The sequence below is a fragment of the Myotis daubentonii genome, chromosome 3, assembly GCF_963259705.1.
Source record: "Myotis daubentonii chromosome 3, mMyoDau2.1, whole genome shotgun sequence".
In the NCBI taxonomy this organism is placed as follows: domain Eukaryota; kingdom Metazoa; phylum Chordata; class Mammalia; order Chiroptera; family Vespertilionidae; genus Myotis; species Myotis daubentonii.
The window spans coordinates 102,632,206-102,920,563 of record NC_081842.1 but is presented as its reverse complement, the minus strand read 5'-3'; the positions used below and the strand labels follow the sequence as shown (position 1 = coordinate 102,920,563).

At 40.1% G+C, this 288,358-nt stretch overlaps 2 protein-coding genes and 2 pseudogenes across 10 annotated transcripts; 3 read left to right on the top strand and 1 right to left on the bottom strand.

The window, feature by feature from the left end:
• The first annotated feature begins 50,730 nt into the window (after positions 1-50,730).
• LOC132230515 (spidroin-1-like) lies at positions 50,731-212,166 on the top strand. 9 transcript variants are annotated; one of them, XR_009451879.1, is made up of 6 exons: positions 51,318-51,844; positions 72,667-72,748; positions 84,121-84,161; positions 103,375-103,487; positions 111,560-114,444; positions 114,487-116,471. XR_009451879.1 is itself a non-coding variant. In XM_059688107.1 (3 exons), coding segments are annotated over exons 1-3 (411 nt in total). In that variant the 5' UTR covers positions 51,533-51,547; the 3' UTR covers positions 212,146-212,166. The 9 variants fall into 9 exon arrangements, 7 of the variants coding, with proteins under 7 accessions (XP_059544090.1, XP_059544089.1, XP_059544087.1 ...); XR_009451878.1 differs by lacking the exons at positions 51,318-51,844; positions 84,121-84,161 and adding an exon at positions 50,731-51,149; XM_059688107.1 differs by lacking the exons at positions 72,667-72,748; positions 84,121-84,161; positions 111,560-114,444; positions 114,487-116,471 and adding an exon at positions 212,145-212,166 and having other exon boundaries at positions 51,533-51,844.
• On the top strand, positions 153,952-161,169 carry NRIP1 (nuclear receptor interacting protein 1). The gene has a single exon (XM_059688099.1). The coding sequence runs from the start codon at positions 154,290-154,292 to the stop codon at positions 157,749-157,751; it is 3,462 nt and encodes a 1,153-aa protein (XP_059544082.1). The 5' UTR covers positions 153,952-154,289; the 3' UTR covers positions 157,752-161,169.
• LOC132231937 (U2 spliceosomal RNA) lies at positions 166,600-166,724 on the top strand (annotated as a pseudogene).
• A 19,033-nt stretch (positions 212,167-231,199) lies between the features above and the next one.
• LOC132231865 (DOMON domain-containing protein FRRS1L-like) lies at positions 231,200-266,368 on the bottom strand (annotated as a pseudogene).
• Positions 266,369-288,358: the final 21,990 nt, after the last annotated feature.

Here is a 288,358-nt window from a genome sequence, read left to right as displayed (position 1 = left end):
ACAAAAGGAAGACAAATAATCCAATTAAAAAAGGGCAAGGGACCTAAATAGACACTTCTCCAAAGAGGACATACAGATGGCCAAGAGACACATGAAAAAAATGCCCAGTCACTCATCATTAGAAAGATGCAAATTAAAACAACAATGAGGTATCATCTCACACCTATTAGAATGGCTACCATCAACAAATCAACAAATGACAAATACTGGTGAGGATGTGGAGAAATGGGAACCCTAGTACACTGCTGGTAGGAATGCAGACTGGTGCAAACATTATGGAAAAAAGTATGGAATTTCCTCAAAAAATTAAATATGGATCTGCCATTAGACCCAGTGATCTCACTTCTAGGAATATATCCTATGAATCCCAAAGCAGCGATCAGAAAGAATGTATGTACCCCTATGTTCATAGCAGCACAATTTATAATAGCTAAGATCTGGAAACAGCCCAAGTGCCCATCAGTAAATGAGTGGATAAAAAAATCTGTGGTACATTTATACCATGGAATCCTATGCAGCAGTAAAAAAGAATTTCTTACCCTTTGAGACAGCATGGAGGGACCTGGAGAGTATCATGCTAAATGAAATAAGTCAGTCAGAGAAAGATAAGCATCACATGATCATACTCATATGTGGTATCTATGTAACAAAATAAACTGATGAACAGAGTGGATCCAGAGACTCAAAGCATGGAACAAAGTACTCAGAGGGAACTTGGGGTAGGGTGAGTAGGAGGGAGGTAATCAACTAAAAACCCTGTGTGCATATATGCATAACCCATGGACACAGACAATAGGGTGCTAAAGGCCAGGGGTGGGGGTGGGCTGGAGGGGGTCAATGAGGGAAAAAGGGTGGCATATGTAATGCTTTCAACAATAAAGAATTACTTAATAAATAAATTAGTATTATTTGTTTTTCTAATAAAAATGCATTGTTTTTAAAATACAGAAATATGTAAGAAAAAGTAAAATTTACCTGAAGTTCCACCTCTCAGAAGCCCAATAACATTCCAGTGCCCATCACTTATCTCTGTTCATATATATCTATCCATATGCTATTATTTAAATACTAGAGGCCCGGTGCACAAAAATTTCTGCACTCAGGGGGGAGGGGGCGTCCCTCAGCCCTGCCTGTGCCCTCTCGCAGTCTGGGACCCCTCGGGAGATAACGACCTGCTGGCTTAGGCCTGCTCCCAGGTGGCAGAGGGCAGGCCCAATCCCTAGGTGCAGACCCTGGTTGGGCTCAAAGCAGGGCCGATTGTGGATTTGGTTCACCGCCCCCTGTCATGCACAGAGCAGGGCGGATTGGGAGGTTGCAATACTACCCTCAGTCACGCTCAGGGTAGGGCCAATTGGGGGGTTGGGGCACCACCCCCTGTCACACTCAAGGCAAGGTCGATGGGGAGGTTGCGGCACCACCCCCTGTCATGCACAGAGCAGGGCCCATCAGGGTGGTGGGGCACTGCCCCCTGTCACGCACAGAGCAGGGCCCATCAGGGGGTTGGGGAGCTCCCCCCTGTCACGCACAGAGCAGGGTCAATCAGGGGGTTGGGGGCTCCCCCCTGTCACGCACAGAGCAGAGCCCATCATGGTGTTGAGGAGCTCCCCCGTGTCACTCACAGAGTAGGGCCAATAGGGGAATAGGGGAACCACCCCCTGTCACACACAGAGCAGGGCCGATCAGGGGGTTGGGGCGCCGCCACTGTCACACTCAGGGCAGGGCCGATGGGGAGGTTATGGCTCTACCCCGTCACAAACAGAGGAGGGCCCGTGGGGTGAGGGGGTGGGGGCGCCGCATCCTGTTAAACACAGAGCCGCAGGGCGATCAGGGGGTTGGGGAGCTCCCCCCTATCAGGCACAGAGCAGGGCTGTTCAGGGGATTGGAGCGCCTTCCCCTGTCATGAACAGAGCAGGGCCGGTAGGGAGGTTGTGGCCCTGCCCCCTGTCACACACAGAGCTGCAGGGCAATCAGGGGGTTTGGGCGCTGCCCCCTGTCATGCTGATCCCGGTGCTGGGAGCCATATTACCCTTTTACTATATAAAATAGAGGCCTGGTGCATGGGTGGGGGCTGGCTGGTTTGCCCTGAAGGGTGTCCTGGATCAGGGTGGGGGTCCCCACTGGGGTTCCTGGCCAGCCTGGGTGAGGGGATGATGGCTGTTTGCAGCTGGTCACATGCCCTTCAGGGTGGGGGTCCCCACTGGGGTGCCTGGCCAGTCTGGGTGAGGTGCTGAGGGCTGTTTTAAGGCTGGGACTGAAGCTCCCAACTGCTCCTTTTTTTCTTTTTTCTTTTTATTCTGGGCCAGCTTTAGCTCTGGCTCCAGCTCTGAGGCCTCTGCTGCTGAAAGCAGGTATCTGGTTTGTTTAGGTTCTATAATCGAAACAATGTATAACTCCAGCTCTGAGATCCCAGCTCGCTGAAAGCTGGTTTCTGGGGTTTTGTTTAGCTTCTATATTTGTTACAATGTTTCTTAAACTGCAGGCTCAGAGGCCAGCAAGGCAGGGGGGGAATGTTGGAGTCCTCCGTCACTGAAGCAAGCAAGCCTCATGTTAGTTTCAAGCTGTCTGGCTGCCGGCCGCCATCTTGGCTGGCAGTTAATTTGCATATCTCGCTGATTAGCCAATGGGAAGGGTAGCGGTCGTACACCAATTACCATGTTTCTCTTTTATTAGATAGGATGATCATAGTAAAATGATTTTTTAAATTTCATGAACAGTGTTATGTTTCCTTCCATCTACATCTTTCTCTTAATCAATCATATACAAATATATTATATAAATATATTTTACCTTAGAACAGACTCATATTTCATAAAGTTCTCTGTATCTTGCTTTTCCCACCTAGCCAAATATTGTTAAAGTCCTGAAAGGATGACTGGGATAAAATTAACACATTCCTTTTTAATAGTTGTATAATAAATCCTAGTATGAATGGACTACAATTTATTCAATTATCCCCCTATTTATGAGCATCCAGATTGCTTCTAATTTTACTGCTATCACAAATAATGATGCAATAGACATCTTCATATGCCGGTGCTTTTATTTTTATAAAAGTGTCTCAAAGTGAAGCAGGAATTTGGGGGAAACATAGTCAGCTTAGGGTTTTTTAGAATCAGGGGTCCATGGAAAAGCGCAGGGCTGCAGACTGGGAGAAGGTACATTTCCATAACACAAGGAAGCCAGGTACAGTTACATCACTCTAAGACAAGGGAGCAGCAACAGTTGCATTTACATAAGACAAGGGAACTGGAAGCAGCCAAGAAAGGTCTATATTTACAAAATAAAGAGAAGGAAGCCCTTTAATCAGATGGAAAAGAAGAAAGCCCAGAGGAATGGAAGGACTATGAGGGAGGAGGGCCTTAGGAATCACTATAGTAACCAATTCGAAGGGGAATATTGACCAATCAGAGGGGATATCAGGACACAGGAACTGAAGCCTTTATAAACCATAGGGAAAAATAATTCAGTGGGACCCTTTCCCCCTCCCTACTTGGGAGTTCATTCTGTGGAACTCTTCCCCTCTCCCCATGTGGGAGTCTGTACTTGTTCTTCAATAAATCTCCACCTTTGCTATACCACTTTCTGTCTGTGGATTCATTCTTCGATTCCGGTGGACAAAGAATCCAGGTTCCAGTCCAAAAATTCGGCATCAGAAGTTGAATTGTTAATCCAGAAGAGTGCATGGTATGTATACACAGACATATATTTGATGTTAATCATGTTGTCAAAGTCTTTCCCAAGAAAGCCTAAACCAGTGATGGCGAACCTATGACACGTGTGTCAGAGGTGACACGCGAACTCATTTTTTTGGTTGATTTTTCTTTGTTAAATGGCATTTAAATATATAAAATAAATATCAAAAATATAAATCTTTGTTTTACTATGGTTGCAAATATCAAAAAATTTCTATATGTGACATGGCACCAGAGTTAAGTTAGGGTTTTTCAAAATGCTGACATGCCGAGCTCAAAAGGTTCGCCATCACTGGCCTAAACAGTTCCCATGTCTGCAGCAGTGTATTAAGATGTCATGTTCTCTGCAACCCAACAGGTAACTGAACACAAATTATTTGTTTTATAAATTTTTTAGTTAAAAAATTTTTTTATTGTCCTCCATTTTCACCCTCATTGCCCACCTCCACCCAGCCCCTGCCCAACCTCTCTCCTGGCCTTCATCACACTATTATCTGTGTCCATGGGCTATGCATATATATTCTTTAGTTAATCCCTTCACCTTCCTTTATCCAGTCCTCCCACCTGCCTCTGACATTTGTCAGTCTGTTCCATATATCCATGCCTTTGTTTCTATTTTGTTCATCAGCTTATTTTGTTCATTAGATTCCACATGTAAGTGAGATTATATGGTATTTGTCTTTCCCTGATTGATTTATTTCACTTAGCATAATAATCTCTAGATCCATCAATGCTGTCGCAAAGGGTTGAGTGAGTAGTGATATTTCATTGTTACTTTAGTTTCCATTTCCCTAGTAACAGCTTGACAAAATGTTTTTCCCCCCTATATTTATTGTCCATTTAGGTGTTCTAATCAGTAAAATGCCTACTCATTTCCTTTGCCCATTTTTGTCTAGGCTGTCTTCCTTTTACATAACCATTAAAATCACAATGATGGTTATTTGAAGAGCCTGAGGGATACTGTGATCCCTAATGTTTGTCTTTCCTGATGTGACCCTCTGTACTCATCTCTCCTTACATATGGCACAGTTGGCCAACTGCTCTCTTTAAGCATGTTTACTCTTTCTCTGAGAGGCCTGAAAATCCTCCCACTAGGAAGTTTGTTTGGGTGAAAATGATTTATGCTTTCTTTGGCTTTGGAGACTATTGCTATATACCAATCGTCATGAATAGATTCTAAGTCTTTGGAGGAAGAAAAAGATTATTTGTTTTTTAAAAATGTATTTATCATTTATCCAGGTATCTTTTTATAGTACAACATAAAAAATAATTTATTTTCATAATGTCCTAAAATAAGCTTTGAATACTTATTTGATACATTTCAACAGTGGCCAGTGGTTCTTTGGTGCTATTATTTGCAAGTAAATGTGAGGAGTATATTGCACAGCCCAGTTCTTTTCATTTACTCCAGGCCATTGGTAACCAGATTAATTCAAGTTGTGGAGAATATTTAGTATTTGTGGAGCCATGGCTTATGCATCAGCTCTAGAGCTTCGTTTGAAAGCACTAAGTTTCTCAGCAGAGTAGCTGAACGCTTGAGGGCTAGTGGGCAACAGAAATATGTATATATTTAGCTCTGTTTGTTCTGGCAAACTTCAGAGTGCAGCCCTGGCGATCTTGGCTCCCAGCAGTGTGTGGCCAGACTTTACCTATACCTCTGAGCATATTTGACTTTTCATTTATCTATCAGATGCCTCATTCTCATCACTTTCTCCAAGACAAGTCTCAGACCCAGTTCCTTCCTGATAGGACTGACAAAGTGGCTGATAAATCTTCAGTCTGAATGGCAGATTCCAAACAATATAGCCAGGACAAGTACGTCAGAGCTGGAAATATAATATGCTCTCTAATTCTCAGTGCTCCCTTGTAAAAGATGGTACACACATATGCTGACAGCAGGGCAACTTGTAAGAAACTTGGGCTCTGCGTGAGACATACAATGGGAGTCGGGGTTTTCTCAGCCACAGAGCAATCTGCACTTTCAGCCACACTCGAATTGTGAAACACTTCTAATTTACTCACAAATCCTGCTTTTCTTGAAGTGATTCTTTCCCTTGAAGGGATCTTTTAATTACTATCCTCTGGACTAACCACCCAAGCTGCAAAACCCTGAAAGCAGCAGAGTGCCCCTCCATGACTGGTGCAGCCTCAGCAGGTTTCCCTGCAGAGGGAAGCAATTTCCATCAGCCACTTCCTGCCAAGCCCCAAAATGAGTGGGTATGTTGTTCCAGATATCACTATGTTATCTATAAGAACAGAAAACTTTAAAGGGAATGTTTTCAGAATCTGAAAATTGTCACGAAGCTTTTATGAAAAACAAAACAAAAGATACCACGGGCCCTTTGGGGTTAATAATATCCTTTCCTTGTGAGAGGAAATTTGGTTCTGCTCTAGTGTGGTGTGATGTTACCACAGGGAAAGCTATACAAGCAACCATGAATTTTCCCTGTCCTTGCTGTACTCTTGCTGGGCCCTTCCTAAGTCAAAGTATAATACAGTTGTAAATGGCAATGAGTAAAGTAACATGGTTGAATATTAAACTTACACTTGGTTGCATCCTATTCCAAGCATCTGAGCAACAACCAAATTTCTGCTAAAAACAAATAAAACAAAACATATGTAAATGAACTTAGAATATGTGCTTTTCCATTCTTTTATCAGTGTACAATGATGACACAAAGCTGTACTATCTACCAAGGTGAGGTAGCCAACTAGGTCCAGTCCAAGTCTCATCATTTAAAAAGTTGCACCAATTGCTTGTAGGTTTACGCTTAATGAAAGGTGTGATTATAGTTTGGAATAAGATGAGTCACTGCACCAAACTTAGTTATGAAATAATAGAGCTAGAAAAGGCTTGTAGATGAGATCCAACTTTTTTGTCTGTCTCCATGTTATATTAATGAAACCATATAATACTACATTTTCCAAAACATTTTATGAAGCAAACACACCAAGCTACATACTCTGCCAGAGAAAGAGAGTTTTATTATGACCTTCAGCATAGAAAATGATCTAAGTTGGTTTTACCCAGTATTTCTCAAATAAATTTGATCACAGAACTCTTTTTTTTTCCCCCTATTATCCCTATTAACATCCTTGGAACCACTGATATACAGAAATAAACTTTGAATAATGTTGATCAAATGATTACAATCACCAGATCTCCAGAGAGAATTTTAAACTGTCCTTCAGAGAGTTATGCCATCCTCTCACAAATATTAAGCATTATTCTTGAAAACTATCTTTTGATAAATTGGTCTCTATATTTTAAAAAATGGGGATCCCTGGCTCTTATTATTAAGAGGGGAGAGCAATGTTTATTAGCTCCCTATTATTGCTACACGTTAAAGACCACTTGAGTCCCCTTTCTGAGAAGGACTCAGGGAGCACACTTTCTATTTCTATTTTTATGACTGCTTTTCTTCTGGGTGAGATTGGGGCAAAATCACTGCTGTTGTCTAGCTTGACCACTTGGTTTTCTCTTCCTGTAACTATATGTGATCGTGGACTATAAGCATCCGTGGGCCCATGTGTAAGTATCTTGCATGTAGACCCAACTCTCTCTTGATTGGGTCTTGAATTAAGATTTGTGGGGCTGAGTAATGGAAATGAAGTGGTGAGTGAAGAAAGGAAAGTAAGCAAAGTAACAGAGCACCTTACTTGGGTCTCAGGCCCAAGCCGTGCCCTGCAACACAAGAAACCATGACTATTTAGGCTAGTAAAACTGATTCTATCCTTTAATTGTTATCTGGTTACTTGTGTCTATTCTCAATTTGGTTTTGAAAATTTGGAAACAGCAAGTGAGGAGGAAAATAAGTAATTGGCATCCTCCATCCCCAGCACCTATCCTATATAATAAAAGCCTAATATGCAAACCAACCAAACTGTGGAACAACTGGTGGAATGACTGGTTGCTATGATATGCACTGACCACCAGGAGGCAGATGCTTAACACAGGAGCTGACCCCAGCCCGCAGGCTCTAGGCCAGCCAAGGCAGGTGCCAGTGGGGGCCCCCGATCACCCTGCCAGTCACCCCACAGATTGGCCCTGATCACCGGCCAGGCCTAGGGACCCTACCCGTGCACGAATTTCATGCACCAGGCCTCTAGTTATCCTTATAATACCTTTTCATCAGTTATAAATGATTATGAGGTCACCCTTCAGCAATTTCTGCCTCAGCTCAAATAATTCTAAGTTCTTTTTTCTTTTGTTCCCCATAGGTCCATTTGCCAACACTAATTATTTTTGTTGCTCTTTATGGTTCATTTCCAACTTTCCCAATCACTTAAAAAATATAGAGCCTCAAATGGGACAAAATTTTCTGTGGGCCTGGCTTAGTCTGAGCTTCTAAACGGTTTTCAGGCCAGTATTTTATGCTTAGTAGTGTATGCAAGTGTATCGCCATGTTATATTAGTTTTAATGACTATAGACTGGCACTGATGACCCCACTCTGGGGCTTACTATACTGTACACTCCTATATCATGAGGGTGCTTAACAACCATGATGTTATGATGGCATCAGCTAAGCATTTCTCATAAGTATCAGTATGGCTCACTTTTTCTAAGTGGTTCACATTATATGCTATTCCTAGTGGACCAAATGGCTTTCTTTTTAAATGATTCTAAAAATATTTTGTTTAACTTTTCCTTGTGGTTTAGGCTAAGAAAATGTCTCATTCATTTTAAAACCTTCATAATATTTAGTCAAACTTACAAATGGTCATTATAATCTTGAGTTTGTTATTCAATTCCTACCTATTACATTGTTTTGCTTATGTACATTTAATGTTAAGATCTTTGCATATAAAGTAAGACATAGTTTATAGCAATTTGTACATTGCTTTCACAATATGTTTTTCTTTATTCATTTGCTTGACAAATAGTATATCTTGACAGTGTGTCAGAAACTGCTGGGCACTAATGGGATAAAAGTAAATACAACATTATGACTGACCTCAAGAAGTTCACATTCTGGATTCCATGGGAACAATTGCAGTACCATGTGGTAAGTGCACAGAAGAGGAAGCAGTGCTTTCTACATGGGCTGGGAGGAGGGTTTACAAGGAGAGGAGCAGTTGTGTGAGGTTAGCAATAGAAGATCCAATCGGCTGCAATAGGGGAGTGAAGGAGAGAAAACTACAAACAGAAAGTGGGCACAGATTTTGAAGTTCTTCAATACGCCCAAGCATTGACTCAGCATACTTACTCAGTACATGGGCAGTGTATTATCACCCAGTCTTACAGATGACAAATCCAGGGACCAGAGAGACACATGAATAAAATGTTAGAAGAAAGGTAAGTTCTAGACTTTTGGCTCCTAGGCCATTTCTCTTTCTTTATGAAATGTCTGTCATTAAAGTGAAAGGAAGACAAAAAAGGTCTATGATTTTAGTGCCCAATTTTTTCCTAAAGTTTATATTTTATATAAGAAGTTAAAACACATTCCTTGCAAAATATAAATGAAGAATAAAAAAAAATCATAAGGTAATAACATCTTGAAATATTTCCTTTCATTTGTATACATAAATATGCACATATATTTTATAAAATTACAGCTAATAGATATACACAGTTGTTTGTATGGAAAATAATACAGTAATCCTATATAATAAAGAGGTAATATGCAAATTGACCATCACTCCAACACACAAGATGGCCGCCTGCATACAGACACAAGATGGCTGGCAGGGGAGGCAGTTGTGGGCGATCAAGCCAGCAGGGGAGGGCAATTGGAGGTGACCAGGCCTGCAGGGGAGGGCAGTTGAGGGCGACCAGGCCTGCAGGGAAGGGCAGTTGAGGGCGATCAAGCCAGCAGGGGAGGGCAGTTGGAAGGAATCAGGCCTGCAAGGGAGGGCAGTTGGGGGCGACCAGGCCTGCAGGGGAGGGCAGTTGGGGAGAACCAGGTCTGCAAGGGAGGGCAGTTAGGGGTCACCGGATCAGCCGGGGAGGGCAGTTAGGGGCAACCAGGCTGGCAGGGGAGGACAGTTGGGAGGGATCAGGCCTGCAGTGGAGGGCAGTTGGGTAGGATCAGGCCTTCAGGGAGGGCAGTTGAGGGCAGTTAGGCATTGATCAGGCTGGCAGGGGAGTGGTTAGGTGATGATCAGGCTGTCAGGCAGAAGCAGTTAGGGGCAATCAGGCAGACAGGCAGGCGAGCGGTTGGGAGCCAGCAGTCCTGGATTGTGGCAGTCGGGCCTAAATGGGCAGCTGAACATCCCTTGAGGGGTCCCAGATTGGAGATGGTGCAGGCTGGGCTGAGGGACACACAACCCCCCCATGCATGAATTTCGTGCACAGGGCCTCTAGTCTTATATAATAAAAAGGTAATATGCAAATTGACCCAAATGGCAGAATGACCAGAACAACCGCTGGACCAGTCACTATGAGGCGCACTGACCACCTCTTGGTCCCTTTCCCTGGCTGGCAGGCTCAGATCGCCTGATGGCCACCCATGGTGGGGGCGGGGCTGGTGAGTGGGCAGGAACAGCTGACCTCTCGGTTCCTTCCCCCCAGCCATCAGGCACCAATCACCCAATGGTGAATGGGGAACCAGGGCTGGATGGTGGCAGGAGGTGGGGCTGGCTGCGGGCAGCTGGGGAAAATGGCCAGATTGCAGGCCAGGCCTAGGGACCATACCCATGACCGAATTTTGTGCACCGGGCCTCTAGTTAATAAATAACAATACAAGAATAAACTCTACGTTTTGGGTACTCACAACTGTAAATCTATTTTTGCTCACCCTGTATAATTTATTGTATCCTACTCTCCTCCTTGAACAAAATACATTGTGAATATTTCCCTCTTGCAAATAAATGTGATTTCATGCTATGATTTTTAATGACTGTAAAATATTCCATACTTTGGAATTTGTTTATATCACTATTTTTAGACATTTAAGCTTTTTCTACTAGTTTTTAGAAGCACATGTCTGATTCTTTCTTCAGGATAAGGAAGGAAGTCAGAAACTATAGTGCTTTAAAGGCTCATGACACTTATTGGCAAATAGTCCTAATTTGCAATCCCACTAGCAGTGAGCAAAATGCCAATTTCACTACCATTGGCAACACTGTGCATAATGTAAACAACTATTTTTTGCCAACAAATAACTTTTGGATATGATTTTAGTTAACTTTTGGGGGAAAGAGAGAGTGGGGATGTGGGAGATTTGTGTAGTTACGAACCTCATTTACATTCAATGAGTAGGGTGCTTCCATTTCCATCCTGGCCTATTGTGGGAGATGTCCATCTCATGTAGAGGGACCAAGCAAAGTCTGTGTCATTCACCCTGGCTAGTGACAAGTGTCAGAGCATAGCCCTCTCCAGTCCAGTGAGAAGGAACACTTGTCATATGGCCTGGGGCAGGCAACAGAGAGTTCTTCAAGGAACACTGTTTCACCAGAGGCTTGAAACTCAGACAGTGCCCGCCCAGCAGCCTCTGGCCATCTGCCCAGTCAGTCCTCCTGGGCAGTTGCCCCCTCTTTTCAGGGGCAGTGTCCTGTGACCATCAATCAGGCATACCCATCCCCCATCACCCACCAAGTGCTCTCAGTTCCTACCTCCCTAATTGGCCTCACAGCAAAACAAACACTTCAGACTCCTCTCCGTGACATTTTACTACAGCAGAACTTTAAAAATATATACTTAAGGAATTTTAAAATTATAAAACATTTCAAACTTACTGAAAAGTACTGAGATTAATATAACAAACACTCTTCAGCCTACCACCCAGATATAACAAATATTAATACTTTACAAAAGGTGTTGCCAATATTGTTTTCTTCTCAAGAAATAGAATGTTAGAGATACTATTGAAGCCCCTTTATAGTACTTCTTATTCTATTCCTGCTCGTTCCTCAGAGCAATCACAATACTGAGCTGTGTGGATTCTTCTATGAACCAACTAGCTGTCAAAGAAAGCTGCTAGTTCTTTATTCCTCTCCTCAGCCACTCAGATTTCTTTTCATTTATATAGTTGAAGACACTAAAGAGAAAAGAACTGCTTATTTGAAAGAAAAAAGTCATTTTCTTTCTGATATGTGGCTCATCAAACCAATTGACAGTAGGAAACCCCTTCACTCTAGTCCTGCCCAGATGACTATGGTTGAGGAGACAAGAATAAGTATGAAGATCAAGACATAAATAGTTGGTCGAGGCAGCAGACTTACCAGAAAGACAAATCTGGAACAGTCTTCAAAAATGAAATAATTCTGAATGAAACCTTAAATGTTCAATAGTAAAGAACTACATAAGCAAAATATGGTCACTATTTTAATGACATATGCAAGCATCTATAAAATCATATTTTTAAAGACTACTTAATAAATATAGGGACAGGCCCATGACACAATGTTAAACTTATAAAACAAATAAAAAAGAAAAAAAATGCTAAACTGCATATGTAGTATGATCCATGTATATATATATATCCACGTATGAAGATAGATAGATAGATAGATAGATGATAGATAGTAGATAGATGTAGCTAGATAAATGATAGATAGATAGATGATAGATAGATAGATAGATAGATAGATAATACAGATAAATAAGAGCCATTTTGTTTATATTTTGTATGTGTGCATATGCTTATGTTTATGTTTTAAGTTAAAGAGTAAGATAAAAAGCAAACTGAAATATTAATGATTGAGTGATAGGATTATAAGTAAATTTTGTTTTTCTAACTGGATATTTTTATTTTCAAACTAAATTGCTTGTTTAATTTCCCCAAGGTATTTCTTTCTATAATGTGTGTGTGTAAAGAGTGAAATTAGAGTTAAGTTGAATTTAATTCAACAGTACAGCCAATTTTGCATTCCTCTAGCAATCTACAAAGAAACCAGCTCACCTGAGAACAGTATTCCATGGTCTGCAATTCATAAAAGCCAGAGAAATGTTGATAAATTTAAGTGAATGGAAACAGAGTGGATCTTCATCTTAGCTTCATATGAAGGAAGACCTATTTGCAAAAAAAAAAAAAAGTTGATTATGTAATTTCAATTGTCTTCTCACTGAATCAAATTGAATAAGTTACAATGTGATCAACTGCATGTAACTGAATAATCAAGATAGAGAAAAGGGATTAAACTAAAAATAATCAATCCAATAGCCACGTGTAGACTCAGAATCAATTTCAGAGTCAAGATAATGAGAAAATCAAGTAAACACTTGTTTTATAAACCTTATCCAAATATGCTTGGGAACAATAACGAAAATTCTAGATTTCCAATACAGAAACCATCTTGTTTTAAACTATGTATTTATAATGCTTGGTGACAGACAGCATGGTTTTATAATTCTCATTTTAACAGCTTTGGTAGTTTTAACTTAATGTTTTCATTTTTGAGTGGTTGCAGACTGCCAATCACATCAGGACAAGCAGAATCTCTCCTTTCTTCCCTCCTTCACTCCAAAGATCTTGACTGGGTCTGGGATGCCATATTCTCAAAAAAAATTTTGTGAACAGGGGAGAAGCTATTGTCCTACAGTTTTTTTTAATTCTGTATTGTTTAAAGTTTTACATGTATTACATGAGTTTCCTTTTTTCCCCCATTGACATCTCCCCGTCATTCCCTCCCCCAAGTACAAGCCCTCACCCCCTACAGTTTTTTTGCTTTTATTGTTATTGAAATAATATTTGCTCACAAAATTTTAATTTCTGAAAATTTTATTTGAAATAGTAGACCAGCTAAAACAGTGGAAAGAGATATTCATAAAATAAAACTTAGTTTGAAAGTCATAATGAAAGGGATCTCACCTTGGGCTGAAATGAAAATGTCTCGACACATTATCATTCACAAACATATTGACAGCTGTTAGTATGAGTTAATAAAACCATAGCATCATAGGGGTGAAAAGGGAATTAGACATTATCTAATTCAATTCCTTCCTCATTTTTTTGGATAAGAAAGCCATGCCTCCCCCCACCAAAAAAAAAAGTGACCTATTCAGATTGTAGCCAATCTACTCTTTTTGAATGAATGAATGAATGGATGAATGAATGAATGAATGAATGAATACATGCATATGTACTTAAATAAAAGGACTCTCTTCCAGGGAGTTGCATGTAGTCATCCTTTGTTTACGTTGCACACTGTCTTAATCCTGGGCATTCACCCCCAAGCAAATGCCATGTCATGTGAGCCAGCAGAGCTAGTGGAAAAGATGCCTTTCTGAAAACTCCTCGGTCCACCCAAACCACACTGCAACTGACCAAGACGACTTAGTTTAGAGAGCAGGTAAATCTGATGATATAAAAAGAAACCACTTAAAAGATAATTGCTTTCAGACGTGCTTCTTTAGTACCGAAGTCTACTATAAAATTGGTGATTATTGTATGTCATTATAGGAAGCCAATTTTTGTGGAAGATCTTTTTTTGTTGATTAAATGAAATTCTTTTTAGTGCCCTTGGGTCACACATAACATATGTCCAGTCAATTATTTTAGGAGTAGTTGAAGATTTCTCTTTTCACAGTAATAGTTTTTTTGGCAATCAATAGAGCTTTGAAGAATAATTTTTCTTGATAATAACCTAAATCTTTTTAATAGGAATTTCTTCCCCCAAGATGAATTGAGCTGGGTCATGAGGAAAGGTGATCAAACGTGCTTTATTGTAATTTTTTTTCAAAAAGATCAATGGTTTTGCATTTCAGAATGATCGCATAAAGCAATAGTTTTTAGTAACTTGAAATGACTAAAAACAGATGTGGGTTTGACTTGACAGATGTCAAAAAAATATATTGATATTAAAGAAATAGCTATCCCTTTTCCAGGAAATCTCATCTCTTTTCATCTTACTTAGATCAATAAGACAAATTTAAGCTCTATGGTGGTCAATAAGCTAGCCAGGTAGAAGACTCAATATTAGATATCTGGGAATTTAGCTCCAGGTCTAAATCTGATACACTAATTTTCTACGGAACAATCCTTTAAATTTTCATTGCTTTATAAATAAACTGTTAATGAATAGCTACCAATTGTGTTTTTTAAAAAAATTGCATATTTACTAAAAAAGACTTCTATTTATAGATGGCTCTTTGCTTCCAGTTTATTTTCAGATTGAAATGAATAATTCAAGGGGTCTGTTGATCTGCTCTTTAGTCCATACATACAATGTACACTAAGTAATATTTTCTCCTGAATGGGTTGAAAGTGTTTTACTGAATGGCTTAACTATCAAACCCCCTTTTATGTAAGCAATACTTAAATTGACAATTTGGTTAACCCCCTCTACTAATCCTGTCTTGAGTATCATTACTGATTCTGTTAACTACCCAGGGAACCTTGCTGACCTACCCTTTCCCTTTCCTTCCCTTTCTCTAAGCAAGACATTTGAAGTTGTGGACAGACTTTATGCCTGGTACCTATGGACTATGGCATGGGAGGACAAAACATAAAGGTTAAAGAGAATGTGCAGGCAGCACTCACTGCCTAGGCCAAAAGGGGCAAAACTGTGAAAATGGGCTAGTTTGTGCACAGGTGTCCAATCCAAGATCCACCAGCCCACCAGGCCAGGACTTCTTTCAAACCCTTATCACACACTAGATAGGAGGAGAGGCAAATGTTCTTCACCCCAAGGAATAAAACTAGAAGGGAGCCACATCTAATTCTTATCCTTGATAGACTTAGAGGCATCAAATAGCTGCTTTATCCACACACCAGTCCAGTAAACCCAGCAATTATCCCAAAACAAATCTGTTCCCATGGGGGCTCCAAGTTGAGAAATCTGGTAACACAAATTAGGCATAGGAGTCTATTCTGTGCAATTATTTCTCCCCATCACAACGGTTTCTGCTCAGCAGATATATTCATTCTGTAAATATTCAAAGTTACATAGATTGAGACACATTTAAAGCTCGTTAAACCCCAGGGCATCTCTTTTGGACAAGAACAGAATAGTCTGGGATTTCACACACACACACACACACACACACACACACACACACACACACACACACACCGCAATCTGCTATAGCCTTAATAAGATTCCCTTTTGAGATCTTAACCTATGCTTGAACCAGCTCTACAGAGTTGGAGTCTGCAAGCTGAACCCTTGATCTGAGGAGATGGCAAATGGAAGACAGTCCTTCAGACTTTTGAATGTTCTGTAATTACCATTAAGTGTCCCAACAGTTGATGCTATAGATTCTATGCCAAACCAAATTATAAATGTTGACATCTTGATATATACTTTTGATATCCTTTTCCCCCTTAATTTTACTGATTAAGAATGTTCTAAATATAGTGTGACTATAGTATCTCTGCACTAACACCAATAACATATTGTCAAGTTTGGAAGTACAATTATTTGAAACAAGTACCGCTAATCATGAAGGGGAGCTAAAACCAAGGATGTCCAACACTTCCTGTGATTTTCTAGATACAAACAGTGGTTCATGCCCTACCTTTTCACTTTGACCATCGCAATAAAGAACTCTTCAGTAACTGATATGGGTAACCTGGCCATGGATGAGCCTTCAGCATTCCAACAGTTAAAAGCTCTGACCTTTATCGTGAAACCACCTAGCCTTCCACCACCACCACAGCTGATGCCACAAGAGCATCCTAGCAAGAGAGATCTTAGTGCCCACATCTCTAGAAACATGGTCCTGCCTGAAATCAACACTGCTTATGAAACTGGAAATTCCAGCGGTTGATACCAAGTTTGAGTCAGATCTCCAGTCAAGTGATGACCAGGCATCTAAACACTACAGGCCCGAAAAGCTGAGGTACCAAAGTGGACAGGTGAAATGGCTGTGTTCTTTAAATGCTTCAACCTGCACACTGTTTAACTTTAGGGCAGTTAGCACCAAACAGATATCAGGTCACACAAAAAAGCAGGGCTTTTTCTGAAGTAGAAAAGGCACCTCACTGAAAACTCCTATGTTCTGGGAACTTTCTGCCCATCCAGATGTCACTGTAACCAAAACAATTCAGTTTGGACAGCATATGAGTGCCTGATCATGTAACCAAGTGTGTAACCAAGGTACCACCTGGAGTCTTTCCCAGACTTTATATATCCCTACTATCTTAGAAAAGTGGCAGCATATTCCAGCAGAACTATTAACAATTACTCCTTATTGTAGGCATGTCCTGGATCCCTGTCTAAACTCTGATCTCTTGCTGTACTCCTTGTCTGTCTCACTCCATTTTCTAACTTTCGTATCTGTGACCCTTCTCATTTGGCAACTGTCCTTTTGGCATTTGGGGCCTTAGCTTTCTTCCCATTGTAGCAAAATGATGGAAAGAAACAAAAAACAAGAATCTTTCCTTTCAGAGGTAATCACTGTAGTATTTTAGTGTTATGGCTTTCCAGATGTTTCCCAGGTCTATTTCAGCATACACACACACACACACACACACTATTGCTGCACATATATGCACATATGAGATCACACAGGAAAGGTGTGTATCACAATGTCTGACATACACTAAACACTCAGAAAACATGAGCTATTGTTTTATATCTGATTTGTAACTTGCTTACGTCACTCAGCAACTTAGATAGAGAGTATATGCACCATAATTTAATCCTCTATTGTTAGACATGAGGTGTTTATGTTATTTTTCTATAATAAACACAGCTACAATGAACATGGTTCTAGTTAATTGTCTATATTCCAGAAAAAATATCTAATAATAGAATTGCTGGGTCAAAGAACTTGTATAGTACAACCTCTGATATAAAGTGATGAACTTCCCTACAGAACACATGCTTATACCTGTTTACAATCTCCAATCAGCAGCACATCCAAATGTCAATTCATTTGCTCATTTTTTAATTCAACACATGAATTTTTATAAATTACTAGAGGCCCAGTGGATGAAATTTGTGCACTGGGGGGACCGGGGTGTCCCTCAGCCCAGCCTGTAACCTCTCCAATCTGGGACCCCTCTCACAATCTGGGACTGCTGTCTCCTAACCACTCACCTGCCTGCCTGCCTGATCACCACTAACCACTCCCCTGCTGACCCAGTTTCCCCCAACTGCCCTCCCCTGCCGGCCCAGTCTCCCCCAACTTCTCTCCCCTGCTGGCCTGTTGCCCCAACTGCCCTCCCCTGCAGGCCTAGTCCCCCCCCAAACTGCCCTCTCCTGCAGGCCTGGTCGCCCCCATCTGCCCTCCCCTGCCAGCCATCCTGTGGCTGTGGGTGCTACCATCTTTGAGGGCATGACAGTCAATTAGCATATTCCCTCCTTATTGGCTGTGGGCACCACCATCTTTGCGACAGCATGAGGGTCAATTAGCATATTCCCTCTTTATTAGATAGGATGATAAATGCTACAGATACTTTAAGGACCAAACATACAAGAATCTTGCTCTCCTGGGTATGCAGTTTAAAGGGGAAAGAAAAACATTAAATAAATATTAATATAAATATCACAATGATCAATTACAAAGTCTAAAAAGTGCCATGACTATAAAACACAAGGTGTTATTAGGTGTGTATTGGCTATGTGTGGATGTGTAAAAATCCACAAATCATAGTGATTTAAAACAATAAATATTTATTATCCTACAGTCTCTGTGGGTTAGGAATCTAGTTGCAAATTAGCTATATACACTGAAGAGATTTAATATGTATATTTTAGAGAATGACAAGGCAGGCCTTAGTGAAAAGTAAAATATAGATGAAGTAGCCCGGCCCATGTGACTCAGTGGTTGAGCACCTCCCTATGAAGCAGGAGGTCACAGTTTGATTCCGATGGGGAAACAGGCCCAAGTTGCGAGTTTGACCCCAGTAGGGAGCGTTCAGGAAGCAGCCCATCAATGATTCTCTCTTATCATTGATGCTTCTATAGCTCACTCTCTCTCTCCCCCTCTCTCTCTTTCTTCCTCTCTGAAGTCAATAAAAGTATATTTTTTAAAATATTTATTTTTAAAATATGGATGAAGCAAAGAAAGAAATCAGAAGATATTTTCAGGGTTGTGGCTTCAGCAATTAGCTATAGGCATTAGAGCTTTTATTATTCCTATTTTATTAGTAGTAGTAGTATTTGCTTATTCAATAGGTAAAAATTACTTTTCATTTTATTTTTACTGTAATTTACTTTTTTATGTGTTTATTGGTCCAGCGGGTGTTCTGGTTTAATTATTTTATGACTATTTTCATAGCAGTTACAATACTATTTTTCCAAATGGTAGAATTCATATTAGGTCTTTTAACATCTTTGTTAATGTAAACATTAGAAAATATTAACAAATATTAATAAGAAATAAGTAAGGAACTTAATAATTGTTTACAGATGTATATATAATAATAAATTTAAGTTTGTAGTTGTATGTATGTTTTCAAAGGCTTTGTCTGTAGCCTTTCTCAAATACTTAAGAAAATGGTAAGAGTATTTTTTTTTCTGGAGAAGAGAACTGATAGCTGACAGATAGATATTTACTTTCCCTTTATACTTTGTCTAGATTTCAAATTTCATTCCTTATGCAGATATTATCAATTTTAAAAATTGATTCTACTAATAAGCCAATAGGTATTTATGATGGTTTTGTTGAAGTAAATATATGACATGCTTTAATACCCATTCATTCTACTATTATCTAGGGGCTATTTTACTAAATGAAAAAAGATATGTCCAAAGGCCTCCAAGAGAATTCATTTTGAATATGTTGGCTCAAAAACATGGATTATTTCATAGAGAGAACTGAATATAAAAAGTCAATCTTGATATATGGTAGCCAGTAACCTGAGATCAGTAGTAACAATAGTGTTTTGTCTGCATATCAGTGTCCTCTGTTTCTGTATCGTCTATACCCAGATATCAATTACTTAGCATTCACTATTGAGCTGTGCATCTAGACTCTTTGATTCACATCCTTAGCTCCTCTGCCACCTGCTTCTTAATCATTTTTTCTGCTCATTACCAGCTCCAGTGTGTATGGTCATAAAGGGAAGGCAAAACTCAAATAAATTTGTTGTTATTAATTGCAAATGTAAAAAAGGCTTTAGAAGAAAAAGCTTGAGGTTAGTGATTAAAATAAGATGTTTTAATAATTTTAATTTACTTTTTCTTTTTATTCTTTTTTTAATAAATCTTTATTGTTCAGATTATTACAGTTGTTCCTCTTTTTCCCCCCAAGCTCCCCTCCACCCAGTTCCCACACCACCCTCTGCCCTTACCCCACCACTGTCCTCATCCATAGGTACACGATTTTTGTCCAGTCTCTTCCCACACCCCCCACACCCCTTTCCTCCCTGAGAATAGTCAGTCCACTCCCTTTCTATGCCCCTGGTTCTATTATATTCACCAGTTTATTCTGTTCATCAGATTTTTTATTCACTTGATTTTTAGATTCACTTGTTGATAGATATGTATTTGTTGTTCATAATTTTTATCTTTACCTTTTCCTTCTTCCTCTTCTTAAAGAATACCTTTCAGCATTTCATATAATACTGGTTTGGTGGTGATGAACTCCTTTAGCTTTTCCTTATCAGTGAAGCTCTTTATCTGACCTTCAATTATGAATGATAGCTTTGCTGGATAAAGTAATCTTGGTTGTAGGTTCTTGCTATTCATCATTTTGAATATTTCTTGCCACTCTCTTCTGGCCTGCATAGTTTCTGTTGAGAAATCAGCTGACAATCCTATGGGTACTCCCTTGTAGGTAACTGACTTTTTTCCTCTTGCTGCTTTTAAGATTTTCTCTTTGTCTTTTGCCCTTGGCATTTTAATTATGATGTGTCTTGTGTGGTCCTCTTTGGATTCCTTTTGTTTGGGGTTCTCTGTGCGTCCCGGACTTGTAAGTCTATTTCTTTCACCAGATAGGGGAAGTTTTCTGTCATTATTTCTTCAAATAGGTTTTCAATATCTTGGTCTCTCTCATCTTCTGGGACCCCTATAATTCAGATGTTGGGACGCTTGATGTTGGAAGTTGTCCCAGAGGCTCCTTCACTATCTTGATATTTTTGGATTCTTTTTTCTTTTTGCTTTTCCGGTTGGGTGTTTTTTGCTTCTTCGTATTTCAAATCTTTGACTTTATTCTTGGGATCCTCTTGGGTGATGTTGGATCTCTGTATATTATTCTTTATTTCAGTCAGTGTATGCTTAATTTCCAGTTGGTCCTTTTTCATATCCATGAGGGTCTCACTAAATTTATCGGCGGTTTCTAGAAAATTCTTGAAAAACCTTATAACCATAGTTTTGAACTCTATATCCAGTAGTTTGCTCGCCTCCATTTCTGTCATTTGTGACCTGTTTCTTTGTCTCCACATTTTTTATGCTTCCCTGTGTTGATAGAGTGGCTTTCTATGCTAGGTGTCCTATAGGGCCCAGTGGCTCAGCCTCCCCAATTACCTGGGGTGGACACTCTTGGTGCACCCCTTTGTGGACTGTGTGCACAGTTTTGTTGTAGTTGAGCCTTGATTGTTGTTGGTATCACTGGGAGGAATTGACCTCCAGGCCAATTGTCTGTGAGAATCAGCTATGTCTACAGTGGGAGAAATTATGTGCTGAAGACACCCTTATGGGGCAAGACTTGCTTCAGTGGGGCTTTGGTGCTCCCTGAGTCTGCACCCTGAGTGTGTCCCTTATGAATCTAAGGAGTTGTAATCTGGATGGTCCCAATCTGACCACTGGCTACACAGGCTCTTGGATCTCTAAGGAAGTGCTAATTTAGCCTCTGCCTAAGGCTACCCAGCAGGAGCTACGAAGAGATCTGCAGAATCCCCTTCCTTGTTTGGGGTTTGGAGGTGCCAGATGAGGCCCAGCTGTGAAGCAATGCAAGCTTCTGTGGGGCCTTGGGCCTTCTTTTGGAAGTGCTGGGTCTGTCTGGCCTAGATGCAGTTTGTTAGGAAATTTTCAGATTGCAAAGGGCCAGGGCATTCATATGCAAAAGCCTCTGCCTAAACTTGGGTGGGGCGGGGTCTCAGGGAATCAACAGGGCGGAGCAAACAGCTATGGCTGATCCTCAGTCCTGCCCTAAGAGGTCCAGCGTCTCAGTGTCCTGGTAATAGTCCTGCCCTAAGAGGTCCAGCATCTCAGTGTCCTGGCAATCGCTGTAAGCACCTCTGAGAGAAAGCCGCCCTCGAGTTCTGCCCAATGCCAGACAGTCCAGTTTCTCCCCGTATGAGTCTGGGTCCCCAGAGACTCACCCAGAACTGGAGTCAGGGCCGTCGGGAGCTTGTGCCTTCCTCCCGATTGCAAAAGACACTGACGTCCTCCATTGCCAGCCCCTTTCCACGCACGCTCGAGCCTCTGTACCTCTCTCTGCACTTTACCTCCGCACCTCCTCTGAGTCTCAGTGTACTTTTCTCTTTCCTTCTAGTTGTAGAATTTCCACTCAGCCAGCCTTCCTGTGGTTCTGGATGATGTCTGTTTTGTCTTTTAGTTGTATTTTTGAAGTGGTTGTACAAGGCAGCAATTTCAGGTGTTTACCTATGCCGCCATCTTGGTTTCTCTTTTTATTCTTAATTCTTTCACATTTATGCACACTTCTTACTGCTAAAGATTGATTTTTCTCTTCTGCTACCAAAAAAAGAAAAAATATGATCTGCACAAAAGCCTATTTAGATGCTTTCTGGTCCATTTGACATTCCAAAATTTATCCCCAAATGTAGGCAAAATATATTGGAGAAACAATTTACATTGTTGAAATGAGAAGTAACCAAAGAAAACAACAGCAAATTTAAAAATACATTAAATGGACAAATAAAGTGGTATGGGCATGACTCAAGAATAAATACCATACAGTGGCCAGAAGAAAACTGTCCCTAAGAAAATGGAGACTGACTGTCTTATATACTTGCTGAAAGAACTGGGGGGGGGGGGGGGAGAGAAATTGAAAATATCCATACTTAGGAAGGAGTAAAGCAGGTAGGAACGGATGACTGAAATGGCACTAAAGTAGAAGCATTATATAGTAGGTAACCAATATCCATTCACCTTATTCTAATAACTGTCTCCAATTTATCTATTTGGAAGTTGGTCCTCTTCCGGTCTCAGTTCTTATGGTCCCTGATGAGAAAATGCTACCTTGACTCCAAGGGTGGCACCTGGTCCAAGATTGGCCAATCAAAGCAGCACATTTGCCTGGAAACAGTAATTGGTTCTCAGTGATCCCATGGCCCAAGTCAGGCCAATCAAAGCCACTAACATTTATTTGGGAGAATTATATTGCTCTTTGGAGAAGTCATATATGTCCTTTTATACTGAACTAGGAATTTGAGAAATTTAAAGTCAGGAGATGCTTCTGCCATCTCGCTTCTGTGAATGAAGCTGAGAATCCAGCAAACACACCAAGAGTGGAGAGCTGAGTCCTGCCTATAGGACTGAGAAAAACCAAGACCCACTGGACATTGCTTGAGCTCTTGCCTAAACCAGCCCCACCTAAACCCATCCCTACTCCCGGACTTCCCAGTTACCTAAGCTAATCAATTCCAGTCCCCTCACCACTACCACTTTACAATAGTCTGGACTGAGTTTTCATTGTACAGCAGAGTCCTAAATAACAGGTTCTACTCATATAAGACCCTGAAGGGGGCGGGGGAGAGGGGAAGATGGTCTTATTTTTGTCTGACTAATCAGTAAATACAGATAGAGGTCCTGTTTTATGGAAGTAACTGGCCACTAGATCCAACCCAGCTCTGACGGGGCCATGAGAAGCAGGCTCTTCTGGGCAAGAAATACTAGTGGTTTCATTTTCAAAAATTCAGAAAATGGTAGACCCCAATGTAGGATCTCTGAGAAAATATCTGACATTAGTTTATCTAAAAAATTGTAACAGAAAATATTGACCTGTAAAAGAATGTACATTTGAGACTGAATAAAAAAGTGAATAAAAATGGGAGGCAAAGAGATGCGACAGTGAAGTTCAGAGTAGAAGTATGGGACTGCAAAATTATTTCCATCTCTCATATAATTGAAATCTCTCTGAACTTGGCAGTGTAACTGATGCCTATAAAACAGTAAATTTCACCGAGGCATTGAAACATGCTGAACTGAAACACTATGCTTTCATCACACTTTGAAATCATCATCCTAGACTTGAACTTTTGGGAAAAGTTAAACAAGATTAAAAAAAAAACCCCACACACACACAAAAACAAAAACACAAAACTCTGAGTCACCTGTGTGATAACTCCATGCCAGGAAGCAATGACCTCCTCAGAAAAATGGGACAGTGACATCAGTTTGCAGTGGATCACTAAGTATCAGGCAGGGTGGCAAGTTACTGTACACTATCCAGTAAGATACTTCTGCATGCAATACGAGACCAGAACTCTAATTCTAACAACATTATAAACAAACCTATGCAATTAAACCTAGTGCATGACTGGAAACAGAGATAAGCTAATAAGATTATGAACCAACTAAATAGATCCTGAAGTGATATGATGACATCATGAAATTTTAGAAGATGCAGCTGGCTTCCCGTGATATTTTTGCAATTGAAAATATGATGCATCTGGTCTCTCACTTATCATTCTTTGCTGAAGTAGTTGCCATCTTAAGTTTCTTTTTATCATGTAGATGTGTTAAGTTTAAAAATAAAGTTGGAAAATTTTGATAGAGCATGCCATCCATTTTGAGACAAAAAATAAGCAAAAATTAGTTACTGTTTCATAAACTATGAGGATGTCCAGTGCCCTAAGCCTTTATACTTGCATTAAGGAATTTTGTACTATTGGAGCACCATTACCCTAGAGAATGATTGTTTCTTATGCAATGTGTGGAACGTTCAATTCTTGAAAGCTTTTTGTATATGGAGGTAGTATAATATATTGAGTGTAAGTTTCTTTGATTCAGTCCTAATTTCACCACTGATCAAATTCCTTAATCTCTCAAGTTTCAGTTTACCCATATAGAAATAATAGTAACTACTATTAAATGACACAATATTTGAAAAGCATTTTGTACCATGCCTGACATATATAAGCCCCAAATAAATATTATTTATTAGTCACTCACTAAAGTATTTATTGAGGTTAAATATGGGCTAGGCACTGTGTTAATCCCTGGGAATACTTGGCCAGGAAGAAAGAAATAGTCTCTTAACAAGTAACTGGCATGTAGGAATCATCTCTAACATTTTAATTGTCTGATACCCCCATATGCTCCAGTCCCTGACCCTTAATTAAGTAGATCTTTGGGAAACTGAATCTGGCATCCAGAGTTATAGATGAGAAAGGATCTAGCCAGAGAAACAATATAAAGTGACACCTTTATAATAAAAAAGAATGTGTTCTAGTTATGTGCTATAACCCAAAACCAAAATTCTAGGGAGTAGCAATGATGTAGGAGGAGGCACAGGAATATATTCCAGCATCTGAGTCTGTTTCTGATGTCCAGACCTGAGGTCAGTCTCACTGATTCCTCCTGTGACTCCACTTCTATGACATCTCTGCTTCTTCAGCCTCTGCCACTGCTATGCCTACTGGCAATTTTTTCTTTGCTGAAGCCCCTGCCACCCCTACCACATGTCCTGTCATCTCCACTGTACCACTTCAAACCCTGACTCCTCTAACATTGCCTCTAGCTACTCCAAGATCAGATAGTGTCTCCATCTTCTAGGAACTCACAATGTAGGTAGGGTATAGGACATTTGGAAATTTATAATAAACCCTGGATGAAGTAAGTACTTCAAAGAAGTATATTTTTTTCAAAGAAGTATTAAAAATATAGAGAAAGAGAAGTTTTATGTAGAAATTGGTATTTTAGCTGACTCTGTGTTTTGATAGACAAAAAAATAAAAGGAAGACCATCTCGGGCTACGGTAATGTCATAAGCTTTTAAAAAGGTCATCACTTTACTGTTCTTTTAATAGTACAAAAACCCCAAACCAACAAAGGCTTTCAACACGATCATCCAGCTACTTAGATCTGAAAGAGCACATTCAGGTCAGTTTTTCCAAGTATATATGTGTGAATGGCATTTTTGGTGCCAGAAGCAGCTAAAAGGATAGTTAGTGTGTTTTGTTTTTGTTCACTAATTTTTTGCCCAATGTAATGCAAGGGGTAGATTTAACACAAAGTCCATTAGAATGTGCACAAGGGTGGCAGGGAAGGGTGCTATGTGCTTGTGTTTACATACATACATACATAAATATATACATAAAATTTAAAACAGTAACTTAGAAACAGGAATTATTTTGAATAATAATTTTGAATTCTAAAACAATTAGTCTAATTTCAATAAAATCATGCTATTCAGTGATAATATGCACTATTTCTGTGTCCTACTGGCATTAGCTACTGGATATTTTGAATATACAGAAATATTGTGGTTTCATTTTAACTACCATTGGCTAGTTCAAGAGCATATACAGAGTATTTGAGCATTAATTACCAACTCTTCTTGTGATGACTTGAATATCACTAATCCTTATTTACTTATCTGAGCTTTCTAATCATGGTGCCTTTGATCCATAAAATATATAGAAACAGGAAATTACTAAATAAGACAGTTCAGGCTCCTGGTATTTAGATATGTCAATGAGAAACCTTTAATGCCGTCATAATAACATTTCTTATCTCTCTTCACCAGAGTAGAACACAACAGAGCGTGAGAAATGCATATGCCCAGGTTTTAGCAAAGAGGCCATTACCATATTAGACTTAGCTGTGCTCAGTTAACTCTCAAAGATCAAAATGTAGGCAAATGATCCAATGAGTGCACTTTATTGCCAAATGTTGCCCAAATTCAGGAGATTATTTTAGCAAATGTTTCATTAGTGTTTGACTTAACAGACAAACCACTATTTTCCCTGTGAGCATGTTTTAATCAAAATGGAAAAGGCAACAGATGCTGTTTGATAGTTTTTAAAGCTATACTAAAATTTCTCCCACCATCAAACACATTTCAAGTTCTTTTAAAGGTGACATTAAGAATGCTTATGCCCCAATTATATAGCTCAGTTCACTTCAGAGCTTTTTTGCTATTTTATGTCAATTTTCTTCCACACATCATTCAAACAGGATTAAATCACACATGCTTTAAACCTACAATACATTGGAATAGTGAGAGTCAGATTGGCTTCCCAGAAAGAGTAATTAAGTTCATCAGTTTCTTCCTGGCTAGAAAGAACCTGTAAATTTGATTCTTTAATGTAGAATGGAGCTAACCCCCCACCCCAAAATGGGCTGGGGGTGGGGAATGGATCACAGGTAGGGCTAGATAAAATTAGAATGACTTGTTTATATTACGTAACTGAAGAAATTTGAAAATGCCTGATTGGCAAAAAAATATAACCCCTTTATCGATTGGCTTGTGGAGTGTCTCAAATTTTCAGTCTTCAATTCACTCCTTATGAATTTTCTAAGACCTCTTCTAAGGGCTCCAATACAATAACTAGCCAATTTATTAACAGAGATTAGTGTATCCAAGACACTGCCATATCTGTGTCGCTGGAAGAGATAAGGTTTCTGGGAGAATTAATGAAATCAAAGTTTTTCATGTTTGTTCAAGAAATGAAACACTTGTGGCAAAGCTTTTCCTAACACCATGAAATGTGACTATGGATTTTGAAAAGCAGAAAATCTTGTAACATTGGTATTTTTCTAAAGCATTTGTGAACTGTTGGATTAAAATTTTCAGTGGTTGAGGATAGATTAAGAATTACAGTATAGATTTATGATTATTCAAGAAGCATGATGAAAAGTAGCACAAATTGATGGAAGGAGAATTGGATTATGAATAAAATGTCCTATTTCTACCGAAGATAGTTCCATCTCTACTTCTTATTAGCTTTGTGTTATCCAGGCAACTTAGATAATTTAGGGTACATAAATACTTCATTTGTAAAATGAGAATCAATGCCTACTTGACTTATTTTACATTATTATGATACTCAGTAGACACAGATTGTGCAGTAACACTTAGAAAGTTATCAAGTAATATCATATATCTTTGATTCTATGTTGTAATTTATCATTTAATGTTTTAACATCTTTGAAATGGGAATGTGTCTTACAGTCACTGTCTGTGGGTATCAGTGCATTTATATCAAAACATGCCCAATGGAAGTCAGCAGCTTAGAAAAAAGTCCCAGAGAGCAGTGGAACACTCTTTTAAAAGTGGTACATCTCAAATAAATAAATAGCTTTTAAAAAAATTCTCAATCGAGAATATTTTTCCATTGTTGTTTTTTTTTTAGGGAGAGTGGAAGGAAGTGAGGAGGAGGAGGAGGAGGAGGCAGAGGGAGAAAGAGGGGGGGGGGGGAGAGAGAGAGAGAGAGAGACTGATCTGAGAGAGACACATCAATTGGTTGCCTCCCGCATTCCACCCAACTGGGGCCCGGGATCAAGCCTGCAACCCAGGTACATGCCCTTGACCAGGAATCAAACCTGAGACCCTTTGATAGACAAGCCAACACTCTGACCACTGAGCAACAATGGCTAGGGCTAAATAAATAACTTTAAAAAAAAAGATATGTTGCTTAATGGCACAAAAGATTGAACTGTGTTTTGAAAAAGCACAACATAGACATCAATGATTGAGTCAAAAAATTATTCTTGGGAGACTCAATGTGAAAACATTTTAGGAAGATATTAAAGAATGTATTTCACTTACATTGCTCTTTTATTTATACATAAGAGTGATAAAATATTTTTAAATCTATCTTTAAATAAGTATAAAAGCGTTCTTTCAATAAATGAGATTAAAATTATATGTGATAAGAAACTATTGTGTCATTATTTGATTGCAATATTCTTTCTTAGTCATACATGAGACAATTGATTGTATACTGGAAAGAAAATTGGAGCATAAATGTACGATGAAGTATCACTATAAGTATTAGAAAAAGGTTATGTATCAGTACCAAAAGTAAGGTTGGTGCATTGTATAGCTTTATAGCTGGCCTTGATATCAAGGAAGAGATCATGGAAATGATAACAATCACTACTACAAAGAGACTTGAAAAGTTTTAATGTGCATGCAAACCATCTGGCTATTTGAAAAACAAATTTTACTTCATGGGAGGACTCTGAATCTGTTTTCAATTGATAAAATACCATTCTAGCCCTAAATATTGACACATTAATAATCAATGAAGCCTCCTGGAAAGGTAATAACACCTTCAAAATATTATTGATAACAGGATGTTATAGTAAGCTTTATGAAATTTAATCAGTGATGACCATAGGAGAAAAAAGCATGTTTGTTGGTTTGTTTGTTTTTATGGTTTTTTTTTAATTTTATTTTGTTGCTTAAAGTATTACAAAGAGTAGTATATATGTTTCTTTTTTTCCCCATTGAACTTCCCGTGGCCTCCCCTATCTACCAGTATCTTGCACCCATTGCTTATGCTTATATGCATGCATACAAGTCCTTCAGTTGATCTCTTAATTTGTCCCCCAAACCTCTCCAGCCTTCCCACTGTGCCGGGGTCCAGCCCCAGCGGGTCCAGGGGTTCCCAAAGGCGTAGACGGAGTCGGCGAAGAAGGAATGACACGGAGACAGCGTTCAGTTGATCAGCAGCCTAGCCAGGATCTCCAGCCAAGTTCTGGTCTCGATCTCCAGAGAGGGTCTGCTGCTGTTTATTGCCTTGTTACATCCGTATTTATACCAGTTGATTTTAATCCTGTCAATTTCTATTACAAAGGTTAGGGCGTTTCTTATCTCCATTCCAGGGAGTAAAGATTATGTAGCTTAAGCATGATTGTTTGTAGTGATTAACTACCTGCCTGGCACTTAGTTAAGGAGTTTCATCCCCTCCCTGACTTCAGGGAAAAATTCCTACCTGGGGAAACAACCTTTCTCGGAGAGGTGACCTTGGTTAAAACACACAGCGTTAAGGGGAGCAAACATATTAAGAACAGTATGCTATATACGCCAGGTCCCTTGAAACATATGCTGTGCAGATGTTTCTTTCCTGCAGCGACTGTGTCAAGCAGCAAGATGGACCGGCTTCCGGCAAATTCCCCCTTTTTTATTTTTTAAAAGCAGGCATTAAAAAGAAAAACCTGAAATGCTCTCTTGTATCCATTTTAAGAGTAGGATTGGCGCTTTCTGCTATTACCTGAGTCCTGATCTATCACCCCAGGGAGAGCTTGCCAATCCTGCACTTTCCCGGGGTGGAAAGGCTGCAGTGGGGTTAACGATAAGGCTCCTTGGGCCTACCTTCTCCCATGCCTCTACATTTACCTTTCCGGCACCTTTCCTTCCTCAGAAAAGCATGGACGTATTTCTTGTATAAAATGTTCTGTCTGACTGGGAGTAACCTTAATTCCTCTGCTAACAAGCATATATGTTAAAAGATCAATACGGAGTCTTTTTTCTTTAGACTCAGTATGGCACATCTTCTTAATCTAAAGATCAATACAGAGTCTTCTTTCTTTGGACTTAGTATGGCACATCTTCTCAATCTAAGAATCAATACAGAGTCTTCTTTCTTTCAACTCAGTATGGCACATCTTCTCAATCTAAGTTCTGTACTATCCACCTTCTTACCCTACTTATCCTCTATAGGGGGGTCTGTAGCACCCTGGTGGAGTCCTATCCGTCCCGAGTGTGGGGTTCTCAATGGGGGGGGCTTACCTAAGGGAATCCTGTTCCAGGGGTTCCCAAAGGTGTGGACGGAGTCGGCGAAGACTATCCACCCTCTTCCTACGGTGGAGTCTGATCCATCCCGAGTGCGGGGCGCTTACCTAGGGGTCCCTGTTCGGGCGCCAGATGCCGGGGTCCAACCCCAGCAGGTCCAGGGGTCCCCAAAGGCGTGGACGGAGTCGGCGAAGAAGGAATGACATGGAGACAGCGTTCAGTTGATCAGCAACCTAGCCAGGATCTCTAGCCCGGATCTCCAGCCAAGTTCTGGTCTGGATCTCCAGAGAGGTTCCGCTTCGGATTTCCAGTGAGGTTCTGTAGCCATGTTCCCTCGCTAGGTTCTCCAGCCAGGTTCTGTCCAGGCTCTCCGGTCAGGTTCAGTGTCCAGGTTCCAGTCAGGTTCTCCTGCCAATCTCTGTAGTCAGGTTCAGTCCAGGATCCCTTGCCATGTTCTCCCGCTAGGCTCTGTCTCTAGGCTCCGAGGCCAGTCCCTCTCCAGGATCCTCCGGCATGCTCTCTCCAGCGAAGTTCTTCTGTCTCTAGGCTCCGTGTAGGTTCTGTCTTCTTGATTCTGTTCTAAGTTCTGAGTGTTTCTGTCTTGTTACAACTGTATTTATACCAGTTGATCCAATCCCATCAATCTCTATTACAAAGGTTAGGGCATTTCTTATCTCCATTCCAGGGAGAAAAGATTATGTAGTTTAAGCATGATTGTTCGTAGTTAAAGTGATTAATTACCCACCTGGCACTTAGTTGACGGGTTTTATTCCCTCCCTAACTTCAGGGGAAAATCCCTACCTGGGGATTCAACCTTTCTCGGAGAGGTGACCTTGGTTAAAACACAGCGCCAAGAAGGTGAGCAAACATATTAAGAACCGTATGCCATATATGCCAGGTCCCTTGAAACAGCAAGGATGGACCGGCTCCCGGCAAATTCCCCCTTTTTAATTTTTTAAAAGCAGGCATTAAAAAGAAAAACCTCAAATGCTCTCTTATATCCATTTTAAGAGTAGGATTGGCGCTTTCCGCTATTACCTGAGTCCTGATCTATCATCCCAGGGAGAGCTTGCCAATACTGCACTTTCCCGGGGTAGAAAGGCTGCAGTGGGGTTAAGGATAAGGCTCCTTGGGCCTACCTTCTCCCATGCCATTACATTTACCTTTCCTTCCTCAGAAAAGCATGGACATACTTCTTGTATAAAACGTTCTGTCTGACTGGGAGTAACCTTAATTCCTCTGCTAGCAAGCATATATGTTAAAAGATCAATACAGAGTCTTTTTTCTTTAGACTCAGTATGGCACATCTTCTTAATCTAAAGATCAATACAGAGTCTTCTTTCTTTGGATGCAGTATGGCACATCTTCTCAATCTAAGTTCTGTACTATCCACCTTCTTACCCTACTTATCCTCTATAGGGGGGTCTGTAGCACCCTGGTGGAGTCCTATCCGTCCCGAGTGTGGGGCTCTCAATGGGGGGGAGGCTTACCTATGGGAATCCTGTTCTAGGGGTTCCCAAAGGTGTGGACGGAGTCGGCGAAGACTATCCACCCTCTTCCTACGGTGGAGTCCTATCCGTCCCGAGTGTAGGGGGGCTTACCTAAGGGGTCCCTGTTCGGGCGCCAGATGCCGGGGTCCAGCCCCAGCGGGTCCAGGGGTTCCCAAAGGCGTAGACGGAGTCGGCGAAGAAGGAATGACATGGAGACAGCGTTCAGTTGATCAGCAGCCTAGCCAGGATCTCCAGCCAAGTTCTGGTCTCGATCTCCAGAGAGGGTCTGCTGCTGTTTATTGCCTTGTTACATCCGTATTTATACCAGTTGATTTTAATCCTGTCAATTTCTATTACAAAGGTTAGGGCGTTTCTTATCTCCATTCCAGGGAGTAAAGATTATGTAGCTTAAGCATGATTGTTTGTAGTGATTAACTACCTGCCTGGCACTTAGTTAAGGAGTTTCATCCCCTCCCTGACTTCAGGGAAAAATTCCTACCTGGGGAAACAACCTTTCTCGGAGAGGTGACCTTGGTTAAAACACACAGCGTTAAGGGGAGCAAACATATTAAGAACAGTATGCTATATACGCCAGGTCCCTTGAAACATATGCTGTGCAGATGTTTCTTTCCTGCAGCGACTGTGTCAAGCAGCAAGGATGGACCGGCTTCCGGCACCACTGTAGTTTGACGGTCTGTTCGATGCTGCTCTGCCTCTGTATCTATTTTTGTTCATCAGTTTATAATGTTCTTTATCATCCATAAATGAGTGAGATCATGTGGTATTTTTCTTTCATTGACTGGCTTATTTCACGTAGCATAATGCTTTCTAGTTCAATCCATGCTGTTGCAAATGGTAAGAATTCCTTCTTTTTACAGCAGTGTAGTATTCCATTGTGTAGATGTACCACAGTTTTCTAATCCATTCATCTGCTGATGAGTATTTAGGCTGTTTACAAATAAATCTTAGCTATTGTAAATTGTGCTGCTATGAACATAGGGGTGCATATATCTTTTCTGATTGGTGCTTTTGGTTTTTTGGTATATAGTCCTAGAAGTGGGATTATTGGGTCAAATGGGAGTTCCATTTTTAACTTTTTGAGGAAACTCCATACTGTCTTCCACAGTGTCTGTACCAGTCCACATTCCCAGCAGTGCAGGAGGATTCCTTTTTTTCCACATCCTCTCCAGCACTTGTCGTTTGTTAATTTGTTGATGATAGCCATTCTGACAGGCTTGAGATGGTATCTCATTGTTGTTTTGAAAAAAAGCATGCTAATAAATCCTTCACTCATTATCTACTTCAATAAACACTTCTTCATAAGAAGATGCCTTTTCAAATCTCTCTCAGAGCATCGGCTCAGCCACAAAGACAGCGCCATCTTGAGTGGCTGTTATTGGAAGTGTATACATCCAAAGATCTGGCATCCAGAGATCGGCTACTAACCCAGAAACACCAGATCTGGGATAGCGCAACTACGTGGAGCCCTGCTTCTTCTCATGGAAAGCAGAGAGAGAACTACATAACCAAACACCTGGAGAAGAGAGATCATGGGAGACCAAGAACCAGCCCACATATGAAAGAAAAACAGGCATCACCAGAAAAGGAAGTAAACGAAATGGAGGCAATGGAGGCAAGCAACCTGTCAGAGAAAGAATTCGGTGAAATGGTCATAAGGTGGATGAAAAGAATGGAAGACAAATTCAACAATATATAAGAACCAAGAGGAAATGAAGAAAAACCAAGAAGAAATTAAAAAGGACATCACTGCTATAAAGAACACAATAGAAAGCATCAGCAGTAGACTAGAAGAAGCAGAGGACCGCATCAGCGAGCTAGAAGACAAGGTAGGAAAAAATACCCAAGCAGAGCAGCTTCTAGAAAAAAAAATTAAAAAGCAGGAGGAGAGCCTAAGAGAACGCTGGGACAGCACGAAATGAAACAACATCCGCATAATAGGGGTGCCAGAAGGAGAGGAAACTGAGCAAGGAATAGAAAACCTATTTGAAAAAATAATGACAGAAAACTTCCCTGATATAGGGAAGAAGAAACTCACACAAATCCAAGAAGCTCACAGAGTCCAAACAAAATGAACCCCAAAGACCGACGCCAAGGCACATTATAATTAAATTGGCAAACACCAACGACAAAGCAAGAATCTTAAAGGCAGCCAGAGAGAGACAGAAAGTCACCTACAAAGTAACCCCCATCAGACTAGCGACTGATTTATCAACAGAAATACATCAGGCAAGAAGGAAATGGAATTAAATATATAAAGTCATGCAAAGGACGTGTCTGAATTCAATAATACTGTACCCAGCAAGGCTATCAATCAAAATTGAGGGTGAAATCAGGTGCTTCACAGACAAAAAGGACTTCGGGAGTTTATTAACAACAAACCAGCAATGCAAGAAATGCTAAAGGGTCTGCTGTAAAAAGAAAAAATAGGAAACAAAGAAGGAACACAGGGGTAAAAAATAAAAATGGTGACTAACAAGTATCTATCAATAATAACTTTAAATGTAAATGGATTAAATGCCCCAATAAAAAGACATAGGGTACCTGAGTGGATAAGAAAACATGACCCATATATCTGCTGTCTACAGGAAACACACCTCAGAAAAATAGACGCACACAGCCTGATGGTGAAGGGATGGAAAAAGGTTTTTCAAGCGAATGGAAATGAAAAAAAAGCCGGGGTAGCAATACTTATATCTGACAAATTAGATCTCAAATTGAAGGACATAAAAAGAGATAAAGAAGGCCATTTCATAATACTAAAGGGAGCAATCCAACAAGAAGAAATAACTCTGGTAAACATATACGCACCCAATATAGGAGCACCCAAATACATAAGAAATCTTCTGGAGGAGATCAAGGGAGAGATTGACAGCAATACAATCATAGTCGGGGACTTTAACACCCCATTATCACCATTGGACAAATCCTCTAAACAAAAACTCAGCAAAGAAACATCAATCCTAAATGACTCATTAGATCATATGGAATTAATTGACCTCTTCAGAACATTTCACCCCAAAGCCACAGAATATACATTCTTCTCAACTGCACATGGGTCATTTTCAAAAATAGACCATATATTGGGTCACAGACAAAGTCTCTTCAAATTCAAGAAAATTGAAATCATATCAAGCATGTTCTCAGATCACAATGGCATAAAACTGGAAATCAACTACAATAAAAACAATCCCCAAAAATCACACACATGCAGACTAAATAGCACGCTATTAAACAATGCCTGGGTTACCAAAGAGATCAAAGAAGAAATAAAAAACATCATGGTAACAAACGACAATGAAAACACAACAATCCAAAACCTATGGGACACAGTGAAAGCAGTCTTGAGAGGGAAGTTCATAGCTCTACAAGCCTACTGCAAGAAACAAGAAACAATGAGAATAAATTACCTAACACTACAACTCAAAGAGTTAGAAAGAGAGCAACAAGAAAAGCCCAGTGTAAGCAGAAGGAAGGAAATAATAAAGATCAGAGCAGAGAAAAAAGACATAGAGACCAAAAAAATAATACAAAAGATCAACAAAACCAAGAGCTGGTTCTTTGAAAGGATAAACAAGATTGATGAACCTCTAGCCAGGCTCACCAAGAAGCAAAGAGAGAGGACCCAAATAAACAATATCAGAAATGAAAGAGGAGAAATAACAACAGACCCCACAGAAATACAAAGGATAATTAGAAAATACTATGAACTACTCTACTCCAACAAACTAGACAACTTGGAGGAAATGGACATATTCCTAGAAAAATACAACCTTCCAAAACTTAATCAGGAAGAATCTAAAAATCTCAATAGACCAATAACTATGAAAGAAATTGAAGCAGTCATCAAAAGCTACCAGCAAACAAAAGCCCAGGGCCAGATGGCTTCACAGGGGAGTTTTACCAAACATGCAAGGAAGAAATAAAACTTATCCTCCTCAGACTATTCCAAGAAATTCAAGAGGAAGGAACACTTCCAAGCTTATTCTATGAAGCCAGCATCACCCTAATACCAAAACCAGATAAAGACAACACAATGAAAGAGAATTACAGGCCAATATCCCTCATGAATATAGATGCCAAAATCCTCAACAAAAACTTGGCAAATCAGATCCAGCAGTACATCAGAAAGATCATACACCATGACCAAGTTGGATTTATCCCAGTGATGCAAGGATGGTACAATATCCGCAAATCAATAAACATAATACATCACATAAACAAATTGAGAGATAAAAACCACATAGTCATATCAATTGATGCAGAAAAGGCATTTGACAAAATCCAACACCCTTTCTTGATAAAAACTCTCAGCAAGATAGGAATTGAGGGATCATACCTCAACATAATAAAAGCTATATATGGCAAGCCCACAGCCAACATCATAATCAATGGGCAAAAACTAAAACCATTCCCCCCTAAGAACAGGAACATGACAGGGATGCCCCCTCTCACCACTCCTGTTCAATATAGTACTGGAAGTACTAGCCATTGCAATCAGACAAGAAGAAGAAATAAAAGGCATCCAAATTGGAAAAGAAGAAGTAAAACTGTCCTTATTTGCAGATGACATGATACTGTACATACAGAACCCTAAAGACTCCATCAAAAAATTATTAGACTTAATAAATGAATTCGGCAATGTGGCAGGATACAAAATTAATACCAAGAAATCTATGGCATTTCTTTACACCAATAGTGAACTTACAGAAAGTGAGACTAAAAAAGCAATCCCATTTACCATCACATCAAAAAAATTAAGATACCTAGGAATAAAGTTAACTAAGGAGGTAAAAGACTTATATGCGAAAAACTACAGGACACTGAAAAATGAGATAGAGAAAGACATAAACAGATGGAAGAACATACCCTGTTCATGGATTGGTAGAATCAACATCATCAAAATGTCCATACTACCCAATGCAATCTATAGATTCAATGCAATCCCCATTAAATTACCAATGGCATATTTCACAGATCTAGAGCGAACGTTCAAAAAATTCATCTGGAATATAAAAAGACCTCGAATAGCTGCAGCAATCCTGAGAAAGAAGAACAAAGTAGGTGGGATCTCAATACCAGATACTAAACTGTATTACAAAGCCACTGTACTTAAAACAGCTTGGTACTGGCACAAGAAGAGTCATATAGATCAACGGAATAGAATAGAGAGCCCAGAAATCGACCCAAATCACTATGCCCAATTAATATTCGACAAAGGAGGCAAGAGCATACAATGAAGTCAAGACAGTCTCTTCAATAAATGGTGTTGGGAAAATTGGACAGATACATGCAAAAGGATGAAACTAGACCACCAACTCACACCATACACAAAAATAAACTCAAAATGGATAAAGGACTTAAACATAAGACAGGAAACCATAGAAATACTAGAGGAATCCACTTGCAGCAAAATCGCAAACATATGCCATAGGAATTTCTCCTCTGATAATGCTCCTAGGGCAATGGAAATTAAAGATAAAATAAACAAATGGGACTACATCAAAATAAAAAGCTTTTTCACAGCAAAAGAAACCATCAACAAAACAACAAGAAGACCCACTGCATGGGAGAACATATTTGCCAATGATATCACCGATAAGGGTTTAATCTCCAACATTTACAGGGAACTCATAAAACTTAACAATAGAAAGATAAACAATCCAATCAAAAAATGGGCAAAGGACCTAGATATACACTTTTTGAAAGAGGACATTCAGAAGGCCGAAAGACAAATGAAAACATGCTCAAAATCACTAATTATACGAGAAATGCAAATCAAAATGACAATGCAGTATCATTTCACACCTGTCAGAATGGCTATCATCAACAAATCAACAAACAACAAGTGCTGGAGAGGATGTGGAGAAAAAGGAACCCTTCTGCACTGCTGGTGGGAATGCAGACTGGTGCAGCCACTGTGGAGAACAGTATGGGGCTTCCTCAAAAAACTAAAAACAGAACTCCCATTTGACCCAGTGATCCCACCTCTCGGAATATATCCCAAGAAGCCAGAAACACCAATCAGAAAGGATATATGCACCCCTATATTCACAGCAGCACAATTCACCATAGCTAAGATTTGGAAACAGCCTAAGTGCCCATCAGCAGATGAGTGGATTAAAAAACTGTGGTACATCTACACAATGGAATACTACATGGGGGTAAAAAAGAAGGAACTCTTGCCTTTTGCAACAGCATGGATGGAACTGGAGAGCATTATGCTAAGTGAAATAAGACAGAGAAAGATAAATACCTCATGATTTCACTCATTTGTGGAATATAGAGAGCAACATAAACTGATGAAAAGGAACAGATCCAAAGACAGAGAAACAGTGATCAGAGTATTAATCCCCAGAGGGAAAGTAGGGGAGGGAGGGGGCAAGGGGAAGAGATCAACCAAAGGACTTGTATGCATGCATATAAGCCAAACCAATGGACATGGACAACAGGGAAATGAGAGCATGAGTGTGTGGGGGGGCTGGGGGGGAGATGGGGGTTTAATGGGGGGGATGAGGACACATTTGTAATACCTTAACTAATAAAGAATTTTTTAAAAAAAGAAGATGCCTTTTCTTGAACTCCCAAAATATGAACCAATGCTTCTTTCCTCTATAACACCCATCTCAGCCATAACTTTATTAAAGAACCTATCAAACTTAATATTAGTTATCTCCTCTTATGGGTGCCACAAGGCAAGTAATCATGGTTTTTTTATTTAGTATATCAATAAATAATTGGTCAAAGAATGAATATGTTGAATCTATCCTATCTAATAAAAGAGAAACATGGTAATTAGCCATAACTCTGCTACCCTTCCCATTGGCTAATTAGGGCGATATGCAAAATAACTGCCAGCCAAGATGGAGGCCGGCAGCCAGGCAGCTTGAAGCAAACATGAGGCTTGCTTGCTTCAGTGATGGAGGAAGCCAAAGTTTGCCACCTGCCGCTGCCGGCCTCTGAGCTTGCAGTTTGAAACATTGTTACAAATATAGAATCTAAACAAATTCCAGAAACCTGCTTTCAGCCAACCGGGATCTCAGAGCTGGAGTTGAAATAGTGTTTTGATTATAGAACCCAAACAAACCAGATACCTGCTTTCAGAAGCCGAGGCCTGAGAGCTGGAGCCAAGCCTCCGAGCTAAAGCTGGCCCAGAATAAAATAAAAGAAAAAAAGGAGTGGTTGAGAGCTTCAGTCACGCACCAGCCTGAAAACAGCCCTCAGCCCCTCACGCAGACTGGCCAGGCACCCCAGTGGGGACCCCAACCCTGAAGGGGGTGTGACCAGCTACAAACAGCCATCAGCCGCTCACCCAGGCTGGCCAGGCACCCAAGCGGCACCCCCACCCTGATCCAGGACACCCTTCAGGGCAAACCAGCTCCCCCACCCCCGTGCACCAGGCCTCTATCCTATATAGTAAAGGGGTAATATGCCTCCCAGCACTGGGATCAGCATGACAGGGGGCAGCGCCCAAACCTCCTGATTGATCTGCGGCTCTGTGTGTGACAGGGGGCGGTGCCACAACCTCCCTATCTGCCCTGCTCTGTTCGTGACAGGGGAAGGTGCCCCAACCCCCTGATCAACCCTGCTCTGTGCCTGAAATGGGGGAGCTCCCCAACCCCCTGATCGCCCTGTGGCTCTGTTTGTGACAGGGTGTGGCACCCCAACCCCCTGATTGGCCCTGCTCTGTGTGTGAGACAGGGGGCGGTGCCTCAACCCCCTCATCTGTCCTGCTCTGTGCATGACAGGATACGGAGCCCCAACCCCCCTGATGGGCCCTGTTCTGTGTGTGACAGAGGGTGGCGCCGCAACCTCCCCATCGACCCTGCCTTGAGTGTGACACGGGGCGGCGCCCCAACTCCCCAATCAGCCCTGCTCTGAGCCCGACCAGGGACTGCACCTAGGGATTGGGCTTGCCCTCTGCCACCGGAGAGCAGGCCTAAGCGTTATCTCCAGAGGGGTCCCAGACTGCAAGAGGGCACAGGCCGGGCTGAGGGACCCCCGTCCCCCCCACCGGAGTGCACAAATTTTTGTGCACTGGGCCTCTAGTTTTGTATATAAGAATCACAAGCATTAATTTGTAGGTATACAGTTTATAAATAAGATTAATGATGCTACAAGTCCTAATTTATGTGATGCAAAAGACAATGACTGTACTAGAAACATTAGTTTATTGATCTACTGCACCAATTTTACCCTTTCAGTTTTAATAGCCCTATTCATAATCTTGAGAGTACCAATTCTTTGTACTAAGTAAACTTTCTCTCACTTCCACTTCATGGCTATGGCTGATTAGACCAAGGATGGATACTTGCCCATAAAATAAACAGCCCATCAAATATTCTCTTTGGAGAAATGGACCAATAGGCAGTCTGAACAAGTGAAGAATGAAGGCACATTATTGGTGGAGCACCAGGAAGAAGGGCTGCTATGTTCCACTGAGAACTAGTGGGGACAGCATTTTCTTAGATTCATGTGTTTTATACCTTACAAATTTCTTTTTTTTTTCTCTTCAAATTAATTGGTCTCTCTTCCTTAATATCATAAATGCCCTATCCAAGAGTAAGTGTATTCTTTGTATCCCAACAAGATCAAGATATAATGTACTTGTTAACACCGGTTGACCAAATTTCCAAGAGCTAGAATACAATGAAATATGATTAATGCAAAATTTACCCAAATTTAATGATCCTTTGGTAAATTATTGTTCATTTTACAATCTGAAATACTTCATGTTCTTCAGAAACTTTGGGTCTTGCTCTCTACTGGAAATAACTTGTTGACCACTGTGCCAAATACTGCAGGATGACATAATAAATACCATTCTAAGCTTTTTCTAGCATGCTTTTCTGGTTACTAGAGACTGGGAAGCTGAATATTACATACATTTCTCTGACTCGGTGAAGCCAGGGTTTCACAAGTGATCTGGCTTCTGTCAACCAAGTGCATCTATAAGACAAAGAAGGTGAATATGAACATAGGGATGCAGAAGCTACGGGACTGTTTTGGCAAGTAAGGTGGTTGAGCTATTTTGCTCTTCTATAGAATTATAATGGAGGTACTTAGTCTTTTTCTTCCTTAGTTCTAAGTGGCAGATGGTGGGTGGAGTTTCCACTTGGCTGTTCCATGGTTCAGCTGGACATTTCTCCTATGTATTATCCAAGCCCGATTCCTGGATCCTAGCAAAAATTTTGTAAATTTTCTATTACTTTGTAATAATGTTTTCTGTTTAAATTAGCAAGAGTTAATTTTGTTTTCTGAAGCAAAGAACAATGCCCTATGTAATAATTGGTACCAGAAATGAGATGCTGCGAAGTATAAGTAACACAGTTGAGTAGTGAGTGGAGAGAATCTAATTTTAATGTAGTAGCCAAACATTTGTTTAAATTGTCACTTGCTTAACTTAAAAAGCAGGCTATTTGCTGACTGAGGTGACACCATTAAGAGAAGTACTAAAACAAATTCATAGTGTTGGTAGGTGGTGGTTCATTTTTGCTATTTTTAGCAAAATCCTATGAATAAGATGAACTCAGATTAGAACCATACTTTGTGGAAGCAGAGGTGGAAAGAAGGGAAATTTACTAAGGGAGGCATTCTCTGCCTATACCGGATAACAACATTGATGAAGACACCAATGATTTGGGCTTTGCAGTTTTGAAAAAGTCATCTGCTTCCATACCTAAACTTGAAGAAGTTTTAAACTGTGGCCATGAAACTCCAGTCATAGCAGGAGGTAAGACTCTTGCTTTATCATAAAGCAGCAGTGATAGATCTTGCTAGCAGGAGGGGATGAATTGTTTTTGCTTCACCATCTAAGCCTTTTATTTCAGATGCTCTCAAGGTAGCCACCATTAATTTTAGGGGCAGAAAGATGGGCAGAGCACAGAGCCCAGTAAATAAAAGATGAGAATCCTCAGGCTCAAAAATCATATCTAGGCAAGACTTTTGGCTAACGTAGTAGTTTGTACATGGAATAGAATGGAACCTAGATCTGCTAAATATTTGAAGAAATTATCCTGTCAAAGAAAATCCAAACTTGTTCTGTAATAGTCTGTGATCATTAAAATTCTAAAAGAACCTCTAATGCCCCAATATTTCAAAATTCATGAGATCTCCAAGAAGTACATCCTCCTCTTTACTCACCTCAGATATATTTGTTGAGGAAAATTGACAAGGAAGAACCTCCCAGAGTCAGATCCAGGAGCAACAGAGGATAAGGCATGAAGAAAAACATTTAAGAGAAAGACCCAGAAACTAACAGTTTGGCCAACCAATGAACTTCCTGCAGAGCTAGGGCATGGAGTCTATTACAGCTAAGTGAGTTTTGATAATTATTATGCATCATGACAAATGTGTATTTTTCATTTTCCCTTTTCCACATGACAGGTTTATCACAATGATCCATTCCTTCTCCACCATTAAAAACTTAAATGTACTGATTGGTGAAAACATGTCTTTAGTTTATTGGTTGCCAGCATATAAATTGCCCCATCTGGGCTTCTAGGAGAGAGCTTCCTATCACCCAGAAATTTTAGAAAGAGACATAGTTCTTGACCCCTTAGAGAAGCAATATGATTGTTCTATATATGAAAACAAAAGCATGTATGTTGGTTTGGGAAATCAAAGAGGCAAACCATGACAGAAATGTTAATAGCTTACTGTAGTGGTTTTAAAATATGTCCACACATTTTTTATGCCCTTCCATTCAAGATGATTTTCCCCATATGAGTGGAGTTAACTTAGTGGCTCACTTCTAATTAACAGAAAAAGTGAAGTACCTTGTGTGAATTAGGAGATCAGGTCCTAAAGGACACTGCTACCTCATTGCTTTCTCTTGGATAGCTCATTCTGGGGGGCATCAGTGGCCACGTCATCAGGATACTCAAGCAGCTTGTGGAGAGGCTTATGTGGCAAGGACCTGAGGCCACCTGCCAACAGCCTTGTGTGAGAGTCTTCTTGAAATTGGATCCTCCAGCTCCAGGCAAGCCTTCAGATTACTGCAGACCCTGCCAATATCCTGAGTGCAACCACATGAGAGACCTTGTGTCAAAACAATCCAGCTAAGCTGTTCCCGGAGAGTTTACCTATCAGAATCTATGAGATAATAGTGTTTCTTATTTTAAGCTACTAATTTGTGGGGATTTGTTATGCAGCATGATATAACTAATACACTCACTCAATATCAAGTCTCCTCTTCTTCTTTACAAATAAAATCTTTTTATTTGAGTATTGTTCCTATCTAATCCCCACACTCTCTCTGGATACATTCAATGTGATGTTAGCATGAGTTGCTGGGTGGTACTTTCAGGAAAATTCCTTAAAAAGGTGATAGGCCACCCAAATTCTTCCTACCTAATATATGGATTTCTATTAGCCAACTAACATCATGAGGCAACCTTGAGGGAAAAAGCCAAGAGCTAAAGATGACAGAATAGAAACAATCTAGAAATGATGATGGCATCATTAAACCAGACCCACAAATGCACTTGTGGACTTATATGTATTGCCCATGGATACAGACAATAGTGTGGTGAAGGAATGGCGTGGGGTAAGGACTAGGTAGAGGCGGGGAGGGAGGCATAGAGATATTTGTAATACTGTCAACAATTAAAAATATATAGAGAATTTCACAGAAAATGAACTTACTGCTCCAAAACACTCAAAACATTTAGGCACACCCAAATCTAAAAAAAAAAAAAAAAAAAAAAAAAAAAAAAAAAAAAAAAAAAAAAACAGAAAACCCTAACTTGGATGAATCATTATTTGTTTTTATATCTGTAATTAGCAACCAAATGTAGTTATTAGCTGATGAAATCTGGAATTCAATGTCTTGGAAATCTGACATTTAGAAATAAAATACATTGCACTACCTAATAAGAGCAATAATTTAACTTTGTAGGAATAGTTATAAATTAATGAGTTATGTACCTAGTATAAGTCAGCTTTGTGGGACATGAGTGGTATATGATGTTCATCCAGGATTCTTTTCCTAGGTCACCTCTGGAATTCCATGTTGGCATTGCTGAAAGACCACACATATGGACACTTAGTATGGTGCACACTGCATTACTAACACTGGGGCTGTCCTGATGATAATGTCTTTCACCCTTCCTGTCATTTAAGAATCACAAAGCAGCCCTACTGGTTTGGCTCAGTGGATAGAATGTTGGCCTGCAGACTGAAAGGTCCCAGGTTCGATTCCAGTCAAGGGCATGTACCTTGGTTGTGGGCACATCCCCAGTAGGTGTGCAGGAGGCTGCTGATCGATGTTTCTCTCTCAATCGATGTTTCTAACTCTATTCCTCTCTCTTCCTCTCTGTAAAAAAATCAATAAAATATATTTTTAAAAAAAGAATCACAAAGCAGCTAAAGTTAATTTGCAACAAATAGTTTTCTGGTTTTATAGATATATATTATTATGCTGATTTTTGGCAAGTCATATCAACAAAAAATAATTCTGAGTTGTACCATTTTTAAAAACATTTACTAACTTAATATTCTGATACATGTCAAAGCTTCGAGTATTTTTCTTTTTTTAAAAAATATATATAGTTTTATTTAGATATAATTCACATACCATACAACTTACCCATTTAAAGTGTATAATTCAAGGTTTTTTTGTATATCTAAAGGGTTGTACAATTACTATTATCAATTTTAGAACATTTTTATCATTCCTAAAAGAAATTCTATACCCATTCTATCCTCATTTTTTCCCAATCTCCTCCCCAGCTTTAGATAATCACTAATTTACTCTGTCTCTATAGATTTGCATATTATGAACATTTCACATAAACAGAATCACAATATGTGCTCTTGTGACTGGATTCTTTTATTCAACATAATCTTTTCAAGTTTATTTATGTCCCAGTATGTACTAGTAGTGCATATGTGTGATTTTTCATTCCCTTTTTATTGATAAGTAGTGTTTCATTGTAAGGATATACCACATTGTTTACCCATTCATCAGTTGATGGATATTTGGGTTGTTGCCCTTTATTAATGTTATGAAGAGCACTCGTAGAACATTAATGTATATGTTTTCATGTGGGGATAAATTTTTCATTTCTTTAGAGGATATACTTAGGAGTATAATTGCTGAGTAACCTTTTGAGGAACTGCCAGATTTTTTTCCAAGGTGGCTACAACATTAAAAATTTTTCACCAGCAGTGTATGAGGATTCTAACTATTCTACATTCTCTTCAACACTTGTTCTTATCTTTTTCTTTTTTACTAGTGGCCCAGTGCACAAAATTCATGCACAGGAAGATTCCCTCAGCCCAGCCTGCACCCTCTCCAATTGGGGACCCCTTGGGGGATGTCCGACCGCTGGAAATCTTTTTCACAATCTGGGACTGCTGGCTCCTAACTGCTCACCTGCCTGCCTGCCTGATCGCCCCTAACTGCCTCTGCCTGCCTGATCGCCCCTAACTATCCTCCTCTGCTGGCCTGATCTCGCCCCCAACAGCCCTGCCCTGCTGGCCTGATCTTGCCCCTAACTGCCCTCCCCTGCCAGCCTGATTGCCCCTAACTGCTTCTGCCTGCCTGATCACCCCTAACTATCCTCCTCTGCCGGCCTGATCTCACCCCCAACGGCCCTGCCCTGCTGGCCTGATCTTGCCCCCAAATGCCCTCACATGCTGGCCTGATTGCCTCTAATCCCCTGCTGGCCTGATCTCACCCTCAACTGCCCTCCCCTGCCAGCCTGATTGCCCCTAGCTGCTTCTTGCCTCGGCCCCCATCACCATGACTTTGTCTGGAAGGAAGTTGGATGTCCAGAAGATGGCCAGTCGACCCGGTCTAATTAGCATATTACACTTTTATTAGTATATATTATAGACATTCCTAGTGAGTTTGAAGTGCTTTTTCATTGTGGTTTTGATTTGTAGTTCCCTGTTGATGATATGGAGCTTCTTCCCATTTGTTTAATGTATATCTTCTTTGGCAAAATGTCAATTCAGGCCCTCGCCTCAGCCTATGTAATAAAGAGGGAATATGCTAATTGACCCTCATGCTGTCGCAAAGATGGCAGCGCCCACAGCCAATAAGGAGGGAATATGCTAATTGACTGCCATGCCCTCAAAGATGGCAGCACCCACAGCCACAAGATGGTGGCGCCCAGTCCCCTCAGCCCCACTGGGGCAGCAGGCTTGAGGCAAGGTCAGGTGTGTGCCTGCCTCCAGAGACTCCCCAGTCCCCTCACCCCCCCAGCTGCCCAGGGCCACCTGAGGCTCAGGTGACCAGGGCCAGCTGAGGCTTGCGCTGCAGGCAGTGGCAACAACAGAAGTGTGATGGGGAGTTGCCTTCCCCTGATCTCTGGGTCACCTCCCGCCCCTGAGGGCTCCTGGACTGTGAGAGGGGGCAGGCTGGGCTGAGGGACCCTGTTCCAGTGCATGAATTTACATGCACGGGGCCTCTAGTTAAAAAATAAGTCTTTTTGTTATTGAGTTGTAAAATTTATTTATAAATTTAGATACAAGTCTCTTAACAGATATATGATTTGCTATTTTTTTCTCTCATTCTGTGGATTGTCTTTTCATTTTCTTGATAGTGTCCATTGATACACAAAATATTTTAATTTAAGTCCAATATACCTATTTATTTTTGTCACTTGTGCTTTTGATGTCATATCTAAGAAGGCTTTGCCTAACCAAGGTCATGAAGATTTATTGTTACATTTCCTCCTAAGAGTTTGTAGTTTATTTTTTACATTTAGGCCTACAATCCATTTTAATTTTTGTGTATAGTGCAAAAAAGGGGTCAAATTTCATTCTCTTCCATGTGAATATCCAATTGTCACAGCACCATTTATTGTAAAGGCTATTTGTTCCCCATTAAATTGTGTAGAATTTTAGGGGTATATCTGTGTGTGTGTGTGTGTGTGTGTGTATGTGTGTGTGTGTGTGTGTGTGTGAGAGAGAGAGAGAGAGAGAGAGAGAGAGAACACTAATTTTAGTAAATGTTATGAAAATATAGACTAATAGACTATATAGGAATTTTATGTTACCTAAACTAAACAAATCTAAAACAGATATGTCAGAATCGATGTCTATTTCCTTTGAGGGTCAAACAGTTATACAAATGGTAAATATACATTTTGTTTTCTTATAGCTATTTTCCCTACAGATCCCTGAATAATTTGGGAAAACAGATATGCTTTAGCTGAAGGTTGTCTAAATAAAATCTCTAAATACTAATAGGATCATGTTTTACTCAATTAATTTATATATGAATGGATGTCTGTAAAATCCTGAAAATAAAATTTGTATTCATTTACGACAGGGCTGCTGAGTGAAATCCATATAACCCATGTCTACATAAAGAGATAGTACTCCATAGTCTAAACACCTTTATTAAACCTTTCTCAATCCTCTTTCATTGCGGCACTTCCTACTTGCAGCAGCTTCAGGCAGGTGACTGCCTCAAAGGCTAGAGTAGATTTTACAGCCCACCAGCAACTGAGCATGGAAGAATTAAAGAACAAAACCCCGAGCTTTTAGAGCCAGGAATATGTTTGATAGGAGCTAGCATAGTGGTAGTTCTGTGTTCCAGAGAAGACTTTTTAAAAGCATATTCAACCCCAAATATATAATGCTTTATTTCTGCCATAAAGCCAGTTTACATTTTCAGCCCACCACCACAGTTAATAGAGACAGGAGTAACTATGGCTAGACAGCACATAAAATGAAAACTTTGCTGATTCTCTAATTGACATAAAAGCCCAGACACAAGAAAGTAGTCTTTATAACATAGTATAGCTAAACACCAATAACCAACAAATGAAACCTTACATTTAACAAGATTTAAATTTTCATCTCTAAAAAGTTTTTTAACTACACTATTAAAGAATTCATCCAAAAAAGGAATTCATCCATTCTCTAGAGCTACAGTGTCCAGTATTGCTGCATCAGCCACAGTCCACCACTGAGCACTGGAAAGTGACTAGTCCAAACGGAGATGTGCCATAGTGTGAAAGCCACACTGGAGTATGAAAATTTAGTGAAAATTTTACATCCTTTGTAAAAATAGCTAATGTTGTATACACTTTGAAATAGTACTTTTGATATATTGGTTTAAATAAAATATGTTATTAAAATTAATTTTACCTGTTTCTTTGTATTTTCTAAATGTAACTACTAGAAAATGTAAAAGTGCATATGCAGCTTACATTTGTGGCTTGTTTTATATTTTTATTTCTCTAGAGGCTAAGAGACTGCATCAGTGTAACTATGCTGGAGTTTGACCTGTTTATGTTTTTGTCAGTTGTCATAGTTCATTAGTCACTAGTTCAAAGTGTATAATGTGGGTTCAAATACTTCCCAATGTATATTTTTGTTTACTTCACCCCACTCTAGTGTTAAACAATCATTTTCTTCTACTGAGAATTCCTTTCCCACTTTGCCTACATGGCAAATTCTTCTTACCTTTTAGTAATCAGTTGAAGCATTATTTTCTCAGTAAAATTTTCTTTGAATTCCCTCATCTCACACCTGTACCCCAAGTAAAAATAAACACTCTGTCCTTTGGGATATGACAGTATCATACCCCAAATCTACTGAATGACTACGGTTTGCTGAGCACAGGGATAGGTAGTGGAAGTATGCAAATGTGAACAATAGGAAAATGAACCCTGTGCCTGTAGTGCTTGCCTTTAGAGTGGAATGCAGACAAGTCAACGGCAGGCACAAATTGATATAAAAAATGCTGTAACAGGACAGATTCAGGGAGTATATCATAAACATACCTTTCCCAGGCTACTTCTTTGTGGTAGATGAACATAGTAAGCCTGTACTATAAGTATGTGATCCCAAGGAAACCCTTGGTTCATAAAAATACTCATGTTTAGTATATAAACTGAAGGGCATTTTTTTTTCACTTCATAATTGGTTAAAATGAGAGTTATTTTCAAAATACAAATTACTGGGAGGGGGGTGGGAGACGGTAAAAAAGGTAAAGGAACTGCGAAGTATAAATTGGCAGTTACAAAATAGTCAAAGGATGGAAAATACAGCATAGGGAATACAGTCAATAAGTTGTAATAACTGTATGGTGTCAGGTGAGTACTAGACTTATCAGGGGGATCCCTTCATTAAGTTATATAAATGTCTAACCTTTATGCTGTACACCCGAAACTAAAATAATATTGGATAGCAAATGTAATTAAAAAATAAAATAAATACAAATTACTGAATAGGCAATCTTATATTATATATATGCCCCAGGATTCTTGCAATGACTCTCCTAGCCAGGAAATTTAGGCATTGATTTTTTAAAAACAAAGAACAAGAAGAAAATGGCTCCAGTTAGTATGATTAAGTAAACATGAATTCTACAAAAGGTTTGCACTTAATTTAACATTAATGTACTATCAAAAAGAGCTCAGGATTTCAATAATTGGATTTCTGTGAGACTGAAAAGATAGATAAATAATAAGAGGTAACTTTGTTAAGTCATCTAACATATGGCAGTGGACTTCTTAACACTAGTGTTGGAGGGCTAGACAGTTAAGTGTAACTTAACTTATTAGGAGATACAAACAATCTCAATGATCTAAACCCCAGAAGAAAAAAAAAAAGCTTTTTAAAGCAACGTCTGAGCAGTCCAAATATCTGTCCCAAAGTCTATGCACTAAGGTTCATAGGCCTTTACTTCTTGGTGAGCACAAGTCCCTTATACAGAACAGATTTTTACTTTAGATTGAACTCTGAAAAGTGAGGCTATCTGGATTCCCAGCCTGCACCAGACTAGGAGCTGCCAATCAGAAGAGGAGGAGGATTTTAGAGGCAGGCATGCTGGCAACAGAGAAAGGACAACAGATTGTTGTTTTAGTGAAGTGGGGAAGAGAGAAACTACAAGACAGAGATAATCACTAGGTCATTGTGTCCTAGAGTCCGTCAATGCAGTGATTCGCAACTTACATACCTCCTGGGAGCATCCCTAACACCTAGGAAGGAGCCTAATATATAATGGGAACTTGATATATATATGTGCTGAATCCACTACAACTTACTACAATCAATTCTTGAAGTAAAATTAAAGTATTTTTAAGAAAGAGCTGAATGAAAGTCCAGTAAACTGCCTAAGAAAATAGCATTTATAATAGATTTTAGAACTTTGTATAACAGTTAAAAAACAGTTTTTTAAAAAGTGAGTTTGACTCCTTAAAGGGCCAAGCTCAAATTATGCTGTAACTGGAGCAGTTTGCTTTGGGTCAATCCTGGGAAAATGATGCATTATAGAACAGCAGATTTGTTACGTTACCTAGAGATTTCAAACTGTGGTATATGCAAATAATGAGCTATCATCCGAGGTTTAAACTATACATGATAGCAACTGACTGCACAGTTGAATCACTAGGTTGATGTAAAATAATTGTTCTAAAATGCACAATTACCATTAAGCAAAATAGTCCTATCATGTGCCCAGCACTGTGCTAGGTGCTGGATTTATTAAGTATTAATTTTAAAAATTGCTTTCACTTTTAAGATTATGAAGGTATTCCAAAATTCTCATTCACATTTTTAAAGGTTAAAGGAAATTTTAAATGCACAACACAGCCATTATATAACAGGCATAGAATACTGTTTTAGGACTTGTATAATTTTTTTAAAAGTCACTAGCAACTCTTTACAAAGAATAGAATTCTGAAAGATATGAAAACCCACATACAAGAATGGAGTGCCTCATCGCTCATTTGCTTCGTGTAATAAGTGTTCTGCTGAACACAGGCATGCCATTTCGAAGCAAAGGCGAGGCTAAGCTGCACGTTGACGTTTTTGTATTAAGCGCAATTTCAGCAATGGCACTCATTTCCTCGGGTAGTCTTTTTCATGGCGAGTTACTAAATGCTAGATGCCTGATACCTGGGGAAGTATTGAAGGGGCGTAAATAAATCTAGTGAGTGAGCCGTTTGGGGTGTGTTGAGGATACGGTTTTATAACAACAAATATAAGGACGGAGAAATTATGGTTTCCTAGGACTCTCTCCTCCCTCCACTTTCTCTCTTCACCAATCCATATCCCCCCGAATTAGAGGCGGGTTCAGCAAGATTAGGCTGCAGGAAACACAGAGGCTCCGCAGCGCTGCCGCCGGGGCCTCGTGATGTAATTGTTATTTCTCATTCCGAGACTGAGCCGAAGCAGCTGCCAAAGCGGGGGCAGCCGTTCCTCTAGCTGCGTCCTGAGGGTCAGATTCTTCCCGGGATGAGAGGTTCGCGGACGGACTCCGCGGGAGACTTCGCCCAGACAAAGCCGCCGGAGCCCAGCCCCGCTCCCGGCTGCGCCGCGCGTCCGAGGCGCCGAGCGGGGCTCCCCGGCGGTCTCCCTCCACGATGCCACCCGGAGTCCCTCCACGTTTATTCCTGGGCGCCTACTACGTGCTGGGCGTGGGGTCAAAGGGACCTGGAGTTAGTGCCCGTCCCCGAGATTAAAGCAGGACTCGCAGGTTACCAGGAGGAGGAAGTCGGGGTGAGGGAGCCCAGGGAGCGGAGTTGTGGGGTGAGATGGGAGGAGGGGCGCCCCGGCCCCAGGTTGTGCCCCCAAACAGAGCCCGTGGCCTTTGTAACCGGAACGACGCCCCGGGCCCCAGAGACGGGGGCGGGGGGGGCTGTCCAGGCGCCGAGCGGTCGGGGCGGCGGGACCGACCCGGGAGCCCCGGGGACGGCTCGGCGCGAGGCACCCACCTCCCCGGCCGCCGCGGGGCCCCGCAGCCCCCGCCCGGCCGTCTGGAGGGCGGGCCGGGAGGGAAACCGCACCAGGGGCGTCCTCGGCTCCCGCGAGCTGCGCGGACCCGAGTGGCGTCCTCCGGCCCCGGGGACAATGGAGGGAGGGGAAAAAAGGGTTAAGAAACTTGGCTGAAGCGCTGAATGGCGTGGGGCGGCGAGGGGAGGGGCTGGGCCGCGGCCGCCGGCGGCGGAGGGAGGAGCGCGGCTGCGGGCGGCGGGAGCGAGGCGCTCGAGTCAGCCGCGCAGGCATTGCAGCAGAGCCCCGAACGCGGGAGGCGGCGGCGGCGGCGAGGTCGGGGGACGACACGGCCCACGCCCGCCCGTGGCCTCGCGTCCGCCGCTGCGCTCGGAGGAAAGAGCTCGCCGGGGGAGGTCGGGCGCGGGCGCCTCCGCGGGGCCAGCCTGACGGAGCCCGGGCGCGGAGCCGCGGCGGCTCGGGTGAGTGCGGCCGCAGCCGGGGTCCGAGGAGCGGCGGCGGCGGCGACGCCGGAAACGGCCCGGAGCGCGGCCCGCGGCGTTGGCGTGGGCGGCAGGGCCTCGGGGCGTCGGGGCGCCGAGGACCGCGCGGCCGGCGGCGGGAGCGAGTGCGGGCGGCGGGTGGGCTCGGCGCGGGGGCAGCGTTCCCGGGGAGTCCCGCCCCTCCCGCCCGCTCCGCGTCTCCCGGGAACTCTCGGGGCCCGGGCGGTGGAGCCGGCAAGTTGTGCAGTTGGCCCCGGGCTCGCCGGCCGGTCCGTGCCCGTCCCAGGTCGAGGGGCGGCCGCCGTGCGTCCCGCGAGCCGGGCGACCGGGCCTGGGTCGCGGCGCCCCGCTGCCCCCTCGGGCGCTTCTCGCCTCGCACCGCCCGGTCCTGCTGCCCGGGGCGTCCTGGGCGGCGCCGGGCGCAGCTCCTTGCCTCTCGCCGGTGCCTCCCTGCTCGGTGCTCGCGGGATTCCCGGACAGGAAAAGCCAGTAGGAAAAGGGACGGCGCCCTGGCCCCACCGGAGCCCCAGGCCGGGTCGTCGGTGCTCGTCGTTGCCCGCCGCGGGCCAGGCTCCTCGGACCCGAGGCCTCAACCATCACTTTACCCGGAGCCAGAACCCGGGCTCGCGTTCAGTGAGTCCTGGGAGGCTGCTTCTCTCTCCTCCTGCATCTGCCTTCTTCTCGGGACTGTTGTTTTCTGAAGGGTGTCCCTGGAAATACTCTACGCATTCTCCCATCTTTCCCAGAGTAGTTTCCAAATTGTGATCCAGTTGGTTGTTCAGTCTGAAGGAACAAAGGAATCTACTGTGTCTTAGAGGCGAACAGGCTGGGAGTCGGTGACACATGTTGATCTCAGAAGCATTACAGGAGTTTCTACCTTCTAGCTCCTTAGTGACTAAATTGGGTTGTGAAGATAGTAAAAGTACAGAATGATAAGTACTTTTGAGTTCTTAAAATATTGTTTTAATAGGACGTTGTATTTTGGAAAAAAATTAAGACGTTCCTAGCTACAAGGACTTTTTACTCAGTTGGTGCAACTAAGTTGGAGTTTGTCTCCAGTAATGTAAATGATTAAATGTGAGAGTGTTCTGAAAAACTGTCTTTAGGGGAATGGTATCCAAAGTAAAAAGGTTATTGGGTTATATATGATAAATGCTCTTTACATTATGGGGGGGGGCAATTGTGAAGTAAAGGGTTTTGGAAGTTTATTCTTTAAAGTTATGAATTGCATTGAACCTGCTTATTAGTGAATCATAGGCTTAGCAAGTGGGTGGCATCTTCTTGATGTGATCATTCAATGTTTAATCACCAGTTTGCTACCTTTGTTGAAGAGACTGAACTAAGTGGACTTTTTAAACAGATGGTGCTTCAACTGCCTAGCACCTAATGTGGGTTGCTGCCTGTAGTATGTTGAAATGTAACTTGCACTGGTTTTGCCCAGCCATTAGGTAATGGGGATTGGGTTTAACTGGTTCAGAGGCTAGTGGCTTCATGACCAATAGTAACTTTTCTCTGCCTGGAATTAGTTCCTAGAGACAAAGAAGGGTCAGTCAGCAGAACAGCTACTGCCCTGCAGGCTGCAGAATTGTTACTCTAATCTGTTTCATACATTCTCATGGGGAAAGACCCGTTTCCATACTTGCCTCTGAAAGTGTCTGAGGTATGTGAGGGGAGAAAAATAAAAATGAAAATATAGATGGTTGGTTTTACTCAAATGATTTCTCTATAGTGCCTTTGAGGTAGTTGAAAACCAGATTTTACACCTTGCTTTAGACCCACTTCTTGCATGTGTCTCTGAACTATGCAGAACTTAGATTTTACTAATTTAAACACCCTAAAACATTGTAAGTTCCCAATAAAGAAGTGTCTTAAAAGAAGCTAAAGGCTCTTCTAACTCTTGGAGTTTTAAGAGCAAAACATCCAGATAAAAAATAACCTATACCACCACCTAGAGTCTGTTTGTTAGTTTATTGCTCCTGAAGTTTGCTTAAATTGACGTCTCTTGTGGTTCCAATAGACCTAAAAAATGATTAAGAAGTGCTAGCTTACAAAAGGCCATCCAAGAGAACAAATATTTGTGTATTAAATAGCAAGTGTCAATTTAAATGATCCGTGCTACCTTTAGAATTGAATGCTATGACATATTAAGTTGAGTGGGCCGTTCTCCAAAAGATATTAATTGAGAAGAATTTAAAACAGGTATTCTCAGTTTGTGTCCCAAGGTAGCTCTCATTGTTTAAAGACTTTCTGCATTGTTACCAGAGATTCAAGAAATCTTCAAGAATCTAAATTCCATTCGGACTCCTTGAGGTCCAGGTGAAACAAAAGCAATGATAAAATAAAAATATAAGGAAATGTTAAAACTCCAAAAAATTCTGGAAATTCAAAGGTAAAAGAGAATACAGGCTATAGTAGAATTGTGGTTCAGAGATGCGAAAAGTAAAATCAGCGTGAAATAAAGTGGTAATCTGCCTTGTTGGTGGTTTATAGATAATGCAATCTGTTAAATGGGAAACCTTAGGAAGGCAGCCTTGTTGCCACGTGGCTTATATTGTCCATGGAGGAAGTAATGTTCCTCTTTAAATGCTATAACCCGAGAAAAAGAAGGCCTCCAGGATCTTTAATTAAATACCAGTCGAACAGAGAGAACTAGAACACTGAATTAATTCTGTCAAACATCACTATTTTAGAACATTGAGGACAACTAAAAATGAATTAACTCATATCTGAAAGCAGAATTCTATGGAAGGTGACAGATGAGGTAAAACATGTCAATCCAGTGGAATAAATAGGGAGATAAGGAGATGTCATCCTTGGCTCTCTGGAACTATTAGAGGGAAGAATGTTATTATTAATTATACAGATTCCATTGCAAATCAGTACTAGAAGATGCTGGCATAGAAGTAATTTTAAGCAAGCGTGGCTAAGGATATCTGACATTAAAGGAATTAGGTTTTTAGTTTTAAAACTTAAAGATTGTAAGCAACTTAAAAACAATAGTTTTGTGTATCAGGTTAAAAGATAATTCTGCCCAAAATAAGTTCAAAACATCTCATTTTTATGAAGAAAATTTGTTTAATTAAAATTTTGATAGGTTCAGTTTTGCCTTTTAAACTTCAGGATTAGGTTTTAAAGTGTAGGTTAATAGAGAAGAAGGAGTTCTAGTCTATGCTAAGCCTCTCTTTTTATTGCTCTTGCTCTCGTTTCCTTTTCTATAATAAATAGCTGCTACATCTTTGGATGTTTTTGTCTATGAAAAGCCTTCTTCATTTGTTGCTTCTATTCTTGGCTGTGGTGGGGGGTGAAGGTTCTTTAGTGCTTTTTCTATATGCCACTCCACGTGGCGTGGCTGATACACAGGGTAGATTTTGTTTTGTTTTAATAATGATTTACTGTTACATGGATGAAGACTGGGGAAAAAAGCATTCGCTCTTCTAACAAAGTCCTTTGTACCCATGTCTTCCAACTGGAGAAATATTTTTATGAAAAGCAACTTTTGATTACTATTGAAAAGTTGAACATTTTCAACAGAAGGGGGGGGCACTTTCAGGATAATGAGTTCAAAGGCGTGAATTGTTCAAGATGCATATCCTTAAGTTGAAGTTTTTTGAAGGGACTGTGGGGGTGGGGAGCAAACTCATTCTGTAGTATTTAGGTAACACAATAATCAGAGAAATATAACACCAGGATAGTCACTAAGACTTGAGAAGGTAAAAATCAGGCATGTCAGATGATGAAGCAGGCTGATGGAATGGAACTGAGGATTATGTTCAGAGGTTGCAATGAACAAAAAGTAAACGAGGTAGATCTTGTTTCTGTATCCTGTTTGCATCTGATGCTGAAGCAGGGACATGAATTGCTGATGGTAATGGAGTCCCTTTTATAAGAGCAGCAATATTACATAAATAGTGGTTGTTTGAGGGGGAGCAATGACAAATTTTGCATTTGTACATTGTACACTTTGTTTTTTAAATTTCTCTTAAATATATCTAATAGAGGATCAACATTGGTTGCCAGAATAGAACCAGAAATTATAGTTTGGGGAAAAAATGAATTAATATTAGATTTTTTAAAATTATTCTTTTTAAGATCTGGTATTTTCCAATGGTCTTATTTGAACATGGAAAACAGAATGCTGAGGTTTGGGTGGTTAACTGGAGAACTCTTTGATAGGATATCTGACAATAAGGATATTTGGTGTAAATAATTACAGAAAGGGTGGTTTTATTTTTTTCAAACTAAATATAAGGATTGAAATAAGTAGGACCTTCTACTAATTGCTGTCGTTTATATATAGTACACACTCTGCATTATGCAAACTCAAATGGGTTCCTATACTATTGCAAATAGTAAAAATAAAGCACTACGAAACTTGTGGTATTTTAGGAACATAAGATAAGTTTTTTAAGATCGTAAAATATTGAGAAGAACAAGAATGAGGAAAATGTAAATGTTACCCGTTTTACAACTATATTAGGATTTTGTTAAAATTAATACTTTGAACAACGCTGGAGATAACATTTAGTCTAAAACTAGAAGCAATATAGTGAGAAACAGATTTGAAGAATTTGGAGGACTGGCAACTTACAGATATAGAAAAAAGTCACTTTTTGGAGATATGAAGTAAAAAGGACTCGTTCTGTTTACTTAGTAGTATTAAGATATTTTTAAAAGGCTGTAACAGATTTTAACATGGATTGTTCTTGAAGATAATTTTATAGATAATCACCTGTTAAAGAAATTATAATTCATCTGATTTGTTTTTTGGTCAAAATAAATTTAAGAAGAACTCCAGAATTTGTTGAAGCTTCAGCTAGGAAGATGCTTGTGGTATCCATCCATCCAACCATCATCCCTCCCTCCCTTCCCACCTTTTTCCCTCCACTTTCCCTCCCTCCCACCTTTCCTTCCTCCCTCTTTCAATAAATAGGGCTAGAATAAAAAAACAGTTTGTTAAGAAACTTAGAAGTAGAATTGCTTCTCTGACAGGGTTAATAGTTATGTTTTGAATTCAAAGCTAGTGTGGTTCAGTATCCCCAGAACATTCTTAAACTTTGTATGCCTCTGAATAAAGTTCTAAATTAAAACCCGTATTCCTCTTTAGCTTTGTGTCATTTAGAAAAAATACATTTAAGAATGGAAGGAAGAGACCCTTATTTGACTGAAATTCCAGGTCATTCGTGTGACTAAGCCTGCTGTCTCAAGAAATCTTAAACTGGAAGCCTGTTGGGAATTTGAGTCATCAGCTTAAGATACCATGGGGACTAGGACAATTCTCATTGACCTGATGTTGGTGTTTATTCAGAGCTTTGGTGGAAAGGAGTCTTTCACCCTTGAACTTCTAATTAAGAAAGTCATTTGTTAGTTACCTGTTAAATGATAATTCAAGGCTACTCCTTGTTTTCAAATCTATAATTTGCTAATGGGTTGAGAACAGCTCGGGAAATAAGGAATTAGAAGCTTTTGTTGTTAGTAGTGTGCTTTGATTATTCTACTTTTATTTTCTTTAACAGCTAAAATAGATAAGAGGAAAAAGAAAACTTAAGTCTCTTTGTGGGTAAGCTAGTTTTTCGTAGTTGTGTGCTTTTAATTGTTGAATTTGCCTCTACTGTACTAACATGAACATGTTAATGTTGCTGAATTTAAAAAATCAGATGATAATTTAACACTGCGATAGTAAGTAGGAAACTGTATTTATATTCAACCTTAAAATGAGAATAGTATTATAATTGTTTTGGAGATTTAATGACAATATAGATAAGAGCCTGACATGTAACAGGACACAATAAAAGTTGAAGAGTCAGAAGTTCAGAATAAAATGGGACTTCTCTCTTGAGGAATCTTATCTAAAAATCAAGAGATGTGAATTGCTTAAAGGATTACAACTGCTTTTTGAAATGCTGTCTTTAATGTTCTACAATAAAGTGGTAGATTTATACAGTGGAAAAAAAGACTAATTAAGGAAAGGAAGGAGGACAGAATAAAGTGGAGAAAAATTATTTGAAAGCATGTGAAACACTCCCAAATGGAATATAGAAATATCTTCAAAATAAATTAATCACAGTTATATTTTTACCCCTAAAGGGAATATTTGCACAATGGGTCATGTAGGTTCAAGTTTGATTTTTGAAAAGCATTTTAAAAGTATTTTTGTTTTGTTATTCACACATACTTTTCTAGCTTAGATTCTGCCACTAAAACAATATGATACAGATAAAAGGAGCATCATTTTATATATCTGGGCAACATCCATAGAATCTGTATAACGGAGTAAGATTTGATTTTTAAATTCAGAAATTCTGACTATACATCAATATATGCTGTTGTTGACAATAAGCAGTAAAGATTTCAAGCCTGTTGTTTTAAAAGGAGAGTAGAGATGATTGGTTAAAAACTTGAACTATAAAACAGTTGTTTTCTAGTTACTTGCCTTTAGCCTTTTTTATTGGGATGAAGAGCAGGGAAAGGAAGAAGATTTTGTGCTGGTCACTTGACAGTTCCCCGGTGACATATAGGTATCATTTTCTCTATTTTACAGGTAAAGAAACCTACTAGTACTCTGAGAGATGCCTTAGTAACTTGCCTGAGGTCACAAAGCTAATTTCATTGATAACAATTTGCTTTTTCCTGAGAGTATGCCATCATTTGAAGAGAAAAGCAGTCTCTCTTTGATTTTTAGAAAGTCATCAAAAAACCCTCCTCGCAGTCTGATGGCCACAGAACTCGTGCAGCACATAGTCTCCCTACCCTGGATTCTCAGACCAATCTTGCTGGGAAGGACATCCTTCCAATATATGATTTGTGCAGCAGTTGATGTCAGTTGTCAGAGCTGATGTCCTGCTCCCTGTGCTTACTGGGGAAATGTCTTCACCAAGAGTAACTATGCAATGCTAACCTCTGTGAAGTGTACCACAGAATTATCATAGTGTCCTTTGGGGCAGAGAAAGCAACTGTTTCTTGATATAATTCATTAAAATAGCTTGTCATGGTCTAAATCCAGGTAGTCCCAAGGCTAATTATATTTGCCTACTTTAAGGAGCAGTTGGAGCAAATTCAGAGCCATAGCTCTTCTTGGTTGAAAAGTTAAACCTCCTGACTATTACAGTTCTTTATGTGATTTTTTTTATTGCCCTATCTTCATCCACAATAATTTTATTTTAAAGACTATCCTATACTAATAAGCTGGGTTTTGCAATAAAAAGAGGAAATTGATAGTGCATTTGTAGTTTACCAGAGGGAAGCAGAAATAGAGAGATGAGTATTTGGCTTCATTTTGGGAGTAGACCATGGTGAAGAAAGATTTTTGAGATACGGAGGTGTGTAGCATAAAGTATTTTTAAAGTACACATCAAGCATGTTCTTTTATTGTTGAGGTAATGAGAAATGTGGTTATAAATCTCTCCAAATCTTTTTACTTGCCTCATTTAAAATTTATGGAATTTTGAACCCAAAAGAATCAAGCTGAGTGGTTCCCTCTACACTAAAAGGTATAGTCAAATTGAAACTATATTGGAGACGTAAGTCTCCTATACATAATATTTTCTAGTGAGCTTTGGATTTTTGAATTGCCAAGTAAATGTTGGATAAACAAAAGTGTTTGTATAAAAGCTGCATAGAAATGTTTTACTATGATTTATTAAGATAATATATTATATCTAGCCAAATAAGAGAGATATTGTTTTAGTGAACAGTCTGGGGGAAAATATGTATTTCTGGAGTTCAGATACATATATATAAATAAAATATTCTTTCTTTAATCCATTAATGCCTTTTTAAAAGTTTAATTAAAATAGACAAGGATTAAAGATCGAAGTTTTTTTATTCACCACTGTCCAGTGTTATTCAGGCAAAACTCAAGCAGTGAATGCCCCATTGTTCACTTCGTTAGTAAAATGTTACTCTTACCCATCTTGCTAATCCATGGTTGACCTGAATTGCTGTCACGTTTTCTTTTTTAACTTTTAGATATATATACTAGAGACCCGGTGCACAAAAATTTGTGCACTCATGGGGAAGGGGGGTCCCTCATCACGGCCTGTGCCCTCTCGCAATCTGGGACCCCTCAGGAGATAACGACCTGCTGGCTTAGGCCTGCTCCCGGGAGGCAGAGGGCAGGCCCAATCCCTAGGTGCAGTCCCTGGTCGGGCTCAGAGCAGGGCCGATTGGGGAGTTGGGGTGCCACCCCCTGTCATGCACAGAGCAGGGCAGATTGGGAGGTTGGGGCACCGCACCCGTCACACTCAAGGCAGGGTCGATGGGGAGGTTGCGGCGCCACCCCCTGTCACTCACAGAGCAGGGCCAATCAGGGGGTTGGGGAGCTCCCCCCTGTCACGCACAGAGCAGGGTCAATCAGGGGGTTGGGGAGCTCCCCCCTGTCAGGGACAGAGCAGGGTCAATCGGGGTTGGGGAGCTCCCCCCTGTCACGCACAGAGCAGGGCCCATCAGGGGGTTGAGAAGCTCCCCCTGTCACTCACAGAGTAGGGCCAATAGGGGAGTTGGGGCACCATCCCCTGTCACACACAGAGCAGGGCAGATCAGGGGGTTGGGGCGCCACCACTCTCACACTCAGGGCAGGGCCGATGGGGAGGTTATGGCTCTACCCCATCACACACAGAGCAGGGCCCGTGGGGGGGTTGGGGGGCGCCACCCTCTATCACCCACAGAGCATGGCCGATTAGGGGGTTGAGGCGCCGCACCCTGTCACACACACAGCTGCAGGGCGATCAGGGGGTTGGGGAGCTCCCCCCTATCAGGCACAGAGCAGGGCTGATCAGGGGGTTGGGGTGCCTTCCCCTGTCAGGAACAGAGCAGGGCAGATAGGGAGGTTGTGGCCCCACCCTCTGTCACACACAGAGCTGCAGGGTGATCGGGGGTTTGGGCGCTGCCCCTGTCACGCTGATCCTGGTGCTGGGAGGCATATTACCCTTTTACTATATAGAATAGAGGCCTGGTGCATGGGTGGGGGCTGGCTGGTTTGCCCTGAAGAGTGTCCTGGATCAGGGTGGGGGTCCCCACTGGGGTGCCTGGCCAGCCTGGGTGAGGGGATGATGGCTGTTTGCAGCTGGTCACACACCCTTCAGGGTGGGGGTCCCCACTGGGGTGCCTGGCCAGTCTGGGTGAGGGGCTGAGGGCTGTTTTGAGGCTGGGACTGAAGCTCCCAACTGCTCCTTCTTTTCTTTTTTTCTTTTTTTATTCTGGGCCACCTTTAGCTCTGAGGCTCCAGCTCTTAGGCCTCCGCTCCTGAAAGCAGGTATCTGGTTTGTTTCGGTTCTGTAATCGAAACAATGTATAACTCCAGCTCTGAGATCCTGGCTCGCTGAAAGCAGGTATCTGGTTTGTTTGGGTTCTATAATCAAAACTCTGTATCAACTCCAACTCTGAGATCCCAGCCGGCTGAAAGCTGGTTTCTGGGGTTTTGTTTAGCTTCTATATGTTACAATGTTTCTTAAACTGCAAGCTCAGAGGCCGGCATGGCAGGCGGGGAACGTTTTAGTCCTCCGTCACTGAAGCCAGCAAGCCTCATGTTCAGTTTAAGCTGCCTGGCTGCCGGCCGCCATCTTGGCTGGCAGTTAATTTGCATATCACCCTGATTATCCAATGGGAAGGGTAGCGGTCATACGCTCATTACCATGTTTCTCTTTTATTAGATAGGATTATAGGCCCAATGCACGAAATTCATGCAAGGGGCTCAGCCCTTGCAGCCGCGGTGGCTTGCCTTGGGCCTCGCAGTCCTGGCTATGTCCAGAAGGTCGTTAGGCTGTCCGGTCTAATTAGCATATTACTTTTATTATTGTAGATAGTTGTTTTTTTTTTTGACTTGGGCTTTCACAAATTGAAGTAATTTCATAGAAACCTTTGGTTTTTTGGTTGGAAGGGAATTTGATATGGATGCTCTGGGTTTAAACATACTGTCTCAGAGGTACCTTGATCTACTTCCCCATTATCAAACAAGTCAATTTATAGAGGCATCTTGCTTAATGAAAAGCACATAGGATAGGTGGTTGGTGTGGACTGTATACTAAATAGTGATAAATACTACCATTTAGTACTGATATACCTTTTTTCCTTGGTCTTTTTTTTCTTTATTTTTCTTTCCTCTTCCCCCTATTTTTCTTTCTCAATTTCTCACTTATCCTTTTTTTATTTTTTTTTTTATTAAGGGTATCCTTGTGATACATTTAGGTAAATGATTAATTTCACATTTTTATTATTGTTGGTAATTAAAAATTTCTTAAACATTTATTGTCTACATTTTACACAGGAAGAAATTGAGCCCTAAGAATTTAAATAAATCTAAAACTCATATAGCTAGCTGTTGGGTAAACCCAGGATAATAAACCAAGTCGTAATTTATTTCACACTTTTTTGGTTTTCACTAAATCAGTCGCAGAATAAGGGGCTTGTGTTTCAGGTGTTCAAGAGTAGTCCAAGCAAACACATAGGAAGGATCTATGATGACCAGAAGGACTGTGCCTTCTTAAGAAGGAGATTAGAAAAGGCCAATTATATCATCCTTGGTTTTGTAGCCTTTCTTCGCATGCTATTAAAACGTGGTCTTCAGAACAGTCTTAGGATTTATTTGATATTCTGGTACTTGGAATGTACTTTTTAGGCTGAGAATTTAAAAAGAAATTTTACAGAACACGTGAACATCTGTTCCTCAGCTTTGTTTCTGCATGTATACACATTTATAGTTCTGTTTTAAAAATCAGCAGGGGAACTTCTTTTTGTAGATTAACAGAGCCAGGTACCTTTAGTCAACTAGTATGATCAGAATACTCACAGGCCAGCTCTACTTATTACTGAAAAGTAATGTTCTAAAACCATTAGTGGAGGTGAGTGGGTCTTTGGGTTTAATTGGGAACATAATACGAAGATTATGGAACCCATTCCCATATTTTCCTATGAATAGGTAACAAGATGAGAGGCCACTGTGTGGACCTTTGCTGATGATGTGCCCTGAACCAACCCTCTAGGTCTACCCCATAGAAAGCAAGCAAGAGAGAAGAGATCTAATGGTAGCTGTTTATGTGGGCCACAGACAGACCACATTCCTGACCTTGGTGAAACAAACAGGAAAGAAATATTCCCATTATGGGATAGTGGGGAAGAGAGCATAGATGCTGAGACAGTCCCCAAGCCTCTAACAAGATCCGATTTGTCTCTCATGGTTCTCGTCATTGTAATGGTCACACTTGCTTAGTGTAATGTTTGTCTTCCTCGGTATAGGGTAAGCCCCATGAATAGGAGTATATTCATCAGTGTGTTGTCAGTGCTGTAGTTGCCTGGCACAGAAAAGGCTGTTATAAACATTTGTTGAATTGTACTGTACCTATGCCAGCTCTTGAGAAAATCTGGCTTTTTTTTGGGGGGGGGGGGGGGAGAGTCAGGAATGGAGCCTCTGTGTATTTATATATAATAGCTGCTAATTATTATGTATAAGTTGTGCATAATAGCTGCTGTTCTACATTTTTTTTCATTAATGTATTTAAATTAGAACTTCTAAAAGGAATAATATTCCTTCCTTAAAATGTATCATCTTTTTACAGGCATATTAATTATGAAGGGACAACTGAACCTAACTGTTGGTGACATTATAATTACTTGGCACTTGGGATTATTTTGTAATGCTCTTTCTTTAAAACCACTCAATTTATAATAGATTAGAAAACATGGTCAACAGAATCTTTGGGGGGCATTTACATTTTTTTTTAAGGAAATGAAACAAAATATTTCTAGAATCTTATAGTCAGGTTCCTTAGTCACTTCTAGTTGTCATAAGAATCCACCAGTTTGACACATTTAATGGCATTGGATTTGACTATTTGGGCAGGAGGGGGGCCTCTCAAATCTCATGTCAAGAGTAAATTTTGACATTCAATAATCTTAAAAGTTAGAGGGTATCAAGAATGACTTGATTCAAACCAGTAAGTTATAGGACTTTAGTATATGAAGCCCTTTTGTTATTTTTTATAAATTGAGATTTGTTCTTTTCTAGAGGTGAACTTTTTTTTAGAACACTGTCATGTTCAACTAGATTAATAATGCTAAGGCAGAAGAGAAAATTATTTTAAAATGGAGCTCAGAAATTTCCAGACTAGCAATTTTCTAATGCTAAAGAAAATGTATAGATTATCTGGGTTATATATTTACAGCATTGAGATTTAACAAATGCTCTTAAAATATCTTTAACCCAGTTTCTTGTTCTGTGAAGACAAAGTTTTTTTACTAAACTTAATTTTGCTTGCGTGGAAGTAGATGTTTTTTGTAAACAGAAAAACCATCTCTTCTCATGGTTCATATATTTTTCTGTGTAGTCACATGCTTATAAGTCATAGGAAAAGAAAATATATAGACTAATGGACTATTGTCCTCAGTAAAGAGTAAAAACTTAGAACACTATCCTATATAATCAAAGCCTACTATGCAAATCAACCTAACAGCAGAACAACCGGTGGAATGACCAGTCGCTATGACGCGCACTGACCACCAGGGGGCAGACGCTCAATTCAGGAGCTGCCCCCAGCCCTCAGGTCCCAGGCCAGCCAAGGTGGGTGCCAGCTGGGGCCCCCAATCGCCCCGCCAGTTAGTTGCCCTGCAGATCGGCCCTCTTTGCCTAGAGACCCTAACCGTGCAAGAATTTCGTGCACAGGGCCTCTCGTGTAGTGTATCCTTCTTTGTGCTTTCATCAGTGCATATCCTGAATATCCAAACTGCCTTTTTCTTTCTTTGCCTGTCAATATGCTATAGAGTGCATCAATTCTATACATTAATATGAATTTTTCACTGTTGAATTCCTCAGCAGAAATGCAAACTTATTTTCTATTTTCATGAACTGACCCTTATATCTAAGGCATGATGTCTCATTTAAATTAACATTATTTGCCAATGCACTAAAAAAATCCAAATGAGACTCTAAATCATTGCTTTGCTGCTACAAGTGTTTTAGTTTTGACTACTCATCCATCCGCGTGCTTTACATTTTATACATCTTTGTGTATGTTCCTCCAATAGATACTTTCCTTTGAAGGCATTATTCTAATAACATGAACACATTCACTTTGAGTTTTAAACTCTTGTGCCACAATCTCTTTTTTCCTCTTAAAAAGTAGTGAATTTTGTCCCAACGACAAAATTATTCATCATTTCATCACAACTTTGAATAATACTTCATTTGAAAACTATTATCTCTTCCATTTTATAATGGCGCTAACCTGTATGGTTCCAAGCTGCTAAAGGCAAAAATGACAATATTGGTTAATATTTGAAAATAGGCATTGGGCCTTTGGGCAGTCAGGCAAAAATATGAAATTAAAATCTGACTTTAAATTTTTTGAAAATGTAAAATTGATATGCTTTTTCTAACAAGTTATAAATAGAAATCCAAATTTTATTTTGTTAATTGACCTTTAATCGTATAGAATAGTAAAATGTTTTTTAGTTATATGAAGTGGAAAGAGACATAATAAGACACATTATTATATACTAACGCAAAAATCCCCCTGTGATAATAGCTTGCTAGTTTGGACTACATTTCATTTCATTTTGCAGTGAATTTTAAAGTTTTTATTTTTTAGACTTCTGATAAATGTGGACAGCAATCCATATACATATAGGTGTGAAAATAATTTTAAAGATAACCAGCTGTGAATTTGTCCATTGGGGTTAAGTAGCAACTTGTAATTGCTTTCTGGATCTTAAGTCATTTGCCCTATTGAATACTTAAATAAATCATCAGGGAAAAAAATGTATTTCATGCATATTGCTGTTTAAGTGTTGCATAATTTAGCAGTTCTAAACAACCATTGCTACTTTTAAAAAGAAAAAAAGTAGTGAGGGGCTAGAAATTTTTGGTGTGGGGAAGAAAGGAAAAAATTACTTCTAAACTCTGTTGATGGGCCCATTTATTTTGCTTTAGATCTATGTGTGTGGTATAGTCGTGGTAAAATGTAATGAGTTGTGGTGAAAACATTAGTAACCATAATACACTGCTGGGTAGTTTATTAACCAGAGGTACCATGGAGAATAAAAGAGCTAGAGATTAGATAGATTCAATGAGGCTCCTCTGATGCCATGAAATGGGAGAGTCATTTAGTGTTTTCGGGCTTCAGTTCGTAAAAAAGTCGGTGGACTAGATTGATAATTTGGTTCTTCTCCGCTGTAGACTCTCTAAGAATCAGTATCACTCCAAAAGTGAAGTCTTACTGTTGTATGCTTTGAGCAACAAGGTGCATAGAGCTAAGGGTTGGGAGGATGTTCCTTACGATTTTTTGAGCATGGCATTTAATATTTTATAGCAAAGTTTTTAGTTTAGCATAATTGAACTTGTACTAGATAGGGTTAATAGACTAGAACAAAAGGTCAAAGCATAAGGCATTAGGCTTAATTAAGGGAGAGCAGGAGTGGCAGGAGTGTGTGACAGTTAAATGGGTTTCCCACAGACTAATGTCGGTTACAGTGCAACCATGCCTCAACTTAAGTGGGTTATTTTGTGCAAAGGGCAGCAGTGATTAGCAGTTTGACATGCCAGACACTTCTGGCCAATCCCATCTGTTTTAGAGGTTAAAAAAGCACACCTTTATGAGCTGATGGATTGATTTGTGTGCCCGTCTGGTAAAGATTAGAAGTCCAAGGCCGATGCAGTAAATGTCAGTTATAGAATATTGTACTTTCCTCCTTGGCTCATTGTTTTAACCGCCAACTGTTTTATAATGGGAGATAATTGCTATTTATGGAATTGAATGCAAGATGGGTGGGGGAACAGGTGAGAGAGGAAGAAAAATATTTCCTAAATGGAATTGTGAATTAACATATTCTCTAGCAGGTATTTCAAATGGAGAGATGATCTACTCTAGATAACACTTGATTTTATGGAGTGTTTATGGCTTATTCCCTATAGTTGGAGTCACATAGTTCTTTTCTGAGTGTTACCTAAGCAACCCTGTCAGTCCAGGATTTAATTTTATATACTCAACTGTTAAGTACTCAGGTACCTCTTTTACAGACTAATAGATAGTTTACCCCCATACCATCAAATATATTTAAGAAATGTAATATTTTGTTCATTAACCTCATGGGGAAGAGGAAGGGAAAAGAAGAAATAGAAAGACACACGTGGCTTTGTGGGCAGGATTTACTAGGCTCACCTGAGAGTGATGCATTGTGTTAAAATTAAGTGTGTCTAAACCTAGACTCAGAGTTATCTCTTTATTTAACTTTGAGATCTGTAAGAGTGATGCCATTAATATAGTTTATTTTCAGTTCAAGGTTGTAGCCCATTTAAAGATACGCAAAGGCTTTAACACATCCATGAAAAGGAAAATCCTAATTTTATGTAGATGAATTAGAATTTAGGTATTGTGATCATAATCAGTGAGCTTTAGGAATATAAAGCTTTCAGTCTTTTGGGTGGACAGAGGAAGTATTTGAGAAATAACAAAGTTATCTTTATCATCAAATTACTACCAACCTAAAATTTGAATTCAGATAAAAATATAACCAAGAACATTGGAAATAATATTAGAAGATTTTGATTGGCCCCCTTGCTTTTATACTTCTCAAAGTATGTGAACCATGAATTGCCTGTTACATAATTATGCAGATTACAGTTGACCCTTGAACAACACCTGGGGTTAGGTGTGCCTTCTCCCTCCCTAATTGCTCCCCCCCAGGTGAAAATCCCTGTATAACTTTTGACTCCCCATAAACTTAAGTTGTCCTTCATTATCTTCAGAGGATTGTTTCCAGTACCCCTGTGGATACCAAAATCCACAGATGTTAAAGTCTCTTATATAGAATGGCATACAGTTGGCCCTCCAGATCCACAGATCCTAATTGTGGATCAAAAATAGTACAGGTATTTACTGAATATAAATATCTGTGTATAAGGGGATCCACATAGTTCAAACCCATGTTGTTCAAAGGTCAACTGTAGATACATTGTATTAGACCTTGAATTGCTTTTTAAAGAAAGAAAATTAAAATATATAAACAGGATATGGTCACTGAACGTTACATGTGATTCATAATAGTAACTAGTATCTTTAAAAATATTTCTTATTTTACTCCTGAGAAATTCCAAAGGAAATTGGCTTAACTTATAAAGAGAAATTAAGGTGTTTTATTTCTCATTTAGAAAAGACAAAGTAACATTGTATTATTGGAATTTATTTAGGATTATGGTACTTAAATATGTATTCATCCTGTGTTCTTTGTGGAGTAGCATCAAATGAAACGATTTGGATCCATTATAGATTTACATGATAAAGGTCTTGCCCTTCTACCAAGGGAGAGAAGGTATAAAGGCATAAATTTTATAATATTGTTTCTCTTTCATTAAATCATTTCTAAATTGCAAAAGATTGGCTTGAGTAGTATAAAACTACTTGTGTAGTAAAATAAATAATGGAAATTTATCTAATTTAATGGACACATACTTCTTAAATGAATTTCCTAGTGATATTATAATAAACCAAAAAAAATTGGCATTCTACATTTGTGCCATTATGACAAACATTTTTAGTGTAACCTAGATTCCATTCTTTATAGTTTCCTTCCCTTTTCTCCAGTAAACTCAAGTGCCAATAATACCTCGTTTGTGTTAGAATTTTACTAAACTGAAGGAAAATATTTTGTAGAGTTAACTTGTTTTTGTGTGTTTTGATATATTCTGAGGTTTTTGAAAAATATATGTTGTCCCTTATAATCTATGGTCGTTAATTTCTATCATTTTATTGTACTTCCTTAGTTTTACTAATGTGGCATTATTGGCTTTGAGACATGCATGTTAAGTCTTCTGCTCCTCTAAGCAAATTAGTTGGACATATGCTTGTTTAGGTTAAAAAAAAAAAAAAAGGCAAAAACTCTTAATATACAGATGCTCCTCAACTTATGATGGTGTTACATTCTGAAAAACCCATCGTAAGTTGAAAATATATTCAATACCTAATCTACTAACCACCATAACTTAGCCTAACCTACCTTTAATGTGCTCAGAACACTTCCATTAGCCTACAGTTGGGCAGTTATCTTGAGTTTCATCTCAAAAGTCATTGCCTTCCTCCTTTTCCCACTAGAAGCAGAAGACACAAATGAACATTTTGTAGACCTGATGGGATGTGAAAACAAAACACAATATCCAAAAAATACTGGCAGCACAGTACACTGTAAAGTATCCATTGTTTACCTTTGATAGCTGGCTGACTGGGAGCTGCAGCCCACTGCCACTGTCCATTGTCACAAGGGAGAGAGTATCATACAGCATTTAGCTAGCCCAGGAAAATACCAAAATTCAAAATTTGATGTATGGTTTCTACTGAATGCATTTAGCTTTTGCATTATTGTAAAGTTGATAAAACTGATAAGTTGAACCATCAAAAGTCAGGGATTGTCTGTACTTAGGATGCTGTTTATTCAGTTCTTGTCCTAAAATTTTTTATAGCTTTGTAACCTGAATTTTAGTTGTTAGCAATTTTTATGAGACGCTGGAAAAAAAGAATTGCCCTATTTCATGTTTTGATTTTAAATGTTGTTAGGGTATAGGATTGTCATTTGTCTCTATTCAGGCAGATTCGTGTTAATAAGGAAGTCGTAATATGTGATGAAGTTATTTAAATATATAGTCTTAGTACATATTTATATTTGTAAAATTAATGTGTTTGTATGTAATACATTTCAAATAGAGATGTACCTGTTAATTGCACTATGCATTTGGTGTCTCCTAATGAGGGAGGGAGAAGGTGCTACCACACTGTCTTAAGTAGATCATTCCTCCTAGGTAAATTGCATCATTTTCCTTGTTTTTTAATTATTTATTTATTTTATTTTAAAAAGAGGAAGGGAGAGGGAGGGAGAGAGAGAGAAACATCAGTGGTGAGAATCATTGATCAGCTGCCTCCTGCACACCCCACAACCTGGGCAGAAGCCCTGTCTGGGAAACGAACTGTGACCTCCTGGTTCATAGGTTGATGCTCAACCACTGAGCCATGCTGGCTAGACATACATTTTACTTTTTTGTAATGTGACCTTGAGTCAGTGACTTCAGCCCAGAATAGTTTCAAAGTCATGTAACTAAAAGCAATTAAGGTATTATTTATCACCATACATAGTTCAGATGGGATCTTATTGGATAGAGAGGTTTGTTTGCTTTATGTGGAAGGTCAGAATAAGGTTAAATTTTATTACGTAAAATGATTTGGTGATGTTTTTATTTAGCTGCTGAAAAAGTAGTGTCCTAATAGGAAATGATTTGGGGCCAAAAAAAACCAAAAAAAACCCACAAAAAAACACACAACAACACATTTTTTTTTTAAGCAGTAGGAAGTCTCTTCAGAGTGTTTGTGTGTTTGTTTTTTCTAATAGTTATAATTCTACTTTAAGGTGATACTTTCTGTCTTCTAAAGTTTGGGGAACATTGTGCCTTTAGTGTTGATTCTAAGTATTTTGACTTACACATATAAGTGACATTTCCTGCTGCAGATGGAGGGTAGCTTAGGAGCTGCCAATATGTGCTTAGGGGATCTGTGTTAATATCCATTTATCATGCCAATAGTGTGTAGGACCTCAGACAGTAGGACTGGAGTCCCAATTCACCTATAAAGAGACCTGCTACCCAGCTAGGCTAATTGTCTATTGGGGCTTGCAGAGCATTGACATAGATAAAGGGTGTCCCAAAATTCATGCAAGAAGTAATTTTGATAGAAAACACAGGTTTATAATTAAAAATTGTAAATTTTTATTGATTCATAAAGTATACAGTATAGGGTTATGTATGGAATAGCATATCGGGCAAAATATCCACAACGTGTCACTGTTTGGTGCAGATTTTTGGCTGGAGGCATTATTGGACCATTCTTCTTCGAAAATGCGGCTGCTCAGGCAATAACAGTTAATGGTACTCGCTATCTCGACATGATAATCCAGTTTTTTGTGCCTAAATTGCAAGATATGGATGTGGACGACATGTGGTTTCAACAAGACGGTGCCACATGCCGTACAGCCCGAGAAACAATTCAATTACTGCATGAGTCATTTTCTGGTTGTGTAATTTCCCGTTTTGGTGATCAGAATTGGCCGCCCAGATCATGGGATTTAACGCCGTTGGACTTTTTTCTTTGGGGTTTTTTGAAGTCTAAGGTTTATGCCAACAAACCCACGACCACCCATGCCTTGAAGGAGGAAATTGAGCTCTGTATCAACGAAATTCAGCCACATTTATGCAAAACGGTCATGGAAAATTTCAACAAAAGAGTGCGTATGTGCCAGCAAAGCCTTGGAGGCCATTTACCCGATATGCTATTCCATACATAACCCTATACTGTATACTTTATGAATCAAAAAATTTACAATTTTTAATTATTAATCTGTGTTTTCTATCAAAATTACTTCTTGCGTGAATTTTGGGACACCCTTTACTTGAAAAGTCTTGCTGATGAAGAACTGAGGTGGGCCGGCAGGGGGAAGATGAGAGAGAGAAAGAGAAAGAATGAAGTAATTAAAAGAAAGGCAAGTATGCTCGGCCAGCATAGCTCAGTGGTTAAGCATTGACCTATGAACCAGGAGGTCACAGTTCAATTCCCGGTTAGGGCACATGCCTGGGTTACGGGCTTGATTTCTAGTGTGGGCTGTGCAGGAGGCAGCTGATGAATAATTCCTCCCCCATTGTTGATGTTTCTCTCTCTCTCTCTCTCTGCCCCCCTCTACCTCTCTGAATTCAATAAAAATGTTTTTTTTTATTTCTTTTTTAAAGAAAGGCAACTATTGTCCCTTGTAGTTGAACCATATAACTTTCTTTTATGGTATTTTTTATTTCAGCATGGTATAATAATTGATAACATTTCTAAGATTCAGTTGCTTATTAAAACAATTACTGAGCATCTGCTCTGTACCTTGCATCATGCTAGGTATTGGGAGATTCAAAGATGAATGAAAAGTTCACAGGGAGAATGACAATAAGCAAGATATAGAGACAGTGACTTAGAGGTACAGCGGTTGAAGAGCCTTCCCTCCTAGGGTATTGAGGAAGCATTTCTCAGACATTTGGTACCCGTGTATGGTTTTAGGGAGACTAAAGACACTGATAAAATGAAGAAATAAGTAAAATAGCTACTTTATTTTGAGAGGTTAAAGTTCAGGTTTATGGACCTATTTCTGGGCTAAGCTATCATTTATGAGTATAAGTTATAGGTTATAGGATAGAAATTGAGAATTCTAGAAATGTAAAACAGATACAAGGACAGTGACTGATATAAATGGAATGCTCCTGTAATGGAGCCAGGGAGTTTGTATCATGCCTTCTTTATCTCCACCTAGCTTCACTGTCTTTGGCCTGCTGATCAATGTGAAGTTTCCTCAGTTACCACAGTATTAAATGGAGACTGTGTCTATTGCCCAAAACATTTCACCCACTGTTTTATTCCTGAAAGTATAAACTTTCCCACAAGTTGATGCCATTCTAGATCTAGGATGGTTCTAATTCTGAGTTTAACAACTTTTGTTCCCAGTGGTCAAGAAAAAAAGGGGGGGTTGTTTCAAACTCTCCGTTGACTACTATAAAAATGTAATAAAAACAAGTCTATTTTGGTAAATAATTTTATAATGCAGGTTTTTTTAAATCTGATTTGGTCAACAGCTATGCTCAAGGAAAGCATGTATAGTTAAGAATATTTTTATCTTGCAATAAATCTTGTTTTCTGAGTTTAGTTTATTTTAGTCAGTAGTTAGGATTTTGTTGTAAAACATACTATTTGTTTTTTTAAAGGTAAGATGCACTTGAAGTAACACTTATTTCTTTTAATTTTCAGGAATTGTTTGGATTGTGAGCTATTTCAGAACTCTGTTCTCAGGACCCATTATTTTAACATTTGAGAGAAACACTTCCAGAAGGTATTGTATTTTGTGTCATTGTTCCATTTTTTAGAAAATGTAGATAAGCCATTTCAATGATAGGAAAGAAGGTTATGCCATATTTTTCTACTTATTTTTCTTTTAAGTTTTTGTATTGATAAATTAGATGTTTGACATTTGTAACAGAGGCATACATTTAAGTGTTGGTAAATTTTGAATTTAGTGTGAGTGAAAGAAATCCGATTTAGATGGAACCAGTTTTGCCTGTTTTAAACATCAGAAGCATTTCACCTTTTCAGTATTGCACAATTTATAAGAATGTTTTGATTCAAAATGAGATATAAAATGTTCCTGTTTTAGACATTGTGAAATATACATTAAATAAAGCAGGCAGTCCTAAGGTCTTCCTACCTATGAAAAATCTACCTTCTATTTTAGGGATCAGCTGCCGTCTTTCTATCAGTGTTTCATTAGGATCCATGGACTTATGGAACCAGGTCACCCACCTCTGCCTCTGAATGCCCATCTACTAAATTCCCTGTCTGCATTATCACATGCGGTTAGGTTGATGTAGCATTACAGTTTATCTGCTTGTTGGCCCAGAGTCTCAGAACATGTGATGTATTACTAGGAAGGAAAGAGATAGTAAGATTGTCAGTTGAGCAGCTTACCTGCTTCATGTTCTGTCTTTGCAATCCCCAAACCCATGTGAATACACCAACTAGTTTGACTAGTTAGTGATAAACACGGTTCTATTCAGCCATATTCGAGGTTTCCTTGTTAGGGTCCACCTTTCCACCTCCCTTAAGTCTTGTGTTTTCCTTTTAAAAAATTTGCCAGCTGTCTTGCTTGGAATAGAAAGAAATGAAAGAAGGGCACTTAAATTCATTTAATTAAATTATATATTTTTAAAAATATGTTTATTTTTAACTAGAGGCCCAGTGCACGAAATTCATGCACTTGGTGGGGGGGGTCCCCCAGCCTGTCCTGTGCCCTCTCAGTGCGGGATCCCCGCGATCTATCACCCCAAGGAGGTAGGCCCCGCCCACTCATCCGGGGCTCCTCAATGGGTTTCCCCAAAGAGGTAGGCTGGAGCCGGGGGTCCTACCTCCGCACCACGGGACCCCCAAGCCTCGCTGTGCAGAGCCACAGGCCCTGCCTCTGTGCCACGCATGCAGTGTCAAGCCCCTGCCCACCCACGTGCGCATACAGCCCCACCCACCCGCGCTTGCCCTTTGTGCACACAGTCTCTTGGTGATCTTTCATTGCGGCATGAGGGCGTCATGGCGTGACGGCATGACGAGCACATAGGCTTTTATTAATAGGATTTTTCGGAGAGACAGAAAGGGAGAGAGATAGATAGAAACAATGATGAGAAAGAAGCATCAATAGGCTGCCTCCTACATGCCCCCTACTGGGAATAGAGGCTGCAACCCCAGGCATGTGCCTGACCAGAATCACACTGGTGACCTCTTGGTTCATGGGTCAATGCTCAACTACTGAGGCACACTGGCTGGGCAAAATGATACATTTCTTAAAGTTGTAGTAAATAGGTCAAATTCTTTCAGTACATATTTATTAACTGGATATTCATGACTTATATTCACATGAAATAACACAAAAACCAGTTTTACATATTTTCTGAATCACTTATTAAGGAGTATGAATTTCTAAAATTAGATGAATGTAGTTTTTTTATGTTTCCATAGCATAATATATTGGACTTTTAAATTAGAAACTCTCTATGTTCAAGATTATTTACTTTTAGAGGCCCCAGCCAGACCTGTGTCCTCTCGCAATCTGGGACCCCTTGGGGGATGTCGGGCCTAAACCGGCAGTCGGACACCCCTCTTGCAATCCAGGATGCTGTATGCACCAGTAATCATGCTTTTTATTCAGGTGAAAGGCATCTTGCTGTTGTATGGGCAGCTACATTTTTTTCTCCTGATTATAAAAAGTAGTACATAACATGATCCTTCTGAAGCAGTAGTACTATTTTTCCCATCTTATGGATGGAAAAACTGAAGCAGAGAGAATTGGCTTTGTCACACAGTTATAGGTGTCAGAATCAGGGCTGACCACAAAATGTGCAAATCAGAGTTCATGCATGTTAATGCTGCATCATCCTGTTTTTTATTTTCAGTGTTAGAGTAGCCTTGCCAGGTTTTAATTTTTAAATCTAAGAGACTGTTCCCAATATATAGGGGAGGATATCTAGGCCTGGCTGGTGATCAGGGCTGATTTGTGGGTCTACTGGTGGGCAGGGTGATTGGGGGCCCTTATTGACAGCCACCGTGGCTGGTGGCCTAGTGCCGCCCACTCGCTGGCCCTGCCCGTGCCAGTCTCCTCCCTCTTGGGGGGCAGATACTGGTCGGGGGAAGCTCATGCATTGAGCGTCTGCCTCCTGGTGGTCAGTGCATGTCATAACTCCCAGTCGTTACGCCAGTTGTTATGCTGTTCGGTCAATTTGCATATTAGGATTTTATTATATACTAGAGGCCCGGTGCACAAAAATTTGTGCACTGGCAAGGGGGGGCGTGTCCCTCAGCCCCACTTGTGCCCTCTCACAGTCTGGGACCCCTTGGGAGATAACAACCTGCTGGCTTAGGCCTGCTCCCGGGGGGCAGAGGGCAGGCCCAATCCCTAGGTGCAGCCCATGGTCGGGCTCAGAGCAGGGCCAATTGGGGAGTTGGGGCGCTGCCCCCTGTCATGCACAGAGCAGGGCAGATCGGGAGGTTGTGATTCCACCCCCAGTCATGCTCAGGGTAGGGCCGATTGGGGGGTTGGGGCGCCGCCCCCTGTCACACTCAAGGAAGGGTCGATGGGGAGGTTGCGGCGCGACCCCGTCACGCACAGTGCAGGGCCCATCAGGGGGTTAGGGCGCTGCCCCTGTCACACACAGAGCAGGGCCCATCAGGAGGGTTGGGGCTCCGTACCCTGTCATGCACAGAGCAGGGCGAATTAGGGGGTTGGGGCGCCGCCCCCTGTCATGCACAGAGCAGGGTCAATCAGGGGGTTGGGGAGCTACCCCCTATCAGGCACAGAGCAGTGCCTATCAGGGGGTTGGGGCGCCTTCCCCTGTCACAAACAGAGCAGGGCGGATAGGGAGGTTATGGCCCCGCCCTTTGTCACACACAGAGCCACAGGGCGATCAGGGGGTTTGGATGCTGCCCCCTGTCACGCTGCTCCAGGGGCCAGGAGGCCTCGCGGCTCCGCTGATCCCAATGCTGGGAGGCCTCGTGGTTCCGCTTGACACCGGGGCAGTGAGGCCTCACTGCTCAGCTGATCCTGGTGCTAAGAGGCCTCGCTGCTCCACTTGACACAGGGGCAGTGAGGCCTCGCTGCTCCGCTGATCCCGGTGCCAGGAGGCCTCGCGGCTCCGCTGTTCCCGGGTTCGGGAAGCCTCACAGCTCCGCTGATCCCGGTGCTGGGAGGCATATTACCCTTTTACTATATAGGATAGAGGCCTGGTGCACAGGTGGGGGCCGGCTGGTTTTCCCTGAAGGGTGTCCCGGATCAGGGTGGGGGTCCCCACTGGGGTGCCTGGCCAGCCTGGATGAGGGGATGATGGCTGTTTGCAGCTGGTCACACCTCCTTCAGGTTGGGGGTCCCCACTGGGATGCCTGGCCAGTCTGGGTGAGGGTCTGAGGGCCGTTTTCAGGCTGGTGGGTGACTGAAGGTTCCAACCTCTCCTTTTTTCTTTTTTTTTTTTTTTATTCTGGGATTTATTTACCTTCTATGGCTGTCACTGGAACTGAGAGCCGGCTTTAGCTCTGAGGCTCGGCTCCAGCTCTGAGACCTCGGCTGCTGAAAGCAGATATCTGGTTTGTTTGGCTTCTATAATTGAAACACTGTTGCAACTCCAGCTCGGCTGGCTGGCTGAAAGCATGGGGTTTGTTTAGCTTCTATAATTGTAACATTGTTTCTTAGAGTGCAAGCCAAGAGCCCAGCAGCGGCAGGCGGGGAACCTTGGCTTCCTCCTTCACTGGAGCAAGCAAGCCTCCTGTTCGCTTCAGCTGCCTGGCTGCCGGCCGCCATCTTGGTTGGCATTTAATTTGCATATCTCCCTGATTAACCAATGGAAAGGGTAGCAAAGTTATGGTTAATTACCATGTTTGTCTATTATTAGATAGGATGATGGGCATTTGGGCTGTTTTCAGTAGATAAGTGTAAATATTGCTGCTATGAACATAGGGATGCATATGTTCTTTCTGATTGGTGTTTCAAGATTCTTAGGTTATATTCCCAAAAGTGGGATGGATGGCTGGGTTAAGAGGCAGTTCCATATTTAATTTTTAGAGAAAACTCCATACTGTTTTCCACAGTGACTGCATCAGTCTGCATTCCCACTAACAGTTCCCTCTTCTCCATATCTTCACCAGCACTTGTTGTTTGTTGATTTAGTCATGAAAACTATTCTGGCAGGTGTGAGGTGATACATCATTATAGTTTTAATTTGCATCTCTCTGATGATTAGTGACATTGAGAATTTTTTTCATATATCTATTGGCCATCTTTATGTCCTCTTTAAAGAAGTATCATTCAGGTCCTTTGCCAATTTTTTAATTGGATTGTTTGTCTTCCTTTTGTTGAGTTGTATGAATTCTTTATATATTTTGGAAATTAATCCCTTGTCTCATGTACTATTGGCAAATACAATGGGTTCCCTTTTCATCTTGTTGATAGTTTCTTTTGATGTGCAGAAGCTTTTTAGTTTGATGTAGTTCTATTTGTTTATTTTTCCCCTTGCTTCCCTTGCTCTAAGAGATATATCAGCGAAAATATTGCTATAAGAAAAAGAGCTATAAACAGAGAACCAAGATGGCAGCATAGGTAAAAGCCTGTACTTGCTGTCTCCCACACCACATAAAAGTTACAACTAAAATACAGGACAACTATCATCCAGAACCGTGGGAAAGCTGGCTGAGGGGAAGTACTACAACTAGAGAGGTAAAGAAGAAAGCACATTGAGACTGGTAGGAGGTGCAGAGGCACGGAACAGACTGGTCCAGCACCTGGGTGAGCCACTTTTTTAATCAGTTCGCCTCTGCAAAGGCTGCCCTGAGGAGTGAGGCATCCCAGCCCCACCCCATACCCCAGCCCAGGGTTCCAGAGCTGGGGAAAGAAGTCCCTATGGGCAGTAAGAACTACGGACTGTAAAAACCAGTGCGGATTGGGGCTGAGTGACACACAGGTTGCTGGAGACCCAGCTTCTCCATTTAAAAGGCCGGCACCACTAACTGAATTTACAAGCTCCCACAGGGCGAAGCTCTGGGAGTTCAAGACACATATGGGGAGAAATTGGACTGTCTGGTATCGGGGCAGGAACTCTGGGGTGGCTTTCTTCCAGACGGAGGTGCTCGCAGTGGTCATTCATTGTTCCTGTGTGGGGACCTCCCCAGTGCAGGGCTGACAGGCAGCTATTTCTATTTGCTCTGCCCTGGAGATTCCCTGAGACCCCACCCCCCAGTGTACATCCCCACCCAAGCTGTGTGCAGTGGCTTTTGCATATGAATCGTTTATCCTTTCTCAGCCTAAAACCTGTTGAACAAGCTGCAGCTGGGTCAGGAGCCCTAAACCTATCAATAAAAGGCCCAAAGCTGGCACCAGCCTGCCTTGCTTCTCCAGGTGGGCCTCGTCTGGGTACTTCCAAACCTGATACAAAGAGGAGGAATCTGCAGGTCTCTCTGTAGCTCCTGCTGGGTGGCCCTAGGCCAGTGATGGTGAACCTTTTGAGCTCGGCGTGTCAGCATTTCGAAAAAACCTAACTTAACTCTGGTGCCATGTCATGTATAGAAATTTTTTGATATTTGCAACCATAGTAAAACAAAGATTTGTATTTTTGATATGTATTTTATATATTTAAATGCCATTTAACAAAGAAAAATCAACCAAAAAAATGAGTTCGCGTGTCACCTCTGACACGCGTGTCATAGGTTCGCCATCACTGCCTTAGGCAGTGGCTGACTCTGCATCTCCTTGGAGATCCAAGAGCCAGTGTACCAGTGGTCAGTGTAAGACCATACCAGATTACAACTCTTCACATCCATAAGTGACACACTCCAGGGGCCGACTCAGTGAGCACCAAAGCCCCACTGAAGCAAGTCCTGCCCCATAAGGGTGTCTCTTGCACAGCAGCTCTCCCACTGTAGTTGCAGCTGGTCCCCACAGCCAGTTAGCCTGGAGGTCAATTCCTCCCAGTGACACCAATAGCAATCAAGGCTCAACTACAACAAAACTGTGCACACAGTCCATAAAGGGGTGCACCAAGAGTGTACACCTTAGGTGATTGGGGATGCTGAGCCACTGGGCCCTATAGCTGTCCACAAGGTCACTCTACAAACATAGAGAAGCAGCCAAAATGCGGAGACAAAGAAACATGTCACAAATGAATGAAATGGAAGAATGCTAACTACTGGATATAAAGTTCAAAAGTATAGTTATAAGGTTACTAAAGAATCTTCAGAACCTCGGAGGAACTTAGTGAGACCTTCAAGGATCTTAGTGAGAATGCCAAAAAAATGGGAAGGGACCAGTCAAAAATTAATCATACACTGACTGAAATAAAAAATAGTATACAGGGATCCAACAGTAGACTAGAGGATCCTGAGAATCAAGGAAGCAAAAAACAGCCAACCAGAAGAGCAAAAAGAAAAAAGAATCCAAAAATATGAAGACAGTGTAAGGAGCCTCCGGGACAACTTCTGGGACAACTTCAAGCGTACCAATATCCAAATTATGGGGGTGCCAGAAGAAGAGAAAGATAGAGATATTGAAAACCTATTTGAAGAAATAATGACAGAAAACTTCCCCTACCTGGTGAAAGAAATAGACTTACAAGTCCAGGAAGCACAGAGAACCCCAAACAAAAGGAATCCAAAGAGGACCACACCAAGACACATCATAATTAAAATGCTAAGGGCAAAAGACAAAGAATCTTAAAAGCTGCAAGAGAAAAATAGTTAGTTACCTACAAGGGAGTGCCCATAGGACTGTCAGCTGATTTCTTAACAGAAACAATGCAGGCCAGAAGGGAGTGGCAAGAAATATTCAAAATGATGAATAGCAAGAACCTACAACCAAGATTACTCTCTACCCAGCAAAGCTATCAGTTTTGAAGGTCAGGTAAAGAACTTCACAGACACGAAAAAGCTAAAGAAGTTCATCACCACCAAACCAGTATTATATGAAATGCTGAAAGGTATTCTTTAAGAAAACGAAGAAGAAGAAAAAGGTAAGATAAAACATTTTGAACAAGAAAGTGACAATAAATACCTATCTATCAACAAGTGAATCTAAAAATTGAATAAAAAATCTGATGAACAGAATAAACTGGTGAATGGAATAGAATCAGGGGCATGGAAATAGAACAGACTGATGATTTTCAGAGGGAAGGGGGTGTGGGAGGTTTCGGGAAGTGATTATACAAAGATCTTATATGCATGTATGCATTATGTATGGACACAGACAATAGGGTGGCAAGGGCCTGGGGTGGAGTGGGAACCGGGTGGAGGGGAGCTCTGGGGGGAAAAAGAAGAGGGACACCTGTAATAATCTCAACAATAAAGATTAAAGAAAGAGTTATAAACAAGGCTAAGTAAATAAATAATAACTGTTTCAACTGAAAAAAAATATATTGCTACAAGAGATGTCTGAGATTTTACTACCTATGTTTTTTTCCTAGGATTTTTACGGTTTTGCGACTTACATTTAAGTGTTTAATCCATTTTGAGTTTATTCTTGTGTATGGTGTAAATTGGTAGTCTAGTTTCACTTTTTTGCATGTTACCTATTCAATTGTCCCAACACCATTTATTGAAGAGACTGTCTTTACTTCATTGTATGCTCTTGCCTTCTTTATCAAATATTAATTGACCATAGAGACGTGGGTTGATTTCTGGGCTCTCTTTTCTGTTCCCTTGATCTATATGCCTGTTCTTATGCCAGTACCAGGTTGTTTTGATTACTATGGCCTTGTAGTATAGTTTACTATCTGGTATTGTGATCCCTCCAACGTTGTTCTTCTTTCTCAAGATTGCTGAGGCTGTTCAGAGTCTCTTGTTTCTGATAGGTTTATCACACGATCACCAGACATTTGTTTGCAAGTTTATATTTTAGAGAAAAAAAATTTATCAGGAATAGAGAAGACAGAAGTAGTTGTTTTGTTTCTTTGTTTTATGGGGGGAAAAACAAAAACAAAACCAAAAAACAACCCAAATGATACATTTTTCTACCTCTTGTGTAGATATTTAAGACCATAATGGCCATAGTTTAATATAGTGGTATATAAAATGCTGGTCTTAGAATCATAAGGTTTATATTTGAGCTATAGCTCACTTCATATTGTTAGCAAATTATTTAATCTGAGCCTCAGTTTCTTGATCTGTATAAATGAGTATACAACCTATATCACAGGATTATTATCCAAAGTAAATGAGGAAATAAAGTTTGATGTTACTAGTGTAATGCTTTAGAAAGGTAATGTATTATTGACAATATTGTTAATTCTGTGTTTTTCAAAAAAATACAATAGATTTTTGGATGACCACTGTTTTACTCAATCGAACACTCTTGCACAAGATTTACACTTTTTTTTCTTCTTTTTTCCACTTTAATAATTTTCACAAAGCCTGGTCCATGCTTTTGAAGTTCTTTTCAAATTTGAATCAGTTAACATCTGCCACCTACTGACCCATTTCTCTCTACTTCCTCTAACTCTGCTCTCTCTTTACATCTTGCTTGTTTAAGCTGAGTGATTAAAGTGGCCTTCACTTGATTTTTCCAAAGATCGAGATTAATGCACTGTTAAAAACAACAACTTCTAAATATGTTCGCATAGGAGCCAGTAATATTCTTTTTTCTCCCCTAGAGAAAACAGTTCTCAGAGAAAACAGTTAGTAAAACCCTATGTGGACTTGCTTTTTCTTTTATTGTTTAGTGGTTATAGTTTTTTAAAGTGAGTTCTGCCTACATATTAAAAATGGTCTCAGTATAAAGTTTCTGAAGTGACTCACCACATATGCAAGTACTTCAGATTGCATGCCCTTAACTACTGTTTGAATTTTTATAGGTTTGTAATTTTGCTGACTGCGAGAAAATAAAAGGCCTAGTGCCAGTTCTTACTGGGTCAAGATTTATTTTAAAGTATCAACATTTCCTCAACTTTTTGATACTTAACAAAAGTTTTAGAGATTTTCCTGCAAAAAAATTTGACTAGGTTTTATTTCAGTAAGAGAAATTTGGGATGCTAATGCCATCAGTAACAAAAGCATGCAGTTGGTGAATTTATTAATAGAAATTGCCATACACTGGACTACCTTAGAGATGTGTTTTTATTTAAAGAGGCTAGTGGAGGCATCAAGGACTAGTAATTATATTTGTGTCTTCAGCAGAGCTCTAGGTGCAGAAAACTTGACCAGTGATTTGAAAACAGACTGTTACTCTCCTGAAATGATCAGGAGACGGGTTGCTCAAATCAATTCCTGTGACACTAGGGAGGCTTTATTAAGTAGCGGTTTGGGGATGCATTAAGGAAGTACACACTGAACTGAATTTGAATCCAGGTCTTTCTTTACCTGTTGTATAACTTTGGGCAGTTCACTCTACCACCCTGTGTCTTATTTTCTTCATCTGTAAAGTTCTATAATATCTATTTAATAGGCAGTGATTAAGTGGAATAGACTTAACTATAACATATGACTTAGCACTATAGTCAATAACTGGCATTTACTTGCTATCCAGTAATAAAAGTTAACCATAATAACTGGGAATTAACCCTCCAAATAGTTGTTTAAAAACTTGCATTCCATGTTGAGAGTCATTAAAATATAGAAATATGTTTGAAGTTTCTTAAAAATCTTTACAAAACCCACATTAGAGTCAAAGCAGTATTTACAGGTAAACCAATTGAATTTGACAAGGATTGGGACACTGTTTTTGAACAACTATGAATCCTAATCTGCTATTTAGTCTTTGGGCTAATCATTTTAACTTCTAAGGCTTAGTGTTCTCATCTGTAAAATAGGCATAACTTTCTAGGGTTGTTTGGAGAATTAAAGGAATTAAACCATAGGAAGCACTTACTGTAGTTCCTGGCACATGTTGTTCTTGTTAGGTATTCTTGTTCCTCCACAGGCACCTTTCTGGAGATGGCCTTGAGAACTTGAGGGAAACCTAGTTCTGGATTTTTTAAATGTATTGGTTACTATTGGAATTCGGGCATTAAATACTTTTTCATTTGTATAATAATTATCTAGTTGACTTACATTAAGATAAAATGCTACAATATTTGGAATCTCTTATTTAAACAGCACTTTCTTTATATTTTGTAAAAACAGATTTTTTACTTTGTATCTGCTATGGTCTAATGTTTGTGTCCCCTCAAAATTCATATGTTGATATTCTAACTCCCAAGGAGATAGGATTAGTAGGTGAGCTCCACCTTCATGAATGTGATTAGTGCCCTTATTTAAAAAGGCTGCAGAGAGAGTCCTTCCTCTTCTGCCATATGAGGTATAGCAAAAAGATGGTTGTCTTGAGCCAAAAAGCCAGATTCTCACCGGGCACAGTATCTGCCTACACCTTGATCTTAGACTTCCCAGTCTCCAAAACTGTAGGAAATAATTTCTGTTGTTTATAGGCCACCAGTGCATGGTTTTCTGTTACAGCAGCCTGTAATAGAAAAGACCACATTTATTTTGCGGTCATTCTATGTCTCTGCACTTCTAATCCAGTTTTAATTCATGCATCTGCTTTCCCTCCTGCTTCAATTTCTGTATGTAGAGTGACCCAAAGAAGAAGCAGGAGAGAAGCAGGGGAGGCAAAGATTGTGTCTGAGGCTAGTAGATAGTTAGCTTTATCATGATCAGATTTAAATTGATTTATGACTGCTTTTTCAAGTTTTACCAACAGAATACTTTTATTGCTTTTGATCACTGTTATAGAATAACTTTAAAGGAAATCTCTACTTTTTTCAGCGGCTTTCAGTAATTTTTTTCGGAGCCATAATTTATCCAGTAACTTTTCAAAATACAGTAACAGCTAATAAAAGACTGACAATCAAAGAGTTATATATTATGGGTATTACATTAAGTATAGACTCAAGGTTATCCTACATAAAGCTAATTCTTTTATATCCTCTATTTTGGGCTCATTATGTCCAGAATAAATTATTTAATGGCATGGGGATTTTACATTTATGGGAATTTTCCAAGTTTATAAGATTTTTATGAGGAAGCATTGTGTTTTGTTGGTTATTATACTAAGAAGTTGATGAGTTTTAGTTTAGGATAGAGTTTTGGTTTTGTTACTGACTAGTGGTTTGGCTTTGAGTTAAAAAACAAAACCTGATGGCTCTCAGCTCTTTGACTCAAACCATTACTGACTTATAACACCCTTCCCTTCCAAACTAGGATCACCTGAAGGATAAAGAAGAGCATCTCAAACCAATGAGGTATCCCCCATTGCCTTCTAGTGTGTCCAACACACAAGGAAGCATAATTAGTTATGTTTAAATCATCATGCCCTGATTTTATTTGGCCTTGAGGCTTCCCTTCTCACTTTTACCCAACTTTATCTCTCCCTCTTCCCTTTCCTTCTTCCTTTGGATGACCACTAATAGTTCTGAAGAACCTAGTTAAGCACTTAATAGTTTAGAGCATAATTTTACTACTTAAATTATTTCAAAGCTCTATATTTGGACTGCCTTTTCTTTGGTCATAAATTTATTTTTAATTCTTAATTAAGAACAAACACACTGTTTATAAAATTATTCCTATGAGAAAATAACTCTTGTTCATTGTCATACGACATGTTCTCTAGGCATGCAGTATAAAAATGGGACAAAACACCTGACTTCCAGCTTAATTTTAGCTTGACATGTAAGTAATAGAAGACCTTACTAAACTAGCTGAAATAATGAGGGATCTATCACTATTTAAAGGATATCCTATATAATAAAAGGCTAATATGCAAATAGACTGAACGATGGAACAACTGAACAACTAGTCGCTATGACGTGCTCTGACCCCCAGGGGGCACATGTGGAACATGGCAGGCCTCAGCCTTGGTGGGATGATGAGCAGATGAGCGGGGTGCCGGTCACTGTCATTGGGGCGAGCCCCTGGTGGTTACTGAAAATTCTTTGCTCCTGCACGCCATGGTCCCGCCCGGTGCTCACACCCGCTGCTGGTGACGGTCCGCTCGCACCCACTGCTGCCACTGCCAGCGCTGGCCCCACTCGCACCCATAGCCGGCCCTGGAGCCACTGCTCGCACCCACTGCCAGTACCCAGCACTGGTCCCGATCGTTTGGTGCTGTTAGTGGGTGCAAGTGGTGGCTGCCAGCCCCGATCGCCCCTGAGGTCTTCTCCACTTCCCCATGCTCCTGAGGGGCGACCGGGGCAGCAGCCACTGCTCGCACCTGCTCACTGCGCTGGCCCTAATCACTCTGCGCCGTCAGTGGGTGCGAGTGGGGCTGGCGCCATTAGCACGTGGGAGCAGCAGTGGCAGGAGTGGAGCTGTAGGCAGACGGGACTAGGGGCCGTGGCAGGAGGGGCCAGGCAGGGGCGCGGAGGATGGACTGAGACCCACCCCTGTGCCCATTGCAGCCTCGTGGCCCACAGAGCCTTTCAAGGTGCACAAATTTGTGCACTGGGTCTCTAGCATTATTACATTATCCAATAGGAAGCTTAGAGTACGGTGATTAATTGACTGCCATAATGATGTTATTAGGAACCCACATGAATATTTTTCATTTTTTTTACTCTGCCATCTTGAGTGTTTTGGCAGTGTTGCTCTTCATGATTGCAACATGGGCATTTTTCCATTCTACTATTTTTTAATAAGGAAAACTTATCCTAATAAACTTCATTGGCCATAATTTTATCATATGCCTGTACCTAAACCCAGTTGTCAGAGTAAACATTGTTTGTCATAATGGCTAGACCTCGTTAGGGTTCACCTCCTAAGGTAAGAGGGTGAGCATTATTGCCAGCAAATGAGAAAGGAGAGGTGTGTGTGTGAAAGGACTGGCACAGTCTGTCACAACTAGGGGAGATCACAGTTTTATTAATTTCTGCAAAACGTTTAATGAGATCACAAAATGTAGGCAGTCATGCCATGATTTATTCACTGTATTTTTTTTTAGTGCTTCCTGAATTCCACTGCTCTTACTGAGGATAAAGCAGTGAACAAAAGGGAAAAGAAATGTTGCCCCCATGGAGCTTATATTTTATTGATGAGATAGACAAATAAGATAAAGCAATTCAATTTTATGGTATCTTATGCAAGCGCTAATCAAATTTGAACGAGGAGGGAACATGAAAGGTTTGGGGGCGGGGAGGATGATTGCATGAAATTTTAGATTATGTCCAGGGAAGGTCTCCTAAGAAGATGACTTGAGTAAAGGCTGAGATAGTGATACACGTTTCTGGAGAGAAAGGGGTATTCTAGTCAAAGGCTCTGTGGATGGAGTGGGTGAATGAGGGAGAGTCACAGGAAGTGAGGTCAGAGGAGAGAGCTACTAGAAGTTTTGAGCAGAGGAATGACCCAGTAGAACATTTTCACAGAATTGCTTTGCCATTGTGTTAAATAGACCCAAAGAGCATTAAAAAATGGAAGCAAAGAAACCAGTTAGGAGGCTGTTGTGATAATCCAGGACAGATGATGGGGACTTGTATGAGAGCAGTGAGAAGTAGTTGGATTCTGGGTATTTCCAACAAAGCCCACAGCATTTGCTGATGGTTTAGATGTGCACTCTGAGAGGAAAAGAGGCATCTAGGATAGCATCAGGTTTTTGGCCTGAACAGTTAGAATGGTGTTGATACTTTCTGAGATTGGGAAGAACAGGAATTGGATTTATTAACATGTCAGTTAATTGGTTTGTTAAATTTGAGATGTCAAATAAATAATTAGATATGTAAATCTTCCTTGTTGGATCACTATATATTTTTGAAAAGGATGAGATTCTGCATTAATAATAAGAAATGGCTTTTAAAATAATATAAAGTAAAAAACCAGCAATAAGGAGAAACCGGGAAATGGAAAAATAAAGTGTTACTAGTATATGGGGAGAGATATTTTATATTTCATTGAACAAATATAGGGAAACACTAGAAATAATTTTAAAATAGAGTACTCAAAGAAGCAGTTATACACTGAGAATTTACTTAGTGCCTACTATATTCTTTCAAAAATCGCTTATTAAATATGTATTCTTTGAATCAGTGGCTCATTTTTGAAGCCCCAAACCTTGTTCAAAATATACATAAAAGGGAATACATTACAAGGACCAATAGTATATATTTAGTTTGTGTCCATGCCCTCTGTGACATGATGCAATGATCTTTCTAAGGGACTTGCGTTGTTGACAACTATGTTATCTTCCCCTATCCCAACTTCCTCAGTATTGTGAGCCTATAGTTAATGCTCAAACATATTATTCAATAGCAATCCAAGCAAAGAGAAAGAATCACTACAATAAATCTTATGCTTTCCTTTTAAAGAGGAATTAGTCCAAGGTACCTTTTAATCAGATTATTGTACTTGTTTGCATTTAACAAGGATGCAACACATAGCTAAGATTTTCAGTCTGTATACATCACATAAAATGCTGAGAACACCTCAGAAAATACCTTTCATATTATAGGTACTCAAATATTTAGATAGAAAATTTGATTTATAACATCATTAAAATTTCTAACTTTTAGGACTTTTAAAGTATTATGCCGCATGAAGTAGGTATTGCCTGATAATATGTGCTCTACCTGTAATGCAAAATTGTTTTGTCAGAGAAAAGTACTATAAAATAATATAAGGAATTATTTATAGGGTGAAGAAATTATGCTTTTTAAAATGAATTATGCTGTTCTTATCACACGTTTGGCCAATCCGGGTGAATATATGACCGATGGCCTATATGGACAGTGAAAGGAAACACTTACATGTAGAGGGAAATATTGTTCAGAACCCGAGTATATCAGATTACTTTAGTTTACCTGTTTCTCATGCTAATTTTTGCAAAATGAGCATCTCCCAGGGGAAAGTTCTACAAATTTGCAGTAAATTTGCAAATTAAGCAAGCATTTATGCTAGTTTCATTTGAGACCAGATTGATAGTAGGTATGAATTAACCTCATTCTTTGACCAAGCTGTGAGGTTTTTATCTACAAGTCTGCTTTCAAGTTCTTTGGGATATATCCCTTTATATACTTCTTAGTTTTTTATTTTTTTAAAAGTAGAATTAGGAAAATATGTTGCCTAGCAATTAGCATTTGTTCATGTGTGCAAATTATTACCTAAGCTAGTGATTTTCAATCTTTTTCATTTCATGGCACACATAAACTAATTACTAAGATTCTGCAGCACAGCAAAAAATCTATTTTTCACCCAGCTGACAAAAAAAATAGGTATAATTTTTATTCATTCACACTGAACAGCTATTGGTGTATTGTCTGTTGTCATTTTTTTATATGACAGTCTAAGAGAAAAGAGGTCAGTGCCCCTGACTAAATAGTCAGGTAGTACAAAATTCTTGTGGCACAATTTTGTTCTTGTTGTTTGTTTTTATGTTTTTAAATCACTGGCTTAAATAATGTTATTCTGAAAGTAAAACTCTGATTTGCCATAATGTAGCAGCATATAATTTATTATGTAAACAGGAATATATTTAAATTATTGAAGCACAATATTGAAATGATCTTCCAAGAACCCATCAACCAATATATAGAACCAGAACTTTATGAATACAGCATGTGTTTCTCCTTGCCTTTGCCCCTGCTGCCCTCCTTGACTCCCTTACTCTTCAGTTTTGTTAATCACTTTTTAGTAATACTGAGTTTACTATGTAGGTCCTTAAATAATATACCATTTAATTTTACTTTTTAAGTTTGCAAAACTGGTAGTATTCTATAAGTAGTCGTCTGAGATTTGTTTTTTTAATTTTTTTATATTTATTTATATTGCTATATGTAGTTGTAGTCCATTTACTTAACTGCTGAGTAATATTCCATTGTATGAATTTATTTATTTGACTGGTAGACATCTAGTTATTGTTGGGTGTTTTTGTTTGCTTTTGATATTCTATTTGTTTTTGATATGTCTATATTGATGTATTGGTACAGATATGTGTGTGTAGCTATTTTATATATAGGGTGGGGCAAAAGTAGGTTTATAGTTCATATAAAAATAATACAATAATTAATAAATGATAATAAAAGAATAAACTCTGTATTTTGTGTACTCACACCTATAAACCTACTTTTGTCCCATCCTGTATATATAAACTGTCCCCAAAATATATATACACAATTTAACAGTTGGTAACCAACTGAATTTTCACTCCTTTTCAGGTTTAACTGATTTGAAGTATTGGGTGAAGCCAGACTAAGCTTTGAACAAAGAAATCGTATCCTAAAGAGCCACTAGACCTTTTTTTTTTTTTAATGGGAATACATAAAAGATAAAACTTACAGTACAAAACCAGCAGCAGTTGATGAATTAAGGGCATACAAACACTGAACAATATGATTCTTGATATTTGCAATTCCATTGCTTTGTGTTATTAGCAGTGAGTGTCTGGACCAGAGTGGTCATCAGTTTGAAAACAGGCATTGACACACACAAAATTACTCATTTCTGTAGGTTCTTTTAAATTTTGAAAATGAACTGTTATGTTAAACAGTGACTTTATAATCATCCAAAGTGTGTATATAACTCTGTATATAACAAGCATTGCTAATGTTAGCGTTCTTTTATATGTGTTTTGGTGCACATGTGCAGGACTCAGATATATACATAAGAGTAGAAATATAGTTAGAGAATGCTCAGTTATATGAGATGATGCCAGATTATTTTCCAAAGTCATTGTATGAATTTTCATTCCACTAGTATGTATTAGAAGCTAACATTGAGCCATTATCATTGGCAAAATTTGGAAAAGTCAGACTTCTTCAGTTTTCCCAATAAAATGCCATCTTATTGTGGTCTTCATTTGCTTTTCTATGATTGTTAATGAGGTTGAACATCTTTTCATGTGATTACTCACCATTGGGATTTTTCTTTCACAAAATGCTTATTTATGTCTTTCACTCATTATGTACCTAAAGCTATGTGTTAAATGACTTTCCTGTTTTTAAGTTTTAAAATAATAGCACACAGAACAGTTGCAAGCACAATAAAGAGGAAAATTTCCCCCCAATGATTTGATTTGATGCATCATCACCCCTGAATAAACGAGTGCATATTTCCTGCAAACAAGGACATCCTATGTAATAAAGAGCTAATATACTAATTAGACTGAACAGCAGAACGACCATCTGGACATCCTTCCGGAAAATCATCTGGACAACCTTTTGGATGAAGCTGGGGCTGCGAGGGCCAGCCGAGGCAGCCGGGGCTGCGAGGGCCCCTTGAACAAATTTCATGCATCAGACCTCTAGTTGTCCTATAAATCACAATAAAACAATCAAAATCAGGAAATTAGCATTGATTTAATCTTCTACCATCTAATCTTCAGCTCTTCTTCAATTTTCAAAAGTCATCCCAATAGTATCCTCTATAGCAAAATGATCCATTTCAAACTCAAACCTTGCTTATTTATACTTGTCAACATCTTTTCATTTCATTCCCTTACAGTCTTTGACTTTCAAGACCTTGGCACTTTTCAATACTATATAGACCAATTATTTTGTGGAATGTCTCTTCCTTTGGGGTTGTCTTCTGTTTCCTAATGATTATATGAAAGTTATGGATATTTATTTGGAAGGAATATTATAGATGTGATAGTGTGCATTCACTCTGTATCTTTTTGTTGTTGTTGTTGTTAATCCTCACCCGAGGATATTTTTTCCATTGATTTTTAGAGAGTGGGAGGGAGGGGGAGAGACAGAGAGAGAGAAATATCAATTGGTTGTCTCCCACACGTGCCCTGACCAGGGCCGGGGATCGAGCCTGCAACTGAGATATGTGCTCTTGGTTGGAATCGAACCTGGGACCCATCAGTCCACAGGTCGATTGAGCCAAGCCAGCTAAGGCTCCTCTCTGTATCTTATCAGTTTCTTTTTTGACCCATTACTGTTGATGTTCATTTGGATTACTTGATTAAGATAGTGTCTGCCACATTTCTCTACTATGAAATTACTAATTTTCCCTTGTATTTAATAATTATTTTATGTGGATGTACTTTGAAACTATGTAAATATCCCCTTCCTGAGCAAACATTCATTTCATTAATTAATTTATTTGTATTGGTATGAGTTCGTGATTCTGTATTTTACTCAGTGAACTATAATCAATTACTATTGTTACTTATTTTGATGCTCATATTGCCCTGATTTAGCCACTGAGATTCCTTTCAGGTTGGCTTCTGTGCTCTTTTGATCTGTCATTCAATTTCATTCCCACACTATAGAGTTAGATCAGTCATTTTCTCCTTTTTTTGTATCTCCTCTAACTGTAAGAAACCTGCCTACCCATTAACCTAAAATTTTTGCTTATGTGATTAGTCTCACTCTATATAATCAATCTGTCATATCTATTACACCCTTCCCAAAATTTATTTGAACTTCAAAGACCCTTCATGTAGAAGCCCTCCTAAACCCTACTTGGATTCCTACATTGTACAGCGCAGTGCACATTTCTATGGGCACCCTCCTCTCCTTGCTCAGGCATTGACAACCATTGTTATGTAAAGTCCTGCTCAACCTAAATCACATCATCAGGGATTGGGCTCTGATTCCCACACCACACTGTTCCCCCTCCACTCTACCATAGACACTGTCTCATTCTGCTCAGACTCTGACACCCCTTACGAGATAACCTCTATCCATTTTACCCATTTGTAATATAAATGTTATAGGACGGACACACACACACTCTAGATGCCAAGATCTTTTTTGGCAGTGTGTGCTTTGTGATGTTGTAGTTAGTCTTTTCATTTTTTTTTTTGTATTTGTTGATGAATGGAAGTTTTAAATTATAACATAATTGAATTTAAAATTCATTACATGCTTTATAGGTAGGCCTTCCTATATCTTAAGAAAGCTTTTCCTACTCTGCACTTACAATGGCATTCTCTTATATTTTGTTTAGAAAATATTAAAGACTTGCCTCTACTTAAACTTTAATCCCTGTGAGACTTATTTTATGTTATACAGTAGGGATCCAATTTCTTTTTTTTTCTTTCCCCAAATGAAGAACCAGCTGTTTCAGCACTGTTGAATGATTCCTCCTTTCTTCAGTGATCTTCAGTCAACTTTTGTCAAATACCACTTTTTATATGTGAAGGTCTGTTTCTTCTCCAGCAGTCAGTTTATCTCTTTTCCAGGAAAACACTAACTGAATTGCTATAGCTTTATAATGGATCTCAGGATAGATAGGACAGAGTCCCTACTGTATTTTTTTTTTTTTTCTGGTTGCATGGCTTGTCTGTTAATGGCTTTTGCTGCTCTATTACTTTTAGAATCAACTTATAAACCTTTTGGATTTTGATCAGCATTGCATTAAATGTACAGGTTCAGTTTGAGAATTTTTATTTTATGATATTGAGTCTATCATGAACATCCTACTTGTTTAGGTTGTATTTAATGTCTTCCAATATATTTTTTTCCATATAGAAATTGCAGTATTTGCAAGTTACTTTTATTCTTTGGGTATGTTTTATTGTTGGATTTTTTTAAGGGTTATTTTTTGTTTGTTGCTATGTAAAAATAGTTGATTTTTAAGTGATTTATATTTAGCCACAATAATTGAATACAAACACACCTACTCAGATAAATGTGAGACAGGTTCAAAAGCAAATAAATAAGAAGTCTAGGTTTTTACCCTGAAATTATTTTGTTGTTTTAATAGTAGATCAAAAGTCATCGCTTTTACAGCTTTATTGAGATATAATTCACATACAATAAAATTTACCCATTTAAAGCATTCATTATAGTCACACAGGTGTGCAGCAGCCACCATCTAATTTTGAACATTTTTATGACCTAACAAGGAACCTCATACCAATTCGCACTCACTCCCTATTCCCATTCTCCTCCACCCTTGGCCCTAGGCAACTACTTACTAATCTATTTTCAGTCTCTGAACTTGCCTGTTCTGGATATTTCACATAAATGGAATCATAAAATACATGTTTTTAGTTTTTTGTGTGATTGGCTTCCTTCACTTAGTACAATAATTTTTAAGGTTCATCTGAGTTGTAGCATGTGTCAGTACTTCATTCCTTTTTATGGTTAAATAATATTCCATTGTGTTGGATACATCACATTTTGTTTATCAGTTGATGGACACTTAGGTTTTGCAGGTTTGGCCGTTATGAATAATGCTAATATGAGCACACAGCTACAGATTTTTGCTTGGACGTAGGTTTCATTTCCCTTCTCTTAAACCCAGGAGTAAGAATTTCTGAGTCAAATGATAACTGTTTAACTTCTTAAGGAACTGCCAAATTGTTTTCCTTTGTGATTATACCATTTTACATTTCCACCAACAGTGTAAGAGAGGTGAATAACTCATCGTAAGTCTACTTTTATCTTCTCCAAAGAGTAATTGTTATACATTTGGTTTATCTTAAATTATGATTACTTTAAATAATATGAGAAATGACAACTTATACATCAGATTTATTTTAAAGCAATTTTTTATTCTCTATTGAGCATCTGTTTTTATGTTTTACAGTCTTGTTGAGGTATAATTTACATTCCATACAATTCACCCATTCTAAGTGTTCATTATGATGATTTTGAGTCAGCTTATTCAGATGTGCAGCCATCACCACTGTACAGTATGAGGACATTTTCATCACTCCAAAGAATTCTTCATGCTCATTGCAGTCCATTTCTGCTCCCTTCTCCTGTCCTAGGAGATGATCTGCTTTCCTTCCCTATAAGTTTGTCCATTTTCTAGACATTTCATATATAAATAGAATCATACAAATAGAGTATACGTATCTAATTCTGTCAGTAAAAATTATATTTCTGAGATTCATTTTTGCGTGAATTTTTAGTTCATTACTTTCTTTTTTTTTTTTTTTCGGTTATCCCTTCATCAGTTGATGGATGTTTGGGTTGTTTACAGTTTTGGGCTATTATGATTGATGCCGCTATAATCATTTGTTTTCATTTCTCTTGGTTAGATACCCTGGAGTGAAATTGCTGGGTCATGTGTTTAAGTGTATGTTAATATTTTAAGAAACTGCCGTACTGTTTTCCAAAGTGGAAAATGTATGAGGGTTTCACTTTATCCCTGTCTTCCCAACCTTTGAATTTTTTAGTCTTTTAAAAAAATGTTTTTTCTAGTGGGTGTGTAGTGGAATTTCATTGTGGTTTTATTTGCATTACTTTTATTGGTAATGATGATCTTCTTATGTATTTACTGAACAATTAGGTATCTTTGGTGAAATGAAATGTCTTTAAATCTTTAGCCTGTTTTTAAAAATTGTTTTTTTCTTTTTATAATTGACGTCTAAGGGTTTCAGTATGCTGGGTACCATTTCTTTATCATGTTTGTGAGTTGCAAATATTTTTTGTCTCATTTTGGGGCTTGACTTTTATATAAATGATATATTTTGGAGAAGCTGATGAAGTCCAATTTTTTAAGTAATTGATTGCACTTGTTCATATTTAAGATATCTTTCTCTAACCTAAGATTACAAGGTTTTTTTCTTATGCCTTCTAGGAGTTTTGTAGTTTTAGTTCTTACAAGTCAAACTATTAGACATTTTGAGTTATTATTAAAGGCCTTTACATTTTCATATATATCTTAGGATAAAATTCTACAAATAAAAGCACAATGAGATTTTGAAAGATCTATTTGGAGAAAATTGCTATCTTTACAATATTGAATATTTCACTCCATGAACATAGATTATATCTATATTAAGATTTTCTTTAATATCCTTTAACAATGTTTTGTAGTTTTCAGTACTGGTTTTACACTTTTGTTAAACTTACTCTTAAGTTTCTTATTCTTCTTGCTATTATTTTAAGTAGAATTTTTTATATTTTATTTCTTGATTATTTGTAATATATAGAAATGCAAATAATTTTTGTATGGGATTTTGTATCCTTCAGCTTTTGTAAACGTTCTTATTAATTTTTGCAGCTTTTTCATAGATTCCTTAGAATTACCTACATATAAGATAATATTGTCTACAAATAAATATATTGGGGTGACATTTGATTAATAAGATTATATAGGTTTCTGGTGTATAATTCTATGATGCATGATCTATTATATTATGTGCTCACCACCCAAAGTCAAATCATCTTCTGTCACCGTATATTTGACCCCCTTTGCCCTTTACTACCCTCCGCCCCCCTTCCCTTTGGTAACCACCATACATTTTGTCTTGTCTATGAAGTTTTGTTTGTTTATTTTTCTTGTTTGTTCATTTATGCTTTCAGTTTTACATCCCAGGTATGAGTAAAATCATATGGTTATTAACATTTTCTCTCTGACTTAAATCATTTAGCATGATATTCTCATGTTGTTGCAAATGGCAGTATTTTATCTTTTCTTATGTATTCCATTGTATATATGTACCACATCTTGTTTATACAGTTATCTGTCAAAGAACACTTGGATTGTTTCCATGTCTTGGCTACCATAAATAATGCTGTAATGAGCATAAGAGTGCATTTATCTTTGCAAATAAATGTTTTTGAATTTTTCGGGTAGATACCCAGCAGAGGTATTGCTGGGTCATATGGTAACTTGATTCTTAATTTTTTGAGGAACTGCTAGACTGTTTTTCATAGTGGCCTATAGCAGTCTATATTCCCACCAGTTAATGAGGATTCTCTTTTCTCCACAACCTCTCCAACACTTGTTATTACTTGTTTTATTGATATTAGCCACTCTAACAGGTATGAGGTGGTAGGTGGTATCTTATTGTAGTTTTGATTTGCATTTTCCTAATAGCTAGTGAGATTGAACATCTTTCCAGATACCTGTTTGTCATTTGTATGTTTGCTTGAGAGAAGTGTCCAGGTTCTCTGTCCATTTTTTTAATTGCAATTTTTGTTTGTTTGGTGTTGAGTTATATGAGTTCTTTATATATTTTGGATATTAACTTCTTGTTGGAGCTGTTGTTTGCAAATGTCTTCTCCCATAACTTCTTTTTTAATCTATATGTGTTTACATTTCTTGCTGATTGCATTGAGTGGAATCCGAATAGCTAATGCAGACATCCTTGCCTTTTTTCCAGGGTTAGAGGGGTAAGTATTCAGTCTTTCACCATTAAGTATCGTGTTAGTTATAGGCATGCATCTTGGAAAGGAAGGGTTCTTTTCACATTGAAACAATTAATTAATGTAATATACCTTATTAATAGAATAAAGATCAAGAACTAACATGAGTGTCTCAATAGATACAGAAAAAAATCAAGGACACAGAAATAGAGTAACATAGAGTGTAAAAAAAGTAAGGTAGAGATGAAGCTACTTTATATAAAGTGATGAGAAAAAGCTCTTTGAGGAAATGGCATTTATAATTACAACAAAATTATTTAAACATTTTTATTTTTAGACATGCTTCCTGTCTTCATGATCTATAACATATCTGGCACATTCAGTTTCACTGACTCGGATTTAAGGCTGATTTATATATTTATTAATACAAGACAATTTGCCCTAACCGGTTTGGCTCAGTGGATAGAGCATCGGCCTGCGAACTGAAGGGTCCCAGGCTCGATTCTGGTCAATGGCATGTACTTGGTTGCGGGCACATCCCCAGTAGGAGATGTGCAGGAGGCAGCTGATCGATGTTTCTCTCTCATCGATGTTTCTAACTCTCTATCCCTCTCCCTTCCTCTCTGTAAAAAGTCAATAAAATATATTTTAAAAAAAAACACAAGACAATTTGTAAATATTAATCTGTGAGAATTTCAAATATTATTTTAAATATTTTGCTAATTTTTATTTAAATTTTCTTTTTATCTTTTGTGTGATCACATGTTTAGTTCAAAAGGGTTAAAACTGCTTTAATAGAGACCAAACATTTAAAACAATTCTAGAAAATGGCAAAAATCAGATACAAATTATGGGCTGTGGAGATTTTTAATTCTTCACATGAAAAATTTAGACTTAAACTTATGTGCTGTTGCCAAGTGTTTTACACTACCAGAATTGAGACCATTGTAGGTATGTAGTACTAGAAAGAAGTCACAATTTATGTTCTAGAGAACTGCTAAGGCCCCATATTTGTTTCAAGGAAAATGTGCCAGAGTTTGAATTCTACTTTAAGCTGTTACCAGTTTTGTGATTTGGGGTAACTGAAACTTAATTTCCTCATCTATAAAACTAGGGGCCCGGTGCACGAAATTTTTGCACTGGGTGTGTGTGTGGGGGGGGGGGAGTGTCCCACAGCCCAGCCTGCCCCCTCTCACATACTGGGAGCCCTCAGGCGTTGACCCCCATCACCCTCCAATCGCAGGATCGGCCCCTTGCCCAGGCCTGACGCCTCTGACAGAGGTGTCAGGCTTGGACAGGGGACCCCCATCTCCCCCTGATCACTGGCTCTGGCCCCTGCCTAGGCCTGATGCCTCGGCCAGAGGCGTAGACCCCCATCACCCTCCAATCGCAGGATCGGCCCCTTGCCCAGGCCTGACGCCTCCGCCAGAGGTGTCAGGCTTGGACAGGGGACCCCCATCTCCCCCTGATCACTGGCTCTGGCCCCCGCCCAGGCCTGAGGCCTCTGGCCCAGGAATCATGCCTGGGCAGGGGACCCCCATCTCCCTCTGATCGCTTGCTCCACCCCCCGCCCAAGCCGGACGCCTCTGACCCAGGCTTCAGGCCTGGGCAAGGGGGCCATCATATCCCCCCAATCCCCGGCTCCGCCCCCACCCAGGCCTGATGCCTCGGCCAGAGGAGTTGACCCTCATCACCCTCCGATCACCAATCACCGGATCGGCCCCTTGACCAGGCCTGAGGCCTCCGGCAGAGGTGTCAGGCCTGGGCAGGAGACCCCCAGCTGCCCGCGGTTGCAGGCTCCGCCCCTGCCCAGGCCTAACGCCTCTGGCTGAAGCGTCCGGCTCGGGCAGCGGGGACCCGCAGCTGCAGCGGCCCCGCGATCGTGGGCTTCGCTTTAGGCCCAGGCAAGGGACCCCTAGCTCCCGGGACTGCCAGCTTCGACCGTGCCCAGCTCCCATCGCTGGCTCCACCCCTACTTCCTGCTATCACTGGCCAGGGCGGCAAAGGCGCCTGATTCTCCGATCATGGCTGGGGGGCAGGGCAAAGGCGGCCCCCCCAGCTCTTAGCTCCCCCCTGGGTTTCTGATCCCTGTCAGTGGCAGGGGGCTTCTTCCTGCTTTCCCTTTCGCCTCCCTGCATTGTGCCTACATATGCAAATTAATCGCCATCTTGTTGGCAGTTAACTGCCAATCTTAGTTGGCAGTTAATTTGCATATAGCCCTGATTAGCCAATGAAAAGGGTATCGTCGTACGCCAATTACCATTTTTCTCTTTTATTAGATAGGATGAGGCTGTGATAGTAGTCATCCCATAGGGTTGGTTTAAGATCATGTATGTAAAGACCTTAGCACAGTATCTGACACACACAGTAAGTGCTCAGTAAACAAGAGCTAGCATTTCCTTTTAAGTCTCTGATAGTCCAGACAGTATTGGTAAGAGTGTAGCTGTAAGGGTTCCTTATGGTTCAAGGCCTCATCAGCAAATACTGACCAGTCAATAATAATGCTCTTCTGGAGATACTTACTTTTACTCTTGTCAAGAGTTGGCCATTTTCTTCATTGAATATGCCTTATTTGGAGACTGTTTCTTATCTGCTCACATATCAAAAGAGATTTGGCCCAAAAGGTAGTATTTTAAAGTGCCATTAAGTTAGATCTTTTGACATCAACTTGAGGGTCACTATTTGCGGCATTCAAAAGGTTACTTCCTTTTTCCAAATTTTAAATCAAAGGTAATACCTTTATTTTTCAAGAAGGAAAGAAATGCAGTTGAAAACCGAACAACTAAATTCTACTTGAATTTCAGTAGTTTAGTAGGTTGTCTGAGTGAGGTTAGGTACTGGGGGTTTAGACAATCCCCAAAACCCTGGCACATTCTAATAGGAATACTAATATGATTGCAAATATGGTTATTTTTAAGTTCATACATAAATCACTGCCTTATAAATAATCAGGAAAAGTGACTGTTCCCTACTCCTCTTAGAATTTCTATCAGAATTTATAGTCAAGGCCCAATTTGAGTCCCAAGAACTATAATTTTAGGGCATGACACTTAACCAGCCCTGCTCACTGTTTGCCCTCTAGAAAATGGGGTAATGTGTTCTCTGCCTGTTGCACTGAGTTATGAAAATCAAATTAGGTCATTTCCAGGAAAGCACTTTGTAACTGGTAAAGAATGTAGCTTACTAATTATTACTCTAGTTCATCTAGTCAGACCAACCTTTTTCTCACTACTCTGTGGTATGTTGTTGTGGGGGATGACATGACAGCCCAGAGTTCTGTAATGTGTACCACCTCTTAGGAGTGCTTCTTTTATACTTGTAACTAGAGGCCTAGTGCATGGATTCATGCACTGGTGGTGTCCCTAGGTGTGGCCTGCGGGGATCAGACCAAAACCGGCTGTCCAACATCTCCCAAGGGATGTAGTAGTGCCAGAAGCAGCAGGTGACTGGGGAGGAGCCAGAGCCCAGGCTGGGTGCCACGCTGCTCGGTAGGCTCACAGCCTCTCTGCTACAGTCTCCACACACCCATCCTAGGGCAATACCAGCACACCCATGACCGAGAGGCGGCCGCGGGTTCATGCCCAATCAGTCCCAATGCTGGTCCCAGTCCTGGTCTGGATGGGGGAGGGGCACACAGGGGGAGTGTCCGCAGGAGAGGCTCGCTCTGCTGCAGCTGCATTCACCAGCTTTGAGCCCGGCATCTAGCGCCTAGTGGTCAGCTAAGCGGCGCTCCTTCTGTAGCAGCGCAGTGACCACCAGGGGGCAGCTCCTGAGTTGAGTGTCTTCCCCCTGATGGTCAGTGCACATCATAGCGACCAGTCAAATGGTCACTTAGGCTTTTATCTATCTATATAAAACCCTAATATGCAAATAGACCGAATGGCAGAACAAACTGCTGAACAACCGGTTGCTATGACATGCACTGATCACCAGGGGGCACGCACAGAACATGGTGGGCATCGGCAGCAGGCGGTAGAGTGTGGAACATGGTGGGCTTCTCCACCTCCCCCTGCTCCTGAGGGGCGATTGGGGCCAGCAGCCGCCTCTCACACCCACTTCTAGCGACAGTCCCGTTCACACCCGCTACCAGCGCCAAAGCTGCTGCTCACACCCACTGCTGGCCCTGGCCCCGCTCACACTTGTAGATGGGACTGGAGTGGCCAGTTGCACCCGCTGCCACGCCAGTGCTATCCCCGATCACTCGGCATCAGCAGTGGGTGTGAGCGGTGGCCGCTGGCCCCGATTGTCCCTGAGGGCTTCTCCACTTCCCCGTGCTCCTGAGGGGCAATCGGAGCAGCAGCCTCCGTTCACACCGCTGACCGCACCAGCCCCAATCACTCTGAGGCGTCAGCGGGTGTGAGTGGGGCCGGTGCCATTAGTGCGTGGGAGAGGTGGCAGCAGGATCGGGGCTGCAGTGGGAGGGGCCGGGCAGAGTTTCGGAGGATGGGCCAAGACCCACCCCTATGCTCCCCACAGCCTCGTGGCCCCACAGTTGGTGCACAAATTTGTGCACTGGGCCCCTAGTCTTATAAAAAGCCAGTGCCATAACGACCAAACCACCAGTCACCATGAAGTGCATGGAGCACCTCTCAGTCCCTCCCCCGCGGCCCACAGGCTCTGATCGCAGGGGGGGGGGCAGGCGGGTGGGCGTGGCACGGCGTGGTGAGGCAGGCATGGCGAGGCACACATGGGTGGGCGGGGCTGCGAGTGTGGCAGGGTGGTGCAAGGGGCATGCGCTTTTGCATGCTGGGCCTCTTTATATAGAAGATAGGAAATGGACAATTGTAGACTATTGCTCGTTTTATCCCTTTATTTATTACTAAAGTGATGCATGTTTATTGTAAAGAAACAAATATGAATCATTAAAAAGGAAAAATTAAAGTTACTTCTAAATGCAGAAATAATTGCTACTTTTACTTTTGTATTCTTTTGAAACAAATTCACTTCTACTGAACATAATATTTTTTCCTTTTTTTATTATATAATAAGTTACATGAAATGATATACTATAAGTATATATTTTAATGGCTACATAGTATTCCACTATAACTTATTTAACTAGTCCCAAACTTTTTAATGCCATTTAATGGCTGTTTTAATTTTTTTACATTATAAATAATGTATTTAATGACATGTTTTATGGCTAAATGTGTGTGTGTGTGTGTGTGTGTGTGTGTGTGTGTGTATCTCATTCTTTTTACTAGGATAAATTCTAGACTTGGAATTGCTACATAAAGGGGCATATAACATTTTAAGAAATTTGATTTTTTTTCACAGCTTTATTGAGGCATAATTGACATAAACTGTACTTATTTACGGTTTGATAAGTTTTGACACATGTATAAACCCATGAAACCATCACTATAATTAAGGTGACCTTTTGTAATCCCTCCTTCTTATACCTTCTCATTTCTCCATCCCCAGGCAGCCAGCCCCTGATCTGCTTTCTCTCCCTTTATATTAATTTGCTTTTCTATAATTTTATGCAAATGGAATCACACAATTTGTGTTCCTTTTTGTCTGGCTTCTTGCATTCAACATAATTGAGTTTTAAATTCATCCATGTTGTTTATATATCAGCTAGAGGCCCTGTGCACGAAATCGTGTGGGTAGGGTTGTAGGCCTAGCCTCCATCTTCTGCCTGTTTGCCAGTCCCCAGGCTGAATGCCACCTCTGCCACAGGGCTGTCAGGCCATTGGGATCACCAGCTCATCCCCGGCTGCTGGGGGCTCAGGCCTGCGGGAAAGCAGATGTGGCGACTTCACCTCCATGCACGTGCGCTGGGCCAGCCACTGATGGAATGCGCTGCCCACTTGGGGCCGCTCACGCGGACACCGTTGCTGCTGGCGCTGCTGGGGCTTGAGGTGCTGATGGAAGTTGCGGGGCGCGCCCACAACCTACCCACCCAGGCGTGAGCAGCCCCGAGCGGGCAGTACATTCCATTAGCAGCCGACCTGGCGCACGTGCATGGAGATGAAGTTGCCGGCACCTGCTTTCCCGCAGGCCTCAGCCTCCAGCAGCTGGGGATGAGCTGGTGATCCCAATGGCCTGACAGCCAGCCCGGTCCTCCTGCCACCCACCCTGATTTTCCCGTTCACCATTGCTGATCCATCAGAGCCTGTAGGCCTGGGTCAGGGACCAAGAGGTCAGTCATTCAGCCCGCTCTCCAGTCCCCAATCCTGCCCTGCCCTGCCCCACTCGCGGGGTGTGGGGGGAGGGAGGGACAGAGAGGGGGTCAATGCCACCTCATGGTGACCAGTCGTTTAGTCATCCTGGTCGTCATGGACACTGGCTTTTATATATATATATATATATAGGTAGTGCATCCATTTTTGTTTCTGAGTAGTAAATAGCCCATTGTAAGGACATACCATAATTCATTCACCTAGTGATAGGCATTTGAGTTGTTTTCAGTTTTTGACTATTAAAAATATGGCTGCTTTGGACAGTGATATATATGTCTTTCTGTGGACATAAGGCATTTGATATTCATCATAAATTTTGTGCTGGAAAGGTTACATAAGTAGTAGTTTGAAACAGGAAAAACTTAATATGAAAGAAACTTGCTATTGTTTTTTTATTCTTTTTTTTAATATACATTTGGGAGGATTTAGAACTTTTAGGTGTAATTTAATTTAGTTTGATGGAAATTTGAAATCAACAAAAGTTAACAAGTGTATCTTAGCAACCATAAACCTTTTTTATAGTTTGTTTTCTTGAAGCATCTAGATCAGCGGTTCTCAACCTGTGGGTCGTGATCCTTTTGGGGGGGTCAAACGACCCTTTCACAGGGGTCACCTAAGACCATCGGAAAACACATATATAATTACATATTGTTTTTGTGATTCATCACTATGCTTTAATTATGTTCAATTTGTAACAATGAAATTGGGGGGTCACCACAACATGAGGAACTGTATTAAAGGGTCACGGCATTAGGAAGGTTGAGAACCACTGATCTAGATGTATTGTATAGAACAGTGATGGCGAACCTTTTAAGCTCAGTGTGTCAGCATTTTGAAAAACCCTAACTTAATTCTGGTGCCGTGTCACATATAGAAATTTTTTGATATTTGCAACCATAGTAAAACAAAGATGTATATTTTTGATATTTATTTTATATATTTAAATGCCATTTAACAAAGAAAAATCAACCAAAAAAATGAGTTCGCGTGTCACCTCTGACACGCGTGTCATAGGTTTGCCATCACTGGTATAGAAAGCAAAGATCTGTTCCTTACTTTTAATGAACAATATATATTTCTTCTGATCCGTAGTCAGACGTGTTATCCATTGCGCCACTGGCCCGGTACCAATATATATTTCTTAAACAATCTGTATTTCTCTGTCAAAGGACTACTTCTACATTGAACTTGATCAAGAAATGGTACTAGGGAAACTTTACAAAATATATTCCAGAATCTGGTTTGGAAGAGATGCCAAACTATCTTTTTCTTCCTCTTCACATGTACCCTAGACTAAAGGAGGAGCAAGGAATCTGAAGACTCCAGATGACATCAGGATTACTTTTCAACAGCCTTCTCAGTGTCCTTTCTCAGAAAGCAGAGACTCAAACCTTGGAGACAGATGGTGAGAACATTTTTCCCAAGTTCTTAAGGCTTAAGTATTGTGATTTTAATATATTTTAGACGATCCTTTCTAAGTTATAAATTAGCTTATAATCACCAGACTTGTATTTTGTGTTTTATCTTTGCAAATTCATTAGGCACTGTTTTTTGTTTGTTTGCTTGTTTTTTAAATATATTTTTATTGATTTCAGAGAGGAATGGAGAGGGAGAAAGAGATAGAAACATCAGTTTTGAGAGAGTATCATTGATCAGCCACTTCTTGCATGATCCATACTGGGGCTCAAGCCCGCAACCCGGGCAGTACCCTGACCAGAAATTGAACCGTGACCTTCTGGTTCATAGGGTGACACTCAACAACTGAGCCATGCCAACCAGGCAGGCACTGTTGTTGTTTTTTTTAAACTAAGTGAGATACAATTCTATAATTAAAGAACTTAGAGGGCAAGGATATAGATAAAAACAAAAAGAGGGTGTTAATGTTTAACCCAGTAGCCTAAACGTTTTTGACATATTGACAAAGTATCAATAAAATACTTTTTGCTTATACCTGCAACATTTATATATTTATGAATTATAATAACAAATTGTTTACATTTTAGCTATTTGCATTATAAAATACACAAAAGAAGGAAAAAAGTATATAGGTAAATTTAATCAAGCAGTAGAAAGAGGTTAAATGATACAAAAATATTCTTGAGAATTAAAAGGTGTAGATTACTTCTGGAGAGAACAGTTGGGAATCTTGAAATAAATATTTGTGTTAGTGATACTTAATTTTTTTTTTATAAAAAAACAAAATGGATAGTTAATGCAAAACTAAAATAGCAATCTGATTTCAGATTAAAAGTTAAGTATTGTTTTGAAGAAAAATAGAAGAATGTTTGGTTATGGGTTAATTATAGTCTAAATCAGTGATTACTTTTTGAATTATATAAAATGATTACCTCTTACAAGGCAAATAGTAGCCTTTCTGAGAAATGATAAAATAATCTGATTAACAGAAGTAGGTGGTCAGTGCAACAGAAAGAGATGCCTGAGTGGTTAATTCTACTTGGATTAGCACCCCTGTTTTCCAGTATAGCTACAACCTATGATGAATTTGTCATGTCTTCAACTCTTGAACCTTATATTGCCTTTGCCAGGGCAGAAACAATCCAAGTAAGCGGGGGAAAGACACAGTGATTGATTATTGTACTTATCATTGTGAAGAGTTTACTTTTAATTAGGTACCTGAAAACTCTGTTCAGAAGAGATATAGTAGATAGAATTTCCTAAACTTCACAGTGTTTTAATGGACTATGATGTTTTAAAAGGGAGATGGCAGGTTTTTTTGTTTGTTTTCTTTTAAATACGTTTATATTGATTTCAGAGAGGGAGAGGAAGAGAGAAATAGAAATTTCAGTGATGAGAATCATTGATCGGCGGCTTCCTGCATGCCCCCTACTGGAGATCGAGCCCACAACCCAGGCATGCGCCCTGACCAGGAATCGAACTCTGACTTCCTGGTGCATAGGTTGACACTCAACCTCTGAGCCACACTGGCTGGGCAGGGAAGGCAAACTTGTTTTTTACTATAGGCATAATATGGTCAGCACAGTGGTTATAATAACTCCTTTTCTTTACTATTCTAATTATATTCAGAAAACCTAGTAATGAAGTGTTTATTTTAACATTCCATGTATATATTTTAAATATATATACTAAATTTATTGGGGTGACATTAGTCAACATGAACATGTAAGTTTCAGGTGTAGGTTTTTATGTTACAAGATCTGTATATTGCACCATGTGCCCACCACCCAAAGTCAAACCTCCTATCATCATATATTAGGACCACCTTCTCCCCCAAGCCCCTTCCCTCTGGCAACCACCACACTGCTGTTTGTGTTCACGAGTTTCAGGTTTATATCCCTCATCTGAGTAAAATCATATGGTTCTTAGCTTCTTCTATTGAACTGTTACCTCCTTTTGGTCCCTGTCTTATATACTCACTTATTTCACTTAGCATAATGTTCTCAAGGTCCATCCATGTTGTTGCAAATGGTGCTATTTCATCCTCTACTTATATTTTAATCACTCTGATTATCCTTGCTTGTAATTTCAGCAAGAAAATCTTTAAAAACAAATTTATTAAATAAAAAGAATAAAACTTTAATTTTATAATTGTAAAATTATTTGGTTGCTAGTCATTCTTCACATATTCATATATTATAGTCTCTAAATTGAGACTTTAAATTAACCAGACTTTTTTACTTGTAAATATTAAGCATCCTTTCATTCAGATATAATTATGTGTTTATGACAGTTTGATAAACCAAAATCAGCTCTCACATTTGATGAAACACAGTAGGTATTGAACCCAAATTCTCAATTTTTAATTTTGTTAAAATTGTAAGCATGCATATTTTTGTTGTTATTAATTTATCAACACCCTTGTTTTACCAAGTAGCCAATGACCACTTATGATAGTTGGATAACTAACTTATAAATATAAAGCCAATAAGTTGTCCTTGAAATATGATCAAATTTAGATCTTTCTCCCAGACAGAAAAGTAGACAGGGTATTTAGAATGTACAGTCACAATTTTGAAAGCATATAAAAATAAATTACTGGTGATTATATTATTTATAAATATTTTTAAATATTTCAAGATTTTAAAAGTGTGTGTTTTCTAAAATGTGTTTGTTAAACAATTTTTCCCTTTGAATGAGGAGCTCATGGTCACATAAGTTTGGAGAAGTTAAATCATGATTCCTTAGCTAGGGGATTGTCAGTCTCTAAAGGAGGATCATCCAGAAGGAGGGTCATATATATATATATATACTAGAGGCCCAGTGCACAAAAATTTGTGCACTCAGGTAGAGGGAGGGTCCCTCAGCCCAGCCTGTGCCCTCTCGCAGTCTGGGACCCCTCCGGAGATAACGACCTGCTGGCTTAAGCCTGCTCCCAGGTGGCAGAGGGCAGGCCCAATCCCTAGGTGCAGCCCCTGGTCGGGCTCAGAGCAGGGCTGATTGGGGAGTTGGGGCGCTGCCCCCTGTCATGCACAGAGCAGGGGGGATTAGGGGGTTGTGATGCCACCCTCAGTCACGCTCAGGGTAGGGCTGATTGGGGGGTTTGGGCACCGCCCCCTGTCACACTCAAGGCAGGGTTGATGGGGAGGTTGCGGCGCCAACCCCTGTCACGCACAGAGCAGGGCCAATCGGGGTTGGAGTGATGCCCTCTGTCACGCACAGAGCAGGGCCCACCAGGGGGGTTGGGGCTCCGTACCCTGTCATACAAAGAGCAGGGCCAATCAGGGGGTTGGGGCGCTGCCCCCTCTCACGCACAGAGCAGGGCCCATCAGGGGGTTGGGGAGCTCCCCCCTTTCATGCACAGAGCAGGGCCGATCACGGGGTTGAGGAGCTCCCCCCTGTCACTCACAGAGTAGGGCCTATAGGGGAGTTGGGGACCGCCCCCTGTCACACTCAGGGCAGGGCGGATCAGGGGGTTGGGGTGCCGCCCTCTATCACCCACAGAGCAGGGCTGATCAGGGGGTTGGGGCGCCGCCCCTGTCACACTCAGGGCAGGGCCGATGGGGAGGTTATGGCTCTATCCTGTCACACACAGAGCAGAGCCCGTGGGGTGGGGGGGGTTGGGGCGCCACACCCTGTCACACACAGAGCCGCAGGGTGATCAGGACGTTGGGGAGCTCCCCCCTATCAGGCACAGAGCAGGGCTGATCAGAGGGTTGGGGCGCCTTCCCCTGTCATGAACAGAGCAGGGTGGATAGGGAGGTTGTGGCCCCGCCCCCTGTCACACACAGAGCCGCAGGGCGATCTGGGGGTTTGGACGCTGCCCCCTGTCACGCTGATCCCGGTGCCGGGAGGCCTCTTGGCTCCGCTGATCCCGGTGCTGGGAGGCCTCGCGGCTCCACTGATTCCGGTGCTGGGAGGCATATTTCCCTTTTACTATATAGAATAGAGGCCTGGTGCATGGGTGGGGCTGGCTGGTTTGCCCTGAAGGGTGTCCTGGATCAGGGTGGGGGTCCCCACTGGGGTGCCTGGCCAGCCTGGGTGAGGGGATGATGGCTTTTTGCAGCTGGTCAAACACCCTTCTGTGTGGGGGTCCCCATTGGAGTTCCTGTCCAGTCTGGGTGAGGGGCTGAGGGCTGTTTTCAGGCCGACTGAAGCTCCCAACTGCTCCTTTTTTTCTTTTTTTTTTTCTTTTTTATTCTGGGCCAGCTTTAGCTCTGGCTCCAGCTCTGAGGCCTCTGCTGCCGAAAGCAGGTATCTGGTTTGTTTGGGTTCTATAATCGAAACAATGCATAACTCCACCTCTGAGATCCTGGCTGGCTGAAAGCAGGTTTCAGGGGTTTTGTTTAGCTTCTATATTTGTTACAATGTTTCTTAAACTGCAAGCTCAGAGGCCGGCAAGACAGGCAGGGAACGTTGGAGTCTTCCGTCACTGGAGCAAGCAAGCCTCATGTTCGCTTCCAGCTGCCTGGCTGCCGGCCGCCATCTTGGCTGGCAGTTAATTTGCATATCACCCTGATTAGCCAAGGGGAAGGGTAGCAGTCGTACGCCAATTACCATGTTTCTCTTTTATTAGATAGGATATATATATGTATATATATATGTGTGTGTATATATAGATGTATATATGTATATATGTATATATATGTATATATATGTATATATATGTGTGTGTGTGTTTGTGTGTGTGTATATATAATCTAAGGAATCTAGTATTCAGTAGCATATAGGTGAAGACTCTGAACTAATATATTTCATGAGGTTTTACTATAGTTTGTCAGCCATACAAACTATACTCTGAAAATAGTCTCATTATATATTTAAGTAATGTCCATCTGAATGAGAGGCCAAAATGGGTGATTATAAAGGGACAAGAATTTGATGAAATGAATATTGCAAACCATATAAAGCACAGAGTACTTTATAAAGCTTTCTTAGTGTCTTAGGCCAGATTTTCCTTACTCACTTGTTAGCTCTCCTTTTTGAAAGAAACAGTCATCCCATATGACTAACAAAATCAAATCACCCTTTATTGTATTTTCTAGGACTCCATATACTTTCTGTACTGTTTATCTCTGAGTATAACATTTATTAGCTAATTTGGATAAATATTAAAAATATTAAAAAATAGTGAATAACTCCGACTCCTCAGGGGATGTCGGAGAGCTGGTTTTGGCCCGATCCCCACAAGCCAGGCCAAGGGACCCCACCAGTGCACAAAGCTATGCAGCAGACCTCTATGTGCATATAAGATCTTTGGTTAATCTCTTCCTGTTCTCCTCCCTCCCCCTTTCCCTCTGAGATTCATCAGTCTGTTCCATGTTTCTATGTCTATGGTTTCCTCTCCTGCATTGAGTGCCTGCCCCCGGTGGTCAGTACACATCATAGCTACTGGACAATCGCTTAGGCTTTTATATATATAGATGATTTCTCATTGGGAAGAGTTCTTTATTGTACTTTTTTTTTAGTTCAATTAAATTGGTGATGACTATTTCAACAGATGTCTTAAGTATTAAAACTTTTTTGTCACATACAGAAGTATCTGTATGAAGAGACAAAAATGGCAGTGACTCAGCTCACTCTTAACAGGTTGAGTTACCAGGTTGATGAAGTGAAGCTAATTGTCTACATAGAATACCTTCCACAAACTTTGTAAAACACTCCTCAAAATAATATTTTTAATTTAAGAAATAACACCTTGAAAACGTTTAAACTACACAGTTTTCTGTGAGAACTAGTGAAACCATCAATCCAGAACTGTTGGTGAGTCATTTTATTTGGGATTAATTGCTATAAACTAAGTTGTCTGTCTCACTGATATTTCCCTGATTTGATGGACAACCTGAGCAAGAAAATTTGGACGCTCAGCTCAAAAAATTCCTTGTTAGTTTCCAGCATTGTTCCCAAGCACTCTTTAATCCTTTTTCTAGCATCTTGGTTCAGAGTTCATTTCTAATCTATAGCATTTGTGCTGCTAAACCTCCTTACTTATGTCCTCACCTCAGGCTCTCATAGCCACCAGATTTTCCTAAAACTCCAGTTTGCTAGTGTTAACTTCTCTAATAAATCCAACTCAGCAATGTCAATCACATAATGACCATCAAAAAGTAATAGTCCTTCCTTAAACAACCCTAATGTATTATTGCAATGGTAAACATTAATATAATTAACATTTTTCTAAATTTGATGTCCTTAAATAATTGATTTTTCTTAAGTCTTTTATTAATACCTTAATTGATATAACTAACAGCATTTTGGAGGGGACATTCCTCACTATATCAAGCCTCCATATCAACTTGGGCTTTTTCTCTACCATGAAAGGATTCAAATGAAATAATTAAAATAATTTAACAATGTGTTGACCAGAGTGTCAGTTCACTTTCTCTTCTTACACAGACCCTGGTATTTTTCACTTAAATTAACTCTGGTAAACCTGATATTCTCCTTGACACTCTGCTACGTTTGCCCTTCAAATGCAGCCTGAGGTTTGCACAACAGTTAGTGTGAGTCTAACAGTAGAGCTTATTAGGCATTTTATTTAGATAACTAGAATTTCCCCATTCTGGATTAGAGATATAGTAGTAATCTTCAAACCTCTGTTAGTATTTTTACATATACTTCTAGAAAGATTATTGATAGTACAGTCTATATAAGCTTCTAGCTTAAAGCTTTTATCTCCGGCTGTTGTTCCTCTTCCTCCCTACCATCTTGCTGCTGGTTCTCTGAGCTTCTTAAAGTATCTGTGGTGAAGGACCAGTTTTTGTTTGTTTTCATTTTATTTTTTAAATAAATTACTTTTATTGTATTTTTAAAAGCTTCTTATCTATGACAGATTGGAAATTATGAAAAAGAAATATAAACTATAATTACCAATCTTTATTCATTAAACTCAACAGACATAATATTACTTTGTCAAATTCTATAAAAATTTCTAATTACTCTCAATTTCTGTATTTTTAGTAGATTACTTAAACTTTAAACTTTCTACAATGTACTGTGTGCTGCTGTGCTTGCCTTCTGGGGCTGATGTTCCTCTCACTACTGCTTTGTAGCTTCTTGTCCAGTTGGCAAAGCTTTGATTATTGCTAGAGTCAATTCACATGCCACCATTGAGGAGTGCCTTTGCTAAGAAAAATGTTCCCTGCCTTTCACTGGTCTTCTTCCCCAGAATTTGCCTTGCATACCTTTTCCACTCTGTTCATGCTTTTTCTTAATAGTAGCTCACTGTGTTGCTGATCATATTTTTTCTGACAGGATTTTGAGCCCGCTAGTGTATCACTTAAGTTACCTTTCCTTTATCAGCTCCTATCACAGGCAGCTTCTTTATAAATATTTGTGGATTTGTCAATTCTTATATGGTAAATTTAGAATGCTAGTAACTGTGCAAAGATGGGAGGTGTTCCAAATCCCCTATAGTCTGCTAATCTTTTTAAAAAGATCATTTTTTCTTTATTCACTTGGGTCTTGGACAGATTTTTACACAGAGTAGACTATTTATCTAGGAAACTATTGTGTAGATTTTTGAAAATTAAAAACTAAGAAATTTTGTTTGAATCTTAAAACCAACATTATACTTCCTGATGCTTTACTTTAGTAAACTAGTAGCAGTTCTCAAAGTTTTATTTATGACAGTCATATCAACTAATAATTACCATATTAGAATTTTTAACTGCAAAACATTTTAAAACACAAGGATACACAGGGATGTATTCCAGTAGCCATCAATACAATGACACATATCATGTTGCCTCTGGACAACCCCGCTGGTTGACTTATGAGAGAAAGGGACAAAAAGGAGATAACAGTTAAGTATTATGAAAATAGTCTTGACCTCCTGTGCCTCCTCAGTGGGTCATGGGGAGTGTTGGAGTCCATGGACCACACTTTGAGAATTGTTGCTGTACAGGAATTTACTTGTCTAATTGCCAACAGAATATTTTGTATTATTTTTATTTTAATAATGTTTTAACCTAGCTCTTGTATTTGTGGATTAGTAAATTGTTAGGTTTTTAAAATATCTGCAAAGCTTATCATGTTACCTACCCTTCTATTAATGTCTAGACATAAAATGTGCTGGAACTTGTTACCAGTGTTGGCTTGGCAGCTGTGAGTCGGAGATGCTTACTCAAGGAGAAGTCATTTTATTTGTGGATACTTGGTAAGGTCATTCCTAGTTGTGTGCCCTGTCAGTACCCTGGCTTTCAAGTGCTAGTCCTTTTAATGACATGTGAACCTCTAAATACTTCTCCTATGATGATTCTTCCTACTCCAGGGGGTTTAGGGCTTTGTTCATTTTCTTAATGATTTTACAGAGTAAAGTTACTTCTTCAGGGAGCAAGAAGTCTTCCCTTGGAAGTCTGCTCTTTCTCTCCTTTGTTTGACCTTCCCCTCCACTTGCTTCAACCTGATCCCTGATGCTGGCCCTCCTTTTCTGAGAGTACAGTCTGCTCTCTGGCACATAGCTACTTGGCCCTAGTGACTCCTGTTCTTTTTCATTCCTACCCTCTTACCTTGGCTGATACTCTGTTAAATTCTTTCTGAGGTCTTAGCAGGACAGTCAGTCTCTAGAGTATTTGACGACTCACCTCAAAGTACATGGGAGTTCTGGGAACGCATTGTGTACCTGTCAGCTGCATGGGCGTACCAGGATGGCCGAGGTTCAGGCTCTTCATCCACTGACAGCTCAGTAGTGTTTTTACTCATGGTCTTTTTACTATGTGCTGGTGTGATGGTGTGAGCTGTAATTTAGGGACTTATCATTGTGAATAATAAAAACCTGAATTAGATTAAATCGTGGGGACTTTTTATTTTTTAATATGTACCAACATAGTAGGCACTCATTAAATGTATAAGTTTTTTTTTTTATTCTCATTAGTGTTTGTATATGACGCTCTTAGCTCCAGCAATCACATTATGGTTTAAGCCAGACCTCTCTCTTAATAGCCAAGGGAAATATGCCATCACACCATTCGGAAAGGTGGATGTTGCTGCCTTAATAAGCAAAACCCTTACCTGGTGCTTCATGGAGATTGTTATTTGAAGTGTACAAAATTAAAATCTCCAACAGAATCTGATTCTGACTCTGTTAAATACCTCTATAGGAGTTCTTAGTTTTCTTGAAACCTCGTACATCATGTCAACATAGTGTTTTACAAACATAATTTTGAGCGTATAGTTATTATTTTCATTGTTTTTTATTTAATGAATTTGCTATTTTAAATATCCTATTTTATAGTACTATTATGATACAAATTGCTTTCTAAATATTCAGACCAATCTTTACTGTTTTTCAGTTGTCTTTTTTTTTTCATCTCTCCTGCCCTTACCTTATTTTGTCTGTTTTCTGCTCTGCACTACTTTGTCTCATTTTATTCTCCAAAGCCATCAGCAATTCTGTTTTTGTTTTTTAACATGCATTTAATTGTACCATTTCCTTTAAACCTTCTACTGGCCACCAGATAAAGAACAGCTTCTTGACATAGCCTTGATTCAAAGTCCTTGGTTCCAATTATGCTTCCAGCCTAATCGGTAGTCACATTGGACCACCCCTTCCTGCCTCTACTCTCCCTGCCTTTGAGTGTTAGCTCTGCAACCTAAAGTGGCTGCCGTTCTCTTCTGTTCTTCCTCATTTTTTTCAACCATCACTGACTACTGCCTAGGGCACAAGCACATATGAATGAAAACCTGGTTACTGCTCTGTGTTCCGAGAGCACTTTTAACAGATTTCAGCCATAGCATTTGACACAGTATATACTCTTCTCTCTTTTTGAACGATGACTAAAGAAGAAATTCACGTGTACTATTCACTCTCATGTGGTATGTACTTACTACCTAGTACTTTACCCTTTTCCTATCCCATTCAGGAAAGTATATCTGAATTCAAGTGAGTGAAAGTGTGGTTGTAATTCAGCATAATCTTAAATTTACTTATTTTTTTTAAAAGGGCATGATTAGCAATCTACTGGACTTTAATAAATTCTATACCTTACACTAAGTATACTTTAACAGTATTCATGATATACCTTATATCTGCTGATGACAAACTTAACATGTCATTGATGGAGATACACTGATTTTAGAACATTGCACTGTATGTATTATAGCTGTTTGTCCCCCTAGATTATTTCTTGAGAACTGTAGCTACTAAATTAAACTTAAAGTGCATTGCCAGGGAATACTCACACCCTCTGCTGGCATTAATATGTTCTCTTTGGGCCCCTACATTAGAAATACTACAGCATGCCCTAGCCGGTTTGGCTTATTGGTGAGAGCATCGATCCCTGGCCCTGACTGGGGCTGTGTGCAGGAGGCAACCAATTGATGTGTCTCTCTCACACTGATATTTCTCTCTCTGTCTCTGCCCTTTTTTTCCACTCTCCCTAAAAATCAATTGAAAAATATTTGGGGTGAGGATTAACAAACAAACAACAAGAAAATACTATAACACAGTAATAAAACTGAAAGGTTAAAGTCAGCGGTACATGGACAGGCTAAATAGCCATCTCAGACAGTGATTAAAGAAAATTGAATTTATTTAAGGAAAAGGGGATATCCAAAGGGAAGGGCTACACAGAGAAAAGGAGATCTTGGAGACAGGTTCAGGAGGTTAGCCGGAGGTTACCCGCTGCCCATTGCTCCCGTGGTTGCCAAGTCTCCTTGGGTCCCTTAGAGGTTAGGTGATATGTGCCTGTGGGGGAATGGTGCAGGCATGCTCCTTGGAGGGAGAGCATGCATTGCACTGGGTCCCTTTGTCTTGAGTGTATTTATCTCTCTCTTGCAGGTAGAAATCTTAGGGGAGGTCTCAGGGGAGTATCTCAATGGAATATTCATCAGCTTTCCTGGGGTGTTCCTTCAGGGTTGTGGTCTCCATTGAATTGTCAGTGCCAGGGCAGGGGATTATTAGTTAATGTAGTTGGTTGTAAGGCAGCCCTGGCATCACTCATCTGGTTTTGCTGCTTTTCTGGGCCTGAAGCTAAAATACAACTGAGGCCTAGATGTTATCTTTAGGGAGGAAAAGGTCAGGGGGTCTGAAAGATGCCAGGTCCAAAACCACATGACCATTGATATGCTAGGGGAGGACAGGTTACCCTGTGGTGGAGGTTCTTGTTTTCCCAGTTTGCCCCTTGCTAGGCACCTGGAGCTTTCTGCCCTGGTGAGTTTCTGTACCTGGCCCATCTTCCTTGCTCTGTTCATGGCTAACAAAAATGTCATGCAGATTTCTTATAACAAGACTGAGATTGCTTTATCTTGTTCTTATGTTCACTTTCACTATTCTGATTCTTTCTCCCTCTTAACAGTGTATCCATCATGTTTGGAATAAGGCATCGAGTAAACATGTGATGCAATTTTCTTTACCTGTTGTAATTTTAGTGAACTCTATGTAATATATATAAAGTTTGTGGCTTAATCAGTTTAAAGCTATTACTTAAAAAATTCTAGAAATTAACGTTGATGGAAACATTTCTTTATCTTCAGCTATTACTATGCTGCAAATCTAAAGGAAACAAATAGAGCTCTAAGTTTTACATTCACTACACTAAAATATGGTCAGGAAAAATTCCACTTGAATTCTTTTATAAGCGCAATGGGAGGGTTTAGTGGCCTCATTTTTGATGATTGCTTCCTTACATAATTTGTTATGAAAGAATGCTTCTAGGTAAATCATCTCTCCAGAATGCTTGAGATTTGTTCTATTCTGCTTGGGAAGGGTTAAGAGGAGACAACATCCTGTCAAAGACCTTGTTTTTAATTTTGCTTCTCACACTGGCACAGATCCTGCTAAGAGCAGCTCAGATTAGTTCAGAAAACCTTTGAAGAGATTTAAGATGTCCTTCAGCCAGTTTGAAGGTTTTTGTCTTGCAAATCCAGTACTAGGGCGCCTGCAGGCATCTCGACCCTTGCTGTGCTGCTGATGCAGCTCAAGGTCACACTAACCCGCCCTGTGACATTCAACAACAACAAAAATTATGCAGTGAAACTGCTTCAGCACTCAGCCAACCAACAACTTCCTTTAGTGAGGAACTAAGGATGAAGTATTTTCCCCCCCTCGTTTTCTTTTTTTGGGGGCACTGTGCATTTTTGCTGTAGGAAATAATCCCGGATTTCTGGTGTGTGTGATGACAAGGTCATTTCTTAATTAGAACACATGTAAAGAACAAAGCTAAATGGCTTCAAAACAGCTTTGTAGTTGATGGAGAGGATTTAAATTATTTAAAGAGATAGTCACCCATGTATGATGGAAGCTGAATTCTAAAGGCATTAACTCCTTCATCTCTGTCTACTTGCTATTTATTTCTTTGAATTCCTTATGTATGACTTTAGAAGGTTGCCTTCTAAAATTTAAGAAAATTTATAAATGTCCATTCTTTTAAAAGGGTAAAACATTATTTATATATCAAATTCTCAGATATCTTTTAATGGAGATGTTTTCTCCCCATGACATTTATCTCCTAGAAATGTTACCAAGTAGCTTGAGTAGGAATGAAGAATTTTAAACTTTTCCCTCTGGTAACTGATTTATGTATAACATGTTGGAGGAGATTGTGTAAAGTGCTTCTTTACTGCCTCACCCTCTAGTTCCTCACTTTTACCCTTTTGTGATTTAGAATTCTGAGTGAGCACATCACCCCTGCTTCTTTAGAAATTATACCACATATCCTTCAGGTTTCTCAGCTTTCACAGAAGTGATTTAGAAAGACACATGCTTTTTTTTTTTAGGGAAAAATGTAAATTTTGTTTAAAATAGACTTCAATAAAGTTGTTTCTGAACATACACAACTTTGTGATGACCCAAGGAAACAATGTCCATAAACACTTAATGGCTATATTGGACCCTCTTTGCTTTGTGGGACTTTTTTCCCCATTTTGATCCTCCTTTGTTGCCTGTGGTGCTAACTCCCAAAGACATTAGTTGGATAGATTCCAAATGGATTGGCTTTCTATGCTTGAGACAATGCATGTCACCTCTGTAGGATTAGAGCAGAATGATCTAAGAGTAATTTTATAATACACACACACACACACACACACACACACACACACACACACACACTAGAGTCCCAGTGCATGAAAATTCATGCACTGGAGGGGGTGTCCCTCAGCCCAGCCTGCCCCCTCTCACAGTCCGGGAGCCCTCAGGGGCAGGAGGTGACATGGCAATCAGGGCAAGGTGACGCCCCATCACACGTCTGCGCTGCCACTGCCGGCAACACAAACCTCGGCCGGCCCTGGTTACCTGAGCCTTGGGTCGGCTCTGGGAGGCTGGGCAGCCGCCATCTGGGGCTTGCCTGTGCCTCAGGCCAGCCCTGAGTGGCTGCGGGGCTGAGGGGACTGGGTGCCACCATCTTGTGGCTGTGGGTGTCTTTGAGGGCAGAGCAGTCAATTAGCATATTCTCTCCAATTGGCTGTGGGTGCCACCATCTTTGTGATGGTGTGAGGATCAACTAGCATATTTCCTCTTTATTAGATAGGATATATATCAGTGTGGAAAAACACATTGCAGTTATTTCTTTATGCACAGAATCACATGTAGAGAAATTTAGCTTCAGTATTATGGTATTAACAGTTTTCTCAGAATTCATATCCAGTTGCTTTCTTAACAAGATGTTTCCCTTAAGTGTGACTACAGTAGAATCAGAGCAAATACTTTATGAAGATAGATACTATTTTAAGTGATTATTTGAACTGAATTTTTAAATTATTTTAGCCCCTTAAATTTTGTGGGATAACAGGATGGATTGCATAAGAACAATTTAGAATTAACTAGACTTATTAGTCTGAAGGATTTTCCTCCTATCAAGAAAAAATTTATTTGGGTTCTACATGAAAAGTAATAAGATATATACACACTTTTAGGTTATGGGTATTTTGAAGGATTTTTGCAAAAAAAAAAAAAAAAATTGGGAGGGAAATCTGTATGCAAGGAATTGGTTAGTATGATTCTGTGTGTCCCTGCCCTTGCTTGGAGTCTGGTATGCCCTTATGTCTTGTATGACCCAAGCTCACCTGCCAGTAATTTCCAATTTACTTCCCTAATTCATCGATTTGTTATCACTAATTGTTCTTCATTTACTTCTGTGTAGTTTCCAGTACCTAAAGGGTTGAAAGGTTGCTGTAATTGGCACCCGCAGCTGCTCTTCCTTTTGACAGGGGATAATTTTGCAGCCTATGCTTTGTGTGACAGCTGCCTAATTGGGCATTCTCCCCTTGTAGCAAGCCTGCCTCCTCCAGCCTCCCTGCTGACAAATGGTGGTGGATTATAGATGAGGACACTCTGACCCAAACGACCTTGCTGAGACAGCTGGGAGGGGCCTCCTGCTACTTGAGGGAAGCTTTAGGTCATTTAGAGGACAAGGTCATGAGCCAGGTGGGGAAATGACATGATATCACATGACAATAGCCTGATGACATGGTCAGTGTGTCAAGGACAAAAGCATCAGTATCGATTAAACATTGCAGTACTTTATTGAAGGCCCTAGTATTTCTTAATTGTTTCTGCTCATTTTTTTTAAAGAAAGAGTGCAGAATAAGACACATGTATTTTAGCAGTGTTAAAGCAGTTGCATACATAAAAATAGATCTGGTTTAGGAAGCCTCCTCATAAGTTTCTCCAGTTACCTAGAGTATTTTGTTCTTAATAATTGCTTAGTTTACAGCCCCTTGACTGTCAGTACTTTTCAAGAGTTATTAGCAAATTAAGACAGGCAAATTAAAATGAGGTAATGTGTGCTGTTAAAAAAATACTTAATTTCTGTCATCACCCTACTCAGTGATTGGCATACCTTTTCATATATTGAATAAAAGAAAAATAGCCAGATTAAAATGCTTAATTGAAAGGAACCTCAAAACTCTGGATTTATAAGATCAAATAATTATAAAATGTTAAAGATGTTTTTAAATAATTTCTGAAACCTGAAAATATTTTTTAAATATCTTAGGGTTATAGTTAATGTAAAATTTTCAAGATAAATGAATCTTTTGGAGATCTCTTCATTATTGGTAATATATAAGCTTTTCTTGAAGAAATGAACTTGAGCTATTTCAGTTGCAGTACCTTTTTAAGTGCAAAATCTTAAGAATCTTTGGTGAGTCTATTAATCTTACGTTAATGCTTGAAAGTATAAGTCCATGTAAATTCTATTGCATAGTCTAATATAGAAAAATGCTGTGTTTTAAAAACAGTGAACAGTTTAATGCACAGAATTACTGGTCATGATTTTAGTTTCTGGAAAAACATAATTGTTGTTGAATACTGTTGGATTTAAGCCCACAGTTCAACAGGAGGTAATTTTATGTTCCTGAGATAAAATACAAACAAAAAAACCTATCAGTGGTAAAGTATGGTGAATTAATTCACTGAAGTAGACACATCTGTATTTTCATGGCACATGCATGGTGTGTGTGTGTGTGTGTGTGTGTGTGTGTGTGTGTGTGTGTGTGTGTGTTTAATTAAGACTGTGCTGTGTATGTGTTAGCTACTCTCAAGCCCTGACTCAAGCTTGGAGGAGGTTTAATCGTGTGCCTTTGTAAACGTAGACTTGATTAGTAGTTGTGGTTATCTCAGCAGAAGACATCCCGCCCTCCTCCTTGTATTGGTCAGGACCCGGGCATTGGGGAGTCAAGGCAAAGGAGAAAGAAAAGAGATTTTACATTAGTATTCTATGAAAGCCTTACTGTCTGCAGAGCAAATTGATTGCTCCGGTTTACCTGTGTTTGGCACCACTGCTGTGAAAGAAAGGTAGGGTTGTAATCTGTTTTATTGTATTACATATTGTGACACTACAGGAATTTTAACATGTGCTGTTTCTATGGCACATGCTGTAAGTCTAAGTTAAGAAAAAGGATATAAATGAATGGAAAGTATGTGGGCTACAGCTTTGTTTACTGCAGTCCATGAGAGTTCATGCGAATAAGATAATTTTGCTGAAAGCGTACTGGGTACATAACCTGATTGATAATGAATCCTGAAAAGTGTTCTGAGGCACTAATCTGCTTCACTACTTGAAACGTGTCAGGCAGAGATGAAATTCAAGCTAATGTTGTAAGATTTTAATAAGATGAAGGGGAGAAGTCACAGAGGTGGTTATGGACCTAATTAGGAAATTATTTATAATTATTTTTCAGCACATTATTATATTGTTAAAGGTCCTACATAACATGGTTCAGAGAACAGGAAAGAGGTTTTCATTAAAAAAAAAAAAAAAAAAAGGTAGCTACTATCCCACCTTAAACTATATTAAGGACATTTAAAAATGTATTATTTACTACTTTCATTTTGTAAACATTGTACTGTTTGATTCTGCTGTGGAAAAGGAAATTGCAGTCTCTAAAAAAAATTAAATTTCTTTTTAATTTTTGCACGTTTTTCAGATAGAGACTTGTAGTGTAAAATTTAGGATTGCTTAGTATGAGTATGAATCAAATATTTCAATATTTCACAAAATGATTGAAATATCTGTTATTGGGATTTGACCCCTTGCCATTTTCAGGCATTCTTGAAATGTTTTCATAGCTGTGCTTTTTAGGTTACGTGTAAATCTGTACTATGAGGGGAGAGGAGAAATTCCTCTTGTCCAAGCCTTTTGCCATGTAAACTACAGGTGCCCTTTGCCTCCTCTGTCCCCACCCTGATCCTTTGATTATAATCAGAGCACTTGATTTAGAAGAGAGAGGAAGCAAATAGCTCACTGAGGAAATTAAAGTTGTTTTCTGTTGTTTACTTTTATGTTCTTGAAATTAGTATGCAGCATTACATTTTTTAGATTACATTTCACTTCCATTTAAATTATGTGAATAATTGTTGTGTATATACTAATTATATATCATAAAAACATCCTGATACAGAAGATCATTATAATCAGAGGCCATGAACATTAGCATAGACTTGTTCCCAGATACATTTATGGCAAATGGGTGAATGAAGAAACATTTTAAAGCATTTTTTAAGTAACAAATACAAATATACAAAGTCCTGACTTGAAACATTCATTAAAATTAACTATTTGAGGTCATGTTATCTATCAAGGAAAGAGAGTGTTTTTAAAGAACTTTCAAACTTGATTGCAAGATCCAGACTAGTAAATATGTTTTCAGTTAAATGTAAGAATCAAAGTGATTAGTACTGTATTCTTACACATTTACTTTTTTTTTATTGTTGTGAATCCTCACCCAAGGATATTTTTTCCATTGATTTTTAGAGGAGAGGGAGAGAGACAGGGTGAGAAACATCCAGGTGAGAGAGACACATCAATTGGTTGCCTTCCACACACACCCCGGTGCTAAGGATCAAACTTGCAACCCACGTATGTGCCTTTCACCAGGAATCGAACCCATGATCCTTCCGTGCACAGGCCGATGCTTTAACCACTTAGCTGATGCTACAATTAAAGTTTAACCACTTAGCCAGGGCATACATTTGCTTTTGAAGGACTTTTTTTCTTATCGAAAAAATATAAATTAAGAAAATGTGGAGAAGAAATAAATCATAGAACTAAGAATCAGAATATTTAATTTTCTAGAATAAAATGTTCTAAACTTTTTCTAATTTTAGCTTTAGTTTTTAATTTTGTAATTACCTTACACATTTTTAAAAATTTAGAATCTTCCACCCTTCCAAAAGAAATGCCCAGTGTGCATATATTTAATATTTAGCCGATTCAAAATGGGAAGATAAGGAGGGCATACCAAGTAAAGGAAATTGTATTTGTTTTCTTGTTGTTGTCTCTCTTCTTCTTTTCCTCTGGTTCTTTCTTGGTGGAGTGGGGCGTTGTTTTTTGTTTATCAAGGTATCCACAATGCTTAACACTGTTACCTGGCACATAACAACTGCTCAATAAATACGTGTTGGTCAAATGAATACAGAATACTCAACTAATCCCCTCACATACAAACATAGGTACATACCTTGTTTTTCCTCTCTTGTTACTTTACCATTTTAATTTGTGGTGTGCTCATAATAGTGAGATAATGTCATCAACTTCTCTTCTGAGAGTGTTTTGCACATTGCAGGAATTCAGTGTTTTAGAATCAACCCAGGAGTCATGTTTATAGAATTATTTTACAGTCAGAGTATTCAAGTGACTACACCTTAAATTGTTCTTTCTCTGAACAGAGACAAGCATGTGTAGACAAACATGCTTAGAGTTCTTTACCTGAATTTGCCTCCATCTTTTTTCCTTATATGCTGACCTACTATGATGTTGTATTTTTTTAAAGCTGTAAAATCTATTTCTTATTAGACTCATTTTGTAAATCTAGATACATTATATTAACCAATATCAACAAATTATTTCGAACATGCAAGAAAACTGCATGTTAAACTTCAGTCAAAGAGATCTAGGTATATTAAATCTATGGAGAAAACAAACATGTTTGACCTGTCGTTATGACCATGAACTGAAGTCATCCATGAGGACAACTTTAAATATGTAGGCTACACTTCTCTAAGCACAGGTAATGGGCAGGTGTTTTTATTATTTGGTGTCTAACATTAGCTAGGCTTTGACCAGAGTTTTTAAACTGTAGGATCCTTAGAAATTAGTTAATATTAAGAGTACATTTAACAAATGAGGAAATTGGGCTTTAGACAGGTTGCTTATTTTGCCCACTATTATAAAACTATTTAGTAGCTGAACCAGGAGTAAAATACAAATTGCCTAGTTTTATATATTTTTTAATATATTTTTATTGATTTCAGAGAGGAAGGGAGAGGGAGAGAGAGAAACATCAGTAATGAGGGAGAATCATTGATCAGCTGCCTCCTGCATGCCCCCTACTGGGGATCAAGCCTGCAACCTGGGCATGTGTGCCCTGACCAGGAGTCAGACCATGACCTCCTGGTTCATAGGTCAGCGCTCAATCATTGAGCCATGCCGGCTGGGCACAAATTGCCTATCTTTATAATAAGTGATCATTTTTTCACAGGTCAACTCTTTTACCAAATTTTAATCTTTTAAAATAATTTTTATGTTGATACTAGCCAAATTGTATACTTACAGCCACTGTAAAATTTAAGTTATACTCAAATAGGATGTAAATTAAAACAAACTGATATTACATCATTTTATACACACATACTATTATGGACTGCTCCGTATGCATGTGGGTCCAGTGTATTTTTATACCAGAAAGAATGATAAAATATTGGGTATCACTAAAATAGATAATAAAAACTAAGAATAAAAACTTTATATAAGATTATAGTGTCTACAAAAGAATAACTTGTGAAAAGTACAATCACAAATAAATACACTATAGTCTATTGATATCTAATAGTTTATGGTAGTGTTTTCTTTAATAATGTAGACACAGCTGAGCAGAAAAAGGGGGATAGCCAACTGATACCCTTGCTGGGTAGGGACTTCCATGGAGAGATACTAGTCAGGCATGGCCTCCTTCAAGCATAATTAAATACTGAATTGCAAAATGCAAGAAATATTATAATTCAGACTGTTTGTGGAAAGATTAAACTCCAGGGGGTGGAGCTGTGGTTTGCAGAGAGGTTCCAGTAATACATGTCAGTGGGTATCCAAGTTAAAGACTGAGAAGTCCCATCCAAAAATCATTGCCTGATAGACTAGATTTGCCTTCATCCAGCTGGGCTGAGATGCATTAGGTTTTATTTCCGCAGAGAAATGAACAAGAAGAACTAGGGGAGTTGTCTGGAAACCAAATTGACCAAATATGGAGGCAATGGAAAAACTAGTGGGCAGGAAAGGTGTGGTTTGGCTAGCTCATGCTAAAAATTAGGTTTATTTTGAGCAGTAAACTGTGTTTAAGCCTTTCCCTGTGATTATCTGTGGCGGTGGGGATGAGGGAGAATCTTCACACCTAGCTCTTTGGTTCAACAGTTGGGCAGAGCAAAGTTTGCAGGCACACTGTTTAATGTCTCTAAGCCTCAGTTTGCCCATCTTCAAAAACAGAATTATACTTTTTTTTTTTTTCGGAATTCTACTATCTGCCTGTTTAAGTTATTAAGAATATTAAATGAGAAGACACATGTATATTGTCTTTAGATATATCTGACAACTATTTGTGTGAATATAAGATAGCCATGCCCTATGCAGATGTATTCTTTACACCACTACTGATAACCATAATATAATGTAGTAGAGCTGTTTGGAATTTCAAAATGAATATTGTCTTTCCATTCTGTGGTGAAGCTGTATGTAACTCTAATTCCTCCTTTTTTAAAATCTCACCCAAGGAAATGTTTTTATTGATATTGAGAGAGAGAGAGAGAGAGAGAGAGAGAGAGAGAGAGAGAGAGAAACATTGATCTGTTGCCTCCTGTATGTACACCATCCAGGGATCAAACCCCTTAAAAAAATTATCTGTAACTTTATTAATATGCTTCCTCCTCAAAACTTCATACTCTTTGTCTTGATCAGTTATATGATTTTATTTGTACTGACTTTATTAAAATATGTATCAAGAACTGTAGAACTGTGTGCCCTAGCTGGTTTGGCTCGGTGGATAGAATGTTGGTCTGCGAACTGAAGGGTCCCGGGTTCGATTGAAGTCAAGGGCATGTACCTTGGTTGCAGGCTCAATCCCCAGCCCTGGTCGGGCACATGCCGGAAGCAACCAGTCAATGTGTCTCTCTCAAATTGATGTTTCTCTCTCTGTCTCTCCCTCTCCCTTCCACTTTCTCTAAAAATCAATGGAAAAATATCCTTTGGTGAGGATTAACAGAAAAAACTATAGAACTGTGAATAATTTTCAGTGACCTTTCCACTTAATAGTATAAAATGCCTAAGTGAATTATTGATCTCACTTTAGAATTATCTATACTAATAAAAGGGTAATATGCTAATTAGACCGGGAGACCTTCCAGGAGACCTTCTGGACAAAGCCATGGTGGTGTGGCTGAGGCAGAGGCGGTTGGGTCAATCAGGCCAGGAGGAGAGGGCAGTTGGGGGTGATCAGGCCAGCAGGGATGGGGTGCATTTGGGGACAATCAGGCCGGAAGGTAGAGTGGTTAGGGGCGATCAGGCAGGCAGGCAGGTGAGCAGTTAGGAGCCAGCGGTCCTGGATTGGAGAGGGTAAAAGCCGAGCTGAGGGACATCTCCACACCCCCCCCCCCCACGCACAAATTTTGTGCACTGGGCCCACTAGTAGTAAATAATTTGAAAAATGAGAAGTGAGAGCAGATAAGTTAAATGTTTTTAAATTTCAGTTTAAAAAAATTAGCATTTTTCAAGTGCTACTCAGTTTCCAGAAATTGCTTACAGGCTTCTGTAGATCTTTAAAAGACTGGGGTGATCTGAGTTTACAAATGTGAATGCCTGATAAACAGCAATTAACAGTTTTCTCTGGAAGGCACAGAAAAACATGTTGGAAATGCCTTATGATTTGACCTGAGTTTAAATAAAGTTGTACTTTTTCACTTAGATAGTACTTGCAATTTTAAATGAAGTGATTATTTCTTTTGATCTTTATAAAATAAGATGAAATTCCTAAAGTTATACCCTGTAAGTATCTTTACTTGGCTTAATGGTAAATTTTAATTCTATATAATAAAAGCCTAATATTCTAAGTGTCCGGTTGTTCATTCAACCAATCAAAGTGTAATATGCTAATGATATGCTAAGACCACTCAACAACTCGCTTTGACGCTCCAACTGGTAGGTTAGCTTGCTGCTGGGGTCAGGCTGATCGGGACTGAGCAAGATGGGCCAGACATGCCCTGGAGCCCTCCCGTGGTCCCTCCCTGGCTGGCAAACCTCCTGTGTCCCTCCCAGGCCCCGATCGTGTACTGGTGGGGTCCCTCGACCTGGCCTGCGCCCTCTCACAATCCGGGCTGAGGGACCTTCCCTCCCCAATGCATGAATTTCGTGCACCAGGCCTCTAGTTTTATATATATTTCCTATGTTTCGAGTTGCTTTTCAGTAATGTGTATAGAATTAAGTGATCAGAGAGAAACTAAGAATACTTATAGATATCTATTTACTCAGCAAAAATTCAGTGTTTCAAACATGCCTGTGGCAAACAGAATAAAACTAAAAATGAAGCAATAATTACAGTGTAGTGGTGGAAGACAGGCAATAAACAAGTATTTAAAGACAAACACAAAAAACAAGGCCACAGCCGGCATGGCTCAATGATTGAGTGTTGACCTATGAACCAAGAGGTCATGGTTCTATTCCTGGTCAGGGCACATGCCTGGGTTGCAGGCTCAATCCCTGGTGTTGAGTGTGCAGGAGGTAGCCAAACAATGATTCTCCCTCATCATTGATGTTTCTATTTCTCCCTCTCCTGTCTTCCCTGAAATCAATAAAAATATATTTTAAAAAACAACAAGGAAAATCAAGCAAAAAATTTATAAAATGAGCCCCAGCTGGTTTGGTTTAGTGGATAAAATATCAGTCAACCTGTAGACTGAAGGGTCCTAGGTTTGATTCCAGGCAAGGGAACATGCTCAATCTCTAGTAGGGGGTGTGCAGGAGGCAACCAATCAGTGATTCTCTCTCATCATTGATGTTTCTGTCTCTCTCTCCCTCTCCTTTCCTCTCTGAAGTCAATCAAAAATATATTTAAAAAACTAAAAAAAAAAATTTATAGAATGAAAGAAGTCCTGAAACAACTGTGATCTTTTAGGTACTCTGCTAGGGGGGAAAAATGGAAATGGAAAGACTCATTTACAGAGGCCATTGGGAGGTGACATTTAAGCTGAGTTGGGGAAGGACGCAAAGGAGCAGCCAAAGGAAGATCCTTCCAGGAAGAGGGAACCATGCTTGTGAAGGCTAGCAGGCTACAAAGAGCTTTGCTGCGGAATCCAGTACCACAGCCTGGAGCCACACGTGGTTTGTCTGAATTGAGATGTGCTCTAAGTGTAAAATACACACCAACTTAAAAGACTTTGTATGACAAAAAGTATGAAAATGTTTTAAGAATTTTGTATTGACTTTATATTGATACTCTAATACAGGGGTCCTCAAACTACGGCCCACGGGCCACATGCAAATACAAATATTGTATTTGTTCCCGTTTTGTTTTTTTACTTCAAAATAAGATATGTGCAGTGTGCATAGGAATTTGTTCATAGTTTTGTTTTTTTTTAAAACTATAGTCCGGCCCTCCAACGGTCTTAGCGAACTGGCCCCCTGTTTAAAAAGTTTGAGGACCCCTGCTCTAATATTTTGGATGAAATATATTGGGTTAAATAAAATATATTCCAAGGCCCTAACCGGTTTGGCTCAGTGGATAGAGCATCAGCCTGTGGACTGAAAGGTCCCAGGTTCGATTCCGGTTAAGGGCATGTACCTTGGTTGCGGGCACATCCCCAGTAAGAGGTGTGCAGGAGGCGGCTGATCGATGTGTCTCTCTCATCGAGTTTCTACTTCTCTATCCCTCTCCCTTCATCTCTGTAAAAAATCAATAAAATATATTTAAAAATATATATATACATACACAAGTAGTTTATTTTTTAAAAATATCACTGCTAAAAGTTTTAAAATTACATTTATAGCTCTCAATTATGTTTCTTTTAGACTACATGTGTAATGTAATGAGCAGGGGACTAAATGACTTGAGATAAGATTGTTTACATTTACTGCAGCCAGATTATGCTGTGCCTTGCAACTCAGAGAGAGGAATTCAGACTTTATTTTAAGTGAAATAGGAATCTATTACGGGTTTTCAGCTGAGTGGGTTTACCTTTTACAAAGAGCATTGGCTGCAGTGTGGAGAATGTAGTGGGAGGGAGCCAATTAGGAAACTAGTACAGTAGAACACTCACACACACAGCAAAACCAGTTATCACAACAGTTGTCAGATAGTGTTATATAAAAAGTCATCACTGCAGTCATCATTGAGTTTCTGTCTTATTTGATGTAATTTCTTAAGCTATTACAGGTATTGGTTTAGGCTTACCTGTATAAGAATTCTTTTTCCTCTATGTTCATGGAATATTAAAATTCTTACAAAATTAAATTTACTAGCCTCCCAGAGCACTGGAACATGTAGAAATAGTAATACTTTAAAAATCATTTATAACTTTAAAGATTTTTAAGAATCTTAAAAACCTGCAATATTTCTTAATATTTTGGGGTTCAAGTAATTACTTGATGATTTGATGGAAGCAATTGACATTGAAGATCAGGCCAGCCTATACAGCTACCATTTGGGGTTTTATATTGTGATTTCCTCATATCTAATAGGTCCTTTTATGTAGTGTACTAGAGGCCCAGTGCACAAAATTCGTGCACTTGGGGGGTGGGAGGGTCTCTCAGCCCAGATTGCAAGAGGGTGCAGGCCAGGCCAAGGGACCCCGCCGGTGCATGATTGGGGCTGGAGAGGGACGCAGGAGGTTGGCCAGCTGGGGAGGGACGACGGGAGGGTTCCAGGGCGTGTCCGGCCCACCTCACTCAGTCCCGATCGGCTGGACCGCAGCAGCAATCAAACCTGTCAGAGTGTCTATCTCCTGCTGGTCAGTGCACATCCTAGCGAGTGGTTGAATGACCTTAGCATATTATGCTTTGATTGGTTGAATGGATGACTGGACATTTAGCATATTAGGCTTTGTTTGCATGAATGTGATTTAGACTTGCTATTTGTTTTATTTGTCTCAAGCTATGTATGTAGTACCACTGTTTATTTTATATAAAACTAGAGACCCAGTTACTGAAAAGCAACTGGAAGCATAGGAAATATATATAAAACTAGAGGCCTGGTGCACGAAATTCATGCAGGGCCATCTCACCCAGTCCTAATAGGGGCTGATTGGGGCTAGCCAGCCAGGGAGAGGGACCGAGGGAGGTTGGCTTTCGGAGCGCACTGATCACCCAGCTGATCAGGGAGAGGGACCGCAGGAGGTTGGCCGGCCATGGTAGGTGGCTGTGGGAGCGCAATGACCACCAGGAGGCAGCTTCTGCATTGAGCATCTGCCCCCTAGTGGTCAGTGCGCATCATAGCTACTAGTTGACCGGTTGTTCGGTCAACCAATTGTAATGGTCGCTTAGGCTTTTATATATATAGACTAGGGGCCCGGTGCACGAAATTCGTGCACTGGGTGTGTGTGGGGGGGGGGGGGGGAGTGTCCCTCAGCCCAGCCTGCCCCCTCTCACATACTGGGAGCCCTCAGGCGTTGACCCCCATCACCCTCCAATCGCAGGATCGGCCCCTTGCCCAGGCCTGACGCCTCTGGCTGAGGCGTCCGGCCCGGGCAGCGGGGACCTGCAGCTGCAGCGGCCCCACGATCGTGGGCTCCGCTTTAGGCCCAGGCAAGGGACCCCTAGCTCCCAGGACTGCCAGCTTCGACCATGCCCAGCTCCCATCGCTGGCTCCACCCCTACTTCCTGCTATCACTGGCCAGGGCGGAAAAGGCACCTGATTCTCCGATCATGGCTGGGGGGCAGGGCCAAGGCGGCCCCAGGGCCGCCTTGGCCCTGCCCCCCAGCTCTTAGCTCCCCCCTGGGTTTCCGATCACTGTCAGTGGCAGGGGGCTTCTTCCTGCTTTCCCTTTCGCCTCCCTGCATTGTGCCTACATATGCAAATTAACTGCCATCTTGTTGGCAGTTAACTGCCAATCTTAGTTGGCAGTTAATTTGCATATAGCCCTGATTAGCCAATGAAAAGGGTAGCTCGTACGCCAATTACCATTTTCCTCTTTTATTAGTGTTGATTGGAGTAATCTTAACCCTTGGCTTTTTATTGTTACTTGTACTACTCTGTGTTGGTGTAGTTTTGGGTTTTAACTGTAGCAGTTTCATAGTACTAAAAAAATACAAGACATGTAGCAAATCCTTAAATAGTATCATTTAGTTCATGATTTCATTATAGTGTTAATGAGGGGAACAAAACTGATTATCATTTGGAGCCATTGTCTCTGTGGAGTTTGCATGTTCTCCCTGTCTGCCTGGGTTTTCTCTGGGGACTCTGGTTTCCTCTCACATCCCAAAGGTGTTTACATGAGTTGAATGAGCATCTACATTGTCCCATCTGAGTGAGTGTGGTGTAGGTGTGAATGCACCCTTTAATGGAATGGCATCCTGTCCAGGGTGGGTTTCTGTTTGGTGTCCTGAGTTGCTTGGAGAGGCTTCGGCCACTCACCACTCTGAATAAATAATTCTCTTGTTTATTTTATTCATATTTCTTAAATGTATGTATAGTTCATATTTATTTTGATATTTAGTATTTGAAGTGTTTTAGGTCTTTATTTAGAAGTTTGGTGATGTTTTTGTGACCAGAAATGTACTGTAGGAACTTAACTCTTGTTGTATCAGTTAGCCTATGGTCAAATTGGCTTCATTCTATGTCATTTTTGCCTGAAGTCACAATTTCCAAGAACCCATTGACAAAGTTACGTGAGGACTTACTGTAGCTTAGTGTTTGTTTTGTATTGTTTTTGGGTTTTTTCCCCTTTGGAGTGAAAAATACAATTTATTTGCTATAGAATCTGCTTCCACTTATGAGTACTTAGAGGATACCAGTCATAATGCGTTGTGTTTTGCATGTTTTATTTTTTTTTTTAGAGCTTTTTGACAGCCCTATTAAATAATAATGTCATCCTCAGGATCTCAGGAAAAATTAATATCCGAAGTAAGATTCAAAGCTCAAACTCTTAGCTGCAATATATTATCCACTTTTTAGGTATCTTCTAAATTATTCTCTTCATAGTACCTTGTTATGGAGCATTCATACTGTCAACAATATTTTCACTATAAAAAGAAAAGATCATTTGAAAGTGCTTTTAAAATTTGAATTTTCAGGTTCTTAAAAAAATCATACTTATATGGTGATATTGAAGTTAATTCCTATCTTATCACTAACTAGAGGTTCATGCATGGGGATGGCAGGGTCCCTTTAGCCCAGCCTGCACCCTCTCCAATCCGGGACCCCTCGGGGGAGGTCCAACTGCTGGTTTAGGCCGACTGCTGGTTTAAGGGGACCACTGGCTCCTAACCGCTCACCTGCCTGCTTGCCTGATCGCCCCTAACAGCCTCTGCCTGCCTGCCTGATCGCCCCTAACTACCCCCCCCCCCCCGCCGAGCTGGTCACCCCTCACTGCCCCCACCCCCCAGCCGGCCTGTTCGCCCCACACAGCCTGCTGTTCAGTTGTTGCGTGAGGGTGTTCTGACCAGTGTGCATATTCCTCTATTATTAGTACAGATAAGGCTGATACCTTTCAGTAAACTAACTTTTATTTCTTCTAGTTAAATGAAAATTTAAAAAGTCAGGTAGTACTCAAGGAAGCTCTCATTGTACAGCATAAAAATCCAGTAGTTTGCTTTTAATGGACTATCTTATAAACAGTGGGATAGTGGAGCAGTGGCATCAAAAGGCCTGCTGCAGCTAAGCAGAATCAGGTAACTTAACATACCAGGTTTTTGTAAAATATGTAAGATATGGTTCTGCTTGAGATTTCAGCTTCTGTTAGGAATTAAAAATACCAGATACTTGGTATGAGGTATTATTTAAAAAAATTGTTTAAAATATTTGTGTATGCAAAACATTATACTACTTATTTTAGTTTTCATTATACTATTTGATTTTGGAAATAGTAGATTTTGCCTAATTAATGTAAAACTATATTAAAACAATTATGTAATTATCAATAACATTTCTTGACTTGCTCTCTTGGGTATTCTGTATGCATTGTTTAGTCCATCATAACTGTCCCATTAGATAAGATGGTATGATACATGTTAAACTGAGTTTAGGCAGATTGACCCAGAGTCACAGAGCTAGCAGATGAGCCCGATTGTTACTGCTTTTGAAGCTCATGGTATCTTTGAGAAATTAAAACTGGAAATTTTTTATTATACAGTTTGTTGGAAGGTGTAAAGAAGTTTTTTTCGAAGTGAACCATGGAAAATCAGACTCTTAGACTTTCTTCATTTTAAATTGCTGAGATTGGCGGATGGTGAATTGGAGGGGTGGTAAGTTCTGTGAGTAGCCAGTGCAGGGAAACAGTTTATGAAATCTAGTTCCTCAGTTCTGATTTTGTTGTTGATACTGGACTCAATTTTATTTATTTTTTTGGCTTTATTTTTTATTTTTATTAATGCAGAAAGATCCTGAAGACCTTTCATGTGACCACGTTGCATAATTATCCATAGCTGTATATACCTGTGATTACTTATTGAATTCTTCTTACCAGGTGTTTGCAGGAAACCTCTAGGTTGTGTGTTTATCAATTTTTTGTCCAGCCAGCAGTTGAACTTCTTCATATTACTGGTTTGCTTGAATTAGGGTACAAAAAATATCCACTTAACCACATTTGTTTTTGTCTCTTAAAAATGTTTTGACTTCTTGAAATTAACTTTAGGGCTCTATAAACTGTGAGCTGTCTTAATAGCCATCATGTACTGGGTTCTATTTGCTTTAGGGATCTAGAAAATTGCAGGAGCTTACAATGTGAGCTGGGGAAATGTCTACAGTCCAGATCATGCTTACCCAGTTAATTTATTGGTTATAGATAACTTGATTGACTTGGATATCAGCCTTTAGGCCAAAAGATTGGCTAGGACTAAATTTAGGAATAGATGTCACAGGACAAGATCCCTTAGGCCACTGCTACCACCGTGCACATAGAAGATGGATATAAGGAAACAAAGCCTGGGTGGAATGGATTAAATATTCTGTATGCTCCTTAAATAAAAGCGACTGTTACTCTTGGCTGGCAGGAAGGCTAGAGGTCCAAGTGGTCCCATTTCCATTCGGATGGACCTCAGACAGTAATGGGATGGAATGTGTGCTTGCCTTGTACCAGGAGGAAACCACCTGGGAAAACGCTTCCTGTAAGACTCTCCCTGTTGTTTCCATCCAACAGAGGTAAAGAACAAGGACCCCCACCCCCCAAAACGATACAGCCCCATCCTCCAACATAAACTGTACCACCTGCCTCTCAAGGTAGAGGGGGAACAGTACTTGGAGTTCATGGGAAATTTATCCGGATGCATAAATGGCAGAGTATCCTCAGAAGCTGTACTATCGATACTCCGTGCTGATGTCTGGTGGTATTTTGGAGGACCATTACTTTGCGCCCTTGCCCAGCAGTTGGAGCAGAACTTGCGCTCTGATATAACTGGCTATCCCTTCCATTTTGGCGTATCATAAACCTTTTTAAACGGACAAACAAACTAGGAAGAAGAGAGAGAATCCAGGGGGCTCCTTTGATCCTCATATTTACACAGATCCCGTTGGGGTTCCAGGAGAAGTGCCAAATGATTTTAATCAAATAGCACCAGGATTTGAGTCTGTCCTGTTCTGGTGGTCAACTATTAATAAGAATGTAGATTGGATAAACTACTTACTATACTCAGCAGAGGTTTGTCAATTACACTAAAGATGCTGTCAAGGGAATAGCTGAGCAATTAGATGCAACGAGCAGAATGACCTGGGTTCAGAACCAATTGGCCTTGGGTATGATTCTGGCAGAAAAGGAGGAGTATATGTAATGTTGAGGTCCAGTGTTGTACCTTCATCCCTGACATCACAGCTCCAGACAGACCATCACTAAGGACCTACAGGGATTAACAACTCTAGCTAATGAGTCAGCTGGGAAACCTGAAATTGAGGATCCTTTCTCCGATTCACTAGAGCAGTGGTTCTCAGCCTTCTGGCACTTTAAATACAGTTCCTCATGTTGTGACCCAACCATAAAATTATTTTCATTGCTACTTCATAACTGTAATGTTGCTACTGTTATGAACTGTAATGTAAATATCTGATATGCAAGATGGTCTTAGGCGACCCCTGTGAAAGGGTCATTCGACCGCCAAAGGGGTCGTGACCCACAGGTTGAGAACCGCTGCACTAGAGTAATGGTTCAGAGAATGGAATGGAATAGTGGTATCCATATTCACCTCGTTGATAATTGGGTTGGGAGTTACAGTGATGGGATATTATGCCATCCCAGATATGACAGGTCTTATCCAGAGGTTTATTGAAACTACATTGACCAAACAGCAAAATAATCTGCTAGATACTGCAGAGCGTGAAAGTCAACAAATGTTACTCGAGTTTAAAGAGGAGTTAAATAAGAAAAGGGGGCGGGGGGAGTGAGGAACAGATCACGTGCATCAGGAATAAAAGCTCGAGCAGAACGCCTGCTCAATGTGCATGGCCATGTGCATGTGTACCCTTCTGTAGAAGTAAAGATACTTGCCTCGCAAAAAAAAAAAAAAAATGTTTTAAAACTTGTTAGGGAACTAAGAAATCAAAACCTAAAGGGAGATGCCAGTTCATAAATATAGAATTTATTTATTATTGATCAAGAGATTACAAACCTGTGGTGGATTTCCAACTGCGTTTATCTGGAATTAAAGCTAATTAGTTATACATCATCCTATTGTTGAACAGTCGGTTAGTTACTCAGTTTATATTAAGTTACATTAACATTACTTTGATGTCCTGTTTTATAATTTTTTTTTTACATATGGCCCCTTTTCCCCCCATTGACTCCTTCTAGCCCACCCCCTGCCCCATGATTTCACCACCCTATTGTCTGTGTCTATGGTTTATGCATTTATGTATACAGGTTCTTTGGTTGATCTCTTCCCACACACGCACCCTCCCCCGCCTTCACTCTGGGATTCAACTTTCTGTTCCATGCTTCTATATTTGTATCTGTTTCGTTCAACAGTTTATTTTGTTAATTAGATTCAGCATATGAGTGAGATCATGTTCTATATTCTATGTCTCTGGATATATTTTGTTCATTAGTTTATTTTGTTCATTAGATTCCTCGTAACAGTAAGATCATGTGATACTTGTCTTTTTCTGACTGGCTTATTTCATTTAGCATAATACATTCCAGGTCCCTCCATGCTGTCTCAAAGGATAAGAGATCCTTCTTTTTTACTGCTGCATAGTATTCCATGGTGTAAATTTACCAGATTTTTTATCCATTCATCTAGTGATGGGCACTTGGGCTGTTACCAGATCTTAGCTATTGTAAATTGCACTGCTATGAACATAGGGGTGCATACATTCTTTCTGATTGGTATTTTGGGTTTCTTAGGATATATACCTAGAAGTGGGATCACTAGGTCAAATGGCAGTTCCATATTTAATTTTTAGAGGAAATTCCATACTGTTTTCCATAATGGCTACACCAGTCTGCATTCCCACCAACAGTGTACTAAGGTTCCCTTTTCTCCACATCCTCACCAGCACTTCTCATTTGTTGATTTGTTGATGGTTGGTAGCCATTCTGACAAGTGTGAGGTGATACCTCCTTGTTGTTTTAATTTGCATCTCTCTAATGATGAGTGACTGGGCATTTTTTTCATGTGTCTCTTGACCATCTACTCGTATATGTCCAATTTGGAGAAGTGTCTGTTTAGGCGCTTTGCCCATTTTGTGATTGGGTTGTTAATCTTCCTTTTGTTAAGTTGTATGAGTTCCCTCTAAATGTTGGAGATTAAACCCTTATCAGAGATAACATTGGCAAATATGTTCTCCCATGCAGTGGGCTTTCTTGTTGTTTTGTTGATGGTTTCTTCTGCTGTGCATAAGCTTTTATTTTGATGTAGTCCCATTTGTTTATTTTCTCCTTAGTTTCCTTTGCCCTAGGAAATGTATCTGTAAACATACTGCTATGTGAAATGTCTGACATTTTATAATCCTATAGCTTCTTATAGCATTTTTATGGTTGCATGACTACATTTTATCCATTTTGAGTTTATTCTTGTGTGTTGTGTAAGTTTGTGGTCTAATGCCATTTTTTTGCATGTACTTGTCCAGTTTTCCCAACATCATTTATTGAAGAGACTGTCTTGACTGCATTGTATGCCTTTCTTCGTCAAATATTAATTGAGCATGATGGCTCGGGTCAATATCTGGGGCCTCTGTTCTGTTCCATTGATCTATATGCCTGTTTTTGTGCCAGTACCAGGCTGTTTTGAATACAGTGGCTTTGTAGGATAACTTGATATCTGGTATTGTTATTCCTTCAACTTTGTTCTTCTTTCTCAAGATTGCTGTGGCTATTTGGGCTCTTCTTTAGTTCTATATAAATATTTGGAGTATTTGTTCTAGATCTGTGACATATGCCATTAGTATTTTATAGGGATTGCATTGAATCTGTAGATTGCTTTGGGTAGTATGGACATTTTAATGATGTTAATTCTACCAATCCATGAAACACTTGTTTCTCTCTTCCTCTAACTCTTTTTTTAACCCTCAGTACACCATAAGCATCTATAGACACAAGCGACGTTTCCATTTTAGATGCGTGGCAGTTAACTGGTTTACATCCTGTAGTTTTCCAAGTACAAGTCTATTTCCTCCTTGGTTAAGTTTATTCTTAAGTATCTTAATTTTTTTGTTACAATAGTAAATTGGGTTGTTTGTTTAGTTTTTCTTTCTGAGAATTCATTATTGGTGTACAAAAGAGCCATCAATTTTTGGGTGTTGATTTTGTATCCAGCTATATTGCCAAATTCATTTATTAACTCTAATAGTTTTTTTGGTGGAGTCTTTAGGGTTTTCTATGTATATCCTGTCATCTGCAAAGAATGAGAATTTTACTTCCTCCTTTCCAATTTGGATTCCTTTTATTTCTTCTTCTTATCTGATCACTGTATAATCCAGTACTCTGTTGAAAAAGAATGATTAAAGCAGACATCCCTCTGTTGTTCCTGTTCTTAGGGGAAATGGTTTTAGCTTTTGCCTATTGTATGTGATGATCCTTTTAGGTTTGTCATGTATGGCCTTTATTATGTTTAGATATGATCCCACTATTCCAACTTTGCTGAGAGTTCTTATTTAAAAAGGGTGTTGGATTTGGTCCAATGCTTTTTCTGTTTCTATTGATATGATCATGTGATTATTGTCTTTCAATTTGTTTATGTGATGTATTGTATTTGTTGATTTTGTGAATATTGTAACAGCCTTGCATCCTGGAATAAATCCCACTTGATCATGGTGTATGACCTATTTAATATATTGCTGGATCCGAATTGCTAATATTTTGTTGAGTATTTTACCATCTGTATTCATCAGGAATATTGGCCTATAATTTTCTTTCTTTGTAGTGTCTTTATCTGGTTTTTGGAATTTGGATATTTTTGGTCTCATACAAAGAGCTTGGAAGTATTCCTTCCTCTTGGATTTTTTGGAATAGTTTGTGTTGAATAGGTGTTAATTCTTTGAATTGTTGGTAAAACACCCCTGTGAAGCCATCCAGACCAGGGCTTTTGTTTGCTGGGAGGTTTTTTATTACTGTTTCAATTTCATCAGTTGTTATTGACCTATTCAGGTTTTCTAATTCTTCCTGATTCAGATTTGAGAGATTGAATTTGTCTATTTCATCCACATTGTCCAGCTTGTTAGCATGTAGTTGTTCATAGTATTTTCTTAAAATCCTTTGTATTTCTGTGGCCTCATTGTTACTTCACCACTTTTGTTTCTGACTTTATTGTTTTGGTTCCTCTCTTTTCTTCTTCAAGAGTCTGGCTAACAGTTCATCAATCTTGTGTATCTTTTCAAAGAACCAACTCTTGGTTTCATTGATATTTTTGGTATTGTCTTTTTAATCTCTGTCATTTATTTCTGCTCCCATCTTTATTATTTCCTTCCTCCTGCTTCCTCTGGACTTTTCTTGTTGTACTCTTTCTAATTCTTTAAATTGTAGGGCTAAGTAGTTTATTATTCATTTTCTTGTTTTTTGAATTAGGCCTGTAGTGCTATGAACTTCCCTCTCAAGACTGCTCTTGCTGTGTCCCAGAGATTTTGGGTTGGTGTGTGTTCATTTCCATTTGTGTCCAGGATGTTTTTTATTTCTTTCTTGTTCTCATTGATATCCCATTCATTGTTTTATAATACATTATTTAACCTGCATGTGTTTGAATGTTTTGGGGTGTTTTTACTGTAGTTGATTTCTAATTTCATTCCATTGTGTTCTGAGTCGATGCTTGATAAAGTTTCAATATTCTTGAACTTGTAGAGCCTTTTTTTCTGTCCTAACACGTGGTCTATCTTTGTGAATGACTCATGTGCACATGAGAAAAATGTATATTCTGAAGCTTTGCATTGTAATTTTCTATAAATGTCAACTAAATCCAACTGGCCCAGTGTGTCCTTTAGAGTCACTGTTTCCTTGTTAATTTTTTGTCTGGAAGATCTATCCAGTGAAGTCAGTGGGTTGTTAAAGTGCTGCACTATGACTGTATTGTTGTCGATCTCTCCCTTAAAGTCCCCTTGAAGTTTTTGTTTACATATTTTGGTGCTCCTGTATTAGGTACATATATGTTTACCAGGGCTATATCCTCTTGTTGGATCAATTCCTTTAGTATTATGTAGTGACCTTCCTATCTCTTGTGATGGCCTTTATTTTGAAGTCTATTTTGTCAGATTTGAGTATTGCTATCCCAGTATTTATTTTTTCTTTTCCATTTGAGTGGAAAATTTTTTCCATCCTGTGTGAATCGTTTGTTCTGAGGTGGGTCTCTTGTGGAAAGTATTTATTTGTGTCATGTTTTTGTATCCATTAAACTACCCTATGTTTTTTGACTGGAGCATTTAATCCATTTACATTTAAGGATATTATTGATAGGTACTTATTTATTGCCATTTTAATTCTGTATGCTTATGTTTCTCTATTTCTTCTCATTGCAGCAGACCCTTTAGCATTTCCTGCATTGCTGGTTTGGTAGTGATAAACTCCTTTAGACTTTTCTTTTGCACCATGTATTTTAAATGATAGCCTTACTGGATTTAGTAATTTTGGTTTCAGATCCTTGCTTTCCATTGCCTTGAATACTTCATGCCGCTCACTTACGGCCTGTAGAGTTATTGGGGCTCCTTTGTAGGTAATAAATTCCTTTTCTCTAGCTGCTTTTAAGTTTCGTCATTTGTCTTAATTTTTGGCATTTTAATTATGATGGTTCTGGGCATGGGCCTATTTGGGTTCTTTGTGCTTGAGACTCTCTCTGCTCCTATACTTATGTGACTTTTTCTTTCACCAGGTTAGGGAAATTTTCTGCCATTATTTCTTCAAACACATTCTCTACCCCTTGCTCACTTTCTTCTACTTCTGGCCCTCCTATTATGTGATTATTGTTACCTTTCATGTTGTCCCACAGCTTACTTAACACATTGTATGCAGGTAGTTTTTACCACGCACTAACAGGTGGCGCAGGCCATTTTTGCTAATTTTTTGCGCAAATGGCATCGTTCAGTAAAATTACGATAACTTTAATTTACGTATTTATACGTTACCCGCATTCTACCGCTAGTCTATAAAAAACGTATCCCGCGTCTATAAAATACGTGTCCCGCGCTCTACTACCAGTCAACGTAAAACATATAAATACGCTTCCTGCATACAGTGTGTTAAGCTGTGCTCCTGTTTTTTAATTGTTTTTTTCTTTTTGGAACTGTGATTGTATGATTTTTTTCTATCCAGTCTTCTAATTCACTGATGTGATCCTTGGCTTCCCCTAATCTTCTGTGTATTCCTTCAGCTGTGTTCTTCATTAGTGCTATGTCATGCTTCATAGTTGTTATATCTTTTCTCATGCTGTTGTGCATCTTTGCTATTATTATTCTGAATAAATTTCTTATCTCCATTTCATTTATCTTCTCTTTTTTCTCTCATTTGGGGTTGTTTTTTCGGCTCCCCATTTTGGCTGCCTATTTGGGTTTGTGACTTCATATTAGACCTGCTAAGCTCACAGTTTCTAGTGCAGAATAGTGTCAAATGCTGGTTTTGTTTTTGTTTTTTTGTTTTTTCAATTGCTGTTTCTGACTAATTAGATCAGGTGAAGACTCAAAGCCTCTAGAGCAGCGGTTCTCAACCTGTGGGTCGTGACCCCTTTGGGGATCAAATGACCCTTTCACAGGAGTTGCCTAAGACCATTGGAAAACACATATATAATTATATATTGTTTTTGTGATTAATCACTATGCTTTAATTATGTTCAACTTTTAACAATGAAATTGGGGGTCACCACAACATGAGGAACTGTATTAAAGGGTCGAGGCATTAGGAAGATTGAGAACCACTGCTCTAGAGACTGCTTCTGCCTGCAGATTGATTAGATTCAGCCTTGTGTAGCCTCAGGCAATTGTCCATAGGTGGGGCAATAGGTTTTCCAACAGGGTGGGGCAATTGCTTTTCCCTGGAGACTAATTGTTATTCTCAGTCTCTTAATGGGCCTCAGAAACTCCATAGAGTGGGGCACTATGTTTTCTAATAAGGTGGGGTAACCGTCTTACCCCTAGGCAAAAACCGCCTTGATAGCAAAGGTCTGCCTGATAAAGATGTCCTCTGCCGCCTGAAGGAATGACTCAGCACCAGAAACCAGGGTGTCTGCTTTCTGAACTCCCACCTCAGATCCCCCAACCCTTGCCTCTGCTCTCACAGCTCCAGTCTGCTCTGTCTTCCCTCTACCAGAGCCCAAGGTGAACGACTGCGTACAAAATTTTGTGTGTTGGCCCTTTAAGAGGGTGCCTGCATTTCCAACCATCTCTTGACTGATAGCAGTCCTGTTGCTTTTCACAGCCAGGTGTTATGTGGTCACCTTTGTCAGTTCTGGTGTTCTCTGCTGGGGTGCCCCAGTTGGGGTTTTAGACCCCCAAGGTTCTCTGTGGCAATCCCCCAGAGCTGAGATATCTCTCTGGAACTTCAGCTGCTTTCTGTGGGAGCACAGCCAGCCCTTTTCGCACCTCCACCCTTCCTGTCATTCTCTATGGGATTTCCACTTTCCATCCTTTGTTATCATGGTTCTCTCCAGCTCATCTTCAGTTGCTTATTCAGGATGTTTGTTTGTTTTTGGTATTTTAATTGTTGTTCCAGTTTGGTTCCAGGAGCATGTTTGTGCAGCATTCACTTACTCCAGTGCCATTTTTAATCTTCTTCTCTGGTCTATTTTCTTTGATTACTTCACCAATCATCTTTTGTTCCAGGCTCATCACCACTATTACAGATGTGTAAGCACTTGACACTACAAAATACAGAGATAACCCTCTGCAGTTGAACAAGTGTTTATATTCTGCTGGCATTTTTTTTTAATAACTAAAAACTGATTATTGAACAGATGTAGGAAGTCTTAGTCATTATTATCCTTTCTCATTCATAATTTTATTAATAAAATTTGAATAGTATCTGATGACCCTTTTTCTTGATTATATAGTTACAATTAGAGATTCAAAGTATATTTTTACTTAGTTTTGTTTCAATATGCAGGTTTTAATATATAATTTTTTCTTCCATTTGATTGTTAGACAGAACTGCTTCATAGTATTTATGCTACTAACAAAAATATTGTCAAATTTGGGGCTTTGCTTAATGCATTTAATATTTTTTAGTATATTCAAGTTTTGTCCTTTCCTTTGTGTCACTCTTCTGAGGATATCTCTGTACTGTACATACATTTTCAGAATGGGGCAGACACATGGAAAATCAACTTTGATCATTATTTTTTAGTAAATCCATGTTTACAGTTAAGACTTCTTCTGGGAAATGCTAAGTTTTTGATTTTGAAACTTTGAATGGTATTTTTATATAAATGGGTTATAGAAACTTATCAACTATTTCTACAAATCTTTTAGCTTGATTTTATGCAAATGGGGTTTTTACATGATTCAGAAATGCATTATATGATATATTTTTTAAATTTGATACATTTCCTCAAATGATGATGGTAGTAAGGCTTTGTGGTGAATGGGTAGAGGGACACTATGCAGAAAAGTTACTCTTTATTCTATACCACATTATTTCTCCCAGTTATGTCTTACTTTTATCCTCAAGTGTAATGACAAGAATATAAAACAAATTCTTAAAAAATAAAATAAAAATAAATAAATAAATAAATAAATAAAACAAATTCTTTTTTTTATTTTTTTATTTATTGCTTAAAGTATTACAAAGGGTATTACATGTGTGTCCTTTTTTTCCCCCCGCCCTAGGCAGTCCCCTGGCCTCCCCTACCCTCCAGTGTCTTATGTTCACTGGTTATGCTTATATGCATGCATACAAGTCCTTCGGTTGATCTCTTACCCCCCTCCCTCATGCCCCCTAACCCTCCCCGACCTTCCCGCTGCAGTTTGACAATCTGTTTGAGGCAGCTCTGCCTCTGTATCTATTATTGTTCAAAAGTTTATAATGGTCTCTATTATCCATGAATGAGTGAGATCATGTGGTATTTTTCCTTCATTGACTGGCTTATTTCACTTAGCATAATGCTCTCCAGTTCCATCCATGCTGTTGCAAATAGTAAGAGTTCCTTCTTTTTTACAGCAGCATTGTATTCCATCATGTAGATGTACCACAGTTTTCTAATCCATTCATCTACTGATGGGCACTTAGGCTGTACAACAAATTCTTTATTGTATATAAATGCTACAAGTAAAAGCACGGTAAGAACCAAAACAGCAAAGCAATCTATAAACAATAGGAAATATTGATATACAAATTTAAGTAATTGATACTAGAGCTGAACAAACTACTAAACAGAAGTGAGAAGTATAGTACACATTTGCCATTTTTTTTAGCATTCTATCTCCAACTTACAAAAAGACACAAAAACAACGTGCGTAATAAGAAATTGAGATTCTCTAAGGCTAAAGTATTTAATGTTTCAGTGTTAAAATTTTTAACTTTATTAATAATGCTAATAGTAGATAGTAGTTGTTTTTAATGATTTTAATTGCTAAAGTTTTTTTAGGGGAGGTTTCTGTCTAATAAGTAAAGTCAGAAAATCCCTAACCTAGTCACCTAGACTGCTTTTCTTGTGCAGCTCATACCAGCTTCTTCTAAAACCTCCTTACTACCACCCCCCTTCATTCTGAGTCTGTGTCTGAGTGTCAGGTACCCTGCAAAGGCCACTTGCAAGCTGTCCCTGCTATACAACTGAACATCCTTGAGACCTGAATAGCAGCAAACCTGGGTCTCAGATTGGCAGTTACTGGCTGCAATTACTGAGATGATTACTGCAGGCAGTTGCTTATGTGTACAGAGGGGCAAAAGAAAGGTCTGGGAAAATATGAGTGGCAATTTCTTCAGTAAAAGTAAAACTTTATGTTTAAAGTAAATAGCCTGTTAATGGTATGCCAGTAGCTTTATTTTCCTATTTGAAGAATGTATTTTAGAGTCACCTATGAATGTTTTAAAGACTGAAATTATCCAGGTACATTGCCTATTATTCTTTATTAATCCTCTTTCTGGTTTATTGAATTCATATTGACAGATAGCAGCACTATATCTGTCTAAGAATTAAGTCTGTAGTGATAATTCTCAGTCACAGACTGACCAAAACCTTCAATCTAGAAAGCTTGTGTTTGGGCCATTATGGGCAAGAGTGACATCAGAGTTCATTGTTCATTCACAACAAGGCAGCACTTTCCCAAGACAGCATATAAAGAAGACATATTTACTAATTGATAAATGATTCCTTAAACATACCTTAATAGTATATTTTATAAAAGAATTCTATTAATTTTAAAAGGAAATATGACCATAGATTCTGTGATCAATGGTGGATGTATAAATTAGTGTCCATTACTAGTATTTTGATATACCAACACTATTTCTGCCTAGTCAAGGAAATTCCATTTTCAGTGGTATTTAATTTAATATATATATATTTCCTTTTTACTTTGTTATTGAGAAACTAGTAGTCTTTCTAGGATATATCAGTTCTGATATTTTTATTCAAACCCATTTAATTCATGAAAAAACATTTTTGCAAAATGAAAAACTGGCCCTAACCGTCTTGGCTCAGTGGATAGAGCATCAGCCTGCGGACTGAAGGGTCCCAGTTTCGATTCCAGCCAAGGGCACATGCCTGGGTTGTGGCTCGATCCCCAGTAGGGGGTGTGCAGGAAGCAGCCGATCAATGATTCTCTCTCATCACTGATGTTTCTATCTTTCTCTCCTTCTCCCTTCCTCTCTGAAATCGATAAAAAAATATATTTTTTAAAAAATGAAAAACTGATCATTCAGAACACTTACATGTATATGTATCAATTTGCAAATTATATGAAGAAAGCTATAGTAGGTGATACATGAGTTAACAAGGAAAGCTTTTATATTATAAGTTTACTTCAACAGCATTACGAATACTTAAAATGATTTTTTATCAGACTGCTTCAGTCATTCATCACATAATTAGTTTCATAAATGTAATTTAAGGTAAATTTAATATCTTGTTTGAATAGCTGAAGCAAGAGTTATAGATTTGTTTGATAATTATGTTGGTTTAGTAATATATTCCCTTAAGAATCACTCTTATTGCTGTTGTTGATAACCAAAGTTTCTTCCCATATGCATACTTTGGAAAGTCTCATACAACACTATGGATACATAATACAACTTTTGTGGTTCAGTCAATTTTTAGCAGTTAAATTTGGGAAGAAGTGGCCCAAGATATTGAAGAATATACAATTTCCATTTCAGCTAATACAAAAGTTTAGAGGTGTGGGGAGTTTGGTCAGTTCAGCGACCTGCAAGTTAAATTCATTTCAAAATTGTCACATGGCAGTGATTAGTTATAACAAACAAACCATTAAGTAAATGAATATGCCAACATATATACACACATACATACACACATAAAAACTCATGTTTCTGAAACACACTCCCAGTTTCTTCTCTTATCCTGTGATCCAGTGTAACATTTGTAGCAGAATATGCTTTGTAACAAAAATTACATGAAGATCTTGTCTTTAAAGATGGAGAACATTTTTAGAATAGAGTGTACCCTGTGAGTAAATATAGAACGTCTGGTAAGTATACTAAAACCTCAGGAGTTTTGATCAAATGCCTGCTGTTAAATCAGTTCCGTTGGTAATTTTACTTCCTGATCTGTGACCTTGACCTTGTGCTGTGTCTGTATATCAAATCTGTTTTAGGGATGGGAGGACCATAGTTGAGTTTAGTAGGATTTATGCTCATTCTCAAAGGATGTGTGTATCTGTGTGTATATTTAAATTCCAGGAAGAATTAAATAGCACCATTTTCTATTATATTTCATATTTTGATAGAGATGGGAAAAATTATGCTTTTGAAGAGCTACTGGGAGAACTACACCCTCTGTTCCTTTTATATTTACTGTACACTTTCACATTTATGTGCTACCAAAATAATGTATTAAGCCCTAGTCAGTTTGGCTCAGTGGATAGAGCATCAGCCTGCAGACCAAAGAGTCCCAGGTTCGATTCTGGTCAAGGGCATGTACTTTGGTTGCAGGCTCCTCCCTGGCCAAGGTTCATGCAGGAAGCAACCAATTGATATGTTTCTCTCACATTGATGTTTCTCTCTGTCCCTCTCTCTCTCTCTTCTACTCTCCCTAAAAATCAATGGAAAAATATCCTCGGGTGAGGATTAACAAAAAAATAATAATAGTAATTTGTTATAATTATTTTTTGTTTATTCAGAGAAACTTTTGTATCTCTGAGAACAGTAGAAGGAGTGAACAGACATTAATATAAATGTTAAATAAATGTTATATGTATTCTTTATCATATACTAATTATCTTTTTGGATTTTTTTAAAGTGGTAAATAATTTTATTTAATTTCTAGTTTTCTGTGTTTTTAAGATGGTACAACACAGCATCCAGGAAGGTGCTGCATTTTTAGAATAGAAATTTTTTTTTGCTAGGGCGGGGGGATAAAATGGACACATATGTAATACTCTTTGTAATACTTTAAGCAATAAAAAAATTAAAAAAAAGAAATTTTTTTGGCAATTAGGCTCTTTCTCTAGTTCCTTTGCTTCTGTGATCTTTTTTAACTTGAAATCTCTAACTTATTCACCTTAATTTTGATTTAAAATTATTTTTAATAAATTTTAGAGGCAGAATTAAGTAGAAGGTGGGTTTTATTGAATATGATTCATGTAGCTAAGCCTCTGGTGATAATTAGAACAAAGAAGCTCTTATCAATTCACTATATCAATTATAGGGGATACTTGTTTCTGTTGCCAGGACAATCATTCCATTTCTCTCATGAAGTTCTCTGTCATTAGGGATCCTAATTGCATTTTATTCACTATGTAGCCATTGTGAGATGTGAGATAAGCAAAAGATTCAGTTTGAATATAAGCTCATATTTAGCTTATAAATGAACATCTCTGAAATTTGATGACTCCATTGAAGAAAGTAGTGAAGATAAATAACTTTGGGGGATTGGATGGGTAAAGAGTATGGCTATTTCAAAGTCATTTCCTTCAGGAAGCATATAAAAATGTTATGAAGCATATTGGTCAAAGCTATTTCTACAACTTTTTGACAACATATCTTTTTGGTTAAAATGCATGTCATTTTTATCAACTACAATTTGGCAAATTACTTGGAATAAAATTTTAGAGTTGAAGAGGTCCTCGGATACACGTCCTTGAGTTGAGCACTTGAGTCAATCAAGCACTAGTGTTTCCTAGTGAGTTTCTTTTAATAGGAAATGTGAGTGACCTATAGAAGCAACTAACTGCAAGTTAAAGCTGATAGACCTCGAAGTTAGGATCAGATTTGGCCTTGGGCAAAAATATGTAAGTCCCTCAGGTTGCACAGGAGAGCAATCTGGACAGCTGTTTTAATCCCTGAAGACTATTCACATCTAAAATGAGAACCACTAGGAGAGGGAAAGATGCTCATACAGCCTAATTGCAAATGTTGAGACCCTCACTTGAATAACTTTTTAGATAAAATTTACTTTATTGGCACCTATCAAATTGTACACCACACATCTCTTTTGATAAAAATAATACTACAAAGTAAGTTATTATATCAGAATTTAAATTATATCAAAAGGCATAAAATATTTTGATTCTTTTTTTTATCAAGAATAGAAATATTCTCTGACAAATGAAATTTCAGGCCTACTTCTTTGCTATGTCCTTATTCTCTGCTGCGAAATGACAACAGTTGTTACTTGTATTCTTTTTCTTAGTTTTCCCCCAAAAAAACTAACTTTTAATTTATAAAGAGAATTCACTATAGTTTTTACTTTTCCAGAACCCTTATCTGAAATGTTACTTTTCCTTTCTCACTATGAAATTGAGTATTGGATTTATGTAATTTAACTCTTTGGTGTTTGGTTTGGAAAGCTAATCTTAATCCGTTTGGATAAAATGTTTAGTGTTATATCCCCTTGATAAATTGTTCTTGGTTTTTTGTTTCCTGTTCAACTTTAAAACTTATTTTCAAAGTCTTACCATAGAGAACACCAAGAATTCTCTTAATTATTTCTCTGGATTTGTATTGCTTAAATAAAAAGATCAATAATTAGGACCTTGTACTAAGATATGTTTCTTCTAATCCTTAAAAAAATCTTAATTTTCCCCTTTGTATCAACAATACCCACTAAATAATCCATAGTGAAATTTTTTTTTTTTTCATTTTTTTTTAATATATTTCATTGATTTTTTACAGAGAGGAAGGGAGAGAGAGAGAGAGTTAGAAACATCGATGAGAGAGAAACATCAATCAGCTGCCTCCTGCACATCTCCCACCGGGGATGTGCCCGCAACCCAGGTATATGCCCTTGACCGGAATCGAACCTGGGACCCTTCAGTCCACAAGCCGACGCTCCATCCACTGAGCCAAACCGGTTTCGGCCATAGTGAAATTTATTTATTTTAATCTATTTTTATTGATTTCAGAGAGGAAGGGAGATGGAGAGAGAGATAGAAACATCAATAATGAGAGCAATCATTGATCGGCTGCCTCCTGCACATCCCCCACTGGGGTTTGAGCCTGCAACCTGGGCATATGCCCTGACCAGGAATTAAATTGGTGACCTCTTGGTTCCTGGGTCTATGCTTAGCTGCTGCGCCACACCCAGCTGGGCCATAGTGGAATTTAGATAATATTTGTACAGTAGTAATTATTCTTGAATACCACAATTAAGTAGCCTTTCAATTACTTCTTATTTTGAGGAATCAAAATAATCATTAAAGCAGCACTGCAGAAATACCTTGAAATTCAATACTCACGTAGGGATTATTTGGTAATGAAGAAGAAGTTGGAGTAGATTTCATGGAAGCAATCACAAAACATGAGGTAGTCATTAGACATAATTTAAATAGCATACAAAGTCTCTTCATAGAATGTGTTTTAATGGAGAATTTGCTTATAAATAAGATACTGAATCCTTTCCTTAAAAATAGCTGGAGAGAGATCTTTCTCATTATTTATCTCTCAATCAAAAGTAGTCTAACATATAAGAATCCTATTAAATGTATCCTTCATTTACCCAAGTAAAATCTTATTACTTGGACTTTACCATTTTAAAAGTGTTTAGAAATTCAGCAAACTTTACCTTTGCTGAATAAATCTTTTCCTGGGAAGTGCAAAATACATCACTATAACACTTGGGAACTGTTCACATGTGAATTTATTTACAACTGTCTTTTATTAATTAAAACTCTAAAAAAAAGTTCCAACTACAACATAATTTCATATTTTTAAGTATTTTTAAAAAAGAAAATGTAGCTTTTAAAAAACTACACTATGAATTCAAGCATTTTGCTCGTTATTTCATTAAGCTAGTATTTGTGTTGAAACTTGGATCTTTCCCAAAATCCGTCAAGTGTATGTATAGTTAAGATTCTATGGAATTATGGTTTAATTTGATTTTATCATTTTAAAAATAATTCTGCCTTATCCCTGACTGGTGTGGCAAAGTTGGTTGGGCATCATCCCATGCACCAAGACGTTGCTGGTTTGATTCCTGGTCAGGGCACATGCCAGGGTTTCGGGTTTGATCCCCAGTAGAGGGGTGTTTAGGAGGCAGCCGATCAATGTTTCTCATTGATGTTTCTCTCTCTGTCCCGCTACCTTCCTCTCTCTCCAAAATCAATAAAAACATATTCTTTATTATAATAATAACTAGAGGCCTGGTACATGAAATTCATGCACGGCGGGCAGGGGCGGGGGGGTGGGGGGCTCAGCCTGGTCTGCACCCTCTCTAATCTGGGACCCCTCAGGGGATGTCCGACTGCTGGTTTAAACAAACAGACATGAAGATCATATTGGGAAACTGAGGGCAGTGCCCCGGGAAGAATCCCACAGGGATCGGGCCTAAACCAGCATTTGGACATCCCCCTTGCAATCCGGGACCGCTGGCTCCTAACTGCTCACCTGCCTGCCTGCCTGATCACCCCTAACCCCTCTGCCTGCCTGCCTGATTGCCCCTAACTGCTCCCCTGCCTGCCTGATCACCCCTAACCCCATCTGCCTGCCTGATTACCCCTAACTGCCTTTGCCTGCCTGCCTGATGCCCCTAATTGCTCCCCTGCTGGCCTCATCACCCCTATCCACCTCTGCCTCGGCCACCGCCAGCGTTGCTTTGTCTGGAAGGACATCCGGTCTTTCCGGTCCAATTAGCATATTGCCCTTTTATTAGGATAGATTCTGCCTTACCATTACAGTAATTTTTTTTCACTGCATGCTAGTGGACCAGTAAAATCTCAATTTTCTAAAATTTAAGAAGTATTTTTATGTTTATAAACAATTTTAAATTAAGGGTGGAAGATTAGTTTATAATTTTAACACTGTAAAGTAGTTGAACATGAATTTTATATTGTCATGAAACTTTATCAAATTAATCATGAAATGCATTAACCCTTGAAATACTATCTGGGTCCTTTGGACCCAGTTTTAGATTTTGAGGTTGTTTTATTTAAATATATTTTTAACTAGTAGGAAGGACTATATTACATGTCTTTTATTCTTTTTAAAAGTTTTAATGAATGTTTTTTAATAGAAAAAATATCATGTCTTGCTATTACCATATGTTTATAGAAACCTTTTATAAATCAAAGATACATTATGGAATCTTAGTGATCTTACTAGTAAGTATTTTGCCTTTTCTTTTTAATCATTACCTGAGGATGTTTTTAATGATTTTATAGAGAAAGGTAGAGGAAAGAGAGAGAGAGAGAGAGAGAGAGAGAGAGAGAGAGAGAGAGAGAGAGAGAGAGAGAGAGAGAGATAGATTGGTTGCCTCCTGTACACCCCCATCGAGGATTGACCCCTGAAACCTGGGTATGTGCCCTGACTGGAAATCAAACCTACAACCCTTCAGTGCAGGGAATGGTGCTTCAACTGAGCTACACTGGCCAGGGCCATTTTGTCATTTTATCTTTGCAATTAATTCATCAACTATTTCAAGCTGTGCCAAATAAAGACTAAAATAATAAGTCAGCAGGAAAATGTGGAAGTGCCCAGAAGGATGATGCAATAGTGAAATAACTTATCATTATCAGTTTGATTATTGCATAGCCTGTTAATACTCCTTTTTCAAGAAGTGTATTTTTAATGTTCAGTAAAGAAATATACCTTTACATTTTGCCATATCCACCAACTTAATGTTTAAAGACGGGATATTAATATAATCTAATTTAGTTTCTAAGTTAAATTTTTTTCTTTTATAACCTCACGAGAGTTGCAAAATCAGAAACATATTTATTTTTTCTCCTTTTTTCTGCCCCTCCTTACTTTTACTCACTTTAGTCACTCTTACCCTCCATAAACCAAATGTTAGGAATAATTGTTTTCCTTTTACACAGAAGTCATTTAACAAGTGTATGCCATACAAATAGAGTTTCTTCAGGCTCTATTTAAGAAAATGAAGAGAATGTTGAGAATCTTTAAATAGACATGTACACAAACTAAAAAAATTATTGTTCAAGTTAGGGACAAGACAGTGGATCCACTGACAAGCCAGTAAATCACATTATTTTGTAAATATTTTAGTTTTAAAATATATTGCTTATGCCCTGGCCAATGTGGCTCATTTGGTTAGAGCATCATCCCGTACACCAAAAGGTGGCAGGTTCAATTCCAGGTTTGTGCCGGTCAGGGCACATACCCAGGTTTCCAGTTCAATCCCTAGTTGGGGCGGGTTCAGAAGGCAGGCCCATCTATGTTTTCGATGTCTTATCCCTCTCCCTTCTCCTATCCCTCTCCCCCTCCCTCTCCCTCTTCCTCCCCCCCTTCTTCTTCCTCGCCCCTCTCCCTCACCTTCCCCCTTCCTCTCTCTAAAATCAATAAAATAAAATATATTGCTTGCAAATCTAAAGTAGCCTAATTCTTTTTATTTTATTTGATGTTAAATATGACATGTTACATTTTGTAAATTTAAAGCGTGTAGCCTGTTATTTTTAAACACTTATATATTGTAACGTGATTGCCATTGAAGCAATATTTATCACAATACATCATTGTAATATAATATTCTGTATTCATTATACTGTGCAATAGATTTCTATTGCTTCTTCTTTTTTATTAACTTTATTGGGGAGACATCTATATAATAAAAGCCCAGTGACCGAATGGCGGAATGAACAGAATGACCGCGGTCCCTTGCCCCGGCCAAGTCCCACCCCCAAGCGGCCCCCAACACCCCTAAGTCACTGCCTGGCTCCCTGGTGCATGTACATTTAGTGAAAGCACAAGAAAATGATGATCAGTCCCTTCTGTCCCCAACCAGAGTCTCCAAAGAGCTCTGCTAATACTGCAGCCAAGGTGAGGAATTCTCCCTCCACGTCCTGCAGCCCAGGAGACCTTCCAAGTTAGCCAAAAAGGCGACCTCAGCATTAATGGCATGGTGGCCCTTTGCTGAGGAATGTAGAGAGGCTGGATGGAGATTTTGTGAAATTGCGGTGCCTTGTAGATTAGGTGAACTTTCAATCTCTCTTTAAAGGGGTGGCAAAGAGGACCCCCAGGCTGCCAGGAGCAATAGCGAAGGGCAGGCACATTCAAAAACAAAAAAACTTAAACAAACAGACATGAAGATCATATTGGGAAACTGAGGGCAGAGCCCTGGGAAGAACGCAAAAATTATTAAAGGGCCATCATCCATCTTGATATACATTTCAAACAACTTCAGCTCATGGCACATGAAATGCAAAACAGTTCTGTTGTGGGTTTTCTTTTGGCCATCCTTAAAGTATAATTAGATCCAGCTGGTGGAAAGCTATAGCTTCCAGCATTAGACCCCACGGCCGGCCCTGTCCAGTGGGGTGGGCTGCCAGACCCACCCATGCACAAATTCGTGCATCGGGCCTCTAGTTGGTTAATAAGATCATATAGGTTTCAAGTGTACATTTCTATGATACATGATCTGTATATTGCATTGTGTGCCCACCACCCAAAGTCACGTCATCTTCCATCACCTTAAGCTTCTTTATTACTGATTACAGGTTTGTACCCTAATACTGTCAGCCTTATCCCCCATTTCCTATCCCCTTAAAACCCCATAGTATTCTTAGTTTTATTACAGGTTGACTGTTTCAGATTCTACATATAGGTCATACTATACAGTACTTAATCTATCTCTCACATAATCTCACTTAGCATAATGTTCTCAGGCTTTATCTGTGTTGTCATAGATAGGTAGATAGATAGATGGATGGATAGATAGATAGATAGATATTATATACATATATCTCATCTTTTTAATATGTTCACCTGTTGATAGGCATTTGGGTTGTTTCCATATCTTGACTATTGTTAATGCTGCAATTAATACAGGCATGCATATAGATTGGGTATAGAAAAAGCCAAATCCTTAAATGTGTGTTAACATTTAAATATTTTTAACTGAATATACTCAAGTAATGTTAAACACTTGGTGACATTCTGAAGTAATATGCTTATAAAACCAAGCAAGTGAAATGTTATTTTGGTGGTTAAAAATAGTGTAGTTGTCTTTTTACTAAAAGAAAATGAGTCCAGCAAATTCTATCTTGAAATTAAGCAATTTTAACATTAAGAAGTATATGTATTAGGCATTAGTAATATTTTACATTCATAATACTATAATATCTGTAGGTCTCAATGAGCTGTATTATATCTAAGTATTATACCTCCTTTTCTTTTTTTCCTGAATTTCTCAATTAAACTTTATACTATAGAACTGAAAAAGGTAAGACGTAGAAAAGATGTAAAAAGGATTTCTCCCACTTTGGTTGTTTAAGGGATAGAAAAAGAAGTTATCTAAAGAAATTTGGCTCACTTGGTTTCCTAGAGTTTTTAAATTGTAGGGTCTGAGTGAATTTAGGCCTTAAGAAGTCTCAGAATTCTACTTTCTTAGGCATTTCATTTTCTGCTGGAATGGTGGTAGGTGTTGCTACTGAGTGGCACCTGAAGCAGTCTATCAGGAAATGCAGTCTTTGATTTACAGATTAAATCAAAGTTCTTATTAAAAAACAGGTTTCTATGAGAAATTATTTTTCCTCTCTCCGCTGTATGTATTGGTGCTTTTTATAGAACTTCTCAAAGAGATTAATGAAAAATAATCACCTTGATTTAGATAGACTTTTCTGGAAGCAGTTACTCACCTTCCTTTCAAATCTATTCTAAATGTCTTTCTTTTCCACTTTTTTACATGTTGATGTGCTTAGCTTAGTTTATACACATTGTTGTATGCATATGTACTATAGCAACCAAATTTTTTCAACTAAAAATTGGTGCAAGTATCCTAACACATTTTTTAAATTGTTTTTCACTTTAAAATCTTTTTAAAAGATTTTAAAAGTTGATGGGATCAATGGTGATGAAAAAAAATAAATTTTAAAAAAATGTAAAATAAAAGTTGACACATTAAATAGATATGAATGAGCACATAAAGAATCATTCTCTGCTGTTTTTATTTTATTTTTTTAAAATATATTTTATTGATTTTTTACAGAGAGGAAGGGAAAGAGATAGAGAGTTAGAAACATCGATGAGAGAGAAACATCGATCAGCTGCCTCCTCCATATCCCCTACTAGGGATGTGCCCGCAACCAAGGTACATGCCCTTGACCGGAATTGAACCTGGGACCTATCAGTACACAGGACGATGCTCTATCCACTGAGCCAAACTGGTTTCGGCAATTCTCTTCTGTTTTTAAAGTCATGGTAAAAATTAGGGATAAATAAGCTTGTTATTAATATTTAAATGTTTATGAATATGACTAAGACTGTCAATACTTTGACAGGCCTACAAAATAATCTTATCCTTAGTGCATTCATTTCTTTGAAAACAGAAGTTCTAAAAAAATTAGCTAATGGAATATCTGATGTTTGGAGGAGGATGCCAGAAGTGAATCTGTTCTGTAGGCCTCACCCACATTAGACTCATCAGATGGGTCCATGCATGTGCATCTCAGTCCCTCATTCTGCACTTCTGCCTGTTTTTCCTAAGCTCCCTGTAATATAAGGAACTAATTCTAGCTCCCTTACAGAGCTATATTGCTATAAAGTAGACTGAGCATTCACATTACTTGGCAGAAGTGTGCCTGTGAAAATTCAAAAACTTGGTGGGCTTTGGAAGATAGTTAAATAAGTATTTAATTGATTTGATCATTTTTATAATATTTAATACATAGCATTTCCAACAGATTTCTAATATAATAGGAATGGCAATAGCTACTAAAGAAGTGACTATAATACGTACTTATGTATATTATAGTATATATGTAAAGTACAAGTACATTTTTTTTTTGCTTATAGGTATCAGTACAATTCTAATTCTGCACCTCCTTAACTATTTTCTGTGTTTATATTTTTTAGAACACATATTTGCATTTAATGAACAAAAGATGAAAAAGGAGACTCAAGATATTCACTAAGGATTATATCTGCTTGCTGCTGCAGACCTATGTGCTAAGGAATTCTGCTTTTTCTTGCTTAGGAGTTGATCAGCTCTGTGTCAGACTTCATTGGAGTTTGTTTGCCTCTTATCTTGTCATTGCCAGAAGAAATCCTGTTCAGTATGTAACCGTACATCACTGTCTAATTGCTATGGAAGATGATAAACTGACACTCACTTATTAAAGCTATATCTCACTCACCCACAGAAAACCATTCTTTAAAGTGAACGGAAACCTAGCCCTCGTGACACTTCTATTGAACATGACTCATGGAGAAGAGCTTGTCTCCGATGTGCACCAGGATTCTGTTGTTTTAACTTACCTAGAAGGATTACTAATGCATCAGGCAGCAGAGGGATCAGGTACTGCCGTCGACAAAAAGTCTGCTGGGCATAATGAAGATCAGGACTTTAACATTTCTGGTCATGCATTTCCTACCTGTCAGAGTAATGGTCCAGTTCTCAATACACATACATATCAGGGATCTGGCATGCTGCATCTCAAAAAAGCCAGACTGTTGCAGTCTTCTGAGGACTGGAATGCAGCAAAGCGGAAGAGACTGTCTGATTCCATCGTAAATTTAAACGTAAAGAAGGAAGCTTTGCTGGCTGGCGTGGTTGACAGTGGGCCTAAAGGCAAACAGGATAGCACATTACTGGCCTCTTTGCTTCAGTCATTCAGCTCTAGGCTGCAGACTGTTGCTCTGTCACAACAAATTAGGCAGAGCCTCAAGGAGCAAGGATATGCCCTCAGTCATGATTCTTTAAAAGTAGAGAAAGATTTAAGGTGCTATGGTGTTGCATCAAGTCACTTAAAAACTTTGTTGAAAAAGAGTAAAGCTAAGGATCAAAAGCCTGATACCAATCTTCCTGACGTAACTAAAAACCTCATCCGAGACAGGTTTGTAGAGTCACCTCATCGCATTGGACAAAGTGGTACAAAGGTCATGAGTGAACCCTTGTCATGTGCTGCAAGATTACAGGCTGTTGCAAGCATGGTGGAAAAAAGGGCTAGTCCTGCCACTTCACCCAAACCTAGTGTTGCTTGTAGTCAGTTAGCATTACTCCTTTCGAGTGAAGCCCATTTACAGCAGTATTCTCGGGAACATGCTTTAAAAACACAAAATGCAAATCAAGTGGCAAGTGAAAGACTTGCTGCTATGGCCAGATTACAAGAAAATGGCCAGAAAGATGTCAGCAGTTTCCATCTCTCAAAAGGAATGTCAAGCCATCTTAATGGTCAAGCAAGAACATCATCGAGCACACTAATGACTAGCAAAAGTACATCATTTCAAAATCCAATGGGTATCGTTCCTTCTTCCCTCAAAAATGCAGGCTATAAGAACTCACAGGAAAGAAACAACATAAAACAAGCTGCAAATAATAGTTTGCTTTTACATCTTCTTAAAAGCCAGACCATAACTGCACCTATGAGTGGACATAATCATAGTGAGAGAGGAAGCATTTTTGAGGATAGTAGTACACCTACAACTATTGATGAATACTCAGATAATAACCCTAGTTTTACAGATGATAGCAGTGGTGATGAAAGTTCTTATTCCAACTGTGTTCCCATAGACTTGTCTTGCAAACACAGAGTTGAAAAACAAGAACCTGACCAACCTATTTCTCTGGATAACTTAACACAATCCTTGCTGAACACTTGGGATCCAAAAGTCCCCAATGTAGATATTAAAGAAGATCAAGATACCTCAAAGAATTCTAAGCTAAATTCACACCAGAAAGTAACACTTCTTCAATTGCTACTCGGCCATAAGAATGAAGAAAATGTGGAAAGAAACAACAGCCCTCAGGAAGTACAGAGTGATGTGACAAAATTCAATAAACAGATGTATGCGAGGACTTCTGTAATAGAAAGCCCCAGCACACATAGGACTACTCCTGTGAGCACTCCTCCATTACTTGCATCTACCAAAGCAGAGTCTCCCATCAATCTCTCCCAGCACTCTCTGGTTATCAAATGGAACTCCCCACCATACGCCTGCAGCACTCAGTCTGAAAAACCAACAAACACCACATCTAGCCACTTGATGGATCTTACAAAGAGCAAAGAGTCGCAAGGAGAGAAACCAGTCCATAATGAAGGTACACAGAACTCTGCGACTTTCAGTGCCAGTAAACTGTTACAAAATTTAGCGCAGTGCGGAATGCAGTCTTCCACTTCAGGAGAGGAGCAGAGAGCCAGTAAACAGCTGAGTGTAAATACAGATAAACCCATAGCTATGATCGATAGACTAAGTAGCCCTCTGATCTCAAATAAAACAAATGCAGTTGAAGAAAGTAAAGTCTTCAATAGTCAGGCAACAGGTTCTGAACCAAGACTTTCTGGTTCTGAAATAGAAAATCTGCTTGAAAGGCGCACTGTTCTCCAGTTGCTCCTGGGAAACCCCAACAAAGGGAAGAGTGAAAAGAAAGAGAAAATTCCTTTGAGAGAGGAAAGTACTCAGGAACATACAGATAGAGCTTTAAGTGAACAAATATTGATGGTAAAAATAAAATCTGAGCCTTGTGATGACTTACATATTCATAATACAGATGTGCACTTGAGCCATGATGCTGAGTGTGCCCCATTCTTAGATATGGCTCCCCCCATACAGAGAAGTGCAGCTGCCTTACCAGCTTCCGAGGACTTGAAATCGGAGCCCCTTTCACCTCAGGATTTTTCTTTCTCAAAGAATGGTCTGTTAAGTCGACTGCTGAGACAAAATCAAGAGAGTTACCTGCCAGATGATCTGGACAACAGTCACAGACATAGTGAACTGACACTTCTAGAATCAAAGAATCTTTGCATGGTCCCTAAAAAAAGGAAGCTTTATACTGAGCCATTAGAAAATCCATTTAAAAAGATGAAAAATAGCATCCTCGATGCTGCAAGCAGTCACAGTGCCCCAGAGGTGCTGTATGGGTCCTTGATTAACCAGCAAGAGCTGAAATTTAGCAGAAATGATCTTGAATTTAAATATCCTGCCAGTCATGGTTCAGCTAGTGAAAGTGAACATAGGAGTTGGGCGAGAGAGAGCAAAAGCTTCAATGTTCTGAAACAGCTGCTTCTCTCAGAAAACTGCATGAGAGATTTGTCCCAGCACAGGAGTAGCTCTGTCGTTGAGAGTAAAAAGAAAGGACACAAAAATGTGACCAATAGCAAACCTGAATTCAGCATTTCTTCTTTAAATGGACTGATGTACAGTTCTTCTCAGCCCAGCAGTTCCATGGATAACAGGACATTTCCATACCCAGGAGTAGTAAAAACTCCCATGAGTCCTCCTTTTCCTGACCGCTTGGGCTGTGTGGGGTCTAGACCAGAATCTGGATTTTCGAATGGGTGTTCCATGACCAGTGACAAGGGACCCATTAAGTGGGTTATCACAGACATGGATAAGAATGAGTATGAAAAAGACTCTCCGAGGCTGACCAAAACTAACCCAATACTGTATTACATGCTCCAGAAAGGAGGCAATTCTGTTACCAGTCGAGAAACACAGGACAAGGACATTTGGAGGGAGCCTTCATCTGCTGGAAATGTCTCACAGGTTACAATCAAAGAAGAGTTACTTCCTGCTGCAGAAACTGAAGCTTCTTTCTTAAATTTAAGAAGCCCTTATAATAGCCATATGAGAAACAATGCCTCTTGCCCACACAACGCAAATGGAGAAGTTTATGGACTTCTGGGAAACGTGCTAACGATAAAAAAAGAATCAGAATAAAATTTACCCTGCTATTTAGCTTTGGATCTTTTTAAAACTAATTAGTTGAACTTGAGATCTGTATAAATAAGAGCATGATTTGAGAAAAGCATGGTATAATTGAAACTTTTTTCATTTTGAAGAGTATTGGTTACTGGTAATGTTTAAATATGCACACTGCTTTTTGCTTTACGTTAGAGTTCATGAGGAAACTACTGAACTACTGGTTGTTTAACACTTCTGTATGCATCAGATAACTGTGAGTAGCCTATGAATGAAATCTTTATGATCACAGATAATAGGCATAAATTAAAATGTAAATTTCCATCCATGGTGGATAAATGCATTTTGTTGCCTTTAAGAGGGTACTCTATTTTGATTTCAGAAGTCAGCCTACATAACATTTTTTTAAAGTCCAAATTGTTAAATAACTCTTTAAAAGGTAATTATTGAATAAAAAACTTAATGCTGATTCACTTTTCATTATCCAATTCAAAGATAAATTAGAAGAAAATGTGCTTACATTTTTCACTTTTGCTAAAAAAAAAACAACATTTATTTTTAACTCTTGGAAAGGGTTTTGTGGTTTCCAGTGTGTCTCCCTGACCCCAGTCCTTTTAAATATATATTTCTTTAAACCTTGTACTAATTAGTAAAAATTGATTACAATTGATGGAAGTTTGATAGATCCTTAAAAAAAAAAAGCAGATTTCCATTTTTATATTTTAACTACTGTATTACTATTCCTCCTTTTACATAATTAGGAAAGTTAACATTTATCTTCAGGTGGTTTCCTGAATAGCTGAATATTTAAGAAGTTTTTAACAGAAGCAAAATGGCTTTTCTTTGGACAGATTTCACCATGTCTAGTAAAAGTTACTTCTCACCATTACTATGGTACCTGTGAGTCTTATGACCGGGATTTCTTAAAGCTGCACTCAGACCACCTGCATTAGAATCATTTCTGGAGTACTTGTTTTAAAATGCATATTCCTAGGTAGCACCTCAGATCTACAGAACAAGAATCTCTGCTAAGTGCACCTGGGAGTCTTCCGTCTGCACCTGAACACATTTAAGAGGAAACCCCTAGGTGTTTCTTCTATACATTAAAGTTTGAGAACCATTGTTTATAACCTTTCTCATAACACAGGACTGTAAAAAAAAACCAAAAAAAAACCCCACTATTGGATGCCTGTATTTTCTCCAATAGTCACACATCAATGAAATATTTGCAATATTGTAGTTCATATATTACTGTTATAATTTTGGAAATCAGGTTCAGAACACTTTTTATGACAAAAAAATAATGGGTGGAGGGGACAACTTTCATATCTGGCTGAACATCTCAGGAAAATCAGTGATTATGTGTTCTAATGAGTAACATCTACTTAATTAGCCTTAGGGATGGAATAACAGGGCCACTTACCAAACTCAGGTGATTCTAGGATGGTTTAGAAACTTCTCCTGAATACATCCTTAACTTCTATTATAATCATTGTCCTAACAACAGTATTGACAAAGATGGAAACATTTATTTCAAACCAAGAAAGGCCCTAGACTCAGATCAACTAAACAGAAATGTACAAAGGGCACATATACATGACAGAGTAGAATTCTACACAGTCACTCCGTTGATCTATTTTAAAATAGTGGTTAAAAGTGAACATTGATACTGTCTCGGAAGAACTTAATACATTATTGGGCCACCTGGGGTTTTGATCTTGAAACAAGTCATGTTTTTAAGTTCACTTTTTACAATTCACAATATACTCACCAAATTTTTTTTAAATTGTGAACCAGATTACCTAACTGATGAATCAAAAATTATTATCAACTATTAATAAGAAGGAAATCTATTTGAAGTTCTACTTGAAGTTGTTTCTAAGACTTTTATATTAAATATGGGCGTTATTTCCTAATATGATCAAAACCCATAAATGATTTTTTTTCCTCAGAATGATTTGTAAATAGTTACTGAGTATATTATAAATAATAATCAGGAGTGAATATTATGCTACATCCTGGAGAGAAGAAAGTCATATGCTTATTCTGAAATGAAAATTCCAGTGGCCAGTGCATATATTCTACTCCATCCCATATTTGCTCTGGCAATTGTATTGTCTACACTATATAAAGAAGCTTTTAAACAAGTCATTTTTGTCTGCCATTATGAAATATCTAGAATCTTGGAGGCATGCTAGAAAAAAAAAAATGGGCTTTTACAAAAGCGATAAACTTAGGTCAGGGAGAAGAACATCAAGGGCCAGCATTAAGCATTACTATTTTTGTATGTTTCTTTGGTTGGTTGGTTGTTATTGTTAACAGTTGAAGGAATATGGATATGTAATACATAAACAAACATGACCACACAGAATGCTATATTGACTTACTGAAGAATGTCCCCAATTTGAGTTTAGGATAATTTTAAAGAAGAGCAGTGAGAAAGAGCATACATCCATAAATTCACTTTGTTTATGCAAATGTAGATACAAGGTACACAAATACACATATTCAAGAACTATTAAATATCTAGACAGTTTCTTCCTAATTGAAAGGTTACTACAGCTCTCATTGACATCAGTAAGGTAGTATTACCTGTTTATTCCCTGCTGCATCATACAGAAGAGTAAACTGGTGAGAGTATATATTTTATATATATATATATAATATGTATATATATATATATATAGACTTGTTACATGAAGATGTTAAAATCGGTTTTTAAAGATGATGTAAATAATAATTTCCTTAATGAAAAATACATATTTTGTATTGTTCTAATGCAACAGAAAAGCCTTTTAATCTCTTTGGTTTCTGTATATTCCATGTATAAGTGTAAATATAATCTGACAGGCTTAAAATTTGTGCATGTATGTATACAGTTGCAAGTCTGGATACATGTATAGAATAAACCTTTTATTTAAGTTGTGATTACCTGCTGCATGAAAAGTGCATGGGGGATCCTGTGCATCTCTGCATTTGGCAAAATGTCTTAAGTCAAATCAGATGTTCATCCCAACATGGCAGTATTCCATTTCTAGACATGAATTCTGTGGTTTCAGCTTCGTGAAAGAATGTGCTTTGGATCCAAGGGTCTTAAAACTTTTTAAAATCAAGTCAACCACTTTTCAACATAGAGTTCACACAACTACTTTCATGAATTTTTTAATCCCATTGGAAACCAATAGTATGCCAGGAGTATTCCAGTAGACTGGAATACAAGCACATCACAATTCATGGTGTGAATTCTGGGGTTTACACAACCAATTTTGATGCGATCTCATTATATAATTTGTCATTTTTATTAGAAACTTAATTTCTTCATGTGATGCCTTGAAACTGTACATACTGCAGTGTGAATTTTGTTTTGTTTTGTTTTTTAATCTTTTAGTGTTTACTTCCTGCAGTGAATTTGAATAAATGAGGAAAAAATGCATTATTTCTGGTTTGAAATGACTTTATTTTGTGGGTTTTCTCTGAATTTTAGTTTTCCATAAACAAAAGAAAATCTGTGGTTGTGAAAATAGCAATAAGTCTTCAAGGATGGTTTGCCCTTCTCAGAAAAAATAAAGGCACAAAAGAAGAATGCAGCCTGCAAGTTAGTTTAGAGACAGGGCAATTGAAGTGCATAGCTCAAAAACACAGTCAGCCTATTGTCTGTGATACCTAACTTTAATTGTGTTATTTGGCATGTAACTGGAATGATCACTGTAGAGTTTTAAAGTGGGAAAGAATTTGTATAGTGTCCAGGATAAAGTCATTTGATATATATTTGTTTTAAGATAAGATTTTATTAGAAGGTTGTTATCCAAGTTTCAGTGGGTGTTATTTTCAAATAAAAGAAATAAGGTTTTCATCATTTTTCAAAAATGAATGTGTGTGTGCACACACATATATGCAAATATGTACTGTATGTATATTGGTAATGAGTACTTGAGAATGATGAGCAAATGCATATGTAATAAATAGAGGCCAATTTATTTTTTAAAAAGAAAAAACAACTAGGAATTTTTACTTTTACAAATATTTATTAATGGCAATTTAGTTCAGGAGGGTGGTGTCCGGCACTAAAATAGGCTTATTAATGTCTAACAGTGAACATTTGCAGCCTCTTCCCAACAGGTATAAGAGAACCACCATTTTGTAATTCTTGACTCGGGTAGTGCTGATGACTGTAAGAAATAAGGCGAGCCCCCCAAATTCAGGGGTCCTGGTAGAAGACAAAATATACTCAGGAGCCAGGCAGCAAAGCAAACATCTTTTCTTCTACGCAGAAGGGTGCGCGCACATGGTCTGGAAGCCCAAGCACACCAAGCAGGCAGTCTGCTTGGGTTTATATTCCCTTACGCGGGTGACCGGTCCCTCACCCTTGACTGGAGCTCAGGCACCCAGTCTTTCGCGATTGGCTAGTTCAGAGGGAGGGGTTGGCCTTTGCTATTTCAAGATGGTGCTCCCAGGGGAGCTGCAAGTCATGTGGCCAACATGGCGACTGTCTAAACCAGTGGTGGCGAACCTATGACACGCGTGTCACAGGTGACACATGAACTCATTTTTTTGGTTGATTTTTCTTTGTTAAATGGCATTTAAATATATAAAATATCAAAAATATAAGTCTTTGTTTTACTATGGTTGCAAATATTAAAAAATTTCTATATGTGGCACGGCACCAGAGTTAAGTTAGGATTTTTCAAAATGTTGACACGCCGAGCTCAAAAGGTTCGCCATCACTTGTCTAAACTGTTCTTTGATAGAAAAGATGATTTATTTATTCTCACATGACTTTAATATGGAGGGTCTTTAACAATCAGATCAGATTATGATCACCCATGCTGTGCAAAGTTGTATCTCAAGCTTGTTAGTGTAGAAATCTCAATAGAGAAATAACTTTGAAAACTTTGTCCTACCACTGATATCACTAAACTGCGACCTGTTTAGTTACAGAAAATAGGCTTTAAATCAGCGGTTCTCAACCTGTGGGTCGCAACCCCTTTGGGGGTCAAACGACCCTTTCACAGGGGTCGCCTAAGACCATCAGAAAACATATATAATTACATATTGTTTTGTTATTAATCACTATGCTTTAATTATGTTCAATTTGTAACAATGAAATTGGGGGTCACCACAACATGAGGAACTCTATTAAAGGGTCGCGGAATTAGGAAGGTTGAGAACTACTGTTTTAAATGGTTGGTACAGTAATATTTACAACATTTTGAAGATGCCATCTTAATAGGTAACTTAAAGACCCCTGCTCTGAAAAACAAAGACAGAATTAATGTTTTCTTCAGTTGGGTAGACTCTACCCAGTAGAGAATAATTAGAAATACAATTCAAATCCCATTACAGTTCTGAGGAAATGCTACTGCACTTACAATACCCTCTTTTTAAGTGTCTAAAAGTAAATATATAAACCTTTCCAACAATAACCCAGATTTTCAAATAGTGTGCTTCTGCTCCTGCAGTAGAATCAAGACGATTTTTTAGTCATTCTGGTCTTTTTATAGCCTTTTTATTGACATGAAGATTTAGACAGGCTTCTATTTTCCAGTCTTTGCTTTTACCAGACCTCATTGGAAGGTACTCTAAACTTTGAGAAAAGTTTACAATCCTTTTGGAATGTCCATTTTTTGCTGGTAAACATTCACCTCTGAGATCATCTCTGGAAAGAACATGACCAAGCATTGTATGGGTGTTACAGCCTGTGTTTTTTGACAGCTACACCAACAGCACAGTGTGGGGCCACAGTATAGGCAAGTTTTTCTGAGATTGTATTTTCCCTTAGCTAATCGATATGAAATGATAAGGAGAGAACAGTGAGATATGTTAGGTTGTTCTACAGTTTGGTCTATTTGCATATTAGGGTTTTATATAGATAGATTAGCTACAATGGCTGCCAGAGGCAATCCTTCCAGTCTTTGGAGAAAATGAGAGTTTTCTAATCATAAGAATATTATCTCACTGTTCTCTCCTTTGGAGTAATTTTTGAGATCAAGAAGTATAAGGCGTTTTTCTTTTTTTCAAGATTATTTTTGCTATTTCTGTTCTGTAAATTTATTATGAATTTTAGAATAACATTGTCCATTTCTGCAAAGATGATAGATGGGATTTTGCTAGGGATTGTTATCAAGATGGTGTGGTACTGGCATAGAATAATCATATAAATCATTGGAACAGAATGGAGTGTCCAGAAATAAACCCTCCTATCTATAATTAACTTTATACCTTCATGGTGCATATGTGGCAATAACCAACCCAAATTTTCATTAGTTGTCTATCCTGCTTTTGAAGAGTAACTACAACAAAGTTCTTAGCACAATTATTCATAAGAGGTAAAAATAAAAGCAATCCAATGTTCATCAACTGATAAATGGACAAGTAAAACATGACATATACATATAATGGGAAATTATTCAGCAGTAAAAGTGTCCCTGGAAAGGGACCTGCGCTGACCCCCAGGGGGTGTGCGTGGAACATGGCGGGCATCAGCAGCAGGCAGCAGAGCCCAGAACATGGTGGGCATCAGCCACGGCGGGATGGTAGAGCAGGTGAGCTGGGGCACCAGACCAAGGCAGGGCGCTGGTCGCTGTCGTGGGGAACCTCTGGTGGTTACTGAAAAGTCTTTGCTCCCACACACCGCAGTCCTGTCCAGCTCTTGTACCTGCTACTAGCACTGGAATCACTGCTTGCACCCGCTGCCGGTGCCTGGTGCCAGCCCTGATCGCTCAGCACCATCAGCAGGTGCAAGTAGCGGCTGCCGACCCCGATTGCCCCTCAGGGCTTCTCCACCTCCCCCTGCTCCTGAGGGCAATCGGGGCCAGCAGCCACCTCTCACACCCACTGCGGGCATGAGCCACTGCTCACACCCACTGCTGGTGCTGGCCCCACTCGCACCCACAGCCAATGCCAGAGCTGCTGCTCGTACCCACTGCCAGTGCCCAGCACCAGTCCCGATCACTTGGCACTGTCAGCAGGTGTAAGTGGTGGCTGCTGGCCCCGATTGCCCCTGAGGGCTTTTCTACCTCCCCCTGCTCCTGAGGGGTGATTGGGGCAGCAGCCGCCACTCGCACCCACTGATGACACTGGCCTCAATCGCTCCATGTCATTGAGTGCGAGCAGGGTGGCACTGTCAGCACATGGGAGCGGCGGCATGGCAGGAGCAGGACCGTGGTGAGAGGGGCCGGGCAGGGGCATGGAGGATGGGCCAAGACCCGCCCCTGTGCCCACCATAGCCTCATAGCCCACAGTTCCTTTCAAGGTGCACGAATTCGTGCACTTGGCTCCTAGTATTTTCATAAGCAAGCTGCAAATCCGTACCAGACTTTTAGCACCCCACTGGGTGTGTCAGCTAGCCTTGCTACATTTTGTGGTGTACCCTTTCACTTAGGGCCTTGTTTGCATTTTTACACTTTCAGCTCATTCTCCCACCATCTAACACCTTACTGCCAATCATCAATCATTCCAGTGTTCAAACCTCCCCTTCACTGTTTCCTGAACACATCTACCTTCTTGGCATCTACCTTCAGTCCTGTAACACTGTCTGTCTAAAATACCTCCCTCCTTTGCTCTCTCTTCCTCGTAAACTTCTGTTTGCCTTTAATTTATGTGGAACTGAGCTGGTAGATGTAATATCCTTTTGTGTTAGGCAGATCTGAGCAGGGCAAGGACTATGGCCAGGTACAGAAGGTCACCAGGGCAGAAAGCCCTGTGTGCCTAGCAAAAGACATCCTCTCCTACCATATTGCCCATCATGCAGTTTGGACCCCCTGACCTTTCCTCCCTAGAGATAACATCTAGGCCTCAGTTGTATCTCAACTCCAGGCCCAGAAAAGCAGCAAAACCAGACAAGCAATGCCATGTTGTCCTCAGGATCAGATGCATTGAATAATGACCCCCGCCCTGGCACTGACTAATCAGTGGAGATCTAGACTCTGAAAGGACCCACCTGGACACACCAGAGCTGCTGAGTATTCTATTGAGATCTCCCCTGGAGCCTCCCTAAAATCTCCACCCTTAAAACCCTTAGGAGGAGGACCCAGCTCTCGCTCCCCAGAGCATGCCAGTGTCTTCCTTCCTCCTCTCCCACCTCATCCCCCAGGCAGTACCTTTATCTTCCTCACTTCTAAGTTCCTAGAGCCCTTCCTTTACCTCTATAACTTGTTTCCTAAGCCCATTTCTTCTAGGAATTACTTATTCTACCTCTGTGTTTTCCAAATAAATGTTCTCTTACAGTTTGGGTCTTGGCTGTGAATTCTTTCCTAGTCAGAACCCAAATACCGAGGTTGCTTAACCCAGGTTTGGTCTGACCTTTCTGGTCTAACACCTAGTGCTGTTCTTGTCATTACCAACACTTGTGTTCTGATACAAAATTAACATAATAAACATTTTTAACTATTGCATTTTTATCTAGAAAAAAACCACATTTCTTGTTCCTAATCCCCAAGAGAAGAATTAAGGTCTTGATTTAAATCCTGCTTGTTATGTGTCCAAAAGGAAGTGAAAAATCCAAATATAGAACAGATTCAGGAGGAGATTGGCTTGCAGTGGTGATGGGCTAGTCCTTTTCCCTAACCAAGTAGAACTGAAAACACGACTCATGACTTCTGCCCAACATAAGGCCCTGGGGAAGAAACATGGCAACCTCTGGCTTCAAGAGAGTCTTTCTCAGATAAAGGAGAGATTTTCATGTGGGTATATATGTAATTAGAGGGCCTTGGGGTATTTAGAGGAAGGATGGAGAAGTTTGAAGCACAGTATCCCTACTTTTGCTAAGAAAGAGGGGGCCCTAATCTGTTCTCTTCCTATAAGCTTCTTTCTAGCTTGAGCAAATCAAGAAGGCTACTAATCTTAACTATTTTAATAAAGGATTATTATCGCTTCTCGGCCTTTTGGCTAAGATCAAGTGTAGTATCTGTTCTTATCAGTTTAATAAAGGATTATCATACTCATACTTTCATTAAAGAAAAGGAGCTTGCTTCGAGTAAGTCCAGACATTTAAAATCAGATTTTTCTCAGCATCTCCATCCTTACAAAGATGTTTGTAGAATTGTAGAACTGATGTATTAAGGGAGAGGTGATCACACTCAAGTTCTACTCCAGGACTCTCTTTGGCTCCACATTGTAACTGATAGTGATGTGAGGACGGTTTCCAGAAGCTAAGGTCTTTGCGTAGTTAAAGGGCAACTTGTAAGATACCCGTGGCATCCATGCTACTAGTGAATGGGAACATATAGTACTTATAGGCTCCTTCTGATCATCAGCAAGTAAAATCTTAATCGGGAACACAGGCCAGAGCATCTTACCTATTTAGGGTGCTACCTTCCTCCCTCCCAACCTCCCTCTCTCCCTCTCTCCATGTAATAGATTTAGGGCGATATAATTGACATACTGTATAATTCACCCATTTAAAGTGCATAGTAAATGATTTTTAATTATTGATAAAGTTACTATAAGCCAATTTAGGAACATTTTTCTGACCCCCCAAAAAACCCTCTATTTCTTCTCACTGCCTTAGATAATCTCTAATCTAGTTTTTGTCTCTACATTTATACATTCTAGATGTTTCATATAAATGGAATCATATAATATGTGATCTTTTGTGAATGGCTTCTTTCACTTTTAGCTTAATGTTTTCAAGGTTCGTCTATGTTGTAGCATGTAACAGTACTTCATTCTCTTGAGACAGATTAGTAAACCAGGACAAGTGGAATAGGGACACTGAGACAGTTAAATGGCCAAGCAGCCCGTCTAGTTAGTCACAAAATCCTATCTTCCCTTACCAAGGACACTTAAAAGTAAGTGTGTGTGTGTGTGTGTGTGTGTGTGTGTGGCGGCGGGGGGGTGGGGGGGTGGGGACATCTGCAATATTTCAGCAATAAATATATATATATTTTAAAAAAGTAAATGGTTTATACTTACCACCTCTAACCAGAGGGTAAATTGCTTAAATCACCCTATCCAGGTTAATAAATAACAGAAATCTAATTAGTACTATTTTTGCTAACTACACCCAAGGATGAATGAAGTCAGGGGAATAAATCTCATTTTAGAGCATCAGTATAAAGCTGATGAATATTCTACTGAGATTCTCCCCTAAAGCCTCCCCTAAAATTCCCACCTTTAGAAAACAGATAACCTTCAACACAAAGACCCAGTGCAGGCTCTCTCTGCAGCATGCCCAGCCCACACACATCTTCCCTCTCAGGAGTGCATCTTTACCTTTCTTTTTTCCTTTTTCTAAATGGGGTGACTCCCCGTGCCAGCCAGTGGCAGACCTGGAGGCAGCTCCTGGGCCCCCAGCGCTAGGGCCCAGGTAGTCTGAGGGTCCATGCCCACTGCCAGTGGCTCCATGCCCTGGATGCTGCTCAGCCATGTGACAGGGCATGTTTACTTTTCTCTCTAAGGGTCCCCACAAGACTTGCAAGCAGGAAAGCAATGAACAGCGGCAACTTGTCCTGGGCTTACCCCCTGAACCTGTCTCCAAGGTCCCCTTTGCTCTGACTTCTCAGTGAGCTAACAGCAGTCCTGTTACATATTTTCTATATTATTTCTAGAGAGCCAAAGCAGTCCCACCTACCCTCTCCTGTTGCTTCTTCTATCCTAAGCACTTCCTTGTTTCACTGTCCCCACCTTTAGTAAACATACTCTCAATCACCTGGACTCGCATTATGAAATCTTTCCTGCAGGAAGTCAAAAACCCACATACTACCCTCCAGCCAAGGCAGACCCATTCCAAGCCTGGTCCCTTTCCAGGGACACTTTTACTGCTGAATAATTTCCCGTTATATGTATATGTCATGTTTTACTTGTCCATTTATCAGTTGATGAACATTGGATTGCTTTTATTTTTACCTCTTATGAATAATTGTGCTAAGAACTTTGTTGTAGTTACTCTTCAAAAGCAGGATAGACAACTAATGAAAATTTGGGTTGGTTATTGCCACATATGCACCATGAAGGTATAAAGTTAATTATAGATAGGAGGGTTTATTTCTGGACACTCCATTCTGTTCCAATGATTTATATGATTATTCTATGCCAGTACCACACCATCTTGATAACTGTAGCTTTGGAGTAATTTTTGAGATCAAGAAGTGTAAGGCCTTTTTCTTTTTTTCAAGATTATTTTTGCTATTTCTGTTCTGTAAATTTATTATGAATTTTAGAATAACATTGTCCATTTCTGCAAAGATGATAGATGGGATTTTGCTAGGGATTGTGTTGAATCTATAGATCAATTTTGGGAGTGTTGTCATTTTAAATTAAATCTTCCAACCTGTGAACATAGGGTGCCTTACCATAGAGTTAGGTCTTCTATAATTTCTGTCAGCTCAGTCACCTGGCTTTGGCAGTATTCTTTTTGACAGTCTCTTTCCCTGATCTCCCTGTTAAACTGTCTGCCACTTTTGGTGTCACTCCCAGCTGTTAGGCTCCACCGATTCCCTGCTTATTATTCTATTGTTTTGGGGGATGCTCAAGGACATATATAGCTCCATTGTCTGATCCAATTAAACTTGGACCTGTTTTCAAGAGTAGTTTTTGAGACCAGTCTTTGAGATGTGTTTTGTTCCCAGGAGGGCTCTTCTTAGCCATCTCTTTTCCTGGTTCTCTCTGGTAAATTGCCTGGCCTATTATTTAACTTTTTCTCATGGAGCTACCAGCCTTTTTCAATTGCGTACCACCAAGATCTTTATTGTTTGTATTTGTTTGTTTTAAAAAGCAAGCAAGAATTTATTGACCACAGCAAAAACATACTTAGGACAGTGAAACAAGGACCATTTCTCCCTTGATTGTAAGTTTCATGGAAATCCCTTAAAAGTTAGGGGATACGTGCCTGTGGGGGAAGTAGAGGGGAAAGAGAATGTCAGGGGCTTGCTCCCTAGAGGGAGAGCCCCTCTTTATTGTTTTTGAGAACACTTTAGGCTTGAACCTTCTCACATTCTGTTCTCAATGAAGGAGCTTCAGAGTTCTCTAATTTTATTGCCTGCCTCAGTCCCCTGGGCAAAATTTGAGTCACTGCTCCATTGCTGAGGCCAAGACAGTGGCCTGCTTCTTTCACAGTGACTCTCCTGTTTGATAAGCAGGTAGCTGGTGGGGATGATTGCCTCTGGTATGCTCAGCTTACTGTTACTGCACTCCAATAATTAAGTTTGTGTGCCTGCACCTCCTGGCCAAAAAATGCATAAGCAGGGGTTTGCAGTAAAAAGAAAAAAAAAAAAAGTGTGTGTGTGGGGGGGAGGGTTAGTTTATTAGAATTGGCCAATCCAGAGACAAATAAGCTTATACTCTAAAAGACCCGACTTTCCGATGATGTGTAAGTTACAGATCATATAGGGCAAAATCACAAGACACTGTGGGTTAGGGATTCAGGGTCATGTTAGAAACTGATTGGTCAGAAGAGTAATAAATCATTTCTCCGTGTTTTGAGGACAACTCCAAGGTCAGCTCCAGAGTTTCAAGGAGAGGTAGCCAAGGCAGTTGTCCCAACTCAAGAGCAAAAACATACTTTAGATCAAGATGATATCTTTAGCCTGGTAGGGGCTTAAACCTGGTGGCCATTTGTTAGAACAGGGCTATTGTCTTCTGCCTGCCTCAGGGGTCAATGATCATCAAGGTGAGAGACTATGGTCAGGTTAGTGAAATGTTTTGAGAGAGAGAAGGAAAAATGATTGTGTTAAAACTACAGTACAAATCAAATCAGAATTATGAGAACCTCTTGTTTCATTGACATTCCTGATGGAGAACCTCTACCCTATGAACAAGCTGGGGTTAGGGAAATCAAAGCCAAGTATTCTTGGCCTGACATACTTAGGGCAGACTTTCTGCCCTTAGAATGGAAGCTGGGTAGAGGAAAAGAGCCCTTGATTTTCAGGGGCAGTCACATGGAATTTAGCCTCTGTAACACAGAACTTTGCTGGACTGAGAAATGCCGGTGACCTTGCCTTTCCAAGGAGATATTGACATCTTTGACTGTGAGCTGGAGAGAGAGATCCTCATCTTCTTAATCACACTTGTAAACAAATAAAAAGGGATTCTATGGAAAGTAACTTCACAGTGGTGATCTGATCATAAATTACCTGCTGGGCAGATCATGGAGGGTAGCCATGCCAGGAATTTAACTTCTTTTAGTAAAACTCCTATATCCTTGTGTTAAGCAAGACCTGTCCATTGTTTCTGTGCATCTAGTTTGACACACCTTTGAAATAACAGAATACTCAGGAAAGCATATAATCTTGTTAACTATCCTGTAATCCAATCCCAGCTTGCTTTCTCCCACCTCCATGTAATCTTCTGTACATTCCTTCCTTTGCATGAAAGAACTGCAAAACTGTTATTATCCAAAGCATTTTAGATCTTGCTCCTGGCATATGTCATCAGCTTGACTCCAATAAACTCTTATAAAAATTCTCTACAGGTCTGGACATTTCTTATGTTGACACACCTAATTTGAGTGGAGCTTCCATCACCTAAGCTGAGGCAGGGGAGAAGGAGCAGTCATGGCTCAAATGCCATAGACTCTGACTGTTCTTACCAAGATTTAATTGAGATTTTCTTTTATAAATGTTTCTTATTTGCTGTATGCCCTTAGGAACATTTTCAAGGTACTTTTCAAAAATAATTTTCACTCTTTTATTGTGTTGCTGGGGAGTTGGTTTGCAGAAGTCCCCATGGTTCCATTCCCAAAGTGAATCCATCCTATTTACTTTATTTCTCATCATCAAATAAATGTACTCAAAGCCACATTCCTAAGAGTCATCTGCTCAAGCAACACTGTGCTGCAGCATTATTTCTCCCCATGGGATGGTATATTTCTGGCACTGAGGGCTAACTTACATGCTATTTTGACTCTTCCTCCTTCCCTTTAATCATAATTTACCTAAATTCATTCTCTGCTTTCTAAAAATTTCATTTTATTTTTTTTTTCATGTTCTGTTGAGATAATATTCAGATCCATAACTCTTCACTAAATGTTCCACAACTGAATCCACTAGGCCAACCTCAATGCAACAACCTGCCACCAATGTGCAATTGTTTCCTTTATGTCTTTTGCACCTTGATAGTTCCTTTCTTGTTATCTCTGAATAATATTCCATTGTATGTATCACGGTTTGTCTGTCTATTCACATATTGATGGACATTACCTTCTAGTAATTCAAATTTTTTACCACTACTATGCTCAAAAATGCTTTTTTAATGGTTTCATCAAAAGAAATTGATGGTTACAATTCCAAACCCATCAATTTCAACCTAAACTCTGAGTGACTGAAAACCACAGAGATTTATTTCATATTCTTGCTACATGTCCAACTTGCTTTGGCAGGGGGCTCTGTTCTGGTCATCTCATTGGCAGGGGGCCCTGTTTTGGTTGTTCTCACTCTAGGACCCAGGGTGGTGGAGCATCCACTATTTGGAAATATCTCTGGATGCCATGGCAGAGGGGAAAGAACATAGTGAATTGAGCATTGATTCACTTTTAAAAGACCTAATACCTCTTCACGTTACACAAAACAAAGCTCTGGTCTACTAAATTCAGGGGAGTAGGAAATGTAGTCAGAGAGCATACCTGAAAGAAGTATCAGAAATATTGATGAGCATTCAGTAATATCTACTTTTATTATTCAATTTGCCTAAGCATTAGAACAAGGATCTTTTGACCACTAATATTAATTTGATTATTTTTTAATTTTTATTGAATTTTTTGGGTGACATTGGTTAACAAAATTATATAGGTTTCAGGTGTGCAATTCCATAATATGTCATCTGTATATTGTTTTTTGTTGTTGTTTTTTTACAATTGGAAAACATCATTGTCACAGTTCTATCATTTTCCCTTATTTGACAGAATTTTCCCTTGCTTTTATCTTTCTTGTTCCTCAGGTGATATACCTAGACACTATCCATCAACTACTGTCATTTCTCAGGAAAGTACCAAAGCAAAAAGGGAGGATGAGTCACAAAATGAGCTGTTAACCCCATTTTTACAGATGAAAACACTGAGCTTGTAAATATCAAAGTCAGAATTAAAACCCCCAAATGACAACTTCTTACAGTTAAACAGTAATTTATACTTTTTAAAAGGATTTCATACATATTATTTTAATTTTTTTTAATTGCTTAAAGTATTACAAAGGGTATTACATGTGTGTCCTTTTTTTCCCCCCCTGCCCTTGACAATCCCCTGGCCTCCCCTACCCCCCAGTGTCTTATGTCCATTGGTTATGCTTATATGCATGCATACAAGTCCTTCGGTTGATCTTTTACCCCCCTCCCTCCTGCCCCCCAACCCTCCCCGGCCTTCCCGCTGCAGTTTGACAATCTGTTTGAGGCAGCTCTGCCTCTGTATCTATTATTGTTCAAAAGTTTATAATGGTCCCTATTATCCATGAATGAGTGAGATCATGTGGTATTTTTCCTTCATTGACTGGCTTATTTCACTTAGCATAATGCTCTCCAGTTCCATCCATGCTGTTGCAAATGGCAAGAGTTCCTTCTTTTTTACAGCAGCATAGTATTCCATCGTGTAGATGTACCACAGTTTTCTAATCCATTCATCTACTGATGGGCACTTAGGCTGTTTCCAGATCTTAGCTATGGTGAATTGTGCTGCTATGAACATATGGGTGCATATATCCTTTCTGATTGGTGTTTCTGGTTTCTTGGGATATAGCTCTAGAAGTGGGATCACTGGGTCAAATGGGAGTTCCATTTTCAGTTTTTTAAGGAAACTCCATACTGTCTTCCATAGTGGCTGCACCAGTCTGCATTCCCACCAGCAGTGCACGAGTGTTCCTTTTTCTCCACATCCTCTCCAGCACTTGTCGTTTGTTGATTTGTTGATGATAGCCAGTCTGACAGGTGTGAGATGGTACCTCATTCTTGTTTTGATTTGCATCTCTCGGATAATTAGTGATTTTGAGCATGTTTTCATATGTCTCTTGGGAGACAACAGTATGGAGTTTCCTCAAAAATTAAATATGGGACTGCCATTTGACCTAGTGATCCTACCTCTAGGAATATATCTTAAGAAATTCAAAACACCAATCAGAAAGAGTGTATGCATCCCTATGTTCATATCAGTGCAATTTACAAAAACTAAGATTTGAAAATAGCCCAAACGCCCATCAGTAGATGAGTGGATAAAAAATATGTGGTACATCTACACCATGGAATACTATGCAGCAGGAAAAAAGAAGGATGTCTTGCTCTTTGAGACAGCAGGGAGGGACCCGGAGAGTATCATACTAAGCGAAATAAACCAGTCAGAGAAAGACAAGTATCATATCATCTCACTCATATGTGGAGTATAATGAACAAAATAAACTCATAAACAAAATAGATCCAGAGACATAGAATCATGGAACAGACTGTGGAACTTCAGAGGGATGGTGGGTGGGTGGGAAGAGATCAACCAAAGAACTTGTATGCATTTATGCATAATCATGGACAAAGACTATAGGGTGGTAAAGGCCTGGAAGGGGGGTTGGGGTGGGCAATATGGGGCCAATGGGGGGGAAAGGGAGACATATGTAATAATTTCAACATTAAAGATTTAAAAATAAAAATATACATTTCATGAGGCAGAAGCAAAAAAAGAAAATGATACAACATCTACTCTGCTCTCATTTTTAGATCACTGGCTCTTGAAACCCACTCACATGTTGTGAGGAAGCCTGGGCATGTGGAGACCCTATGTACAGGGGCTCTGACCAACACTATCAATTACTGGGCACATGAACTAGTGACTCTTCAGATGATTGCAACCTTGAAGCAGCTACAACTGACAGATACTGAGAGGAGTAGAGAGAAGCTATGTCCAATGGGCCCTACTCAAACTACACATTCACAAACAAAACAAATATTGTCTTTATTTATTTCATTTACATTTTGGATGCACATTTTCTAATGTCTTTAGCAGTTTTTATATCAACTTAAGATGGCTAAATATCATTCCATTATGTGGATATCCTATAATTTATATAAACTTTTCTTGTTGTTTATTTATTAAATAAAGTTTTCTCTCCTATCCTTGTTTATGCTATGATACATAATGTTGCCAAAAACATCTTTGTGCACACATTTTAAGTTTTGCTTTTCTGAATATATCTATAGAGTAGATTTTAAAAGATAAAAGTAAACAATTTCTATACCTTAGTTACATTGAATTAGCTTTATATAGTTCATTAGAATAAAAACTATCTTAAGTGTTGTTCTAAGTACTGAACTTGACATAAATGCCTCATAAAATTTTGTAACACAATTATCTTCCAAAGTCAGGAGCCTCTTTTTGTGCTGATATTTGAATTGCAATCAGCATGAGATTTTTATTGGGAATAGTCCTTTCTGTCATGGTTGGTACCTGTTATCTTCAATTTCCCTGGGTGGCTTGTATCCCAGAAGAAATATGTTTTTAGTAAGGTGATGTTTCCACCATCTATGGTGAGCTGAATATGGTCCCCCAATGGACCTCCATGTCTTAATCCCTGGAACCTGTGAATGTTCTGTGGCAAAATAGAATTTGCAGATTTGCCTAAGTTTAAGATTTTGAATTAGAAACTTTATCAAAGATTATTTCAAAAGCTGTGAAATACAATCACATGAATTCTTATAGGTGAGGGGCAGAGGAGAGATTTGATGCAGATAGAAGAAGGGAAGGCAGTGTGACTCTGGAGGCAGAAATTAGAGTGATGCAACCATGAACCAAGGCATGCCAGTAGCCACCAGCTATCAGGACTGGAAGAAGCAGAGAACAAATTGTGCCCTAGAGCCTGGAAGGGACTGTGTCCCTGCTGCACCTTAATTTTGGATCAGTGAAACTGATTTCCAGAACAGGGACAGAATAAATTTCTATTGTTTTAAGCCACCAGGTTTGTGGTGATTCATTACAGCAGTTCTAGGAAATTTACACATCACTTGCTGCTGCCTATGAAATAAATGAAATGGCAAAAGTCCATTTATTAAAAATATACACTGAGTGGACAGATTATTATGACCACCTGATGTTTGTAGGCAAATTAGCTATAATTTTTAGCTGAAGTTGCTAGAGGGCCAGACCATTATAAATAGGGAAGCAGGTTGTTTACCATGACAGTAGAAGTGATTTTTTTTCTGAAGATATGGGTAAACAACGCGATTTAACAGCCTTTGAACGTGGGATATATATTATTATGAGTGGGCAGATTATTATGACTACCTGACATTTGTAGGCAAATTAGCCGTACACTGCATCATATGGGATATGGAAGCCGAAGGCCTGTTCGAACACTGTCTGCAGTTGCCAAGATAAAACGTCTCCAATTCGCACAGGAACACAAGGATTGGACAGTTGAGCATTGGAAAAAAGTCATGCGATCTGATGAATCACTTTTCCAGTTGCATCATGCAGATGGCAGAGTGAGAATTTGGCGGAAACAGCATGAAAGCATGCACCCCACATGCATGAGTACAACCCTTCAAGCTGGTGGGGGCAGTGTTATGGTTTGGGGCATGTTTTCATGGCATGATTTGGGCCCTTTAATTCGTGTGGAACAATGTCTGAATAGCACAACATACCTAAGTACCATTGCTGATCAAGTTTATCCTATCATGTTGATGGCGTATCCCAATGGAGATGGCTTCTTCCAACAAGACAATGCGCCATGCCACGATGCTCATATTGTGCAGGAGTGGTTTCAAGAACATGAGAGAGACTTTACCTTGCTTAGGTGTCCCCCATAATCACCATATCTCAATCCAATGGAGCATTTGTGGGACAAAGTTTAAAGACCCATCAGGCAGCTGGTTCCACAACCATCAAATCTCACAGACTGGACAGTGCTATTCATCAGGCATGGTGTCAGATTCCTCGCATCACCTTTCAACATCGCGTGGAGTCAATGCCAAGAAGAATCACTGCAGTATTGACGGCAAAAGGTGGCCTAACAAAGTACTGATGGGGTGGTCATAATAATCTGGCCACTGAGTATATATATCTCTCCCACGTTCAAAGGCTGTTAAATCGCATTGTTTAACCATATCTTCAGGAAAAAAAAGATCACTTCTACTGTCGTGGTAAACAGCCTGCTTCCCTATTTATAATGGTCTGGCCCTCTAGCAACTTCAGGGTGAAATTATAGCTAATTTGCCTACTAACATCAGGTGGTCATAATAATCTCGCCACTCAGTGTATATTTTATTGATTTCAGAGAATAAGGATGAGGGAGAGAGAGAAACATCAATGATGAGAGAGAATCACTGATTGGCCACCTTCTGCACACTCCCTACTGGGGACTGAGCCTGCAACTCGGGCATGTATCCTGACCAGGAATTGAAACGTGACCTCTTGGTACATAGGTTGATGCTTAACCACTGAGCCATGCCAGCCAGGCAAAAAGTCCATTTTAATGCTCTGAATTCTGTTCCTCAAATATCTTCCTGGGTTTGGTGCAGGCTCCAGTAAGCATACACAAAATACATTAGAAATCTTTGTCTTTTCTATGTGTGTGAAAATTCATTAAGTATCAAAGGTTTACTGTGTTATAGAAAGAGTAATAAAACAAAGATTCTCATGTTTGAAGTACTTATATCCTATGTTGGACACACACACACACACACACACACACACACACACCTGGAGCAGAGTACAGAGCCCTGTGTTTCCTCAAATGCCACCTTGAGGTGCACACTTTGAAATATGTCAGAATTCAGAGCACGTAAGCATGAAACTGTTGTTTGAATACCCCACCCTTGCCTTTCAGAGATATAATTGTAGTTGTGGAAAGGAAAATAACAAGGAGTCACATATAATAGGGCCCCAAAATCTCAAAGAAATAGGTTAATCTCACTGTGGGTCCTTGCATGTCATAAAACATCAGTGTGCACTCACTTCTCTTTCCCTTCCTTGGTTAAAAAACGTCCCTTTATTGTCAAGGTCTAAAAAAAGACAAGACATAACAAATGAATCCGCAGTGATGTTTGAAAAATATGCCCTGACACATTTGGAACATGCCCACTGTTCAAAATCTGCCAGCTAAGAGAAGCTGATTAGAACCTCTGATGGCCCGTGGGGAGCCCGTCCAGGTGCCTGATACCTGCTACTGTCAGCTCTGCCTTGGGCCAGCAGGGAGCAGAGCATCCAGTTATCTGCATGTAAACACAAGATGTCTAATTTATGTGGAAGACAAGATATTCAGCAAACAAGTTTTCTTTTTTTAAAATGTATTTTTTATTGTTAATAGTATTACAGATATCTCCCGTTCCTCCCTCCACCCTCCCTCCTCCAAAACCCTACCTACCCCTGCCCCCCCGCCACCGCAGGCCTTCACTACCTTATTGCCTGTGTCCATGGGCTATGTATAGAACAGGTTTTCTTTATCAAAATCTCTCTCAGGAGAGAGATCTAGGCCAGAGGAATAGACTTGAGAGTTGTCGGCACGGAGTCGATAATGGGAACCATTGGAACCAGAGAGATTGCTTGCAGATGAAGAAGAGATGACCACCGGGGCAGGACCCTGGGAAATATGTTTTAGAGATGAGAAGAGAATCCTGCGAAAGAAGGTGCTAGGTAGGAGAAACCCTGGGGGAGTGTGTATCGTGGATGCCCAGAGCAGAGTGTATAAGGAAGGGTGGCAGGCTCACAGATGCTGAATGAATGCAGCCTTGGCCAGTACTCAGTGCATTTCACACCCGGCAGAGGCTCTTCTCCAAATGGTGAAATTATTTTTAGTCATCATTGTGTAAGAATCAATGTCATCTTCACTTTTGTGATTTGTTCTTTATTTTTTAAAAGAGCACATTTTACAAATAATAATTTTCCATTTTACAGGTATTATTTAATTCAGTAAACTACTTCATGTATGGGTTAGAATTTGTATTTACCAAGCACATCACATCTCATGGATCGCCCTCTGTTTTTCTGTTTCCAATGTAAAATACAAATAAAAACTAACATGTGGCAACATGAAATGACAATTAAAATAACTAAATTTTTGTTTATTTGTCTTTGCAATCTTTGTTTTGTCATGTTTATTTTGAATCTACTAACTAAACATGGAAATACTGTACCATAGGATTGGAGACACAAATCATGCCCAAAGCAAGCCTGAATGACTCCAAATGACTACGAATTTATGCTCAAAATGAATACATGTAGCTGAGTTCATGTGTGTGCAGGGTGAACTGCATAACTGCAAACTCTTAAAATTAACTTTCAGGTAGAATGTGATATATGTTAAAGAATAAATGATAAAAGTGTGCTTATTTGATTTTTGCATACATATACATATAACATATTATAATATAACTAGAGGCCTGGTGCTCAAAAATTTGTGCACTCGGGGAGTAAGGGGGTGTCCCTAAGCCCGGCCTGTGCCCTCTCGCAGTCTGGGACCCCTCAGGAGATAACGACCTGCTGGCTTAGGCCTGCTCCCGGGTGGCAGAGGGCAGGCCCAAAACCTAGGTGCAGCCCCTGGTCGGGCTCAGAGCAGGGCCGATTGGGGAGTTGGGGCACCGTCCCCTGTCATGCACAGAGTAGGGCGGATCCAGAGGTTGTGATGCCACCCTCATTCACGCTCAGGGTAGGGCCGAATGGGGGGTTGGGGCACCGCCCCCTGTCACACTCAAGGCAGGGTCGATGGGGAGGTTGTGGTGCCACCCCCTGTCACGCACAGAGCAGGGCCAATCAGGGGGTTGGGGCGCTGCCCCCTGTCACGCACAGAGCAGGGCCCATCAGGGGGTGGGGAGTTCCCCCCTGTCACTCACAGAGTAGGGCTGATAGGGGAGTTGGCGCACCGCCCCCTGTCACACACAGAACAGGGCGGATCAGGGGGTTGGGGCCCCGCCCTCTATCGCCCACAGAGCAGGGCCAATCTGGGGGTTAGGGTGCCGCCACTGTCACACTCAGGGCAGGGCCGATGGGGAGGTTATGACTCTACCCCGTCACACACAGAGCAGGGCCCGTGGGGTGGGGGGGTTGGGGCGCCGCACCCTGTCACACACAGAGCCGCAGGGTGATCAGGGGGTTGGGGAGCTCCCCGCTATCAGGCACAGAGCAGGGCCGATCACGGGGTTGGGGCGCCTTCCCCTGTCATGAACAGAGCAGGGCCCATAGGGAGGTTGTGGCCCTGCCCCCTGTCACACACAGAGCCACAGGGCGATCAGGGGGTTTGGGCGCTGCCCCCTGTCACGCTGATCCCAGTGCCGGGAGGCCTCTTGGCTCTGCTGATCCCGGTGCTGGGAGGCATATTACCCTTTTACTATATAGAATAGAGGCCTGGTGCATGGGTGGGGGCCAGCTGGTTTGCCCTGAAGGGTGTCCTGGATCAGGGTTTGGGTCCCCACTGGGGTGCCTGGCCAGCCTGGATGTGGGGATGATGGCTGTTTGCAGCTGGTCACACACCCTTCAGGGTTGGGGTCCCCACTGGGGTTCCTGGCCAGTCTGGGTGAGGGGCTGAGGGGCTGTTTTCAGGCTGGTACTGAAGCTCCCAACTGCTCCTTTTTTTCTTTTTTTTTTTTTTTTATTCTGGGCCAGCTTTAGCTCTGAGGCTTGGCTCCAGCTCTGAGGCCTCAGCTGCTGAAAACAGGTATCTGGTTTGTTTCGGTTCTATAATCGAAACTCTGTATCAACTCCAGCTCTGAGATCCCCGCTCTCTGAAAGCTGGTTTTTGGGGTTTTGTTTAGCTTCTATATTTGTTGCAATGTTTTTTAAACTGCAAGCTCAGAGGCCTGCAAGGCAGGCAGGGAACGTTTCAGTCCTCCATCACTGAAGCACGCTAGCCTCATGTTCAGTTTAAGCTGCCTGGCTGCCGGCCGCCATCTTGGCTGGCAGTTAATTTGCATATCTCGCTGATTAGCCAATGGGAAGGGTAGCGGTCGTAGGCCAATTACCATGTTTCTCTTTTATTAGATAGGATATATATGTGTATATATATATATATATATGTATATGTGTGTATCTACACTAATAAAAGAGAAAAATGGTAATTGGCATACGACGATACCCTTTTCATTGGCTAATCAGGGCTATATGCAAATTAACTGCCAACTATGATTGCCAGTTAACTGCCAACTAAGATTGGCAGTTAACTGCCAACAAGATGGCAGTTAATTTGCATATGTAGGCACAATGCAGGGAGGCAAAAGGGAAAGCAGGAAGAAGCCCCCTGCCACTGACAGTGATCAGAAACCCAGGGGGGAGCTAAGAGCTGGGGGGCAGAGCAAAGGCAGCCCTGGGGCCACCTTTGCCCTGCCCCACAGCCATGATCAGAGAATCAGGTGCCTTTTCCACCCTGGCCAGTGATAGCAGGAAGTAGGGGTGGAGCCAGCGATGGGAGCTGGGCACGGTCGAAGCTGGCAGTCTCGGGAGCTAGGGGTCCCTTGCCTGGGCCTAAAGCGAAGCCCACGATCGCGGGGCTGCTGCAGCTGCAGGTCCCCGCTGCCCAGGCCGGACGCCTCAGCCAGAGGCGTTAGGCCTGGGCAGGGGCGGAGCCTGCAAATGCAGGGAGCTAGGGGTCCCCTGCCCAGGCCTGACACCTCTGCCAGAGGCCTCAGACCTGGTCAAGGGGCCGATCCGGTGATTGGTGATCGGAGGGTGATGAGGGTCAACTCCTCTGGCTGAGGCATCAGGCCTGGGCAGGGGGCGGAGCCGTTGATTGGGGGGATATGATGGTCCCCTTGCCCAGGCCTGAAGCCTGGGTCAGAGGCGTCAGGCTTGGGCGGGGGGTGGAGCAAGCGATCAAAGGGAGATGGGGGTCCCCTGCCCAGGCATGATTCCTGGGCCAGAGGCCTCAGGCCTGGGCGGGGGCCAGAGCCAGTGATCGGGGGGAGATGGGGGTTCCCTGCCCAGGCCTGACGCCTCTGTCAGAGGCGTCAGGCCTGGGCAAGGGGCCGATCCTGCGATTGGAGGGTAATGGGGGTCAACGCTTGAGGGCTCCCAGTATGTGAGAGGGGGCAGGCTGGGCTGAGGGACACTCCCCCCCACCCCCACAGCCAGTGCACGAATTTCGTGCACCGGGCCCCTAGTATATATATATATAAAAAACTATAGCAATTGCATAGAACTTAGATCAATAAAACAAGCATTTTGGAAAGGAGTGTTTTATACTTATACTAGTGGCCTGGTGCACGAAATTCGTGCATGGGAGAGAGGGGTGTTCCTCAGCCCAGCCTGTACCCTCTCTAATCTGGGACCCCTTGGAGGATGTTCCACTGCTGGTTTACAGGGATCGGGCCTAAACCGACAGTAGGACATTCCTCTCGAAATCTGGGACTGCTGGCTCCTAACCACTCACCTGCCTGATTGCCCCTAACCACTCTGCCTACTGGCCTGCTTGCCCCCCACTGCCCCCCGCCACCAGCCTGTTTGCCCCCAAGTGCCCCCTCCCGCCAGTGTGGTCACCCCCAACTGCCCCCCTGCTCGCCTGCTCACTCCAAACTGCCCCCCCCCGCTTGACCCCGCCCCACACCAGCCTGATCACCCACAACTACCCTCCTCTCTTGGCCTCTAACCGTCTCTACCTCGGCCTGCCACCATGGCTTTGTCCAGAAGAATGTCCGGAAGGTCTCCTGGAAGGTCTCCCAGTCTAATTAGCATATTATTAGTATAGATTGTTTGGAAATGCTGGTGTATTCATTGTAATAATTGAAAATTACCAAGTTTTGCAAGTTTTTATTATTGCTTTCAAATTCTTTAGAGAAAACGCACCCCTTATTGACTGTGCCCAAAGAGAATCTCCTCTCACTGCTCAGGTTTGGCACACTACTGGCCTAGAGGCTACGTTAAATGAGAGCTGAAAATTACCCATGCATTATTCTGTCACAAGGAGCTCATTGGTGACTCTGACCAAGTTTCAGAGGAGTGGTGGGGTGAAGCCGTATCACATTGGGCTGAGAAACCAGGAAGTGGGAAATCAGTTTGGACAGTAACCTACCTTACTGATCTGTTTCCTCCAACTCCCTAGTCATTCTTATCCCTTCCCCTTATCCTTGCTAATGCATTCTATTTCCCAGGTATATTGAACTTTTCTACTCTTTCTGAGCATGCCAACATCTTCCCTGCTTATTGGCAATGTGATGCTGAGTCATAGGTGAAGTTGGTCACTGGCAGATGATTAGTCCAATCTGAAAATTATTATAATTCTATGTATAAAACCAGCCAATATATGTTTCACAGTCAGACCTTTCACCTCCACCAGGATTTCTCTGGCCCTTCTACTGGTTCTCTGGCACTGTACCAAGAGGGACACTTTGATTCTGTAGGTGAAAGGAAGCAAGTCCAGGTTTCTTCAAAGAACCCTTTTGTCAGCTCAACCTAGAAAATCAGTTGAGCAAGGCAGGAGTTATTGTTGCTCTAATCTGTCCTGCTTACCCAGGAAAGGCTCTGTTGGGTTTTTGAAACGAATGATTCAGATGTATCTAAGTATTTACATTTGTTTGGAAAAGATTGACATTTCAGGATGTAATTCAATATGTTCCTTTCCCAATACCTCAGCCCTTCTCTTCCCGTGCTTTGTTACATGTTCAGTGACATGAAACCAGGTGGCACTTGACACTCTAAATACCTGTAAGCAGGTCATTATGAGCTCCAAAGTCAATCACTTGCCTAAGGTCAGGAAGGAAAACTGGGTTGTGACTTCATTGACAACTGCTTCAGACTTAGGGTTTTCCTCTGCCTTCCCTCACCAGTTTCTTAGCACTACTTCTATTTGCTGAGTTTAAAATAACTCTTTATATGTCTTGAGCACAAACAATGTGAGCTTACAGGGCTTGATAATGGAACTGCTTGAGACTGGTATCCTGGATGGAAAATTGGACTCTTCATTCTGAATATGTTTTTCAGACTGTGCCAGTTGGAGCTCCCAGCCTACTTAACACCGATTCACTCTGTCTCTGACAAGAGCCATTTAAATATTTGTAGCGCAGTTTTCTTCAGTGAGTTCAGTTGAATGAATAGTTGAGTAAATAGTAACAGGATCAATTTCTGTGAAAGAACAGTAATGTTCCATAATATATTTTAAAGTATAGTAACCTTTAAATATTAGAAAATCTTAAAAATGTGTAGCTGGTGAGTGAAGCCCTTTTGATAACTGAATATTTTTCTGGAATTCTAAGCTCTAGATTTAACAGCTGTCTAGTTGTTGGTGACAAAAACAGCACCAGGTGTCAGACCAGTAGAATCAGACAAGACCTCAGTTCAGCAACCTCGGTACTTAAATTCTAGCTAAGAAAAAATTCAGAGTCAATATTCAAATACAGGCAAAAGCTTATTTGGAAAGTCACAGAGGAGAAGTGAGCCATAGAAGAAATGAGCTCAGGAAAGAAGTTACAGAGGCAAAAGAAGGGCCACTGACTGGAGCTTAGGAAAAAGAGAGGCAAGGAAAACAGGCCTGGGGGAAGGAGGGAAAAGGCAGGGAGTGCTCCCTGTAGAGAGCCTTACTGGCTCCCCGTCCTAAGGGCTTTTAGGGGAAGGGATTTTAGGGAAGTTCCAGGGGAAGATTTCAATAGTATCATCATCAGCTTTCCAGTCCTTGCAGGGTCATGGTTTCCACTGATTGGTTGGTACCAAAGCAGTGGGTCATTAGTCAATGCAGCTGGTCCTAGTGTCAGCAGTGGCATCACTTCCTCTGATTTGGCTGCTTTTCTGGGTCTAGAGCTGAAACACAACTGAGGCTTAGAGGCTATCTCTAGGGAGGAAAGGTCAGGGGAAGGTCCAAACCACATGACAGTGATATGAAAGGTCAGGGAGTGTAAACCTCATGACCAGCGATATGCTGGGGAGGGAAAGGTCACCCTAGGGGCAAGGTCCTTGTTTTCCCAGTTTTGCCAGTTGCTAGGCCCCAAGGGCTTTCTGCCCTGGTGACCTTCTGTACCTGGCCTATTGTCCTTGCTCTGCTCAAGTCTGTCCTACCACACAGTCAACAGGGAAAGTTATACTCAGTTGTGTAAACACTGACCTTTTCTTATCCAGTCTTTCCTCTGAGTTTGTTGATACATGTATGTCTAGGCACTCTTCTTTAACCATGGCCTATACAAGTCTTGAACAAATTTTTGTTACTTACTAGCAACTCAGCTAAAGAAGGCCAAGATGAGAATAATACAAACTTGTTATTTGGTGATAACAATTTGCTAGTTTGTGATTTTTTTTTTTTTCCAAGGGAGGATACTCATGCTAAAATGAAATTTGGGAAAGATTTTGCTGTAATAGGAAGATCTTAGCTCCAGTCCTGTGTTGGCCATTAAAGCTACCATGTAACCTTAGAAAAATGAAATCACATCTCTGGGCCTCATGATTATAATTGTGAACTCTGAAAAGAGAGATATATGTGATGGGAAACCCAAGAAGGAATTTATCTGCTGAGATGGACACCCATGGTCATCCAAGGGCCTGTATTTTATAAATAATAAGAGCCTAGAGGCCATCGGCTGGCAGAGGCTCCTCACCTACTCTGTATAATGGGAAGAAGCTCACACTGAACTCTGAACTTCCTGCACTATGCCCGTTTGTTCAAGCCTCTGAGTCAACCACTGCAGGGAGACCCTGGATTTGCCTTTCTATCAACAGAATGAGACCTACTCTGCCCAGTCAGAACTGCAGTAAATTTGGATACCTCATTTACATAAAATGGACCTGATTGAGAACCTGGGCAGTAACTGGCTATAAAAAGCAGCTTCTCCTTATCTCAGTGGAACCAATTTAGGTTGTTACCTGAATCTGTGCCTTTAGGACTGCACCTTCTTTTGCTCAAATAAATGCTTTTTAGTCTTTACTACAGTCTAAAATTAATTTTGATTTACATAATAAAAACATTTAATTAGGTCACAAAGTCTTTCAGGAAATGTTAGGTGACATATGGTTTGCATTCTCTGTAATGTAAGTTTCCTTAAGGGCTGATATAAAACTTTGCCATAATTTTACTTTACTATATAACTGATTGGTTTTGAAGAAGGTAATGTATTTCACAATGAACAAGGTAATGTATTTCAGTATTTCTTATTTGGCTTCTCCTATCCAAGGAAAAATTTAAGAATGACCTCTTCCAAGATATATTTATTTATTTTTTCTCCAAGATACCTTTATTATCTTACCAACTCATGTAAAATTGGTTTTTTCCTCTAAACTTCAATGGAATAAACACTTCATGTCTTCTTTTATATAATTTTATTCTTGTTCTATGTTACTCTCTAGGCTCAACAAGTAGATTGCAAGTTTCATGAGAGCACAATTGTGGCAGCCTCTTAATTGCCTCCCCAACATCCTTTCCTTTTAGGTGCAACTTAATGGGTCCTCTGGCTATATTCTCATCTAAAGCTGATGATTCTTAATTGGTCTAAATCGATCATGAAAATCCTGTTCCCCTTTCTCAGATGCCTTACAGTGTAAGTTGATCTATGACCTAGGAAAAGAAAGCTTTTATTCTCTATGGAAGAACCGTTCTTTCACTCTTCTCATTGTTCTTGCCTTGACCATAGATAAGACACCTAAAATAGCAGCAGCCATAATATAACTACCAGGCAACCAAATTGAGGGAAAGACTAAGGAAACATCAAGGATATAAGGCTCTGACCATTTTAAATGTTAAAACCAGTAACGTCAACTTACCTCTGGAATTTTGTTTTGTGAGAATATTTTATTTAGTGAATGGTTAGAATTTCAAATTCATTCATTCATTCAACAAATATTTATGATGTACCTATAATATCCCAGGCATAGTGCATGAAATACATCTATATTAATACATCTATGTTAATATAGAAATACATCTATATTAATATAGAAATACATCTATATTAATATGCAAATTGGGCTGAAACCGGTTTGGCTCAGTGGATAGAGTGTCGGCCTGCGGACTGAAAGGTCCCAGGTTCGATTCTGGTCAAGGGCATGTACCTGGGTTGCGGGCACATCCCCAGTTGGGGATGTGCAGGAGGCGGCTGATCGATGTTTCTCTCTCATCAATGTTTCTGACTCTCTTATCTCTCTCCATTCCTCTCTGTAAAAAATCAATAAAATATATTTAAAAAATATATATGCAAATTGGTCACAACATCCTAACAGTCATGACTGGATATGCTAATTAGTCACAATCAGTATGCAAATTTACCACCACTCCAATACAATAATGAGAGGGATATGCTAATTAGCCCTGATATGCTAATTAGTCATGACCAGTATGCAAATTGACCATCACTCCAACGCACAAGATGGCTGCCCCCATGTGGCCACAAGATGGCCAGCAGGGGAGGGCAGTTGGGGGTGACCAGGCCTGCAGAGGAGGGCAGTTGGGGTGACCGGGCCTGCAGGGGAGGGCAGTTAGGGGTGACTGGGCCTGCAGGGGAGGGCAGTTGGGGGCGACTAAGCCTGCAGGGGAGGGCAGTTGGGGTGACTGGGCCTGCAGGGGAGGGCTGTTAGGCAACCAGGCCTGCAGAGGAAGGCAGTTAGGGGTGACTGGGCCTGCAGGGGAGGGCAGTTGGGGGCGACCAGGCCTGTAGGGGAGGGCAGTTGTGGGCAATTCGGCCGGCAGGTGAACAGTTAGGTGTCAATCAGGCTGGCAGGGGAGTGGTTAGGGGGTGATCAGGCTGGCAGGCAGAAACGGTTAGTGGCAATCAGGCAGGCAGGTACGCGAGCGGTTGGTAGCCAGCAGTCCCGGATTGTGAGAGGGATGTCCAACTGCCCATTTAGGCCTGATCCCACAGAGATTGGGCCTAAATGGGCATTTGAACATCCCTCGAGAGGTCTCAGATTGGATAGGGTGCAGGCTGGGCTGAGAGACACCTCCCCCCAGTGCATGAATTTCGTGCACCAGGCCTCTAGTTAGTAAATAAAACATAAAAAGTTCCTATCCTCACAGAATTTGCATTCTAGTAGGAGGCAGATAATTAAAAATCCTATGTAATAAAGAGGTAATATGCAAATTAACCATCATGCCCTCGCACAAGATGGCCGCCCCCATGTAGTCAAAGATGGCCTCCACAAGATGGCTGGCAGGGGAGGACAGTTGTGGGCAATCAGGCCAGCAAGGGAGGGCAGTTGGGGGTGATCGGGCCTACAGGGGAAGGAGAACAGTTGGGGAGGACCAGGCCTGCAGGGGAGGGCAGTTGGGAGTGACCAGGCCTGCAGGGGAGGGAAGTCGCGGGGGACAAGACCTCAGGTGAGGGAAGTTGGGGGTGAACAGGCCTGTAAGGGAGGGCAGTTAGGGATGACTAGGCAGGCAGGGGAGGGCAGTTGTGGACAATTGGGCCAGCAGGGGAGGGCAGTTAGGGGCAACCAGGCCACAAGGGGAGGGCAGCTGGGGCAACCAGGCCTTCAGGGGAGGGCAGTTAAGGGCAACCGGGCTGGCAGGGGAGGGCAGTATGGGGCAATCGGGCTGGCAGGGGAGTGGGTAGGGGGTGATCAGGCAGGCAGGCAGGTGAGCGGTTGGGAGCCAGCAGTCCCGGATTGTGAGAGGGATGTCTGACTGCCAGTTTAGGCTCCCAACTGCCCTGCCCTGCAGGCCTGGTTGCCCTCAACTGCCCTCCCCTGTGGGATCAGGCCTAAACCAGCAGTCGGACATCCCTCGAGGGGTCCTAGATTGGAGAGGGTACAGGCTGGGCTGAGGGGCATCCCCCCCCCCAACACACACACACACTGCATAAATTTTGAGCACTGGGCCTCTAGTACCCATAATAAGTAAGTAAATTATAGACCATATTAGAAAATGCTAAGTGTTGTGAAGAAAAAAAAAAAAGAATAGGGTATTTGTATTGGGTTTTCTAGATTTGAAGGTCAGATGTGTTTGCAAATAGGGTAGTAGGAGCATGACAAAGTGTCATTTGAGCAGATTCTTGAGGGAGATAGAGACCCAGTTATGTGGTTGACTGGGGAAAGGGAAATTCAAACATTGGTTGTGGCTAATACAAAGATTCTAAGGCAGGAGTGAACCTGGGCTGCATGAAGAACCATAAGGAGACCAAGTGTGGCTGAAGTGAAGTGAAAAAGGGGAAAGAAGGTGTATGTGTAAGTGTATGGGTGGATCATGCAGAGCTTTGTGGTCATTTTAAGGACTTAACCTTTTTCTGGGTGAAATGAGTAGTCATTTGAAGGTTTTGAGCAGAATTATACCCTGACCTGACCTACATTTAACAAGATTGCCTAACCTGCTCTGTTGAAATTAGATATGGGATAAAGCAAGTGTAGAAACAGAGAGAAGGATTAGGAGGTCATTATGGTAATCTGGCAGAGAAAAGATTCTTGCTTGGATTAGGACTGTAGCAACAGAGACATAAATCAGAGAGATTTTCTTCTTCTCTTTTGCTATTTTTCTAAAACTAATTTGACTGGACCTAAATAAAACTTTGAGTGGTAATAACGGGTTTTTTTTTGGGGGGGGGGAGGGGGCACAAGATTTGTAGAAAAGAAAGAGAACTCAAGTTGATAATTTCAGGTTCAAAATATCTGCCAAAAAAGTAGGTGGTACTTGTTTATACTTAGAAAGTTAGCAGAACAACTTTGAAGATTTTATAGCATTCCACTTTGGGACCCCAAGATAATTGTAATGTCAAGTGTGTGGTGTGTGTGTGTGGGGGGGTGGATGGACATGTGTGTATGTGTGCCTAATTTGAATATTGACAAATTAAATTGGATGAAGTGCCCAAAAGTGTAGGTACTCATGAGACAAGGATGCTTGTTGAAAAGACAATGCATGCAACAGTTTTCAACCTGTGGGTTGCGAACAATGAAAATATATCCTGCATATCAGATATTTACATTACGATTCATAACAGTAGCAAAATTACAATTATGGAGTAGCAACGAAAATAATTTTATGGTTGGGGGTCACCACAACATGAGGAACTGTATTAAAGGGTTGCGGCATTAGGAAGGTTGAGAACCACTGGTATAGTAGGTAGAAAGGTTGAGAACCACTGCTAGATAGCATTTTAGTTTTTCATTGCATTTTGTGAGCTTGGGCTATAAGAATAAGGACGATGGTATAATAGGACTTTTTTATGTATATGAGAAATACTGGCAATTCTCATGTTATAATAATTAAATAAAAACTGCAGGATAGCCCTAGAAATAACAAACCCTTTTCCTCATATATGTAACTATTAAAAAACAAAACAGTATTCCTAGAAGTGGGATCACTAGGTCAAATGGCAGTTCCATGTTTAATTTTTTGAGGGAATTTCATATTGTTTTCCATAATGGCTGTACCAGTCTGCATTCCCACCAGCAGTGTACTAGGGTTACCTTTTCTCCATATCCTCACCAGCACTTGTCATTTATTGATTTGTTGATGGTAGCCATTCTGACAGGTGTGAGGTGATATCTCATTGTCATTTTAATTTGCATCTCTCTGATGATCAGTGACTTTGAGCATTTTTCATATGCCTCTTGGCTATCTGAATGTCCACTTCAGAGAAGTGACTGTTTAGGTCCTTTGCCCATTTTTTAATTGGATTGTTTGTCTTACTTTTGTTAAGTTGTATGGGTTCCTTATATATTTTAGATATTAACCCTTTATCAGATGTATCATTGCCAAATATGTTCTTCCATACAGTGGGCTCCCTTTTTGTTTTGTTGATGGTTTCTTTTGCTGTACAGGTACTTTGTAATTTGATATAGTTCCATTTGTTTATTTTCTCCTTAGTTTCCTTTGCTAAGAGAGATGTCTGAGATTTTTCTATATATGGTTTCTTCTAGGATTTTTATGGTTTCCCAACTTAAGTTTAAGTCTTTTCATTTTGAGTTTATTCTTGTATATGGTGTAAGTTGGTGGTCTAGTTTCATTTTTTTGCATGTATCTGTCCACTTATCCTAACACAATTTATTGAAGAGACTGTCTTGATTCCATTGTATGCTCTTGCTTCCTTTGTCAATTTTTTTTTCCTTTGTCAAATATTAGTTGAGTGTAATGGCTTGGGTTGATTTCTGGGATCTCTGTTCTGTTCCATTAATCTATATATCTGTTCTTGTGTCAGTTCCAGGCTATTTTGATTATGGTAGCTTTGTAGTATAACTTGATATCGGGCATTGTGATTCCTCAAACTTTGTTCTGCCTTCTCAAGATTGCTGCAGCTATTCTTGGTCTTTTTTGGTTCCATATAAATTTTTTGAGTATTTGTTCTTGATCTAGGAAATATGCTGTTGGTATCTTAGTGGGTATTGCATTGAATCTGTAGATTGTCTTGGGTAGTATGGACATTTTAATGATGTTGATTCTACCAATGCACGAACACAGAATATTCTTCCACTTATTTATATCTTCTTCTATCGCTTTTTTCAATGTCCTGTAGTTTTCCGAGTACAGGTCTTTTGCCTCCTTTATAAGTTTAGTCCTAAGTATCTTAATTTTTTTGTTGCAATGGTAAATAAAATTGTTTAGTTTCTCTGCCTGAGAATTAATAATTGGTGTATAAAAAAAGCCATCAAATTTTGGGTGTTGATTTTGTATCCTGCTACATTATCAAATTAATTTATTAAATTTAAGAGTCTTTAATGGAGTCTTTAGGGTTTTCTATGAACAATATCATGTCATCAGTGAATAATGAGAGTTTTATTTCCTCCTTTCCAATTTGGATGGCTTTTACTTCTCTCTCTCTCTCTCTCTCTCTCTCTCTCTCTCTATATATATATATATATATATATATATATTCAATTTTTTACAGAGAGGAAGGGAGAGGGACAGAGAGTTAGAAACATCGATGAGAGAGAAACATCGATCAGCTGCCTCCTGCACATTTCCCACTGGGGATGTGCCTGCAACCAAGGTACACGCCCTTGACCTGAATCGAACCTGGGACCCTCCGCAGGCCAATGCTCTATCCACTAAGCAAAACCTGTTAGGGCGGCTTTTACTTCTTCTCTGATCACTGTGGCTAGTACTTCCAGTTCTATGTTGACTAAGAATGATGAAAGCGGGCATCCTTGTCTTGTTCCTGCACTTAGGGGAAATGGTTTCAGTTTCTGCCCATTGGGTATGATATTTGCTCTAGGTTTATGATGTATAGATTTATCATGTTTATATATGATCCCTCTATTCCCACTTTGCTGAGAATTTTTATCAAAAATGGGTGTTCGATTTTGTTGAACGCTTTTTCTGCGTCTATTGATATGATCATATGATTTTTGTCTTTCAAATGGTTTATGCGATGTATCACATTTATTAATTTGCAAATATTGTACCAGCAAATAAATCACACTTGGTCATGGTATGTGATTTTTTTAATATATTGCTGAATGTGAAATGCTAAGATTTCATTGAGGATTTTAGCATCTATGTTCATTAGCGATATTGGCCTGTAATTCCCTTTCTTTGTAGTGTCTTTACCAGGTTTTGGAATTAGGATAATGCTGGCCTCATAAAAAGAGCTTGGAAGTGTTCCTTCCTCTCTGATTTTTGGGAATATTTTGAGGAGGATAGGTATTAGTTCTTCTTTGAATGTTTGTAAAACTCCCCTGTGAAGTCATTTGAACCCGGCATTTGTTTGCTTTGAGCTCTTTTATTATTGCTTCTATTTCATCAATTATTATAGGCCTATTCAGGTTTCCTGATTCAGTTGTGGGAGATTGTATTTTTCTAAGAATTTGATCCTTTCATCCACATTGTCTAGCTTGTTGGCACATAGTTCTTCATAGAATTTTCTTATAACCCTTTGTATTTCTGTGTTGTCAGTGGTTACTTCTTCACTTATGTTTCTGATTTTATTTATTTGGGTCTCCTCTCTTTTTTCTTGATGAGTCTGTCTAATGGTTCATCAATCTTGTTTAACCTTTCAAAGAACCAGCTCTTGGTTTAATAGATTTTTTGTTTTCTCTCTTTATCTCCATGTCAATTACTTCTGCTGTAATCTTTATTATTTCCTTCCACTTTCTTTGGGCTTTTCTTGTTGTACTACTTATTGTTCTTTAAGTTTTAGGGTTAAATAGCTTATTAATAATTTTTCTAGTTTTTTTGAGGTAGGCCTGTAGTGCTATGAACTCCCCTCTCAGGATTGCTTTTGCTATGTCCCAGAGATTTGTGGTTGTTTTGTGTTCATTTTAATTTGTTATGAGCAAGTTTTTTTTATTTCTTTCTTGGTCTCATTGGTAACTCATTCATTGTTTAATAGCATGCTATTTAGCCTTTATGTGTTTGAATGTTTTTGTGTGTTTTTATTGTAGTTGATTTCTAATTTCATTCCATTGTGATCTGAGAAGATGCTTGATATGATTTCAATCATTTTGAACTTGTAGAGACTTGTTTGGTGTCCTAACATGTGGTCTATGTGAATAATCCATGTGCCTTTGAGAAGAATGTATATTCTGCAGTATTGGAGTGAAATGTTCTATAAACATGAATTAAATCCATCTGATCCAGTGTATCCTTTAGAGTCACTGTTTCCTTGTTAATTTTTTGTCTGGAAGATTTATCCATTGAAGTCAGAGGGTGTTAAAGGTGCTTACTATGACCATGTTGTTGTTGATCTCTCCATTAAAGTCCTCTAGAAGTCTCTTGATATAGTTAGGTACGCCTATATTTGGATGCATATATGTTTACCAGGTTATATCCTCTTATTGGATTGATCCCTTTAGTATTATGTAGTGACCTTTATTGTCTCTTGTGATGGCCTTCATTTTGAAGTATATTTTGTCAGATATGAGTTTTGATATCCCAGCTTTTATTTTATTTCCTATTTGCATGGAAAATTTTTTTCCATCCCTTTACTCTCATCCTGTGTGAGTTTTTTGTTTGGAGATGGGTCTCTTGTGGATAGCATATAGTTGGGTCATGTTTTTGTATTCATTCAGATAAACTGTTTTTTTATTGGAGCATTTACTCTATTTACATTTAAAGTAATTATTGATAGGTACTAATTTATTGCCATTTTTATTCTGTATGCCTAGGTTTCTCTCTCTATTTCTACTTCTCATTACAACAGCCCCTTTAGCTTTTCTTGTAATGTTGGCTTGGTGGTGATGTACTCCTTTAGCCTTTTTTTGTCCAGTAAGCTTTTTATTTTGAATGATAGCCTTGCTGTATATAGTAATCTTGGTACTTCATGCCATTCCCTTCTGGCCTGTAGAGTTTCTGATGAGAAATCAGGTGTCAGCCCTATGGGAACTCCTTTGTAGATAACAGTTTGCTTTTCTCTTGCTTAAAAGATTCTCTCTTTGTCTTTAATTTTTGGCATTTTAATTAGGGTGTGACTGGGTGGGGGCCTGTTTAGGTTCTTCTTGCTTGGGACTCTCTGTTCCTCCTGAGCTTGTATAACTTTTTCCTTTACCAGGTTAGGGAAGTTTTCTGCCATTATTTATTCAAGCACATTCTCTATCCTTTTCTGCCTCTTCTGGCACACCTGCTATTTGATTATTGTTACATTTCATGTTGTCCCAGAGCTCCCTGAAGCTGTCTTCCTGTTTTTAAATTGTTTTTTCTTTTTGGTTCTCTGATTGAGTGATTTTTTTAAAAAAATATATTTTATTGATTTTTTACAGAGCGGAAGGGAGAGAGATAGAGAGTTAGAAACATCGATGAGAGAGAAACATCGATCAGCTGCCTCCTGCACATCTCCCAATGGGGATGTGCCCGCAACCCAGGTACATGCCCTTGACCGGAATCGAACCCGGGACCCTTCAGTCGGCAGGCTGACGCTATATCCACCGAGCCAAACCGGTTTCGGTGATTGAGTGATTTTTTAAACCCTGTCTTCCATTTACTGATTTGATCTCAGCTTCCCCTAACCTGATGTGTATTCCTTCCAATGTATTCTTTATTTGTGCTATGTTATTCTTTATTTCTATTTTCATAGTTACTATGTCTCTTCTCATGCTTTTGAGCATCTTTACCATGATTATTCTGAACTCTACATCAGACATATTTTTTATCTCCATTTCATCCATCTCTTCTTCTGGAGAATTCTCTTGTTCTTTCATTTGGGGGTTGTTTCTTTGTCTCTCCATTTTGGCTGCCTGTTTGGATTTGTGACTATGTATTAGGTAGATCTGCTACACCTCTCAATCTCTAATTCAGGAAAGTGTCAAATGCTCTTTCTGACTAATTACATCAGGCAAAGTTTCAAAGCTCCAGAGATTGCCTCTGCCTACAGACTGATAGGATTCTTACTTGAATTGTCCCCAGGCAGTCATTCTGAAGTATGCTGAGAGTTTTTTCAAGAGTGGTCCTATTGCTTCTTCCTGAAGGCTAATTGTTATTCTCAATCTCTTAATAGGCCTCAGAAACTCCACACTGTTGGGCAAAGTGTTTCCCAATAGGATGGGCCACCTGTCTTCCCCCTAGGCAAAGCTGCCTGTATAGCAAATGTCTGTGTGAGAAAGATGACCTCCACAGTGTGAGGGAATGACTCAGCACAGGAAACTGGGGTGTCTGCCTTCTGAGCTCTAACCCCAGACCCTCTGATCTTGGCTTATGCTCACACAGCTCCAGTCCAATCTGCCTCCCTCTACTGGAGCACAGGTGGGTGGCTCCACAGGGAATTTTATGCCTTGGCCTTTTAATAGGGTGTCTTTCCAGCCATCTTTCCCTGGCAGACAGTAACCCCGCTGCTTTTCAGTGCTGGTGCTCTCTGTTGGTGGAGCCCAGCTTAGGTATTAGGCCCAGAGTTCTCACTGGCAACTCCCCACAGCTGAGATATCTCTCCAGAATTTCAATTGTTGTCTGTGGGAGAATTTTCACACCTCTGCCTCTCTGACCAATCTCTATGTGGTGTCCACTTTCTGTCCTTGGTTATCAGGGTTCTCTCCAATGAATCTTCCATTGATTATTCAGGAAGCTTTTCTGTATTTTAGTTGTAATTCCAGTTTGGTCCTGGGAGCATGTCCATATAGGATCCAGTTACTCTGCCATAATTTTTAATCTCCCTGGGTTTTGTTTATTATATATGTGAAATATTTTTACATTTTCAAATATTCAACAAGTATTTAAAGATCCCTTACTAAGTGCTAAGTTCTGCATGTGTGATGGTGATTGAAATGAACATAACCTATGTTTTCAAGTTTTTCTTATGCTATCAGAATGTTCATGGATTTCATGAAAATGTCTACACAGGATGTAGTGAGCTGAAATATCAGAGTTTTAGATCTGGAAGAAATCCTTCCAACTTACAGATGATAAAGCCAAGGAACAAAATGGTTAAATGATTTGACCTAGGTATGCACCAGCAAAGGCAGGAAGAGAATTCAGATTTTTCAGTTTTCCATGCTCCAGATTCAACCATAAAGTTACATAGAGTTCTTGTTCAGAAAAGAAGATAAGGGGGAAATGTGGGGTTTCCTCTTAAGTTAATTAGCTAATTTTTTAGCAGGACAGATCTGATTTTAACAATTAAATCAAATGAATATATAAGAACATAAATAGATCTTGGAAATGGCCAAGTTTATTTAGAGAACCTGTTTTAATGGTGCAACAACATGAATAATGGACATACTGTCCAGACATGTCGTTGTTTTGCAGAGCCGCTGCTCTGTCCACACCATTTGTGAGAAGCAAGGAGAACATCCTCATTATGGCACTGAAATGGTTCCTACTATCGGAATAGCCATTTTAATTCTTGTTCACTACTTAGAGAACAGGATCATGAAGTGTGTGTTTTGTCATTTCACAATTTACTGAGAAGCAGTTTAGCAAGTGAGAGACAGTACAGTGACCAGACTGTAGACCCTACAGGCCACCTTCAGAGTTTAAGGTGTGGCTTTCCACTTACTAGTTGTCTGAACTTGAATGAGTGACTTAACCTCTCTCAGCCTTACTTTTATTGCATAAAAAAATGGGATCATAATAGAGTTGTTGTAAATATTATGTTATCATACCTAAATCACTTGAAAGTGTCTGGTACATAGTAAAATTCAAATAATTGCTATTTTTAGAGTAAACACCAGGATTTGTGAAATATGAATTAGGGCTTCAAATAGGTCAACTAATCAGTCAACATTATGTTGTGTGTGTGTGTGTATGTGTGTGTGTGTGTTTGTGTCAGCACCTGTAAACGTATGACAGATTCAGTGTTTGAGACAAAACAAGCCCTGTAAAAGAGGTTCCCAAAAGTATTCTTTTCCCCCCTCAATTTAAACATCTCACTTTTCTGCCAGAAAGCTCTATAAATGGAAACATTTACTATCTACTCTGAAAAGTTACTAAGATTTACATAACTTTTCTGCTTTGTTAAAAACAACCTTCAAACAAACAAATACCCCCATCCCTCAAAGAAACCAAAGTATCAAGGTCTTCCAAGCATTTTGTGTGGTGCATTTAAAGCTAGAGTTTTTGTTTTACTTCTCTACACAGCAAGAGGTCTCAACATTTGGTATTGTATGAGCTACCCTGCGGGATCTCCCAGTCCCTGTGGTACACACGTAATTTGCCATGTCGCCCTGTAAAATTAGACATTGCCACTACCTACCCAGATGCTCTTGTTTTCTGATGAATTTCCTGGCTGTTGTTGGCAGAGTCAATGTTTGGACATATGAGGAGAGACTTGCTGGGAGTGTCAATAACTCCATTACTAATCTTATCTCTGCTTTCCAAGGACTGAATTCAATACATGAAGAACTCTTCATGTATTGAATCCAGGGAATCTCTGTGTGCTGCTTGACAAAGCCAAGTCTTTGCTCATTCTTGCAAACTGTATTCCCTGTTTTATTTAAGTAATCTTAAGTCCCTATGTACTATTTATTTATTTATTTAATTTATTGCTTAAAGTATTACAAAGAGTATTACATATGTCTCCTTCCCCCCCCCACCCCCCTTGACATTCCCCCAGCCTCCCCTCCCCCTCCTCCACCCCTGGTGGCTTGTGTCTATTGGTTATGCTTATATGCATGCATACAAGTCCTTCGGTTGATCTCTTACTCCCTCTCCTGCCCCCCAACCCTCCCCGGCCTTCCCGCTGTAGTTTGACAGTCTGTTCTATGCTGCCCTTCCTCTATATCTATTTTTGTTCATCAGTTTATAATGGCCCTTATTATCCATAAATGAGTGATGTCATGTGTTATTTTTCTTTCATTGACTGGCTTATTTCACTTAGCATAATGCTCTCCAGTTCCATCCATGCTGTTGCAAATGGTAAGAATTACTTCTTTTTTACAGCAGCATAGTATTCCACCATGTAGATGTACCACAGTTTTCTAATCCATTCATCTGCTGATGGGCACTTAGGCTGTTTCCAGATCTTAGCTATGGTGAATTGTGCTGCTATGAACACAGGGGTGCATATATCCTTTTTGATTGGTGTTTCTGGCTTCTTGGGATATATTCCTAGAAGTGGGATCACTGGTTCAAATGGGAGTTCCATTTTTAGTTTTTTGAGGAAGCTCCATACTGTCTTCCATAGTGGCTGCACCAGTCTGCATTCCCACCAGCAGTGCACGAGTGTTCCTTTTTCTCCACATCCTCTCCAGCACTTGTCGTTTGTTGATTTGTTGATGATAGCCATTCTGACAGGTGTGAGATGGTACTGCATTGTTGTTTTGATTTGCATCTCTTGGATGATTAGTGACTTTGAGCATGTTTTTATATGTCTCTTGGCTTTCTGAATGTCCTCTTTTGAAAGGTGTCTATTTAGGTCCTTTGCCCATTTTTTGATTGGATTGTTTATCTTCCTTTTGTTAAGTTGTATGAGTTCCCTATAAATTTTGGAGATTAGGCCCTTATCGGTGATAACATTGGCAAATACGTTCTCCCATGCAGTGGGCTTTCTTGTTGTTTTGTTGATGGTTTCTTTTGCTGTGCAAAAACTTTTTATTTTGATGTAGCCCCATTTGTTTATTTTCTCTTTAGTTTCCCTTGCCTTAGGAGCTGTATCAGTGAAGAAATTGCTTTGGCATATGTCTGACATTTTGTTGCCTTTGGATTCCTCTAGTATTTTTATGGTTTCTTATCTTACATTTAAGTCCTTTATACATTTTGAGTTTATTTTTGTGTATGGTGTAAATTGGTGGTCTAGTTTCATTTTTTTGCATGTATCTGTCCAATTTTCCCAATACCACTTATTGAAGAGACTATCTTGACTCCATTGTATGTTCTTGCCTCCTTTGTCAAATATTAATTGAGCATATTATTTCGGGTCAATTTCTGGGTTCTCTATTCTATTCCATTGATCTATATGTCTGTTCTTGTGCCAGTACCAGGCAGTTTTGAGAACAGCGGCATTGTAATACAGCTTGATATCTGGTATTGAGATCCCACCTACTTTGTTCTTTCTCAGGATTGCTGCAGCTATTCGGGGCCTTTTTTTATTCCAGATGAATTTTTGGAGCGTTCATTCTAGATCTGTGAAATATGCCGTTGGTATTTTAATGGGAAGTGCATTGAATTTATAGATTGCTTTGGGTAGTATGGACATTTTAATGATGTTGATTTTACCAATCCAAGAACATGGTATGTTCTTCCATCTGTTTATGTCTTCCTCTATCTCTTTTTTCAATGTCCTGTAGTTTTCTGAGTAGAGGTCTTTTACCTCTTTGGTTAAGTTTATTCCTAGGTATCTTAATTTTTTTGGTGCGATGGTAAATGGAATTGTCCATTTTTTAGTCTCTCTTTCTGTAAGTTCACTATTGGTGTATGGGAATGCCATAGATTTCTTGGCGTTAATTTCGTATCCTGCTACATTGACGAACTCATTTATCAACTCAGAGTTTTTTGATGGAGTCTTTAGGGTTTTTTATGTATAATACTAGGGGCCCGGTGCACGAAATTCGTGCACTGGGTGTGTGTGGGGGGGAGTGTCCCTCAGCCCAGCCTGCCCCCTCTCACATACTGGGAGCCCTCAGGCGATGACCCCCATCACCCTCCAATCGCAGGATCGGCCCCTTGCCCAGGCCTGACGCCTCTGGCTGAGGCATTCGGCCCGGGCAGCGGGGACCCGCAGCTGCAGTGGCCCCATAATCGTGGGCTTCGCTTTAGGCCCAGGCAAGGGACCCCTAGCTCCTGGGACTGCCAGCTTCGACTGTGCCCAGCTCCCATCGCTGGCTCCACCCCTACTTCCTGCTATCACTGGCCAGGGCGGAAAAGGCACCTGATTCTCTGATCATGGCTGGGGGGCAGGGCAAAGGCAGCCCCAGGGCCGCCTTGCCCTGCCCCCCAGCTCTTAGCTCCCCCCTGGGTTTCCAATCACTGTCAGTGGCAGGGAGCTTCTTCCTGCTTTCCCTTTCCCCTCCCTGCATTGTGCCTACATATGCAAATTAACCGCCATCTTGTTGGCAGTTAACTGCCAATCTTAGTTGGCAGTTAATTTGCATATAGCCCTGATTAGCCAATGAAAAGGGTAGCTCGTAAGCCAATTACCATTTTTCTCTTTTATTAGTGTTGATTATGTCATCTGCGAATAAGGACAGTTTTACTCTTCTTTTCCAATTTGGATGCCTTTTATTTCTTCTTCTTGTCTAATTGCAATGGCTATTACTTCCAGTACTATGTCGAACAGGAATGGTGAGAGTGGGTATCCCAGTCTTTTTCCTGTTTTTAGGGGAAATGGTTTTAGTTTTTGCCCATTGAGTATGATGTTGGCTGTGGGTTTGTCATAAATGGCTTTTATTATGTTGAGGTATGATCTTTCTATTCCCACCTTCCTGAGAGTTTTTTATCAGAAATGGGTGTTGGATTTTGTCAAATGCCTTTTCTGCATCAGTTGATATGACTATGTGGTTTTTATCTCTCAATTTATTTATGTGATGTATCACGTTTATTGATTTGCGGATATTGTACCATCTTTGCATCCCTGGGATAAATCCTACTTGGTCATGGTGCATGATCTTTCTGATGTACTGCTGGATCCGATTTGCTAAGATTTTGTTGAGGATTTTGGCATCTATGTTCACAAGGGATATTGACCTACAATTCTCTTTTATTGTTTTGTCTTTATCTGGTTTTGGTATGAGGGTGATGCTAGCTTCATAGAATGAGCTTGGAAGTGTTCCTTCCTCTTGAATTTTTTGTAGTAGTCTGAGGAGGATAGGTTTTAGTTCTTCCTTGAATGTTTGGTAAAACTCCCCTGTGAAGCCGTCTGGCCCTGGGCTTTTGTTTGCTGGAAGATTTTTGATGACTGCTTCAATTTCTTCCAGAGTTATTGGCCTATTGAGATTTTTAGATTCTAGCCCCTATGTACTCTGAATGTTAGGTAGATTTTATCAAGACATGTCTAGCAAGTCACTAATGATTTCTTAGATCAAATTCACTGGGGAGCTTTCATTTTTTACTTCACATGATTTCATTAAAATTGATGTAAATTGTAGAGAAATAGGAACAAATAGCTCTGTCATTTATATTGTATGTATGAATGGTATCTTTGAATATTCATCTAATTAAATTTACTAAATCAGTTAAATTTACTAAAATCAATAATGGTCTGATGATAGCTTCAGAAGCACACATTTATGAAACAGCAACCATCTCTCAATACTTATAAAAACATTGCCTTAAAGTTTGTTGGTATGTCAAAGACCCCCAAATACAATGCTCTTAAATAAATAAAATCTCTGGGTACCCCAGGGATCTAGTGTTTTCTTCAAGTTCATTCTTGCCCCACCTTCATTGAGGTCCTTCACTGGACCAACTAAGGAGAGACAATCTAGTTTTTAAAGGCTGCATTTTTATGATGCAATGCTAATAAAGTTACTTGTGATTTTCATTTTTTTGAAGTTATTTTCTGTGTCTAAATACCATAACAGAAGGCTAGTTTCTACATATCAGAATACATTCCTCATCTATGAAAATCATGGAATGTTTTTCAGATTGGAATTCATACCAGAATGCATGCATCAAACATTTGCAAACTCCAGAAGTCTGTGCTTGAGCCCAATACTCCAGTAGTGACTAGAATGGGAAATTTTAGAGATTTTTCAAGTGCATTGCAGGAAGCGAATGATTAAGCTTAATCAGTGTGCAAAGAGTTGAAGACACATAGCAGCCTGTACTGGGTGGATCTAATAATCTCCTTTGGCTTCAGAGAATTATAAGCTGTCAGGGAATTCTTGGCATTGTGACATGATGTAACATACATTGTAAAATAATATACTAACAGACAAACAACTGGAAAATATTTTAGTAATGATAATGCATTACTGGCAGAAAATGACTGCATTTGGCATCAACTGCAAAGATACAAAGGAAAACTGAAAGCCTGATACTCTCAAATTAGTATTTTTTGTAAGATCCATTTATTTTTTTAATTTTACTTTTTTATTGATTAAGGTATTACATATGTGTCCTCATCCCCCCATTGTACCCCCCAACCCCACCCCTGCTCATGCTTTCACTCCCCTAGTGTCTGTGTCCATTGGTTATGCTTATATGCATGCATACAAGTCCTTTGGTTAATCTCTCCCTCTTACCCCCACCATCCCCTGCCTTCCCTCTGAAGTTTGACAGTCTGATCAGTGCTTCTCTGTCTCTGGATCTGTTTTTGTTCATCAGTTTATGTTGTTCACTATATTCCACAAATGAGTGAGATCATATGATATTTATCTTTCTCTGACTGACTTATTTCGCTTAGCATAATGCTCTCCAGGTCCATCTCTCATGTTGAGTTTAACTGGAATTTGCTTTCCAAGTGTTTACTGTGTTCTTGGTTTTGCATTGCACATCAATAATTATTTAGGTGTTACCATAAATTTGTTAATGCTCTTTTTGTTTGTTTGTTTTTTCTCTTTGTATATTTGAGACCACATTATAGCTTTTATTGGATGCATTGCTTATTTGTTAATATGTATCCTCAACTAATTCTTTCAGAGATTGCCCAGCTTGGTAAACACTCCCAGGCTTTGATTTTTAGCATATTTACTTACATTATTTTCACTTTAATGCCACTTTGGCTGAGTACAGTATTATAGGTTTAAAATAATTCCCCTGTTTAATTTGGAAGATAGTAATTACCTAACATTGAATTATACTCATGAGAAGTTTAGCTAAGGGCAGGCTAATTTTTCAGATTTTATTTTTTGATTACCTGTTTTGCCTTTTCTTTTCCCCCTCTAAAAATCAATTGGTTTTATTCATCCATGAAATTCTGAAATTTTACAATAATGCATGTGGTTTTACCTCTTAGCAGTTTTAATTTGAAGATCCATGCTTTCTTCATACTTGAGAACATTTTTTTTGGTATTTATTTGATTGTTCAGTGACTCTTGTACAATGAGGGGTTAGGGGCACCCCCACCCTCACCATCCCATGTTATTAAAAACTTATTTATAACTTTTGACTTCTCCCAAAATTAACTAATAATAGTCTATTGTTGACTAGAAGTCATACAAATAACAAAATACATACCTTATATGTATTATATACTGTATTTTTATCATAAAGTAATTTTGAGAAAATAAAATATTATTAAAGAAATTATAAATAATATTAATTACATTTACAGCATTATACATATTTATTGAAAAAAATACACATATAAGTGGACCCACACAATTCAAACCTGTGTTGTTGAAGGTCCAAAACAGTATAATTCTTTGCATTTTCTCTTGTTCTGAAATTGGATGATGGAATTTCTGGATGTACTCTTCATATCACTTAACTCTACACTTAAATTTTCCTTCCTTTGTCCATATGTTTAACTTAGATGTGGGAATATCTCAGCTCAAATTTTCAATCCATTAATTCATTATGTACTATGTATTACTACCATTATTGTGTACCTATTGAAAATTTCATTTATGATTAGTTTTTATTCTAGAGTTCTAGGGAATATATTTTCATAGGAGAATGGATTTTCAAATCTTTATCACTATATTAGGGGCCCAGTGCATGAATTCATGCACCTTGAAAGGAACTGTGGGCCATAAGGCTGCGTGGGCACAGGGCGGGTCTTGGCCCATCCTCCGTGTCCCTGCCCAGCCCCTCCCGCTGTGGCCCTCAGTCCCCTGTCTGCTAGCAGCCCCACTGCTGCCGCTGTTGCTCCCATGTGCTGATGGTGCTCGCACCTGCTGATGGTGTGGAGCATTTTGGGCTAGTGCCAGCAGCAAATGGGAGTGGGCTGGCACCGTCAGTGGGTGCGAGTAGAGGCTGCTTCCCTTATTGCCCCTCAGGAGCAGGGGGAGGTGGAGAAGCCCTCAGGGGCGATGAGGGCTGGCAGCTGATGTTCGCACCTGCTGACGGCACTGGGTGATCAGGGCCAGTGACGAGTGCTGGCAGTGACGCAAGCATGGCCAGCACTGGCAGCTGGTATGAGCACCAGGTGGGACCACGGTGCATGGGAGCAAAGAATTTTCAATAACCATCAGAGTCTCGTCCCTATAACAGCAACTGGCGCCCTGCCTTGGTCTGGTGCTCCCACTCACCTGCTCCACCATCCCGCCATGGCTGACACCCTCCATGTTCCATGCTCTGGCGCCTGTTGCCGATGCCTGCCATGTTTCGCACATGTCCCCTGGTGGTCAGCACACATCATAGCGACCAGTTGTTCAGTTGTTCGGTTGTTTGGTTGTTCTGCCATTCGGTCTATTTGCATATTAGGGTTTTATATATATAGCTTTATATTTATTCTAAGTCTTTTGTTACCTTTATTAACTCTTTCCTGGAAGGTTCATTCTTCTTTTTGTTATTGCCTAGCTTCTATATTGTTGACTTTCTTAAAAGAGTTAGTGCTTCTTGGTTGCCTATAGCATTGATTTTGAGAATCACCATTCATGTGCTTTTTGTATTTCTAAACCTGTCTCCAGTGTATGGGGAAAGCATTTAGAATACAATCTTGCCTTTCAAAGATAAGATTTCCCACTACTCCTGGTAATTACAACAAAACGTCTACAATCCCAATATTCTTTAGCCAGTTGTTGTAGCCCACATAGCACAAAAGAATGAAAAGGGAATAAACTGACTAGCTGACTGTTCCAAATGAAACTCTCCAATTAAATCTCCCTCTAAATGTTCCAGGGTTTTTCCTTAATTCTTAGAATTACTGACAGTGGGCTTAGAGACTTTGAAATCTCTTATCTCCACAGCAGGTCTCTTCTACATTCTTAGAGCCTTTAGATTCCTCCAGTTTTGTTTGCCGAAGATCTGATTGTATATGCTCTCTATATTTCAGAAATTCCAAAATTTTGTGGTTTATAGATTCTACTTTTTATACTTTAAAAATACTTTTGCTTTTTAAAATTTTTGATTTGGAGTGAGAGGGAGGATATAAGTGTATGCTTGATTTATCTTATAAGAAATCACCCATAGGAAAAGAACTTATAGTGCAAATATTTTGTTAGGCCTTATTGTGAGACAATAAGGTAAAGATGGTTCTTTCAAAAATTTTTTACCTTATACCCAGCTATTTTGAGATACATATATTTTTTCTTTATCCTTTTTTTAATCCTCATCTGAGGATATTATTTTTTATTGATTTCAGAGAGACAGAAAGGAAGAAAGATATAGATAGATAGATAGATAGATAGATGATAGATAGATAGATAGATACATACATACATAGATACATAGATACTTAGATAGATAAACATCAATGTAAGGCAGAAACATTGACCATTTGCCTCCTGCATGCACCTGACTGCAGATTGAACCCACCACCCAGGTATGTGCCCTGACCAGGCATTGAACCCACAACAGTTTGGTGCATGAAACAATGCTCCGACCAACTGGAACTACCCGGCCAGTACCAGGATTTGTTTTTCTAGCAATGTTCTCATTATAATAAAGTTTTCCACAAGAAATATGAAACTTCCTTACAGCTTATTTACAGTTGATTGAGATATTAATTTTTAATGCAGTTCTCATGAAAGCAAGGAAACATCCTCTGAGGTTATGTGGTGGTTTTATCCTTAGAGAAGATGAAGTCATTTTGGATATACAGCATCCCTTCACTTGCTTAATGGGATCATTGACCAATAACTTTCTATCAGTGACCTGACGTGACTTCAATGCCTAGTTGTCTAAAATGTATGCAAGACTTTGACATTTAATTACAAAGCAGTTTTCAGAAATAGTATCATTACATGTTAGCCACTGGGTCATGTACCTTTGACAGTGGATATGGGGTAATTTCAATGATGCAAACTTCTTATTTTAAACCATAGTTACAGATGGAGAGCCCAGGAACTCTCTGTGCTACTCTATATGGCTATAATCCCATAGAAACAGATGAGAAGCCTTTGCAGATGGCTGATAAAGTAATACTAAAGATTAATTTCATAGTGATCTCCCTTCCTCCTCTCTCTTTTTTGTGCATCAGGTTGTGAATATCCATGTTGTGTGTCTTTCAACATTAAGATATTACATTTTCTAAAGTTCTGGAGGTCACTAGAAAATTACAAATAATAAAATTGTTTCAGAAGTCCATATAGTTTTTAATTTCATTAGGTGTTTTCACTGTCTCTTCTATCAAATTAGAGTGACTTAATATTTTCTTATTAGTAAAAAGATGGGCCTATAGTAAAAAAAATGGTAAACTTGCTGACTTAGCAATGATTGTATTAAGTACTATTGGATTCAATACTATTGGATTAAATTTATCAATACTATAGAGAGATCAATCTAAAAAATATTTGATTTTCCATAGCAAATTTGATTTTGACTTTCACATTCAGTTGAACCAAACATAAACACCAAAGACATTGTGCTCTTTCTCTATGTAGATTAGCTCTTTAATGTTGTCATTTTTTAGTATTCATAGGAGTACTGATTCTTATTTTGTTTTAGCAATGAAATGAAAAGGTTTAATAAGTTCACTCAAGTCATACAATCAGTCATCGGTAGGTCCAAAATTAAAATTCAGGAATTCTGGCAGAAAAGCAAAGAGAACTCCCCAATGACTTTGAAAGCTGAATACTGAATGAATATCACAAATAAATCCCCAGAGAATCACTGCTGCTAAGCTTTCTAAGAAAACTGAAGGAAAATCCATAATCTAATACTCAATTATTTTATATCAAGCAGTAAACTAAACATAGCTAAACCTGTGAAAATGTCCAAAGATAGCTTAATGATACATTAAGCTGATCCAGCTCATCAAACTTACCATCTGACAGATAAAGGGCTTGATGTTTATGTGGGAAAACAATGTTTACTTTAGTCATTACTCTTCTTATTATACAATGTGTCTAGAATAAAATAAAGAATTATGAGACAAGTGATAAAAGAAGAAAAAATAATCCATATTAAGGATATAGACAACTGAAGCAAAAGCAGGGCTATTGTAGATATTGGAAGTACCAGATAAAGACTTTAAAATAAATATGAGCCCTGACCGGTTTGGCTCAGTGGATAGAGCGTTGGCCTGAGGACTGAAAGGTCCCAGGTTTGATTCCGGTCAAGGGCATGTACGTTGGTTGCGGGCACATCTCTAGTAGGAGGTGTGCAGGAGGCAGCTGATTGATGTTTCTCTCTCACCAATGTTTCTAACTCTCTATCCCTCTCCTTTCCTCTCTGTAAAGAATCAATAAAATATATTTAAAAAATAAATAAATATGAAAATGTGGAAAGAATGGATTACATGTGTGAGTAGATGGGAAATTTAATTAGAGACATGGGAATTTTTAAAAAGTCAAATGAAACTTCAACAAAAAGTAGGAGACATGAAAATGTAGATAGAAAACAAAAAAGAACCAATTAAAATGAAGACTACGTTAGATAATCATCAGTAGAGTAGATGAAGTAGAGGACTGAGTTATCAATTTGGAAGACAAGATAGTAGAAAAATACACATCAGAACAGCAAAACAAAACACACTAATGCACATAAAATTTTTTAAAAATGAGGATAGTTTAAGGCACCTCTAGGAAACACCAAACATACCAACATACGGATAACAGAAAGAGAAGAGAGCAAGCAGAAAAATAAATCTGAAGAAATAATGACAGAAAACTCTCCTAACCTGGAGAAGGAAATAGACATACAAATCTAGGAAGGGCAAAGAGTCCCAAACAAGGAAGAACCAACATGGCAGTGTAGATAAATGAGGTACTCTGCCTCCCACTACTACATCAACGTTACAACTAAAATACAGAACAAACATCATTTAGAAATGCCTGAAAGCTGGCTGAATGGAAGTCCTACAACTAGAGAAGTAAAGAAGAAAGCACAGTATTATGCTTAGTGAAATAAGCCAGTCAGAGAAAGACAAGTATCACATGATCTCACTCATATGTGAAATCTAATGAACAAAATAAACTGTTGAGCAAGATAGATACAGACATAGAAGCATAGAACAGACTGTTGAATCTCAGAAGAAAGGTGGCTGTGGGTGGGTAGGTGGGTGGGTGGGAAGAGATCAACCAAAAAACTTGTATGCATAATGCATAACCCATGGACACAGACAATAGGATGGTGAAGGCCTGGGGTGGGGGGGGGGGAGGAGGGCAAGCAATAAAGGGTCAAGTGGAGAAAAAGTGACATATGTAATACTTTCAACAATAAAGATCTTTTAAAAAAGGAAAAAGGAAGCATATTGGGACTGGTGGGAGGAGTGGAGGCGCAGACTGGCTGGTCTGACACAGATGTGTGGCATTTTCAGTTTTTTAAAAATATATATATTTTTATTGATTGTGGGGAAGCATGGGAGACTTGGTTGGAAAGTTTGTAAGGGGGAAATTCTGAAAAGGGGAGTGGGCTGAAGGTGGCCTGCCCCTGTTTCTCGGAATTCTGACTTAGGGAAGTTGGCTGAAGGTGGCCACCCCTAATTATTCCTTGACATTTCTAAACTAGTCTGTGCATGAGCAAATCCTCAAGTGTTTACCAGAATCTGTATGCTTAATCTTTAGGTGTCTTGCTTAAAGGACACATGTGTCCTCCCAAGATTACTTACCCTACTGATTGTATCTAAAAGTTAAACTTTATCTCAAGCTGCAGTTACAATAAAAGCCTGAAGAGGCAGGTGAATAAGGCTATCTGGCTCTTTTATCCAGGCAGTCCCTTAGCCCTCTCTTTCACAGGAATCCTGTGTCAGAGTAATCATTCATCTGTCGCTTAGGGTCTGCTGGTCAGCCCTGGAAAGTGGTTCCCCGTGTGAGGACAAAGGAACACAATGAAACATGGTGGAACCCTTGAAAACGAAAGTAACTGTGCAGTAAGTTATTGGAGCCCACTTGGGATTTTCCAGTCTGAGGGGATTGTTTTTCAGCTAAGGTTTCACAATGGGACAGAAGTTGTCCATACAACAACAACAACACTATATATCAGTACTTAAACAGTTATTAAAAGCAAATAGTGCCTTGGTTACAGAAGAACAATTAAAGGGCCTGTTACAAACTGTTATAATTTATATTCCCTGATGCTGGAACACTAGACCTTGATCTCTGGAACAGTAGGTAGGAATTTAAAAAGAAATTAAGCCTAAGGAAAATGGGTACCCCTGTCATCTATAACTTGTTCAAGCTGTACTAGGCCCACTTCATATTGAGGATCAAAAGCCTACAGAACACCAGGAGGGTTTACCACCACCCTCTCCTCCTGAAGTAGAGCCTGGAAAGACTGTAATACCTAAAGCCCTGCTGTCAGAGGAACGCTTCCCTGATCCTCCACCTCTGATGTGGGAAGGTTCATCAACTAGATCCTCAGTTATTGGATCATGTGTTAGGCAAGCTATGTTAGGAAATTTTTGGCTTTCCCAGTATGCAAGATCAGCAAGGTAACTGGATACATGAACCACTCTCTTTTAATACCTTTAGAGAAATAAGGAAAAGTATTAGAGAAAATGGGGCTAACAGTCCATTTACAAAAGGACTTCTTAATGCCTTGTCAGAAAATTACCATATGACGCCTTGGGACTGGCAGATTTGGGCTAAAATGACTGTATACACCAATCAATATTTGCTATGGAGAGCAGAATATGATGAGAACTGTGAACAACATTCTGTTTGTGGGTGTTCACTGGCAACCCCACCTGGGAGCCCTCTGGGCCACATTCTGGCTATAAGTCCTAAGCACTGTAAGACATCTGAAAGATCCATGAAAAAGACTCTGATTTATTAAATCTTGTCTGTGGGTTATGCATGCCTGTAAATAGCCTATCTAATAAAGAGTGAATATGCTAATTGACCTTCACACCATCACAAAGATGGTGGCGCCCACAGCCAATAAGGAGGTAATATGCTAATTGACTGCCCTGCCCTCAAAGATGGTGGTGCCACAGCCAATAAGAAGGGAATATGCTAATTGACTGCCACACCCTCAAAGATGGCAGTGCCCACAGCCACAAGATGGCGGCACCCAGTCCCCTCAGCCCCGCTGGGGTGGCAGGCGTGCAGCCTTGACACGAGCCTGCCTCCAGAGTCCCCCAGTCCCCTCAGCCCCCCAGCCATCCAGGGCTGGCCCGAAGCGCAGGCAAACCTCACATGGCAGCTGCCCAGCTGACTCCTGAGACTCAGGTAACCAGGGCTGGACAAGGCTTGCACAAGTGGCAGCAGCAGAAGTATGATGCGGGCGTCGCCTTCCCCTGATCGCTGGGTCACCTCCCACCCCTAAGGGTTCCCAGACTGTGAGAGGGGGCAGGCCGGGCTGAAGGACACCCCTGCAGTGCATGAATTTTCATGCATTGGGCCTCTAGTCATATATAAGAGAGTCTGTTGATTATTGTTATGTCTCTTTGTTGTTTGATTTCTAATGAGAGTTCTTATCTGTTTGTAATGTAATTTGGTTACTGACTGATGTTCTTTGCTTGCTTTATCTTTGGGGGACTTAGTTTGCTCTTCACTGTTTTATAAACATAGAGAATCCTGTCTCTGCTGTTTGGGCTTTATGCCACTCAGAACCCATTTGCTGTGCTGGGTTAATGTGAGATAAGATTCTAAAGCTACTGTCCCAGTCCACCCTTTTGTGAGTGCTCATTCATTTACTGTAGGGGTTTTTCTGTTTCTGTTTTTAAGATCTCTTCTTATAATGCAAGATTTCATATTGTCAGTCTACTCAGAAAGAAAAAATATAGGAAATAATTACTTAACCTCCCAAGTCTTTTTTCTAAGATGATTAGTGCCCTCCAGTATGCTGCAGAAATAGCAATGTGGAGGCCATTCCCATTTTTGTAAAAACAAATAAAATAATGGTACTTTAAAATTAAAGCCACTGTAAGTCAGTGAGTTATACATGTTACAAAATTTACCAAGAAAATGCCTTGGGTAATAATAATTGGCTTTAAAACCTCAAAGTTGTTAAGGCAAAATAAATATAACCAAAGTGAAGGGTACATGATAAAGCATTTTCAGTGATAATTATATATGGCTAACTATAGTTTTCCAAAGTGTTTGGTAACCTAAAACTTTGGAGTTTTTCAGAGTCAAATAGTAAAAATTATTAAATATCTCGTTATTTTGAAATAACAGGATACTGAAATATTAATTAATCTGAGTTTGCCTCTTATGGAGAATGTAGAGGATGGAATTGAATTTGTTGATGAATAAGTCTTGTATTTTATTTGAAATATGTATTGCTAATCTGAGGAATGTTCATTACTTACATGTCACCTAAAAATTAAGGTTTCTAAAGGTTAAGAATTCTAACGGGAAAGAGTTTATGGTTTTGGTGCAATAGAAGGCATGAGGCATGGAGATGCATTTTGAAGAGAAAATAAAGTAGGCTCTAAAACTGTTTATTTCCAAAAGCTGTAAGGTTTCTGGAGAAAAGTTTTTGAAAGTTGTATAATGTTTGTAAAGAGAAATGTTGAAAAGGAAATTTTATAAATGACACAGGCCAGGAGTAGCAGAACAGGGAAACTGAGATAGTTAAACAGCAATTTGGAGCCATCTAGTAAACCCTATCTTTCCTAAACCAAGGGCACTAAAGAGTAAATGATTTGCATTTTGCCTCCCTAACCAGAGGATAAATAGCTTATATCCACCTACTCAGGGAGACAGATAGTGGAAGTCCAATTAGTGTCATTTGCTGACCACACCCAAGGACAAATGAAGTTAGAGAATAAACCTAATTTTGGTTAGTCCTTTTCTAGTCTGTTAAAAGTGAAAAGATATTTCCTGTTCTACCCAGGAAGCAAAAGTTTATAAATTATTAAAATGGTTATATGTCATATTAATCAGGTATTTAAAGAAAAGCCATATTTTAATCCTGGGAACTGAAGTTTGCTAGCCTATGTTTGTGTCTAATATACTTTGATATATAATTTTTGGTAAAATAAGTTTGACAATCCTTCCAGGGTTTGAATTTTAAGAAACTTTTTCTTGACCTAGAGTTGGTTTTAGATCATTCCAATAGGCTCTGGAATGCCTCAGGAGTTTGTTTTCTCTCTCATGAAGGAAAATTTTCTGCTTAAGGTACATGGAAAGCGTTGTCAAATAATAATAACCATCTGATGCTTTTATTTATAGCTCTAATTGTTATTCTGGAATACTGTGTTTTGCAAAAAGGACAAGATTCCATGTCATTTGCATTACTCTATAAAGTATCTGGATTTACAGAAGTACTGGCAGAAAAAATCAGGAAAAACAAAAATTTTATTATGAGGCTGAATGAATGGAAAATAATTATATAAGTTTTGTGACTTTTGTTGAAAGTATTACTAATTCTTAAACTTTTTGTTTTTCAGATATAAGGAAGCATTTTTAAAGCAATTTGGTAAATTATATGTTTTTCTCACTACGTGTCCTGCCAGAATATGGCAATTCTTAGTAAGTGGCAATATATTTCTTTTCCTGAATTCAATAAGACGTGTTTCCAGTTGTAGCTATATTAACCAAGATAAACTGATAATGGGCCTGCTTATAGCAGCCATGGCTTCGCAGCCTTTTGCAGAACTTGGTCCATCCAGCATTCCATGAGAATCCCTTACAATCCACAAAAGCAGGCCATTATTGAATGTGCCCATGCTATCCTGAAGGGTATTCTAGTAAAATAAAAAAGAGGGACTCAAGGACCCTCCTATAATATTATCCAAAGCACTCTTTACCCTTATTTTTTTTTAACCCAAATGATCGTTTTCAATCCTCTGTAGAATGGCACTTTACCTCAATAACCCCACCTCAGAAATCACAAGTCTTGCGGTGAGATGTGGACACTAATAACTGTATGGGACCCAATAAATTATTAATATGGGGAAGAAAATATGTCTGTGTTTCTACCCCCATAGGGCTGCTGTGGATTCCAGCTCACTAGATTAAACCCTACCATGGCATTGCATGGGACCAATCCTCTTCCAGAAATGAAGAATTTGGGCCTGGGGACTCTGCAACCCCAAATGTTGTGCCTTCCTTGGACCTAGACTGCTCCTGGAATAACCTGGGGAATGATGAAGAAGCTGATGGCAGAGGCTGAGCAATTATTGGAGTGCATTCACACTCCACACACTCTAGATAATTAACTATTGTTCTTCTTGTTTTTCTTATAGTCTGTAAAATCAGAACTTGAACAGTGAACACGCTTTTCAGACCCTGACATTTCAAAGCAGAAAGTTTACCACCTCCCTCTATCTTCTACATCCAGCAAAACAAAAAAAGGGGGAGATGTGGGGAAGCATGGCAGACTTGGTTGGAAAGTTTGTAAAGGAGAAATACTGAAATGGGGAATGGGCTGAAGGCAGCCTGCCCCTGTTTCTCGGAATTCTGACTTAAGGAAGTTGTTTCTCAGAATTCTAACTTAGGGAACTTGGCTGAAGGTGGACACCCCTAATTATTCCTTGACCTTTCCAAACAAGTTTATGCACGTGCAGACCCTTGGGTGTTTACCGGAATCTTTATGCTTAATCTTTAGGTGTCTTGCTTAAAGGACACTGCAGACACATGTGTCCTCCCAAGATTACTTACCCTACTGATTGTATTTAAAAGTTAAACCTTATCTCAAGCTGCAGTTACAATAAAAGCCTGACGAGGCAGGTGAACAAGGCTGTCTGGTTCCTTTAAATATATTTCTTTATTGATTTCAGAGAGGAAGGAAGAGGAAGAGAGAGATAGAAACATCAATGATAAGAGAGAATCATTGATTGGCTGCCTCCTGCATGCCCCCTACTGGGGATCGAGCCTGCAACTCAGGCATATGCCCTTGGCCGGAATCGAACCGGGGACTCTTCAGTCTGCAGTCCAATGCTCTATCCACTGAGCCAAACCAGCCAGGGCGGTCTGGTTCCATTAGCCAGGCAGTCCCTTAGCCCACTCTTTAACAGCAATCCTGTGTCAGAGTAATCATTCATCTGTCACTCAGGGTCTGCTGGTCAGCCCCGGCAATTGATTTCAGAGAGAAGGGAGAGGAAGAGAGATAAACGTCAATGATGAGAGAGAATCACTGATTGGCTACCTCCTGTATGTCCACTATTGGGGATTGAGCCCACAACCGGGCATGTGCCATGACCGGGTATAGAGCTATGACCTCCAGGTTCATAGGTCAACGCTCAAGAACTAAGCCACATTGACTGGGCTGCGTGGTGTTTTTCTAATTGGGAGGGATATCTCAGATGTGGAGACATCCTGTGAGCAGCAAGGGGTCCCAACCCCACACCAGATCCCTTAGCCCAGTTTTCCAGTGCTGGGAAGAGAAGTCCCAAAATGTTGAGTTGTAAAAACCAGCATGGATTATGGCCAAGTGACATAGATGCTGCTGGAGTCCCAGGCAGTTCCTCTTAAAGGGCTGGCACAGAGACTTACTTGGACTAATTTCCTCCTTGCTTCAGCACTGGGGCAGTGGTATGGGGGGATTCATGCATATACCAGGAGGAACTGGATTGTCTGGAATCAAGGCAAGAAGTCGGGGGCAGCTTTCTCCCAGACAGGGATGCTCACAGGGTTCATTATTCCTATGCTGAGATTTCCCTTGTTGCAGAGTTGACTGGCAGATGCCATATCTGAGTCTCCTCCAAATTGGCTCACACTGTTCTGTCCATCCTGGTAATTCCCTGAGACCCTACCCCACCCCATCCAATTTGCAGCCCTACCCAAGCTGTTTGTAGGAACCTTTCCATATGAATGGCCTGTCCTGGGTCAGGCTTCAGACTTTCCTACAATCTTTCAAACAAGCAACAGCTGGCATCAGCATGCACCATACATCTCCTTAAGAGGCCCAAGTCCTGGCACTAGCATCTGTCTGCCTTGCTTCATGGCTTGGCCTCTCCTAGGCAATTTCAAGCCCAAGACAAGTAGCAACCATCTTCAGATCTCTCTAGCTCCTGCTGGGTGGCCCTAGGCATAGCTGACCTCATACCTCCTGGGAGGCCCAGCATCAGTGCACCCTTTGAACAGCTTTGGACCACGCCTGATTACAACTCTACACATGCAGAAGCAACACACTCAAAGGGCCGACTCAGTGAGTACCAAAGCCCCTGAAGAAAGACCTCCTCCAAAGGGGTGTCTCCTGCATAGCAGCTCTCTCATTATAGTTGTAGCTGGTCCTCACAGCCAATTAGCCTGGAGGTCAATTCCTCCCAGTAACGCCAATAGCAATCAAGCTCAACTACAACATGGCAGTACACACAGACTACATAAGGGGCATCTAGAATGCTCAGCTCAGGTGATTGGGGAGGATGAGCCACTGGGCCTTTTAGGACATTTACTACACAAGGCCACTCTACCAATTCCAGGAGACATAGCAGCTCTACTTAATATATAGAAACAAACACCAGGAAGCAGCCAAAATGTGGAGATAAAGAAACAAAAGAAAGAACAGAAAAAAATCTCCAGAAAAAAAAAATGAAATGGAAGAAAGAAAACTACTAGATACAGAGTTTAAAACAATGGTTATGAGGATGCTCAAGGATCTTAATGAAAAGTTCAAGGGACTTAGTGATAATTTCAAGGAGATTAGTGAGAACATCAAAGACATGAAAAAGAACCAAGCAGAAATTAAGCATACATTCTCTGAAATAAAGAATAATTAGGAGAGAACCAAGATGGTGGCATAGGTAAATGTCTGTACTCACTGGTTTCCATAACTACATCAAAATTACAACTAAAATACAGAACAATCATAATCCAGAACTTCCTGAAAGTTGACTGAATGGAAGTTCTACAACTACAGAAGTAAAGAAGAAAGCATGTTGAGACTAGTAGGAGGGGTAGAGGCATGGAATGCGCTGGACCGGCAACCATGTGTTACTGCTTTTATAATCAGGAGGGAGATTGTCTCTGCAGAGGCCCCCTGCAAAGAGCAAGGGGTCTCAGGCCCAAACCAGACTCCCAGAGCTGGGAAGAGAACTCCCTGTAACTATGGACTGTAAAAACCAGGGGCTCAATGACACAGTGGTTGCTGGTAACCCAGCTGTTTCTTTTATTTATTTACTTATTTTATTTTTAAATAAATCTTTATTGTTGAAAGTATTACATATATCCCTTTTTTTTCCCATTGCCCTCTCCCCGATCCCTCCGAGCTGTTCCTTTTAAAGGGCCAGTGCACAAACTTATTCAGACTCATTTCCTCTGAGCTCCCACTCATGGTGTTGGGCAGCAGCTCTGGGGGACCCAGACACATAGGGTGTGGGGTGGCTGGATTGTTTGCCATGGGCAAGAACTCAGGAGTAGCTTCCTTCCAGACAGGTGCTTGTAAGGGTCATTGTTCCTGTGTTGGGACCTCCTGGTGGCAGGACTGACTGGCAGCCATTTCTGTTTGCTCTACCCTGGTGATTCCTTGAGAACCCCGCCCTATCCAATTTACAGCCCCACCCAACCTGTGTGTATCAGCTTTTGCATGAGAATGGCCTGTCCTTGCTCAGGCTTCAGACTTTACTATAATCTCTCAAACAAGATGCAGCTGGGTCAGGGTGCCTAAAACCTATCAATAAAAGGCCCAAGACCCAGCACTAGCACCAGCCTACCTTGCTTCACGGCTGGGCATCACCTGGGTACTTCCAAACATAATACAAATAGGAAGAATCTGTAGATCTCTCTGTATCTCCTGCTGGGTGGCCCCAGAGAGTGGCTGACTGCACCACTCAGTGGTCAGCATCAGACCATACCAGATTACAACTCTACACATCCATAACTGACACACTCAAGAGATCCAGTGAGCACCAAAGCCCCACTGAAGCAAGCTCTACTCCATGGGGGTGTCCCCTGCACAGCAGATCTCCTATTGTAGTCACAGCTGGTCCTCACAGCCAAGTGGCCTGGAGGTCAATTTCCTCTAGTGACACCAACAGCAATCAAGTCTCAACTACAACAAGACTGTGCACACAGCCCACAAAGGGGTGCACCTAGAATGCCTAGCTCAGGTGACTTGGAAGGCTAAGCCACTGGGCCCTATAAAACAGCTACTACACAAGGCCACTCTACCAACTCAAGGAGACATAGCAGCTCTACCCAATACATAGAAACAAACACTGGAAAGCAGCCAAAATGTGGAGACAAAGAAACGTCACAAATGAAAGAAATGGAAGAAAGCAAACTGCTGGGTATTGAGTTCAAAACCAAGATCTTCTTGAGACCTCCAAGGGACTTAGTGAGACTTTCAAGGGTCTTATAATGAGAATGCCAAAAAAAAAAAATAACAATGGAAAAGAACTAGTTAGAAATTAAACATACACTGACTGAAGTAAAGAATAATATACAGGAATTCAGCTGTAGAGTAGTGGATTCTGAGAATCAAATTAACAATTTGAAATATGAGGAAGCAAAGAACACCCAATCAGAAGAGAAAAAAAAAACCCACAAAAATTAAAAAAATATGAAGATAGTGTAAGGAGCCTCTGGGACAACTTTAAGCGCACCAACATTTGTATTATGGGGGTGCCAGAAGGAGATAGAGAGCAAGATATTGAAACCTATTTGAAGAAATAATGACAGAAACCTTCCCCTAACTGGTGAAAGAAATAGACTTACAAGTCCAGGAAGCATAGAGAATTCCAAACAATAGGAACCTAAAGAGGCCCACACCAAGACACATCATAATTAAAATGCCAAGGGTTAAAGCCAAAGATAAAATATTAAAAGCAGCAAGAGAAAAGCAGTTTGTTACCTATAAGGGAGCACCCATATGACTCTTAGCTGATTTCTCAACAGAAACTCTGCAGGGCAGAATGGAAAGAAACATTCAGTGATGAATAGCAAGGACCTACAATCAAGGTTACTCTACCCAACAAAGCACTCATTTACAATTGAAGGTCAGATAAAGAGCTTCACAGACAAGAAAAAGCTAAAGGAGTTCATCACCACCAAAGCAGTATTACATCAAATCTTGAAGGGTATTCTTTAAGAAGAGGAAGAAGGAGAAGGAGGAGGAGGAGGAGGAGGAGGAGGAGGAGGAGGAGGAGGAGGAGGAGAAGAAGAAGAAGAAGAAGAAGAAGAAGAAGAAGAAGAAGAAGAAGAAGACTAAAAAATATGAACAATAAAATGGTAACAAATACATATCTATCAACAATTGAATGTAAAAATCAAAATAAACAAGGAATCTAATGAACAAAACTGATGAATAAAATAAATCAAAGGCATGGAAACATGGAACAGACTGACAAATCTCAGCGGGAAGGAGAGATGGTGGGTGGATAGAGATTGACCAAAGAACTTATATGCATATATACATTACATATGGACACATACAATAGGGTGGTGAAAGGCTGGGGTCAAGCAGAAACTGGGTAAAGGGGAGCAATAGGGGGCAGATGGGGGGACATCTGTAATACTCTGAACGATAAAGATTAAAAAAAAAGAGTCCCAAACAAGATGAATCCAAAGAGGCCCACACCAAGAAACATCATAATTAAAATGCCAAAAGTTAAAGACAAAGAAATAATCTTAAAGCAACAAGAGAAAGACAACCATGTACAAGGTAGCTCTCATAAGGCTGCTAACTGATTTATCAACTGAAACTTGGCAGGTCTGAGGGATTGGCACAAAATATTCAAAGTAATGAAAAGCAAGGACCTACAACCAAAATTACTCTACCCAGAAAGGCTATTATTTAGAATTTAAGGACAGAAAAGGAGCTTCTTATGCAAGAAAAAGTTAAAGAGTTTATAAGCATGAAACCAGTATTACAAGAAATGTTAAAAGAACTTTTATAAAAGAAAAATAGAGAAACATAAATAGGTTTAATAAAATAACAATAAATACATAACTATTGAAAATCACTATAAATTTAAATAAATTAAGTGCTTCAATCAAAAGACATAGGGTAGCTGAATGGATAAGAGAATAAGACCCATATGTAAGCTGCCTAAAAGAGACCCACTTCTGATGGAAATACATACATAAACTAAAAGTAAGTGATGGAAAAAAGTATTACATGCTAATGGAAACAAACAAACAAAAAAGCTGGGGTAGCAATACATATATCAGACTTTAAATCAAAGGTTATAACAGGAGACAAAGAAGGACATTTCAGAATGATAAAGGGATCAATCCAACAAGAGGATATAATTTTTGCAAACACTTATCTATACTAACGAAAGAGAAAGATGCAAATTGACCATAACTTCGCAACGCCCACCAACCAGTCAGGAGTGAGTATGCAAATTAAACCAACAAAGATGGGTTCTGCACCTCCCCAGCTCCTTCAGGTCTCTGGGTAGCATGGGAAAGTGGAAAGGTGGCTCCAGGCCGGAACGAAGGCAGAAAGGTGGCTCCGGACTGGAGTGAAGGCGATGCCAGCAGCCAGGGGAAGGAAGGCCCATTCTTGCACAAATCTTTGTGCATCAGGCCACTAGTGTTTCTATATTTATGCACCCAACATAGGAGTCCCTAAATAGAGAAGTAAATCTTGATAGGCATAAAAGGAGAGTTCAACAGTAATACAACTATAGTAGGGGATTTTAACACCCCATTGATATCAATGGTTAGATCTTCCAGAGAGAAAATCAACAAGGAAACAGTGGACTTCAATGATACACTAGACTAGATAAATTTAATTGATATTTCCAAAGCATTTTACTGCAAAGCAGAAGAATATACATTCTTTTCAAGTGCACATGGACATTTTCTACAATAGTTCACATTAGGCCACAGAATATACCTTAATAAATTTAAGATTGAAAATATCAAGCACCTTCTTTGATCACAATGTTATAAAATTAGATATCAATTATAATAAAAAAAATGAAAATCCCATGTTACTAAACAATAAATGGTTTAACCATGATATCAAGAAATAAATTAAAAGATTCCTTGAGACAAATGACAATGAAAACACAACAACCCATAATGTGTGGGACACAGCAATAGTGATCTTAAGAAGAAAATTTATAGTAATACAGGTTTATCTCAACCATCAAGAACAATCCCAAATAAAAATTCTAACCTTACATGTAAAGAAACTAAAATAAAAAAGGAATATTCACACCCAAAGTGAGTAGAAGGAAGTAAAAATCAGAGAGGAAATAAACAAAACAGAGTCTGAAAAAGCAGTACAAAAAATCTGGTTCTTTGTTTCATTGATCTTATTGGGAATTAACTTTATACATTATATAAATATTTAATCATTATGTTGTACACCTGAAACTAATATAATATCATATGTCAACTGTATTTGAAAAAGTGTTAAAAGTAAAATGAAAATGCTATAAATAAACTATATGTTACAGAAAATAAACAATCCATTCAATGGGCTTATTGGCATGTGGAGAGAGCAGAGAAAAGAATTGATAAGCAAGATCAATAAACCTTTAAACAGATTCATCAAGAAAAAAAGAGGACACAAGTTAATAAAATCAGAAATAAAAGAATAAGGCAAAATAAACAAACAAACAAAATAGAAACAGACTCATAGATTCAGATAATGGACTGACAGCTGTTAGAAGGAAGGGGGTTGGGGGGACTGGGTGAAAAAGATGAGGTGATTAAGAAAAAAAAGAAGAGGAATTTTGAATATATGTACTTCGATGCTTATTGCCACATTATTTACAATAGCTAAGATATTGAAGCAACCTAAATTAGCATTGATAAACAAATGGATAAAGAATATGTGTTACAAATATATAGTGGGATATTAATCAATCACAAAAAAAATACAATCTTGCCATTTGTGACAACATTAATGGTTGTAGAGGGTAGTATGGTAAGTGAAATAAGTCAGACAGAGAAAGACCAATATCATATGATTTTACTTATATGTGGAATTTAAGAACAAAATAAAAAATAAACAAAACAAGAACAAACTCATAGATACAGAGAACATTTGGATGGTTGCCAGATGGGAGGGGGCTTGAGGAGATGGGTTAAAAAAGGAAGAGATCAAAATGCACACATTGCCAGTTATAAAAACAGTCATGGGGATATAAAGTACAGCATAGAATCCTATATAATAAAGCAGTAATATGCAAATTAACCCTCACACCCTCACAAGATGGCTGCCTAAAACCAGGCCGGCAAGGGGGTTAGTGAGGGATGACCAAATGACTAAACAGCAGGCTGTGTGGGGCGACCAGTCTGTCAGGGGGTTAATGACAGACGACCAAATGACTGAACAGCAGGCTGCATGGGGCGACTAGGCTGGCAGGGTGCTGTGAGGGGTGAATAGGACACCAGGGGGGCAGTTGAGGGGGACCAGGCTGGCAGGGGGGTCAGTAAGAGGTAACCAGGCTGGTGGGGGGTGCAGTTAAGGGTGACCAGGCTGGCGGGGGTGGGGGGTGCAGTTGGGGGCAACCAGACCAGCAGGGGGGAAAGTTGGGGGCAATTAGGCTGGCAGGGGTGGCAGTGAGGAGTGACTAGGCTGGCAAGGGGGGCAGTTGGGGGCGTCCAGGCCAGCAGGGGGGCAGTAAGGGGTGACAAGGCCAGCACGCAGAGTCAGTGAAAGGCAATCAGGCTGGCAGGGGGGCAGTTAGGGGCAACCCAGCAGGCAGGCAGGTGAGCGATTAGGAGTCCAGGATTGTGAAAGGGATGTCCGACTGCCAGTTTAAACCCGATCCCTGGAATTGGGCCTAAATTGGCAGTCAGACATCACCCAAGAGGTTCTGGATTGGAGAGGGTTCAGGCTGGGCTGAGGGGACCCCCCTCCCCAGTGCATGAATTTTGTTCACCGGTCCTCTAGTATAGAAATAATATTGTAACAAATATGTATGATATCAGACTTATCAGGTATTAACTGTATACATTATATAAATATTTAATCACTATGTAGTACACCAGAAACTAATATAATATTGTAGGTCAACTGTATTTGAAAAAAAAGTGTTAAAAAGATAAAATGAAAATGCTATAAATAAAATATATGATATAAAAAATTAACAATCCATTCAATGGGCTTATTAGCAAGTGAAAAGAGCAGAGAAAAGAACTAGTGAACTTAAAGATTATTCAGTAGAAATTGCCTAACAAAAACAGTGAGACAGACAGAGAGAGAGAGAGAGAGAGAGAGAGAGAGAGAGAGAGACTATAAGAGAACAACAAAATGAAAACAATGGAATAGAGAATTTGAGATCTATGGGACAAAATCAAATGACCTAACATATATATAATTGCTATCACAAGAGAAGCGAGCTGAGAATGAGGAAGAAGAAATATTTGAAGAGATAATGAATGAGAATTTTCCAAAATTAATGAAAGACATCGAAGAAACAGAAAACTCTAAGTGGAGTATAAGCAAAGAAATATCCACCTAAATGCATAGTCAAATTATGATAAGCCAAAATTGAAAAGAATATCTTAAAAATAAACAAATAAAAGTGACAACTACAAACAGATCAATGATAAAAATAATCTCTGCCTTCTTATCACAAACAATAAAAGTTAGAAAGAATAGAAAACCTTTAAAATACTGAAAGAAAAAAATACCAGCCTATAATTTATATTCTGTAAGATAGCCTTCAAAAATGAAGCTGAAATAAAGATAGTATCAGAGAGAAAAAAGGTTGAGAGGATTTGTCTTCAGCAGGTTGGTACCCTAACAAATACAGAAGTTCTTTAGACTGAAGAGAAATTATATTATCTAGAAGCCAGGATCTACAGGAGAGGACATAGAGGACTAGCATGAGAAAAAAAAAATGTGGATAAATATTTTAATGACTGTCACAACTTTTATATCACATCAGAAATTCTAGTCACAGAAGTAAAGCTAGAAAAAGAAGTAAAACATACATACTAAAAAAAGAATAAAACTATTATTATTCACAGATGACATAATTTTACCTATGTAAAACTCCATAGAATCCAAACATACAAAATAATAAATAATGAACTAGTAAGTGAATTTAACAGTCTCAATCATATGGTCTATATTAAAAAATCAATCAGGGAGATTAAAAATGGCAGTGGAGTAGTGGATGCTGCAGGGATATGATACCAGGACCAAAGTATACTTACAACTAAAATACAGAAAAACTTCCTGAATAATCAACAGAAGACTCTCTGGAGAAAACCCTGATATCTGAGGACTGAAAGTAGAGACTTGTAGGAGGGATGGAGACATGAAAGGGCTGCCTGGGAGCCCATACACAGCAACTGAAGATCAGGAGAGATATCTCATCTGTGGGGGGTTCCCACTGAGAACTCTGGGATCTAATCCCCAAGCTGGGCCCCCCAGCAGAGAGCACCAGCACAGAGAAGGGTACCCACATAACATCTTGTGGGGAAGCACGGGACTTGGTTGAAATGTCTGAAAGGAGGATTCTCCAAAAGGTCAGGGGCCTCTGGGGTGGACCTTGCCAAAAGAAGGTGGCAGACCCTACCTTGACTTTTCCAAACAAGTCCAATCCCCTGGGTGTTTTGCTGGAATCTTTATGTTTAGACTTTAAAGACCCAACCTTGTAGAAGCATGAGCTTTCTCAAGGATGCTTACCCTGCTGATTGTATCGAAAGATTAATTTTTGTTCAAGCTGTTATAACAATAAAAGCCAAAGGAGGCAGGCAAACAGCGCTACTTGGTGGCGACAGCCAAGTAGTTCCTTAGCCCTCTCTTTCACAGACACGTGTGTTAGAGTAATCATTTATCCATTGTCCAGAGTCTGCTGGTCAGCCCTGGCAATATCTGGCTATGAAAACCATCAGGGTTGCTGTCTGCCTGAGAGTGATGGCTGGAAATTCAGGCACACTCTTAAAAACCCAAAGCAGCGCTAGCCGGTTTGGCTCAGTGGATAGAGCGTTGGTCTGCAGACTGAAGAGTCCCAGGTTTTATTCCAGGCAAAGTCACTCACCTTGGTTGCAGGCTCCTTCCCAGCTCAGGCCCTGGTCAGGGAGTGTGCAGGAGGCAACCAAACGATGTGTTTCTCTCACTTCAATGTTTCTCTCTGTCTTTCCCTCTCTCTTCCACTCTCTCTAAAAAAATCAATGGAAATATATCCTTGGGTGAGGATTGAAAAATAAAAAAATAAAGGGTCAATGCAAAAAATTCTCTGTGGATACACCCACCTTGTGCTTGGGACTCAGGGGTTAGAGCTCAGAACGCAGACACCCTGGGTTTCCTGTGCTAAGTCATTCCCTCACACAGCAGAGGATATCTTTCCCACACAGACAGTTGCCTTCCTGGGGAGAAGAGACTTGACCCACCCTATCAGCAAAGACCTTGCATTGAGGCCATTTAAGAGGCTAAAAATAATACTTAGCCTTCACTCAGAAGCAACTGATGAATAAAACTCTCACCACACCTGAGGTAGATTGCCTGGGACAATTCAAGTCAGAATCCTGTCAGTCTGTGGGCAGATGCAATCTCTGGAGACTTTGAATCTTTGCCTGATCTAAATAGTCAGAAAGAGCATTTTACACTGTCCTGAATTAGAGGTTGAGAGGCATACAGGATCTACCTAATACATGGTCACAAATCCAAACAGGCAGCAAAAATGAAGAGATAAAGAAAATATCCTCAAATGATAGAACAAGAGAATTCTCCAGAAGAAGAGATGAATGAAATGGAGATAAGAAATATATCTGATATAGAGTTCAGAATAATGACGGTAAAGATGCTCAACAGCATGAGAAGAGATATAGTAACTATGAAAACATAGAGAATGACATAGCACAAATAAAGAATACATTGGAAGGAATACACAGCAGATTAGGGAAAGTTGAGGATCGAATCAGTTAATTGGAAGACAGGGTTTTAAAAAATCACTCAATCAGACCACCAAAAAGAAAAAAAAATATTAATAAGCAGGAGGACAACATAAAATATAACAATTATTGAGTAGCAGGTGTGCCAGAAGAGGCATAAAGGGAGAAAGGGACAGAGAATGTGTTTGAAGAAATAATGGCAGAAAACTCCCCTAACCTTGTAAAGGAAAAATCACTCAAGCTCAGAAGGCACAGAGAGTCTCAAGTATGATGAACCCAAACAGGCCCACACCCAGTCACATTGTAATGAAAATGCCAAAAATTAAAGATAAAGAGAGAATCTTAAAGGTAGAAAGAGTAAAACAAACTATTACCTAAAAGGAGTTCCCATAGGGCTGACACCTGATTTTTCATCCTAAACTCTACAGGCCAGAAGAGAATGGTGTGAAGTACTCAAGGTAATGGAAAGCAAGGATCTGAATCGAAGTTTATTATATCCAGTAAGGCTATCATTCAAAATAGACAGTGAAATAAACAACTTACCAGACAAAAAAGTCTAAAGGAGTACTTCACCACCAAACCAGCATTATAAGAAATGCTAAAGAGAATGAAGTAATTAGAAGAAGAAATAGAGAGAGAAACCTAGGCATACAGAATTAAATAGAAATAAATCAGTACCTATCAATAATAACCTTACTTTCAAATAGATTAAATGCTCCATTCAAAAGACATAGGGTAGCTGAATAGATACAAAAGCATGACCCAATTATATGCTGTCTACAAGAGACCCACCTCAGAATAAAAGACTCACATAGGATGAGAATGAAGGGATGGAAAAAATTTTCCATGCAAATGGAAAAGAAAAAAAATTGGAGTGACAATACTCATATCTGATAAAAAAAAAAAAGACTTTAAAATGAAGGCCATCACAAAAGACATCAAAGGTCACTACATAATACTAAAGGAATTGATCCAACAACAGGATATAATTCTGGTAAACATATATGCACCCCGTATAGAAGCACCTAAATATATAAAAAAAAACTTCTAGAGAACTTTAATGGAAAGATCAACAACAATCCAATCATAGTAGGGGACTTTAAAAGCTCTCTTACTTCACTGGGTGGATCTTCCATACAAAAAATTAACAAGGAAACAGTGACTCTAAAGGAAACACTGGATCAGATGGATTTAATTGATATTTATAGAACATTTCATCCAAAATGTGCAGAATATACATTCTTCTCAAGTGCACATGAATTATTCACAAAAGATAGATCACACTTTAGGATACAAAATAAATCTCTAAATTCAAGAAAACTGAAATCCTATCAAGCATCTTCACAGATCACAGTGGAATAAAATTATAAATCAGCTACAGTAAAAACACCCAAACACATTCAAACTCATGGAGGCTAAATAGGATGTTATTAAATCATGAATGGGTTACCAGTGAGATCAAGAAAGAAATAAAAAACTTCCAGGACTTAGTGCAAGCTATGAGTTTCAGAGGGAGTTCACACAGGGAGTGAAGCCCAGCGGGGTCATTGCACGGATTGATCACGCCAAGTTACTAGAAAAAACTTCCAGGACACAAATTAAAATGAACACACAACAAACCCAAATCTCTGGGACACAGCAAAGGCAGTCTGAGAGGAAAGTTCATAGCACTATAAGCCTACCACAAAAAAAAACCTAGAAAAATTAATAATAAGCTCCTAACAACTTAAAAAAAACTAGAAAGAGAATAACAAGAAGAGCCCAAAGAAAATAGGAGGAAGGAAATAATATTACAGCTGAAATAAATGACATAGAAACTAAAATAAATAAATAAATAAACAAACAAACAAATAAATAAATAAATGAAACCAAGAGTTTATTTTTTACAGAATAAACAAGATTGATGAACCGTTAGCAAGACTCATCAAGAAACAGAGAGGACCCAAATGAATAAAATCAGAAATGAAAGTGGAGAAGTAACCACTGACACCACAGAAATACGAAGGATTGTTAGAAAATACTATGAACAACTATATGCCAACAAGCTGGGCAATGCGGATTAGATGAACAAATTCCTAGAAAAATACAATCTCCCAAAACTGAATCAGGAAGAATCAGAAAACCTTAATAGGCCAATAACAACTGATAAAATAGAAGCAGTAATAAAAAAAACTTCCAGCAAACAAAAGCCTGGGAGTCTTACTAAACATTCAAAGAAGAACTTACACCTATCCTCCTCAAACTATTCAAAAAAATCCAACAGGAAGGAACACTTCCAAGATTTTTTTTATTAGGCCAGGATTATCCTAATTCCAAAACCAGATAAAGCCTCTACAAAGAAAGAGAATTATAGGCCAATATCTCTGATGAATATAGGTACTAAAATTCTCAGCAAAATATTAGCAAATCAGATCCAGCAATATATTAAAAAGGTCATACACCATGACCAAGTGATTTTTATTCCAGGGATAAAAGGGTACAATATTCAAAAATCAATAAACGTGATACATCATATAAACAAATTGAAAGACAAAAATCACATGATCATATCAATAGACGCCAAAAAAGCATTCGATAATATCAACACCCATTTTTGAAAAACACTCTCAGCAAAGTGAAAATAGAGGGATCATATCTCAATATGATAGAGGCCATATATGACAAACCTATCGGGATCATCATATACAATGGGCAAAAACTAAAACCATTCCCCCTAAGAACAGCAATAAGAGAGGGATGTCTGCTTTAATTATTCTTTTTCAACATATTGCTGGAAGTACTAGCCACAGCGATAGACAAGAAGTAAAAGGCATCCAAACTGGAAAGGAGGAAGTAAAACTCTCATTATTTGCAGATGACATAATACCGTACATAGAAAATCCTAGAGTCCACTTAAAAACTACTAGATGTAATAAATGAATTTGACAATGTAGCAGGATACAAAATCAACAGCCAAAATTCGATGGCTTTTTTATTTTTCATTATTATATTTTTAAATAATTTTTTTATTGTTTATTATATATGTGTCCCTCTCTCCCCACCCCCCATTGACAACCATAAGCTAGACCTCGCCCCCCTGACCCAGGCCCTCCCCACCCCATTGTATGTGGCCATGGACCATTAATATATGCATACAAGGTTATTGGTGATTATTTCTCACCTACTCACCACCCCCCCCCCTTCCCTCCAGGATTCTGTACTCTGTTCCATGCTTCTATGTCTCTGGTTCCACTCTGTTCATCAGTTTATTTTGTTACTTAGATTTCACATATGAGTGAGATCAAATGATACTTGTCTTTCTCTGACTGGCTTATTTCACTTAGCATGATACACTCTAGGCCCCTCCATGCTGATTTGTTGGTGGTAGCCATTCTTACAAGTGTGAGGCGATACCTCATTGTCATTTTAATTTGCATTTCTCTGATGATCAATGACTTTGAGCATTTTTTATATGCCTCTTGGCCATTTGTATGTCCACTTAGGTCCTTTGCCCATTTTTTAATTGGATTTTTTTTCTTCCTTTTGTTAAGTTGTATGATTTCCTTAAATATTTTGGATATTAACTTTCATCAGATGTATCATTGGCTAATATGATTTCTCATAGAGTGGGCTACCTTTTCATTTTGATGATGGTTTCTTTTGTGTACAGAAGTTTTTTATTTTGATGTAGTTGTATTTGTTTATTTTCTCCTTAGTTTCCTTTGCCCTAGGAGATGTATCTGTAACCATATTGCTATGAGAGATGTCTGAGATTTTGCTGTGTGTTTGTTTCTTCTAGGATTTTTATGGTTTCCCAAATTATATTTAAGTCTTTTATCCATTTTAAGTTTATTCTTTTTTTTGTCATTTAATTTCTAAAAAATTTCTTTATTAAGTTATTACATATGTATCCTTATCTCCACATTACCTCCCCATCCCCCCAACTCATGCCCTCACCCCCTTGTAGTCTGTGTTCATTGGTTAGGCCTATATGCATGCATGTAAGTCCTTTGGTTGATCTCTCCCTTTACCCCCACCTTCCCCTACCTTCCCTCTGAAGTTTGATGGTCTGATCAATGTTTCTCTGTCTCTGGATCTATTTTTGTTCATCACATTATGTTGTTCATTATATTCCTTAAATGAGTGAGATCATGTGATATTTATATTTCTCTGACTGGCTTATTTCACTTAGCATAATGCTCTCCAGTTTGGTCCATACTGTTGCAAATGGCTAAGAACTCCTTTTTTACCGCAGCGTAGTATTCCATTGTGTAGATGTAACACAGTTTTTTAATCCACTCATCTATGATGGGCACTTAGGCTGTTTCCAAATCTTTGCTATGGTGAATTGTGCTGCTATGAACATAGGGGTATATATATCCTTTCTAATTGGTGTTTCTAGTTTCTTGGGATATATTCCTAAAAGTGGGATCACTGGGAGTTCCAGTTTTAGTTTTTTGAGGAAACTCCATATTGTTCTCCACAGTGGCTACACCAGTCTGCATTCCCACAAGCAGTGCATGAGGGTTCCTTTTTTTCCACATCCTTGCCAGCACTTCTCGTTTGTTGATTTGTTGATGATAGCCATTCTGACAGGTATGAGATGGTACTGCATTGTCATTTTGATTAGTATCTCTCCCATGACTAGTGACTTTGAGCATGTTTTCATATGTCTCCTGGCCTTCCTTATGTCATCTTTCGAAAAGTATCTATTTAGGTCCATTGCCCATTTTTTGATTGGGTTGTTTATATTCCATTTGTTAAGTTGTATGAGTTCCCTGTAAATGTTGGAAATTAAACCCTTATCGGTGATAACATTGGCAAATATGTTCTCCCATGCAGTGGACTTTCTTGTTGTTTTGTTGATGGTTTCTTTTGCTGTGCAAAAGCTTTTTATTTTTATGTAGTCCCATTTGTTTATTTTCTCTTTAGTTTCCTTTGCCCTAGGAGCTGTATCAGTGAAGAAATTGCTTTGGCATATGTCTGAGATTTTGCTGCCTGTGGATGCCTCTTGTACTTTTATGGTTTCCTGTCTTATGTTTAAGTCCTTTATCCATTTTGAGTTTATTTTTTTTGTATGGTGTAAGTTAGTGGTCTAGTTTCATTTTTTTGCATGTATCTGTCCAATTTTTCCAACGCCATTTATTGAAGAGGTTGTCTTGACTCCATTGTATGTTCTTGCCTCCTTTGTCAAATATTAATTGAGCATAATGGTTTGGGTCAATTTCTGGGTTCTCTATTTTATTCCATTGATCTAAATGTCTGTTCTTGTGCCAGTACTAAGCTGTTTTGAGAACAGTGACTTTGTAATACATCTTGATATCTGGTATTGAAATCCCACCTACTTTGTTCTTCTTTCTCAGGATCGCTGAAGCTATTCAGGATCTATTTTTATTCCAGATGAATTTTTGGAAAGTTCATTCTAGGTCTGTGAAATATGCCATTGATATTTTAATGGGGAGTGCATTGAATCTAAAAATTGCTTTGGGTAGTATGGACATTTTGATGATGTTGATTCTACCAATACATGAACACGGTATGTTCTTCCACGTGTTTATGTCTTCCTCTATCTCTTTTTTCAGTGTCCTGTAGTTTTCCGTGTATAGGTCTTTTACCTCCTCAGTTAAGTTTATTCCTAGGTATCTTAATTTTTTTTGGTGTGATGGTAAATGTGGTTGATTTTTTAGCCTCTCTTTCTGTAAGTTCATTATTGGTGTATAGAAATGCCATAGATTTTTTGGTGTTAATTTTGTATCCTGCTACACTGCTGAATTCATTCATTAAGTCTAATAATTTTTGGTGGAATCTTTAGGATTTTCTATGTACAGTATCATGTCTTATGCGAATAAGGACAGTTTTACTTCTTCATTACCAATTTGGATACCTTTTATTTCTTCTTCTTGTCTGATCGCAATGGTTAGTACATCCAGTACTATGTCGAACAGGAGTGGTGAGAGGGGGCATCACTGTCTTGTTCCTGTTCTTAGGGGAAAGGTTTTAGTTTTGCCTATTGGGTATGATCTGGCTGTAGGTTTGTCATATATGGCTTTTATTATGTTGAGGTATGATCCTTGTATTGCCACTTTGCTGAGAGTTTTTATCAAGAAAGGGTGTTGGATTTTGTCAAATGCTTTTTCTTCTTCAATTGATATACTATGTGATTTTTATCTTTCAATTTGTTATGTGATGTATCACGTTTATTGATTTGTGGATATTGTACCATCCTTGTACCTCCGGGATAAATCCTACTTGGTCATAGTGTATGCTCTTTCTAATGTAACTAGAGGCCTGGTGTACAAAATTCTGTGCACTCAGGAGAGGTCCCTCAGCCCGGCCTGTGCCCTCTTGCAGTCTGGGACGCCTCGGGGGATGACCACCTGCTGGCTTACGCCTGCTCCCTGGGGGATTGGGCCTAAACTGGCAGTCAGACATCCCTCTGGCAGCCTGGGAGTCCTTGGGGGATGTCCACTTGCCAGCGGGGAGCAGGCCTAAGCTGCAGTCGGACATCCTTAGCACTGCTGAGGAGGCGGGAGAGGCTTCCACCTCCACTGCTGTACTGGCAGCTGTCAGCCTGGCTTGTGGCTGAGCAGAGCTCCCCCTGTGGGAGCACACTGACCACCAGGGGGCAGCTTCTGCATTGAGTGTCTGCCTCCTGGTGGTCAGTGTGTGTCATAGTGACCAGTCATTCCCAGTTGTTCTGCTGTTAGGGTCAATTTGCATCTTACCCTTTTATTTATTTTATTTTTTTAAATTTTTTTGCAGTGTCTAATGTTTAATCCAGATGCCAAAATGCAAGCTTACCCTGAATGGCTGGACCCCAAGCAAACAGATAATACCAACTCAAATGCAGGTCGACAATCGTTTCATCTCTTTGAACATTCACAGGGCGTTTAAATCTGCAGGTGACTTGATTGTTCTCATACACTCCTTCTTCATCTCTGCAGGATTCCTCTGGATCTCCTTTGCCCACTGGCCTACGTTATAGAAGTGCTGTAGGCGGATCCTGCCATTGTCATCATGGACGCAGGCCATGACATCGTCACCACCCATTTTCCTGTCTGAAGAGAATCCAACTGCTACTCAGCTATCTGTGTCCGCACTCAGCTCAAATTCCACATTGGCCCCTATTATCCTGTAGCTAAGGAAGTAGTCACAGGTCTCTGCATTGCAGCCTGGTTTCCCATATCTAAAGCATCCCTTAGTTTTACCACAGTCATCCACTTTGATTTTGGCAAATGGATCCACAGGAAGAGCAGTAGGGAAAGGGTAACCTTCCTCCGACAGGTAGCGCAGGTCATAGAACTCCCCGGTGAAGGTGCCATAGGAGGAGTCATGGTGCTGCACCGCTTTGTGGGGACCCACGTAGCCCTGCACGCGGCCTTGGGGTCCCTGCCCCCCTGGCCCCACTCTGTTGTCCCCGGGGCTCGTGGCACAGGCAGCGGGCCCCGCCAGCAGCAGCAAGAACAGCGGCACCCAGACCCCCCAGCTCTCCCCCAGCGGCCGCCATCGCTGCGCACCGAGCCCTCAGTAGGGCTGCTCAGGCTGCTGTGGGACCTTGCCACCTCTGCCATTGCCAGCATGTGCCGGCCCGTCCCCCTGAAAACTGTCTCCCAGCTGAGTCTCCTTCACCAATTTGGGTTGTATGTTATTTGTTTCAGTTGCTCATTCTATTTGCTCCCGGACAAGGCTCGGGACACATCTGTCTATTCTGCCTCCATTTTGTCTCTAGTCTTGAGTTTATTTTTGTGTGTAGTGTAAGTTGGTAGTCTAGTTTCATTTTTTTGCATGTATCTGTCCAGTTTTCCCAGCACCATTTGTTGAAGAAACTTTGTTTACTCCACTGTATGTTTTTGCCTCCTTTGTCAAATATTAATTGACCATAATGGCTTGGGTCAATTTCTCATGCTCTATTCTGATTAATTGATCTATATGTCAGGTTTTGTGGCAGTACCAGGCTGATTTGGTTATAATGGGTGTTTTTTTGTTGTTTTTTAAAAATATATATTTCTTTATTGATTTCAGAGAGGAAGGGAGAAGGAGAGAGTGATGGAAACATCAATGATGAGAGAGAATCATTGATCAGCTGCCTCCTGCACACCCCCTACTGGGGATCAAGCCCGCAACCCCGGCATGTGCCCTTGGCTGGAATCGAACCTGGGACCCCTCAGTCCGCAGGCTGATGCTCTATCCACTGAGCCAAGTCGGCTATAATGGTTTTGATGTATAGTTTTATATCAGTATTGTGATCCTTCCTATTATATTCTTTTTTTTCCCTATTATATTCTTTATCAAGATTTTTGCAGCTATTTTTGGGTCTTTTATGGTTCCATATAAATTTTTTTTTCTCATTGCTATAGATTTTATTTTATTTTATTTTTATTTATTTATTTTATTTTATTTTTTGCTTAAAGTATTACAAAGGGTATTAAATATGTGTCCATTTTTTCCCCCCGCCCGACAGTCCCCTAGCCTCCCCTATCCCCCGGTGTCTTATGTCCATTGGTTATGCTTATATGCATGCATACAAGTCCTTTGGTTGATCTCTTACCCCCCTACCTCCTGCACCCCCACCCTCCCCGGCCTTCCCGCTGCAGTTTGACAATCTGTTTGAGGCAGCTCTGCCTCTGTATCTATTATTGTTCAAAAGTTTATAATGGTCTCTATTATCCATGAATGAGTGAGATCATGTGGTATTTTTCCTTCATTGACTGGCTTATTTCACTTAGCATAATGCTCTCCAGTTCCATCCATGCCGTTGCAAATGGTAAGAGTTCCTTCCTTTTTAGAGCAGCATAGTATTCCATCGTGTAGATATACCACAGTTTTCTAATCCATTCATCTACTGATGGGCACTTAGGCTGTTTCCAGATCTTAGCTATGGTGAATTGTGCTGCTATGAACATAGGGGTGCATATATCCTTTCTGATTGGTGTTTCTGGTTTCTTGGTATATATTCCTGGAGTATTTGTGTCAACAATGTGAAGTATGCCGTTGTTATTTTATTAGGGATTATGTTGAATCTATAGATTGCTTTTAGTAGTATAGACATTTTAATGATGTTAATTCTTCCAATGCATGAACATAGTATACATTTCCATTTGTTTGTATCTTCCTCTATTTCTTTTTTCAATGTCCTATTGTTTTCCATGCACAGGTCTTTTACATCCTAAGGTTACTCATAATTATCTTAAATTTATTGTTTCAATGGTAAATGGAATTGTTATTTAAGTTTCTCTTTTTGAGAGTTCATTATTGGTGTATAAAAATGATATCAACCCCACTTGTGTCTGTGTTCATTGGTTATGCTTATATGCATATATATATATATATATATATATATATATATATATATATATATATATATATCCTTTGACTGATCTCTCCTCCTTCCCCTCCCCTTCCCTTGTCTTCCCTCTGAGTTTTGACAGTCTAATTGATGCTTCTCTGTCTCTGGATCTATTTTTGTTCATCAGTTTACATTGTTTATTATATTCTACAAATGAGAGAGATCATGTGATTTTTTTTTTTTTTATCTTGCTGGATTTTGTGGAGTGCTTTTCTGGCATCCATTGATATGATCATGTGTTTTTTATCTTTCAGTTTGTTTATGTGATGTATCACATTTATTGATTTGTGAATATTATACCAGCCTTGCATCCCCAGAATAAATCCCACTTGATCATGTTGTATTATCTTTTTAATATACTAGAGGTCCAGTGCACGAATTCATTCACCAGTGAGGTCCCTTGGCCTGGCCTGCGGGATCGGGCCTAAACCGGCTCTCTGACATCCCCCGAGGGGTCCCGGATTGTGAAAGGGCACATGCCAGGCCAAAGGACCCCACTGGTGCATGATCAGGGCCGGGGAGGGACTCAGGAGGCTGGCCAGCCAGGGAGGGACCATGGGAGGGATCCAGGGCATGTCCAGTCCATCTTGCTCAGTCCTGATCGGCCGGCCCTCAGCAGCAAGCTAACTTACCAGTCAGAACATCTGCCCCCTGGTGGTCAGTGCACGTCATAGTGAGCGGTTGAGTGGCCTTAGTATATTACGTTTTGATTGGTTGACCAGATGATTGGACACTTAGCCTATTAGGCTTTTACTATATAGGACTAGAGGCCGAATGCACGAAATTCATGCAAAAGTAGGACTTCCTTCCTCTGGCTGCCGGCACTGGCTTCCCTGTGGCACCCAGGATCCGGGCTTGCTTCCCTTGGGCAGCCTGCAGGCACCCGGGATCCTAGCTGGCTTCCCTCCGGCTGCCTGCAGGCATCTGGGATCTGGGCTGGCTTCCCTCTGGCCCCGGCTTCATCAGGAAGGGTGTCCAGAATGACATCAGGAGAATGTCTGGTCTAATTAGCATATTACGCTTTTATTATTATAGATTGCTGAATCCTATTTGCTAATAATTTTTTTAGTATATTTTATTGATTTTAGAGAGGAAGGGAGAGGGAGAGAGTGATAGAAACATTAATGATGAGAGAGAATCATTGATTGGCTGCCTCATGCACGCCCCACACTGGGGACAGAGCCTGCAACTCAGGCATGTGCCCTGGGCTGGAATCAAAAATGGGACCTTCAGTCTACAGGCCAACACTCTATCCACTGAGCAAAACCAGCTAGGGCCTATTTGCTAATATTTTATTGAGGATTTTAGTATCTGTGTTCATCAGGGATATTGGCCTGTATTTCACTTTCTTTGTAGTGTCTTTATGTAGTTTGGTATTAGGATAATGCTGGCTTCGCAAAAGAGCTTGAAAGTGTCCCTTTTGAATTTTTTGGAATATTTTGAGGCATATAGGTGTTAGTTCTTTGAATGTTTGGTAAAATTATCCTGTAAATCCATCCAGTCTATGATTTTTATTTGCTGAAAGTTTTTAAATTACTGCTTCAATTTCATCAGTTGTTATAGACTTACTCAAGTTTTCTGATTCTTCCTGACTGAGTTTTAGAAGATTGTATGTTTCTAGGAATTGGTCTATTTTGCCCAGTTTGTCCAGTTTGTTGGCTTATAGTTGTTCACAGTATTTGCTTACAATTCTTTATATTTCTGTGGTGTTTGTTGTTATATCGTCTCTTTCGTTTCTGATTTTAATTATTTGGGTCCTCTCTCTTTGTTTCTTGACGAGTCTGGCTAGGGGTTCATCAATCTTGTTTATCTCTTCAAAGAACCAGCTCTTGGATTTATTGATGTTTTGTACCGTGTTTTTGTTGTTGTTGTTTTGTTTAAATTCTCTATCTCATTTATTTCTGCTCTGATCTTTATTATTTCTTTCCCTCTACTTCCACTAGGCTTCCCCCCCCCACACACCTAATTTATTTAGCTGTGGAGTTAGATAGTTTATTAGTGCTTTTTCTTGTTTCTTGAGGTTGGCCTGTAGTGCTATGAACTTCCCTCTCAGGTCTGCTTTTGCTGTGTTCCTGGCAACAAATGAAAATGAACACAGAACCAACCAAAACTTATGGGCCACAGTCTGCGTAGTGGTGAGGCTGGGCACCTAGCCACTGCTCCTTGTAAACCCTTCAAGATGGCATGGTCTCCAAGCCAGAGCCGCACCTGCCCCAGGTGACCATGTGGTGGTAGCAGGGGCTCTTTGACCAGGAGAGCCCAAACCATCTGCACCCGAGACTCCTGTGAGATCAGACTGTCCCTCACACACAAACCATGCACATCCAAACACTTGCCCTTTCACCCTATCACTCATACTCCCTCGCTTGAGTCCTGCCGGTTGCCATGTTGGAATCTTCCAGAATATTTGAACTCTTACTGCATGCTTACTTGGTTAAGTCAGACTTATGCTTCTTGCAAATGCTTTCCAACTGGTGATACTTTAGCCACTTCAAAGGAGTGCCTCTCCAATCAAGTGAGCTCTGCTTGCTTTGGCCTGGCCTATAACACTCCAGTGGTATTTTGGGCATTACTTCTCCAGTGGTAACTCTCACCTATTTACTCTACAGCCATATTGTTGCTATAAATGTTGCAAATATTTGAGATATATGTTGATTATATGCTATTTAGGGCCATATTAATTTTTTTATTATCTATAATCAGTACTTTTTCTTCTTAATTGTGAACATTTCAAGCAACTGCAAGAACATAAGTATGCAGTTTAAAAAGAACATAAGAATGTAGGAACACAGTGGTAAGAATTTATGTTACATGGATTAGTATATATTGCCTTCACCCTAAATTACTTGTAGTAAAACAAACAAACAAACAAACAAACAAACAAACAAAAAACTAAAAGAGCAATAAATGACATGATATAAACCCTCTTTTGTAACTTATTGTCAAAAACTTATTTTAATTACTGAAATGGTTACTCAAAACAGTGGTTCTCAACTCAGAAGAAGGAGGAGTAGTGGAGGGAGTGTCCTGAGGGGAAGGGGAGAAATTAGCTAGATCTGAAATAATTTTTGATCATTTCAGTTGGGGGTGGAGATGTTAATGGTATCTAGTAGGTAAAGGCCAGGGGTATTGCTGAACATCTTACAATGCCTAGCACATTCTCCACCCCATCCCCCAAAAGAGTCACCCAGCCCACAATGCCAATAATTCTGAAGTAAAGTTACCCTGCTCTAAAGACTACATCTCAGAGAAACAATATTTTGTATGTCTTTTGGCAAAATTACTACATTAAATAAAATCATGAAAGAAATGAAACTTGGGCCCTGAGTCCACCACTTTATTATAGCCATGTCCATCTCTATGCTAGCCTTTGACCCCTTTAATGCATTGCACATTTTCACTGTTCTGCTGCCATTTTCGACTTTGATATGATTTGACTTTCAGAACATATATTCTGTATTTTATAAAACAAATTAAATCCTTAGGAAAGACATAAGAATGAAGTCTCCGCATGGTAAATTGAAAGATGGTGGAATGTTGGTTTTAGGCCTGCTCTAGGTTTCAGAGACTTGTAACCCACATTCTATAACCTAATATCATGTTGAACAATTATTTTAGAAGCTACAAAACACTCAAGTCATCACTCTTTGCCAATGAGCACAGTGTTAGGGAAAAACATTATGCATAAATAAGTTTTAGTTTATACAATATAAAGGTAAGAAGAATAATTTTGTATCAAATTCAAGTTCTAAAATTTAAAGCAAAACATTACCTTACTGCATTTCATATCAAAATTTTCCAAACAGATCACAGAAAAAATGTACAAATATTAATAGTTACAACTAAATAGTATAGGAGAAGTTTTATAAAAATACTAGAGGCCTGGTGCATGGATTTGTGCACTGGTCGGGTCCCTCAACCTGGCCTGCACCCTCTCACAATCCGGGACCCCTTGGGGGATGTAAGACTATCTGTTTCGGCCTGATTCCTGCAGGCCAGGCTGAGGGACCCCACTGGTGCACGAATCCGGGCCTCTAGTTTGCATATAAGATCTTTGGTTAAACTCTTCTCATCCTCCCCCCTTTCCCCTTCCCTCTGAGATTCATCAGTCTATTCCATGTTTCCATGCCTGTGCATTGAGCTTCTGCTCCCTGATGGTCATTGCACATCATAGCTACCTGTTGAACGGTCAGATGGTCGCTTAAACTTTTATATATATATATATATATATATATATATATATATATATATATATGACACTATAAATATTATTATAATTCCTGTGAAAGCATCTTTGCAGAATGGATCTGTACACAGATGATGGAAAGAATTAGTTAAAAGAAATTTCACATTTTCATGTATATTTTTTAAAGTTTGAGTTACTTGCAAGTACTTTGCTTAGTTGTAAAATGGATTAAACTATATCTGGAGCAACGTTTTCAACCCTGATAATTGTAAATGATGTAATTCTGTAGATTCTTTGTTTTTACTATGTAATACACACATTTAATGTATTCTTTTTGTCAGGAGCAGAATTCAAGATGTTACCAATTTTGAAAATGAAGGTAACAAAATTATCTCAAAAAATATTTGAAAGTATGAGGTATAACAAAATTAATAGTTCATCAAAAGCAAGTACATCCAAAAGGATCTATCCAGACAAAGCTTTTCTAATGTTTACCTTATCGCTTTATAACATTGCCCACTTTAATCTGCTTTTTTTTTTGACTTTTTATTATTGGTTTATTAATCTCTTTTTTGTTCCCAAGATTTACTTCTTACTTTTGGCTACTTCTAATCAAATTTACATTAAAAAAACAAAAAACATTACCATATGCCATTCAAAAAATGTGGCACACAAAATGAAGGCCATCTTTAAAAAGTAGCTCTAGAAATGCTTAGAGTAATGGCAACCTTATTAGAAAAAGTGTGCAGCCTCCCAAATAGATATTTTAAAAGCTGCAACATATATTTGGATTCTTTTAAAGTCATGCTAGTTTATGCCTTATAATTTTTCTAGTAGTGCATTAGTTTCTTGGGAATGTTATAGACCAAAGGCTGCTTGTTAATCCCCCAGCAAGCATGCTTGTGTGAATGTGCACATAAGGAATTTAAAAAGTAACTTTCTCTTTTGTAACTAGGCCAACATAATATTGTGATACCTGGGAAACATCCTTAGGTATTGACTAAGGATGGGGATGACACCGATTCAGACTCTAAGAAAGCAATATGGCCTGATAATCCAGTTTGTATTTAAGATGTCAATCATATCTCTATTCAACTAAGCAGAACTTTGCATCTAAAAATAATGTCTTACATATCTAGTATGATGAAAAGTAGAATGAAATCAGAAGATTTTGTATTTAGAGTAGAGATTGGTCTCTATTTTAAAGGGAATAATTGAAATATTTTTTAGAAGAGAACCAAGATGGCGGCGATATAGGCAGACGCGTCCCAGGTCGTGTCCCAGAGCAAATGGAATGAACAGCTGAAACTAGTAACACCCACACCGAATTGGCGAAATTGCTCAGCTGGTGAGAGGGTTTGCAGCCAGGAAGAGCAGAACTCCCCTGGAAAGGTAAAAAAAAAACAGGGATTTGGGCAGGAAAGTTTGGCAGACCTCTGAGCCCAGAGAGTTGGAGGGAGACCGCGTGGCAGACAGCCGCGTCCCCTGGGACAGGCACAGCCCCTGACGGGGGAAAGGAGAACCGAGGGATTCCTGGCGCTGCCAGGGAAATTGAGAGCTGGGTTCTGTGACTGCGGAGGACTGAGCCTAAAGGGGGCAGCCTGAAGAACTCACCTGACCATGCAGTCCCGGTAAGAGAAGAAGCTTACAGAAACCAAGCCTTCCCCGTTTCCGCGGCCGGCATTTGTTTGTTTGTTTTCACTGAATCCTGTTCATGGGACATTTCGGATACAGACACTCACCTGTGCTGAAGAGAGGGAGAGTGTGCGGAGGAGTGGAATCTGGGGAGAGACTGGGGAGAGAGGGGGAGCCGGGAGAGGTGGCAGCGAATTGAGTGCTGAGACACCCCTGAGCCCAAGACTGGGGCAGCCATTCTCTCCAGAGAGTGAGGCTCCTCCCCCCGGCCCCCAGGCAAGGAGCACAGCCACACCCAGATTCTACCCTATAGGAGATCAAGGATTAAAATAACCTTATCAGTCCCTGGGAGTTAACAGGGTCTGGCCTATAGAGGGATTTTCAATCCCAGCAACAACATAGCACCGGTAACTAACTATTACGCAGTCAGCTCTGGGCAGTGAACTTCCACTGGAAAGAGAGGCCCTATAGCCTCGGAGGCCAACCCCAGAACACTGCCACCCAGAGGCTGACCCACAAACTGACTCTTTGCTAAACACAAAATAAGGCAGTCTGGGAAATAAATGCGACCTGCTTTAAAATAAGGACTGTGGTTCACAACACATAGGAACAGTATATCGCAGGGAAACTCAACACTCTCCTGAATACCTGGAAGGTCTAAAGCGAGCCACACTAAAGAATAGAAGAACCGAAGGACCTTCACTACTGCATTTTTTTTTTCTTTTTTCACTTTTTAACTAAGAAATCAATATTTTTTTATTTTTTTTTCTGTTCTTTTTTTTTCTTTTTCCATCACCTGATTTTACCCTTTTAATTAATACCTTCTTATTTTTTAACCAGTATTATTACTGCTACCATTTTACCATTTTTTAAAGTGCCATTTTATTTTCTCTTTATTTTATTTTGGGATTAGTGTTCTCCATTCTATTTTCATTGTTATATTATTGGTTGTTTCTAGTTTGCATTCATATCCAGAGAGCCGTTGCTGGAATTTGTTGGGATTAATGGCTGTTCTATAGGAGTATTCTCCTCATATAAAAAGTCTCTTCCCCTCTTCCACTTCATTCTCTCTTTTCGCTCTTTTTTTTTTTCTTTTCTCGCTTTTATTTTCCCCCCTCCTTTTTCCCGATTTCATTTTTGCACTCCTTTTTTGGTCCTTACTTTTCTTTTCTTTTTTTTCTTTTATCTTTTTCTCTTCCTTCTTCCTTATCCCCTAATTCTCTTAATTCAGGTGGTCACCTTTATTTGGAGTTATTAATATCGTGAATATATTTGTGTATAGTGCCTGGTATGTGGTGCCTTGTTGTGTTGTATTTTGTGCCTTTAAATCAATGCAGCAGATCCAAGCAACAGCAACCTCCTGAGCACCACATCCTCTGCTGAGGAACAGCAGCTGTACGTGAAACCTCGCCCCACCAGCCAGAAGAGCCACCACAGCTGTGAACAGCACCCACCAGAGGAGCTGCTGCCAACTGAAGAGCAGCTGCTACCGCAACCGCCCGAAGAGCAACCACAGACCAAGGAGTCACTGCCACCCAGGGAGCAACCACTGAACGACTCAACATCTAGATATGTCAGTGAGATCAAACATGGGTAGACAAAGAAACCCCCAAAGGAAAGAGAAGGAGGACTCTCCAGAAAAGCAGCTAAGTAATACAGAGGCATGCAACATGACAGATAAAGAATTCAGAATAAGGGTCCTAGAGTGCATAAACCGGATGGAGGAAAAAATCGACAACCTCTTCAAGAAGCAAGAAGAAACAGATGAAAAAATCGATAACATATGGAAGAAGCTAGAAGAAACAGATGAAAAAATCGATAACATATGGAAGAAGCTAGAAGAAACAGATGAAAAAATCAACAACTTAAGTAAGACCCAAGAAGAAATGAAGAGTGATATAGCTGCAATGAAAAACTCCATTGAAAGTATCAACAGTAGACTAGGAGAAGCGGAGGACCGAATTAGTGAATTAGAAGACAAGGAAGCAAAACACACCCAAAATGTACTGCAATTGGAGAAAAAAATTAAAAGACAGGAGGAGAGCCTAAGGGAGCTTTGGGACAACATGAAACGAAACAACATACGAATAATAGGAGTACCAGAACAACAGAAGGATGAACAAGGATTAGAAAACCTACTTGAAGAAATAATATCAGAAAACTTTCCTGAGGTGGGGAAGAAAAAAGTCACACAAGCCCAGAGAGTCCCAAACAAGGTGAACCAGAAAAGACCCACACCAAGACACATCATAATCACCATGGCAAATGTTCAGGACAAAGAGAGAATCTTACAGGCTGCAAGAGAGAGACGGAAAGTTACATACAAGGGATCTCCCATTAGACTGTCAAATGATTTCTCAACAGAAACACATCAGGCCAGAAAAGAATGGACTGAAATTTACAAAGTGATGCAAAGCAAAGGACTGAATCCAAGAATACTCTATCCAGCAAGGCTATCATTCAAACTTGAAGGGGAAATAAGAAGCTTCGCAGACAAAAAAAGGCTAAGGGAGTTTGTCACCACCAAGCCAGCAATGCAAGGAATGCTAAAGGGACTGGTATAAAAAGAAGAAATAAAAAGCTCAGAAAGAAAACAGCCACACACACACACAAAAAGAAATGGCTACAAACAAGTACCTTTCAATAATAACTTTAAACGTGAACGGACTAAATGCTCCAACCAAAAGACATCGAGTGGCTGAATGGATAAAAAAACATGACCCATACATCTGCTGTCTACAAGAAACCCACCTCATTAGAAGGGACTCACACAGACTGAAAGTGAAAGGATGGAAAAATATCTTTCAGGCAAATGGAAAGGAAAAGAAAGCTGGGGTAGCAATACTTATATCGGAAAAAATAGACCTCAAAGTGAAGGCCTTAACAAGAGATAAGGAAGGCCGCTTCATAATACTAAAGGGATCAATACAACAAGAAGATATAACCCTGGTAAACATATATGCACCCAATGTAGGAGCACCCAAATTCATAAAAAAACTCCTGGAAGATATCAAAGGAGAGATCGACAACAATACAATCATAGTAGGGGATTTTAATACACCATTGACAGCACTGGATAAGTCCTATAGACAAACAACCAGCAAAGATACAGCAATCCCAAATGACTCACTAGATCAGATGGGCTTAATAGACATCTTCAGAACACTTCACCCCAAAGCCAGGGAATATACGTTCTTCTCAGGTGCTCATGGGACATCTTCAAAAATAGAACACATATTGGGTCACAAGCAAAGTATCCCCAAATTCAAGAAGATTGAAATCATAAAAAGCATCTTCGCAGACCACGATGGCATAATACTAGAAATAAACTACAATAAAAACAACCCAAAATACTCAAACACCTGGAAGCTGAATAGCATGCTATTAAATACTGATTGGGTTACCAATGAGATCAAAGAAGAAATTAAAAACATCCTGGAAACTAATGACAATGAAAACACAACAATCCAAAACCTATGGGACACATTGAAAGCAGTCCTGAGAGGGAAGTTTATAGCTCTACAGGCCTATCTCAAAAAACAAGAAAAAATGGTAGTAAATCATCTAACTCTACAACTCAAAGAATTAGAAAGAGAGCAACAAGAAAACCCCAGAGTGAGCAGAAGGAAGGAGATAATAAAGATTAGAGCAGAAATAAATGACATAGAGACCAAAAAAACAATACAGAAAATCAATGAAACCAAGAGCTGGTTCTTTGAAAGGATAAACAAGATTGATAAACCTCTAGCCAGACTCACCAAGAAGCAGAGAGAGAGGACCCAAATAAATAAAATCAGAAACGATAGAGGCGAAATAACAACAGACCCCACAGAAATACAAATGATTGTTAAAAAATACTATGGACAGCTTTACTCCAACAAACTAGACAACCTGGAGGAAATGGACAAATTCCTAGAAAAATACAACATTCCAAAACTCAATCAGGAAGAATCTAAAAATCTCAACAGGCCAATAACTATGGAAGAAATTGAAGCAGTCATCAAAAAGCTTCCATCAAACAAAAGCCCAGGACCAGATGGCTTCACAGGGGAGTTTTACCAAACATTCAAGGAAGAACTAAAACCTAGCCTCCTCAGACTACTACAAAAAATCCAAGAGGAAGGAACACTTCCAAGCTCATTCTATGAAGCCAGCATCACCCTAATACCAAAACCAGGTAAAGACAACACAATGAAAGAGAATTACAGGCCAATATCCCTCATGAACATAGATGCCAAAATCCTCAACAAAATCTTAGCAAATCGGATCCAGCAGTACATCAGAAAGATCATACACCATGACCAAGTAGGATTTATCCCAGGGATGCAAGGATGGTACAATATCCGCAAATCAATAAATGTGATACATCACATAAACAAATTGAAAGAAAAAAACCACATGGTCATATCAATTGATGCAGAAAAAGCATTTGACAAAATTCAACACCCATTTTTGATAAAAACTCTCAGCAAGGTGGGAGTAGAAGGATCATACCTCAACATAATAAAAGCCATATATGACAGGCCCACAGCCAACATCATACTCAATGGACAAAAACTAACACCATTTCCCCTAAGAACAGGAACAAGACAGGGGTGCCCCCTCTCACCACTCCTGTTCAACATAGTACTGGAAGTGTTAGCCATTGAAATTCGGCAAGAAGAAGAAATAAAAGGCATCCAAGTTGGAAAAGAGGAAGTAAAACTGTCCTTATTTGCAGACGAAATGATATTATACATACAAAACCCTAGAGATTCCATCAAAAAGCTACTAGACTTAATACATGAATTTGGCAATGTAGCAGGATACAAAATTAACCCCAAGAAATCTGAGGCATTTCTATACACCAATAGTGAACTTTCAGAAAGAGAGATTATAAAAACAATCCCGTTTACCATTACACCAAAAAAATTAAGCTACCTAGGAATAAACTTAACTAAAGAGGTAAAAGACCTCTACTCAGAAAACTACAGGACGTTGAAAAAAGATATAGAGGAAGACATAAACAGATGGAAGAACATACCGTGTTCATGGATTGGTAGAATCAACATCATTAAAATGTCCATACTACCCAAAGCAATCTATAAATTCAATGCACTTCCCATTAAAATACCAACGGCATACTTCAGAGATCTAGAACGAACTCTCCAAAAATTCATCTGGAATAAAAAAGGACCCCGAATAGCTGCAGCAATCCTGAAAAAGAACAAAGTAGGTGGGATCTCAATACCAGATATCAAGTTGTATTACAAAGCCACTGTTCTCAAAACTGCCTGGTACTGGCACAAGAATTGGCATATAGATCAATGGAATAGAATAGAGAGCCCAGAAATCGGCCCGAACCAATATGCTCAATTAATATTTGACAAAGGAGGCAAGAACATACAATGGAGCCAAGATAGTCTCTTCAATAAATGGTGCTGGGAAAATTGGACAGATATATGCAAGAAAATGAAACTAGACCACCAACTTACACCATACACAAAAATAAACTCAAAATGGATAAAGGACTTAAATGTATGACGGGAAACCATAAAAATTCTAGAAGAATCCAAAGGCAACAAAATCTCAGACATATGCCGAAGCAATTTCTTCACTGATACAGCTCCTAGGGCACTTGAAACTAAAGAAAAAATGAAGAAATGGGACTACATCAAAATAAAAAGCTTCTGCACAGCAAAAGAAACCATCAACAAAACAACGAGAAAACCCACTGTGTGGGAAAACATATTTGCCAATGACATATCTGATAAGGGCCTAATCTCCAAAATTTATAGGGAACTCATACAACTTAACAAAAGAAAGATAAACAATCCAATCAAAAAATGGGCAAAGGACCTAAATAGACACCTTTCAAAAGAGGACATCCAGAAAGCCAAGAGACATATGAAAACATGCTCAAAGTCACTAATCATCCGAGAGATGCAAATCAAAACAGCAATGAGGTACCATCTCACACCTGTCAGACTGGCTATCATCAACAAATCAACAAACGACAAGTGCTGGAGAGGATGTGGAGAAAAATGAACACTTGTGCACTGCTGGTGGGAATGCAGACTGGTGCAGCCACTATGGAAGACAGTATGGAGTTTCCTTAAAAAACTGAAAATGGAACTCCCATTTGACCCTGTGATCCCACTTCTAGGAATATATCCCAAGAAACCAGAAACACCAATCAGAAAGTATATATGCACCCCTATGTTCATAGCAGCACAATTCACCATAGCTAAGATCTGGAAACAGCCTAAGTGCCCATCAGTAGATGAATGGATTAGAAAACTGTGGTACATCTACACGATGGAATACTATGCTGCTGTAAAAAGGAAGGATCTCGTACCATTTGCAACGTCATGGATGGAACTGGAGAGCATTATGCTAAGTGAAATAAGCCAGTCAATAAAGGAAAAATACCACATGATCTCACTCATTCATGGACAATAGAGACCATTATAAACTTTTGAACAATAATAGATACAGAGGCAGAGCTGCCTCAAACAGATTGTCAAACTGCAGCGGGAAGGCCGGGGAGGGTTGGGGGGCAGGAGGTAGGGGGGTAAGAGATCAACTAAAGGACTTGTATGCATGCATATAAGCATAACCAATGGACATAAGACACTGGGGGATAGGGGAGGCTAGGGGACTGTCTAGGGCGGGGGGATAAAATGGATACATATGTAATACCCTTTGTAATACTTTAAGCAATAAAAAAAATAAATAAAATAAAAAAATTTGCATTTCTCTGATGATTAGTGACTTTGAGCATTTTTCACATGTCTCTTGGTCATTTGTATATCCTCTTTGGAGAAATGTCTATTTGGGTTTTCTGCCCATTTTTTAATTAGATTGTTTGTCTTCTTTTGTTGAGTTGTATGAGTACTTTATATATTTTGGATATCAATCCCTTATCAGATGTATCACTGGCAAATATGTTCTCCCATAGAATGGCTTCGCTTTTCCTTTTGATAGTATTTTCTTTTGCCTTTTATTTTTATGTAGTCCCATTTGTTTATTTTCTCCTTAGTTTCATTTGCCTTAGGACATATATCCAGAAACACATCACAGCATGAGATATCTGAGATTTTACTGCCTATGTTTTCCTCTAAGATTTTTATGGGTTCATGCTTTACATTTAAGTCTATTAAACCTTTAGTTTATCTTGTGTATGGTGTAAGTTGGTGGTCTAGTTTCAACTTTTTGCATGTGTGTGTCCAGCATTCCCAGCACCATTTGTGGAGAGACTGTCTTTACTTCATTGTATATTCTTGCTTCCTTTGTCAAATATTAATTGACCATAATGGTGTGGGTCAATTTCTGGGGTCTCTGTTCTGATCCATTGGTCTTTATGTCTGTTCATGTGCCGGTACCAGGCTGTTTTGGTATAATGGTTTTGTAGTATAGTTTGATATCCAGTATTGTGATCCCTCCTACTTCATTCTTCTTTCTCAAGATTGCTGCAGCTATTCAGGTTCTCTTATGGCTCCATATAAATTTTTGGAGTATTTTTTCTAGCTCTTTGAAGTATGCTATTGGTATTTCAATAGGGATTGTGTTGAATCTATAGATTGCTTTGGGTAGTATAGACATTTTAATGATGATTTAATTCTTCCAATCCATGAATATAGTATATGTTTCCATTTGTTTGTGTCTTCCTCTATTTCTTTTTTCAGTGTCCTATAGTTTTCCAAGTATAGGTTTCTTACCTCCTTGATTAAGTTTATTCCTACATATCTTATATTTTATTTTTGCAATGGTAAATGACATTTTTTTAAAAAAGTTCTCTTTCTGAGGGCTCATTATTGGTGTGTAAAAATGCCATTGACTGATGGATGTTGATTTTCTATCCTGCTACATTTTTTAATTCATTTATTAAGTCTAGTAGTTTTATGGTAGAATCTTTAGGGTTTTCTATGTACAATATCATGCCATCTGCAAAGAATTAGAGTTTCACTTCCTCCTTTCCAATTTGGATGCCTTTTATCTCTTCTTGTCTGATTGCTGTGGCTAGGATTTCCAGTACTATGTTGAATAAGAGTGGTAAAAATGGAAATACTTGTCTTGTTCCTGATCTTAAGGGAAATGCTTTTAGTTTTTGCCCATTGAGTATTATGTAGGCTTTAAGTTTGTCATATATGGCCTTTATTATGTTGAGGTAAGATCCCTCTATTCCCACTTTACTGAGAGTTTTTATTAAAAAAAAAGTGCTGGATTTTGTGAAATGCTTTTTCTACATCTATTGATATGATGAAGTGTTTTTATCTTTCAATTTGTTTATGTGATGTATCACATTTAAAGATTTGTGAATATTGTACCAGCCTTGCATTGCCAGAATAAATCCCACTTGATCATGGTGTATTATCTTTTTAGTATATTACTGGATCCATTTACAAATATTTTGTTGAGGAGTTTAGTATCCGTGTTCATCATGGATATTGGCCTGTAATTTTCTTTCTTTGTATGTCTTTATCTTCGTAAAAGAGCTTGGAATTGTTCCTTCATCTTGAATTTTTTGGAATATTTTGAGGATTATAGGTGTTAGTTCTTTTTTGACTACTTGGTAAAATTCTCTTGTAAATCCATCCAGTCTAGGACATTTGTTTGCTGGAAGTTTTTCTTCAATTTTATCAGTTGTTATTGGCCTATCCACGTTTTCTAATTCTTCCTAATTGAGTTTCAGAAGATTGCATATTTCTAGGAATTTGTCCAGTTTGCCCAGCTTGTCCAGTTTGTTGGCATGTAGTTTTTCATAGTATTTTCTTACAATCCTTTGTATATCCATGGTGTCCATTCTTATATTGCCTCTTTCATTTCTAATTTTATTTATTTGGTTCCTCTATCTTTGTTTCTTGATGAGTCTGGCTAGGGGTTCACCAATCTTGTTTATCTTTTTAAAGAACCAACTTTTGGATTTATTGGTCTTTTGTACTTTTAAAAAAAATTCTCTATCTCATTTATTTCTGCTCTTATCTTTATTATTTATTTTCTTTTACTTCCTCTTTGCTTTTTTTGCTGTTCTCTTTCTAATTCATTTAGTTGTAGGGTTAGATAGTTTATCATTGCTTTTCCTTGTTTCTTTAGGTTGGCTATGAACTTCCCTCTCAGGACTGTTTTTGTTGTTTCCCATAGGACTTGTGTTCATTTTCATTTGTTTCCAGGCAGTTTTTAATTTCTTGATTGATGTCATTGGTAACCTATTTATTATTTAATAACATGCTATTTAGCCTCCATATATTTGTGTGTTTTTGAGGTTAATTTTTATCATCTTTCAAAAACTTTTTATTTAAATATTTATTGTTGAAAGTATTACATATGTCCTTCTCCCCCCGCCCATTGACTCCCTTCAAATTTTTTATTTTATTTTAGTTGATTTCTAACTTCATGCCACTGTGATCAGAAAAGATGTTTGTTATTATATTAATCTTATTAAATTTGTATAGATTGTTTTGTGCCCTAACATTTGGTCTTTTTTTGAGACTGTTCCATGTGCACTTGAGAAGAATATACATTCTATTGCTTTGGTTTGAAATATTCTATAAATATTGGTTAGATCCATCTGACCTACTGTGTCATTTAAGGCCTCTATTTCCTTGTTCTCTTTTTTCTCTGGAAGATCTATCCAGTAATGTCAGTGGAATGTTGAAATCCCCCACTATGACTGTATTGCTGTCAATCTCTCCCTTGAAGTCCATCAAGATTTTTTTCTTATGTACTTGGGTGCTTCTATATTGAGTGCATATATGTTTACAAGGGTGATCTTTTCTTGTTGAATCATTCCCTTTAGGTTTCTGAAATGGCCTCTTTTGTCTCTTGTGATGATATTTGTTTTGAAGTCTAGTTTGTCTGATATGAATATTGCTACCCCCAACTTTTTTTCCCTTTCCATTTGGGTGGAATATATTTTTCCATCTCTTCACTCTTAGTCTGTGTGTATCTTTTGTTCTGAGGTGGATCTCTTGTAGATATAATATAGATGGGTCATTTTTTTCTTATCCATTCTGTCACTCCATGTCTTTTGACAGAAGCATTTAACCTATTTACATTTTAAGTTGTTATTGATAGGTACTTTTTTGTTGCTATTTTATTTCCTTTATGCCTATGATCCCCTCTCTTTCCTTTTCTTCTTCTTAAAGCAGTCCCTTTAACATTTCTTGCATTGCTGGTTTGGTGGTAATGTAATCCTTTAACCTTTTTTTTTTTGGTCTGGAAAGCTTTTTATTTCACCTTCAACTTGAAATGATAGCCTTGCTGGATAAAGTAGTCTTGGATTTAGGCCCTTGCATTTCATTACTTCCAGCACTTCATGCCACCGCCTTCTGGCCTGAAGTGTTTCTATTGAGAAGTCCGTTGATATTTTAATGGGAACTCCTTTGTAGGTAATTTTTTGTCTCTCTCTTGCTGCCTTTACATTTTTTTTTGTCTTTAACATCTGCAATTTTAATTATGATGTGTCTAAGTGTGGGTCTCTTTGAGTTCATCTTGATTGGGACTCCACACCTCTTGAACTTGTGTGACATTTTCCTTCACCAAGTTGAGGAATTTTTCTGTAATTATTTCTTTAAACAGGTTCTCTGTTCCTTGCTCATCCTCTTCCCCTTCTGGTATTCCTTTAATGTGGATGTTGTTATGTTTCATGGTGTCCCAGAGCTCTCTTAAGCTATCTTCCTGTTTATTATTTTTTTCTATTTGCTGCTCTAATTGGATATTTATTTTTACCTTGTCTTCCAAATCGATGATTTGATCCTCTGCTTCATTCAATCTAATTTTAATACCTTCCAGTGTGTTCTTGATGTCAGACATATCATTCTTCATTTCTGTCTGGTTCTTGTTCATGTCCTCTATTTTTCTTTTCATGTTGTTGTAATTTGCACTAAGTTCTTTAAGCATCTTTATAACCATTACTTTGAATTCTATGTCTGATAGATTGCTTTCCTCTGTTTCATTTAGTTCTTTTCCTAAAGATTCCTTCTTTTATCTCATTAGGTGATGGTTTCTTTGTCTCCCCACTTTAGCTGCCTCTTTGTATTTGCTTCTATGTATTAGGTAGAACTGTTATGCCTCCCAGTCTTTGTGGGATGGCCTTTTGTAGAAAGTGTCTTGAAGGGTCCAGTGCTGCAGTCTACTTGTTCACATGAGCAGGATACTTTAGGAATGGACCTTATGTGTGTTATTTGGGCTCTCCTGTTGTAATTAGGACTTGATTATAGATGTTCCATTTGTGGGAGAGATATCCCCTCCTACTTTATGCCAGTGAGGATCAACGTCATTGTTATTGTTCCCACTGTTATATAGGTACTTTGGGTCTGCTCTTTGTGGGGCTCCTTGGATTTTTGCACTGATGTTGTTGAATCTGGTCCCTTTGTGTGTCTATCCTGGGCCTCCTGGGAACTTCTATAGTGCAGGTGAATGTGAGTCACTGTCTCTTTCTGGCCCTGGCCTGCCTGATTGAGGTCCAAGTGATTGAAGCCCCTAATAGTCCAGCAGTCAGGGACTCCTTAGCCCAGAGGCTGGGTTTGCCTTGATTATCACACCTTGATTGTTCCTGTTCTGAGCTATACTCCCTTCCCCCATGGAGCTGGTCCTGCAGGCGTCAGCTTCAGGTGCTTCGCATCCCTCTGGCTTTTGCCTTGCTGAGTGGTCCAAGATGATGCCTATGGTGGGACTCAATGCTCTTTCTGATTAATTAGATGAGGTAAAAACTCAAAGCCTCCATATATACTTTAGGAATGTAGATTGCATGTAGATTGATTGTTTACAGTCTTGAGTAGCCTCAACCAATCCTCCTTATGTGGGGTGAGTTTTCCATCAGGCTGGGTCAGTTGCTTCTGCCTGGAAGCTAATTGTTATTCTCAGTCTCTAAATTGTCCTCAGAAACTTCACACCACGTTAAAGAGGCTTTCCAATAGGGTGTGCCAACTGTCTTCCCCCCAGGCAAATACTGCCTGGATAGCAAACATTTGCTTGAGAAAGATGACCTCTGCAGTGTGAAGGAATGACTCAGCATAGGAAACTAAGGTGTCTGTTTTTCTAGCTCTATCTCCAGAGTCCCCCACCCTGGCTTCTCCTCATACATCTCCAGTCCACTCTGCTCTCACTCTGCTGGAACCCAAGTTGAGTGGCTGCACTCAAAATTTCATGTGTTGGCCGTCTAAGAGGGTGTCTGCATTTCCAGCCATCTTTGGCTGGCAGACAGAAGCCCTGCAGCTTTTCGCAGCCAGATGTTATGTGGGCACCTTTCTTAGTTCTGGTGCTCTCTGCTGTGGAGCCCGGCTTGGGTATTAGACCCCACTGTTCTCAGTTGCACCTCCACCCCCAGCTGAGATGTCTCTCTGAAACTTCAGCTGCTGTCTCTGGGAGCCTGGCCAGCCCTTTTGCACCTCTACCCTTCCTATCAGTCTCTATGCAGTCTCCACTTTCCCTACTTGGTTATCAGGGTTCTCTCCAGCTATTCCTCAGTAGATTTTTCAGGGTTGTTCTTCTATATTTTAGTTTTAATTCCAGTTTGGTCTTAGGAGCATGTCTGTGTAGCATCCACTTACTATGCTGCCATTTTAAATCTGCTGAATGCTTTATTTGAAGCTTCAAAACTAATTGATACATTACCTCTTAATAAGAGATAACACCTATTGAGTGTTTAATGCAGGGGTGGGCAAACTTTTTGACTCGAGGGCCACAATGGGTTCTTAAACTGGACCAGAGGGCCGGAACAAAAGCATGGATGGAGCGTTTGTGTGAACTAATATAAATTCAAAGTAAACATCATTACATAAAAGGGTACGGTCTTTTTTTTTTTTTTTTTTTTTTTTTAGTTTTATTCATTTCAAACTGGCCGGATCCGGCCCGCGGGCCGTAGTTTGCCCATGGCTGGTTTAATGTCTGCCAGATTTTTTCATGTGTGTTAAATCTATTAAATCATCTCAACTACCACTTGTGGAGGCTCTGTGTTTTTTTGCGTGTGGTTGTTGTTAAAGATAAAAAACTCAGGCACAGAGATAAGTGATTTGCCCAAGGTTACATACATGATAAGTAGTAGACTGTAGATGGGAAAACTAGCAATCTGGTCCCAAAACTCAAGTTCTTTTTGTAAAATGTATTTTTATTTTCAGAGAGGAATGGTTAGGGAGTGAGAGATAGAAACATCAATGAAGAAAGAGAATCATTGATGAGTTGCCTCCTGCACATTCCCTACTAGGGATCCAGTCCTCAACCTGGGCATGTGCCGTGACTGGGAATCCAGCTGTGACCTCCTGCAAAACTAAAGTTCTTAAACACAAGGCTACACCACTCTATATATGAAGAAACTTCTGTATTGGCAATCCCTTCTTTGGAAACTTAGTTATTTTGTATTTGTAAATTTTACTTATCTGTGGCCATTGTGCTAGGTATTTTGTCCTTTGATACTTTCTTAACAGGCACTAAAAATAAAACAGATGAGTTAAACCCTTTCTGAATTCATATATTTGCTTATTTATTAGACTTATGTTCCTTTAAAGAGCAGATATTAAAGTTGTATAGGTTGTGGAAAATTTATTTGATAAATGGAAACTAGGGTTGATGGAAATACTATGCCCCTACAAAAGCTATGAGCAGCTGAAACAGTGTTAGTCATTTTGTGATAATACTAATCATGTTGTGTCTGCTTAAGTAACTGAGCTTCTTTGGATTTCATGATGTGTTTACTCCATTTCAAAGGGTGTTAGTTAAAATATGGTTCAATTAGCTTTTAAAATGAGGTTTCAATATAATTGTGTTCTTTTTCCCAGGATTCCGTGCTTTTAGAATAATTTAAATTCATGTTCCTAGTGTGAAGCCTAATGGCAATGATAGGTTTGAACTTTCCTGCCATTGAAGAAAACAATACAGAAATAGAAAATTAGTCAGTCATATTCATTGGTAGAAAATTCATAAGCATAGTTGGAATTTTCTAAGTTACTTCTTACAAGTCCATTGGTCAGTGTGAGGCTAAGCCTTCCATTTGATAAGTTTAGATGGTGGAAAGTATATTCATTAGGACTTATTGGCTTACATATAACTAAAACTAAGGTAAACAAAGTAAGGGATTTAGAAGACCCACAGTTAGAATTGCCCCTAGACTTGAGGCAGAACTGGAAATAGATATTTAAGTACCATGATGACTCTGTGTGGCTTTCTTTGATTTTTCTGGTTATATGATTTTTTTTCTCTATCTTATCCTCTCCTTATTTTTTTTTTTCTAAATTGAAAATGTGTTTACTGATAGTTAGCCTCCTAGTTTTACACATCATGGTTCATGTACCCAAAGAATGATTATCAATTCTAGATGAAATGTTCTCAAGAACAGATTCTAATTTTTCCACCTGAATCAGGTGCCAGGCTGGAACTTAGAAACTTTGGTTAGGAAGATGAGGTCTGGGTTAGGGATTATGATGAGTGATCTTGAGTCTAAAGTCTACTGTCGCCCTAGAATAGCTTCTATGATAACCTCATGAAAGGGATGAAGAAAACAGGCAATTCCCAGATGAGGGGAATGGACAGATAATCCCATATGTGCCAGCTGCAGTTACCTCCTTGTCTACACATAAGAGTAGACCCCTTTCTCTCTTTGATAATAATAAATGACACATGAGAAGTCTACTCTTTTTTTGTATCTTGAGATGAACACCTATAAGGAAAATAAAATTATTCAAACACATCCTATCTAATAAAAGGGTAATATGCAAATTAACTGTCACTTCATCACAAAGATGGCGGTGCCCATAGCCACAAGATGTCAGCGCCCAGTCCTCTCAGCCCCCCCAGGATCCCTCAGTCCCGGGGGGGCAGCCGCTGAGAGTGGGCAGCGTGAGCAGCCTGGCGGAATTCTTGCTTCATCAGTGACGAAGCAAGCATTCTGCGCCCAGCCACAGAGGGAGGGCCTCCTGGCCAGGCCGGGCACAGACAGGAGGAGCAGCCCTGATGGGTACCTGGCAGGCCTCACAGCCCTTGGTGGGTCAAGGACTGGATGAATCATGGAGCCCCAAGTGCAGCTGCCAGTGTGTTTGGAGAGTGGGATCTATGGCACAGCACTCCTCTGAGTCTCATGCTGTTAAAGAGGCTGGAGGTCCAGGTGATGCAGTTCAGAAACCACACAAACAGCGGAAAGCCTGTACTTCCCACTGCCTCACGATTTCCTTTTGGGGAGGACCCTACCTTTCACGGCCGTCCAGCTTCTCTTCCCACCTGGGAGGGTCACATAATCACCTGCCAGGAGTGGGAGTTCTCTCAGGAGCACCCAGCGTATAGAGAGACTCTCGCTCCTGCTTTCCCCTGCCGCTGGGTGCCCATGGGAGAGGCCAACCTCTCAGGTGGCTCTGCCTGCCCACACTGAGTGATTAACAAGACATCAGCTCGGGGGCCTGCACAGCCTGTGGCTATGGCCCCCTGTGAACGACCAGCATGCCTGACATACTGGCCAAGGATGCTGGGAGGTTAGGGGTCAAAAGGACCCACATGAAATAGCTGTGTTGAAGGAGCCAGCCTCCTGTCAGCAGGGGGCATTACAGAGGCATGATGAGTCCTGGAAATGTACTGTGATAGGCTTGGAAAGTTACAGTCTAGAGCCAGTCTCCTGCCAGTCATTGCTCCTGAGGTGTAGCTGCCAACTCTCTTGATTTTGTGTGTCTTTTACCCTCGGCACATGCATGCATGCACATTTGTGAGATAGATACATATATATATGACACACACATCCTACCTTTTCCCACACATGCACCTCAGACACCTGCAGGGAGTCACCAGGCATTATTCCATAGGTTCCAGGTAGTTGGCATTTCCTACTGAATGGAGTTGGGGGTGGAATTTATGATGTAACTAAACCAATTGCATGTGATGACAGTGGATGTTCTGTCTGGCAGCCTGGCTGTCTCGGCAGTGGCATTGGCCGGGCATGGAACGCTTGGCTGTGGAGGGCTTCTGGCGGGGAGGCCGGGTCGGGGCCAGGATGCTAGCCGGGGAGGGCAGTTGGGGGCCATGAGTCCAGCAGGGGAGGGCATTTGGGGGCAATCATGCCAGCAGGGGGCGGGGCAGTTGGGGTCAAGCAGTCTGGCAGGAAGAGTGATTAGGGGCATCGGGCAAGCAGGCAGGTGAGCGGTTAGGAGCCAGCGGTCCCGGATTGCAAGAGGGATGTTCGACTGCTGGTTTAGGCTTGATCCCACAGGGACATCCCCCAACAGTTGGACATCCCCCGAGGGGTCCCAGATTGAGAAGGTGCAGGCAAGGCTGAGGGACACCCCCTCCATGTGCATGAATTTCGTGCACTGGGACACTAATATTTTATAATACATACTTCATGTGCTCTGAATTGTGGTGGATTACAATCTGATGGGTATACAATATTTATCCCACGACTACTGCACATATATAGATTACTTTATAAAACTTTTTGGCTGTAATTTTTCTATAAAATGATATATGTGTCTTTATTAATTGATTAAAATTGAGTTTTGGGGTTCAGGGAGGGCTTGATAAAAGTGATAGAGATTGTAGGGAGAGCAATTAAAATCTGGGTTATTGCAAATGTAATTAAATAATAAATAAGACTTGGGATCAGGAAAAATAATGGCATTGGATAAGAAATAAATCTACTGGTATGGTAGATTAGCAGGAAAGAAGCAAAATTAAACGGTCTCTTATGAAAGCTAGAAATCAGTATGAACTTGCAGTTTGAGTCTTAGAAGAACCAGAGTATAATGGATATTTTTGGTTTGGTCCTCTCCCCACCCAAGACCCATTCTTCACGTTTTGCTTGCTCTGTGCCCTGAGCAGTGTGATTCCTGCTAGCATCATCTCCAGGCTCCCTTCCTGGTTGGCTTCTACCAACTGGAGACCGACTTGCCTGACAGGAGATTGGGAGCAGGAGGAGAGAGAGAGGTCAGAGGCTTTTTTTGCCTGCCCCCTCCCTGTGTCAGTGCTGCATTCTCCCAACCACAGATCCCTTGATTGTAACAGAGCTGCATCCTCCCCCTACCCCTTCAGCCCCAGGTTTGTGTGGGGTGGAGAGGAACATACCTGCTGCTCTCTATTGCTAGTATCTGGTGCTTAACCGTCCTTTCTTTGTTTCCTTAGCCCTGCCCACACTTCCATTGCATGGTTCCTTCATTAAAGTATATTCATATGAAATATTGGGGGGAAATTATTTTTGCTTCAGGAACTCTTAAAATTTATAAGTGAGGTTACTTTCTCACACCCTATCTAATAAAAGAGAAACATGGTAATTAGCGTACAACCGCTACCCTTCCCATTGGCTAATCAGGGCGATATGCAAATTAACTGCCAGCCAAGATGGTGGCCGGCAGCCAGGCAGCTGGAAGCTAACATGAGGTTTGCTTGCTTTAGTGACGGAGGACTCCAACGTTCCCTGCCTGCCTTGCCGGCCTCTGAGCTTGCAGTTTGAAACATTGTTACAAATATAGAAGCTAAACAAAACCCCAGAAACCTGCTTTCAGCCCCCCAGGATCTCAGAGCTGGAGTTATACATTGTTTCGATTATAGAACCCAAACAAACCAGATACTTGCTTTCAGCAGCAGAGGCCTCAGAGCTGGAGCCAGAGCTAAAGCTGGCCCAGAATAAAAAAGAAAAAAAAAGAAAAAAGGAGCAGTTGGGAGCTTCAGTCATCCGCCAGCCTGAAAACAGCCCTCAGCCCCTCACCCAGACTGGCCAGGCACCCCAGTGGGGACCCCCACCGTGAAGGGTGTGTGACCAGCTGCAAACAGCCATCATCCCCTCATCTAGGCTGGCCAGGCACCCCAGTGGGGACCCCCACCCTGATCCAGGACACCCTTCAGGGCAAACCAGCCAGCCCCACCCATTCAACAGGCCTCTATCCTATATAGTAAAAGGGTAATATGCCTCCCAGCACCGGGATCAGTGTGACAGGGGGCAGCGCCCAAACCCCCTGATCGTCCTGCGGCTCTGTGTGTGACAGGGTGCAGCGCCCCAACCCCCCCCCCCCACGGGCCCTGCTCTGTGTGTGACAGGGTAGAACCATAACCTCCCCATTGGCCCTGCCCTGAGTGTGAGAGTGGTGGTGCCCCAACCCCCTGATCGGCCCTGCTCTGTGCATGATAGAGGGTGGTGCCCCAACTCCCCAATTGGCCCTGCTCTGAGCCCGACCAGGGGCTGCACTTAGGGATTGGGCCTGCCCTCTGCCACCCGGGAGTGGGCCTAAGCCAGCAGGTCGTTATCTCCTGAGGGGTCCCAGACTGAGAGAGGGCACAGGCCAGGCTGAGGGACCCCTCCCTCCCCCCCGAGTGCACAAATTTTTGTGCACCTGGCCTCTAGTATAATATATAATATAACATATAAAGAAAGTTTTTCTATATATGTAAAATATATATGAAGGGATTTACTTCAGTAATTGATTTTTGTGATTTTGAGGGCTGGCCAATTCCAAATCTGTAGGGCAAGGAAGATGAGCAAGTTGGAAACTCTTTGGCAGGATCTGATGTTGCAGTCTTGCAGCAGGATTTCTTCCCCAGAGAAACCTTAATTTTGCTCTTAAGATCTTCAACTGATTGAATGAGGCCCACCCACATTGTTGATAATAATCTGCTTTAAAGTCAACTGATCATAGATGCTAACCACATCTAGGAAATATCTCTACAGCAACACCTAGATTAGCATATGATTGAATAAATAGTCACTGTAGTCTAGCAAAGTTGACACATAATAGTAACCATCACTCCAGGCATTAGGGAAAGTTGTTACTTAGAGAAAGTAAGCTCTGTAAAGAGACAGAGACAGAGAGACTAGGAGGGAACCAGATTTGGGTGAAAAAAGATAGAGTCTGTATAGAAAAATTAATACATAAAATATGAAATGCAGAAATATTCTTTTCCAAATAGCTATCTGCCTAGTGTAATGTGGCTATGACAAAACTTTCCACTTTCCTAAGTGTGTCTTTGTGCTACTCAAGGCTATTGTCAGTGCTTCTCCACAAAGGAAATCTAACATAATGTTCAGCTTCTGCAAGTTTCCTGCTGGCATCAGGACTGATGGGGAAGGTAGGCACTCTGCACTTGGCCCTTCATTGTACCCTGCTCTCCATAAGCTTCTCATATTGAAAAGCAACCCAATCATAGTTTATGATCAGGAATCAAGGTACAGTGAAGTGTCAAGCGGCTGTGGTATGTGTACTACTATTTCTGTTTAGTGCAGTTTTCTCTGGAGTTTTTCATGGTCCAGCACCACCTGGCATCTGTCCAAGGCTTTTTAAATGTTTTACTCTTTCTTGCCATAGAGGTCACATGTTGTAATTTGGATTTTGGTCTGCAGTTCATGTTACAGAACACACTGTAAATTTCAGTCAACAAGTCTTGATAGAACAGAAAGTATTTTGAGCATTGTGTGAAGATCCCTGAACTAAGTATTTTAATTGGGAAGGGGCACTGACTAATTAATAGAAGTGTCTAAATCTTTATGCGTCAATATGTCCATCAGCACTGGGTTGGGTGTCAGGAGGTTATGGACCAATGCTTGGGAGAGTTTCAGACAGCACTTGAGACAAGGCTTTAGACTAGGGATCCTCAAACTATGGCCCGCAGCCGCAGGCAGCCCAGCAAAAACATTTATCCGGCCCGCTGGGTGTTTTTGCCACTGCTGATTGTTGCTTAGCAGCCGACTCTTCCCCCGCCTGCAGTGTGCCGGACTCTCTGACTCCCCTCCTTCTCTCTGTCTCTCGACTGCTCCTCTCAGTCTCAGAATGAAACATCTGAAATCTCCAACCAGATCTAGACTAACTGATGCACACTTGCATCACTTGTTACGACGAGCAGTGACAAATATGGAACCGGACATTGACCATCTCATTAGCCAAAAGCAGGCCCATAGTTCCCATTGAAATACTGGTAAGTTTGTTGATTTAACTTTACTTGTTCTTCATTTTAAATATTGTATCAGTTCCCATTTTGTTTTTTTACTTCAAAATAAGATATGTGCAGTGTGCATAGGAATTTGTTCATAGTTTTTTTTAAAACTATAGTCTGGCCCTCCAACGGTCTGAGGGACAGTGAACTGGCCCCCTGTTTAAAAAGTTTGAGGACCCCTGCTTTCGACCCACATGGTTCTGAAACCCCAGGTGGGCAACAGAGATAAAGGCTTGGGGAAGAGAAGCCAAGCTGCAGGAATCAGGAAACGAATGCAAAACATTTATAATTAGGTAGGGACAGAGTTAGGTAGAGCTAGGTAAGGACCAGGAAATTAAAAAACAAAAAAAGTGAAAAGGACAATAAGAACTCTCAAGTCTCAGGGCTGGCAATTATGTGGAGTCTGGAACCAATGTCAGCCCAATTATCTGAGGTTTAAAAGATACAAGTTCCTGGTAGGCCCAGGGATTGAGGGTCAGAGAACAGATTCCATCTCTGGCTTCCTTTACAACCTCTTGGCTTCACTCAGTTCTAAATGGAGACCATGTTTTATTCAGAATATTTCAGATGAGTTTTGTTTGAAATTCATGACTGTGGCTGATACCCTGTCATACCTCTTCATTTTTCTTCCTGAAAGAGCAGCTGTCTGAAGGAGGTTAGCAGACTAAGAATAACTGAAGTAATGGATGTCAAAGAATAAGCAGTGTGCCTGCCCTGTAGTAAGCAGTCAGTAAATGTTAGTGATGATGACCATACAATCATATGATTACATATGATTTATTTTATTATTTGCCCTGTAGGTGCTGCCACACATAGTGTCAGTCATATGAGAGTCAATTATCTGTGGCTTGCACAGACCTCCACATTTAAAAAATGCTTGTGTGATTACATTTTCATTCCAACACCAGATTTTAATCTCTGTTCTTTGACCTAAGAATCCACAATAAATGATTCTAACTTCTTTAGCTAGTTTTGATGCAAGCTAGCATACATTTCTTCATTAGCAAACCTTTTGAAAAGACAAGTGCTTTGAGCCATTGTCAATATTAAAGTTGTAGAAGTGGAAATCCCCATTACTGCAGAGTTGATGGGAGCCCCTCAAATTTTAATCCCCAGATTTTATTTGGTACTGTCCTCAGATTCCCCCCACACATCTCCCCCTGCAAACAGTATCCTCACACCAAGACAAAGTTCACCTATCTGAATCCCTAGGGGTCTCTCCTGGTTTTCTTAAAAAAAAAAAAAAAAAAAAAAAAAAAGACACTGTGCCAGAAACTGGACAATCTTCAAGAATAGCTGCTATTTTTACCAATATTATATATGTCCTCATCAAACTCTACTGTTTCACACCGTATTTTCTAAAAACCACTCAGATAAATGCCATCTGGCCTGAGAGCCAACTGCACTTTGCTTCCTTCACTTGCAGCATGTCTTTTTCATTGGAAGCTGTAACCTCTCGTTCTTGTGAAAATTGTTCACAGAAATTAGAATTTCCCCATCATTTCCTAGAGTCAAGTCCTGCCAAAGAACCAAACAAAAATCCTCTCTGGGTTTGTGTTCCTCTAATCTTATCATCCCCATCTACAACATCACCTGGCACTTATATGTTGGCGAGTCTGTTATCTGGCCAAGCTGGAGTTCTACTTCAGAAGTCTGTCTTTTATTCAAAAATACTTTAACATTCTTTTTGAAGTGGTTCTGTTCAGTCTTCGGTTTGTCTTTTAGGCTATTTTCTTTGAGCTATTTAGATCTTCTTTTGCCTGGTTGTCTGCTTTTGATGAACAGCCAGTTAATTTCTTGGATTGATACTTTGGGCAGGAAGAGCTAGGGGACATTTAAGCTTCCTTTGGTCCACAGTTTCTATGACTCTATAACTTTTCAATTCATGCACTTTTATGACTTCTTTCCAAATAGTTTTGGTTAAATGGGAATAGCACCACCAGGTATTATGTCACATGCTGGGTCATCCGATTTTAGATTTTGGCCCTGCTCCTTCTTAGTGGTATGCTGCTGGCTGTATTGTTTAACTTCAGTTTTCTTACTTATAGAGTGGGAATAATAAAGTTATCTATTCCCCAAGGTTGTCATAGTAATTAATACACATTATAATAAACAATATGTCTTGAAGGTGCCTGACACATTATAAGTATGTAGTGACTGTTAGTAGTGTGTTATTATTGCCCTTGAAACCGTGGATGTTAGATTAGTCACAATATCAAATACCACCTGTCACAAAATTGATGTCTTAGATGAAGGATAGAATAATGTCATGGTAACAAAAGAAAGTCACTTTATAAAAATGTGACTAGGAAATCAGATATATCTCACAATATTATCAAATACTGGCCATGATCAAGAACATCTGGGAGTTTTTAAACTTAGAAAATGTGAAAAAAAATGCATAGAAAAGACATTGTTTAAAGTACTTACAGGTAGTAAGTTTTTCTAAGTCATCTTATCTCACATCTTAGTAATTTCATTATTAAAATCATGGATGAAAAGATATAGGCTTAAATAATTTTTTAGATGATATAAGGACAGTTCTCTTCTGCTCCATGAAGACCATGTATTCCCGGGTAACTCATTGTACTTAGTAGTTCTTTCTGATATGACAAATGCCTGGTAGCTCACAAAAAGAAATCATATATTACAACCTGTGTCTATTTTATTTATTTATTTATTTATTTTTGGTTAATGCTCACCTGAGGAAATTTTTTCCATAGATTTTTTTTAGAGAGAATGGAAGCGAGGAGAGAGAGAGAGAGAGAGAGAGAGAGAGAGAGAGAGAGAGAGAGAAGAGAGACACATCGATTGGTTGCCTCCTGCATGCACCAACCAAGCCTGCAACTGAAATACATGCCCTTGACCAGAATCAAACCTGAGACCCTGTAGTCTGCACGCTGACACTCTAACCAATGCGAAAAACTGGCTAGGGCCTTTGTCTGTTTTTTTAACCTATTCTCCCTTGGCATAGGATCTCTGGTGTCCTCACTCTTAAAGGCTGATCTCATTCCAGCTTGGGTAGGTGACAGAATGGTTTTGAGATTTGTAGCTGCCTTAAATGGGTTCATTTGAGTTCAAAACTTATTTTCTGAATGGTTCAGCCATTATGAGGATAGTTCATGGACTGATTTATAAGTTATATATAATCAAATGTATGTAAGATAAAAAATGGAATGAAAATGTATAAAATCAAGGCTGTTAGTCTGGTCTATAGGTCTAGGCCCTAGACTCAAGGGCAGTGATGGCGAACCTTTTGAGCTTGGCATGTCAGCATTTTGAAAAACCCTAACTTAACTCTGGTGCCGTGTCACATATAGAAATTTTTTGATATTTGCAACCATAGTAAAACAAAGATGTATGTTTTTGATATTTATTTTATATATTTAAATGCCATTTAACAAAGAAAAATCAACCCCAAAAATGAGTTCACGCGTGTCAGAGGTTCGCCATCACTGCTCTAGGGTAATCGCACAATTGGTTTAGATGTCTTAATTGCTGGGATTTCCCAGTATTGCCTCAAAGCTGAGATAGTACACTCTCTTACCCTTTGGTTGGGACTATAAGGAAAATAACTTTTGGGGCAATCTCCCCAGTTATTTTAATATACAGCTTTCTTGTCTGATATGCTAGTAAGGACCCTAAATTTGTCTGAAGGGTGAATAGACTATGTATTTGTAGTTAAAAGCTAACTTGAGCCCTACCTGGTTGGGTTCAGTGGGTAGAATGCCAGGCTGCGGACTTAAGGGTTCCGAGTTTGACTCTGGTCAAGGGCACATGCCTGGGTTGCAGGCTCGATCCCCAGTAGGGGGCATGCAGGAGACAGCCAATCAATGATTCTCTCTCATCACTGATGTTTCTATCTTTCTCTCCCTCTCCCATCCTCTCTGAAATCAATAAAAATATATTAAAAAAATAAAAGATAACTTGAGCCTTGGCTAATGTGGCTCAGTTGGTTGGAGCATCGTCCCATACACAGAAAGGTCGTGGGTTTCATTCCCAGTCAGGGCACATGCCTGGGTTTCCGATTCAATCCATCCCTAGTTGAGAGTTTAATTCCTGGTTGGGTTATGTGTACGGGAGGCAACTGATCAATATTTCTCTTTCTCTCCCTCTCCCTTCCTCTGTCTCTCTCAAAAAAGGGGGGGTAATGAATGATTTCTCAGGAAAATTATCTATATAAAGCACATTGTTTCCCTGACTTGACTATGTTTTCCTTCCTTCAGTTAATAACAAGAGGGTGACTATGAATGTTTAATGCTTGGCTGGGTCAGAGACCTTGAAATCTTTTGCAAATGAAGCTTTAAATTGGGAATGAAAAAATGTTTGCTTCTCCAACCACTTTGTGGGCAGATAACCAGTATTAATATTTCAATTAAATTGTGTTTTTTTGGCTTGCATTGATGTTTGACATAATGGTAGTAGACATCATATTGCACTGTTTAAAAACTACACTATTTGGTATGTCAATTTATAAGGAAAGCAGAAATAAATGCTTTGGCTCAAACAGTCCACACATATCAGAATTACTGGGTGGATAAACACAAAGTCATTCAGGGTCTCAGATTTGTTCCAGCTTCTTACTCTGCTCACTTCCAGAGTATTATTCTTATCTGCAGTTGAAGGTAGAAAATACTCTCTTCTAGGAAAACATGTGTCTAGTTAGAACTCTATTACTGTAGAGGTGAGGAGCTGCTTTGGGGGAAATCTAGCATCAAAAAAGACACACTTTCTGCCCCATGGAATTTAAAATAACCCATTGTCAGTGGCAGACAGAGGCTGCCATTTTCAGATACTGTGTTAACTGTACAATTGAGCAGTTAACTGATCACAGAACAGGAGCAATTTATAAAATTACTGTCACTAGAAAAGGCACTTAGAGAAGGACAAGCCTGAGTTTAGCAAGCAGTTTTGTCTGACTCAAGCATAGAAGTTAAGAAAGAAGAAAAACACTGGACTATTTCATGGAGAGGTTGGTGTAACATGTTGACTGGTCAAGATGTTTGATTTTACCATGAGGGTGACAGAGAGTCGCTAAATCAGTTCAGAAGGGAGAATAACTTATTTCTCAAGAAAATTATGAAAAATACGGAGTCCTTACATTGACAGTCCATTTGTGACTCCCAATCTCAATACTGACTTCTAGAAACTATTCCCATTTAGCAACATCTTCCTGTGCAGTGGTCCTTATCCTTAAGTTCTCATTATCTGGGAGCATTTAAAAACCCTAATGACTCTGAACTACCTCAGTCCAATTAATTAAAATTTTATACAACTGGGACCCAGACACCAAAGATATTTTAAAGTTCAAATGTGATATCAAAGCATAGTCAGAGTTGAGAACGACTGTGCTGGTGATATTCCGAAAAGCTGGCAGGACTGTGAGAGTTCACTATTATAAACCCTGTTGAGTCTTAGCCCACCTTTGCCATTTGTTAAGGGGTACACAGAATCTCATTTTTGTCAGATTTTATTATATATTTTTGAAGAAGGACCACCCATGGAATTTTTTAAAGAGTAAAATTATAAATTTTACTCTCTCAATTTGACCATGTTTTATTGTTGGAGGCAGAAAAATTGACTGAACATTATAATACGGTGAGAAAGTTACTCTGATTTACTCCTTGCACACATTGCTATGGAAGGATACTTACTTCAGAGATGGAAAGTGAGGTGAGGTGTGAAGTAAGAGAAATACTGAGGAAACAAAACCGAGTTGGTAACATAGGTAAACATTGGTAGTGGCTGCCTCCCACAACTACATTAAAATTACAACTAAAATACAGAACAACCATCATTCAGAACCTCCTGAAAAGTGGCTGAATGGAAGTCTACAACTACAAAAGTAAAGAAGAAAACACATTGAGGGCTATCATCAACAAATGAACAAATGACAAGTGCTGGCGGCGAGGATGCGGAGAAAAAGGAACCCTCGTGCACTGCTGATGGGAATGCAGACTGGTGCAGCCACTGTGGAGAACAGTTTGGAGTTTCCTCAAAAAGCTAAAAATGGAACTCCCATTTGACCCAGTGCTCCCACTTCTAGGAATATATCCCAAGAAACTAGAAAGACCAATCAGAAAGGATATATGCACCCCTATGTTCATCGCAGCACAATTTACAATAGCTAAGATTTGGAAACAGCCTAAGTGACCATCAGTAGATGAGTGGATTAAAAAACTATGGTACATCTATACAATGGAATACTACACTGCTATAAAAAGGAAGAAACTCCTACCATTTGCAACAGCATGATGCTAGCAAAATAAGTCAGTCAGAGAAAGATAAATATCACATGATCCCATTCACTTGTGGAATATAATGAACAACATAAACTGATGAACAAAAGCAGATCCAGAGACAAAGAAGCATTGATCAGACTGTCAAACCTCAGAGGGAAGGCAAAGTAGGGTGGGGGTAAGGGGGAAAGATCAACCAAAGGACTTGTTTGCATGCATATAAGCATACCCAATGGACACAGACACTAGGGAGGTGAGGGCATGGGCCTGGGTGGAGGGCAATGTGGCGATAAGGACACATATGTAATACCTTAATCAATAAAGAAAAAAAAACATTGAGACTAGTAGGAGGGGTGGAGGCATGGAACTGGTTGGTATGACACCTCCCAATAATCAGGAGGGATATCTTGGCTGCAGAGAAGCAAGGGAAACCCCAAGCCCAGGGTTTCAGGGATGGAAAGAGAAGTCCCTGTAACTTCAGGCTGTAAAAACCAGCAGTGATTGTGGCTGAGTGACACAGAGGCTGCTGGAGACCTAGGCAGTTCCTCTTAAAGGGCTGGCACATGAACTTACATGGTCCAGCTTCCTCTGAGATTTAGCACCAGGCAGCAGCTTTGGGGGATCCAGACACATAGGGGGAAGAACTGGATTGTCTGACATTGGGACAGGCACTTGGGGGCTACTTTCTCCCAGGCTGAGGTGCTCTCAGGGGTCATTGTTCCTGTGTTGGAACCTCTCAAGTCATAGAGCTGACAAGCAGCCATATCTGTTTCCATCAGTCTGGCCCACACTGTTCACTCCACCCTGGTGATTCCCTAAAACCCCACCCTATCCAATTTGCAGCCCCACTCAAGTGTTTGCAGCAGCTTTTCCATGTGAATAGCCTGTCCTGGGTCAGGCTTCAGACTTTCCTAAAATCTCTCAGACAAGCAGCAGTTGGCATCAGCATGCCCCAAGCCTGTTAATAATAGACCTAGGACTTGGCACTAGCACCAGCTTGCCTAGCTTCACAGTTTGGCCTTGCATAGGCAAGCCCAACATAAGTAGTAGCCATCTGCAGATCTCTCTGTAGCTTCTGCTGGGTGGCCCCCTTAGTGGCTTATTTTGCACCTCCCAAGAGGACCCAGGACTAGTGCACCCAGTGGACAGCTTCAGACCATACCAGATTACAATTCTACACATTCACAAGCAACACTCTTCTGGGGAAGACTCAGTGAGTACCAAAGCCCCTCTAAGCAAGTCCTGTTCCATATGAGAGTCTCCTGCACAGCAATTCTTCCATTGTAGTCACAGCTGGTCCTCACAGCCAATTGGTCCGGGGGTCATTTCCTTCTAGTGACACGAACAGGAATTAAGGCTCAACTACATGACTGTGCACACAGCCCACACAGGGGTAAACCTAGAGTGTCCAGCTCAGGTGAGTGGGGAGGCTGAACAACTGGACCCTTCAGGACATCTACTTCACAAGGCCACTCTACCAATTCTAGAAGACACAGCGGCTCTACTTAATACATAGAAACAAACACAGGGTAGCAGCCAAAATGTGAGACAAAGAAACATGTCACAAATGAAAGAAATGGAAACAAGAAAACTCCTGGATGCAGAGTTTAAAACAATAATTTTAAGGTTGCTCAAGGATGACTAGTGAGAGCTTCGAGGGACTTAGTGTGACTTTCAGGGATCTTAGAATTTCAAAGATATTAAAAAGGATCAGTCAGAAATTAAGCATACATTAACTGAAATGAAGAATAATTTTCAAGGATTCAACAGTAGAGTGGAGGATGCCAAGATAAAAAGTATGAACAACAACAAAATGGCAATAAGTACATATATATCAACAATTGAATCTAAAAATCAAAATAAACAAACAAGAAATCTAATGAACAAAATAAATGGATGAATAAAATAGAATCAGAGCCATGGAAACATGGAACAGACTGACAAATCTCAGAGGGGAAGAGGGTGAGGGTCAGAAGATATTAACCAAAGATCTTATATACATACTAGAGGCCCGGTGCACAAAAATTTGTGCACTCAGGGTGGGGGGCGGGGCGGGGTCCCTCAGCCCGGCCTGTGCCCTCTCACAGTCTGGGACCCCTCAGGAAATAACGACCTGCTGGCTTAGGCCTGCTCCTGGGTGGCAGAGGGCAGGCCCAATCTCTAGGTGTAGCCCCTGGTCGGGCTCAGAGCAGGGCCAATTGGGGAGTTGGGGCGCCGTCCCCTGTCATGCACAGAGCAGGGTGGATCAGGAGGTTGTGATGCCACCCTCAGTCATGCTCAGGGTAGGGCCGATTGGGGGGTTGGGGCAGCGCACCCTGTCACACTCAAGGCAGGGTCGATGGGGAGGTTGCGGCGCCACCCCATGTCACGCACAGAGCAGGGCCCATCAGGGGGTTGGGGAGCTCCCTCCTATCAGGCAGAGAGCCGGGCTGATCAGGGGGTTGGGGTGCCTTCTCCTGTCACGAACAGAGCAGGGTGGATAGGGAGGTTGTGGCCCCGCCCCCTGTCACAGGCAGAACCGCAGGGCGATCAGGGGGTTTGGGCGCTGCCCCCTGTCACGCTGATCCCAGTGCCAGGAGGCATATTACCCTTTTACTATATAGGATAGAGGCCTGGTGCATGGGTGGGGGCTGGCTGGTTTGCTCTGGAGGGTGTCCTGGATCAGGGTGGGGGTCCCCACTGGGGTGCCTGGCCAGCCTGGGTGAGGGGATGATGGCTGTTTGCAGCTGGTCACACACCCTTCAGTCTGGGGGTCCCTACTGGGGTGCCTGGCCAGTCTGGGTGAGGGGCTGAGGGCTGTTTTCAGGCTGGCAGGTGACTGAAGCTCCCAACTGCTCCTTTTTTTCTTTCTTTCTTTCTTTTTTTTATTCTGGGCCAGCTTTAGCTCTGAGGCTTGGCTCCAGCTCTTAGGCCTCCGCTGCTGAAAGCAGGTATCTGGCTTGTTTGGGTTCTATAATCAAAACACTGTTTCAACTCTAGCTCTGAGATCCCGGGGGGCTGAAAGCAGGTTTCTGGGGTTTTGTTTAGCTTCTATATTTGTAACAATGTTTCAAACTGCAAGCTCAGAGGCTGGCAGTGGCAGGCGGGGAACGTTGGAGTCCTCCGTCACTGAAGCAAACAAGCCTCATGTTCGCTTCCAGCTGCCTGGCTGCCGGCCGCCATCTTGGCTGGCAGTTAATATGCATATTGCCCTGATTAGCCAATGGGAAGGGTAGCAGAGGTACGGCCAATTACCATGTTTCTCTTTTATTAGATAGGATATCAACACTAATAAAAGAGAAAAATGGTAATTGGCGGTTAATTTGCATATGTAGGCACAATGCAGGGAGGCGAAAGGGAAAGCAGGAAGAAGCCCCCTGCCACTGACAGTGATCGGAAACCCAGGGGGGAGCTAAGAGCTGGGGGGCAGGGCAAAGGCGGCCCTGGGGCCGCCTTTGCCCTGCCCCCCAGCCATGATCGGAGAATCAGGCGCCTTTGCCGCCCTGGCCAGTGATAGCAGGAAGTAGGGGTGGAGCCAGCGATGGGAGCTGGGCACGGTCGAAGCTGGCAGTCCCGGGAGCTAGGGGTCCCTTGCCTGGGCCTAAAGCGGAGCCCACGATCGCGGGGCCGCTGCAGCTGTGGGTCCCCGCTGCCCGAGCCGGACGCTTCAGCCAGAGGCGTTAGGCCTGGGCAGGGGCGGAGCCTGCAACCGCGGGGAGTTGGGGGTCCCCTGCCCAGGCCTGACACCTCTGCCGGATGCCTCAGGCCTGGTCAAGGGGCCGATCCGGTGATTGGTGATCGGAGGGTGATGAGGGTCAGCTCCTCTGGCTGAGGCATCAGGCCTGGGCGGGGGGCGCAGCCGGGGATTGGGGGGATATGATGGTCCCCTTGCCCAGGCCTGAAGCCTGGGTCAGAGGCGTCAGGCTTGGACAGGGGGTGGAGCAAGTGATCAGAGGGAGATGGGGGTCCCCTGCCCAGGCATGATTCCTGGGCATGGGGCCGATCCTGCGATTGGAGCTTGATGGGGGTCAACGCCTGAGGGCCCCCAGTATGTGAGAGGGGGCAGGCTGGGCTGAGGGACACTCCCCCCCCCACACACACACCCAGTGCACGAATTTCATGCACCGGGCCCCTAGTCCATTACATAAGGACACAGACAATAAGGTGGTGAAGGCCTGGGGCAGGGTGGGAACCAGGTGGAGAAGGGCAATGGAGGGAAAAATAGGGACATCTGTAATACTCTCAACAAGAAGATTTAAAAAATAAAATAAAATAACAACAAAATGAAGAGCAGTACTGAGGTAGAGTACAGCTCCCAGGTATCAAGGACAAGGGCAATTCCAGGAAGAAGGATATGAACATGTAAGGCAAAGGGGAATGAAAAAAATATGGCAAAGACCCAGGGTTCTTGTGGCCCTTGTAGCACATTCCTCAGATTGCTGTGTGTGGTTGATTTTATATGGATCTTGTCCTATTTTTATCCTATGAGGATCTGAGGGTGTTGCCTAGAAGACAAAACCGTCTTACTGAATAATAGCCTCTTATAAACTGAAGTGATTTACAGGAAAAAAATGTTTTTGGTTGAGAAGTCAGTCAGATAGAAGGTTAAAAGACAAGTAGCACACACATAATGAAGTAATCCCATATAATAAAAGCCTAATATGCACATTAGGAGTTTGACCGGGAGTTCAACTGCTCACTATGATGTGCGCTGACCACCAGGTGGTGGCACAGAACATGGAAGGTGTTGGTGACACAGAGCTGGCAGCGGGCGGCAGCGGAGGTGCTGCCAGCCCTGATGGGCACCAACAAGAGAGGGACCATGGCAGCATGGTGGAGCAGATGAACAGGTAGTGCCAGGCCAAGGCGGGTGGGAGTGGGGGTCCGATTACCCTGCCAATCGCCCTGCAGAAGGAGCCAGGAGGGGAACCTGGTCCCAATGGTGGAGCAGGTAAGGGGGCAGTGCCAGGCCAAGATGGGGTGCTAGGTGGGGCTGTGGGGCTGCAAGACTGGGGTTGTGAGCTGGGGCTGTGAGCCTGGGGGTGTGAACTGGGTCCTGATTCCTACAGGCCACCCTGAGGGACCCCACCCATGCATGAATTCATGCACCAGGCCTATAGTCTAAAAATAAACTGGAGCATAAATATTCATGGGAATATATTCACAAGATGAATTGAAACCAGAAGTTATTCTCATGAATGTAATACCTGCCTAAATGTGTGTCTAAATCCCCTTCTTCTCCTAATAATCTGATTTAATACCTAATCTTCCCTAAACACTGTCCTGAATGCAGGGATTTGCTTTCATTCAATATCCTAATCAATATGATCATGTCTCTCAAATTTCATTCCTTACTTTGAAGTCACACTTTGACTCATAAGGAATTTCCACACTTCCTTACAGCTGTTGAGGGGAAAGTCCCAGCAAGAGGAAGTACCCTGTGTGATCTCTTCACTTCCTTTCTGGCTGTGTCCCTCTTGGGTCTGGGTCATCCAGCTGCATCCAGGAGTCCCAGAGGATGTCCTGAAAAATTACTTACAGTATAAATGGATTTAGGTCACAAATTCTTCAGAGCCATATCTTCTAGCTTTGATTTATATTAAAACTAATCAGAAAGTCCAAAAACTTAACTGACATTGTCAAAATTGGCATGAATGGAAAGCATCTATTATGAGTGTGTTTATCGCATATCTTTATTTTAAGGCTCTGTTTTCTGTAGTTTTCTTACTAATTTGTAAAACATTGTTAAGGTAGGAAAGCAGTTGATATTATCATCATTTGGACAGATAAATTGTGACAAATAAGCCCCCAACCCAGGCATGTGCCCTGATGGAGAATGGAACCTGGTGACCTCTTGGTCCCTGGGTTGCTGCTGAGCCACACTGGCCAGTTAAAAACTTCTTAAGTTTATCTTTTCCAGATTTGCCAATCTCAGGGCAGAGCTAGGTGAGGAAAGAGTTTTTGTGACTGCTCTTTCTCTGAGTTTAAAAAAAATAAGAAAATAAATTCTGATGTTCAATTTCAAGGCAAATGATAAAGATCAAAGACTCATTTTACTGCAATATTTTCACTTTTATTGAACAGATTGCCTTTGGATCTTGGCTTGCTTTTGGAATGTTTACCTTTTAATAAGTGATCTGTTTAAATGTGGATCAGAGAACAAGGGTTCCTGTTTTACAGTTCAACTTTTGACCTTGGGGCATAAATGGGTAGAAGCTAAGAGGAAAAGTCCACTGTGTTTCTACTGAACTTTTTACCCTTAAAAAAAAATGAGCAAGTTTAAAGTTCACACAGTGCACAAGAAGTCTCCACTGGGGACTTCTGGTATTATTAACTTCCTGACCTCAGATAATTAAAAAGAAAGAGCAGAGCCACCTCAGACTATGACTCAACTTTGAACTTTTAACCTCTCAAGTAAAGTATTTAAATTCTAAATGGTAGACCCTGGAAGCTTTCTTATTACTATTAACTTCTTTCATCCCTGGTCACAAAGTTATCATTTAGGCCAAAAGCATAGCCCAATCTTTCCTTTTTATTTATTTAACCATTTTTAGCTTAAAGGATTGAAAACACTATTTACCTAGAAATGACTGGTATTCTGGTGAAAGAAGTAAAGCTTGAATTTTGAAGCTACAAGTAACCCCAGATGAAGCCTCCCCAGTTTTGAAAGAGAATACTGAAAACCAGGGAGCTGAGTGACTTCCTTAAGGTCAAACAATTAATAGGACAAAAGAGACTCTCTGACTCATTACCTGCATTTGTCTTAGTAATAGAGGGATTTAAACATGATTGGGGGAAAGAAATAGTTTCCTATGTAGCATAAGGGCCTAGAGGACCTGTGGTTTTAATTTTACATTGAAATTTAGGAAGTGCAAAAAAAATCACTGGCTATGGCAGGGGTGGGCAAACTTTTTGACTTGAGGGCCACAATGGGTTCTTAAACTGGACTGGAGGGCTGGAACAAAAGCATGGATGGAGTGTTTGTATGAACTAATATAAATTCAAAGTAAACATCATTACATAAAAGGGTACGGTCTTTTTTTTTTTTTTAGTTTTATTCATTTCAAACGGGCTGGATTCGGCCCGCAGGCCGTAGTTTGCCCACGGCTGGGCTATGGAGTCAAGAGTTTGGGTCCTAAGTGACTCCTTCACACTATTGGTTTTATAACCTTAGGAACTCATTTAACTTTCCCAAGTAATGATTTGCTTGATTGCAAAATGGAATGTAGTTGGGAAGAGGTAATAAGCATCTACAACTCCTTTCTGTTATAGCATTTTTTTGGTCCAGTGGTATTCTTGCCTTAAGGAGTTTTGTGATTCATGTTTAAACACTGTATAGATATAGGACTCTCAGCAACAGCTGTTTTTTCTTAACATGGAGGATAGAGCTAGGTTACTGTTATTTTAGGGTTACTGGTTATATCACACTAGGCTTGACATTGATATGAAGCTCTCTTTAAGAAATACAGGAATCCCAAAGGAAGAATGGAGGATCACATAAGGAGTCATAAGAACCAGGGAGGAGAAGAACAAAAGATTCACAAAGAAAGGAGGGATGACCAGGAGAAAAGGTGTTGGAAAAGAGAGTGACAAAGAAATGGTAGTTGCATGGGAACCCAGCCAATACTTGTGACACTGAGAAAACCAACAAATATGTTGTGAATCTGCCAGAGCCACATGCTGTTAAATCTGAAGCTTAGATAGGCAGCTCTCCCTGGCTCTTGTACAAGGCACAGCAAGTAGGAGAGCTAGTAATGGGCGGAGCCCACTCTTCCCTCCTACTATTAGCTAACACCTTTATTGCCTCCAGTTAGTTACTCACCCCACTGTCATGCCCATCTGTCAAGGAGTGTTTCCATCCAACATTCTGTCCTTTTCTTATACACAAGAGACCCTCCCAGTGTGACTAAAGCATGGAACTGGTACTGAGCTCTGAGATGAGGCAAGTTTGGATCAGGGTGAGCAATGATTTTTCTCCTTTCCCCCCCAAGAAGTGAGGGAGATGGGACTGTAGGATCCTGTCTGGGGTCCTCATGAAGCGACAGCTGGAGGGAAGGGCAAAGGCAATGTCTGGCTGGCTGGAGGCCTATCTGCTTGGCCTGGAAGTGGAGGGTCATAGTGCCAGCAACTGTATTCAACTCCCATCACATCACAGATGTTTCCCCACCTATTTCCTCAGCCACTCTCAGCTGCTTTGAACTGACTTACTCTACTTTACAATCTCATTTTTTCCTTCTTCCTCTGAGAGCCAGTCATGGCAGATGATTATTATTTGAGCAAAGAACTGCACTAATGTAAATATATCTGATCAGGCTATGAAGTTACAGACCAGTGGGCTGCAAATAACTGTTAATTGGGGGTTTTGGAGGGCAAATTACTAGTACCAATTTTTTTCTGCTCCATAAGGCCTATCCATTTGCTCAATTCCTCTCACATTTTCTAGTTTTGAATAGCTTCCTTTTATTGTAGATGTCTAGTATAGAGTCATGTTAATCTTAAAATCCCCCAAGGAGGGAGGTCACAAGTCACCAGGCAGAGCAGACTGTTATCATGAAACCAGTCATTGACACTTACCTTTATCAACATCTAGAAAGGAAATTTAGAAAGGACTGGGTTTTGTCTGCCAGCTCTCCCTAAATGGAAAGTATCACGATGCAAATAATATATGTTGCACTTGAGAAATAATAATAATAATAAAAAGTTTATGCCATAATTGTTAGTAATGGGCTAAAGCAAATTCCAGGTGGCTCAACTCAAGGCAATGATGATAGTTCTATTTTTTAAAAATTTACTTATTTTTCAGGTATTTGAATCTTAAGCCAATGGAAGAACAGAGTTAAACACATTCTAGAGTGCCAGTGCCAAATAATTCAGTATGTGAATTATCCACAGTGAGGACTCTCCTCAAGCTGGGCCCAAATATCTCCCTGGTGGTGGGAGAATCTGAGTGCTGCAAAGGGCAGCCACACCCCTCACCTCATTTGGGAGCTGCCCCAGCCCCACCCAAGGTAAGTGGAAGAGCAGTGTGCAATAAGTAGTTTTTGCTGACTCTGATTACCCACAACCCAACTCAGCCAAGAAGTCAGTTCCTTGCCTCTGGAATTCTCTCGGTAATATTACCTCTTTTGGCATGAATATTTAAATTTATAATAAAACATAAAAAACACCACCCACAAAAAACTGGAAAATCACACCAGCAAAAGCCCCTCTTCTTTGTTTCCTTCCTTCATGCATTTAGATAAAATAGACACTCATATATTGGTCTGATATTATTCCTTTGGTTTGATGCACCCAGTTGGCAAGAATAAATCATCTTTGGTGATTAAATTTAGTAGAATATTTAGGCAAGTGCCAGGAGCTCCAGAGCCCTTAATGGAACTCTGGCAGGCAAGTCAGCAGTAATTGTAGAGCAGGTACAATGGAAGTGGGAGGCTAGGGGTGCAAGGAGCTATAATCTTCCCCCTTCTTTCCTTTGAAGATTTGAAAGTGAACTAGTCTCTAAATTAGGTGCTATTTTAGATTAAAACTTGTCACACCTAATGAAAGTAACACTATTAAGCAGCCAGATGGCAGTTGAAAATTTCTAGGTATCTAGAAATGGCAATTGTTGGCTCATTTATTCTTTCGATTGGTCATTCAAATAACATGTACTATGACCATTAAAGAGATATGTTGGTCACTGAATACAAGAATCTGATGGTGACCCCTAAGATATAAAAGAACAAGTTAGGAAATATTATTGCTAAATGCCTGTTTATCAGGGCTGTACAACAGAGGTTCTGACATTTTGTAGATTATTGAAAACCAGATTTGCTTCTCCTTGTAGAGGGCCAGAGAGAATGGTCCACTTTACTCCTGAGAGGAAAATTAAAAAATTCCCCTACAAATTTATGGTAGCCATATGGATGGGCCCCCTTTTTACCTCCTACTTCTTCAAGTTGAGGGAGATACAGTTGAGCCAAAATTTTACTAATATATGCATAGAATGTCTACTAAATGCAAGACATTATATGAGATAAAAGATAAATTAAATATAGGCCATCCTTGACCTAAATTGAGAAAAACTTTCCATAGGTAGTTGTAATTTAAGAATAGTTCTGGTAAGGACTATAAGAAAATGGACAATCTATAGTATGTTGTTTATAAGAATTCCAGAGATAAAAGTTATTTCTTGAACATAAAAAGATAGATATAAACATACATTAGGAATAATAATAATAATAATAATAATAATCTATCTACACTAATAAAAGACAAACATGGTAATTGGCCGTAACTTCGCTATGCTTCAAATTGGCTAATCAGGGTGATATGCAAATTAACCGCCAACAAAGATGGCGTGGGTGCAATGCTGGGAGGTGAAAGGGGAAGGACGGAAGAAGCCCCCTGCCACTGACAGTGATCGGAAACCGAGGCGGCAGCCAAGAGCCGGGTGGCAGGGCAAAGGCGGCCCTGAGGGTGATCGGAGAACTGGGCGCCTTTGCCTGCCCCCCAGCCAGTGACCGCAGGAAGCAGGGGTGGAGCTGGCGATGGGAGCTTGGGGTCCCCTGCCCAGGCCTAATGCCTTGGTCAGAGGCCTTAGGTCTGGGCAGGGGCGGTGCCAGAGATCGTGGGGAGCAAGGGTGGAGCTGGCGATCACAGGAAACTGGGGGTCCCCTGCCCAGGCCTAACATGTTGGCCAGAGGTGTTAGGCCTGGGCAGGGGAGGAACCAGCCATCGCGGGGAGCAGGGGCAGAGTCAGCGATCGTGGGCAGCTGGGGGTCCCCTGCCCAGGCCTAACACCTTGGTCAGAGGCATTAGGCCTGGGCAGGGGCGGAACCAGCCATTGCAGGGAGCAGGGGCGGAGTCAGAGATCGTGGGCAGGGGCGGTGCCAGAGATTGCGGGTAGCAGGGGCAGAGCTGGTGATGGTGGGAGCTGGGGGTCCCCTGACTAGACCTAATGCCTTTGCCAGAGGCATTAGGCCTGAGCAGGGGCAGAGCCAGCAACTGTGGGGTGCTGGGGGTCCCCTGACCAGGCCTAATGCCTGGGCAGGTGTGGAGTGGGAGATCGCAGAGAGCTGGGGGTCCCCTGCCCAGGCCTAATGCCCCGGCCAGAGGCATTAGGTCTGGGCAAGGGTGGTTCCAGCAATCGGGGGTAGCAGGGGTGGAGCTGGCGATGGTGGGAGCTGCGGGTCCCCTGCCCAGGCCTAAGGCCTTGGCCAGAGGCGTTAGGCCTGTACAGGGGCGGAGCCAGCGATTGCGGGGAGCAGGGAGAGAGCTGGTGATGGCAGGGAGCAGGGGCAGAGCCGACGATTGAGGGAGCTGGAGGTCCTCTGCCCAGGGCTAATGACTTGGCCAGAGGCGTTAGGCTTGGGCAGGGGCCAAGCTGGCAATTGGTGTGAACTACAGAGGAAACACCTTTTCTGACTGCTCATTGGCTTAGCTCCCTATATGCCACTGGTAATATTCTTAGTAACTTGGGTAATAAGAATCCAAATAGGTGATCTAGGGTTTTTTACCACACTCCTGGAGAAAAAAAGGAAGGTCTGCTGCTGGAGGGTTAAGAAATTTCATATCCGGTCCTAGCTGGTTTTGCTCATTGGATAATGCCTCGGCCTGTCCACTGCTGGGTGTGGGTTCAATTCTGACTAAGGGCATGTACCTAGGTTGCAGGCTCCTCCCTGTCCTGGGCCCAGGTCAGGGCTCATGCAGGAGGCAACCAATCAAAGTGTTCCTCTCACTTTGATGTTTCTCTCTGTCTTTCCCTTTCTCTTCCACGTTCTCTAAAAATCAATGGAAACATATCCTCAGGTGAGGATAAAAAAAGAAAGAAAGAAAGAAGTGTCATATTCTATGAAAGACACATGTTGAAAATGCCTAAAGAAAGTTGTCATTTTTTTCAAGGTAAAGGTACTGGAGTCCATGTTGATGAAAACACCTTGGTGGCTGTGGTGACTGGCAGTGGCTGCAGCAGTGGGGTGATGGGGCTGGTGCCTTCCCCTGGTTAGCCTGGTCACCTCCCATAAAGGGAGGCCAGACTGTGGCTTAGGCCCACTCCCCAAGGGGAGCAGGGAACAGAGAGTAGGACATCCCCTGAGGGCTCCCAGTATGTGATAGAGATCAAGCTGGGCTGAGGGACCCTCCCCTCCAGTGCACAAATTTTTCTGCACTGGGCCTCTAGTATATATATAAAAGCCTAAGTGACCAAATGACCGGAAGACCGGAACAACTGGAACAACCGGTTGACCAGTTGCTATGATTTGCACTGACCACTAGGGGCCAGAGGTTCAATGTAGGAGTTGCCCCCTGGTGGTCAGTGTGCTCCCACAGCGGTAGCGCTGCTCAGCTGACCAACCCGTCCCTGTGGCCCACCAGCCCAGCGGCAGCCACTCACTCTCTCTGTTGTCCTGCAGGTCCAGTCTCTGGAGAACAGGCCAGGCACTGATGGACCAATGCCGCAGGGCTCCTGGAAGTCAGCCTTGGGCACCATGGCCGCTTCCCCTCCCTAGATGCTCTGCAAGGAAGAAGCAATATAAAAGCGATTGCCAGGTGACTCCCAACAATCAGCATGAACGCCAGTGGGACGGATCTGGATCCAGGGCTGGCAAGGGCATCCCACCGCCCACCTGGAGGGTCAATTGAGTCCTGCCACCCTTCCCCTCCCCTCCCGTCCCCAACTTGGGATCCCACCTGTGCACAAATTCATGCACTGGGCCTATAGTAATAATAATAATAATAATAATAATAATAATAATAATAATATACATCTTTTAAAAACACAGGCACTGCTTTATAAACATTGGAAATGAATTGAGACCAAAATGTTAAAAATTGAGCAAGTAAGATAGATTGAACTAATGTAGTAATTTAGTAATTCCTTGTACTCTTATAGTAAATAGTAATTTAGTAATTTAGTAATGTAGTAATTTAGCAATTCCTTGTACTCTTGTAGTAAATAGTAATTCCTTATACTCTTGAAAATAGCAGTGTTTGAAGTTTTTTATTTACTATTATTACAGATTCCAGGAAGCCAGAGACTTCTGGGTAATGTTTAAATCATTGGGAATTGATCTGACATTTAATGGCAAAACGTTGACTCTCTAATGCTATAGAAAAGTCAGTTGGTCAGGGGACCTCCACTACCTAACCTTAGCTGGCCTCTTTACATGACATATCAGAGTATTGATCAGAATTGTTATGTGGGATTGGGCATAGAGTTCTATATCCTTATTTTGATGTTCTTAAAACCCTGGGTCTAGCCAATATGTTATATTCTATGATCTGCATTTCTGCATGATCCCTATGAAGGGGTCTCTTGTTTATCCTCCTGCTTTGATTTGTCTGGACAAAACTGAAATCTTTTTCTGAACACTCTATACAGAGTTCACTGACTGAGGGTCTTAACATTTCCTAAGCTTCCATAATTTGCATTCAAACTTCATTGATCCTCCAGACCTCAGTGATGATAGCAGAATGGTAGTTTTGATGTTCATTGAGCTGTGACGCTGAATGACTGAACAAAATGTGCTGTCTGTATTGCTAAATCTGCCTTCTTTCTATGACCCATTTTAAACAAAAGAGTGCTAGCTTTACTATGACATATATTCTATCTATACTTATTCATGTATACTCTCTGTTTGAACTCCGTTTGAGAGTTGACTGCTATTTCATTTTGCCTATTAGTCAATAAATTTGTTTTTTAAGTTTTTCTTTTTACCTTTTAAAAAAAATCCTCATCCAACAATGTTTTATTGAATTTTAGAGAGAGAGGAAGGGAAAGTGAGAAAAACATCAATGTGAGAGAGAAACATCTGTGGGTTGCCTCCTATGTGTGCCCCAACTGGGGATTGAACCTGCAGCCTAGGTGTGTGCCCTGACCAGGAATTGAACCTTTGGGCATATAGGGCAATGTTCCAACCAACTGAGCCACCTGACAAGGCAACATTTTATTTAGTTATGGAAATGTTGGGCATTGGCTTCATTAGCCCAAACTAATTATAATTCTTAGATTTGAACAATGAAGCAATAATTCAATTTAATTCTAACACTGTATAACTATATAATAATTTTAGCTTTTCCAAATGGATTTCATATATTTTCTCATATTACCCTCAATCTATATAATAAAGAGCGAGGGTCATAAGGACCGAAGGCTCGACCAGACCGGAAGTCAGTGCTGGGTTGCCCTGGTGACCAGCACTGACTAAGGCCACAGTGGGTGCCCTGACCCAGCACTGACTGCCTAGGGGGCTGTGGATCAGGCCTGGACAAAGGCCTGCAGAGAGAGAGGCAGGGTATGATCCATAGCCTCTGTGGCAGCCGTTGATCAGAACTTGCCTCTCTTTCTCTCCTGGCCTCCACTGGGTCTGCTGATCAGCCCCATCTTTCTTTTTTATTTATTTAATTAATTAATTTATTTATTGCTTAATGTATTACAAAGAGCATTACATATGTCTTCTTTTATTCCCCCGCCCTTGACAATCCCATGGCCTCCCCTACACCCCAGTGTCTTATGTCCATTGGTTATGCTTATATGCATGCATACAAGTCCTTTGGTTGAACTCTTACCTGCCCCCCTCCTGCCCTCCCACCCTCCCCGGCCTTCCTGCTGTAGTTTGACAGTCTGTTTGAGGCAGCTCTGCCTCTGTATCTATTTTTGTTCATAAGTTTATAATGGTCTTTATTATCCAGAAATGAGTGAGATCATGTGGTATTTTTCCTTTATTGACTGGCTTATTTCACTTAGCATAATGCTCTCCAGTTCCATCCATGCTGTTGCAAATGGTAAGAGTTCCTTCTTTTTTATAGCAGCATAGTATTCCATCATGTAGATGTACCACAGTTTTCTAATCCGTTCATCTACAGATGGGCACTTAGGCTGTTTCCAGATCTTAGCTATGGTGAATTGTGCTGCTATGAACATAGGGGTGCATATATCCTTTCTGATTGGTGTTTCTGGTTTCCTGGGATATATTCCTAGAAGTGGGATCACAGGGTCAAATGGGAGTTCCATTTGTAGTTTTTTGAGGAAACTCCATACTGTCTTCCATAGTGGCTGCACCAGTCTGCATTCCTACCAGCACTGCACGAGTGTTCCTTTTACTCCACATCCTCTCCAGCACTTGTCGTTTGTTGATTTGTTGATGATAGCCAGTCTGACAGGTGTGAGATGGTACCTCATTGTTGTTTTGATTTGCATCTCTCGGATGATTAGTGACTTTGAGCATGTTTTCATATGTCTCTTGGCTTTCTGAATGTCCTCTTTTGAAAGGTGTCTATTTAGATCCTTTGCCCATTTTTTGATTGGATTGTTTATCTTCCTTTTGTTAAGTTGTATGAATTCCCTATAAATTTTGGAGGTTAGGCCCTTATCAGATATGACATGGGCAAATATGTTTTCCCACTCAGTGGGTTTTCTTGTTGTTTTGTTGATGGTTTCTTTTGCTGTGCAGAAGCTTTATATTTTGATGTAGTCCCATTTGTTTATTTTCTCTTTAGTTTCCAATGCCCTAGGAGCTCTATCGGTGAAGAAATTGCTTCAGCATATGTCTGAGATTTTGTTGCCTTTGGATTCTTCTAGTATTTGTATGGTTTCCTGTCATATATTTAAGTCCTTTATCCATTTTGAGTTTATTTTTGTGTATGGTGTAAGTTGGTGGTCTAGTTTCATTTTCTTGCATGTATCTGTCCAATTTTCCCAACACCATTTATTGAAGAGACTATCTTGACTCCATTGTATGTTCTTGCCTCCTTTGTCAAATATTAATTGAGTGTATTGGTTGGGGCTGATTTCTGGGCTCTCTATTCTATTTCATTGATCTATATGTCTTTTCTTGTGCCAGTACCAGGCAGTTTTGAGAACAGTGGCTTTGTAATACAGCTTGATATCTGGTATTGAGATCCCACCTACTTTGTTCTTTCTCAGGATCGCTGCAGCTTTTCGGGGTCGTTTTTTATTCCAGATGAATTTTTGGAGAGTATGTTCTAGGTCTGTGAAATATGCCATTGGTATTTTAATGGGAAGTGCGTTGAATTTATAGATTGCTTTGGGCAGTATGGACATTTTAATGATGTTGATTCTACCAATCCAAGAACATGGTATGTTCTTCCATCTGTTTATGTCTTCCTCTATCTCTTTTTTCAACGTCCTGTAGTTTTCTGAGAAGAGGTCTTTTACCTCTTTAGTTAAGTTTATTCCTAGGTAGCTTAATTTTTTTGGTGCGATGGTAAATGGGATTGCTTTTTTAGTCTCTCTTTCTGCACATTCACTATTGGTGTATATAAATGCCATAGATTTCTTGGCATTAATTTTGTATCCTGCTACATTGCCGAATTCTTTTATTAAGTCTAATAGTTTATTGATGGAGTCTTTAGGGTTTTTTAAGTATAATACCATGTCATCTGCAAATAAGGACAGTTTTACTTCTTCTTTTCAATTTGGATGCCTTTTATTTCTTCTTCTTGTCTAATTGCAATGGCTAATACTTCCAGTATTATGTTGAACAGGAGTGGTGAGAGTGGGCATCCCTGCCTTGTTCCTGTTCTTAGGGGAAATGGTGTTAGTTTTTGTCCATTGAGTATGATGTTGGCTGTGGGTTTGTCATATATGGCTTTTATTATGTTGAGGTATGATCCTTCAATTCCGACCTTGCTGAGAGTTTTATCAAAAATGGGTGTTGAATTTTGTCAAACGCTTTTTCTGCATCAATTGATATGACTATGTGGTTTTTTTTCTTTCAATCTGTTTATGTGATGTATCACGTTTATTGATTTGCGGATATTGTACCATCCTTGCATCCCTGGGATAAATCCTACTTGGTCGTGGTGTAAGATCTTTCTGATGTACTGCTGGATCCGATTTGCTAAGATTTTGTTGAGGATTTTGGCATCTATGTTTATGAGGGATATTGGCCTGTAATTCTCTTTCATTGTGTTGTCTTTACCTGGTTTTGGTATTAGGGTGATGCTGGCTTCATAGAATGAGCTTGGAAGTGTTCCTTCCTCTTGGATTTTTTGTAGTAGTCTGAGGAGGCTAGGTTTTAGTTCTTCCTTGAATGTTTGGTAAAACTCCCCTGTGAAGCCATCTGGTCCTGGGCTTTTGTTTGCTGGAAGCTTTTTGATGACTGCTTCAATTTCTTCCATAGTTATTGGCCTATTGAGATTTTTAGATCTTCCTGATTAAGTTTTGGAATGTTGTATTTTTCTAGGAATATGTCCATTTCCTCCAGGTTGTCTAGTTTGTTGGAGTAGAGTTGTCCATAGTATTTTTTGACAATCATTTGTATTTCTGTGGGATCTGTTGTTATTTCGCCTCTATCATTTCTGATTTTGTTGATTTGGGTCCTTTCTCTTTTCTTCTTTGTGAGCCTGGCTAGAGGTTTGTCGATCTTGTTTATCCTTTCAAAGAACCAGCTCTTTGTTTCATTGATTTTCTGTATTGTTTTTTTGGTCTCTTTGTCATTTATTTCTGCTCTAATCTTTATTATCTCCTTCCTTCTGCTCACTCTGGGCTTTTCTTGTTGCTCTCTTTCTAATTCTTTGAGCTGTAGATTTAGATGATTTACTACCATTTTTTCTTGTTTGTTGAGATAGGCCTGTAGAGCTATAAACTTCCCTCTCAGGACTGCTTTCATTGCATCCCAAAGGTTTTGGATTGTTGTGTTTTCATTGTCATTAGTTTCCAGGATGTTTTTAATTTATTCTTTGACCTCATTGGTAACCCAATCAATATTTAATAACGTGCTATTCAGCTTCCAAGTGTTTGAGTTTTTTGAGTTGTTTTTGTTGTAGTTTATTTCTAATATTATGGCCTTGTGGTCTGAGAAGATGCTTGGTATGATTTCAATCTTCTTGAATTTGGGAAGACTTTGCTTGTGACCCAATATGTGGTCTATTTTTGAAGATGTCCCATGAGCACTTGAGAAGAACGTATATTTTGTGGCTTTGGGGTGAAGTGTTCTGAAGATGTCAATTAAGTCCACCTGATCTAGTGAGTCATTTAGGATTGCTGTTTCTTTGCTGAGTTTTTGTCTAGCGGATTTATCCAGTGATGTCAGTGGTGTATTAAAGTCTCCTACTATGATTGTATTGTTGTTGATCTCTCCCCTGATATCTTTCAGGAGTTTTCTTATGTATGTGGGTGCTCCTGCATTGGATGCATATATGTTTATCAGGGTTATATCCTCTTGTTGTATTGATCCCTTTAGTATTATGAAGTGGCCTTTCTTATCTCTTGTTATGACCTTCACTTTGAGGTCTATTTTGTCTGATATAAGTATTGCTACCCCAGCTTTTTTTTCATTTCCATTTGCCTGAAAGATATTTTTCCATCCCTTCACTTTCAGTCTGTGTGAGTCCCTTCTAATGGGTGGGTCTCTTGTGACAGCAAATATATGGGTCATGTTTTTTTATCCATTCAGCCACTTGATGTCTTTTGATTGGACCATTTATTCCATTTACGTTTAAAGTTATTATTGAAAGGTACTTATTTGTAGCCATTTCTATTTTTTTTGTGTGTGTGGCTGCATTCTTTCTGGGCTTTTTAGTTCTTCTTTTTACACCAGTCCCTTTAGCATTTCTTGCATTGCTGGCTTGGTGGTGATAAGCTCCCTTAGCCTTTTTTTTGTCTGTGAAGCTTCTTATTTCCCCTTCAGTTTTGAATGATAGCCTTGCTGGATAGAGTATTCTTGGATTCAGCCCTTTGCTTGGCATCACTTTGTAAATTTCTGTCCATTCTTTTCTGGCCTGATGTGTTTCTGTTGAGAAATCATTTGATAATCTGATGGGGGATCCTTTGTAGGTAACTCTCTGTTTCTCTCTTGCAGCCTTTAAGATTCTGTCTTTGTCCTGTACATTTGCCATCGTTATTTTTTTTTAATATATATTTTATTGATTTTTTACGGAGAGGAAGGGAGAGAGATAGAGAGTTAGAAACATCGATGAGAGAGAAACATCGATCAGCTGCCTCCTGCACATCTCCTACTGGGGATGTGCCCGCAACCCAGGTACATGCCCTTGACCGGAATCGAACCTGGGACCCTTCAGTCCGCAGGCTGACGCTCTATCCACTGAGCCAAACCGGTTTTGGCTGCCATCGTTATTATGACGTGTCTTGGTGTGGGTCTTTTGGGGTTTATCTTTCCTGAGACTCTCTGTACTTGTGTAACTTTTTTCTTCCCCATATCTGGGAAGTTTTCTGACATTATTTCTTCAAATAGATTTTCTAATCCTTGCTGCTCTTCTTGTCCTTCTTGCAGCCCTATTAAGTGTATGTTACTTCATTTCATGTTGTCCTGAAGCTCCCTTAGGCTCTCCTCCTGCTTTTTAATTTTTTTCTCCAGTTGCTGTTCAGATTGAGCTTGTTTCTCTGCCTTATCTTCTAATTCACTAATTTGGTCCTCTGCTTCTTCTAGTCTGCTGTTGCAACTTTCCATGGTGTTTTTGATTGTAGCTATATCACTTTTCATTTCTTCCTGATTCTTGCATAGGTTGTTGATTTTCTCATCCATCTGGGGAATGAATTGTACAACCATTATTCTGAATTCTTTTTCTGTCATGTTGCATGCTTCAACTTCATTAATGTCCTTTCTTGGTGACTCCTCATTGTCTTTCCTCAGGGTGTTGTTTCGTGTCTTCATTCTGATTATCTCCCGATGGTTCAAACGTAGAGTTGCGTGGGCCTGGGCCGTGTGCAGTGGGAGCCTCCCACCACCCTAGTTTCACTGAAGAGCTCTGACACTACGATGTGCGGTTGTTGTGGGCTGGTGGGAACCAGGCTTGCTCAGAGTCAGTGTTGTCAGCGCTCAATGTGGCCTCGTACGCGCCCTTAGAATCAGGGACCCTGCCTGCACCGTGCTGAAACAGAGACCCCCCTGAAGAGTGTTGAAAACCAGAGCCCCCTAGCGTGTGCCAGGAGTCAGAGTTCCCCAGAATCCAGTATCAGAGTCTCTGTTGGTTTGTGCAACGTTGCCTTGAGAATCAGGGTCCCTGTGTGCCCTTGCACCAGGAATTGGAGTCACTGGCTCTTAGTATGAATGCACAGGAAATCAGGATCTCAGACGCAGGTGAAAAGAAACACAGTCAAGTCACTGGTGCTTGGTGCTGCCTCCTGCCCAGAGAATTGTGGTCCCTGGGCCTGTGATACGCGGGACAAATTCCCGGTGTTTGGGCGATTGCTCCCAGTCCAGGGCTCAGAAGCCGGCAGTGTGCTTAGGCTCAGTTCCTGGGGTTCACGCGTTTGCTCCCAGCCCAGGGCTCAGAAGCTGGCAGTGCACCTAGGCTCAGTTCCTGAGGTTCGAGGGTTTGCTCACAGCCCAGGGCTCCGAAGCTGGCAGTGCGAGTAGGATCAGTTCCAAGGTGCTTCCGCACTTCCAGCCTAAAGTTCCTGGAGCGCTGAGGCCCCGGCAAGGGGTGGGTCTATCAGTTAGTTACTCTGGCACTGCCTGCAAGCCTGTGGGAAGGGGGGATGGGCTCTGTTACTCACGGATCTGCCATAGGGATTTCTGAACTTTTGGTGTCCGCAGGTCTGTAGCTGTGGTCGCAGGTCTCTGTCCCCAGTGGCTGCAGGGTCCTGGTATGCGTCTGAGATCACACTGGGTGGTGCTGAGGCCAGGATCCTAGTCTCAAGCAGCTCTGTTTCCCAAGATGGCGTGGTCGCCGTGCCTGTGCTGGCCGCCCAGGAGTGTCCGCGCAGGGAGCGGGACTCCGTTGCCTAAGACTGCCCGGTTTAGCAGCCCCTTAGAAGACCTGCAGAATCTAACTGTCCCTAGCTCATACACACACACCACGATTGTCCACACACTCCTCTATCACTTCCTTGCGCTCTCACACTCTCTCCCTCCCTACCTTCCTGCTGGTCGCCAGTTTGGAAGTCCCAGCTCCACCTTTCTAATCAGGCCCCACTGATAGGCCCAGAGATGCTGACTGGCATAGAAACTGACCAATCAGAATCAAATCTGGGTGAATGTGAGGAGCCAATGGCTACCTAGTAGGTGGAGCTTTTGACACTGACTAGCTCAGAAACTGACCAATCAGAACAAAATTGGCCAGCAGAGGAGGGCAGTTGGGGACAAGATCAGGGGAGGGCAGTTAGGGGTGATCAGGCAGGCAGAGGCAGTTAGGGGCAATCAGGCAGGCAGAGGCAGTTAGGGGCAATCAGGCAGGCAGGCAGATAGGTTAGGGGCGACCAGGCAGGCAGGCAGAAGGGTTAGGAGCAATCAGGCAGGTGAGTGGTTAGGAGCTAGCAATCCCAGATTGTGAGAGGGGTGTCTGACTGGTGGTTGGACATCCCCCAAGGGCTCCCTGATTGGAGTGGGTGCAGGCTGGGCTGAGGGAACCCCCTCACTCCATGCATGAATTTTGTGCACCAGACCTCTAGTACTTCTATAAAATAGGAGTATATAATAATTCATAAGAAGACCTTAACACTTCATCAGGCAAATGCATTTCTGTTGTAGATGATTTATGTAAGCCATAGGAATAGTTTTTTTCTGCAAAGGACTCAGAACAATTAATTCTTGGACCTACATCTTTTTTATCTATTTATTTATTTATTTGTTTGTTTGTTTATTTGTTTATTTTTATTGATTTCAGAGAGAGGAAGGGAGATGAGAGAGATAGAAACATCAACGATGAGAGAGCATCATCAATGGGTTGCCTCTAGTACACTCCCTACTAGGACCGAGCCTGCAACCAAGGCATGTGCCCTGACCAGGAATCAAACATTGATCTGGTTCATGGGTCAATGCTCAACCACTGAGCAATACTGGTTGGGCCTTGGACATACATCTTATCCTCATGTTCTTTTGAGATTATGAAAGGGATTGGAGGGTGTGGTGGAGATTACAAGTTTTCAACAAAAACCTATGCTTCACTTCTCCTACATTAGAGTCATAACTGGGACAGTCACCCAGTTAAGGACTGCATTTTTCTGCTCCTTGTGGCCAGAGAACTAAGCTCTCTCCAGTCAAGTGTGAGCAAAAATGATGGATACCATTCAAGTCTTGTCTTGAAAATTTGCATGCCTACTCCTACAGCTCTTTCTTCCTTCCCACAAGCTGAAATAGTGATGACAGGCAGACCTTAGAAATCATGTATTAACGAAGGAGAAGCATTACCCTCCTACTGGGTTGGGTAGCACAGCAACCGTCTACCCGCTACAACCCAATGACCTAAACTTCTAGCCTTCTTTGTCACTTGAGAGATAGATCCACTACTATTTTATTTCACCCATTACATTTTCATAGATATTTAGTTCCAATTGTTTAGCCTACCTAACTAAAATGGACGACTACCTCATTTTACTAGAAAAAACTTCTAGCCAGGGTTGGTGATGAGAATAAAAATTATGAAGCCCTGCTCTTATTCCCTCTCTCTCTATTAAATATTTGTTAGGAGAAAAGAATAAAAGAGGGGTAGGTTGAGGGTAGAGGACACAGTGTGGAAGCAAGAGTTGTCCTACAGAGATATTTATAGTTCTTCAGAAATGAGAGTGGAATAAAAACAGACCTCCCCTTTTTATTTTTATTGCATAAAACCTTTGTTGAGTATTTTGAACTCATCTGATATCACCAGCTAAGTAATTCTAAATTCTTTGTGTTGATTTGTTATTCATTACAGGGAAGCAAAAAGAAACAACAAAAAAACCAAAAACCAATTCAGCAAGGGGTTCTAAAAAAAGCACTGGAGAACAAT

Excerpts from the sequence above, each read along its gene's own strand:
- LOC132230515 (XM_059688100.1), top strand. The coding sequence starts at position 51,548 with ATGGCGTGGGGCGGCGAGGGGAGGGGCTGGGCCGCGGCCGCCGGCGGC. Across the intron at positions 51,845-103,374 it reads GCGGAGCCGCGGCGGCTCGG|ACTAAAGGAGGAGCAAGGAA; the intron begins GTGAGTGCGGCC and ends CATGTACCCTAG. Across the intron at positions 103,488-126,094 it reads TCAAACCTTGGAGACAGATG|GTACTCTGCTAGGGGGGAAA; the intron begins GTGAGAACATTT and ends GTGATCTTTTAG.
- NRIP1 (XM_059688099.1), top strand. The coding sequence starts at position 154,290 with ATGACTCATGGAGAAGAGCTTGTCTCCGATGTGCACCAGGATTCTGTT.